This window comes from Euprymna scolopes, chromosome 21, assembly GCF_053919585.1.
Source record: "Euprymna scolopes isolate OS-2025 chromosome 21, ASM5391958v1, whole genome shotgun sequence".
Classification (NCBI taxonomy): domain Eukaryota; kingdom Metazoa; phylum Mollusca; class Cephalopoda; order Sepiida; family Sepiolidae; genus Euprymna; species Euprymna scolopes.
In genome coordinates this window covers 3,478,857-3,713,856 of record NC_136502.1, presented here as the reverse complement: position 1 = coordinate 3,713,856, position 235,000 = coordinate 3,478,857, and the positions used below count along the sequence as shown (strand labels likewise).

General features: G+C 31.8%; 3 protein-coding genes across 4 annotated transcripts in view; 2 read left to right on the top strand and 1 right to left on the bottom strand.

Moving 5' to 3' along the window:
• The window catches only part of LOC145241972 (protocadherin gamma-A11-like), a 331,543-nt gene extending 318,830 nt beyond the window's left edge, over positions 1-12,713 (top strand). For both annotated transcript variants that reach the window (XM_080104841.1, XM_080104842.1), the window contains 2 exons: positions 6,329-6,491; positions 11,435-12,713. In XM_080104841.1, coding sequence (XP_079960967.1) covers positions 6,329-6,491; positions 11,435-11,916 — 645 coding nt within the window. In that variant the 3' untranslated portion in view covers positions 11,917-12,713. The remainder of the gene's footprint in view (positions 1-6,328; positions 6,492-11,434) is intronic.
• Positions 12,714-67,606: 54,893 nt separating this feature from the next.
• LOC145241970 (nonsense-mediated mRNA decay factor SMG8-like) lies at positions 67,607-190,693 on the top strand. Its single transcript, XM_080104838.1, has 22 exons — positions 67,607-67,714; positions 74,699-74,819; positions 77,274-77,309; positions 82,732-82,854; positions 87,671-87,754; positions 94,820-94,887; positions 119,376-119,538; positions 130,180-130,268; positions 135,282-135,415; positions 138,484-138,704; positions 142,441-142,574; positions 147,611-147,698; positions 152,251-152,406; positions 155,236-155,376; positions 162,740-162,944; positions 163,889-163,993; positions 167,719-167,868; positions 168,792-168,974; positions 169,811-169,932; positions 176,032-176,090; positions 176,573-176,755; positions 190,321-190,693. The coding sequence occupies exons 1-22, from the start codon at positions 67,671-67,673 to the stop codon at positions 190,430-190,432; spliced, it is 2,721 nt and encodes a 906-aa protein (XP_079960964.1). The 5' UTR covers positions 67,607-67,670; the 3' UTR covers positions 190,433-190,693.
• Positions 190,694-200,482: 9,789 nt separating this feature from the next.
• Positions 200,483-235,000, bottom strand: part of LOC145241971 (uncharacterized) — a 161,247-nt gene continuing 126,729 nt past the window's right edge. Inside the window, exon 6 of the mRNA XM_080104839.1 lies at positions 200,483-200,585. Within this exon, the coding sequence (XP_079960965.1) occupies positions 200,534-200,585 (52 nt within the window). The 3' untranslated portion in view covers positions 200,483-200,533. The remainder of the gene's footprint in view (positions 200,586-235,000) is intronic.

Genomic DNA, 235,000 nt, shown 5'->3' with positions numbered 1-235,000 from the left:
ATTTTATATTTATTATATAGTTTTATATAATTTTTTTATAATTCTTATATTTCTTATATAGTTTTATAATTTTTTATAATTTTATATTTCTTATATGGTTTTACAATTTTTTTATAATTTTGATATTTCTAATATAGTTTTATATATTTTTATCATTTTTATATTTATCATATGTTTTTATAATTTTTTATAATGTTTATATTTATTATATGGTTTTATAAATTCTTTTATAATTATTATATAGTTTTATAATTTCTTTATAATTCTTAAATTTTTATATGGTTTTATACTTTTTTATAATTTTTATACTTCGTATATGGTTTTATAAAAAATTTTATAATTTTTATACTTCTTATATGATTTTATAAAAAATTTTATAATTTTTATATTTCTTATATAGTTTTATATTTTTTATGATTTTATATTTCTTATATAGTTTTATATTTTTTTATAATTTTATATTTCTTATATAGTTTTATTAATCTTTTAATAATTTTCATATATCTTAGATTGTTTTATAATTTTTTTTATAATTTTTATATTTCTTATATGGTTGTATAAACTTTCTCATAATTATTATATTTTTTATGGTTTCATATATTTTTATAATTTTTATATTTCTTACTGGTTTTATGTTTTTCATGTTTTTTATAATTTTTATATTTTTATATGGTTTTATAAATGTTTTAATAATTTTTATATTTATATTTTTATATATATTTTTTATAATTTTTATATATCTTATATGGTTTTATATGTTTAATAATTTTTATATTTCTTATATGGTATTATAAAATTTTTTATAATTTTTATATTTTTTAAAATATTTTACGATTATTTCTTTTTTCTTTTCTCTTTACTTAATATAATTGAAAATTTCATTTATTGTAGGAATTTAAGTATCCCCTGTTTGCTTTTTTTGCCCTCACACCTGATCTTTTTTTAATTTTCGACGCTTCTACACTATTAGGACGAAATTTCGGAAATCGTAAAACTGAATTGCACATGAAAGCAATCGTATATACGTATTCCTCGTATTTTTTAGATGATTCTATCCAAAAAAATACAAAAATCGATAAGGTAGAAAATTATTGATTAAAGAAAATACAAAATAGAATTGAAGAAAACGATCGTAAGACACGGGAGAGTTCAAAGGGGAGGTAATTTTCCGTATCGATTGAAAGAATATGGCCGCAATTTTTCACCTGCTAACACGATTAATTTTTTTTTAATAATTCAATAATATTCAGTAATAATTTCGACTGCATAATTTAGAAGCTAACATTGTAATTTATTAGAATTAACAAAAAAAAATCAGTTGAAACTATTGTTTTTTTATTTGTAAACTCTATTTATGGACTACATAATTTCGTCCTAATAGTGTAGAAGCGCCGAAGTTTCTCTTTCCTTTTTCCCTTCCTTCTTTTATTGTCTATTCCTCTATTCCTCAGTACTTGTATGCCGTTTTATGTTTTTCTACACTTTTTAATCGTTTTTATATTTCTTATATATTTTTTTATATAATTTTTATATTTCCTTAAATTGTTTTACCCCCCCTATCTACGTACGTTTAATTCTTTCCATCTACTCTAAGGTTTTTGATTATTGTTTTCCTTTCCAAATATATCTTAAATCATATATTTCATTTCTAATCTGAATGTCTATTATCTATATATTATATTTTGTATAATCCTGTTTTTTCCTCTTCTGACGAGAAGTATTTGGCTTCGAAATGCAATGGCCTAAAAAGTTTTTTCCTCCTTTATTTTTGTTTCATATTGATCTGAGGTTATAACTAAGTTTTATTTATCATCTTTCAGTTATACTAGCAGTTCAGTCCAGCTTTGCTAGGACCCTATGTACTGTTCATAACTTTATGTGCATATATATATATATATATATATATATATATATATATATATATATATATATATATATATATATGTATATATATATATATATGTATATATATATTAAAAAGTTTAACTCATGTCCAGGTAACCTAAATCTAAAATTTCAAGTGTTTCGACCCAAAATTGGCGGACGAGTTTGGTAGAGTTTGCAAAGGTCAGTTCTTTCAACTTTGACCTCTTGGCAGCCAAATTTTCGCTCAAAAACTGATTAAAAAGTTTCATTTAAAATTTCAAATATTTAGACAAAAAATTGGCTGAATAGTTTGCTAGAGACTGCAAAGGTGAAATCTTTTGATCTATGACCCATTGACAGCCAACTTTTCGGCCAAAAACCGATTAAAAAGCTTGCCCTATGTCTGAATACACTTTATATAAAATTTCAAATGTTTAGACAAAAAATTGGCAGAGGTGAATTTTTTTTTTTAAATTGACCCCAATTTTGACTCCTTAATATTTATTGTTTTGGGCTCAAATCAAATTAAAAAGTTAAATCCATGTCCAAGTAATCTACATCTAAAATTTCAAGTGTTTAGACCCAAAATTGGCGGAGGAGTTTGGTAGAGTTCTCGAAGGTCAAATCATTTAACTTTGACCCCTTGACAGCCAAATTTCTAGCCGAAAATCGATTAAAAAGATTTTCCTAAATCTCAATACTTCTTATGTCAAATCTCGAGTCCATAGACTGAAAATTGACAGCGTAGTTTGATAGAGAAATGTACACATAAACACACACACACACACACACACACAATTTCAATTTTATAGATATATAGGTTAGATCTTGCGAAACATATAATTGAGCACTATGTTTAGCGATTGAATATGATTAAATTTGTGTTTATTTTTTACATTAAATCATCTTTATTAATCCCTATTAATTCCTGGCTGTGCATCGAATGGATACCATAATACTTATTTCACTGAACCTTATCACAACAAAGAAAACGAGGAACAGGCAGACAGACAAATAGACAAACAGAACAAGAGAAATATACATAATAATATATATTTTTTGTATTTAAGCAGCATTCTTTTATTTAAACAAACTTGTTAAAGACAACAGGGAGCTTCTGTTTAGTAATACCTTTTTTTTTTAATTTTTCGTATTATCTTTTTTGTATATACATCGAACGTATGGATGTATGGTCAAAGCATTTTTTTCTCAAAGTGTTTGCGGTTTGTACTTTTCATAAAATTGTCTTCACATCATCAGGAATGTCTCAGTAAGGAATTATGGGAAGATTTATTTAAATAGTAGTTAAGGTGCGAGCGAAGTTCATTGTGACTGCTGACAGTAGTGGGGTCGTTGATGTGGTGGGGGAAAGTGAGGAGAGCATGTCTGTTCTAGGGTCAGTGGCAAGAATGGGTGGGTGTAAGGGGAGGAGGAGGAGGAGTTATGCAAAGCATTTGAGTGTATTGGTACTATTCTGAAATATGACCTGATTAAGGCTAGGTTTTGCGTTTTGATATAAATAGTTTCAAGGATTTCAAGTTTCTCTACATTCGTTTCGTGGTGTAGTATTTTGGTGTTGTTAACTAGAATTTCCCTGAAATTTAAGTTGGGGGGGGCAGTGGTATTTTTTATGTAAATGTTGGAAGATGGCACTAGATACAACATTATGGCAGGTGAGGCGGAGTGATAATATTGCGGTACCTACTACGTAACTATTAGTTGCATTGTTGTTATAGAAGTTACATTCTCCTAAGAGGCAGTTGAACTGATAGATGACGTTGGTCCATTCTATTGGTTTAAGAGGAGTGGAGGGATTGTTTTTAATAAGTTTTGTGGTTTTAAATTTTTTATAGCAAATGATGAATCTAATGTTGTTGTTGTCTACAGGGGCGATGTATCTATGTATCGCTATAAAAAAAAAACATTATCCATAGATACATAGATACTTTTTAACTTTTAGATGTGTCTTAAGGACATAGAGACTCAGCAGCATTCATTTTTTTGTTGTTTTGTGTCATTTCATTATTTTAAAAGGAAACAAAATTACTATTTTGTGGGTTGAAATCTATCCATGTAAAATTTTTTGTTTTTTGTTTTACCTTGTAGTTGATTTTGTAACTCTTTACATCAAGTAACTTCATGCCTTGTCTGAAGCGATTTCTAAAAATGAAAATTAGATAAAAAGACGTTTTTTAACAGAAGCAAATTTTCTTTTAAATATTCGGGCACATGTTTGTTAATCTAGACCAAACTTAAATTCTGTTGCAACATTCCGATCTTGTTAAAAATTGTGATGATGTTAATTTTTAACGGTTTGTATTTTTTTATCTTCTTACATATAAATTTATCTTGTGAAATGTAAAAAGTTGGACCTAAATAGCATTTAAGCTGACATATTAAAATTTAATTTTGACCAACTAGTTTTTTTATTTGTTATTGTTGCACCATGCTATTGTTACTGTATTTACGTAATTTGCTGCATTGTTTTTAATTATTCAGACAACCCTTATCCTCGAGGGGCTTCTGGGCCTTGATAAGAGGTGAATCCTTTGTCATAAAAAACTGGTAATATCGAAATATTTTTACAGTTATGATAGAAAAATTACGATCTTCAAGGGGTATAAGTCATATTTTAATCGAATTCAATGCAGTTATCTCCCTTACAATTAAAATGATATTTATTTTTCTGTATGAGTTTTTAAAATGACCGAACATAAAAATTAAATGTTTCTGAAATTTTGAGATGAAGATTAGTTGTTCATATTATTTGGATTCTTCAGACTACTGTTCTCATCTTCAGAAATAAGTTGTAAGTCACATTCTTCTGGTGGGCTTGAAAGTTCAATCCTTGGTGCGGGTTACAATCAAAATATCATTGCGAATTATTTTGGCTTTCTATCCAGTCATGGCTGACAGAATGAGAGCATTCTATCCACGTGGATTAAATAAATGGTTCTGTTGTAAATTCCGTGCGATTGGAAGAAAGTATGACAAGATACACCTAAAGAAGGTCGGAGGTTACATCGACCGAAACGTTATAAAAATAAAACTTAAATCTGAATAATCCAAATAACACGAATAAAAATTAAAAACCAAAATGACTTCACTGTATCTCGGGATTAATACGGATAGTTTTATAATAAAGTCTATAATGTATATAAATAAGGTTATTCTTTGATTTTTGTCACTTCAAAAATTTCAGATGGATTTGTATTCAAGTGGGTCATGAATGGACGTTATTCACTCGTAATGTCGACACTTGATCTGCTCATTGTGTCATCTATTTTTGTATGTGTTGTTTGTTGCTGTAGTTTGTTATCTACATAATATGAATCTACTTTGATATGATATCTACACTTAGATTTGTTATGCGATCTATACCTCACATTGCAATCATCAAAACACAAAAACAAAACACTTCTAATTGGTTTCAAAAGAATGTGTGCTTAGAAAGTCTGGAACCCTAACTCTAACCTCAACCCGAATCCAAACCCTAACTCCAACTCACCCCAATTCTACTCTTAACTCTGTCTAGCCTTCAACCCTAATTGCAATATTAACCCTAACGTCTAACCCTAACCTCCAGCCACAACTCATAACCCCAACTCCAACTCTCACCTAAATTCTAGTCCTAACCCTAGCCTTCAACCTTAATCAATCAACACTAACCCTAACTTCAATCCTAACCCTTAACAACAACCCATAACCCTAACCCAATCTCAATCTTAAATTTTTCCCCTTATCTTAATCACAACCCTAAACCAACTCTAACCCCAACCCCAATTCTAACCCTGTCCTAATACTAAACACTAACCCTAATCTTGATGTTTAAAAATGAAACTGTATAAACATTTCAGCCAATTATTCAAGTTGCTGAAGGTTCAGTAATTTATTCCTTGTAGATATCAAACAAAAGTAACATTTGTTTGTCTTCTGTTTTTGCGATAATATTTGATAAAGCTTTTTTTCTATTTGATAAAGTTATTTTTAATTTGATAAAGTTATCTTTAATTTGATAAAGTTATTTTCGATTTGATAAAGTTATTTTCGATTTGATAAAGTTATTTTCTATTTGATGAAGTTATTTTCAATTTGATAAAGTTATTTTCAATTTGATAAAGCTATTTTCTATTTGATAAAGTTATTTTCAATTTGATGAAGTTATTTTCAATTTGATAAAGTTATTTTCAATTTGATGAAGTTATTTTCAATTTGATAAAGTTATTTTCAATTTGATAAAGCTATTTTCTATTTGATAAAGCTATTTTCTATTTGATAAACCTATTTTCAATTTGATAAAGCTATTTTCTATTTGATAAACCTATTTTCAATTTGATAAAGTTATTTTCAATTTGATAAACCTATTTTCTATTTGATAAACCTATTTTCAATTTGATAAAGCTATTTTCAATTTGATAAACCTATTTTCAATTTGATGATGTCTTTCTCCCGTTGTTGACAGGAGATTGGAGTGAGAGCAAGCAATGATACAAAAGCAATTGACAATAGGGCATTGATGGTTCCGGTGTGTCAAAACTTCAACAAGGCGTTGTCGAATAACAACAAAATGGATTGTAGAAAAAAATGGAGAGACGAAGATTCCGGTTACAGCAGAAAGATACCCGGTAAGTGGCAATACGAGTCTGCTTCAAACAGTTATCTGGGAATGGGACGTTTCAGCATGGCTGATTCGGCGTCACCATTTTGGCGTCACCATTTCGGTGTCGCCAGTTTGGTTGCAATGGCTGATTTGGTGGAAGAACAATTCGGCGTCAAGCACATCAGTCACATTTTTATGAAGCTTATATCACTTTTTTTTTATTTTTTAGGAAAAACAATATGAAAATATATTATTTTAACAGTTTTTAATAAAAAAAATCATGTTTTTGAAAAACTCTTTTTGGTTAACGTCAAGGGTGTGAGTTCATATAGAAACGTTGATTTAATTTGAATAAAATAAAATACGCATCAAGTGCACTTGAAAGCCAAATCACAACGTAATATTACGAAAATAAACAAATATTTTACTTGTTTGAAATTTATAACATAAATATATTTCAGAGGTATACTCCATCTTCAGTATGTTGTTTTGTTTCTTTTCTTTTTTTTTCTTTTCTCCTTTCTTGCCATGTTGTAAAGTTGGGAAAAGAAAAGTCTGTTTGTAAAGATCCTCGCATTGTTTTCAGCGGTTGTATTTATTTATTTTCCTAATATTACATTGTGATTTGGCTTTCAAGCGCACTTGATGCGTATTTTGTTTTATTCAAATTAAAACAACGTTTCTATATGAACTCTCATTCTTTGACGTTATTCTCGCGTTGCCTACGCACAGTTCAAACATTTTAAAATACAACCGCCAGATACAACGCGCGGCTCCTTGCAGACAGACTTCTTTCTCAAACTTTACAACAAGAAAGAAGACAAGAAAAAAAAAGAAACAAAACAACATACTGAAGATGGAGTATATCTCTAAAATATATTTGTGATAAATTTCAAACAAGTAAAATATTTATTTATTTTCCTAATATTACGTTGTGATTTGGCTTTCAAGCGCACTTGATGCATATTTTATTTTATTCTTTTGGTTAATTATTTTTTTAATTAATTTTTAATTATTTTTTCATTAATTTTTAATTAATTTTTTTATTATTTTTAATTACTTTTTAATTATTTTTAAATTAGTTATTAATTAATTTTTAATTAATTTTTAAGGATTAAAAACTTTTAAAATATTTTTTAATTCTTTTTTTTTAAATTAAGAAAAACAATATGAAAATATAATCTGGTTGTTGACGCGCGAACGTTGTTTGTTTTTGTGTTGTGTTTTAAGTTCTTATTTTTAAATCAAATTAAATTTTTTCTTTTAATTTTTATTTCAATTTTATTCAAAGAAACAATATCTTCGTTTACTGAATTAATTATAAAATATAAAAAAAACTTTGACTATAACGATGAAGTGCAAAGTTGACGCCGAATCATCTACTTGCATCACTTGAACACACTGACTGCAAAGTAAAAATCACAACACAGTTGATCTACAAAAAAATATATTGTTTTTATTTCACACTGACAAATCAGCTTTTGATGATAAATTATTACTCTGTGTTTTGACGTTTCTGAAAGGCATCTGAGGTGGGGTGCATGGTTGTCAAATGTCAGGCGTTGAAGAAATGATGCCGCAGTCCTTGCTCTCTCTGACCACTTGACTGACTTTTTCTTTGTGACGATTTTATTTATAAAAACATTATTTTCTTATTGGAATGTGTAATACTTCATTGTCTATTGTTTCAACCTTTGACCCATATCCTCTCACAGTTTTCTGAGTCAAATTATGCATTCCATTAGACAATGGTAGAAAGTCACAAATTCTTCACGTCAAATCAATTTGCATATGTGCAACCCATTGAATGTTTTTTTTTTTCCTCAGGATTGCCTGCCAATATCTAACAATGGGAATTATGCATTCAGAAGAAGGAGAGAAAAAGTTATTTGCAGTTCTGGTAAAAATATGAGTTCTTACTGTGAATGTCTTTCAGTGAGGAACCAAAGATTGGAACTCAGTAGAGTACATTTCATGGAAATAATGGTAGAGTAGAGAAAGACTAGCAATGTCTCCTCTGTGAGAAATAGGCAGTAGAGAACAGAAGAAATTATCATCACTCCACTAGATTGCAAAGTGTAATAAAATTAGATTTTTTTTATTATTGTTTTTCATCCCAAACAAAGCATATTGCGACTTGGATGCAAAGGGCTACTATTTGGGATTATGTCTAATTGGGAACTGCGGGGATTTGAGCAGCAAAATATCTGTTCACATTACATTTAAACTTCTGCAGGATAGTACATTCATGGAAGCAGGAAACACTGATGGAATTCCAAAGTCTGGCAGTTCAAAAGTAGCAACTGTTACAGTAGAAGGCTTTCCAGCATCTAAAGGACCTTAACCGTGAAGGGGTTGGATTTTGCTGCTTGTCGGGTTTACCGAGGGGAAACAAATGCTATGAGTTTAGCAGAGCACATTCCATTAAAATACTTGTAACACAGACACAGGGATGCAAAATTTCGGTGATGGAACAGAGGTTAGAGATTGGCTGATAGCGCAGAATCTATTAGATTCGAGATTCCTTTATGAACCCTGTCCACGAGGGAGGGAAAAGCGGTAGATGCAGCAACTAACTTGAGATAACAATACTCCATACATGTCGCTTTGTACAGATATAGGATACATTTTTGTGTGAGTAGTTTTCTAGAACAGTACAGGGAGCCTACCTTCTTTGCAGCAGTCTTTGCAATGTCCTCAATCATTTTCAAAGTAAATCCCATAGAGCTAATTCACTTTTGCATTCGATGCTGCTATCTACCTAACCAGTCGACAATGTTCTTTATCTTGGGGTCCTTCGACTCCCTCCTGGTGAGGATCTTGATTTTCTGACACAGTGACCAAACATGTTCGATTGAGTAGATGGTTCAGCCTACGAAAGACAAAGAAATTGCAGAGTCCAAGGTCAAAATTTAAAATAATAAACAACACAACTATGTGACAAATTCATTAACAGATAAGTATTAGCTGAAGAGAGCTTGATATGGATATCTAAAACGGTCCTAATTATCGGGCTCGAAACCGACGGTACCAATGACTTATCTCATCTAACAACTTTCTGTACACAAAATACAAAATATAAATACGCTCTTATTTTTCGGTTTTTCGTTTTAATTGATCACTCTGCTGGATTTCTTTTTCCAAAAAAAAAAATCATATATATATATATATATATATATATATATATATATATATATATATATATATATATATATATAGAGAGAGAGAGAGAGAGAGAGAGAGAGAGAGAGAGAGAGGGAGAGAAAAAGTCAAGATATTGTAGAATTGGATTTACAATATTATATTCAAAACAAAGAATTCAAAGTAATGTTGAAAGGTTGCTTATTCCATGGAGTTTCAAAGATAGACTCTTCTCCTACGAGGAAAAAAAATGTTAGCGAAAAGTATGTATAGATAAAAATCTATTTTTGCTGGTTAGCTCATTTTTGAAAAAAGTCGAGAGAAAAAGTTTTTTGAAAGGAAATAAAAGTTTATAGGAGAAATGAAAATGAATACTGAACAATATCCAATTATTTTGGGTGCAGATATCCAGCGAATATATTTGCATAGCTTATTTCACTGTGTTTTAATTTGCTTCAATTTGTGTCTATCCGTTACACCTCTGCATTGTATTGCCTTCTATGAATAACCTTTATACAAAGTAATAATAATTAAGATTAAATATTACAAAATGAAAATAAAAATAATATTGAGTATCAACACATTTTATCTCGTTTTATTAAATTTGAATAATTTTTATATTTAAAACAAATAAATTTTGCAATAGCTTAGCATGCACTGCACATCTGAATGTTGAATACACATCTGATGTAGAGATATTTCTTGAAATCTATCAACACAGATATGCCACCTGACCATGTGATGCATGTAAGAACACAATATAAGCAAACTACATTAACTTTTATTTAAAAAAATTTCCAGCTATATCCATGATGTCAACGTTTAATGCAAGAATAAAATTAGATTTAATGTTGTATTGGTGTGAAAAGCAGATATGAATGGAATTGTTGGCGATGACGTCATCTCTACATTTCGATCAAAGAATCGAGATCATAAAACAAATATAAGAAATATTTAACTATAGATTAAAATTGCTAAGAATACAAAGCATAATGCAATAAAAGAATCTCAAAATAACTAAACACTAATTCTAACCAACGGAATCTTAAATATAAAAACAAGTCAAAACAAAGACAATCGGATAGAGAAGAGAGAGAAGCCAGCGACTCACGTTTGCCGTCGCCCAACTGACCAGCCACACACACACCACCAACACCCATACCGACTAAACTCTCTCTTGTCATACTTCACAGTAAAATAAATAAAACTTTGTTGATTTAACAAGTTGTTGTTTGATTGCAAAAACCACGGTCATCAGAGTGTATATATTTTAGCACGGATTTTGTAAAAGTGTGTTTATAAAATGTATATAACAAATTTTACTAATTTTAACTTGTATACAGCATAATCACATTGATACACTGGTCGTTGTAAGATCACCAAAGTTAAGCAACATTAAGCCTGGATAGTACCAGATGGGTGACCAGTTGGGAATTGTCCGCTTATCTCGGCATTGTGTCCAGTTGTCCTGAATCTACACTTGTCACTTATATTTAACAATGTCAACTCAGGAAATGTGTGATGAAGATTGCACAATTCTTGCTACAAAAATTTCACACACAGGCTCCCTTACAATGGTTATCCATAGTCTGTCAAGATTGAAGGCAGCGACTATATAACTAATTTTCCTTTTTGGTGTTCACAGCATGCAATAAAGAATTTATCGATTATATTATCAACGCTTTTTTCTTGTTGATCATCTCTAATAAAAATTTACCTTTTTGGAACTAATAAGTTTTTTCAAGTGAAAGTATATTTTGATACATCTTGAAATGAAGAATACTAATTCGCTTCTTTTTTTTTTTTTTTTGGGGTCGTGTTTTTCAGATCTTTTTGCCTCACAGATTTATAACAAACCCTGCACTTTGCTGACTGACCGACCACACAGCAACCAGATCAAGCACATCCTTCGCACTTTCAACAGTTTCAGTGACGCAAGACCTCCCAACAAACCCAAATCCTCTTCATCCTCCTCCCAACAGTGGATCTCCTTTAAACATTTGACTGCAGACCAGCAGGCTGAATTTCAGTCGCACGGACTTCTTCACAGTGCCTGCGACAGCGGCTGTGACAGCACAAGTAAAGATATCAGCAGCTTCCTGGCGGACAACCAGAGTTATATGTCAACGTCAGCACCCACATCAGCGACAGTGTCGTACCTCACCCATCAGGAACATTACCCGTCTGTTTCACATGAAAACCACGGTTATTTTGGACAACCTTTAGCGGCAGAGAAAAAAGCTTCCACCTCTAAATACTATGCGCAAGAACCAGAATCTCCAAAGTCTCCAAAATTAGCTTTCACATGAGAGAACATCGCATCTATTTTAAAGGATAAAACTATTAGCACAACTATAACTCTATGTTATGCCACCAGGGGGCGCTCAAGACAAATGTTGCCTTCCATGTTCAATTAAAAAGCGGCTATTTTGACGTTAAAATAATAATTTTGTGAAAGTTGTGTGATATTTTTTTTATTATTTAGATTCTTCAGGCTGTTCTGATCTTCATTGTCATTTTCACAACGTTTCAGTCTATGTAACCTCCGATCTTCCTCGAGTGTATCTGAGAGGACTTGGGAATCTTTCTGTTGAACTTGAGAATCTTTCTGCTAAACTTGCAGATCTGCATGGACTAGTGGCGTCGTGGCTAAAATACTTGGTAAAATTCTGTTGTAAAGTTACACTTTTCTGGACGTTGAGATTTCAATTCTCAACGCAGACAACTCTCAAAAATATAATTACAAAATACTTAGGACTTCTACCCAGTCATGGCTGATGGAATGAGTGCATGCTACCCCCTGTGGTTTAAATAAAGGGTTCCATTCTAAATTTCATGAAAATTTCGGAGTTTGACAAAAAGATTCCCGAGTTCGAAAGAAAGATTCTTGAGTTTAACAAGGTACACTTGAAAGGTTACTTCGACCGAAATGTTGTAAAAATAAAACCCAAGATGAGATCAATAGTCCGAAGAATCCAAATATTATAAAGAATCAATCCTCATCTCCAAAATTCCGAAATGTAATTGCATGACTTAAATGATTGAATCTAATATAAAGTGATTTCAAATCAATCATTTTTCAACTATTGTTGACACGAAATTTGAATTCTGGTTGTATGTGTGCCTCAATTCTTGGGGGTTTCCTGTTTGAAAGATATTTTATAACACTATCAAAATGATTATGTCTCCGTGGAGACCCTAGACTAGTGGTTCCTTAGCTTTTTTTAAAATACATTTTTCAGCAGAGGATTTATATCAACACAAGCATTTTGTGACCATTGTATAAATAACAATTTATTTGTGGTTAAATACTAAGGGAGATAACTCTTTAATATAGTAAATTTTCACGACACACTTACCATAAAAAAATGACTATTTAAATGAATATCTAACAATAATTATAAACAGTTATACTTATGGAAATTTCAAACATATCCAAAAATTTAACCAAACGATTTATTATACATTTTATTTTGTTACTTCTTGTTTGATATTCAAATCATCGATATCATGGAAGTAATAATTAGAGCTATGACAAGAGAATATTCCTTTCATTATTTTGACTCTCGAGTATATATATATATATATATATATATATATATATATAAAGATATATATATATATATATAAAGATATATATATATATATATAAAGATATATATATATATATATAAAGATATATATATATATATATATATATATATTACTTGTTTATTGTTATATAAACATGCTCACATCCCGCTGCTACAAATAGCCACTTGTTTCAATCAAACAACAGATATCATCAGGCAGCGACTTGACTATTCAAAAGTTCAATGAATAGCAGCGGGATGTGAGCATGTTTATATAACAATAAACAAGTATTATCAGCTCTTTTTATTGAGCACTATCTAACAACCTCGTTGAATTCATTAGTCCATTACTTTTGAATATAAAAAAAACCCCGAGTATATATATATATATATATATATATATATATATATATATATATATATATATATATATATATATATATATATATATATATAAGTGAATTTAGCTTACAAACAAATGGCTACACATAAGCATAGTTGTCCTTGGCCTAACGAACCGATTCCCTTACTGGGTTTTCGCTGAAACATGTATGCTTATGTGTAGCCATTTGTTTGTAAACTAAATTCACTTATTTTGGCTCTGTCTAAACATTGAGCACTCTTTTGGGTGACACACTTATATATTTTGTTTTAAACAAACAAATAATTACTACCAATACAATATATATATATATATATATATATATATATATATATATATATATATACATATATATGTATGTATATGTATATATATATGTGTGTGTGTGTGTGTGTGTGTGTGTGTGTGTGTGTGTTTTTTACAAAGGCATCACCACTTATCAAAGCCAAGAGGCCACTCGAGGATAAGGGTTAAAGAGTGTACAGTAGACATTTGGACAATAAAGTAATCGTTAGTAATGGACATTTGGTAAATTTGTTAACTTATATGGAACGGCTCATCAAAAAACTTGTTTACATTAGACTTGAAGACAACCATATTGTAGTCGGCTGGAAAGCAGGAAAACAGAAGACAATTCCATAGGCGTGTAGTTCTAAGAAAGAAGCTTTGTTCATGAAATCTACGTTTAGGTTTAAGCACAGATAAAGAGTGGGGGAAATTATCAGTTAATATCTGGTATGTTTTTAGATAGAGTGATGTGGTTCTCGATTGATTAACTGTGTCTAACTCGAGAGTCAAAAGAATGAAAAGAATATTCTCTCGTCATAATAATATGGGAGGTAGTATTTATTACTACAAACAATTCTGGTTAATAAAATAATATGAAAGCTGTTTTCCATCTATAACAATTTTTAATTTCTCTTTATAACCTATTTGCGCCATACTAGTAATCATTCCACGGCATACTAATGTGCCACGGCCCAATGGTTGGGAACCATTGCTCTAGACTATCTGAAATTTAGGGTTCTTATCTAAAATTAACATGGGGGGGGGCGAAAATTGTTCGGAGTTTTGCATGATTATTATTCATCAACTAATGTAAACAAGAAGAAGCATTTGCTATTAATCCTCAACTTACTACAACCATTATAATTGAACTCACTTAGAAAAAAATGTCCATAAATTCCTTCCTTAGAAAAAAACAAAAATAAAGACAAATCACTTTGATGTACATACCTGTGATGGAAAAAAAGTGTAAGCAAAAAATCACATAAATTGAGCAAATAGTTTTATTTAAAAAAAATTAAAAGAAAACCCAATTTTATGGCTAAACGACAATCAACAATCTCACAAAATTTATTACTGGTTGACTCCCATTTTAGATAGCCCTTCAGAAATAGATTTTAAAATTAACCTAGTACATCGTCGTACTGGCTACGAATTACCATTAAACACTTAAAAATAATTTTATTTATAAAAATGGAACTATTTAATCGCTTTACATAAGTACGGACATCATAAAGATTTTTCTTTCTTTTTTTTTTCTTAGAGATGGACCTTATGGACATGCACTATACAACTTGTTTACAAACAATGCTAATACTTCAAGTTAGCTACTGCTGGCAACAGATCAATGCATATAATAACATAAAGATAACATTTCTACAAAATTACATTTTTAGGTAGCGGATTTATGTGATTTATGTGATTCTATTTATAACCATGCTTTTTGTGACACTAAGAGAGGTAACTCTGTACATATTCAAGCGAACCATCAACATATAAATTACAAATTTCACATATTTTTTTGAAATAGACGATTTACACTACTCGCACACAAGAAAGTATATTTTTTGTAAATGTAATAACCTGAAAACATATATTATCTTAAATAAAGCAAACTTATCATGATAGTAAAAGCTCTACCCGGTTAAGAGGAGCAATTTAAAAGGTTCTTTCCTATTCTCTTCTCATTTTCGTCCTTTTTGATCTGAAGATACAATAAAGTTCGATGTAACTTTTATTCCTCATCTTTTAATTTAATTTATAATTTATATATATATATATATATATATATATAGACGTGACAGATCGATTCAAAACATGCTAGATGATGAATATATATATATATATATATTCATCATCTAGCATGTTTTGAATCGATCTGTCACGTCCACCATTTTAAAAGGGGAATTTTTTCCCAAAATATATTATGGATATTTTCACAGACATAACAAGTAAGACATCTGTATTTAATACAACTGAATAAATATATGTATATATAGACATATATGTATGTACTTATTGATTTATAAATCGCCACTTGTTTTCGTCTTCTCTCATCAACACCGACTATATCTCATTCCTCACATTGTGATAGCCTTCTAAATCTCTACTATATATATATATATATATATATATATATATATATATATATATATATATATATATATATATATATATATAAGCGAGATAAGACACTGATAGAATTCAGATGAAAAATCCTGATAGATATTACTTGAAGTAATACTTTCAAGGAGATCCTAGCCAAAAAGGAAAAGCTCAATATTTAAGATTAGAGCAATATATAAGTTTTGTGGTTAAATTTTAAATTCTGAAAAAACAACATATAGAGGCATATATTCGATTTAAGAATTTATTGTTTGACAAAAGGAATATATAGAAGGGGTTATTTTAATTTCCTTAATCCATGGATTTTCAACAATGGATCATATCATCAGAGGAAATGAAATGCAGTTAGCAAAATGTTCAGCTGCGAATGGACGCTATTTTTCTTTTCAGCACAATTATTGAAAATAGTTTTTTGAGTGGTTGTGGATAATCATATGGAGAAAATTATACGGAAAGAAGTTGATATAACCTGAGTAATCCATTATCGGAAGGAGTCCAATGTCGTTCGGGGTTATAAATCCAGGTGGGCAGAAAATAGGCCCATGGGAGAAAGTGATATTCCCATATAGCGAAAGCGTACTGCTTTTTATTGATTTTTCACAAAGTATACCGGGCAGCCTTATTCGTTGTTGCGTTGATTGTGTGTTGGTTGCTGTAGTCCAAATGCTTTCTTGGTGTTGACAACGTATATCCAAAATTAGGTGGATATACCATTCCATTGTAATTATCATTATACGTAATAGAAATTGAGCATTGAGTTAAGTGTGTAATGGACCTCGGAATATATATATTATTTATTTTCTTTACTATTTTTTTTAAAACAGTAATCTACATACACGCTTGTTTCAAGGTAACTACTTCTCATCAGCGTAGCTTGACTGTTTCTAGGAATCAAACTCCAGACCATGTTTACCACAGTCTGGCGCGTTAATCATTTCGCCATGAACTCCTAGATGATTATCGTTTATAAATTTAGATTTGTTGTTGTTGTTGTTGTTGTTTTTTAAGGATAAATACGGTTAAATAGTGGCCTCGCCTCAAAGCTCATTTTTATTTACTTAGAAAGTCGCCCATAATTTATTTGGACGTATATAACATTTTATTTATTTTTATTATTATTACATATTTTTTTATTATTCCTTATACAGTCATATTTATTTTTTATCATTCTTTATGTAAATACAGTCATATGTTGCTACGATGTGCAGACCGTTTCGATCATAATTCATCTCATCAGGCAAGAAAGATTCAAAAATTAAAAATGGTTCAGGACCATTTTTAATTTTAGAGGAGATAAACTTAGCCATGACTGGCGTAAGCACTATTAACGACCTTTGTTGAAATTCAATTACTCTTCGTTTTGGATATCTCCCTACCTGTAATAAATATATATATATATATATATATATATATATATATATATATATATATATATGTATATGTATATATTGATATGTATATGTATATGTATATATTGATATATATATGTATATGTATATATTGATATATATATATATATGTATATATTGTATATATTGATATATATATATGTATATATTGATATATATATATGTATATATTGATATATATATATATATATATTGATATATATATATATATTGATATATATATATATGTATATATTGATATATATATATATATTGATATATATATGTATATATTGATATATATATATATTGATATATTGATATATATATTGATATATATATATATATATTGATATATATATATATATTGATATATATATATATATATTGATATATATATATGTATATATTAATATATATATATATATTGATATATATATTGATATATATATATATATATATTGATATATATATTGATATATATATATATATATATATATATTGATATATATATATTGATATATATATATTGATATATATATATATATATTTATATATATATATATATTGATATATATATATTGATATATATATATATATATATTGATATATATATATATATTTATATATATATATTGATATATATATATTGATATATATATATATATATTGATATATATATTGATATATATATTGATAAATATATATTGATATATATATATACTGATATATATATATATTGATATATATATTGATATAGACAATTTTACATTAATGTCCGAAACAGCATGTCCAGTGTCGTGACCATGTAAATTTGTCTATATCAATAAAAATATATATTGCCCCTTTTTTTATTGAGCATTCTTTATAACCTTGTTAAATTCTCGAGTTTTCTCTCTTGAATACCTTTAACTTGGAATATATATATATAAAAAGTATATCTTGTCTTCATTTTCAGTAGCTACGTAACTCTCGCTTACCTTATTTTGTCCTTTAGTCCTCACATTCCATGAGCGATGTTTCTGACAAAGAGGAAAGAATTGCTGTTGTCTGGGTCAGAATCCATTCCATTCAACACTTTACAAGTTTTTGACCTTGAAGTCATATTTTTTCTTAGGTCCTAACATAAAGTGGCTACATGCTTTGTCTCGAGCTATTTGCATAAAAAGTAAAAATTGTAAAACAAATCGAAACTTCCAGTTCCTCTACAAGTTGCGGTTCCCAAATTACCAACAACTTTTTTAATAAAATTCACTTAACAAAAAAAATCGATTGTCGTCTTGTTTACAGCAATACTAATACTTCAGTCAGCTGCTGTTTTGCCCGAATATAATTTTTTTTTTTTGACAATGTAGGAAGCTACTTGATGTAAAGAACTTAGAAATATACTACTTCAAGGTCAAAAGCTATCCAACGATAAGCGTTAGATAGATAGCTTCTGACCCAGAAAACAGCAATTTTCCCCACCTGTCAGAAACTCATGAAATGTGAGGAGTAAATAATGCAGAACTTAATCATTTGTTAATGAGAAAAAATGGTTGAAACAACAAATTATTTATAATCATGTTTTTGTAGATGATTAAAAGCATCGTTTAATTAATTTTTTAATTGACTGAGTTTACACTGTTTACACGAAAGAAAAACTAAGCTAAATTCATTAATAACTAGCACGGTGCCCAGCGTTGCCCGGTCGTAAAATATGCTTAAATATGATATTTTAATTGATGCAGATTTCGTATTTATTATTATAGAACCAATTCTCTATTGATTATTATATTGTACCCAAAAATATATAGTAGTGATTTTTAATGTTTAAAGAGAGAAAAAAATGACTAAAGTGCCATCAGTTAGAATCGAAACCAAAACATTCAGCACTCCAGCCTTAATCGTTGCTGTTTGAGTTATCTTCAGATGAATAAGAAATAGTTGAACTGACTTTAAGATATAAATGTATATTTGAGCACTTTAAGTCGACTTATGCCTGTCAAGTTCAATTTTTTTTCTAATTCTGACCCCTTAGCAGCTATTTTTACAAGTTAAAAACCCATAAAAGAACTGAATTCCTCATCTTGGTTGTTAGAGTCACAATGTTTCGACCGTTTTGCCCTCCGGCCTTCATCAGGTGTTTTGTATCGAACTGGGGAACCGTTTATTAGGAGTCTCGAACCGACCAAAACGTTGTGACTCTAACAACCAAGATGAGGAAGTCAGTCCGACAATCTCAATCAATGAAAACACCTCATCTCAAAAATACAGACAATTACCATAAAAGAATGTATAAGAAAAATGCAATCATTAGACCAACCTTGCGCCACTTTGCGACCTTGCATCTCACGGGTGATGCACTTTTTTAAAAAAATGGACACAGACATAGTGATTTTTATAAATTAGATTAATAATCATTCCTTTCCAAGATTTTTCTCCAGCAAAAACATGAATTATTTTATCAAAGCATGTATGACATAACAGTTTCATTTAAAGATATTTATTTTTTAAATGAAGCCTCGCACTTTCGCAGCATTAAGTTATACATTGTTTTCATGCCACGGTCCCACACTCGTGCATCTATTGTTTCTTGCACTTGCTATTTGTAAATCAGATGATTGATTTAGAGGATATTTCCCATCGAAATGCGACATATGGAATCGTTAATAATATTCACAATCCATAAAATTAAGTCCATATTTGGCTTGTCCACCAAATTTCAATCATGAATGTCCAACAGTCTTTGTTTTATCACCAGTCAATAATAAGCACCTTGATATGATATACAAAATTGTCAATAAGTTTGACATATTTTTATCTTTTGGCACTGCTCTGATTTTGATTGCAATGGCCATCTTCAGTTCAGGAATAATCCGAAGATATTATTTTATATTTGATAGACATAATCTATGAAATAATTCCACATACAAAAGGTTGGGAAATTATGGACCGCTCAGTATGAAGCCCATTTAGGATCACATCTTCCACTGATGAAACAATCACCAAAGTGTCCCCATATATCACTGAACAGTGATAAAACAAAGACTGTTGAACATTCAGAACTGAAACTTGGTGGACAAGTCAGGCATAGATTGAAATTTATTCATACCAAATATTTGATCGCCATTCAATGATAATATCACACACGGATATTTATTCATACCAAATATTTGATCGGCATTCAATGATAATATCACACACGGATACAGCATGCAAAATTGTTAATAATTCTACCACACCCCTTCTTTTTCTGCAATCCAACCTTATTTAGTTATAAACTTCAGTTTATGCCTGGCTTGTCCACCAAGTTTCAATCATAAATGTCCAGCAGTCTTTGTTTTATCATTGGTCAATAATAAGCACATGATGTCAAAAAATTGTCAATAACTCTGACACATTCTTTTCTTAACGCTGTCCTCATCGTGATGGTTCGTCTCGGCTAAAGAATAATCTTTAAATTAGTTTAATAAACATCTTTTAGATAATTCGACTTATAAAAAACTTGTAGAGCAGGTGATAAAGTCGAATCCTGATCAGCATCACCAAAAATGTCACTCTACAACATTGGACGAGGGTCCTGGATATGACCTTAAACTATATCCGATGGTGAGGGCCCCAGCTTGCAGGCTTTGGGGAGTGTGGAGCCACCCTTTAATTACCATTGCTCCCAGGTCCACTCTGACCCGGAGTGGTAGTACCTGTTAGGGTCCCAACTATGGGTTAAATAGAAACTGACTTGAAAAAACATATTCTACTAAAATACTTTTCTTCAAAATAACTTGATTCAGCATTAAATAACCTGAAAAGGGTTGATATGCTGTAAAACCAAACAACCAATTGGATTGGATAGTCGTCATCATCATCATCATCATCATCATCATCGTCAGCATAGATAAATCCAAAGGTTCTATTGGTGGCATTGGTTTTCCCGATATTGTTGAAACGTCATGGCTGAGACTTGGTGAACAAGTCAGGCATAGTTTTATTTGCAATAAATATGATTGGAATGCAGATAGGATTGGTAATTTTGTTAATGATTTGGTGGATGGTATTTTGGAGCAGACAGTGTCAGGGGACACAACTCGTTATAATGAAATCACATAGCAAAATGCACCATAACAACAGAAATTTTTTTTATTAAAATGAGGCTTTATGGAATAAAACTTAAAACTAGATTAGAAACATGAATTCATTTTAATAGATTTTTTATTCATTAAAAAAAAATATTTTTAAATTTTTATGGAATAAAACTTAAAACTATATTAAAAACATGAGTTCATTTTAATAGATTTTTTATTCATTAAAAAAATATATTTTTTAATTTTTATGGAATAAAACTTAAAACTAGATTAGAAACATGAATTCATTTTAATAGATTTTTTATTCATTAAAAAAATATATTTTTAAATTTTTATGGAATAAAACTTAAAACTATATTAAAAACATGAGTTCATTTTAATAGATTTTTTATTTATTAAATAAATATATTTTTTAATTTTTATGGAATAAAACTTAAAACTAGATTAGAAACATGAATTCATTTTAATAGATTTTTTATTCATTAAAAAAATATATTTTTTAATTTTTATGGAATAAAACTTAAAACTATATTAAAAACATGAGTTCATTTTAATAGATTTTTTATTCATTAAAAAAATATATTTTTTAATTTTTATGGAATAAAACTTAAAACTAGATTAGAAACATGAATTCATTTTAATAGATTTTTTATTCATTAAAAAAATATATTTTTAAATTTTTATGGAATAAAACTTAAAACTATATTAAAAACATGAGTTCATTTTAATAGATTTTTTATTTATTAAATAAATATATTTTTTAATTTTTATGGAATAAAACTTAAAACTAGATTAGAAACATGAATTCATTTTAATAGATTTTTTATTCATTAAAAAAATATATTTTTAAATTTTTATGGAATAAAACTAAAAACTAGATTAGAAACATGAGTTCATTTTAATAGATTTTTTATTCATTAAAAAAATATATTTTTTAATTTTTATGGAATAAAACTTAAAACTATATTAAAAACATGAGTTCATTTTAATAGATTTTTTATTCATTAAAAAAATATATTTTTTAATTTTTATGGAATAAAACTTAAAACTAGATTAGAAACATGAATTCATTTTAATAGATTTTTTATTCATTAAAAAAATATATTTTTAAATTTTTATGGAATAAAACTAAAAACTAGATTAGAAACATGAATTCATTTTAATATATTTTTTATTTATTAAATAAATATATTTTTTAATTTTTATGGAATAAAACTTAAAACTAGATTAGAAACATGAATTCATTTTAATAGATTTTTTATTCATTAAAAAAATATATTTTTAAATTTTTATGGAATGAAACTAAAAACTAGATTAGAAACATGAATTCATTTTAATAGATTTTTTATTTATTAAATAAATATATTTTTTAATTTTTATGGAATAAAACTTAAAACTAGATTAGAAACATGAATTCATTTTAATAGATTTTTTTATTTATTAAAATAATATATTTTTTAAATTTTATGGAATAGAACTTAAAACTAGATTAGAAACATGAATTCATTTTAATAGATTTTTTATTCATTAAAAAAATATTTTTTTTAAATTTTATGGAATAAAACTTAAAACTAGATTAGAAACATAAATTCATTTTAATAGATTTTTTATTCATTAAAATAATATATTTTTAAAATTTTATAGAATAAAACTTAAAACTAGATTAAAAACATGAATTCATTTTAATAGATTTTTTATTTATTAAAAAGTATATTTTTTTAATTTTTATGGAATAAAACTTAAAACTAGATTAGAAACATGAATTCATTTTAATAGATTTTTTATTTATTAAAAAATATATTTTTAAAATTTTATGGAATAAAACTTAAAACTAGATTAGAAACATGAATTCATTAAAAAATATATTTTTAAAATTTTATGGAATAAAACTTAAAACTAGATTAAAAACATGAATTCATTTTAATAGATTTTTTATTTATTAAAAAATATATTTTTAAATTTTTATGGAATGAAACTTAAAACTAGATTAGAAACATGAATTCATTTTAATAGTTTTTTTTATTCATTAAAAAATATATTTTAAAATTTTTATGGAATAAAACTTAAAATTAGATTAAAAACATGACTTCATTTTAATAGTTTTTTTATTCATTAAAAAAATATATTTTTAAAATTTTATGGAATGAAACTTAAAACTAGATTAGAAACATGAATTCATTTTAATAGATTTTTATTTATTAAAAAAATATATTTTTAAAATTTTTATGGAATAAAACTTAAAACTAGATTAGAAACATGAATTCATTTTAATAGATCTTTTATTTATTAAAAAAATATATTTTTAAAATTTTATGGAATGAAACTTAAAACTAGATTAGAAACATGAATTCATTTTAATAGATTTTTATTTATTAAAAAAATATATTTTTAAAATTTTTATGGAATAAAACTTAAAACTAGATTAGAAACATGAATTCATTTTAATATATCTTTTATTTATTAAAAAATATATTTTTAAATTTTTATGGAATAAAACTTAAAACTAGATTAAAAACATGAATTCATTTTAATAGATTTTTTTAAATTTCCTTTAACTGTTACGCATCACAGGAATGTGGTTAAGAATTAAAAATTAAAACGAAAAAAAGTTGATTTTTAAAAAACTAATTTATATTATAATAATAATAATAATAATAATAATAATAATAATAATAATAATTATAATAATAATAATAATAATATGCAATATTATGTTTGTACGTACCTTTCACACATTTTTAATTTTTAAAGGAATCGGTCCATCACCAAAGATGCAATACAAAAATGTAATTTTGTAAATTTCATCCGAAATCGCTGATTTTTCAAATGTGAAATGCAAACTAAAATACACTTTCTTGGTCTTCTGCCTTTGATTAAAATGTAGTATCTGTTCTGTTCAATAAAAGTTACAATAAAATATCATGTGGTCTTCGTTCACACCAGACCTCCATAGAATGGAAATATGTTGCAAACTCATACAATGGTTTTAGAAATAGAACTACATATTCTGAAACTATATGCACATATATAACGATGTAATTAATACATGTTTTTTCGTCATCATTCTGTTAAGAACGGCAGCAATGCCCAACAGATGGAAAAATTAAACTAGTATTAGTCTTTAAGTCATTCTTGAAATTGATAAACGTAATTCCAAAAAAAAAAAAATGGCAGCAAAAATTCGATTAGAGAATCTTTTTTTATGTAAAGAATTGATCCAATCACGATCAGCAGAAGCGTGGTGCTTTTTTCATGTCAAGAAAAAGGCAATCACTTAATGATTAAAAAAGATTCAATATATTTTATACAGCGATTCTGGCATCTGATTGATTCGTTATTATCGCCATTGTTTATAAATAGAATCGTTCAAATCTTTGTGGTGATACTCATTCACTATATTTAGTGTGCGGGGATAGTTTCCTCAAAGCTTATCTATGTCAAGAATTAATCCAGTCACCATCAACAAAAGCGTAGTGATCTTCTCCTCTAAACACTTTCACACATATGAGCCTATTCTCTATCTCTAGTGTTTTTTTTTTGTTGTTTTTTTTGGGGGGGCGGGGGGGTCGTTTAGAGACGGAAATCTATCACTGAAGAATTCAAAAAGATTCAGTTTATTTAAAAAAGTTGCACTGGCCTGTGATTGGTTCGTTCTTAGCAAACATGGTTATAAACAGAATCGTGCAAATCATTGTTGTCATACCGTCTTATTATGGCAAAAATTCATGGCAACAATTTTTTTATATCATTAATGGATATTATAAGGACTTTGTAGCGGAAGTGGTACAAATAACAAATTGCTTATTGCCTCTGGTGATAACACTGCCAACGTCAGTTGAAGTGTCACAGATTGCGTGCCGTGTCTGCAGAAGCTATCCCAAACAAGTCATAAACAAACATCCGGTACACCAAAGTGAGCCATGTTCGTTTATGTAAATGATTAATTTTGCCAAACATTTCCACTCGATACAATAATCAGGTGGATTTCACTCAGTTCAAGCCAAGTTCCGTTGAAAGATTACTCCTCATTTAAATAAGCGATTTTTGTTGAAGACTTGGTCCGTTCGTCCATAAAAATTTAAGTCAGTAAAATGGTGATCAACCTTTGACGTTTTGAATGTCTTGTTCACGATTTTGTGGGGATCAAGTTACATGTATCTCGTTTGAACCAGTTCTATTTTCTGCAGATTTTACAGTTTGTTCAATTGCACTTCAAATCTATCGACACTTCTCCAATAACTGTTAATTGAAAAAATAATTTACTGAAAATGAATTCACGTCTATTAGCTAAATTTACATGTTAATTTTTTAAATTTACATTTCAATTTTTACAATACTCCTCAACTAAATTTACATTTTAATTTTTTAAATATTTATCAAATAAATTCACATTTTAATTTTTTAAATATTTATCAAATAAATTCACATTTTAATTTTTTTAATATTTATCAAATAAATTCACATTTTAATTTTTTAAATATTTATCAAATAAATTCACATTTTAATTTTTTAAATATTTATCAAATAAATTCACATTTTAATTTTTTAAATATTTATCAAATAAATTTACATTTTAATTTTTAAAATATTTATCAAATAAATTCACATTTTAATTTTTACAATGTTCATCAAACAAATTATATTTTATTTTTTTAAATATTTATCAGATGAATTTACACTTTAATTTTAACAATACTCATCAAAAAAAATTTTTTTTTAATTTTTACAATACTCATAAAAAATTACATTTTAATTTTTACAATGCTCATCAAATACATTTGCATTTTAATTTTAACAATACTCCTCAGATAAATTTACATTTTAATTTTAACAATACTCCTCAGATAAATTTACATTTTAATTTTAACAATACTCCTCAGATAAATTTACATTTTAATTTTTACAATACTCCTCAGATAAATTTACATTTTAATTTTTACAATACTCCTCAGATAAATTTACATTTTAATTTTTACAATACTCCTCAGATAAATTTACATTTTAATTTTAACAATACTCCTCAGATAAATTTACATTTTAATTTTAACAATACTCCTCAGATAAATTTACATTTTAATTTTTACAATACTCATCAAATAGATTTACATTTTAATTTTTACAATACTCATCAAATAGATTTACATTTTAATTTTTACAATACTCATCAAATAGATTTACATTTTAATTTTTACAATGCTCATCAAATAGATTTACATTTTAATTTTTACAATGCTCATCAAATAGATTTACATTTTAATTTTTACAATACTCATCAAATAGATTTACATTTTAATTTTTACAATGCTCCTCAGATAAATTTACATTTTAATTTTAACAATACTCCTCAGATAAATTTACATTTTAATTTTTACAATACTCATCAAATAGATTTACATTTTAATTTTTACAATACTCATCAAATAGATTTACATTTTAATTTTTACAATACTCATCAAATAGATTTACATTTTAATTTTTACAATGCTCATCAAATAGATTTACATTTTAATTTTTACAATACTCATCAAATAGATTTACATTTTAATTTTTACAATACTCATCAAATAGATTTACATTTTAATTTTTACAATACTCATCAAATAGATTTACATTTTAATTTTTACAATGCTCATCAAATAGATTTACATTTTAATTTTTACAATACTCATCAAATAGATTTACATTTTAATTTTTACAATGCTCATCAAATAGATTTACATTTTAATTTTTACAATACTCATCAAATAGATTTACATTTTAATTTTTACAATACTCATCAAATAGATTTACATTTTAATTTTTACAATACTCATCAAATAGATTTACATTTTAATTTTTACAATACTCATTAAATAGATTTACATTTTAATTTTTACAATACTCATCAAATAGATTTACATTTTAATTTTTACAATACTCATCAAATAGATTTACATTTTAATTTTTACAATACTCATCAAATAGATTTACATTTTAATTTTTACAATACTCATCAAATAGATTTACATTTTAATTTTTACAATACTCATCAAATAGATTTACATTTTAATTTTTACAATGCTCATCAAATAGATTTACATTTTAATTTTTACAATACTCATCAAATAGATTTACATTTTAATTTTTACAATACTCATCAAATAGATTTACATTTTAATTTTTACAATACTCATCAAATAGATTTACATTTTAATTTTTACAATACTCATCAAATAGATTTACATTTTAATTTTTACAATACTCATCAAATAGATTTACATTTTAATTTTTACAATACTCATCAAATAGATTTACATTTTAATTTTTACAATACTCATCAAATAGATTTACATTTTAATTTTTACAATGCTCCTCAGATAAATTTACATTTTAATTTTAACAATACTCCTCAGATAAATTTACATTTTAATTTTTACAATACTCATCAAATAGATTTACATTTTAATTTTTACAATACTCATCAAATAGATTTACATTTTAATTTTTACAATACTCATCAAATAGATTTACATTTTAATTTTTACAATACTCATCAAATAGATTTACATTTTAATTTTTACAATACTCATCAAATAGATTTACATTTTAATTTTTACAATACTCCTCAGATAAATTTACATTTTAATTTTTACAATACTCATCAAATAGATTTACATTTTAATTTTTACAATACTCATCAAATAGATTTACATTTTAATTTTTACAATGCTCATCAAATAGATTTACATTTTAATTTTTACAATGCTCATCAAATAGATTTACATTTTAATTTTTACAATACTCATCAAATAGATTTACATTTTAATTTTTACAATGCTCCTCAGATAAATTTACATTTTAATTTTAACAATACTCCTCAGATAAATTTACATTTTAATTTTTACAATACTCATCAAATAGATTTACATTTTAATTTTTACAATACTCATCAAATAGATTTACATTTTAATTTTTACAATACTCATCAAATAGATTTACATTTTAATTTTTACAATACTCATCAAATAGATTTACATTTTAATTTTTACAATACTCATCAAATAGATTTACATTTTAATTTTTACAATACTCATCAAATAGATTTACATTTTAATTTTTACAATGCTCATCAAATAGATTTACATTTTAATTTTTACAATACTCATCAAATAGATTTACATTTTAATTTTTACAATACTCATCAAATAGATTTACATTTTAATTTTTACAATACTCATCAAATAGATTTACATTTTAATTTTTACAATGCTCATCAAATAGATTTACATTTTAATTTTTACAATACTCATCAAATAGATTTACATTTTAATTTTTACAATGCTCATCAAATAGATTTACATTTTAATTTTTACAATGCTCATCAAATAGATTTACATTTTAATTTTTACAATACTCATCAAATAGATTTACATTTTAATTTTTACAATACTCATCAAATAAATTTACATTTTAATTTTTACAATACTCATCAAATAGATTTACATTTTAATTTTTACAATACTCATCAAATAGATTTACATTTTAATTTTTACAATACTCATCAAATAGATTTACATTTTAATTTTTACAATACTCATCAAATAAATTTACATTTTAATTTTTACAATACTCATCAAATAGATTTACATTTTAATTTTTACAATACTCATCAAATAGATTTACATTTTAATTTTTACAATGCTCATCAAATAGATTTACATTTTAATTTTTACAATGCTCATCAAATAGATTTACATTTTAATTTTTACAATACTCATCAAATAGATTTACATTTTAATTTTTACAATACTCATCAAATAAATTTACATTTTAATTTTTACAATACTCATCAAATAGATTTACATTTTAATTTTTACAATACTCATCAAATAGATTTACATTTTAATTTTTACAATACTCATCAAATAGATTTACATTTTAATTTTTACAATACTCATCAAATAAATTTACATTTTAATTTTTACAATACTCATCAAATAGATTTACATTTTAATTTTTACAATACTCATCAAATAGATTTACATTTTAATTTTTACAATACTCATCAAATAGATTTACATTTTAATTTTTACAATGCCCATCAAATAGATTTACATTTTAATTTTTACAATACTCATCAAATAGATTTACATTTTAATTTTTACAATACTCATCAAATAGATTTACATTTTAATTTTTACAATACTCATCAAATAGATTTACATTTTAATTTTTACAATACTCATCAAATAGATTTACATTTTAATTTTTACAATACTCATCAAATAGATTTACATTTTAATTTTTACAATACTCATCAAATAAATTTACATTTTAATTTTTACAATACTCATCAAATAGATTTACATTTTAATTTTTACAATACTCATCAAATAGATTTACATTTTAATTTTTACAATACTCATCAAATAGATTTACATTTTAATTTTTACAATACTCATCAAATAGATTTACATTTTAATTTTTACAATACTCATCAAATAGATTTACATTTTAATTTTTACAATACTCATCAAATAGATTTACATTTTAATTTTTACAATACTCATCAAATAGATTTACATTTTAATTTTTACAATACTCATCAAATAGATTTACATTTTAATTTTTACAATACTCATCAAATAGATTTACATTTTAATTTTTACAATGCTCATCAAATAGATTTACATTTTAATTTTTACAATGCTCATCAAATAGATTTACATTTTAATTTTTACAATACTCATCAAATAGGTTTACATTTTAATTTTTACAATGCTCCTCAGATAAATTTACATTTTAATTTTAACAATACTCCTCAGATAAATTTACATTTTAATTTTTACAATACTCATCAAATAGATTTACATTTTAATTTTTACAATACTCATCAAATAGATTTACATTTTAATTTTTACAATACTCATCAAATAGATTTACATTTTAATTTTTACAATACTCATCAAATAGATTTACATTTTAATTTTTACAATACTCATCAAATAGATTTACATTTTAATTTTTACAATACTCATCAAATAGATTTACATTTTAATTTTTACAATGCTCATCAAATAGATTTACATTTTAATTTTTACAATACTCATCAAATAGATTTACATTTTAATTTTTACAATACTCATCAAATAGATTTACATTTTAATTTTTACAATACTCATCAAATAGATTTACATTTTAATTTTTACAATGCTCATCAAATAGATTTACATTTTAATTTTTACAATACTCATCAAATAGATTTACATTTTAATTTTTACAATGCTCATCAAATAGATTTACATTTTAATTTTTACAATGCTCATCAAATAGATTTACATTTTAATTTTTACAATACTCATCAAATAGATTTACATTTTAATTTTTACAATACTCATCAAATAAATTTACATTTTAATTTTTACAATACTCATCAAATAGATTTACATTTTAATTTTTACAATACTCATCAAATAGATTTACATTTTAATTTTTACAATACTCATCAAATAGATTTACATTTTAATTTTTACAATACTCATCAAATAAATTTACATTTTAATTTTTACAATACTCATCAAATAGATTTACATTTTAATTTTTACAATACTCATCAAATAGATTTACATTTTAATTTTTACAATGCTCATCAAATAGATTTACATTTTAATTTTTACAATGCTCATCAAATAGATTTACATTTTAATTTTTACAATACTCATCAAATAGATTTACATTTTAATTTTTACAATACTCATCAAATAAATTTACATTTTAATTTTTACAATACTCATCAAATAGATTTACATTTTAATTTTTACAATACTCATCAAATAGATTTACATTTTAATTTTTACAATACTCATCAAATAGATTTACATTTTAATTTTTACAATACTCATCAAATAAATTTACATTTTAATTTTTACAATACTCATCAAATAGATTTACATTTTAATTTTTACAATACTCATCAAATAGATTTACATTTTAATTTTTACAATACTCATCAAATAGATTTACATTTTAATTTTTACAATGCCCATCAAATAGATTTACATTTTAATTTTTACAATACTCATCAAATAGATTTACATTTTAATTTTTACAATACTCATCAAATAGATTTACATTTTAATTTTTACAATACTCATCAAATAGATTTACATTTTAATTTTTACAATACTCATCAAATAGATTTACATTTTAATTTTTACAATACTCATCAAATAGATTTACATTTTAATTTTTACAATACTCATCAAATAAATTTACATTTTAATTTTTACAATACTCATCAAATAGATTTACATTTTAATTTTTACAATACTCATCAAATAGATTTACATTTTAATTTTTACAATACTCATCAAATAGATTTACATTTTAATTTTTACAATACTCATCAAATAGATTTACATTTTAATTTTTACAATACTCATCAAATAGATTTACATTTTAATTTTTACAATACTCATCAAATAAATTTACATTTTAATTTTTACAATACTCATCAAATAGATTTACATTTTAATTTTTACAATACTCATCAAATAGATTTACATTTTAATTTTTACAATACTCATCAAATAGATTTACATTTTAATTTTTACAATACTCATCAAATAAATTTACATTTTAATTTTTACAATACTCATCAAATAGATTTACATTTTAATTTTTACAATACTCATCAAATAGATTTACATTTTAATTTTTACAATACTCATCAAATAGATTTACATTTTAATTTTTACAATACTCATCAAATAGATTTACATTTTAATTTTTACAATACTCATCAAATAGATTTACATTTTAATTTTTACAATGCTCATCAAATAGATTTACATTTTAATTTTTACAATGCTCATCAAATAGATTTACATTTTAATTTTTACAATACTCATCAAATAGATTTACATTTTAATTTTTACAATACTCATCAAATAGATTTACATTTTAATTTTTACAATACTCATCAAATAGATTTACATTTTAATTTTTACAATACTCATCAAATAGATTTACATTTTAATTTTTACAATGCTCATCAAATAGATTTACATTTTAATTTTTACAATGCTCATCAAATAGATTTACATTTTAATTTTTACAATACTCATCAAATAGATTTACATTTTAATTTTTACAATGCTCCTCAGATAAATTTACATTTTAATTTTAACAATACTCCTCAGATAAATTTACATTTTAATTTTTACAATACTCATCAAATAGATTTACATTTTAATTTTTACAATACTCATCAAATAGATTTACATTTTAATTTTTACAATGCTCATCAAATAGATTTACATTTTAATTTTTACAATGCTCATCAAATAGATTTACATTTTAATTTTTACAATACTCATCAAATAGATTTACATTTTAATTTTTACAATGCTCCTCAGATAAATTTACATTTTAATTTTAACAATACTCCTCAGATAAATTTACATTTTAATTTTTACAATACTCATCAAATAGATTTACATTTTAATTTTTACAATACTCATCAAATAGATTTACATTTTAATTTTTACAATACTCATCAAATAGATTTACATTTTAATTTTTACAATACTCATCAAATAGATTTACATTTTAATTTTTACAATACTCATCAAATAGATTTACATTTTAATTTTAATAATACTCATCAAATAGATTTACATTTTAATTTTTACAATACTCATCAAATAGATTTACATTTTAATTTTTACAATGCTCATCAAATAGATTTACATTTTAATTTTTACAATGCTCATCAAATAGATTTACATTTTAATTTTTACAATACTCATCAAATAGATTTACATTTTAATTTTTACAATACTCATCAAATAGATTTACATTTTAATTTTTACAATACTCATCAAATAGATTTACATTTTAATTTTTACAATACTCATCAAATAGATTTACATTTTAATTTTTACAATACTCATCAAATAGATTTACATTTTAATTTTTACAATACTCATCAAATAGATTTACATTTTAATTTTTACAATACTCATCAAATAGATTTACATTTTAATTTTTACAATACTCATCAAATAAATTTACATTTTAATTTTTACAATACTCATCAAATAGATTTACATTTTAATTTTTACAATACTCATCAAATAGATTTACATTTTAATTTTTACAATACTCATCAAATAGATTTACATTTTAATTTTTACAATACTCATCAAATAGATTTACATTTTAATTTTTACAATACTCATCAAATAAATTTACATTTTAATTTTTACAATACTCATCAAATAGATTTACATTTTAATTTTTACAATACTCATCAAATAGATTTACATTTTAATTTTTACAATACTCATCAAATAGATTTACATTTTAATTTTTACAATACTCATCAAATAGATTTACATTTTAATTTTTACAATACTCATCAAATAGATTTACATTTTAATTTTTACAATGCTCATCAAATAAATTTACATTTTAATTTTTACAATACTCATCAAATAGATTTACATTTTAATTTTTACAATACTCATCAAATAGATTTACATTTTAATTTTTACAATACTCATCAAATAGATTTACATTTTAATTTTTACAATACTCATCAAATAGATTTACATTTTAATTTTTACAATACTCATCAAATAGATTTACATTTTAATTTTTACAATACTCATCAAATAAATTTACATTTTAATTTTTACAATACTCATCAAATAGATTTACATTTTAATTTTTACAATACTCATCAAATAGATTTACATTTTAATTTTTACAATACTCATCAAATAGATTTACATTTTAATTTTTACAATACTCATCAAATAAATTTACATTTTAATTTTTACAATACTCATCAAATAGATTTACATTTTAATTTTTACAATACTCATCAAATAGATTTACATTTTAATTTTTACAATACTCATCAAATAGATTTACATTTTAATTTTTACAATACTCATCAAATAGATTTACATTTTAATTTTTACAATGCTCATCAAATAGATTTACATTTTAATTTTTACAATGCTCATCAAATAGATTTACATTTTAATTTTTACAATACTCATCAAATAGATTTACATTTTAATTTTTACAATGCTCCTCAGATAAATTTACATTTTAATTTTAACAATACTCCTCAGATAAATTTACATTTTAATTTTTACAATACTCATCAAATAGATTTACATTTTAATTTTTACAATACTCATCAAATAGATTTACATTTTAATTTTTACAATGCTCATCAAATAGATTTACATTTTAATTTTTACAATGCTCATCAAATAGATTTACATTTTAATTTTTACAATACTCATCAAATAGATTTACATTTTAATTTTTACAATGCTCCTCAGATAAATTTACATTTTAATTTTAACAATACTCCTCAGATAAATTTACATTTTAATTTTTACAATACTCATCAAATAGATTTACATTTTAATTTTTACAATACTCATCAAATAGATTTACATTTTAATTTTTACAATACTCATCAAATAGATTTACATTTTAATTTTTACAATACTCATCAAATAGATTTACATTTTAATTTTTACAATACTCATCAAATAGATTTACATTTTAATTTTAATAATACTCATCAAATAGATTTACATTTTAATTTTTACAATACTCATCAAATAGATTTACATTTTAATTTTTACAATGCTCATCAAATAGATTTACATTTTAATTTTTACAATGCTCATCAAATAGATTTACATTTTAATTTTTACAATACTCATCAAATAGATTTACATTTTAATTTTTACAATGCTCCTCAGATAAATTTACATTTTAATTTTAACAATACTCCTCAGATAAATTTACATTTTAATTTTTACAATACTCATCAAATAGATTTACATTTTAATTTTTACAATACTCATCAAATAAATTTACATTTTAATTTTTACAATACTCATCAAATAAATTTACATTTTAATTTTTACAATACTCATCAAATAGATTTACATTTTAATTTTTACAATGCTCATCAAATAGATTTACATTTTAATTTTTACAATACTCATCAAATAGATTTACATTTTAATTTTTACAATGCTCATCAGATCAATTTACATCTTAATTTTAATAATACTCTTTAAATAAGTTTATATCCTTATTTTTTAAATACCCTTCGTGTAAGTTGACATCTTAATTTTTTAAATACTCCTGTAGTAAGTTTACATCTAATATCTTGAAATACTCCTCAATTAACTTTAACAACTTTAAGTAACAATTTTGACAAACGTTACATTATTCACAGCTTTACGTTTTCTTTACTTACACATAATGACGCCCTCAACAAACCAGACAAGCAGCTAAATCCCACCCCTTCACAGTAGAGATCCCTAGGTGTAAGAAGGCTTTCTATGCCAATAGTTTCTTCCCCATAACTGTTAGACTTTGGAACTCCCTTTCGGGATTCTGCTTTCCCAACTATACTAACATGCAGAAGTTCATGTGTAATGTGAACAGACATCTTGCTACTCATCTCCCTTCATAATACCCCTGCAACTTATGTCCCCGACAGTAGCCCCCTACTTCAAAGTGGCACTGTGCCTTGTTTGGGGTGAAAATTGAATAATAAAAAACACTTTTTAATCAATATAGTAATATCGAACGTTTCTGATTCCTCCTTTACTCTCTAGCCTTTTAGGGTGACTAAGAAGAGTATCTTACTACTGTTATGGCATCAGTTCGAAAATTTCTTTTCCCTACACCACAAAATGGTATTGCTTTATTTGCTATATACAAATAAGGGGTAGCAGGCAAAAGATATGGGTTTCCATTGTCTCTTTAGCTATATATTCTTGTACCATGGATAAACATTTTGTAAAAAATAAAAACGTAGCAAGAATTAAATATCTATTCCTATGCAATTATATGGAGTAAGAAAAATGTAAAAAAACTTTAATTTTGCTTGTGGTAGTCTTCCGAAAAATGTAATCAATAAATTTATTTTATTTAATTAGCTTTTCTCTCTAGTATGTTAGGCATAAAGTCAAGTGTGGAGTTGATGAAAGTGTTTCTTTGGAATGAACTGGATTCGAACAGCGCACACCCAGATTTTCAATCCGTGTCGTTAACCACTCAGCCACTATCACCTCAAGTCTAATCGCCAAACTAATATGGCATTTGAAAAAAAAAAACTTGTTTTTTCTTTTTCAGTTATTTTCAAATCTTCTCTCTTCTTCTCTTTCTATTTCTCTCTCCAATTTTTTCTACATTTTCTGTAAAACAGAAAAAAAGAAGAAAAATATGAAAAAGTGTAAAAAAATCTTTTTCTAAAAATAAAAAAGAATTAAAATTTAAAAAATTAACAACAACAATCACAACTGAATCATCAAATACAAAAAAAAGAAAGAAACAGTAAAATATGTTTGAACTGAGTTATTATCTTGCTTCTCCCTCCACATAGCTCGAAGTTGACTTTGGATGAATGGATGAACATTGTATATCCATAATATTGTTTCATTTTATTCTGCAAATTGTGCTTTTAGTTTTTTGAAGATTTGCACAGATTGGTAAATAACAAAGATTTTTTTCATTTTTTTTAATTTCTTTTAATTATTTTTTTTTCTTTTAATTATTGTATGAAAATAATACTTTTTTTTACACCAGATATTTACAATTTGCCAACAATTGTAAGTTATTACTGGGAAACCCTGGATATGTGGCTCCCCTACTCCCCGGGGAGTTGGTCCCCATTTCCCCTTCACTCTTCACATTAAAAATCGGCCTTGTGCCTAATTTGCTCGGTGGGGGAGCAAATAAACACAACCCTGGATATGTGGTAATGATGCTACTCCCTACCTCCCATCCCATCTGACACTGTACACATACACAACCGGGCTGTCATCTGACGAAGACTTTGCAGGAAGTATCGCTACAGTTTTTTGCAACATTACTTGCGTGGAATTTAATATGTCGATAAACTGATTCCCTCTATTTTTCCAATCATATTTTTCTTCTTTACAATTATTTTCTTTAATTATATTTTAAAAAAACGCACACACACACACAAGCCAACAGACATTAAAAACACAAGCCAACAGACATTTAAAAAAACACAAGCCAAGAGACATTTTTAAAAAATACAAGCCAAGAGACATATAAAAAAATACAAGCCAAGAGACATTTTTAAAAAATACAAGCCAAGAGACATTTTTAAAAAATACAAGCCAAGAGACATTTTTAAAAAATACAAGCCAAGAGACATTTTTAAAAAATACAAGCCAAGAGACATTTTAAAAAATAATACAAGCCAAGAGACATTTTAAAAAAAGCACAAGCCAACAAACATTTAAAATAAAACAAACAAACCAACAGACATTTATTAAAAAAAAACACAAGCCAACAAACATTTAAAATAAAACAAACAAACCAACAGACATTTATTAAAAAAAAGTACAAGCCAACAAACATTAAAAAAAAGCACAAGCCAACAAACATTAAAAAAAACACAAACCAACAAACATTTAAAATAAAACAAACACACCAACAGACATTTATTAAAAAAAAAGCACAAGCCAAGAAACATTAAAAAAAGCACAAGCCAACAAACATTAAAAAAAACACAAACCAATAAGCATTTAAAATAAAACAAACAAACCAACAGACATTTATTAAAAAAAAACACAAGCCAACAAACATTAAAAAAAAAACACAAACCAACAAATGTTTAAAATAAAACGAACAAACCAACAGACATTTATTAAAAAAAAAAGCACAAGCCAACAAACATTTAAAAAAAAATCACAAACCAACAAACATTAAAAAAAAAGCACAAGCCAAGAAACATTAAAAAAAGCACAAGCCAACAAACATTAAAAAAAAATCACAAACCAACAAACATTTAAAATAAAACAAACAAACCAACAAACATTTATTAAAAAAAAACACAAGCCAACAAACATTAAAAAAAAAACACAAACCAACAAACATTTAAAATAAAACAAACAAACCAACAGACATTTATTAAAAAAAAAGCACAAGCCAACAAACATTTTAAAAAAAGCACAAGCCAACAAACATTAAAAAAAAGCACAAGCCAACAAACATTAAAAAAAACACAAACCAACAAACATTTAAAATAAAACAAACACACCAACAGACATTTATTAAAAAAAAAGCACAAGCCAAGAAACATTAAAAAAAAGCACAAGCCAACAAACATTAAAAAAAACACAAACCAATAAACATTTAAAATAAAACAAACAAACCAACAGACATTTATTAAAAAAAAACACAAGCCAACAAACATTAAAAAAAAAACACAAACCAACAAATGTTTAAAATAAAACAAACAAACCAACAGACATTTATTAAAAAAAAAAGCACAAGCCAACAAACATTTTAAAAAAAATCACAAACCAACAAACATTAAAAAAAAAAGCACAAGCCAAGAAACATTAAAAAAAGCACAAGCCAACAAACATTAAAAAAAAATCACAAACCAACAAACATTTAAAATAAAACAAACAAACCAACAAACATTTATTAAAAAAAAACACAAGCCAACAAACATTAAAAAAAAACACAAACCAACAAACATTTAAAATAAAACAAACAAACCAACAGACATTTATTAAAAAAAAAAGCACAAGCCAACAAACATTTAAAAAAAAGCACAAGCCAACAAACATTAAAAAAAACACAAACCAACAAACATTTAAAAAAAAACAAACAAACCAACAGACATTTATTAAAAAAAAAAAACACAACAGGCATAAAAAAATTATAAATAATTTGATACAGTACAACCAGTGCCAGATTAGATTTGTTGTAAATTTTAGTGCGAGATTCTTCTCCCCAGTTAACGTTAACAGTATAAAGATGATATTTAAATAATTAATATATTTATTCTGAACGCGAATGATAATCACCGGCCAGTGTCTGTTCAACGCAGACTATAATCCACGACCCTGGATTCTCTGTATTTGCATGTTAGTATTAGATCTCAGCATACGTGGCAAGTGGGACCAGGTTTTATGTACAACAGTTTGTATTCTCAAATGGTTACCCATCAAATTACATGAAAGTAGCATTAAAGCAAGCGAGGATAAATCATCGAAAAACACAACTGACAGTATATATTGTGGTAGTATAAGACATGTTTATTATTTGGGTGAGCTGTGTGCTGTAGTTAGCACGATAACATAGAAGCAATGGAGGAGGAGCAGTCAAAAGCAAAAAAAGCAATCAAGAGTATACTTTTCTCTAGTTTGTTTGGTTATTTTTTGTTTTTTACTTGGCAGTAACTACTTATCAAAGTCCGATGGCCACTCGAGGATAAAGGTTAATGAATCTAAGGTGGTAGCATAGTAATCGTTAATTGTGTAAATTGGGCAGAATTTGATTATTTATGGAGACGGCTCGACAAGAATTTGTTTACATTAAATTTGAAGGCTACTATGTTGTATTTAACCCGGAAGCAAACCAGCAGAACAGTGTTCCATGGAAAAGAAGCTTTGTTCATGGAATCTATGTTTAGATTTAGGCACAGATAGATGGTGGGGAAAATCGTATACGGTGGTTGTAGCTAGTCGAGTGTTGTTTTGTGAAAGTTTTGCAAGGGAGGGGGCATAGATTGGAGTTCAGTTTCCAGTCGAGAAGGAAATCTTTATGAGAAGATTTTATTAGAATGCATGGGTAGCATGAAAGAAGCACCTAAAGATGCAAACTTTGTGATTGTAATATCCGACATTTAACTAATCTGGCACTAAATACAACCTTTATAATTCCAACAATGTTTGAGCCTGGTGAATGGTAGGTTTTATGAAAATTTTGGATGAGATTTTCATTATTATTATTATTATTATTATTATTATTATTATTATTGTTATTGTTCAAATTCATATGAGAAATTATTTTATATGACAAGAATAATTTTCTAAACTTTAAGTTAAGCAAAATATAACTCTGCATTCGTTAATATAGAGTTTCCTCCCTTTATTTGTTTAAGATTTTGTTGTTTTTTTTTTCTAAAAAAAGGTAAGTAACTCTGTATTAACGAATACAGAATTACTTCTCGTGATTTGCTCTAATCTTTACTTTTTTTTATTAAGAGAACATAAAATCTTTTATCTTTTCTATATTTCAGTCATGTTAATTCTTAATGAAAGTAAAACTAATCCTCGGTAACGCCATGTGTGGAAAGCTAGTGTGTGTGTGTGAGTATATATATATATATATATATATATATATATATATATATATATATATATATATATATATATATATATATATATATTTAGTAATGTGATTGATAATCTAAAATTCAAATTAAAATTAAAAATTAAAAAATCTGTTTCATAAGAAGGAACACAACAAAGTCAATAATTTGTAATATATATATATATATATATATATATATATATATATATATATATATATATATATATAAGTGGTGAGAGATAAGAGCTTGGAGTTGAATATAAAAGAAAACTTTATTAACTCATCAGATTAATAAGGAATGCGGAAAAGAAACAACCTCTTTAGGCTATGGCATTTCGAAGACAAATGCTTTTCATCAGAAGAGGAGAAAGTGCCAAACTTCACTACTGATCTGATGAGTTAATAAATTTTTTATGTAATTAACTTCAAATTTACTTATTTCTTATATTAATTGCTCCACTTAGCCGTGTAGAGCTTCTAATATCTTGATATATTTCTTTGCTAAAAGATTATTAGTATCTTTATTAGTTTTATTTATAACTTATATATATATATATATATATATATATATACCTTTTATTTGTTTTACATAAGCATTAATATGTTGCTACACATGTTTAGATCAGCCAGTTACAACTAACTAGAGACCTCTTCAGGCGATATTGCCCTACTTCGGTATTGAACACTCTTGTATTAACCTCATTAAAACTTCACTGGTTGCTTTACCTCTAGAAAATATTAAGCTTAAATTACACACACACACACACACACACACACACACACACACACACACAGTTATATAATTACTTTTAAATTATTTTTAAATGTTTTAATATATATATATATATATATATATATTACTATAATTATTTTTTATATATATATATATATATATATATATATATATATATATATATATATATATATATATATATATATATATGAGTGTAGCCATCAACAATTGTGTGTTTTTCAGCCTTTTATCATATTTTTATTTTAAAATATTTTATAACGTGTTTCAAGCTTTGGTTCGCTCTCTTCAGATATTTTCGTAAAAAGGTTTTTTTAAAATGAGAGTTTGAAATGTTATTTTTACATCTGCTAATACTAAATGTGTTTTTCAGAGTGATGTGGTCTCCGACATTCTGTCTCCCAACATCACTCTGAAAAATACATTTAGTATCAGCAGATGTAAAAATAACATTTCAAACTCTCATTTTAAAAAAACTTCTGAAGAGAGCGAAATAAAGCTTGAAACGCGTTATAAAAATATTTTAAAATAAAAATATGATAAAAGGCTGAAAAACACACAATTGTTGATGGCTACACTCTTTTAAATATACATTTTTTTCTTTCGTTGGAACTACACAACAATTACTTTATATATATATATATATATATATATATATATATATATATATATATATATATATATATATATATATATATTACGAGAACTGTATTGAAGCGGTTGTGCTGTATTAAATGTTAATAATGCAGGAAATATTACAAATATGTTTATGTCTTCAAGTAAAGGCGAAGAAAAAAGATTTTGTTGTATAAAATTGTACAATCATTGACCTTTTATTTCCTGTGTTTTTTTCTGTTTTTTTTTTTTAATGTGCTGTTGTGAAAAGTTTGTGAAAACAGCGCTTAGATAAAAGAAATATATTTAATATTTTGAATGGGACAAAACAAAGCTGAAACAAAATTCAGTTTGAAAAAAAATGCAAAAATAACAGAACAATCATTTTTTTTTAAGTAAAAGAAAAGTTTATTAAAAATGAAATTTAAATTTTAACAAAGAAAGTAAAAAACAAAAGACAATTATTTAAATTAAACCGTTTTCTGTTGAAATTGATTTGCTTTCAAGTTTAATAAAATACAATAAATTCTATTCTTGTCGCTTTTTATTTAATTTTTATAATTATGGGAAACAAATGACCTAAAGGTTGGAATGATAAAGTTGTCGCCCTAAAGAAAACATCACGACAGCTTTTTTTTTTTTAAACTTTTATTGAAAAAAATCAATTCAGGAAACTTGATTATGTAGTAGATTTTTTTTACATTTTTTTTTTTAACTCACCTTCACTCAAAACAAGGCATATCATCATTTGGATGTAAGGGTCTACTAATTGGAACCTTGCATAAGAAACATTAAGATTTTTTGAACTTCTGCATATCAGTACAGTTAGGGAAGCAGATAGCAGGAAGGGAATTCCAAAGTTTAGCTGTTCGAGGGAAGAAGCTATTGGAGTAGAATACTTTCTGACATTTAGGGACCTCAACAGTGAAGAGGTGTGATTTTGTTGCTAAGTGGGTTTGTCGGGGATATGTTATGTATGTCGAGGGGGCACAAGTGCAATGAGTTCATCAGAGCACATTCCATTAAAATATTTGTAAAACAGGCATAGTGATGCAGCATTATAGTGATGGGACAGAGGTGTGAGCCTAGTTGACAAAGTGGGACCTATTAGATTGCAGACCCTTTTTTGGACCCTATCCAAGAGGAAGAGGCTAGTGATAGATGCATCAGCCCAGATGTGGTAACAATACTCCATGCTTGAGCGAATGGTGGCATTGTAGAGGTACAGGATACTCTCAAGTATGAATAGTTTTCTAGCACAATAAAGGGAGCCCACTTTCCTTGCAGCAATCTTCACAATGTCCTCAATGTATTTGTTCCAGTTTATACTTTCTATGAATATTAATCTGAGGAGTTTGAAGGAAAAATTCTCAGGAAGTTATTTGTCATGGATGTTAGTGGTTGAAGAGGCTTCTTGTAATTGTTAAAGGAGAGCAGTGATGTCTTACTAGCTCCGGCTTGATGTAAACAAGGAATATGAGGACGAATCCATGGAGGTTTTTAACATGAGATGACAAATGCAAGTCGAAGCTGTAGGATCCGCTAGTTTCCCAAAATACGAAGATAAATGGAAAAAGGGGAACCGAGTAGAAAAGAGGGGCCCAGTATATAAAACCAGTATATAAAACTAGTATATAAAACCAGTATATAAAACCAGTATATAAAACTAGTATATAAAACTAGAGAAGGGGGAAGAGGTAGACAGGTCATAAGGTGTTTTTATTGTGGTGAAGAGGACCACATGTGGAGAAACTGTAAGCAACATATTCAGAGAAACGGAAGTGCCTTGTTCATATGTCATCCAATGAATGGAACAAGAGGATACCGACACATATAATCAGTAACGTGGGTGCAACAAATTCAGTTACAATTAAGTTACAAGAAAAAATTCTAGAGTTCTGATGGATAAGAGTATCAGTGATTAATAGCAGTGTTTTTAAAGCACTTATGGAAAAGTTAGTTTAAGAACGGCTAATGAGTCTGCATTGATTGTAGAAGTGCGCACCCGATTAAGAATATGGATAGGAAGTGAGTCCACATACCATGACTTCTCTGTTGTGAATAATTTCAACAGATAATCTAGACTGTGACTGGTTTAAGAAAGATTGGATGAGAACGATAAACATAGGTGACAAATAGCTTCGGAAGATGATGTTCATATTTCAACAGCAGTTAGACTCGCCGAGAAAAATAATGTTAAAGTGTAGCATCTACATACATGCATGGTTCGTGCGGGTTTTATTAATGGTCAGAGATTAAGATATGAGATAGAGCAAATAAACAGTGGATTTGTTCGCAATCTTAGTGGATTTCAGTAGCTAATGTGGTGGTAACAATTAACAAGTCTAATCAGTTTCTGTTGCTCATAATGAATAACACCAATCAAAAGGTCACTTTAAAAAATGGTTGTCAGGCATAATTCGGTTGGCAGTATTACTGAGATTACCATGTCGAAGAAACAAAAGGATAAGATCTCTGATGGAAACTTGAAGGGAATAAAAGTACCTGATGAATTCAAGTTAGAGATCAAAGAGTGCTGAACCGGAACAAGTATTTGTTCATTACAAAAGATAAAATTCGGGCAGTGGGCAGCACCAATACGGTAGAGATGTGTATTGATACTGGAATGGACGAGCCCATATGAAAATGTTCGTTTCGAATACCGCTAAAGCAAAGAAAAATGGTAGATTCAGACATAGACGAAATGATGTGGGCTGGAGTAATTGAAAGATCAAACAGCCCGTAGAGTTTCCCGATAGTCTTAATAAAAAAGAAAGGCAGGAGTCAAAGGTTTTGTGTAAATTTTAGAGTTTTAAATAAAGTAACGAAGAAGTATGCCAGATCGTTACCAGTTATTTATTGTATTTTAGCTTCACTTGGGTCAGCAAAATACTTCTTGAAGTTAAATCTAAAGTCAGGGTACTGGCAGGTTAAATTCTTATTCGAACGTTCATTTGACACAGGGGTTTGTTCTACTTTAATGTGATGCTGTTCAGACTCGCGAACGTCCCCGGGATCTTCCAGGAATTGATGTCCATAATTTTACAGCGACAGGAAGAATTTGCATTACCGAATTTGGATGATATTCTAATATTCTCCAATACAAATGAAGACCATTTAGAACACATAGATAAAGTATTAAGTAGTTTACATAAGAACAACCTTTGGTTAAAAACCACAAAGTGTAAGTTTTTTAGGGAGGAAATACTGTATCTGGGGTTCAAGGTTAGTGAGAGGGGTACACAGCCAGACTTTGACAAAGTCAAATCTATAAAATCGATTTCGACTCCAACCACTGTGATGTAAATGAGGCCTCACTTTTGGATCTATTTTTGCCAACTGTTCCTGATGATTCTGTAACAAATGCTCATTGCTCACTCGGGAATAACGATCATGCTGTGATAATGATAGACATTACTCTAAACTCTCGATTTCAAGTTGAACAGCCATTGCTCAAAACGACAAGGTACTACAATAAGGTTGGCTGGGATGCTATTAGAGATCACATTTTTTCTCTTCCAGCAGAACAGTGCGTAAATGAAACCACTGAATGGTTCAAAGCAGTAATTGAAGCACATGTTCCTACATAGAAGTTCTATAGCAAACCTCACTCTCCCCAATGGTTTACTTCTATATGCACAGCTGCCATTGCTCAGAGGCAACATGCATACCATATTTATCCGGTATAAGTCCTGTACAGATAAAAGTATACAAATAATTGCAAGAAAGGAGTAGCAACAGCTAAGAGTAAATATACTGAAACCACCAGGAAACGCATTGAAGCGCAAAAATTAGGAACTCCTGATTTCTGGAAAGTCTACAATAGAGTAGTAAATAATGGGCAATCGACAATACCCCCACTATTCAACAATCATGAGGTTGTTTGTACAGCAACTGAGAAAGCTAAAATGCTTGCCCATCAGTTTGCCTCAAACTCTACCTTGGACCCAGCAAGCCATTCCCTCCCTGATTTTCCTTTGTGGATAGAAACCACACTAGATGATCTGAGAATCACGCCTTCCCAAGTACATGATATTATAAAAAAACCTAGACACCTCAAAAGCATGTGGACCTAATCTCATCCCGGCTGTGCTATAAAAAAATGTTCCGCTGAGGTTAATCCTGTTCTCTCTAAACTCTTTAACAAATGCCTTAACGAATCTTGCTTTCCTAGCTGCTAGAAAACTGCTTCTGTGGTACCAATTTACAAAAACTCTAGTGAAAGACCTGACCCATTAAATTATCGTCCAATTAGCCTCCTCCCTCTTTTTGCCAAAATATTTGAGTCCTTAATTAATCAAGCTCTAGTCTAACATCTTACAGCTGCTTAACTTCTGACAGACCACCAATATAGATTTAGCCAAGCTCATTCTACTGCAGATATTCTAACTGTAATCTATATCCAGCACTGGATAAGCTAAGGAGGCAGTAGCCCTAGATATATATAAGGCTTTTGACAGGGTATGGCACGATGGTCTTATCATGAAAATAAAATCCTATGGTATTACTAGACGAATGCTCTGGGCCTTGATAAGTGGTGATTCCTTTGTAAAAAAAAGGGCATTTCTTGTAGAGTGATTTCAGCATACGGGGTCTTAGTAACATCCCTGTTGTAGAGCAAGTGATATGGTAAGAATTTTGTCGTTTCGGACACATGGAATCTTACAGCTGCTAACATTTGATTCATTCATATATCCTACGACTGTTCATTGTTCCCTATTTTCTTTGCAAGGACATCAGGCATAGTTCTACGGAATCTTTCGACTTTGCCATTACTTTGCGGGTGATAGAACGGCGTAGTCGCATGATGTATGTTGACGTCCTCTAATGCTTTTTTCATTTATTTATGTTTTTAGGCCGATTATTTGTTAAAAGTTGCAGTGGTGCCCCAAATCTGGGGAAAACCTTATCAATCAACAGATGCACCACTGTTTCTGCCTTCTTATTAGGAACTGCAAAAGCCTCCGCCCAACCACTGTACATATTTATAAAAGTAACTATGAACTGGTTACCTGATAGAGTCTTCAGGTATGGCCCAGAAATATCTAACACTAGTTTAGTGAAAGGAAATTAAGGCAAATCGCACTCCTGTATTTGAGGTTGCTGTTTCCCCAAATTTCTGTTTTGGCACAGAATACATTTACCTATGTTTAAATAATCAAGGCTGGAAATATTTTATTTAATAGCGTAAATACGCTGACAAACCTGACACCCAGCAAAGTCCCACCCCTACACAGTAGAGATCCCTAGATTTAAGAAAACCTTCTGCTGCAAAACTGCTAGATTTTAAAAAAACAAACAATTTTTTATTACATTTTCACCCGAAAGAAGGTACAGTGCTACTTTGATGTAGAGGGCTACTATCAGGGACCTAAGTTGCAGGGGTACTATGTAGGGAGTTTAGCAGCAATATGTCTGTTCACATTACACTTGAACTTCTGCATCTCAATACAGTTGGGGAAGCAGGAAACCAGAGCAGAATTCCAAAGTCTTGGAAGGAGCTATTAGAGTAAAAAGCTTTCTTACATCTAGGGATCTCAACTGTGTTAGGGTGGGACTTCGCTGCTTGTCGGGTTCGTCGGGGGTATTTTCATCGAGGGGGTACAAGGGCTTGTAGTTCGTCAGAGCATCCACCGTAAAAATATGTGTAAAACAGGCAGAGGGATGCAACATTTTGTCGGTGGGACAGGGGCTGAAGTTTAGATGATAGTTCGGGACCTATTAAGTTGGTGACTCTCTTTTGGACCCTGTCCAGGAGCGAGAGACTAGTAGCAGATGCACCAGCCAAAATATGACAGCAGTACTCCATACATAGGCGAATGGTGGCTTTATAGAGGTACAGGATACTTTCAGGCGTAACTTTCTAGCACTGTATAGAGAGAGCCCAACTTCATTGCAGCAGCCTTAGCAATAATCTTAATGTATCTATTCCAACTCATGTTTTCTGTGAACATTAAGCCAAGGAGCTTGAACGAAGTGCTCTCAGGTAAAGTATCTCTAGTCATAGCTATTGGTGGTTGGTAAGGTTTCATGTAATTATTAAAAAAATGAGCTTTGTCTTGGCAGTGTTGAACGTTACCATCCATTTATGATCCCATTCCACAACAGACTGAAGGTCTTCCTCTGGGGTTCCGGCCATTAACTTAGATATGTGCTCATTAGTTTTCTCCATGTGTCTGCTATAGAGCGTCGTGTCGGCAGCAAATATACCCATACAGAGACAATTTTATCAGGTAAGTCATTTATGAATATCAGAAATAATAAAGGTCCAAGGATCGATCCCTGAGGTACATCCGCATTTATATCAAATTCTTTGGGCGTATGCCCATCAAGAATAACTTGGATTCTTCTTTTATTTAAAAAGGATCTAATTATGCTACCATTCTCTCTAAAGATGAAGTGTAGCTTCAAAATATATTTATAAATTCCAATATAAATTTCAAACAAAATAAATATCTGTTTATTTTTTAATAATGCATTGTTTCGACTTGAAACATATCTACATATTTCATTTTATATATATATATATATATATATATATATATATATAGTAAGTTATAAAATATATATGACGCTTAAGCTACACTGAATATTCCGCGTTTCGTCCACTCTAGGACTCTTCAGGCTTATGCGCAAATTTTGTGGTTGTCTGTCGTTTTTATATACACCATATATATATATATATACATATATATATATATATAAATATATATCGCCATATATATTTTATAACTTACTAACTAGCTCTACCTACGTATTGAGCACTTTTGAAGTAAATACTTAAAGTTTACGCATAAATTTATACTTTCGTATATTAATTTTATGTGAGTAAATGAAGTAGATATATATATATAATATATATATATATATATATATATATATATATATGAACAAATGATTAATAAAATATGTTAAAAGACATCTTGAAAAAGAGTTAAAAACATATTTAATTTTAAAAAAGGAAGCACAAGATAAGTGGATAGTCCTTAATCCACGGAGTTTCGAAGAAATACTCTCCTTCTCATCAGAGGGCAGGAATTAGCAAAATGCAGGATCGGATTTTGCATATAAAAGTATTTAATGAAACTACAAGTAAATCAAAGATCTTACTTGGTTAAAAAAGGGTGAGGTAAGGGGAACAGGAGGCAAAAGAAAAATAATAAAAAGATTTCACATGAATGGATAGTCCGGTGAAGGGTAAAAATCCAAAAATGGTAAAATCCAAACACGGTCGAATTTAAAATTTCAATCCACTGGGTGAATTCCAAATGGTCCAAAATCATCCAAAAGGCAGAGTTCCTTGGAAAAAAGTGCAAATGGAATGAATTCCAAATTATTAAAAGAAAAGTACTAGAGATAATATTTGAAACACGTCTGTCAAGGCTGGATGAATCAAAGAAAATTAATAAAACATGTTAAAAACACTTTGAAAAAGAGTTAAAAACATATTTAATTTTAAAAAGGAAGCACAAAATATGTGGATAGTCCTTAATCCGCAGAGTTTCAAAGAAATAATATATATATATATATATATATATATATATATATATATATATATATATATATATATATATGTACGTATGTATCTATATCTATATATATATATATATATAAGGAACTGTGTGTGTGTGTGTGTGTGTGTGTGTGTGTGTGTGTGTGTGTGTGTGTGTGTGTTCATTCCCTATGGACTCGAAAATGACTGTAGAGAAGTACTAAAACCTTTCCAACGCAAAAATAAGACGAATGCAAATTTAGTTGACGTTGGGGTTCACGGTGGCGGTGACTTTTTTGTTTTTGTTTTTGAGTTCACTGTCAGTTGGGAAGAATAAGATGAAAAGTAAAGGACGATTGCTGCTTGGTTGAAGAAGCGAGCGAGGCATGGAAAAGCCTCGTATGTCGGCCAAGTACAATGCTGACAGTTAAGAAGGGTTTGATCCTTTTTTTTTTCTGTTTCAGATTGTCAATTCATTGAAACGACCATCGACAAATAAAATATCCGAGATCTCTCCCTGAACTTGATATCGAGAGTTAACGGTCTCGGCCAGAGAAGAATCAGCTGTTGAATTCCTGCGTATCTCCCTTTTAACGAATAATCATCCGTAATCGTCATTAACAATGAAACCACTAGATGCAAAAGATTCTGTTTACAAATTTTTCAGATCATGAAACTGTCGGGAAAACAGAGAAGGCTTATCGCAAAACTTGCTCGTGTCTGTCTGTCTGTCTGTCTGTCTGTCTGTCCTGCAGGCTGAGAAAAAAAAAAAAACGAAAAGATCCAAGATGGCGACCGTGGTCTTTTAATGTCTCACACGGTTCTCAAAAAATCACGTCTCACATGTGATTTTGAAGTGTACCCAGGCACCATAGAAGCAGGCTGCTGGTTGGGGGGGGGCAATCGCGTTCAGACCTGTGTAGAGTGAACATCGGTAGACTTTTCCGAACTTGTTTACACACACACACACACACACACACACACACACACACACACACGTTATTTCCATGGCAGATGCTCGTCTGAACTCCAATCTCTGGTCCCCCCTCGCCAATCTTTCACGAAAAACACCCGTCTAGCTGAATCCACTGTGAAAACTTTCCCCCACTTTATATCTGTGCCTAAATCAAAACGCGGATTCCATGAACAAAGCTTCTTTCTTAGAACTGCACGCCTGTGGAACTCTGTTCCGTCTGCCTGCTTCCCTCCGGACTACAACTTGGATGTCTTCAAGTCTAATGTTAACAAATTCCTAATGAACCGCCCCCTTAAGTAAACACTTCAGCAAATCTCCTCGCTAACGTAATGTACTTGCAATAACCCTTATCCCTGAGTGGCTTCCGGGCCTTGATAAGTGGTGATCACTGTGTAAAAAAAAAAAAAAGTTTGACTTGAAAGCAACGATATTGTAGTTAGTCAAGAAACAAGCCAGCAGAACAGTGTTCCATGGGCAGACAGTTCTAAGACAGAAGCGTTCAGACCTGTGTAGAGTGAACATCGTCATGCGACTCGTCAGACTTTTCCGATTTAGAAATGTAATATGAAAATTCTTTTGTCCTTGTGTATTTTAGGATATGAAAGATACGAGTGACAGAAAAACTATTTTTCAGGCACCTAATTCTTACATTTTTGTAAAGTCAGGATTTTATTTGATTTATCTAATCGTTGAATGAGTTGCAGAAAAAGAAGAATGATTTTCAGATCGCCAAGTTAACCGTGTCGAAGCAGACGTAAGAAAAATCTATCCTGTTCCTTTTCCAACGTTATTGCAATGCAACTTTTTTCAATTGACACCAGATTGCAAAGTACACCGTACCAATGCCGAACCAACAAAAAAGAAATCATTCCCAACGAATAATTCTTTTTTGCCACGCCAGCTCATCAAAAAGACGTGTTTTTTTCATATATATTTTTATGCTTATTCGCTAGGTAAATGTCTAAACATTCTTGTAAAAATAAACTTTATTCAATTTTATTCTTTAGAAAAAATAATTCAGTGGTACGCTACACAGAGAGTTCTCAAAAAAATTAGTTTTGTTTTACAATTAAAAACATTGACTTCAAATCCATTGTTGGATTTGAAAAATAATAAACGCGGTTCTTAATATATAATTTTATGTTTATTCACGAGATAAAAATGTAAAACTAAGTTTTTTTCTGTAGAAAGTTGTTTTTATGACAGAATGAAATTTAGTATGTGGCGTACTTTTTGGCGAGCTGGCGTGCTGGCATGCGAAAAAAGAATTATCGGTTCCCAACTGAAGAAATGCTGGCTTTTTATATTGTCAAACCCGACCGCGTTTCAATTTGAATAAAACATGTTTTTGTCTCGTGTCGGTCAGGTTTCGAGTTTAAGACATTTTCTCTTTTTTTCCTTAAGCAAATGACACCTGCATCTGCGCTACTACAATCTCCCTTGCAATTTAAAATTTTTTAATAATTTTCTTGAAAAATTGGTGCTGATTTTTATCTGAAAAATAAAATTTTCTTGGATTTGAATTTATTTTTTCTACCTTAATTTTAACCCCCAAAATTAAAATATTTTCAAAATTGAAAAATTTTCGTTTTGATTTTTATCGTACATCCACTGAAATTTTTGTAAGGATGGAGTAGTTCGTTATTGTTTTTATTAGAAATCGTAAGAAAGTAATCCATTTTTTGTATTTCATAAAGTTACATGTTAAGTGATGATGATTAGAAACTGCAAAAAAAAATTAAAATTAATTTAAAATGTTTTTTAAAAGTTGGACATTGCCTCACTTGAAAGGTAAGGTTCCATAGAGAGTGAGAGACAGAGAGAGAGAAGCGCGATCGTTACGTCATTAGCTCACCTTTCACCCTTTTCTTGATACGTTCGACAACCACTGCCAGCAAAATAATAATTAAATAAAAAAAAAACAGTTTTGCTATAAAACCGTCTCTGTGTTTGATTATCAAACAAGCTAGAATGTATACATTTATTAATAGCACACTAGGTGTGTCAGAAATTTCGTGAAAAATAGTGAATAATTTCACCCCGTCTTTCCAAGCTTATAACTCCTCGAAAATGTAATTCAAGCCCTAATTTTTTTTTCAATTAAAGGAGCAAGGACCAAGGTTTCATTTAAAAAAAAACAAAAGAAAAAACAAACAACGTGGTTTAAAAAAAAAAGGTTTTAAACTTCGAACTTTACAGGTAAATTTCTAAAAAACACTACTTTTTTTGTTTTAAATTTGAATATATTATTTATTGACCTTTTCTCTTCAATTTGTGATATATAAAAATTTGGTGAGTAAATTAATTATTTACTTTTTAATAGACACTTGAAAATGGGGGGGGTCGTGAATTTAAAAAAAACGTTTGTCTAAAATATTATATTCGGTTTATTGGAAAGAGCGTAAAATTTCACATTGACCCTGAAAATATCGTAAAAATAGAATCAATAGAAAAACTTTGATAGATTTTTAAAGTTTAAAAATTGAAAAATATTGAGTTCGTAAAATTCATTACTGTTTTTTAAAAAATAAAAAAAAATATTTCTATTACTTTTAAAACAACTTTAATAGGTTATTTTGGAAGTATAATCCATAAAGAAAATAAACAATCCACTTTTTAAAGAGAAATTACGAGTTTTTTATATTTTATTCGCAGTTTCGTGTTAGGGATGTCAAAAATTCCTACAAAAATTCTGATACACCTAATAGCACACATCCTTGTAGAATTGCAGCAAACATGATTATATGTAAGCGACATCAATAAACAGATGAATCGTTACAATCGTTACAGAGAGACAGACGACATAACAGTAGTAAGCAAATATTATGTAACGCATATATAATTACAATCTTTTTCTTTTGTGGGGTGATTTATACATTGTTCAGTAAACTTTTCTCAGAATTTATGAACAGTCAGAGTTTAAATGTCTACATGACCAGACATCAAAATTCCCTTATATGACCTGTAGCCATAACTTGGGTTAAAGACATAATGGATTTAACCTTATGTGCTGATAAGCTGAGCATAATTTTGTATATTTTTTTTTTTATAACTCAATCCAAAGTTTGATTATTTTAATCCAAAATATATGAATAATCAATCGTCATTTTAAAAATTCCGAAACATGTTTGATTAATTTATTTGTATCTTATTATAAATTTGACTTGAATTGTAAAGAAGTTTGTTTTTATAACCAAACGATGTGTTGTAAGTCAGGAGTCTTGTAAGTATAAGCATCTCTTAGTTAATTTAATTAATCTTAAATGCAATTCTCTATCTATATAAGAGCCAGGTACGTCCAAGGATGGAGTACTGTTGCCACATCTGGGCAGGAGCTGCTAGAAAAGACTTATCCTTCCTCGATAGAAAAAAAAGACTTTGTAGCCTCATAGGGGATGTCCTTTTCTCTTCCCTGCAACCTCTTTCTCACAGAAGAGATGTTGCGAGTTTGTCTCTGCTTTATCACTATTTTCATGGCAAATGCTCGACTGAGCTCCAATCAATGGTCCCCCCCCTCGCCAAACTTTCACAAGAAACACCTGTCTAACAGAAAACACTATCACTAATTTCCCCCACTCTTTATCTGTGCCTAAACCTAAACGTAGATTCCATGAACAAAGCTTCTTTCTTAGAACTGCACGCCTATGGAATTGTCTTCCATTTTCCTGCTTTCCAGCTGACTACAATATGGTTGTCTTCAAGTCTAACGTAAACAAGTTTTTGTGAGCCGTTCCATATAAGTTAACAAATTTACCAAATCTCCATTACTAACGGTTGTCCAATGTCTACTGCACACTCTTTAACCCTTATCTTCGAGCGGCCTCTTGGCCTTGATAAGTGGTGATGCCTATGTAAAAAAAAAAAATAGAAAATACTCAAGCATAAATTATGTACAATGACTAACTAAATTGCACCCAAGTACAAATATATACATTTATGTGTGGCGGAATTGAACAACATTAGGGAAATCAAACGGGTTCAACTCTCTCTTTTTTGTCAGGTGACGGAATGAGGGAAGAAAAGAGAAAGAAAAGACCTTCGTTCGTAGAAGGCTTAGTAATATACATATTGTTGTGAAGGAACATAACTGGCTATACACCGGTTACAAACTGTATATATATATTGGACTGTTTGGCAGACAGCGGCAGACAGCGGCAGACAAGCAGTCGCAGTAAGACGGATAGTCTTACGTGTTGATTATCAGACTTTCTTCCCCATACTTGTTACTATGTACTTCTATTTACCTTAGGCGAGCAGCCTTACGTTTCTGTATTATAAATAAACCCCATTACACATACCACTCGGTGTAACTCACGTTTGTCTTTATTTCCTAAGTATTTAGGAATATAACAATGGCGACGAAAGGATGTTCTTTCTCTTAACAGAGATAAATTACCGTACCAAGGACTGTGTACAATGCAAGGATTTTTTGTTTTACGAAAAAAACAAACTACACAAGGATTTTTGACCACGTGCGTCAATGAATTTAAAAATTTTTCCTACCTAAAGTAGCGAAAAGTACGGATTTTTCTTCGTAAAGAACTCACAAGAAATTATAGAAACATGTTCAAGGTAAAGTGGAATTTATATTTATTTTGACAAGTAAAAAAAAAAAAAAAAAAAAATGGTCGCAAGTTGAATTCGAAACTACACTAAAGGATTACGAGTTTCGAAAGAAAAAATATAAATACAACGACTATTGTACCATTTTATGCCACGTGGGAACGGCAGCCATATATTTTTTTTTTTGGAAAATTAATTGTTTGTTATTGCCTTTATATAAATAATTGGAACTATTTGTCGTGGGAAGTAAGAAATATTTTGTGTATGAACTTACGTTGTTGAAAAAAAAAAAAAAAAAAAGAATTATTTTACAAAGCCTGTTGAATTACTATGGATGAACTTTGTTGAAACGTGTTGTGTCTGCATATTGCTACTAATTTACGATATACGTAAATTTACGATTTTTCTTTGGAATTATTGTGTAGAATTCGAAAAGACATTTTTGTACTAGAAGCTAACATGGAACAATTAGCAGAGTTAACTAAGGCTCTAGCCCTTAGCATCCAGGAACAGACAAAAATGACTCAACAATTTTTAGCGCAACAACAACAACAACAACAAATTCAACAACAACAGCTACAGCAACAGCTGCAACAACAACAAGAAAGAACACAAAAAACTTTAGAGGCACAACAAGAACAAACAAACATACTACAACGACAAATGTCGACACAGCAAAAGAATTTAGAAAAGCTAATTCTAACGTCGACCGGGAAGAAGACTAATTTTTCTGCCGAGGGTATTTCAAATTCACTAACGGAATTTCGTTACTCCCTGGATACTGGTGTTACTTTCCCTGCATACTACAGAAGATACGAAACAATTTTTACGAAAAGATGTTTAGACTGGACCGATGAGGAAAAAGTTACCCTGCTACTACAAAAACTGGGTACTGATGAAAACACCAAGTATGCAAATCTAATTCTACCAAAAAAACCGGAGGAGGTTTCGTTCGAGGAAACAATTAGTACCTTGTCGAAAATATTTGATAAAAGGGATAGCCTATTTCACTCTAGATACAAATGTTTGAACATTCAGAAGGCAGAAGCTGAAGACTATCTAGAATATGCTTGCACTGTGAACTGTTTATGCGAATCATTTAAATTGAATGAAATTTCCGCAGACCAATTTAAATGTTTAATCTTTGTACAAGGTCTCACAGCACCAAGGGACAAAGATATACGTTCACGGATTCTAACAATTATGGAGGCGGATCCTAACATAACATTGCAAAAGTCACTGAAGAGTGTCAACGTCTGATTAACATAAAGAAAGACAACACTCGCATTGAAGAGAAAAATATTTTTAAGGTGCAGCAAGTAAAAAGGCAAGGGACCACAAGAAAGTCCAGGTTCCAAGAACACAGGATCCTTAAAGGATACAAAGACCCAAAGCTAAAGTGTAAATGTTGTGGTAGTTTAAGACACAACAATAAGACCTGCTGGTTTAGGAACAAAATATGTTATGAATGTGGTCTCAGAAGTCACAAGGGAACATACTGTGCCCAGAAGAAAAGACAAGGGACCGATAATGTAAATACGCTTCGCATGAATAAAGAAAAAAGCTGCGAAAGGCGGAAATATGTTGATGTTCGGATAAATGGACATCTGGTTACATTGCTTCTGGATAGCGGTGCAGATATTAGTATTATAAATGAAGATATATGGAAAAGGATAGGTCGACCTGAATTAACGAAAACCAGAAAGACGGCGAGAAGTGTGTGCGGCAAAAGATTAGAGTTCAAGGGAGAATTAAAATGCAAAGTGACATTCGCTAACCAGACTCATAAATCCAAAGTGTACGTCGTACCAGGAAAGAATACATGCCTGTTTGGGGTAGATTGGATTGTCCTGTTTAATTTATGGGAGAAACCCATAAATTCGTTTTGTAACGTTTTAACTGCAGAAAAAGCAAACCAAAGGGAAGACTTCCTGAAGGATTTGAAAACTGAATTTCCCAATGTTTTTGCCGAAGGACTAGGACTCTGTATTAAGACAGAGGCAAAATTTGAATTAAAGAAAAATGCCACTCCAGTATTCAAACCTAAAAGGAATGTGCCTTTTTCAGCGATGGACGCAATCGAAAAAGAGTTGGATAGACTTCAACAACTGGAAGTCATTGAAAAAGTTAACCACACAGATTGGGCAAGTCCAACCGTGTATGTAAAGAAAAAAAATAACAGAATAAGGGTCTGTGGAGATTTTTCAACGGGTTTAAATGACTGTCTATTGGACCATAATTATCCCCTTCCGTCCGCAGAAGATCTGTTCTCTAAGCTTAACGGAGGAAAAATTTTTTCTAAGATAGACCTCTCAGATGCTTACTTGCAAATTAAGATCAGCGATGAATGCTCCAAATACTTAGGCATAAATACTCATAAGGGCATTTTTAAGCTAAAGAGGCTTCCTTTTGGATTAAAGGTTGCTCCTGCTATTTTCCAGCAAATTATGGACACGATGCTGGCAGGGTTGGAATTTTCAATGGCCTACCTTGACGATATCCTAATTAAAAGTGAAAATTTGCAAGATCATAAGAAGCATGTAAAAGAAGTATTCAAAAGAATACAGGAATTTGGTTTTAAATTGAGCCCAGAAAAATGCGATTTTTTTTATGAAAAAAATTAAATATCTAGGTCAAATAATCGACAAAGAGGGTCGAAGACCGGATCCACAAAGGACTGAAGCAATTGAAAAGATGCCTGCTCCAGATTCAGTGACAAAATTAAAATCGTTTTTGGGATTAGTTCAATACTATGCAATTTACATCCCTAACATACATAATTTAAGAGCTCCTCTTAACGAGTTACTGAAAAAGGGTGTTAAATGGAACTGGAATAAGGAATGTGAATCTGCTTTCCAAAATATCAAAAGATGTCTACTGTCAGACTTAGCATTGGCACATTTCAATCCAGAAAAGGAACTAATACTAGCAACGGACGCCAGTGATTACGGTGTTGGCGCTGTATTACTTCACAAGTATGAGGATGGTAGGACAAAAGCTATCGCCCATGCTTCAAGAACGTTGGTTGCAGCGGAGAAAAATTACAGCCAAATTGAAAAAGAGGCGCTGTCGATAATATTTGGAATTACAAAGTACAATCGATTTCTCCATGGACGATCTTTTATTTTGCAAACCGACCATAAACCCCTACTTACCATATTTGGATCAAAGAAAGGCATTCCCACACATACTGCGAATCGATTACAGCGATGGGCTGTAACCCTCTTAAACTATCAGTTTAAGATGGAACATGTATCCTCAAAAAAGTTAGGACACGCAGATGCATTATCACGGTTGATCCCGAAAAGAAGCGAAAGTTTCGAAGAAACGGTAATTGCTGCGCTTAAAGACGAAAGTGAATGTACAAGTTCAATGTGTAATATGATACGTGAACTTCCGGTAACTTTCGAAAAAATAAAAAAAGAGGCAGTAAATGACATTTTCATTAAGAAAATGAAAAATCAATTGGGATGGATAAAAAAAAATAAAAAGGTAGATCAAACAACGCCTTTTTCCATCTGTGAAGATGTGCTCATGTATGGTGAGAGGATCGTAATTCCACTAACGTTACAGAGGAAAATTCTGAAGGAATTTCATACAGGTCATCCGGGCATTTCGAGAATGAAATCCCTTATGAGAGGATATGTGTACTGGCCTGGTATGGACAAGGAAGTTGAAAAATGTGTCAAGACATGCAGAGGATGTCAATTAGCAGCTCGAGATCCTCCAGTAAAAACGACGCCATGGCCAAAGACGGACCTACCCTGGTCACGTCTGCATATTGATTATGCGGGACCTATAAATGGTTATTTTTACTTGATTATTGTAGATTCTTTTTCAAAATGGCCAGAAATATTTAAGTTTAGACATCCAACAGCAAAAAACACTGTGAGTGCGCTTAATGAAATTTTTAGCCGTTTTGGAGTGCCAAAAACCTTAGTGAGCGATAATGGAACAGCATTTACTGCTCATGAATTCAAAGAATTCTGTGACTCACTAAATATTCTACATATGACAACACCTGTGTACCATCCACGATCGAATGGGTTGGCCGAAAAATTTGTAGATACGTTTAAAAGGGCACTTAAGAAAAATCTTACTACGGACACAGACGAACAATGTATTCAAACATTTTTAGCAATTTACAGGGTGACACCAAATCCTAATAATAATGTCAATTCTTCCCCGGCTGAGCTAATGTTTGCAAGAAAGATAAGATCTGTCTTCGATAGGCTGCTACCAGAGAAAAAGAAAGTTTTCAAAAAAGAAAACCTTAATACCAAGTGCTTCTCCCCAGGTGAAAATGTATATTTCAAAAATTTTCAAAATGGACGAAATCAGTGGGTTGAAGGTATTATCAAAAAAAGGATTGGGAGCATGGTCTATACCATCCAAGGATTAAGTTTTGTCTGCAAAAGACACAGAAATCAAATACGTCCCAGACTGTCTCCAAATGTGGAAGAGACACCAATGGAAACATTGTGCGATATTTTTGATATACCAAAACCAGCGTGTGTACCGCAAACAATGAATATTTCGCCTGAACCGACCATACGGGCTGGACAGAAACCTTTACCCCGGGTAACGCTGACCAGAAGGAAAAGCGCAAGAAAGAGAAAAGTTACCAGGAGATTAAGCCCTGACCCTAAAAGGAAGAGGTATTTAAGCTAAAATCAGGAAGATTTCAGCTTCAGGGGGAGGTGTTGTGAAGGAACATAACTGGCTATACACCGGTTACAAACTGTATATATATATTGGACTGTTTGGCAGACAGCGGCAGACAGCGGCAGACAAGCAGTCTTGATTATCAGACTTTCTTCCCCATACGTGTTGATTATCAGACTTTCTTCCCCATACTTGTTACTATGTACTTCTATTTACCTTAGGCGAGCAGCCTTACGTTTCTGTATTATAAATAAACCCCATTACACATACCACTCGGTGTAACTCACGTTTGTCTTTATTTCCTAAGTATTTAGGAATATAACACATATATACAGTTATGAAATGGAATATTTGAAAGCAAGGGGTGGTAGTTTTAGTTTTTCGACAACCTGAGGGAGAGAGAACAGACGATGGACATTACAGTTGAAGTTGGTCCTGGGAAAAGAGAAGTTCGAACAAATATTTTTCTTCATTTAATTTCCTTCTTTTTTTCTTTCTTTTTTCATTCAATTTATTATTTTGTTTAATTACTAATAAAACTGCGGCCAAGTACAAATACATACATTTATTAAATACAAATGTAAAGATATTCAACAAATAATGTAAATGTTCATTAACTACTGGGATTGAATCTCCATTTTAAATCGGATGGGAGTATCCCACAAATGATGAAGTGTGCTCAGCATGGGGAATATATGACTCCCTATTCAGCACCTTCAATTCACACTCTGCATCCCAGGGGAAATAACTCTCACTGGCGCCTTTAGAAATTGGTGTAGTTCAAAGTTATTCCCTTACACTACCTTCCCCCTCCCCCCAAAATATGGAGCAACTGAAAATGAACACAGAAAAGAAAAAAATATATTTATATCTGAAAGGAAAAAAAAATATATATATATATGTGAAAGGAATATATATATATATATATATATATATATATATATATATATATATATATATATATATATATATATATATATTTAGTTACGCGATTCCTTTGGAACTTACTTGTGGATTGGAAGTTTTTAATTCGACCGTGTTTGGATTTTACCATTCTTGGATTTTTTACGCTTCACCGGACTATCCATTCATGTGAAATCTTTTTATCATTTTTCTTTTACCTCCTATTCCCCTTACCTCACCCTTTTTTCAACCAAGTAAGATCTGTGACTTACTTGTGGTTTCATTAAATACTTTTACATGCAAAATCCGATCCCGCATTTTGCTAATTCCTGCCCTCTGATGAGAAGGAGAGTATTTCTTCGAAACTCCGTGGATTAAGGACTATCCACTTATCTTGTGCTTCCTTTTTTAAAATTAAATATGTTTTTAACTCTTTTTCAAGATGTTTTTTAACATATTTTATTAATCATTTGTTCATATATGTGTGTGTGTGTGTGTGTGTGTGTGTGTGTGTGTGTGTGTGTGTGTGTGTGTGTGTGTGTGTGTGTGAAAGGAAAATATAATATGTATATATATATGTGAAAGGAAAAAATATATATATATACGTGAAAGGAAAAAAAAAGTTGGCATCCTTCCGTCTAGATAAATGATGGAGAATCGTGCCTGAAGGTTGTCACGAGTGTTGGCAACTGTTGCTATGACTGAGCAAACCGATGCGGGAGTGGCAGATTCTGTTGCACTTCTAGCAGGGATACCCTCTGTCATGCTCTGCCGATGCTGCTGCTGATGCTGTCCTTTTGCGCCTGCCTCTCTTCTCCTCCTCCCACTGTTCATTTCTTCTCTTCTCACACATTTCTTGACTTTGACCCTGGGAGAGGAGGGAAAACATGCTTGGAAGATTTGCTTTGGCAAGAATGTCTTTGTTTAGAACGCGGTCCTGCCATGTAATTCCTAAGATCTTTCTTAAATTGCACAGATGGAAGGCATTTATTTTGTGTTCTTGATGCTTGTAGAGGGTCCATGTCTCACTGCAGAAGGAATGCCAAAAGTAACGCCCAGAAGACTGGCAGACACTGTGCCAACAAATATTGGCTGAACCTATGTAGCAGCATTCAACTTACTGCGGAAACGTTCATGGGATGCGGGACTGAAGGTGGCCTTCGGCCCAAGTATAGTTAAGACTGCACCACTGGAGTATGAATTAGGTAACATCATCACTAACTGCGGAAAGCAAATGGAGAGATGGGCTGAATACTTTGAGCAACTATACTCACATAAGAATATCGTCACTAACGCAGCAATTGAAGGCATTCCACCCCTGCTAGCCATGGATGAGCTGGATAATACCCCCTCCTCTGACGAACTCACTGAAGTCATTGACACCCTTGCTAGTGGTAAAGCTCCAGGTGGTGATGGCATTCCACCTGAAATCATCAAGGCTGGCTAAAATACAGTTAATCTTGATCATCTCTACGAGTTTGATCTGACAATAAGCCTCAAGAAAACAAATGTCATGGCTCAAGATGTCAGCAACGTCCCCTGCATATCCATTGGCGATCACATACTGGAGGGGGTGAACGACTTCACCTTTATAGGCTCCATTGTTCCCAACAACCTCTCACTGGACGTTGAGCTAAACACCCGCATCGGGAAACCAGCAACAGGTATCGCCCGCCTGACAAAGAGAGCGTGGAGTAACAACATGATGACCATAAACACAAAGATGAGGATATATCAAGCCTGTGTCCTCAGCATCTGACTCTAATGCAGTGAGGCATATATATATATATATATATGTGAAAGGAATATATGTGTGTGTGTGTGTGTGTGTGTGTGTGTGTGTGTGAAAGGAAAAATATATACATGTGATTAAATGCCTAAAAAATTTGGTACAAACTTGTTCTCTCAGCAGCCCACATTATCTCGTGCAAACAAGAAGAATAAAGGAAAGAAAAAAATGTCTGCTGACGATCTGCTTCTAGTTTAAATAAAAAAAAAACAAGTAAATTTTCAGAAACTGAGTGAATTTTGGAGTTGGATATTGGAGTAGCAAGTCTTGACAGCAGTTTAAGTTGAATTTAACCCCAGAAATTGTGCAGCATAGTTTACACTTGATCATTTAATTTCAATTGTGCAGCATAGTTTACACTTGATCATTTAATTTCAATTGTGCAGCATAGTTTACACTTGATCATTTAATTTCAATAAAAACATTTTTTTTTTTTACATTAAAACAAAGTTCTTCGAATTTGCAGATCATCTTACATGCCTGCTTCAAGGTTTTTTTTTCTTGAGGCTGGTTTTCAACTGCCGTGTCTACTGGCATCACGTATCAAGATGCTACTTCCAAGTATGCGTCATTCAATACTGCATATTTTAACCCATCTACTGTAAAGTTTTGTTCTTCATTCTTGATGAGAACGCTGAAAAATTTGTCATGTCTCTTCATTGTTTTAAAAGGACCGTGATATGGTGGTTGCGGAGAATATGACTTAGCCATATCACGGGTAAATAAATGAGTACATGTCTCTAAAGCTTTTGATATGCAGATTTTAATGCTCTTATTTTCCCTTGAAGGTGAATATGCCATCTTGGTCATGTTTGTTGTCAGCCTATGCACAAATGATATTAACTCATGCACTAAATATTGTGCTGGTAGCTGCAATGTAGTCTCATACAGGGGTTTTACAAACTTTGGACGTCTTTACAAAGAAATTAATTTTTTTTTTAATGGGTTATTATCGAATGGACATTAGTCTACCAGATTATCAAAAAAAAAAAAAAAATGAAAAAGTCAATATTAAATATTTGTAGGGGTGCTCAGTTTCTAATGCAATGTTCTAGTAAATCGATCACCCATTTTAGAACCACATTTTAGGCCAAGTTTTGCGAATTTAGCCTTTTTTTCAAAAGTAGTTTAGCCTTTTTTTGGAATTTCGCTTTTACAGGCTAAACCTGCTTTTAAAAGGCTAAATTCGCGAAATTTGGCCTAAAAACGTTGAGTTGTTCTAAAATGGATTCTTATCGAATGGACACTAGTCTACCAGGTTATCAAAACAAAAAAAAATGAAAAAGTCAATATTTAAATATTTGTAGGGAATATTCAGTTTTTAATGCAATGTTGTAGTAAATTAATCATCCATTTTAGAACAACTCACTGTTTTTAGGCCAAATTTCATGAATTTAGCCTTTTTTAGGCAGTTTAGTGGTGGACGTTGTCGAGAGCGACCCCCCTCCTCACCTCTAAATTCCACAATTTTCACTTTTTTTTTTACTTTTTTCTTGTTAATATCATCGATTACAGACTTAAGTTTCAGATTATAAAATAAATTTGAAAAAAATAATTTTTTCATATTTTTTCTCATGGGGGTTCAGTTTCCAATTATAACGTTGTACTAAATTGAACACGAACTTTGCGACCACGATGAAACAAAAATAGCAACTCTCTCTGATGTGACCGGAAGGTAGGAGTTAGAAGGGAAGGGTTTAAAAAAAAAAAAGGAAGATTTCTTTAGCCCTCTCCCCTACCATCTATGTATTGTGAGAAATTAATCTCACAAACTTAATACTTCCTGGCAGAGGCATAAAATAATTCCACAATTACAAAACCATACCTTTAACCTCAAATTTTATTCAGTTATAACATCAAAGAAAGGTTATTGGTCCGGGTACAGGCCTTACAAAACGGTGGATCAGTTTTACCTCCCTTTTATTGGAGTGGTAGTGTGATTTTCCTTCGAAAAGGTCCATGATAATTCATGGTTTTCTCAGCTAGAGTTCTGGTGCCTTTAATTAGGCATAAATCGAGTCCCTTGGTACCCTAATTGAATTGAGAAAAGTTCAAATATTTAGGTGATATAAACAAGATAAAAATGTTCAAATGATGCCATCCTCTAATTGGGATATCTTCGGCACAATATAAAGGTGTCTCTGCTTGTAGCAATTTCAAGTCCTTTTTCACCAAACATTTAGGTGATATAAATATGAAGAAATTGTTGCGGCTCCATTCTCGATAAGGTATGGTGATTACCATAGATTTTAACGACGTTTGAAAAAGGGTCACCATTTCAGTCGGTCCCCCTTTTGGGGCACCTCTGAAATTAGAGAGAGAACAAGAGTGCAAAAAAGAAAGCTTGTGGAAAAGAAAACATCGATTATAATTAAGTGCGACAAGACTTTAGGCTTGATGATGTTTTATGAAAGTTTCCAAGATATAGCGTACAAAGAGGATGGTACATTTCTTTGATAAAAGTCTTTACCCAGGGAAACTGGTCCATCGCATGTTGATGCTTCTATCGTTCCCGCATGTCTGAGACAGATTTCTTCTTTGTATCTCCCTCCAGGACAGTCCTCTATTCTGATTGACTGAAACCTCTGGTGACATTGAGAGAAGAAAGGAAGGGAAAAGTAGAAGAGTAGGGAGAAAGAGAGAAATAAGGGAAGCATACCATAGCAGCATCATAGTAGTAGTTCATTACAAAGGCATTCTTCTCGGAGCCGACTTTTGGTAAGTCATGCTCTTGCCGGAGATTTTCGTAGACTGAAAAACAAAATGGATGTTTACAAAAAAGGCGCCAAGTAATTATCTTGGCCCATACAAATTAACCAATCACATGCTGTCTACAAGAAATATGTGTAGGTTGCTTAAAACATGAAAATGACATTGTAACTGGAATTTCTCACAGTATCTACCCTCGTTCTCTCTCTCTCTCTCTCTCTCTCTCTCTCTCTCTCTCTCTCTCTCTCTCTCTCTCTCTCTCTCTCTCAATCTTTTTTTTTTTTTTTTTTTATTACATTTTCACCCCAAACAAGGCACATTGCCACTTTGGTGTAGGGGGCTACTATCAGGGGAAACATCTTCTGGGGTACTATGTAGGGATTTGGGCAGCGAGATGTTGGTTCACGTTGCACTTGAACTTATGCATGTCAGTACAGTTGGGGAAGCAGTGGCCTGGAATGGAATTCCAAAGTCTAGCAGTTCTGGGGAAGAAACTACTGGAGTAGAAAGATCTTTTACATCTAGGGATCTCTACAGTGTGGGGGTGGGATTTTGCAGCTTGTCGGGTCTGCCGAGGGTGTTTACGTCGTGGGGGCACAAGTGTCTGCAGTTCATCAGAGCATTCACCATTATAATACTTGTAGAACAGGCAGAGGGATGCAACGTTTCGACGATGGGACAGAGGCTGAAGTTTAGATGCCAGTTTAGGGCCTATCAGATTTGCGACTCTCTTTTGAACCCTGTCAAGGAGCGAGAGACTAGTAGCCGATGCACCAGCCCAAATATGACAGAAATACTCCATACATGGGCGAATAGTGGCCTTGTAGAGGTACAGGATACTTTCGGGTGTTAGGAGTTTTCTAGCACGGTAGAGAGAGCCCACCTTCCTCGCAGCGGCCCTGGCAATGCTCTCGATGTAATTGTTCCAGCTCATGTTTCCTGTGAACGTTAGGCCAAGGAGCTTGAGAGACGTACTCTCAGATAAAGAGTCGTAGGCCATTGCTATAGGTGGTAGAGAAGGTTTCTTGTAATTATTGAATGAAACCAGTTTTGTCTTGGCGGCATTGAATGTGACCATCCATTTTTGTCCCCATTCCACTACTGATTGGAGGTCATCCTCTAGTGTTTCTGCCATTACTTTAGATATATGTTCATTTGTTTTCCTGTCGTGCCTGCTATAGAGTGTGGTGTCATCAGCATATATACCCATCTCAGAGGCAATTTTGTCGGGGAGGTCATTTATGAATATCAGGAACAGCAGAAGTCCAAGGATAGATCCCTGGGGCACTCCCGCATTTATATCATATTGTTTAGATGTACGACCGTCGAGGACAACCTGGATTTTTCTCTTATCTAAGAAGGATTTAATTATGTTAAGTATTCTACCAGTGATACCATATGATCTAATCTTCCTGAGGAGACCCTCATGCCATACCCTGTCAAAAGCCTTAGATATATCTAGAGCTACCGCTCTGCCCTCTCCTGCTTTGTCCAGTGAATGGTATATGCGTTCAGAGATTACAGTTAGGATGTCTGCCGTGGAACAGGCTTGTTTAAATCCATATTGTTGGTCGGTCAGAAGTTTAGCATCTGTAAGGTGCTGGACTAGAGCATGGTTAATTAAGGTCTCAAATATTTTGGCAAAAAGTGGGAGGAGGCTAATAGGGCGATAATTTAATGGGTCAGTTCTTTCGCCAGAATTCTTGAATACTGGTACCACAGAAGCAGTTTTCCAACAGCCCGGAAAGCAAGATTCATTAAGGCATTTGTTGTAGAGTTTGGAGAGAACTGGAGCTACTTCGGCTGAGCACTTTTTTAATAGCACAGCTGGGATGAGGTCGGGTCCACATGCTTTTGAAGTGTCAAGGTTTTTTATGATAGCATGCACCTGAGCAGGGGTGATTATTAGATCGTCAAGCGTGGCGTCTGTCCGCATAGGAAATTGAGGTAGGGGGTGGTTTAGAGGGTTCCAGTGTGGAGTTGGAGGCAAACCGACTGGCAAGCATGTTAGCCTTCTCGGTTGCTGAGCAAAGAACCTCGTGATTGTTGGTTAGTGGGGGAATTGTTGATTGCCCATTATTTACTACACTGTTGTAGATTTTCCAGAAGTCACGAGTTCCTAGTTTTTGTGCTTCGATGCGTTTTTTAGTGATTTCCGTAAATCTATCTATCTATTTAAATCTATCTATCTATCTATTTAAATCTATCTATCTATCTATTTATCTATCCATCTCATCTATGTGTGCATTTTATCTATCTATTCATCGTAGTTACAAAGTTAGTGGTCAATCTTGTACAATGTTATAATTGAAAACTGAACCCTCACGTGAAAAGTTATAATCCGATGAAAAAAAAAAAAAATAAATAGTGGGGGGAAGCAAGATTCTTCAAGTCTGCCCTCCATTGCTTTTTTTTTTTTTTTTTTTTTTTTTTGCATTTCAATAAAAAAAAGTCGATTAACAGTAGATATGAAAATATAATGTGTAAGTTCCGTAGAGACGAAACACACACACACACGCGCGCGAGAAGTTGTGATACAATTAAAAAAAAAAAAAGAGCATTTGTCATTAGAGTTATCTCCCTTCAATGTCTCCGTTCACCAACAGAACAAAATGTCGTTAAAATTTACGGAACCGTTTCCACCTTTTGATTTATCGTAAGTTGTCTTTTGTTTCAAACCGTTTTCTACAAATTATGATATTTTATGACACAGAAATAATTCATCATTTCAATTCTAACTTAAACCATTTTTTGTTTTTAGTTTTCATCAAGATAGAAACGTTGTCTTAAGCGTTTTTAGTCGAATTCTACTGAAAATATGGCCAGTTCAGTTTTAGTTTCTTTTTTTTACTTTAGTGTAAATAAATAAATTACTTTTAATATTTTTTAAAAAGATTTGTTTATTTTAGTCATTTTAGATTGTTAAATTATCTTATTTTTTTTGTTGGTCTTAATTGATTTTACTAAATTCACGTGTGCATTTGTCTTGTCGCGTCGATGTAACTTTCAAATTATTATTTTTACAATTAATTCGAATTTTGGTATTTTTTAAAAAATTTTATTATAAAAAATTTAACATCGAAAATCAAATTTCATTTAAATTTAGAACAAATGAAAATATTAACTAAATCGTTTTTTTTTCTTTTAATAAACTCTAGTTTTAATTAATTTGCCCTGAATTATTAAAGTACATAATTTAAAACCTTTGTTTATTGGTACTTACGTAGAATACGGATCGTGCTGAAATAATAGCGTTATTATTTAAAACCAATTCTTAACATAGGCATGGTGGGGGAAATGTTATCTATTCTGTACTTTCACCTAACAAGTTAATAAAGAAAAGGGTACTTCTGCACTTATGTTACTGTGCTATTTTTTTTTTAATAAAATTTTAAGGTAAATTCAAGTTTTACGATATCGTTTATTACATTTTTAGGTGAAAGTACAGAATAACACCCTCCCCTCCCCATGTTAAGAATGGCTTCCTAAATGTTATTTCAGCACGTGCATAAAAACCATAACGTTATTTTTAGAAAGCCGTTCTTAACATGGGGAGGGGAAGTTTCGTAACTATTCTATACTTTCACGTAACAATTGAATAAAAAAAAGATATCGTAAAACTTCTTGCATTTAACTGGAAAATACTATTTTTAAAAAAATAGCACAGTAAAGTAAGCACCACCAATTTTATTAAATATTTGGTTTTTATTTCTAATAAAACAGAAATATACCCAATAAGTATCACGGTGGCACTTATTGTATGGATTTCTATCAGTATATCTTTCGAGTTTTGAGCTATTACTGAGACTCTGGAGACGGCATGGTTTTGTTGTTTAACTTACCAACTCCGTACTACTTGTTTTCGAACCGATTAAAATCTGTAAAATAAGTTAAAACACACAGCTCTTATCGAGGTGGGTAGAAGAGTAACTATGTTGTCTTCGAAAACATGTATATTTGAATTGTGAACATTTTTTTTTTTTTCGTTGGTTGGTTTCTCTGCTAAATCCCCGAAAAATAAAGTAATTTAGCTGATATATTTAAAGTTTAATTTGTTATGTTGTTAAGATTCGTTCTTTTCTTTATACACTTCTTAAAAGAAATATTTCTTTGGAAAACTTAATTTAAATACTATACATTTTGATATGAATTTAAAAAAATAAAACAAAAAAGAAAGTTGACTGTAATAAAACGAAGGGAAATATAAATTTCGAGTTATTTCCCTTGATTCGTGCACGTGTTCTAATTGGATTTCAAGCTTCGCTTTAGAAATTTAGAGCTCGACCCTTGGAACGATCCTCCCAAACATTACCCTCTCATAAAGAAGAGAAAGAGTTAGCGGTTGTAGTTTAAAGTGCGCCTACTGGAGAGATTCGTAGGGAGGGTAGCTGCATCCCTCCCCACCCCCAGCTACAACTAACTTTGGTTAGGAGTCAAGTGTAGTATCTATTCTAATGCTACATTTTTGTCTTTCTTTCTGATAGATTCATAAGAGTAGTAGTTGAGGGGCAAAAATCAGAAGCTCACAGTATTAATGTTGGAGTCCCTCAGGGGTCCATCCTGGGCCCGACTCTTTTCCTGATCTACATTAATGATCTTCCAAATCACATCCTTACATCATTTGTAGACATTTATGCTGACGACACTACCATTTATGTTAGCACATCTAAGACAGTAAACGACCAAGTTCTCTCCAATTCTCTCTCCTCTGATCTTGAGCACGTAGTACAATGGGGAAAGGAGTGGCTGGTTACTTTTAATGCATCTAAAACCAAGCTTCTCTCTTTACATCATCAACATTCTAATCCACATCTGGCATCAATTGAAATGAATGGCTCTCGTCTTCAGGAGGCCTCAAGTTTTGACAAGCTTTTGGGCTTGACCATTACTCCTGATCTTAAATGGAACATGTACATCAAATCTGTTGCCAAGGCCGCTGGAAAAATGGTGGGATCTTTCTATCGATCCGGTAAATATCTCACTGCTGATGCTATTCTCTATCTATATAAGAGCCAGGTACGTCCAAGGATGGAATACTGTTGCCACATCTGGGCAGGAGCTGCTAGAAAGGACTTGTCCTGCCTTGATAGAGTTCAAAATAGACTTCGTACCCTCGTAGGAGATGTCCTTTTTTCTTCCTTGCAACCTCTATCTCACAGAAGAGATGTTGCGAGTTTGTCTCTGATGTATCGTTATTTTCATGGAAAGTGTTCGACTGAGCTTCAATCTATGGTTCCCCCTCGCCAAACTTTCACAAGAAACACTCGTCCAGCTGTACACACTATCAATAATTCTCCCCACTCTTTATCTGTGCCTAAACCTAAACGTAGATTCCATGAACAAAGCTTCTTTCTTAGAACTGCACGCCTGTGGAATGGTCTTCTGTTTTCCTGCTTTCCGGCTGACTACAATATGGTTGTGTTCAAGTCTAACGTAAATAAGTTCTTGATGAGCCGTTCTATATAAGTTATCAAATTTACCAAATTTTCATTACTAATGATTACTATGTTGTCCAATTTCTACTGTACACTCCTTAACCCTTATCCTTGAGTGGCCTCTTGGCCTTGATAAGTGGTGATGCCTATGTGTAAAAAAAAAAAAAAAAAAAAAGGAGAAATCCTGGCGTTTTTGCAAATTGTTTTAATTTTAGGAGAATTTCGTTTGTGGCAAAGGAAGAGTAATAAATTGCTCCCCCCACTCTCCATGTTAAGAATGGCTTTCTAAATTTGCCCGTGGTCTTAATCTATTGAAGTGGCAAAGTAAAAAAAAAAAATAGAGTAAACTTGAAGCTTTATTTAACTAAGAATATCGCGGGGATTTTATGCGCACTGACAATAATTAAAAAGGAGGAAGAGTTCGGAATATTACTCAAGGGAAGTAATTCATTTTCAGAGTGCAAATAGATAAAGAGTTTTTTTGTTTTTTTTCTCAGCACATTCTCCGCTACACGGGAAAATCCGAGGCCATATGACTGTTGTGGAGAAAAAAAGAGTTAAACGGAATTTCAGGATTCTGTGTAAACTGAAAAAAAAAATGGAAAGCTGGTAATTTTTGCAGTTAAATATTTTGAATTCTTATAGCGTATCGAAGATCTACCACATCAGTATCCTCCGAAGAGTCTCTTTGACAATCGTCCGGGGGGGGGGTGAAGAAGTGTAAGTACTAAGTTATCATTGATGGAGTTCTCAAGAGCACTAGGTAGAGGATCAGAAGTGTTGAACTGCAAAGGTGTATTTTGTAGCTGTTGTTCTTTGGCTCAGGATCACTTTCTGCCTCCAAACTGCTCGATCTATCACCTAATGGAGATATATGGCATAGGGACACAGTCGTTTTTCATTAATTATTGAAACATACATGAGCATAGTTAGGATTGACATCAAGTACGGCAAGTCTCGACTAGGGGCTCATATTTGCTTCCGCATACATGTTGTTTTACCATGTCCTCGATTCGAGGAAGAGGATAAACATCAAGGATATTGAATCTGTTAATTATTTGGGAATAATCCACTAGTCTCTTCCTGTGATTCTCAAGAGATACTACAAGCGTTTGAGATTGAAATGGTTCTATAATACCTTCCTTTTGCATATCAAATTTTTCAGACTGAATAAATTTTGCATCTGGTGGGGTATGTCTCCTGGATGTACTAAACATATATTTGTATATACTTGAAAGCGGATGCTTTCATAAAGTACAAATGATAATTGTAAAAAGGTGTGCAGGTGTATTTGAAAGCATAAAATATTCATGAATTTTAGCTGCAGCTCGATACTCCTTGAATGCTCTGAAGACCGAGATGTGAGCTGGAAAATTGTGATGGAGATATGGACGCTGTGACTAGCAGGAGTTAGGTCTTCTGACTATCTGCACAGTGAAATTTGTCAAAGTTGAAACAACAAAAGGTGTCGCAAATTCTGGGGTAAAAAAACACAATTGCCAAGAAACTCCTGAACGCAATCAAATACTGAATCAAGGTAGGGTTACTCCGATTCTTCCCAAGACAAGTTGCACAAGTGGAACGTAATGTTATAAAATAATTCCCAATAACGAAAATGATGAGGAAGTTAGATAGGTTGGTGACAGTAGAGGAGCCAGCGAATCTATTGAACTCCCGAGACATGATAGTATGCTAACAGTTGTTAATTCCTGGGTGCACGGATAGTGATGAGCTGAAAAGATAAACAGATGGAGCCACAGTTGGAGACGAGCTCAGAATGACAGACGAAAAAACTGGACATCTGGGACTTCGGATCAAAAGTAAAAAAAAGAAGACAAGCAGATTTGACTGCGAAGGGTTAGTTCAGTCGGAGTAGTTCGAGAAGATAAAGCAGATCAGTTTGGGGAGTGAGACAAGTTTGAAGGGGTTGTATGACAGTTAATCTTAGTTGAGTTTCACTACTTATGCAGTATAAGAAAAATACTATTATTAAAATCGGCGTTTACAGAAAATGACAGAAGGTGTTGAAACGCTGAGTGTCTCAACCTTAAAACAAAAAAAATCATAAAACATTTGTTATCAATTTATTATAAACAAATCTAAATATTTCTTAATATCAAGCAAGAACAGTTGCATGGAGAGAACCTTGAGATAGTTAATATTTTTTGCTATCTTGCTGATGTGTCTGGTGAGAGAATTGGTAGTTGTGATGTTACAACTGCCAGAATTCATTCTGCATGGAAGAAATTTAGAGAGCTCCCACGAATGCTCACTTGCAGAGGCATCTCGTTACACAATAGAGGCTATGTTTACAATACCTGTGTTAGAAACGTTTTCCTGTATGCCAGTGAGATTTGACCTGTTACAGTTGAAGGCATTCCTAGACTAACTTGCAGCAATCAAACAATGATGTGATGGATATATGCTCCTCAAAGTTTGCTGATAGAACTCCTTTTAATGAGCTGAGATTCAGGCTAGATCTCAGTTCAGTAGATGAGATTTTATGCTGAAATAGACTGAGATGGTTTGGTCACATTCAACGCATAGTAGTCGACAAGTGGCCAAAAAGAATCGTTAACTTTGATGTTCCTGGAGTTTGTCCAAGAGATCGACCTTGTAAGAGGTGGATTGATAACATCAAGCAGGACTTGAAACATAATAGGTTAACAAAAACATTTGCAATGGATCGCATCATGTAGAGATGAATCATGAAGAATCGCATCATCAACGCTCTGATCTGCATCTGGCATCAATTGTGATGGATGGCTCTCGTCTAGGGGAGACTCCATGTTTTGATAAGCTTCTGGGATTGACCTTTACTACTGACCTGAAATGGAACACATCAAGTCAGTTGCCAAGGTCGCTGGAAAAATGGTAGGATCCTTCTACCGCTCCAGAAGATATCTCACTGCTGATGCAATTCTCTATCTATATAAAAGCCAAGTACATCCAAAGATGGAGTACTGCTGCCACATCTGGGCAGGAGCTGCTAAAAACAGCCTATCCTGCCTTGACAGAGTACAAAATAGACTTTGTGGCTTAGTGGGGGATGCCCTTTTCTCTTCCCTGCAACCTCTCTCCCACAGAAGAGATGTTGCGAGCCTATCTTTGTTTTATCACTATTACCATGGCAGGTGCTCGTCTGAGCTCCAATCTCTGGTCCCTCCTCGCCAATCTTTCACGATAAACACCCGTCTAGCTGAAGTCACTGTCAAAAATTTTCCCCACTCTTTATATGTGCCAAAACCAAAACGTAGATTCCATGAACAAAGCTTCTTTCTTAGAAGTGCATGCCTGTGGAACTCTCTTCCGTTTGCCTGTTTCCCACCTGACTACAGCTTGGATGTCTTCAAGTCCAACATAAACAAATTCCTGATGAACCGCCCCCTTAAGTAAGATACTTTATCAAATCTCCAATACTAACGATTACTACAATACTATCTCATTGATTACTGTACACGCAATAACCCTTATCTCCGAGTGGCTTGCGGACCTTGAATGATGACTACCACGTTAAAAAAAAAAAAAAAAAATATTGAGAAGCCATTTAACCAAGTTGATGACCCAATGTCCAGCCCTTGAACTCAGGGAGAAAGCAATGATAAATGTGTAGTAGTAATATTTGAACGAAATCATAAAAATATCACTAAAAAATCATAAAAATATCACTAAAAAATCATAAAAATATCACTAAAAAATCATTAAAAAAATCATTAAAAAATCACTAAAAAATCACTAAAAAATCACAAAAAAAATCATAAAAAAATCACAAAAAAAATCATAAAAAAATCATAAAAAAATCATAAAAAAATCATTAAAAAATCATTAAAAAATCATTAAAAAATCATTAAAAAAACACTAAAAAATCATTAAAAAAATCACTAAAAAATCACAAAAAAAATCATATAAGGGAAAAAAAATTTCTCCAAAAAATTAAATATTTATGCATCAAACTTACAATGATTTTTTTTTTTTCTTGATGTAAACTTTTTAAAAGTTGCATACAAATTGTACTATATAGTTATCCAAGGGTATATTTTTTATTTCTCGATTGATTTTTAATTGAATTCAGGTTCATACAGAATTCAAGTTCATTTAAACCAAAAATCATGTATATTTTTGAAAACTAGCGGAATATGTGTCTCTCTTTCATTTGTATAGAATATGTAATCTAAACTTTATCTTCCTCTTTCACATTCTTTTAGAAAACTTGCCAAAAAGACATCCAAAGTTTGCGTTGTTGCTATCATCGGCAAAGGGAGGTACAGCGCTTTCACATCCAAAGCCACGTTACTTAATCCAACCATCGGAAAAAATGTTTTTAAGGTAAGTCCATTTTTATATCTGATGTTTTGTCACCTGGTCTAGTTTAAAAAAATCTCTTCTAGAAGAAGTATAGGGCTGCAGTTTCTATTGCACAAAGTAATAATAGAGTGGGGTCTTGGGTATGACCTTAAAAACCATTCAGTGATGGAGCCTTCATTTGGGGGCTGTGGAGAATGTGGAGTTGCTCCTTAGTTACTATTGCTTTCAGGTCCACTTTGACCCAAAGTCGTAATACCTGTTATGGCATCTGGTACTACTATATCAGGCTGTCTGAAGATACTGGCTTGCTGACCAAAAACTGCGCCAAACATTGGCATTATTGTTTTTTTTATTCAAAAGCAAAAACAATTTCCTTTTACAAAATAAGCCAAACACCATGAATAAATATTTGAAGATATAAAGAACTTGAAGCAAAGAAACTTTTTTTTCAAAATTACTGGATTCTGCATTAAATTACCGAAAAAGGGTTGCTTTGAATGCCAAATTACCAAATTCAAGAATCACTATTATTTTGATGCTTGGTATTTTTTGCTAATTTTGCAGACAAAAAAATCGGAAGGTCTCTCATTTAAATATATAGCATTTTAATATACAGCATAGCCGGAAAACTTATTTTGAATCATCAGTTCAGCATTTTTTTTCAGAAATTTGGAGATAAAGATTCAGAATTTATATTATTCTGATTACTGTTCTCATCGTTTTACAGGGAGCTGTGGCGTAATGGATAAAAGTGCTAAATAATAATCAGTTCTAAGTGACAGTCTTATAGGCATTGAAGGTTCAATTCTCAGTACAGATACTATGAATATAATTAGGAATTATTTAAGACTTCTGCCTCGTCATGGCTGACAGAATGAGAGCAATCGATCCCAGTGAATTAAATAATAGGTAATGTGTTCAGTAGGAAGTTCTGAAGAAGGTTGGAGGTTACATCGGCTGAAACGTTTTGATGATAATATCCAAGATGAGGTGAGTAGTCTGAATAATTTAAATTAGTTTAAACGGTTTACGAAATGCCACGTGATTTTACAGGTGGCCATTTTGTATGCCTGTCATCATGGCCACTTGGAAAAGGAAACTGATATTAGAAGCTTCTAGGAAGATATGACGTATTATGGCTGGGCAACATCAGATGTCCCGAGTAGAGAGATGAGTAACTGATATTTGAACTGGTGACAATGTTATGGAAATAACGTGTTTTGAAATCGGACTGGAATTTCATGTAGAAATATTTAAGCCAGAAATAACAAAGTGTTTTGATAATGGAAGAATGTTTTGAAATCGGACTGGAATTTCATGTAGAAATATTTAAGCCAGAAATAACAAAGTGTTTTGATAATGGAAGAATGTTTTGAAATCGGACTGGAATTTCATGTAGAAATATTTAAGCCAGAAATAACAAAGTGTCTTGATAATGGAAGAATGTTTTGAAATCGGACTGGAATTTCATGTAGAAATATTTAAGCCAGAAATAACAAAGTGTCTTGATAATGGAAGAATGTTTTGAAATCGGACTGGAATTTCATGTAGAAATATTTAAGCCAGAAATAACAAAGTGTCTTGATAATGGAAGAATGTTTTGAAATCGGACTGGAATTTCATGTAGAAATATTTAAGCCAGAAATAACAAAGTGTCTTGATAATGGAAGAATGTTTTGAAATCGGACTGGAATTTCATGTAGAAATATTTAAGCCAGAAATAACAAAGTGTTTTGATAATGGAAGAATGTTTGGCAGCAACAAAGATATGTGATAAAAAACAGGGCAGATACATGACGTAACGTTAGAAAGTTAGTAGAGTCTGTAACAGACAGTCGAGAGAGACGATCGACAGTCAGGATGGCACCTAGCAGCGGCAAGATCAATAATTAAGATGTAGAGAGGACTGTCTCAGATTCAACCTTTCCAAAATGGGAACAACATTTTGGAATAAAGGTTGCCGAAAAGAAACCCGAGGTCTGTTGCTCGTAGTAAAATTTTCGTAACTTTCGGTCCAACAAGATCAAAGTTGGGCCAAGTGTGTTCCCTGATTGGCCAAATGTTATAACCCAATAGATTAGTATTCATCCTTTTTGTTGAAGGTATGTCTTCCTTTTGTCTGGCAAGAGACAAAGATGTTTATTCTGTTCCTTATTTTGTCAATAAGTTGTTTTGTGACATTTTGAAAACTAGGTGATCACACATAAATATATGGATGAAAGACTGATACACATTACATAAGACACGCCTTACATACATGTGTATATATGTACACAATATATACACACTCACACGGGATTACAACAGAAGCAATCAGGTCATAAATGTTTAATCGTTAATACATTACTATCCTAAGACATTACGTAGAAGCGTATATGATGTACATGTAAAAGTTCTATGGTTTTTTTTTTATCGCAGATTAATATTTATTTGATATTTAACATTTCGTCTATTTATTTATTTGTTTTTTTGCAGGGTTTGGAAGATTTTTGCACAGAAGATATTTCAGAGGTAAAAATCATAATTTTGTCTCTTCAAAGATACTTATCTCTTTATATATGATTACTAGCAAGCTGCCCGGTGTTGCCCGGCTGTAAAATAAGTGTTAATATATTTTAATTGATGCAAATTTCATATTCATTATTATTAGAACCAATCCTCTATTGATTATTATATTGTATCCAATATATAGTAGTGTCTCCCGCACTGGCGTAACCTGGTCATAAAATGTGTTTAAATATATTTTAATTTATACAGATTTCATATTGTTATAGGGCTAATCCACTATTGTTTATTATATTGCACTCAATATATAGTAATCCCCCCCCCCTCTTGTTTAGCGTGGTTATAAAATATGTTTAAATATATTATTTTAATTCATACAGATTTCATATTTTTATAGAACACATTCTCTATTGATTATTATGTTCTACTCAATAAATTTTAATGATTTCGAAAGTTAAAAAAAAGGACTTAGGTGCCATCAGCTAGAATCAAAACCAAAACATTTAATGATTCAGTTTTAGTCATTACCATTTGAGTTGTTGACAAATAGATAAGAAAACGTTAAAAATTAAGCAACTTTAACTTATAAATGTATATTTGCACATGCATAAACATAACAGATTTAGTCAACTTACTCCTGCAAGACCTTAAATCATATCCAGTGGTGAGGCCCCAGTTTGCGGGCTTTGGGGAGTGTTGAGCCACCCTTTAATTGGCATTGCTCCCAGGTCCACTCTGACCCAGAGTGGTAGTACCTGTTAGGGTCCCAACTATGGGTTAAATAGAAACCGACTTGAAAACAACAAATATATTCTATTAAAAAATTTTTCTTCAAAATCTTTGGATTCGGCATTAAATAACCTGAAAAGGGTTGATATGCCGTAAAACAAAAACAACCAACCAACCAACTACTCTTGCAAAATTCAATATTTCTTTCAATTTCGACCCCTTAGCAGCTATTTTACTGACCAAAAACCAAATCAAATTTGTTCCACATGTCCAAATCTACTATATAACAAGTCTCAAGTCTGTAAACCAAAAATTGACAGTAGTTTGGTAGGGACCATTTCGCACACACAGACAAAGTCTGTGATATATTTCTCAACTTTGTGGGAGTTTGTTCCATATGGACTTGAAAACGGCTGGGTCAATTTTATGAAATTTCACATGAAAGTACTCATGTATCTGGCAGTGTTCTTAGATAGGTTTTGTATCAGAATGTCTTCAATGAGCATCGATAATTGAAATAATTCGATGCAAGAAGGAACAGACGATTTTTTACCAAAGTTAACACCTTACACAGCCTAATGTCACAAGTTCATTTGAGAAGTCTAATTTTATTTCACTGATTTCGATGACAATAAAAATATGGGAGTATGAAACATTCAATTCCGGGCAATGTCAGGTACCCCTGCAAGTATCGATACTCTATAAATTTGGAGTTTTTTGTGTATTGCTATTCATATTAAAAAAAACAAAACTTTTTTCTATTTATTTAAAAAGAAAATACAACTTTGTTATACATGGGTCGATGAATTGCATTCATCTGCAAAAGATTTAGCTAATTTGCATATTTTTTTAAACGTTCATTTCAATTAATTCTCTATTAGGTTTTTTTTTCGGTTTTCTTATGGGATGATCGTCTTTAGTTAATTATTATGTGTAATTATATTTATGAAGATATTCTACATGATTTATACTTGCTTGTTTATAGTAAACACAAAACTCCATATATATTTATGTATATATTTTTGTTTAAAAGATTTTTCCTACCAAACTCCTACAGTTTTTGGTCTACAGACATGAAACTTCATATATTAAGGTATTTGAACCCATGTGGAACTTTATATTTGGGGGTTAACCTGGGAAAATCGGTGCAAAAGCGTGAAAACAAAAATAATAGAATTTGTCAGGTGAAGCTTGAAAGCCGACATTACGAATATGCATGCATAACATAATAGCTATTAGTTCATGCTTTAATTTTTAGCCTTTTTGTTTTAATTGGTTCATGTTTTAATTTTTAGCCTTGCAGCAAATATGTCTTCATAGCTCAGTCATTAATAGCAGAGGAAAAAATAAATCGTAAGCTAAATGTTTTGTTTTCGATTCTCGGTGGTGATGCACAAGTCATTTTTTTTTTTTTTTTTTTTTTTGGACTTTTTAAATCATTACTATCTATATATTGGATCCAATATAATAAATATGAAATCAGCACGAATCAAAATATCATATTTAAGTGTATTTTACGACTGGGTAATGCTGGGCGCCCTGCTAGTATATATATATATATGAAAATTATATATATAGTAATGTGATTGATAATTTAAAAATTAAAATTAGACTTAAAAATTAAAAATCTGTTTCATAAGAAGGAACAACAACAAAGTCAATAATTTGTACGATCGTTTCGGAAACAATGTTTTTATTGTGATAGACATTAAGTCACGGACAATAATTTTGACATATAGTTTTTTTTTAAACAAAGTCTCCTCATCAGCAAAAGTATTGGGTGTTTTTTTTTATAATATGTAAAAGACACCATAAATAAACCTAGCAATTTTTAAGTAAGGCAGATGTATCTTTTAATTGTTCGCCTTTTGAAAGCCGTAATTATCGTCAAAGCATTCATTTGGATGTTGATTGTAGCTTATATATATATATGTGTGAGTGCGTATGATGCTTAAATAGAAACCAATCATCTAATAATCTGAGAATGAATAATATTTTCAAATATTAATGAATAAAGTTCGTTTTTTGAAGGAATATGCAAATTAATTTGTGAAGTTGCTCGCATATGCATGATTGAATATATTAAGAAGTTTGTTTTGATAATTTTATTTCAATAGAAAAAGTAGGCTTTTAATATAAATGTCATTGCAACAAAAAACTTGACTTTATAGATAAATTAAACACAATAAATCATTCTTTTCTTTTTAATTATGTTTTAAGTTCCGTATAGATTCCCGGGTTTGACAAGATATATCCGAAGAAAATCGGATGTTACATCGATTAAAATGTTGTGTGAATAACAACCAAAATCAGAATAAAATCAGAACCAAATCAGAATAAAAAAAAAAATGTTTTTAAAAAAAAGCAAATTTCAATCATAAAACTTTTTTTTTGGCACTTCTATATAACAAAAAAAAAATTGAATTTCAAATGAAACAAATGTTACCTATGTAATTATCAGGTCTACAATCGTAATGTATCTAAAAATTACAAAAACCGATAACGTAGAAAAAAGAAATTTATAAAAGGAAGCGAAATCCCTAAAAAAAAGATAAGTTAACAGGGGAGATAATTAAGTTCTGTTGCTTACGTCCGACATAATGAATGTAATTCAAAATGTCGGACGCATTTTAATCCTCGTCTTAAGTTTATCGAAAATTGTTTTTCATTAATAATTATTTTCCTACCTTATCGTTTTCCATAATTTTTGAATATGTTACTATTTGCGACATGACAATTACATAGATACCATTTGTTTTACTTAAAATCCAATATTTTTTTGTTATTTTAATATAGAAGCACCTTTTTTTTTTCATTTTCATAAGTTTGTGAAAATAATAAAAATAATAATGCCACTAAATACAAGATGCAACAAATAATAAACAAAGCATAACTTTAATCTCTTGATGCTGACGATTGCAAGCAAAATAAGAATTGCCAGTCTTATTTTTCCCGGATCTTCACTTTGCGAGTCAACTAATCAGCCAACACCTCATTCCAGAATTACAAACACATTTACTCGATTTAAAATGTCCTTTGGAATTTTTATCTTTTGAGATTTTTTGAAAGCTCATGTGTACCAGAACAATTTACAGAAGCCATCAATCAACAGATCTGCGGCATAACAATGGAAGAGAAATTAGCATGTAACGCCTACAAGTGCCGATTCATATGTTTTGAATGTCTTTCAAAATCTTGATTTTGTAACAAATCAACTAATTCAACAATCATTTCAATTTTTGATCCCCTAATAAAGGAGGAATTGGACCGAGTAATTTTCTCCCGTTTGTTTGTTCGCACTTTTCCCTATTACCACACTTTGGATTTTTTTAATGAAGTTTTGCACAAACATTAGTCATGGTGAAAGTAAATTTTTCACTCATGGAGGGAGACCCTGCTTGGCTTGTTTTTTCAGCTTTTAAACTTGTGTAGCCAGTGGGTATATATAATTTTTATTTTTATATATATATATAAATAAAAATAAGTTTACCAAGACAGGTAAATGGCTAAGTTTATGAAATGGAGCATCTATTATATTAAGAAGAGTAAAAAAAGTGAATAAGTAAATAATTTTATATATATATATATATATATATATATAAACATTTAAGAGAGTGTTCATAAGGCATGTAGCATTGAAAGGGACAATACCTTCTTGTCCGATTGGTTCAATTCAGCCGGTTCGTAGTTTTCCTGTTTGTGCCATCGGACCTGGAATAAAGATCTTCAACTTCTCCAAAGGAAAAGACCAACACAGAAATCATCGATAAAATAATATTTACATTTCTTTATTCCCGGTAGTCCATTTTCTTCTCAAAGTTGCAAGCACCGTTCTTATTACCATATCCAGTCTGTTGGATCCGATCTGCCTCCTGGTCAAAGAATCCAATTTGTCTTATCACCTCCAAAAACTCAACTCCTCTAACTAACGCAAGATCCACATCATCTTAAATGACCTCTGCATTAGACTGCTAGAGGTCAAACGTATTATTAAATTATTATTAATTTAATCATCCTAAAACACATTTTGTTTATGCTATTTTTCTAAACATTATCTTTCTAGTTTCTATTTATATAAACATTTCAATTATAATTTAATTTATAAACGACCAATTTATTCTAGGCTAGCAAGGTTATCTGACATTGTCCGGCATTGCTTTTGCTACATTAGAAAATCTAAAGGTTTCTTTTTTTTGTATTTACTCGTCTACTCATGAAGACAGTTTGACACCATTGTTTTTTAAATGGATTACAAGTTTTTGTATTCAAATTTGATAATCTCTGGTCCCCCATCGCCAATCTTTCACGAAAAACACCCGTCTAGCTGAAACCACTGTCAATAATTTTCTCCACTCTTTATCTGTGCCTAAATCAAAACGTCGATTCCATGAACAAAGCTTCTTTCTTAGAAGTGCACGCCTGTGGAACTCTCTTCCGTTTGCCTGTTTCCCACCTGACTACAACTTGGATGTCTTCAAGTCCAACATAAACAAATTCCTGATAAACTGCCCCCTTAAGTAAGACACTTTATCAAATCTCCAATACTAACGATTACTACGATACTATCCCATTGATTACTGTACACGCAATAACCCTTATCCTCGAGTGGCTTCCGGGCCTTGATAAGTGGTGACCTCCATGTAAAAAAAAAAAATTCATTTTGTTTTTATGGCTTTTTTTTTTTTTTTTTTTTTTTCAGGATGAAATGGAATATTATTATGATCCCTTTCAACAGGTTGTTTACATTCACTATAGTTCTCTCCTCGACACACAACGTCTTGCGAATCTCTGCCTAAAAATGGACAGTGATGTTGCTCAACAGGTAAGCAGCAATGTGTGTGTGTGTGTGTGTGGATTAAATGTGTATGTGTGTGTGGATTAAATGTGTATGTGTGTGTGTGGATTAAATGTGTATGTGTGTGTGTGGATTAAATGTGGGAAAATGAATTTAATAAATTATTATAGGTTCTTTTACACATTCCAAAAAAAAAAACAAGGTAAAAAAGCAACCACGAATAGTGTACAATCATTTCAAATCTGAAAAGAAAATATCCTCATCAACACAATAACACCAAAATAACAATCAATATGCAGCACTGAAAGGAATTAGATTCAGCATCCATTGCAATTGTCCTAGGAATATAATTAGAATTTTGAGAAACGGACTTCATATATTTGCAGACAATGGTTGGCAGGCTTTTTAGAATGTTGAACTGATATATGTCTAAAAAAACTGATATATGTCTAAAAAAACTGATATATGTCTAAAAAAAACTTGGACTATTCATAACAAAGATACTAAAATACAAAAATTAAAAAAAAATACAGTTCAAATTCCTGAAAAACCCAATTAAATTGAACAAATCGCAGACTTAGCATAAGCAAACCTTCTAGAAAATTCACAATTGAGACAAAAATTTTAAATAGTAAACATTTCCTTCATACTTTGTAAACGTCACATAATAATGTAAACACAATTTTTATTGTGAAGTGATTTTTGAAATTAAAAAAAGAAAGCAAATTATTGAAAATTATAAAAATAACAAAGTTGGTCTTTTTTTGTATATAATTTATAATTAAAATGTTTATGATTTTTATTTTTTTAAATAAAATTCTTCATTTGAACTTGTATAATACAAACATGTTTATGAAATGAGTTTTAAAAAAAAATTTTTTTTTTTTAAATCCAGCATCATAAAAAACTTGTCTAATACAGAATATATTTCCAAAATACTAATAGTTTTGTAACGGAAAAGATTGTAAAAAGTGTTTGTAATAAGAGATTGTTTCTTTAGGATAAAATTTTCCCAGAATGCCATCGAAAATACAAATGGAAGAAAAAAAAAAACATTTTTTTTCCCGATGTTTTGGCAGGCACTCTGTTTTCTGATTATGAGATTCATTTGGAGTCCTGATGAGACATGGAAATGTTAAAATGTTAATCAGACTCCTTAGAATGTTAATATAATTTTATTTATATAAAAGCTCTGCACATGTATTGAGCACTTTCGAGAAAGTATTGTTGTTTTTAGTTCATGAAACAATATACTTGAACTTAATCTTTTTTTTTTTTTTTTTTTTCATGGAAATCACTCTAGACAAGGCATGAAGCCACTTGATGTAAGAAACTAATTAGAACGAAACAAGTATTGTAAAGACAGGGCATGCCTATTAACCTTAGTCTTCAAAAAGCCAAGGTTATCAATAGGAGGAAAGCAGTCAGCAAGAAGAGTTTCACATATCTGCAGTTCTTAAAAAGAAGTTACTGGAATATGAAACCATATTACGACGAGCTATTAAAACAGTGAATTGATGGAGATCACGAGACCAAGGAGTCAAACAAGCTTTAACAAAAGAAACAGAATAGATTGGACAATTCTGATGAAAACTTATCAGTAGTATTTATAGAAAAGACTGAGACTAGCAACAAAAAGTCAGTGAGAGAGAAAGGTAGCAGTAAAGCAGAGTGGCCAATCAAATTACAGATACAGTTTTGCATCTAATCAAGAACCTTCAAATATGCGAGATTCACTAGCCCAAATATGACAATGGTATTCCATACATGGTCTAATAGTCGATTTGTGAAAAAGTATTTATCGTCGAACATCTGCTCACTTATTTTAGCAACTAATTCTTACATGGATTTAATTTTGCCAGCAAATTTGCAATGTTTATATTAATTTATCATTAAAAGTTTTTCAATATAAAAATATGAATTTAAAAAAAAAAAAATTTGTATAAAGTGTTACAGATCGAAATAATTTCCATAGTTTTATTTATTTTGATGAGACTCCCACGAAGCAGCATCTTTATGGCAACCTACCTGCCATATTTACTACCATCAGGGAGCGATGTCTACGATTTATTTGCCCGTCACTGCCAGAGAAGCAATCAAGAATTTGTGAGAAATGTATTGCTGTGCACTCCACGGCACAGACGCACGAGTATAGGATTACCTAGATCCACGTACATCCAGCAAATTGCACATGATGCGAACTGTGATCCTGAAGATCTGAGGCAGCCGATGGAGGACAAGGCAGGGAGCCTAACCAGATAGATAAATGAGAATAATAATTTTACTATCAGTCATAAATATATTTGTAAACTAGTCTAGGAGAGGATCATTACAAATTGTATATAAAAAGCATTATTAGTTGAAAAATTTCACCTAATTTAACACAATTATTAATGGTTTTTGGTTCCAAAAGTACATTGTCAAATTGAAAATGTGCTGAGAAAGTCGTGTCCAATCCTGGTGACCATTGAAATTTATAGAAAATTGTCCAAAAGGTTGATTTATTTTGTCAAATTTTCCTACACACATCTACACGGAACCTTCAATAAGTTTCCAGACTTTTTTTGTATGGCCACTTTTAATGATAATAAACACATGAAACTCCAGTTCCCTTCAAAGTAATCTCCTCCAGCTGCAATGCACTTTTTGGACCATTCCAACAACTTCTGGAATGCCCCATGGAAGTCCTCTTTTGTGAGCGTGTCAATGATCTTCACTATCCCTTTCATCACCTCAGTTGTCTCATAACGACAGACTAAAGTTTCCCTTGCGCTTAGGGAATAACTAAAAGTCACAGGGAGCAAGGTCTGGACTATAGGGAGGGTGAGGAAACTGTCTTGATGCCCATCTTGGTCAAATAGTCTGTGACAAGGATGGAGCATCCTTGGGACAAACTTCCGTTTCTCGCAAATAATTGTACGTACAGTTCCCACACTGACATCAAGCTGCACTTATTGTCTCTATAGACACACGACAGTTCTTATCCATGAAATTCTTTATTTGGCCAATCAACTCTTGTGTTCTGACTTCCTTATTCCTCACAAACCTCTCATCATCCCACACAGACTCCCTGCCTTCCTTGAATCTTTGTCACTCAAAATCTGATGCTCAATTCATGCAAGATGGTCCAAAAGCAGTCTGAAGCATTCCATACGTTTCTCTCGCATTTTTTCAAGCTTAAAACAATTTCATTGCATATCGTTCTTCTAAAATGTCCTCATGTCCAGATCGCATTTTTGGAAATTCACCAACTATGACAATAAGGCTTTGGTAAGATGTATTCCAGTTTCTGCTGGAGCTGTTTGTTTTAACCTGAAATCACAAACATTGGTCAGTCATCTCATAAGATGTACATGAATTTTCAAGAGTCTATGACAATTTTAAATGCCGGTACAAAAAAAGTCTGGAAACTTATTTAAGGCAGCTTGTACCTCTGATTCTCTTGGATAAACATTTTATTTTAAGCAAATGCATGGTGCAATATTATGTCTGCGGCCTATAGTTATTCTTTGGACATCTCTTAAAAAGCAATTGCAATTTCTTTATTTGATTTTATAAAAATAGAAGTGGCAATGTGGTGTTCAAGGTATACAAAGTTTCTCGTTGGTTTTCAGGAAATGTTGAATGTGCCTTACAGAGGTTAAATTTATTTCAATTAATATCATTTTACTTGTAACCCATTTTCTTTCAAATCAATGCAGAATACATCCTTCGACCCAACTGTCCAAATTGAATTATATATTGTAGAAATGCTGAACTTAGTCATTTTTTTTATGCCTCGTTCACTGTGCACTCCTGGGGGTGGGGCCATGCATGCTTCACTTGTTTTATTTGAAATTCAACATTTTTTCGTTATTTAAATAAAGAAGCACCCCCCAAAAAAACAATGTATTTATATATAAGTATATATGTGGACTTCTATCATGTAAGTAAAACAAAAAACGTGCCAGATGAAACCATTTCACGTGTTTTGCAAAAGGGAGAAAACAAACCCGTGTTTGAAAATTACTGGTGCCTGAGAGTATCCTATATCACTACAAAGTCATCATTCGTCCGTGCATGGTGCATTGTTGACACATCTGGGCTGGAGCATTTACCACTTGTCTCTCGCTCATAGGTTCCAAAAAGAATTTCAAATCTAATAGTTCCCACCCACACTATTAACCAAGCTCCAACCTCGTCTCATTGTCACAATGTTGCATCTTTTACAAGTATTTTTAATAGAATGTGCTCTGATGAACTCCATGCACTTGTGTCCTCTCCTCATACATACTCTGACTAAACCAACAAACAGCTAAATTCCCCCCCTTCTTTAATGTAGAGATCCCTGGATGCCAGACATACTTCTACTCTAATAGTTTCTTTCTTCGGATTTCTAGATTTTAGAATTTCTTCCATGTTTCCTGCTTTCTTGACTGTACTAACCTGCAAAAGTTTAAATGTAATGTGAACAAACATGTTACTTTACTCTCTACATCATCTCTTGTAAATATAGTCTCAAATTGTAGCCCTTTAAATCTAATTGGCAATAAGCCTTGTTTGAGGTGAAAAAGTTTTTTTAAAAAATAGATAAAAAAATAGAACTTTCTACCATCTTTCACTCTATTTTCACAATGAGACTTTCTTTCTTTTTTTATTAAGCAATTGATGTTTTTTTTATTTTCATTTTCTTTTTCTTTTTTTTTTTTTAACTTTATCAATTGAGCAATGTTTTTCATGAATAATTAATGCAAACAAAGGCCAAACGTTCCTTCCCCTCCATTTTTGATGTACACTCATATATAAAATCTTGTCAATCAAATTTGCTTCATAATGGAGAGATCTTTCTATTTTTCTTTCTTAGGACTTTCACACTATTTGGGAATCGGAAGAATTTCATCACGCCAAGACGTGGCTCCTGCTTTTCTGCATTTCTCATATTATTGTCGTAAGTTTTTGTTTTTAACTTTTATCGTAATTTACTGACTTATATGAACACGTTCAGTCTGTCATTTCTAGCTACTGAAACAACCAGAAAATGCATTGGAGCACAGAAATTAGAAACTCATGATTTCTGGAAAATTTACAACAGTGTAGTAAATAATGGGCAGTCAACAATTCCCCCACTATCCAACAATCACGAGGTTGTTTGCACGGCAATCAAGAAAGCTAACATGCTTGCCTGTTAGTTTGCCTTAAACTCTACTTTGGACCCTGCAATCCACTCTCTCTCTGATTTTCCTTTGTGGACAGAAACCACACTTGATGATCTGAAGATCGCCCCTTTTCAAGTACATGACATAATAAAAAACGTTGACACCTCAAATGCATGTGGGCCTGATCTCATACCAGCTGTACTATTAGTAGTAATACACACGGACGAAAAAACGCTTTGGATACTCACAGATTTCAAGGTAGTTCTACTAAAATAGCTATATTTTTTAAACCAAAGCACTTCAAGTCTTCAAATTACTACTGTTTTGTTCGGAAATGAATATACTTTCAAATGAATTAATAAATATGAATGTACATTATATATTTTAAGAGTTTTAAGAAAATAAAGTGATAAAAATGTGAACGTCATAAAATGGCGTTTTCGGTAAGGTTTTGTAATGACCCCCCCCCCCTGTTTTCTAAAGGTCCGTACCGTGATTGTATGAAGAATTTCGTCATAAAATTTGGGAACCAATTTGAAGAGGTGTTAATCTTAATACTGTCAAGTGTCCGAAATATTTTTGACCATTTCTTTTTTTGTCATGTTAAAAATAAGACTTTAATATGACAAGTATTGAACATTTTGAAAAAAAAATTCTTCGGACACCCAGTAGTAAGTAAATCAATCTTTTTACTATCTTTATCAATTAAAAGTATTATTTTATGTTGAGTAGGACCGCAGTAATTGATAATTTAAAAGGACCTACCCGAAAAAAAAATTGTTTCTATTTCTCGAATTTGGTCAAATGAAGTTAGTATTAGCAGCAGCTCCAGCCTGTAGAATCAGCGATAGCACATTTGTAAACAAACATGCGTTCTTTAATTTTTATTCAAGAACGAATTAAGAAAAACATGAAAATATGAATATAAATGTTCTTATATGTTTAATGAGAGCTATTTTGTTATCAGAATAACATTAGTTTAAAACTATTCGGTTTTCAGAATGTATAATAACAACAATCCCAACCAATTCGGCATTATGAATCTGTTGCAATTTCTCACATTTTTTCGTCAAATTTAAAAACATGGTTAAAAAAACAAAATAAACTTTTGTAGATATATAGCTTGCATGCACTTTTATTCTTTAAATTAGTTTTGAACAACGAATTAAAACAATGTTTTACTGCGAACAGGCACAAATGTTTTTTTTTCAAAATCAAAATAAGTATCAAAATCTCGTTTATACATAGATTCGAAAAAGTTGTCAAAAAACAAATATATAACAAATAAATGTTATCAAAGGCAAGTTACTTTTCTACCAAACTGGATATATTTTTTGTGTTTTTATTCAATGTAACATGTTTATTCAGCTCGAAAAACAGTGTTTACCGATGTATTGGAAAATTAAAAATGGCGCCCGGCCCGACTCTCTTTGACACGGTAAGTTTGAGAAAAGGAGTTAAAAATAAAAAAAAACTATACAAAATACTGTTAAAAACTCACCGAATATATGTCAGCCTATGTCACGGTAACATATATTGAGCGAGTTTCTAGCAGTATTTTGTCTACTTTTTTTTTATTTTTAACTCTTTTCCCCAAACTTACCGTTTCAAGAGAGTCGGCGCCATTTTAAATTTTCCAAAACATTGGTAAACACTGTTTTCAAGCTGAATAAACATGTTATATTAAATAAAAACACTAAAAAATTATCCAGTTAGGTAGAAAAGTAACTTGCTTTTGATAACATTTATTTGTTATATATTTGTTTTTTTGACAACTTTTTCGAATCTATGTGTATAGTAATACAAACCCTCAAAATCTATATCAATATTCTTGAAATTTTAAAAGCAGTTAGAAAACACATCAAACTACAATTAGGAAGCTTTTTATTTCGTTATTTTTTTTTCTACTTATTAAGCGAAAGATATTTTTACAACCTGCTCCAGCATAGTATAAACGGCCTATGGAATTAACGCCTTCAACCTCGAAAATAGAAATCAACAAATTTTTGAACGCTCTCTTTGAAAAAAAGCTCTCTTAACTTCACCTCTAATACAAATTATGTGTGGCAAGTCTCCTCCTAAAACACTCTTTAACCCTAACAATAACACTAAGTTCGAGTGGCAAGCCCCCCCCCCCAACAAAATACCTCTGTAAGCCACATACAAGCATCTAAAACAAACAAACAAAAAATAGATCCTTCCTTAAAGAAAAATACACATAAAAATAAATTGGTTAACTGTCCTAAAATGCTAGAATGGCCAGGAAATGATGAATTATTTTACATTAAATTTTTGTGAAACTAACCGCTCCCCCCTCTAATATTGTTTTTGTTAGCTTTGTCTCTGTCAAGTTTTCAGTATGTTCACACATAATTTTCCTTAGCCCTACAATTAATTCAAAGTCCGAATGGCAACCCTCCACATATTCTCATTGCATAGAAACGCTCTTAAAACTACACATAATCATCTTAAAAAAAAAAAAAAGCATGCATATTTTCCCATAGAAAAAAAACAGTTAACTGCCCTAAAATGCTAGAATGATCTGTAATAGGAAATTATTTTACATTCAATTCTAAAATAATTTGTTTATCTTTCATTAAAGTTTTTCATGGCATTTTATACATAATTTCCTAAAAAGGTAGAATCACATTTTGGAGGGGTGGTCAGAAGGAGTTGAGTGGGGTTAAACAGAAGGTGTTAATCTACAATAATACCAAAGAAATATTGCAATATATTCATTTTTAAATGGTCTTATGTTTAGATTTAAGTTTTTTGTACATAAAGCACATTACAATTCAACTTTGAGTTCTCCAACTTCTTTTCTGTTTATGGATACATGGCATTTTTAAGGAATTGCTGCATATTTATGCACCTTTACTGCAGATTATTTGGAAACCATAAACTTTGGGAGATTTTCAGTTGCATATTCTGATTCCTTGTACAAAAATACACTTATATGGTAAATTTCATTTCTTAGTCTTGTGTTTTAACAAAGATATGACATTTTTACTGAAAAAGTAGTGTAAAAAATGTGACGAAACGCATATGGTCTTAAAGAGGGAAAAATATCCAAACGTGTGAGGCACAAAAATAGCCATAACTTCCTTAATTTTAATCAGATTTAAAAAATTTAAAAAGATTCTTTCTTAGCTCATCAAGCTCTTTCTATGCATACCAATATTGAAATATTTCAAGCTATTTCAATTTTTTCATGTGTATTGCTACTATTAGAAAAATGCTTTGCTGAAATAGCTCCAGTTTTCTCCAAACTTTTCAAAAAATGCCGTAATGAATCATGCTTTCCTGACTGCTAGAAAGCTGCTTCTGTGGTACCAGTTTACAAGAACTCTGGCAAAAGAACTGACCCATTAAATTATTTCCCCATTAGCTTCCTCCCTCTTTTCGACAAAATATTTGAGTCCATAATTATAAAGCTCTAGTCCACCACCTTACAGTTGCTAAACTTCAGTTTGACCATCAATATAAATTTAGGCAAGCCTATTCTATTGCAGATATTCTAACTGTAATCTCTGAACATATATACCATGCACTGGATAAAGCATAGATATATCTAAGGCTTTCAACATGGTATGGCACAATCGTCTTCTCATGAAAATTAGATCCTATGATATTACTTGACGATTACTTAACATAATTAAATCCTTCTTAATTAAGAGAAGAATCGAGGTTGCCCTTAATGGTTGTACATCTAAACAATATGATATAAATGTGGGTGTACCTCAGTGGTTGATCCTTGGATTTTTTTTATATTCCTGATATTCATAAACAAACTCCCTGATAAAGTAGTCTCTGAGATTGTTATATTTGCTGACAACACCACGCTCTATAACAGGCACAAGGGGAAAACAGATGAACACATATCCAAGGCAATAGCGGAAACCCTAGAGGAAGACCTCCAATCTGTAGTGGAATGGGATTAAAAATGGATGGTAACGTTCAGTGCTGCCAAAACTAAGCTTGTTTCCTTCATGATTGCAAGAAACCTTCTCAACCATCAAAAGCTATGGCTGAAGATATATCAGTTGAAAGTACTTTGTTCAAACTTCACAGGGAACAGGAGTTGGAACAGATACATTGAGAGCATTGCCAAGGCTGCTGCAAAGAAGGCGGGCTCTCTCTACCATGCTAGAAAGTTACTTATGCCTAAAGGTATCTTGTACCTTTACAAGACCACTATTCACCCATGTATGGAGTACTGTTGTCACATTTGGGTTGGTGCATCTGCTACTAGTCTCTCACTCCAGGACAGGGTTCTAAAGAGAGTCACCAACCTGATAGGTTTTGTAACTGTCATCTAAGTTTCAGCCTTTGTCCCATCGACAAAATGTTGCATCCCTCTGCCTGTTTTACAAGTATTTTAATGGTAGATGCTCTGACGAACTACAAGCCCTTGTACCTCCTTGACGTGAATACCCCTGACAAACAGCAAAGTCCGACCCCTACACAGTAGAGATTTCTAGATGTAAGAAAGCCTTCTACTCCAATAGTTTCTTCCCCAGAACTGCTAGACTTTGGAACTCCCTTCCGGGATTCTGCTTTCCCAACTGTACTGACATGCAGAAGTTCAAGTATAATGTGAAAACATCTTGCTGCTCAATTCCCTACATAGTATCCCTTCAACTTATGCCCCTGGTAGTAGCCCCTACATCAAAGTGGCACTGTGCCTTCTTTGGGATGAAAATGTAATAAAAAAAAATAAATAAATAAAAAATGAATGAAGAATTATAAATGCAGGGTTTTTAAAATTCCAAGAAAACCAGTCAACTGCAAAATAGCTATCCACAATAATTCCTGACATGTGAAAGAAAAAAAAATTAAAATGTAAAAAATTTGTGAAACACATGAAAAAGAATGAATTTGAAGTGTTTGATATATGAAAGTTATATTTTGATCAATTGTTAAATACTTAGCACATCTTCAGTGATGCACTGCCATCATTGCCGATTTTCGCATTATATCAACTCGGACAGCAACCCTGATCTGACTCCAGACATGCCAGTTCATCTCCTTGAATGCTATCAGCCATGAGTGTCAACATTGGAATGTATGTATGTGTGTGTATATATATATCTATAAAAGTGAAAATGTCTCTCTGTGTGTGTGTGCGTGTGTGTGTGTGTGTGTGCCTCCATTTCCCTACCAAATAATTCTGTCAATTTTCGGTCTAGAGACTTGAGATTTGGTAAAATCTTTTTAATCGGTTTTCAGCCAGAAATTTGGCTGTCAAGGGGTCAAAGTTCAACAATTTGGTCATTGAAAACTCTACCAAACTCCTCCGCCAATTTTGGGTCTAAACATTTGAAATTTTAAATGTAGGTTATTTGGACATGGACCAAACTTTTTAATTTGATTTGAGCCCCAAAAAATAAATGTTATGGGGTCAGAATTGGGGTCAAAGTTAAATAAAATTTGACCTCTATGGTCTCTACCAAATTACTCATCCAATTTCTGGTCTAAACATTTGAAATTTTACATAAAGGGTATTCAGAGATAGGGCAAGCTTTTTCATCGGTTTGGGTCAAAAATTTGAGCTGCCAAGGGGTCAAAGTTCAAAAGATTTGACCTTTACAATGTCTAGCAAACTACTCGGCTAATTTTGTGTCTAAACATTTGAAATTTATACATGACGGGTATTCAGACATGCGGCAAGCATTTTAATCAGTTTGGGGGCGAAAATTTGGCTCCAAAAGGTCAGTGTTGAAAGAGTTGACCTTTGCAGATTCTACCAAATTCTTCGCCAATTTTGGGTCTAAAGACTTGAGATTTTAGATGTAGGTAACTTGGACATGGGTAAAACTTTGTATTTTGATTTGAGACCAAAATAATAAATGTGAAGAGGTCAAGATTTGGATCAAAGTTTTTAAAAAATTGACCGCTGTTGTCTCTATAAAATTACTCAGACAAATTTTGGTCTAAACATTTGAAATCTTACATAAAGTGTATTCACACGTAGGGCAAGTTATGAACCGTACATAGCAGTGCATAACACAAATTGAAAACGAAAATGTAAAAAATAATTTAGAGTCTTGTCCAGGATTTCCCCATATTAAAAATTCAAAATAAAGAAAAAATCTTTATGATGTATTCATCTGTGGTAAAACAAGAATATCATATTCCAAAAATGATGTAAATTGATAACGTAGTCTTATTTTTATAAAGAAAATCATTTTTAAGCAATTAATGGAAATTTGTATTGTTGAATTATCTCCCTTTGTTTTTTAGGTTGTTTTCGAAGTGGTGGATAAGACAGTTTTGGTTATCCATAATTTTTTTTTTTTTTTTTTTTTTTTTTTAAATAAAACTACTTGACCAATTTATCTAACTTTTGGAATAATTAAAAAAAATCCATTTTTGAAAATCTAGTATACCTGTAGATTTGGGATTAGAAGATGTCGGCTTGCCATTTTGTAGCATGGTCGCTGCATCTGTATCCATCCTCTTGACGTTTTTTGATACAAAGAAAATAAAAAGACAATTTTTTTTTGTTTTCCGTTACAATGTCAACGTTTGAATATGAGTAAAGATTTCTTATAAGAAAAGGGAGGAATCCTTTTTTTTTTTTTGTGTTTTACAAAATGTTTTAATAAACAAACGACTTGTCTTTATTTGTTAAAACCAAAGATTCTATTTATTTATTCATTTTTTTTTTTTTTTTGTGTACTTTTTAAGCATCCTAAATTGTCGGTTTATTATCGATTTGTTTATAATGTGCACAGTTCAACTGGAAGAAATTGGTGTAAACCTGAAGTCATCTCTTTGATTTTTCTTATTTTCTGGCGTCCTTGAAACCTGATTGATCGAGATTTGATAAGAATGTGATTTTTTTATCTTTTCAGTTGGTTCATCCTGGTAGTTCTTTTGATCCAAGTTACATTCGCATTTTCAGGATTTTAGACAATGTCAGGTAAAAAGATTTTTTTTGTTTTTGTTTGGATTAAAATGATTATATTTTATTTGAAAACATTGCTTTTTCATATCTTTCTCAACTTTTATGTTTAAATATTTAAACTTTTATATATTTAAATATTTAAACTTTTATATATTTAAATATTTAAACTTTTATATATTTAAATATTTAAACTTTTATATATTTAAATATTTCAACTTTTATATATTTAAATATTTTAACTTTTATATATTTAAATATTTTAACTTTTCTCTATTTAAATATTTCAACTTTTCTCTATTTAAATATTTCAACTTTTCTCTGTTTAAATATTTCAACTTTTCTCTGTTTAAATATTTCAACTTTTCTCTGTTTAAATATTTCAACTTTTCTCTGTTTAAATATTTCAACTTTTCTCTGTTTAAATATTTCAACTTTTCTCTGTTTAAATATTTCAACTTTTCTCTGTTTAAATATTTCAACTTTTCTCTGTTTAAATATTTCAACTTTTCTCTGTTTAAATATTTCAACTTTTCTCTATTTAAATATTTCAACTTTTCTCTGTTTAAATATTTCAACTTTTCTCTGTTTAAATATTTCAACTTTTCTCTATTTAAATATTTCAACTTTTCTCTATTTAAATATTTCAACTTTTCTCTATGTAAATATTTCAACTTTTCTCTATGTAAATATTTCAACTTTTCTCTATGTAAATATTTCAACTTTTCTCTATGTAAATATTTCAACTTTTCTCTATGTAAATATTTCAACTTTTCTCTATGTAAATATTTCAACTTTTATATATGTAAATATTTCAACTTTTATATATTTAAAGTTTTTTTTTCCTGCTTTGTCTTATGCGAATCATAACATCTGATTGGTTGACAGAAACAGCACTAGGATTCTTTAAAACTTATGTCATTTTATCACTCATCCAAAAACTATTATATATACTTTTGGGCTTTCTTGAAGCAAAGTACCCCAACACTTGCTGCAGGCCTGTCAGACTAAAATCAAACATCAAATATTTTTTTTTTTTATGGTGTTTAATTTTAGTTTGACAGACTCGCAGCAAACGCCAGGGGACTTTGCTTGAAGATGCCTACTTTTGCTTATGTTATCTTTCTCAGCATTTATATATTTAAAAGGTTTTCTTGCTTCATCTGTGTGCAAATTGTAAGCTCTGACTGTTTGACAAAAACAGCAATAGGATTCTGCATTTTATTAAAATAATTATTTGTAGTAGAAGTGATGAGTGATTCTGGTCTTGGAAAGATGCCAGAAAGAGGAAAGTTCCTCATTTAGTTTTTGGAAAGGAAGGTACAATTCTATTTATATCGTGTACTTGTAAGAGTTGGAGACACAAAGTTCCCCTACTTCAGTTTTTTTTTTTTTTTTTTTTTTTTTGGTGGTGCCTGTAAGATATATAAAGTTCTGTTGAATTACGGGTAGATTGAGAAAGGATAACGAATTTATGCGTGCGGAGTATAAAACCATGCGGATGAGAACTCGTGTACCGACAAAATATGTTTGGATGGCAAAATTATTGAGTTTGTCGAGAATGTTTATTAGCTTGTTGATAAAACTAGAGCAGAGGTTGGAGTGTGATCATAAGAGTAAGAAGTGGATGGAATAAGTTCAGGAAATTCTTTATTAACGAGCAAATGTTACTAATATTGACAAACGGAAGAGACTATCCTGCATGGGTACACCGTGTGATCATGTATTGTAGTGAAACTTGGCCAGTGAGGGTTGAAGACAGGCGTGGCATGGAGAGAAATATGAGAATGATACAATGGGTGTGTAATGTGGATTTTAAAGATGGGTTTAGTTCTGATGACCCCAGAGGAAGATATCTGGACAAATGTGTGCAGATGCGTCGACTCGGGGCCAAGTGGTTAATGACACTGACTGAAAACCTGGGTGTACCAGGTTCGATCCCTATTTGCTCCACTGAAACGATTTTCTCAAACTCGCGATCTTGTGTCGAACCTCCATGATAAATACAACGTATACATTTGCATATTTGGGCATTTTTTCCTTAACACCCATTTAACTAAACAAAAGTGAAAATTTCTGTTTCTTTCCTCCTCCAACTTTTCAAATTGGTGGACCAACAATCTAATATTGTGCACCAAAAAAAAAAAAAGAAAAAAGTTGCCACATTTGCGAACATGTTAAATTCACATTAGTAATTGTCATGTGATGCAATTACAAAATTAAAATGGGTGTATCTCTTCTGAAAATTGATTAAAAACGCTCCCCCCCCCCTCCCCACCCCACCCTCCACCTTTTATATTGAGCTTAGTTAATGATTGGTTTAGATGCCGGAATGAATAAGATTCCAATGATGAGAGGTCAAAGGTTATATTTTGAAGCAAGTATAGCAGTGCTTTTTTTTTTTTTTTTTTTTTAAATATATTTTGGAAATATCACAAACAACTAGATGTTGGTAGAGAGAGCTGTGAGGAGAGGTTGCATATTAGATGACAAGAGATACTTGTCCTAGTCATGCCAATATATCTACTATTTGTAGAGATACATTCTTCCACAGGGTATTTGAATACATATATAGCATTATTAGTTTTTAATAAACTGTTATTAGTTTTAATATTTTAATAGTTTAGTATTATTAAAGTAAAAATAATAAAAATATTATATATAAACCTTATTCCCCTATAACTCTAAACACTGATTTACCATATATTATAAAAAATAATAAAAATATTATATATAAACCTTATTCCCCTATAACTCTAAACACTGATTTACCATATATTATAAAAAATAATAAAAATATTATATATAAACCTTATTCCCCTATAACTCTAAACACTGATTTACCATATATTATAAAAAATAATAAAAATATTATATATAAACCTTATTCCCCTATAACTCTAAACACTGATTTACCATATATTATAAAAATAATAAAAATATTATATATAAACCTTATTCCCCTATAATTCTAAACACTGATTTACCATATATTATAAAAATAATAAAAATATTATATATAAACCTTATTCCCCTATAACTCTAAACACTGATTTACCATATATTATAAAAATAATAAAAATATTATATATAAACCCTATACCCCTATAACTCTAAACACTGATTTACCATATATTATAAAAAATAATAAAAATATTATATATAAACCTTATTCCCCTATAACTCTAAACACTGATTTACCATATATTATAAAAAATAATAAAAATATTATATATAAACCTTATTTCCCTATAACTCTAAACACTGATTTACCATATATTATAAAAAATAATAAAAATATTATATATAAACCTTATTCCCCTATAACTCTAAATACTGATTTACCATATATTATAAAAATTAAAAATATTATATATAAGCATACATCCCCTATAATTCTAAATTTCGGTTACCTTTCATATATCTATTCTACACAGAATTTTAGAAAAACAAATGCTTTGTTTTGTTTTAGTTTTTTTTTACTCAAATATTCACTTTTTTTTGCATGCATAAAAACGTCTGATTCATAAAATATTTTTTCATGTTTACTTTATTACAGTAGTTCCCAACTTTTCAAATATGGTGACCCATTTTCAGACAAGCAATCAGGAAGTGACCCTAATCCTTAAATATCTTAACTAGTGTGAATTTTGACAGGGGTCACTTTTAGTGCATGTCAGGATAACCCAGATGTGTAAAACAAAATTGTTGCCAAGTTTGAATGAAAGATAAGTGATAAGGCAAGGACAACAGTTGTTAAAATGGTAAACAAAACAGTCGAAGGATGCGAAATCGCGTCATGTATTCAACGAAAGAAAACTAAGGTTTTGAAATTAGTTCTGCCTGGGAATTCATGTTGGTGAAATACAACCAAATGATGTAGAAACCTGATAATCGCAGCAAATGTTATCGAGGTCTTTGTTCGTCTGCGTCACATGTCTTAAGTTAATGAGTTTAGGAAGTAAATAATTATTTAAGTATTTCGTCTCCTTAGTAAATTATCTCACAATAAAAACTTTGGGGAAAAAAAAAACTCTGTAAACGTCTTGTAATTTTTTTCTGCATAAAAAGTTAAAAACGGGAATGAAGAGAAATGATAATCGGTAAGTAACAAGTAAGAGGAAGAGAGAGGGAGAAGGTTAATTTATCTGTAACGGATATTTAAGCTTTTTGCTGACTATTAAAAAAAAAAAAAATAGGTATAAAAAGATTGCATGAATTAAATCTGTGTAAAAGAAGAGATTGCAAAAATGTTTGTATAAATCAACATTTCATTAATAAAAACGGCACAGTATCTTTTTTGCTTCTGTTTTTTGTTACAGTCATATCAACCCTTTTCCAGATTACTTACTACCAAATCCGGTTAATTTGGTAAAACATGTTTTGCTTAAATTTCTGGATTCAATTTTATATATGGTCATTAGCAGATTAATTTTGAATAGAAGAGCACCCTGAAAGCCAGTGGAAGACATTTCAGTTGTTGTTGAATGACAGAATTGATAAATATAAACAGGGATAATGGAAATAAGCAGACGACCTATAAAATAAAAAAAAAATAAATAAGCAGACGACCTATAAAATAAAAAACAAATAAGCAGACGACCTATAAAATTAAAAAAAAAAAACAAATAAGCAGACGACCTATAAAATAAAAAAAACAAATAAGCAGACGACCTATAAAAAAAAAAAAACAAATAAGCAGACGACCTATAAAATAAAAAAACAAATAAGCAGACGACCTATAAAATAAAAAAAAAACAAATAAGCAAACAACCTATAAAATAAAAACAAATAAGCAGACGACCTATAAAATAAAAAATAAAAACAAATAAGCTTACGACCTATAAAATAAAAAATAAAAACAAATAAGCAGACGACCTATAAAATTTAAAAAAAAACAAATAAGCAGACGACCTATAAAATAAAAAAAAACAAATAAGCAGACGACCTATAAAATAAAAAAAAACAAATAAGCAGACGACCTATAAAATAAAAAATAAAAACAAATAAGCAGACGACCTATAAAATAAAAAAAAAATAAATAAGCAGACGACCTATAAAATAAAAAAAAAAACAAATAAGCAGACGACCTATAAAATAAAAAAAACAAATAAGCAGACGACCTATAAAAAAAAAAAAACAAATAAGCAGACGACCTATAAAATAAAAAAACAAATAAGCAGACGACCTATAAAATAAAAAAAAACAAATAAGCAGACAACCTATAAAATAAAAACAAATAAGCAGACGACCTATAAAATAAAAAATAAAAACAAATAAGCTTACGACCTATAAAATAAAAAATAAAAACAAATAAGCAGACGACCTATAAAATTTAAAAAAAAACAAATAAGCAGACGACCTATAAAATAAAAAAAAACAAATAAGCAGACGACCTATAAAATAAAAAAAAACAAATAAGCAGACGACCTATAAAATTTAAATAAAAACAAATAAGCAGACGACCTATAAAATAAAAAAAAACAAATAAGCAGACGACCTATAAAATAAAAAATAAAAACAAATAAGCAGACGACCTATAAAATAAAAAATAAAAACAAATAAGCAGACGACCTATAAAATAAAAAAAAAATAAATAAGCAGACGACCTATAAAATAAAAAACAAATAAGCAGACGACCTATAAAATTAAAAAAAAAAAACAAATAAGCAGACGACCTATAAAATAAAAAAAACAAATAAGCAGACGACCTATAAAATAAAAAAAACAAATAAGCAGACGACCTATAAAATAAAAAAAACAAATAAGCAGACGACCTATAAAATAAAAACAAATAAGCAGACAACCTATAAAATAAAAAAAATCAAATAAGCAGACGATCTATAAAATAAAAAAAAAAACAAATAAGCAGACAACCTATAAAATAAAAAATAAAAACAAATAAGCAGACGACCTATAAAATAAAAAAAACAAATAAGCAGACGACCTATAAAATAAAAACAAATAAGCAGACAACCTATAAAATAAAAAAAACAAATAAGCAGACGACCTATAAAATTAAAAAAAAAACAAATAAGCAGACGACCTATAAAATAAAAAAAAAAACAAATAAGCAGACGACCTATAAAATAAAAAAAACAAATAAGCAGACGACCTATAAAATAAAAAAAACAAATAAGCAGACGACCTATAAAATAAAAAATAAAAACAAATAAGCAGACGACCTATAAAATTTAAAAAAAAACAAATAAGATGACGACCTATAAAATAAAAAAAAACAAATAAGCAGACGACCTATAAAATAAAAAATAAAAACAAATAAGCAGACGACCTATAAAATAAAAAAAAACAAATAAGCAGACGACCTATAAAATAAAAAAAAGCAAATAAGCAGACAACCTATAAAATAAAAATTAAAAACAAATAAGCAGACGGCCTATAAAATAAAAACAAATAAGCAGACGACCTATAAAATAAAAAAGAAACAAATAAGCAGACGACCTATAAAATAAAAAAAAGCAAATAAGCAGACAACCTATAAAATAAAAAATAAAAACAAATAAGCAGACGACCTATAAAATAAAAAATAAAAACAAATAAGCAGACGACCTATAAAATTTAAAAAAAAACAAATAAGCAGACGACCTATAAAATTAAAAAAAAAACAAATAAGATGACAACCTATAAAATAAAAAAAACAAATAAGCAGACGACCTATAAAATAAAAAATAAAAACAAATAAGCAGACGACCTATAAAATAAAAAAAACAAATAAGCAGACGACCTATAAAAAAAAAAGAAACAAATAAGCAGACAACCTATAAAATAAAAAAAAAACAAATAAGCAGACGACCTATAAAAAAAAAAGAAACAAATAAGCAGACAACCTATAAAATAAAATAAAAACAAATAAGCAGACGACCTATAAAATAAAAAAGAAACAAATAAGCAGACAACCTATAAAATAAAAACAAATAAGCAGACGACCTATAAAATAAAAAAAAACAAATAAGCAGACAACCTATAAAATAAAAAAAATCAAATAAGCAGACAACCTATAAAATAAAAAAAATCAAATAAGCAGACAACCTATAAAATAAAAAAAAACAAATAAGCAGACGACCTATAAAATAAAAACAAATAAGCAGACGACCTATAAAATAAAAACAAATAAGCAGACGACCTATAAAATAAAAAAAATCAAATAAGCAGACAACCTATAAAATAAAAACAAATAAGCAGACGACCTATAAAATAAAAAGAAATAAGCAGACGACCTATAAAATAAAAAAAATCAAATAAGCAGACAACCTATAAAATAAAAAAAATCAAATAAGCAGACGACCTATAAAATAAAAAAAAACAAATAAGCAGACAACCTATAAAATAAAAAAAAACAAATAAGCAGACAACCTATAAAATAAAAAAAAACAAATAAGCAGACGACCTATAAAATAAAAAAAAACAAATAAGCAGACAACCTATAAAATAAAAAAAACAAATAAGCAGACGACCTATAAAATAAAAAAAATCAAATAAGCAGACAACCTATAAAATAAAAAAAAAACAAATAAGCAGACAACCTATAAAATAAAAAAAATCAAATAAACAGACAACCTATAAAATAAAAAAAATCAAATAAGCAGACGACCTATAAAATAAAAAAAAAAAACAAATAAGCAGACAACCTATAAAATAAAAAAAATCAAATAAGCAGACAACCTATAAAATAAAAAAAAACAAATAAGCAGACAACCTATAAAATAAAAAAAAACAAATAAGCAGACGACCTATAAAATAAAAAAAATCAAATAAGCAGACAACCTATAAAATAAAAAAAAACAAATAAGCAGACAACCTATAAAATAAAAAAAAACAAATAAGCAGACAACCTATAAAATAAAAAAAAACAAATAAGCAGACAACCTATAAAATAAAAAAAAAACAAATAAGCAGACAACCTATAAAATAAAAAAAATCAAATAAGCAGACAACCTATAAAATAAAAAATAACAAATAAGCAGACGACCTATAAAATAAAAAAGAAACAAATAAGCAGACAACCTATAAAATAAAAAAAAACAAATAAGCAGACAACCTATAAAATAAAAAAAAACAAATAAGCAGACAACCTATAAAATAAAAACAAATAAGCAGACGACCTATAAAATAAAAACAAATAAGCAGACGACCTATAAAATAAAAAAAACAAATAAGCAGACAACCTATAAAATAAAAAAAAAACAAATAAGCAGACAACCTATAAAATTAAAACAAATAAGCAGACAACCTATAAAATAAAAACAAATAAGCAGACGACCTATAAAATAAAAAAAATCAAATAAGCAGACGACCTATAAAATAAAAACAAATAAGCAGACGACCTATAAAATAAAAACAAATAAGCAGACGACCTATAAAATAAAAAAAATCAAATAAGCAGACAACCTATAAAATAAAAAAAATCAAATAAGCAGACGACCTATAAAATAAAAAAAAACAAATAAGCAGACAACCTATAAAATAAAAAAAAAAAAATAAGCAGACAACCTATAAAATAAAAAAAAACAAATAAGCAGACGACCTATAAAATAAAAAAAAACAAATAAGCAGACAACCTATAAAATAAAAAAAACAAATAAGCAGACGACCTATAAAATAAAAAAAATCAAATAAGCAGACAACCTATAAAATAAAAAAAAAACAAATAAGCAGACAACCTATAAAATAAAAAAAATCAAATAAACAGACAACCTATAAAATAAAAAAAATCAAATAAGCAGACGACCTATAAAATAAAAAAAAAAAACAAATAAGCAGACAACCTATAAAATAAAAAAAATCAAATAAGCAGACAACCTATAAAATAAAAAAAAACAAATAAGCAGACAACCTATAAAATAAAAAAAAACAAATAAGCAGACGACCTATAAAATAAAAAAAATCAAATAAGCAGACAACCTATAAAATAAAAAAATCAAATAAGCAGACAACCTATAAAATAAAAAAAAACAAATAAGCAGACAACCTATAAAATAAAAAAAAACAAATAAGCAGACAACCTATAAAATAAAAAAAAACAAATAAGCAGACGACCTATAAAATAAAAAAAAACAAATAAGCAGACAACCTATAAAATAAAAAAAATCAAATAAGCAGACAACCTATAAAATAAAAAATAACAAATAAGCAGACGACCTATAAAATAAAAAAGAAACAAATAAGCAGACAACCTATAAAATAAAAAAAAACAAATAAGCAGACAACCTATAAAATAAAAAAAATCAAATAAGCAGACAACCTATAAAATAAAAAAAAACAAATAAGCAGACAACCTATAAAATAAAAAAAAAACAAATAAGCAGACGACCTATAAAAAAAAAAGAAACAAATAAGCAGACAACCTATAAAATAAAATAAAAACAAATAAGCAGACGACCTATAAAATAAAAAAGAAACAAATAAGCAGACAACCTATAAAATAAAAACAAATAAGCAGACGACCTATAAAATAAAAAAAAACAAATAAGCAGACAACCTATAAAATAAAAAAAATCAAATAAGCAGACGACCTATAAAATAAAAAAAATCAAATAAGCAGACAACCTATAAAATAAAAAAAAACAAATAAGCAGACGACCTATAAAATAAAAACAAATAAGCAGACGACCTATAAAATAAAAACAAATAAGCAGACGACCTATAAAATAAAAAAAATCAAATAAGCAGACAACCTATAAAATAAAAACAAATAAGCAGACGACCTATAAAATAAAAACAAATAAGCAGACGACCTATAAAATAAAAAAAATCAAATAAGCAGACAACCTATAAAATAAAAACAAATAAGCAGACGACCTATAAAATAAAAACAAATAAGCAGACGACCTATAAAATAAAAAAAATCAAATAAGCAGACGACCTATAAAATAAAAACAAATAAGCAGACAACCTATAAAATAAAAAAAAACAAATAAGCAGACAACCTATAAAATAAAAAAAAACAAATAAGCAGACAACCTATAAAATAAAAAAAATCAAATAAGCAGACAACCTATAAAATAAAAAAAAACAAATAAGCAGACAACCTATAAAATAAAAAAAAAAAATAAGCAGACAACCTATAAAATAAAAAAAACAAATAAGCAGACGACCTATAAAATAAAAAAAATCAAATAAGCAGACAACCTATAAAATAAAAAAAATCAAATAAGCAGACAACCTATAAAATAAAAAAAAACAAATAAGCAGACAACCTATAAAATAAAAAAAATCAAATAAGCAGACAACCTATAAAATAAAAAAAATCAAATAAGCAGACGACCTATAAAATAAAAAAAAACAAATAAGCAGACAACCTATAAAATAAAAAAAATCAAATAAGCAGACAACCTATAAAATAAAAAAAAACAAATAAGCAGACAACCTATAAAATAAAAAAAAACAAATAAGCAGACGACCTATAAAATAAAAACAAATAAGCAGACAACCTATAAAATAAAAAAAAACAAATAAGCAGACAACCTATAAAATAAAAAAAAACAAATAAGCAGACAACCTATAAAAAAAAAAAACAAATAAGCAGACGACCTATAAAATAAAAACAAATAAGCAGACAACCTATAAAATAAAAAAAAACAAATAAGCAGACGACCTATAAAATAAAAACAAATAAGCAGACAACCTATAAAATAAAAAAAATCAAATAAGCAGACAACCTATAAAATAAAAAAAACAAATAAGCAGACAACCTATAAAAAAAAAAAAACAAATAAGCAGACAACCTATAAAATAAAAAAAAAAAAATAAGCAGACAACCTATAAAATAAAAAAAAAAAAATAAGCAGACAACCTATAAAATAAAAAAAAAACAAATAAGCAGACAACCTATAAAATAAAAAAAAACAAATAAGCAGACAACCTATAAAATAAAAAAAATCAAATAAGCAGACGACCTATAAAATAAAAAAAATCAAATAAGCAGACAACCTATAAAATAAAAACAAATAAGCAGACGACCTATAAAATAAAAACAAATAAGCAGACGACCTATAAAATAAAAAAAATCAAATAAGCAGACGACCTATAAAATAAAAACAAATAAGCAGACAACCTATAAAATAAAAAAAAACAAATAAGCAGACAACCTATAAAATAAAAAAAAACAAATAAGCAGACAACCTATAAAATAAAAAAAATCAAATAAGCAGACAACCTATAAAATAAAAAAAAACAAATAAGCAGACAACCTATAAAATAAAAAAAAAAATAAGCAGACAACCTATAAAATAAAAAAACAAATAAGCAGACGACCTATAAAATAAAAAAAATCAAATAAGCAGACAACCTATAAAATAAAAAAAAAAAATAAGCAGACAACCTATAAAATAAAAAAAACAAATAAGCAGACGACCTATAAAATAAAAAAAATCAAATAAGCAGACAACCTATAAAATAAAAAAAAACAAATAAGCAGACGACCTATAAAATAAAAACAAATAAGCAGACGACCTATAAAATAAAAACAAATAAGCAGACGACCTATAAAATAAAAAAAATCAAATAAGCAGACAACCTATAAAATAAAAACAAATAAGCAGACGACCTATAAAATAAAAACAAATAAGCAGACGACCTATAAAATAAAAAAAATCAAATAAGCAGACGACCTATAAAATAAAAACAAATAAGCAGACAACCTATAAAATAAAAAAAAACAAATAAGCAGACAACCTATAAAATAAAAAAAAACAAATAAGCAGACAACCTATAAAATAAAAAAAAACAAATAAGCAGACAACCTATAAAATAAAAAAAATCAAATAAGCAGACAACCTATAAAATAAAAAAAAACAAATAAGCAGACAACCTATAAAATAAAAAAAAAAAATAAGCAGACAACCTATAAAATAAAAAAAACAAATAAGCAGACGACCTATAAAATAAAAAAAATCAAATAAGCAGACAACCTATAAAATAAAAAAAAACAAATAAGCAGACAACCTATAAAATAAAAAAAATCAAATAAGCAGACAACCTATAAAATAAAAAAAATCAAATAAGCAGACGACCTATAAAATAAAAAAAAAACAAATAAGCAGACAACCTATAAAATAAAAAAAATCAAATAAGCAGACAACCTATAAAATAAAAAAAAACAAATAAGCAGACAACCTATAAAATAAAAAAAAACAAATAAGCAGACGACCTATAAAATAAAAACAAATAAGCAGACAACCTATAAAATAAATAAAAACAAATAAGCAGACAACCTATAAAATAAAAAAAAACAAATAAGCAGACAACCTATAAAATAAAAAAAAACAAATAAGCAGACAACCTATAAAAAAAAAAAACAAATAAGCAGACGACCTATAAAATAAAAACAAATAAGCAGACAACCTATAAAATAAAAAAAAACAAATAAGCAGACGACCTATAAAATAAAAACAAATAAGCAGACAACCTATAAAATAAAAAAAATCAAATAAGCAGACAACCTATAAAATAAAAAAAACAAATAAGCAGACAACCTATAAAAAAAAAAACAAATAAGCAGACAACCTATAAAATAAAAAAAAAAAAATAAGCAGACAACCTATAAAATAAAAAAAAAAAAATAAGCAGACAACCTATAAAATAAAAAAAAAACAAATAAGCAGACAACCTATAAAATAAAAAAAAACAAATAAGCAGACAACCTATAAAATAAAAAAAATCAAATAAGCAGACGACCTATAAAATAAAAAAAATCAAATAAGCAGACAACCTATAAAATAAAAACAAATAAGCAGACGACCTATAAAATAAAAACAAATAAGCAGACGACCTATAAAATAAAAAAAATCAAATAAGCAGACGACCTATAAAATAAAAACAAATAAGCAGACAACCTATAAAATAAAAAAAAACAAATAAGCAGACAACCTATAAAATAAAAAAAAACAAATAAGCAGACAACCTATAAAATAAAAAAAATCAAATAAGCAGACAACCTATAAAATAAAAAAAACAAATAAGCAGACAACCTATAAAATAAAAAAAAAAAATAAGCAGACAACCTATAAAATAAAAAAAACAAATAAGCAGACGACCTATAAAATAAAAAAAATCAAATAAGCAGACAACCTATAAAATAAAAAAAAAAAATAAGCAGACAACCTATAAAATAAAAAAAACAAATAAGCAGACGACCTATAAAATAAAAAAAAACAAATAAGCAGACAACCTATAAAATAAAAAAAAACAAATAAGCAGACGACCTATAAAATAAAAACAAATAAGCAGACGACCTATAAAATAAAAACAAATAAGCAGACGACCTATAAAATAAAAAAAATCAAATAAGCAGACAACCTATAAAATAAAAACAAATAAGCAGACGACCTATAAAATAAAAACAAATAAGCAGACGACCTATAAAATAAAAAAAATCAAATAAGCAGACAACCTATAAAATAAAAACAAATAAGCAGACGACCTATAAAATAAAAACAAATAAGCAGACGACCTATAAAATAAAAAAAATCAAATAAGCAGACGACCTATAAAATAAAAACAAATAAGCAGACAACCTATAAAATAAAAAAAAACAAATAAGCAGACAACCTATAAAATAAAAAAAAACAAATAAGCAGACAACCTATAAAATAAAAAAAATCAAATAAGCAGACAACCTATAAAATAAAAAAAAACAAATAAGCAGACAACCTATAAAATAAAAAAAAACAAATAAGCAGACAACCTATAAAATAAAAAAAACAAATAAGCAGACGACCTATAAAATAAAAAAAATCAAATAAGCAGACAACCTATAAAATAAAAAAAAAACAAATAAGCAGACAACCTATAAAATAAAAAAAAACAAATAAGCAGACGACCTATAAAATAAAAAATAAAATCAAATAAGCAGACAACCTATAAAATAAAAAAAAACAAATAAGCAGACAACCTATAAAATAAAAAAAATCAAATAAGCAGACAACCTATAAAATAAAAAAAAACAAATAAGCAGACAACCTATAAAATAAAAAAAAACAAATAAGCAGACAACCTATAAAATAAAAAAAAACAAATAAGCAGACAACCTATAAAATAAAAAAAATCAAATAAGCAGACGATCTATAAAATAAAAAAAAAAACAAATAAGCAGACAACCTATAAAATAAAAAATAAAAACAAATAAGCAGACGACCTATAAAATAAAAAAAACAAATAAGCAGACGACCTATAAAATAAAAACAAATAAGCAGACAACCTATAAAATAAAAAAAACAAATAAGCAGACGACCTATAAAATTAAAAAAAACAAATAAGCAGACGACCTATAAAATAAAAAAAAAAACAAATAAGCAGACGACCTATAAAATAAAAAAAAAAACAAATAAGCAGACGACCTATAAAATAAAAAAAACAAATAAGCAGACGACCTATAAAATAAAAAATAAAAACAAATAAGCAGACGACCTATAAAATTTAAAAAAAAACAAATAAGATGACGACCTATAAAATAAAAAAAAACAAATAAGCAGACGACCTATAAAATAAAAAATAAAAACAAATAAGCAGACGACCTATAAAATAAAAAAAAAACAAATAAGCAGACGACCTATAAAATAAAAAAAAGCAAATAAGCAGACAACCTATAAAATAAAAATTAAAAACAAATAAGCAGACGGCCTATAAAATAAAAACAAATAAGCAGACGACCTATAAAATAAAAAAGAAACAAATAAGCAGACGACCTATAAAATAAAAAAAGCAAATAAGCAGACAACCTATAAAATAAAAAATAAAAACAAATAAGCAGACGACCTATAAAATAAAAAATAAAAACAAATAAGCAGACGACCTATAAAATTTAAAAAAAAAACAAATAAGCAGACGACCTATAAAATTAAAAAAAAACAAATAAGATGACAACCTATAAAATAAAAAAAACAAATAAGCAGACGACCTATAAAATAAAAAATAAAAACAAATAAGCAGACGACCTATAAAAAAAAAAGAAACAAATAAGCAGACAACCTATAAAATAAAAAAAAAACAAATAAGCAGACGACCTATAAAAAAAAAAGAAACAAATAAGCAGACAACCTATAAAATAAAATAAAAACAAATAAGCAGACGACCTATAAAATAAAAAAGAAACAAATAAGCAGACAACCTATAAAATAAAAACAAATAAGCAGACGACCTATAAAATAAAAAAAAACAAATAAGCAGACAACCTATAAAATAAAAAAAATCAAATAAGCAGACAACCTATAAAATAAAAAAAATCAAATAAGCAGACAACCTATAAAATAAAAAAAAAACAAATAAGCAGACGACCTATAAAATAAAAACAAATAAGCAGACGACCTATAAAATAAAAACAAATAAGCAGACGACCTATAAAATAAAAAAAATCAAATAAGCAGACAACCTATAAAATTAAAACAAATAAGCAGACGACCTATAAAATAAAAACAAATAAGCAGACGACCTATAAAATAAAAAAAATCAAATAAGCAGACGACCTATAAAATAAAAACAAATAAGCAGACGACCTATAAAATAAAAACAAATAAGCAGACGACCTATAAAATAAAAAAAATCAAATAAGCAGACAACCTATAAAATAAAAAAAATCAAATAAGCAGACGACCTATAAAATAAAAAAAAACAAATAAGCAGACGACCTATAAAATAAAAACAAATAAGCTGATGACCTATAAAAAAAAAACAAATAAGCAGACGACCTATAAAATAAAAAAAAACAAATAAGCAGACAACCTATAAAATTAAAACAAATAAGCAGACGACCTATAAAATAAAAACAAATAAGCAGACGACCTATAAAATAAAAAAAATCAAATAAGCAGACGACCTATAAAATAAAAACAAATAAGCAGACGACCTATAAAATAAAAAAAATCAAATAAGCAGACAACCTATAAAATAAAAAAAATCAAATAAGCAGACGACCTATAAAATAAAAAAAAACAAATAAGCAGACAACCTATAAAATAAAAAAAAACAAATAAGCAGACAACCTATAAAATAAAAAAAAACAAATAAGCAGACGACCTATAAAATAAAAAAAAACAAATAAGCAGACAACCTATAAAATAAAAAAAACAAATAAGCAGACGACCTATAAAATAAAAAAAATCAAATAAGCAGACAACCTATAAAATAAAAAAAAAACAAATAAGCAGACAACCTATAAAATAAAAAAAATCAAATAAACAGACAACCTATAAAATAAAAAAAATCAAATAAGCAGACGACCTATAAAATAAAAAAAAAAAACAAATAAGCAGACGACCTATAAAATAAAAAAAAAAAACAAATAAGCAGACAACCTATAAAATAAAAAAAATCAAATAAGCAGACAACCTATAAAATAAAAAAAAACAAATAAGCAGACAACCTATAAAATAAAAAAAAACAAATAAGCAGACGACCTATAAAATAAAAAAAATCAAATAAGCAGACAACCTATAAAATAAAAAAATCAAATAAGCAGACAACCTATAAAATAAAAAAAAACAAATAAGCAGACAACCTATAAAATAAAAAAAAACAAATAAGCAGACAACCTATAAAATAAAAAAAAACAAATAAGCAGACAACCTATAAAATAAAAAAAAACAAATAAGCAGACGACCTATAAAATAAAAAAAATCAAATAAGCAGACAACCTATAAAATAAAAAATAACAAATAAGCAGACGACCTATAAAATAAAAAAGAAACAAATAAGCAGACAACCTATAAAATAAAAAAAAACAAATAAGCAGACAACCTATAAAATAAAAAAAATCAAATAAGCAGACAACCTATAAAATAAAAAAAAACAAATAAGCAGACAACCTATAAAATAAAAAAAAAACAAATAAGCAGACGACCTATAAAAAAAAAAGAAACAAATAAGCAGACAACCTATAAAATAAAATAAAAACAAATAAGCAGACGACCTATAAAATAAAAAAGAAACAAATAAGCAGACAACCTATAAAATAAAAACAAATAAGCAGACGACCTATAAAATAAAAAAAAACAAATAAGCAGACAACCTATAAAATAAAAAAAATCAAATAAGCAGACGACCTATAAAATAAAAAAAATCAAATAAGCAGACAACCTATAAAATAAAAAAAAACAAATAAGCAGACGACCTATAAAATAAAAACAAATAAGCAGACGACCTATAAAATAAAAACAAATAAGCAGACGACCTATAAAATAAAAAAAATCAAATAAGCAGACAACCTATAAAATAAAAACAAATAAGCAGACGACCTATAAAATAAAAACAAATAAGCAGACGACCTATAAAATAAAAAAAATCAAATAAGCAGACAACCTATAAAATAAAAACAAATAAGCAGACGACCTATAAAATAAAAACAAATAAGCAGACGACCTATAAAATAAAAAAAATCAAATAAGCAGACGACCTATAAAATAAAAACAAATAAGCAGACAACCTATAAAATAAAAAAAAACAAATAAGCAGACAACCTATAAAATAAAAAAAAACAAATAAGCAGACAACCTATAAAATAAAAAAAAACAAATAAGCAGACAACCTATAAAATAAAAAAAAACAAATAAGCAGACAACCTATAAAATAAAAAAAAAAAATAAGCAGACAACCTATAAAATAAAAAAAACAAATAAGCAGACGACCTATAAAATAAAAAAAATCAAATAAGCAGACAACCTATAAAATAAAAAAAAACAAATAAGCAGACAACCTATAAAATAAAAAAAATCAAATAAGCAGACAACCTATAAAATAAAAAAAATCAAATAAGCAGACGACCTATAAAATAAAAAAAAAACAAATAAGCAGACAACCTATAAAATAAAAAAAATCAAATAAGCAGACAACCTATAAAATAAAAAAAAACAAATAAGCAGACAACCTATAAAATAAAAAAAAACAAATAAGCAGACGACCTATAAAATAAAAACAAATAAGCAGACAACCTATAAAATAAAAAAAAACAAATAAGCAGACAACCTATAAAATAAAAAAAAACAAATAAGCAGACAACCTATAAAAAAAAAACAAATAAGCAGACGACCTATAAAATAAAAACAAATAAGCAGACAACCTATAAAATAAAAAAAAACAAATAAGCAGACGACCTATAAAATAAAAACAAATAAGCAGACAACCTATAAAATAAAAAAAATCAAATAAGCAGACAACCTATAAAATAAAAAAAACAAATAAGCAGACAACCTATAAAAAAAAAAAAACAAATAAGCAGACAACCTATAAAATAAAAAAAAAAAAATAAGCAGACAACCTATAAAATAAAAAAAAAAAATAAGCAGACAACCTATAAAATAAAAAAAAAACAAATAAGCAGACAACCTATAAAATAAAAAAAAACAAATAAGCAGACAACCTATAAAATAAAAAAAATCAAATAAGCAGACGACCTATAAAATAAAAAAAATCAAATAAGCAGACAACCTATAAAATAAAAAAAAACAAATAAGCAGACGACCTATAAAATAAAAACAAATAAGCAGACGACCTATAAAATAAAAACAAATAAGCAGACGACCTATAAAATAAAAAAAATCAAATAAGCAGACAACCTATAAAATAAAAACAAATAAGCAGACGACCTATAAAATAAAAACAAATAAGCAGACGACCTATAAAATAAAAAAAATCAAATAAGCAGACAACCTATAAAATAAAAACAAATAAGCAGACGACCTATAAAATAAAAACAAATAAGCAGACGACCTATAAAATAAAAAAAATCAAATAAGCAGACGACCTATAAAATAAAAACAAATAAGCAGACAACCTATAAAATAAAAAAAAACAAATAAGCAGACAACCTATAAAATAAAAAAAAACAAATAAGCAGACAACCTATAAAATAAAAAAAATCAAATAAGCAGACAACCTATAAAATAAAAAAAAACAAATAAGCAGACAACCTATAAAATAAAAAAAAAAAATAAGCAGACAACCTATAAAATAAAAAAAACAAATAAGCAGACGACCTATAAAATAAAAAAAATCAAATAAGCAGACAACCTATAAAATAAAAAAAAAACAAATAAGCAGACAACCTATAAAATAAAAAAAATCAAATAAGCAGACAACCTATAAAATAAAAAAAATCAAATAAGCAGACGACCTATAAAATAAAAAAAAAACAAATAAGCAGACAACCTATAAAATAAAAAAAATCAAATAAGCAGACAACCTATAAAATAAAAAAAACAAATAAGCAGACAACCTATAAAATAAAAAAAACAAATAAGCAGACGACCTATAAAATAAAAACAAATAAGCAGACAACCTATAAAATAAAAAAAAACAAATAAGCAGACAACCTATAAAATAAAAAAAAACAAATAAGCAGACAACCTATAAAAAAAAAAACAAATAAGCAGACGACCTATAAAATAAAAACAAATAAGCAGACAACCTATAAAATAAAAAAAAACAAATAAGCAGACGACCTATAAAATAAAAACAAATAAGCAGACAACCTATAAAATAAAAAAAATCAAATAAGCAGACAACCTATAAAATAAAAAAAACAAATAAGCAGACAACCTATAAAAAAAAAAAAAACAAATAAGCAGACAACCTATAAAATAAAAAAAAACAAATAAGCAGACAACCTATAAAATAAAAAAAAACAAATAAGCAGACAACCTATAAAATAAAAAAAAAACAAATAAGCAGACAACCTATAAAATAAAAAAAAACAAATAAGCAGACAACCTATAAAATAAAAAAAAACAAATAAGCAGACAACCTATAAAATAAAAAAAAACAAATAAGCAGACAACCTATAAAATAAAAAAAACAAATAAGCAGACAACCTATAAAATAAAAAAAAACAAATAAGCAGACAACCTATAAAATAAAAAAAAACAAATAAGCAGACAACCTATAAAATAAAAAAAATCAAATAAGCAGACAACCTATAAAATAAAAAAAATCAAATAAGCAGACGACCTATAAAATAAAAAAAAACAAATAAGCAGACAACCTATAAAATAAAAAAAAACAAATAAGCAGACGACCTATAAAATAAAAAAAAACAAATAAGCAGACAACCTATAAAATAAAAAAAAACAAATAAGCAGACAACCTATAAAATAAAAAAAATCAAATAAGCAGACAACCTATAAAATAAAAAAAAACAAATAAGCAGACGACCTATAAAATAAAAACAAATAAGCAGACGACCTATAAAATAAAAACAAATAAGCAGACGACCTATAAAATAAAAAAAATCAAATAAGCAGACAACCTATAAAATAAAAACAAATAAGCAGACGACCTATAAAATAAAAACAAATAAGCAGACGACCTATAAAATAAAAAAAATCAAATAAGCAGACAACCTATAAAATAAAAACAAATAAGCAGACGACCTATAAAATAAAAACAAATAAGCAGACGACCTATAAAATAAAAAAAATCAAATAAGCAGACGACCTATAAAATAAAAACAAATAAGCAGACAACCTATAAAATAAAAACAAATAAGCAGACAACCTATAAAATAAAAAAAAACAAATAAGCAGACAACCTATAAAATAAAAAAAAACAAATAAGCAGACAACCTATAAAATAAAAAAAATCAAATAAGCAGACAACCTATAAAATAAAAAAAAACAAATAAGCAGACAACCTATAAAATAAAAAAAAACAAATAAGCAGACAACCTATAAAATAAAAAAAACAAATAAGCAGACGACCTATAAAATAAAAAAAATCAAATAAGCAGACAACCTATAAAATAAAAAAAAACAAATAAGCAGACAACCTATAAAATAAAAAAAAACAAATAAGCAGACGACCTATAAAATAAAAAATAAAATCAAATAAGCAGACAACCTATAAAATAAAAAAAAACAAATAAGCAGACAACCTATAAAATAAAAAAAAAACAAATAAGCAGACAACCTATAAAATAAAAAAAATCAAATAAGCAGACGACCTATAAAATAAAAAAAAAACAAATAAGCAGACAACCTATAAAATAAAAAAAATCAAATAAGCAGACAACCTATAAAATAAAAAAAATCAAATAAGCAGACGACCTATAAAATAAAAAAAAAACAAATAAGCAGACAACCTATAAAATAAAAAAAATCAAATAAGCAGACAACCTATAAAATAAAAAAAAACAAATAAGCAGACAACCTATAAAATAAAAAAAAACAAATAAGCAGACGACCTATAAAATAAAAACAAATAAGCAGACAACCTATAAAATAAAAAAAAACAAATAAGCAGACAACCTATAAAATAAAAAAAAACAAATAAGCAGACAACCTATAAAAAAAAAAACAAATAAGCAGACGACCTATAAAATAAAAACAAATAAGCAGACAACCTATAAAATAAAAAAAAACAAATAAGCAGACGACCTATAAAATAAAAACAAATAAGCAGACAACCTATAAAATAAAAAAAATCAAATAAGCAGACAACCTATAAAATAAAAAAAACAAATAAGCAGACAACCTATAAAAAAAAAAAAAACAAATAAGCAGACAACCTATAAAATAAAAAAAAACAAATAAGCAGACAACCTATAAAATAAAAAAAAACAAATAAGCAGACAACCTATAAAATAAAAAAAAAACAAATAAGCAGACAACCTATAAAATAAAAAAAAACAAATAAGCAGACAACCTATAAAATAAAAAAAATCAAATAAGCAGACGACCTATAAAATAAAAAAAATCAAATAAGCAGACGACCTATAAAATAAAAAAAATCAAATAAGCAGACAACCTATAAAATAAAAAAAAACAAATAAGCAGACGACCTATAAAATAAAAACAACTAAGCAGACGACCTATAAAATAAAAACAAATAAGCAGACGACCTATAAAATAAAAAAAATCAAATAAGCAGACAACCTATAAAATAAAAACAAATAAGCAGACGACCTATAAAATAAAAACAAATAAGCAGACGACCTATAAAATAAAAAAAATCAAATAAGCAGACAACCTATAAAATAAAAACAAATAAGCAGACGACCTATAAAATAAAAACAAATAAGCAGACGACCTATAAAATAAAAAAAATCAAATAAGCAGACGACCTATAAAATAAAAACAAATAAGCAGACAACCTATAAAATAAAAAAAAACAAATAAGCAGACAACCTATAAAATAAAAAAAAACAAATAAGCAGACAACCTATAAAATAAAAAAAATCAAATAAGCAGACAACCTATAAAATAAAAAAAAACAAATAAGCAGACAACCTATAAAATAAAAAAAAAAAATAAGCAGACAACCTATAAAATAAAAAAAACAAATAAGCAGACGACCTATAAAATAAAAAAAATCAAATAAGCAGACAACCTATAAAATAAAAAAAAACAAATAAGCAGACAACCTATAAAATAAAAAAAATCAAATAAGCAGACAACCTATAAAATAAAAAAAATCAAATAAGCAGACGACCTATAAAATAAAAAAAAAACAAATAAGCAGACAACCTATAAAATAAAAAAAATCAAATAAGCAGACAACCTATAAAATAAAAAAAAACAAATAAGCAGACAACCTATAAAATAAAAAAAAACAAATAAGCAGACGACCTATAAAATAAAAACAAATAAGCAGACAACCTATAAAATAAAAAAAAACAAATAAGCAGACAACCTATAAAATAAAAAAAAACAAATAAGCAGACAACCTATAAAAAAAAAACAAATAAGCAGACGACCTATAAAATAAAAACAAATAAGCAGACAACCTATAAAATAAAAAAAAACAAATAAGCAGACGACCTATAAAATAAAAACAAATAAGCAGACAACCTATAAAATAAAAAAAATCAAATAAGCAGACAACCTATAAAATAAAAAAAACAAATAAGCAGACAACCTATAAAATAAAAAAAAACAAATAAGCAGACAACCTATAAAATAAAAAAAAACAAATAAGCAGACAACCTATAAAATAAAAAAAAACAAATAAGCAGACAACCTATAAAATAAAAAAAAAAACAAATAAGCAGACGACCTATAAAATAAAAAAAATCAAATAAGCAGACAACCTATAAAATAAAAAAAAATCAAATAAGCAGACGACCTATAAAATAAAAAAAAACAAATAAGCAGACAACCTATAAAATAAAAAAAATCAAATAAGCAGACAACCTATAAAATAAAAAAAAACAAATAAGCAGACAACCTATAAAATAAAAAAAAAACAAATAAGCAGACAACCTATAAAATAAAAACAAATAAGCAGACGACCTATAAAATAAAAAAAAACAAATAAGCAGACAACCTATAAAAAAAAACAAAACAAATAAGCAGACAACCTATAAAATAAAAAAAACAAATAAGCAGACAACCTATAAAATAAAAAAAAACAAATAAGCAGACAACCTATAAAATAAAAAAAAACAAATAAGCAGACAACCTATAAAATAAAAAAAAACAAATAAGCAGACAACCTATAAAATAAAAAAAAACAAATAAGCAGACAACCTATAAAATAAAAAAAAACAAATAAGCAGACAACCTATAAAATAAAAAAAAACAAATAAGCAGACAACCTATAAAATAAAAAAAATCAAATAAGCAGACAACCTATAAAATAAAAAAAATCAAATAAGCAGACGACCTATAAAATAAAAAAAAAACAAATAAGCAGACAACCTATAAAATAAAAAAAAACAAATAAGCAGACGACCTATAAAATAAAAAAAAACAAATAAGCAGACAACCTATAAAATAAAAAAAAACAAATAAGCAGACAACCTATAAAATAAAAAAAAACAAATAAGCAGACGACCTATAAAATAAAAACAAATAAGCAGACGACCTATAAAAAAAAAACAAATAAGCAGACGACCTATAAAATAAAAAAAAACAAATAAGCAGACAACCTATAAAATAAAAAAAAACAAATAAGCAGACAACCTATAAAATAAAAAAAAACAAATAAGCAGACGACCTATAAAATAAAAAAAAACAAATAAGCAGACAACCTATAAAATAAAAAAAATCAAATAAGCAGACAACCTATAAAATAAAAAAAAACAAATAAGCAGACAACCTATAAAATAAAAAAAATCAAATAAGCAGACAACCTATAAAATAAAAAAAATCAAATAAGCAGACAACCTATAAAATAAAAAAAATCAAATAAGCAGACAACCTATAAAATAAAAAAAAACAAATAAGCAGACAACCTATAAAATAAAAAAAATCAAATAAGCAGACAACCTATAAAATAAAAAAAAACAAATAAGCAGACGACCTATAAAATAAAAAATAAAAACAAATAAGCAGACGACCTATAAAATAAAAACAAATAAGCAGACGACCTATAAAATAAAAACAAATAAGCAGACTACCTATAAAATAAAAAAAGAAACAAATAAGCAGACAACCTATAAAATAATAAAATAAAAAAAAAACAATGTGAAATCAGGTTGATTTTGTTTGGATATTTTGTTTCATTTATGAAACTTTGTCAAGTATAGTATTTATTGAAGTTTTTGTTTTCTATTTTGTTAGGAATCAACTTCAAGGTTTGATGAGTGAGCAGCTGCAGAGTTTTCCCATCTCAAAAGATTGGTACGTCAATGGGCGACCATGTTCACCGCGAGTTCTATTTGTCTTTGAAACAACTCTGCTCGATGTCACATCAGATGAAAGTGAGACCAAAGTGCGTCCCCAGGTGAGAACTGTTACAATGATTTAACCAAAGTTTGTTTTGAAGAGAACGTGGAATTGCGATAACTTTCAGGATCGTTTTGCGGTTGAAAATACAAGAACAGATAAAAAAAAACATAATGGCAAAGTTGGTAGAAATGATCATACTTTCTCAACAACCAATAGATGTGGCTAAAGATACATTACCTGAAAGTACTTTGTTCAAATTCCTCGGCTTAACGTTCACAGGGAACATGAGTTGGAACAAATACATTAAGAGTATTGCCCCGGCTGCTGCGAGGAAGTTACTTAAGCCTGAAAGTATCCTGTAGGCCACTGTTCGCCCATGTATGGAGTATTGTTGTCATATTTGGCCTGGTGCATCTGCTACTAGTCTCTCACTTCTGGACAGGGTTTAAAAGAGAATCGCCAACCTAATTGGTCCTGAACTGTCAACTAGGCTTCACTCTCTGCCTGTTTTACAAATATTTTAATGGTGAATGCTCTGACAAACTCCAAGCTTTTATACCCTTTAACGTAAATACCCCCGACAAACCCGACAACTCCCACCCCTACACATTATAGATCCCCAGATGTCAGAAGGCCTTCTAATCTAATAGTTTCTCTACCAGAACTGCTAGACTTTGGAATTTGCTTCTGTGTTCCTGCTTCCCTGACTGTACTGACATGCAGAAGTTCAAGTGTAGTGTAAACAGATCTCTTGCTGCTCAACTCCCTACATAGTACTCCTGCAACTTATGTCCCAGATAATAACCCTTGATATCACTGTGCCTTACAAAAAAAAAAAAATCTTATTCACTCCAAACAAAGCACATTGTCACTTGGAAATAAGGGGCTACTATGTGAGCACTATGCTTACAGGGGCTCTATATGGGGAGTTGAGCAGAAAGATATCTGCTTGCAATATATTTAAATTTCCACATGTTACTACGGTCAGGAAAGGGGTAGGAAATTTCAAAGTCTAGCAGTTCGAAGGAAGAAACCGTTAAAGTAGAAAGCTTTCCGGCATCTGAGGACTTCTACAGTGAAGAGGTGAAAATTTGCTGCTTTTCTGATGAGTTGAGGATATTTATGTCAAGGGGGGGGGGATATAGGTGCTACGAGTTTGTCAGAGCATATTTCATTAAAATGCTTGTAAAAACGGGTACATGGATGCAACATTGCATTGATTGAACAGAGATTGGAGGTTAATAGTGCAGGACTCGTTAGATTTTAGACTTTTTTTTTTTTTTTTTTTTTTTTTTGGATGCTGTCTAATATTGATCGACTTGTGGCGGATCCAGATGTGGACACAATATTCCACGGATCGGGGAGTTGTGACTTTGTAGAAATGCAAAATACTGATAGGTGTGAGTATCAAACTATCCAAACAAGCCTTTATCTCCACAAGGTCAAAGGTTGTAACTATAATCTTAAAGATTACGATCCTTACATATCTTTACTAAACCAAGCATTAACTATTAGTGGCTGAATTCCGTTGTAGTTGTTGATCAGCAAAAGTCTGAAGTAAATATCAATACAGCAGTACCGTAAGGATCTATTATCGTTTCATTCCTAATTATTATTGATATTTTATAGATATATATACACACACATACATTCCAATGATTGTCCAAATCATTAGTCGATACATATGCCAATGATACAACTGTTTATGGCTGCACTTCAAAGAGCATTAGTGATTAAACCTGACATAGTGATATGGAACAAAGAGAAAGAAGCAACCTTAGTAGAAGTTAGTGTCCTCAATAATCCTGGCTTCAAAAGAGCTGAGAGGCAAAAGATAACAAAATACCAATGTCTTACATACGACATGAAAAGAAACTGGAATCTTAGAAAGATTTCTATCATTCCACAGTACGGCATAATTCACGTTGACACACCAGTTCCTGTTAGATCACTCAAGTTAAGCAATGTTGAGCCTGGTCAGTACTAAAATGGGTGACTATTTGAGAATTCCAGGGGCTGTATGTGCTCTCAGCATTGTTTCCAGATTTGATTTCTCCTTGCTACTGGACTTAAACAGTGCCAATTCAGGAGAGGTGTGGTTTGGGCTTGTGTAACCTTTGCTCCACAATTACACGTGCATCTACCCTTACAGGGGGTATCCATTGGCTCTTGGGACTGAACGGAGGCATCGCATTGTTCCAATAATTATGGGAGTAACCGGACTCATGAAAAAAGAATTTCAAAAACTGGCAGGTGACCCGATGAACCAAGTACAAGAGGGTATAAGCAATTGCAGTTAAAAGCACGATCATAATCTTGAATCTTTAAAAAAAAATCTCTCAGTTAAAATGTATAAAATAACAGGTGAATATCTGGCATCCAGTAGGATGCCCCATCTTCAGCTAGAACCAAATAATTAGATAATTCAAAAAAAAAAAAAGAAAGATCAAAACCTTGCCGCTTCTGTCTTTTGATTAACAACAGTACCCCAGTAGTTGTTGCCCCTGATAGTAGCCCCCTACACCAAAGTGGCAATTTGCCTTGTTTGGGGTGAAAATGTAATAAAAAAAAAATTTTTTTTAAATAAATAAAAAAACAGCATGTTACTCTCAGCACGCTACGTCTAAAACCCCGCTTCTCTCCTTTCATCACCAATGCTTGGATTCTTGTTTTGTTAAAATGAATCTTCGAAGAAATCTTTTGTTTTAATAAAGCTCCCAAGACTTTCACTCCAAATCTAAAATGGAACATTTATCTGTTGCTAAAGTTTTTTTCAAAACTCTACATTTGTCTAATAACAAACAGATTTCATTAACATATTTTCTTGTCACACGGTTGTTTCCCTGAGGGATACAATATTGTCATTTTAAATTCAATGAACTGTCCTCATAAATCACTAAATTTTATTCATTCTATAATCATTTTCAATCCTCTCATAATATTATCATTCAGATGTCAATCTATTCATTATATTAACCTTTATCCTCAAGTGACTTTTAACCTTGATATATGATAACGCATTAGTGAAAATAAATTTAATGGGGAGGGATGATGATATAAATAAATCTGACTTTGTATACTAACTGGTTCTTTGTTATTATAACGAAATTCAAAAATTGAAATATTGAATTCCAAGTGAAACCAATGGTATTTACTGAATTGTCATGTCACAGTAATGAAAATATCCAAAAATTATGAAAAACGATAAGGTAGAAAATTAATTATTAATGGAAATAGTATTCGAAAAAAATTAGTGAAAATTAAGTTTAGCAAAAAAGGAAACCGGAGAATTCTAATTGTAAGAAAAGGGAGGTAAATATTTTCAGAAAACTGAAAATCTTTGGTTAATTTAGCACAACTTTAAATTTCGATAAGTGACTTCAAAAACTGTTTGCATTAAAAATTAATTTTCTACTTAATCATTTTTTTGTAATTTTTGGATATTGTCATTACTGTGACATGATAATTCATTAGATACCATTGGTTTCACTTAAAATTCGATATTTCAATACAATAATGAAGAACCAACTAAGTTACAGCAGTTGTCTCCCTTTAGTTACACTTTGTACATTTCACAACCACTCATTCTAGTAGAGACACAAGTACGACTGAATTGAAGAAAAAAAATATATATATAATACTTATTATAATTGGTGATCATTGACGGGCAACCGACTCTGCTTGGATTGCTGTTCCCCACCAATGTCTGCCATGGTCTGTCGTTTTGCAACATTTTTTTTTTTCTACTTCAAGCAAGGCATATTGCTATTGGAGTATGAAGGGTTACTACAGCAGATGGAGGGGAGTTGAGTACCAAGATGTCTGTTCACATTACATTAAAACTTCTACATGTCAGTACAGTCAGTTAAGTAGGAAACAGAAGAAATTTAAAAGTCTAGCAGTTACAGGAAGAGTGAAGAGGGGGGGATTTCGCTGCTTGTTAGGATCAGAGTATGTACATCGACGGGGAACAAGTGTTATGAGTTTGTCGGAACACATTCTATTAAAGTACTTGTAAAACATGCACAGAAATGCAACATTGCATTAATGGGAAAGAGGATGGGGCTTGGCCGATAGTGTAAGCCTTATTAAATTTGAAACTTTTTTTTTTTTTTTTTCGTTTTTGTGGACCCTGAGTAAGAAACTAGTGGCAGATGCAGCAACTTGGATGTGTTAACAATACTCCATTGCGTGGGCGGATGGTGTTGTAGAGATACGGGATAATTTCAGGTGTGCGTTTTTTTTTTGTTTTTGTTTTTGCATTGTAGAAGGAGTCTACCTTCTTGCAGCAGCCTTGGCAATGTCCTCAATGTATTTGTTTCAATTCGCATTGCCTGTGGATGTTAAATGTTAAGCTGAAGAGTTTGAAGGAAGAATTCTCGGGTAGGGTGTTATATTTTATTTATTTTTTTTTGGCAATTAGTGTTTGAGAATTTTTTTGTAATTTTTAGAAGAAAGAATTGTCGGTGATTGTTAAAACGCATGACGTGTCACCTACAAATGGAAATGGCACTGTATCAGCGTTTTGTTTTGATGGTTGGATTGCAACTGGTTTAGCCATTGCTTGAAATCTTAATCCAGACCACAGTACATGTGTCGCCATCATTCGGCACGTGTTATATACGAGGGAAACTTAACTTGACCAGATTGAACATCACTGCAACAAGTACTTGCTTACTTTAATCAGCACATTCAAAAATGAAAATATTGAGAAAAAAATAAATATTTCACCTGCTATGGAATTAAGTTCTCATTAGAAAAAAATTCACTTAATTTGATCAAGTATTTTTTTTTTACGGAGATTAATCAAATTTTTATGAGACTGATCATATCTCGGCCATCTTGCTTATTTCGCAGATGAGAAAGGGGTGCCTTTTAAAAAAAAAAAAACAAAGGACAAAATGAAAAAAGGATTAACAAAATTTAACAGAGAAACTGTAAAATGAGCCCAAACAAGGCGCAGTGTCACTTTGAAGTAGGAGGCTACTATTGGGGACATAAGTTGCGGGGATATTATGAAGGGGGATGAGTAGAAAAATGTCTGTTCACATTACACTTGAACTTCTGCATGTCAGTACAGTTGGGAAAGCAGAATCCCGGAAGGGAGTTCCAAAGTTTAGCAGTTCTAGGGAAGAAACTATTGGAGTAGAAAGCTTTCTTACACCTAGGGATCTCTACTGTGAAAGGGTGGGATTTAGCTGCTTGTCGGAGGTATTAACATCGAGAGGGGTACAAGGGCTTGTAGTTCGTCGGAGCATTCACTATTAAAGTACTTGTAGAACAGGCAGAGGGATGCAACATTTCGTCAGTGGGACATTTTGTGGGTGTGAAGCTTAGATGACAGTTCAGGACCTATCAGGTTGGCGACTCTCTTTTGAACCCTATCCTGGAGTGAGAGACTAGTAGCAGATGCACCAGCCCAAATGTGACAACAATACTCCATACATGAGCGAATGGTGGCCTTATAGAGGTACAGGATACTTTCAGGCGTAAGTAGTTTTCTAGCATGGTAGAGAGAACCCACCTTCTTCACAGCGGCCTTAGCAATGCTTTCAATGTATCTGTTCCAGATTATGTTCCTTGTAAACGTTAGGCCGAGAAGTTTAAAGGAAGTACTTTCAGGTAATGTGTTTTTGGCCGTTGCTATTCGTGGTAGGGAAGGTTTCTTGTAATTATTAAATGAAAACAAGCTTAGTCTTGGCAGCATTGAATTTAACCATCCATTTTTGTCCCCATTCCATTACAGATTGGAGGTCATCCTCTAGTGTTTCTGCCATCTTCTTAGATATGTGTTCATTTATTTTCCTCTTGTGCCTATTATAGAGCATGGAGTCATCAACAAATATACCCATCTTAGAGACAATTTTATCAAGGGGGTCATTTATGGATATTAGGAATAATAGAGGTCTAAGGATAGACCCCTGAGGTACTCTCGCATTTATATCATATTGTTTAGATGTACGACCGTCAAGGACAACCTGGATTCTTCTCTCTCTTAAGAAGGATTTAATTATGTTAAGCATTCTTCCAGTGATACCATATGATCTGATTTTCCTGAGAAGACCATCGTGCCATACCCTGCCAAAAGCCTTAGATATATCTAGGGCTACCACTCTACCCTCCCCTGCTTTGTCAAGTGAATGATATATATGTTCAGAGATTACAGTTAGGATATCTGCTGTGGAACGGGCTTGCCTAAATCTATATTGTTGGTCAGTCAGAAGATTAGCATTTGTAAATGATGGACTAGAGCTTGATTAATCATGGACTCCAATATTTTGGCAAAAAGTGGGAGGAGGTTAATACGGTGATAATTTGATGTCAGTTCTTTCGCCAGAATTCTTGAAAACTGGTGCCACAGAAGCGATTTCCAGCAGTCAGGAAAGCAAGATTTATTAAAGCATTTGTTGCAAAGTTTGGAGAGAACGTCGGCGGAGCATTTTTTTTAATAGTACAGCCGGGATGAGATTGGGTCCACATGCTTTCGAGGTGTTTTCTGCTCGCGTTTCAAAATAATCTCGTCAAATATTGACAAACTTTAAGCAATGCTGGAGTAATCTCCCTTGACGACCCCCCCCCTCCTCGTTTGCGAAATATACAAGATGGCGGGATATGATCAATCTCATTAAAATTTGATTTTCCTCTGTAAAAAAAAATTTTAAAAATGATCAAATTAAGTGATTTTTTTTTTTATTAATGAGAACTTACTTTCATAACGGGTACGTACAATATGATTTTTTTTTTTTTTTAATATTTTCATTTTTTTAATTTCTTGATTAACCTGAACCAATAAGTATCCTCTCAGACATATTGGATGAAAGCTTTAGTGGATCAAAATGGCTCGGATTTGTACAAAAGTATTCAAATATAAAATTGTTTCAATTAAATCTTCTAATACCATGAGAAACAAAGCAATTGAAAAGACTATCCAATAAAAATGTTTCACCCTCACAAAGAACTACAATATAATCTTGAAAATAAAACTAAACAAAATACTCTTGGACCGTGTGCAAAGAAAATGGTTCAGCTCTTATCTGGAATTTTTTCAACATTAAAAAAACAACGATAAATGATGTATGTATTTGTAAAGCAAAATATCATGTAAAGTTTGTCAATATTTGACGAGATTATTTTGAAACGTTGGCAGAAAACACCTCGAAAGCATGTGGACCCAATCTCATACCGGCTGTACTATTAAAAAAAATGCTCCGCCGACGTTCTCTCCAAACTTTACAACAAATGCCTTAATGAAATGCCTTTGTAAACAAAAATATCATGTTCCAAAAATCACATAAATTGATCAAGTACGCAAAGGATCGCAAACCAAGTAGGGCATGAACTCGTCCAAGACAGAATCCACAACAATCAGTGGAAGAAACCTCAATTACAGACAACCTTACCCTATTCCTGGAGAGTATATCTCGGACTGATGATAAAACCCACATCCAAGAATATCTGGACATCTATGAAAGAATTTAAGGAGGTTAAGTCTCGCCAAATAAAGAAATTGGAAAATCTAAAAGCTAAGGACGTAAGACTCCAGGTCCACCATTCAACAATAAAAGCGATTGTCAACCAAAGTAAACGTCAGCTAACTCACTCTGAGGAATCAGTGTTAAACAAAGGTTTCAAGTTCACCACAACCATAAAGCGAATTCTATACTTAGATATGATAACTCCAATAGAGGAGGCAACCTTGAATAAACCCAAAGCACAAGGAGATGAACTATGGTGAAAAGTAAGACAAGTATTCAAAGCCTCCAAAACCGAACAAAGGAAGAAGTATTGGCTATTCAGTCCCTGCACAGTAACAATGATATCATAATATTACCAGCAGACAAAGGCAATGCTACAGTGTTAGTGGATAGAGCAGAATATTCCAAGAAATTGGCAGATTTAATAGAATCTGGTGACTACTGTAAAGTGAAAAAGAATCCAACCTTGAAAACGGAAAGGAAGCTGTCACAGATCCTCAGTAAGAGTGAGGACCCAATACCTCCTGTAAAAATTGACAGCTAGTACAACATCACAGCGAGCTACCACACCTGTACGTCCTCCTTAAGATTCACAAGGACGGTATTCCATTAAGACCCATTGTCAGTGCCCGAGGTTCAGCATGCCAATCATTGAGCCAATTCCTAGTAGATATAATCACCCCAATCATCGGCAAATCTTCATCATACGTCAAGAATTCAGCTCACTTTATGGAAATAATAAGTGGTGCTCCCATTCATTCCAACCAGATGAGTAGATGTAATAAGTCTGTTCATGAAAGTATCCACTGATGAGATTCTGACTGGTACGGGATAAGCTGACATCGGATGCCTCACTGAAAGAACACATTTGCATCCCAATTGACAATATAATGGAGATGTTGACCTTCTGTGTAGAAACTACATACTTTGTGATGGGATCTGATATATATTGGCAGCAAGAAGGTCTGTCGATGGGATCACCATTGTCCCCATTACTGCCCAATGCATACATGGAATACTTTGAGGAAATGACATTAGGATCAACACCACTAAAGCCAACAATGTGGTTGTGATATGTAGATGACACATTCATACTCTGGCCCCATCAGGAAGATGTTCAAACTTTACTAAATCATGTGAACTCAATCCGTCCAACTATTATAGTTCACACTGGAAAAAGAACATAAATTATCGTTCCTAGATGTGCTGATAACACGCACAGGTCAGGGGTTTATGTCATCTGTTTACCGAAAGCCAACTTTCACTGGACAATATCTAAACTTCAACTCCCACCATCCATATAATGTAAAGAAAGGAATCGTCCGTTGCTTACAACACAGAGCAAAAGCAATATTTAGTAACATCAGTGCATATCAAGAGATGGACAGTTTAAGAGAAACCCTCCACCGAAACAACTATCCAGAGAGCATGACATCAGCTCTAAGAAATATAGACCAGCCACAAAAGGACACCACTCAGAAACTCACCGCAGTTTGTATACCATATGAAAGGGTTGTCTGGAAAACTTCAACAAATATGTAATCCATATGACATCAGGACAGTATTCAAGAGTGATTCAACTATCCGGAAACAGCTTGTGAGCGTGAAGTAAACTATAAATAAACTTTAATTACAGTTTGTAATTAGTATATATAAAAATTTCTATGTAGCTCATAAATAAAATAATGATTTAATAAAATAAAAATTTCTCTAATATCAAAGGCAGATCCTAGCATTCGTAGCACGTGCCTTTCCTCATGTCTCTAACCTCCGTCTCTTCTCTGTTTTTTTTTCCAAACTAGTTTGTTTTTATTATGATTGCATAACTCTGAATTGATTGCTCCTTTGTTTAGCATTGACATTGTCATCTTGCGTCAGAGGTCAAAATCTGGGTTGCTTTCTTCCACTTGCTCTTTTTTTGGGTCAACCGGCATTGCTCGGGAGTTTTGTTACTTCAATTCTCATTCTTGTTTACTCCGGCATTGCTTGGTCCCATTATTTTACAAAAGAATCTGCTGTTCAATATTCAGCCCCTAGGCCAATATCAATTAACATGGAGAGGAAGAGAATGTAAACTCTATATAATGTTGAATCAACAGAAGATATACCGTAAGATTGAACATCACTTTCCGCTTTGTTAAGTGATGGGAGGGATGATTCCAATATGTTTACCGATTCCAATTCTTGATAAATCTCTAAATATTTAACTATAAAATTATTTTTTCCTTCGATTACAGTAAAAACACATGTTAAATGTGCATTTATTCGCTCAAACGTAAAAACACAATTGTGGGGGATGATCTAATAGATTTTACCAGCAGTGGAGGATTTTGTTTTAAAAAAAAATCCAATAAAAAAGAAAAAAAGGTAATTGAAGGAATCGTTTTTGGTATTGGAAAATAGGCACAAATTTTTCCGATAGTACAAAAAGTTCAGATTCCTGATTAATCATCCTAACGCTATATATATATATATATATATATATATATATATATATTGTTTTAACAAAATCAACACATCAAGGAATAGATTGATAGCAACAAATAGTGTATTTCATCGTTAGTTACAATCGTTTCAAGATTATTCGAACGAATTCAAACATTATGAAATACACTATTTGTTGCTATTAATCTATTCCCTGATTTCTTGATTTTGTTAAAACAATATATGAATGCTCAATTATGAAATATGATAATTTTGTAGCTTACAGTTGAAGTCATCTCATTTTGACTTAAAGCTTATTAGTATATGAACGATTACCGAATTTTCAATTATGTAAACCCAGTAAAATTCAGAATATTATAAATAAGGCTATATATATATATATATATATATATATATATGTGTGTGTGTGTGATATTGATCCCATCATAAAATCAGTAACTCATAATGAATTGCCAGATGAAATCATTTTAAGTGTTATAGAAATTGACAAAGCAAATCAGGAGAATCAACACCTCCACTCTATTCCCATAATGAGGCGTTTTCCTTTTTTTATCTTCTTTTTTCTCTGTCAAATGATACGTTTTTATTTTTTCTTGAACTCTTCAGTTTTAGACATTTTTTTTTTTTTTTTAACTTGAAGTTAAGATAAATTGTCTTCGTTTTTCTTTCATGAATTCCAGCTGCCTGTCCTAGAGAGAAGTATTTATATGCCAGTGCTGAGAAATTATATTTCTTCCTCGTAATGTGATAATCATTTTTTTTAATTACCATTTCAGCGTAACCCGCCTCTCAAGCGATTGCAACATGCCACCGAAGATCAGATTTATCGTCTGCTGAGGAAATCACGTGTTATCACAAATATAAGGTACACTCATAAACCACACAAAGGGATTCTGAACTGCTATCATTAGTTACTTTATTCGCTGCTGACAATTACCGATGTTGTATGTTAAGAAAAATATCGTTACTGAGAGTTGGTGACTGTCAAATAAGGGAGTTTAATCTCTACTCTTATATATAAAGTCACTTTGTGTGTGTGTCAGTTTTTTTGAATGTTTTACATGGAGGTCACCACTTATGAAGGCTCAGAAGCCACTCGGGGATAAGGGTTATTGCGTGTACAGTAATCAATGGGATGATATCATAGTAATTGTTAGTACTGGAGATTTGATAAATTGTCTTACTTAAGGGGGCGGTTCATCAGGAATTTGTTTATGTTGGACTTGAAGACATCCAAGTTGTAGTCAGGTGGGAAACAGGCAAACGGAAGAGAGTTCCACAGGCGTGCACTTCTAAGAAAGAAGCTTTATTCATGGAATCTACATTTTGATTTAGGCACAAATAAGGAGTGGGGAAAATTATTGACAGTGGTTTCAGCTAGATGGGTGTTTTTTATGAAAGAATGGCGAGGGGGGGGGACCAGAGATTGGAGCTCAGATGAGCACTTGCCATGGACATAGCGATAAAACAGACTTGCAACGTTAGTTCCTTCCTCATAAGTTCCGAAACGGCTGAGCATATCTTTTGCAAATTTTACACGGAGCTAATTTATATGTCTGGCAGTGTTCTTAGATAGGTTTTGTACAGAAATTAATCCGATAAGTATTGAAAATCGAAAAAATCTGATTTTAAAAATAGTTTTTCTTTTCTAGATAAAAAAGAATAATTTTTACAGGGGAAAATTTTACATTACACCGGCCAAGGGAGATAATAAAATTTCAGCAAATCATTTTTTATAAATAAAAAAAACAGATTTATTATAATCTGGAAATATAGCTTACTGGTAGAGCATTCGACTACAGATCGAATGATCTTGTGTTCAAGCCCAGTTGTACCTTACGATTTTATTTTAATTTTTTCTTATTAAAGAGTTCAATTTACAATAAAAGAAGAGGTACCATTTAAAATCACTGCAAATCACTTCTTTGTTTGCATATTTAAAACTAAATATTAATCAGAAGTGAATTTTCCAGGGCATTCATCGTCAAACCCAAATATCAGCTGACATTATAGTGTAAACAAACACAGACGGAATTTTTTTTTTTTTTGTTTACATTTTCACCCCAAACAAGGCACATTGCCACTTTGGTATAGGGGGCTACTATCAGGGGCAACAACTACTGGGGCGCTATGTACGGATTTGGGCAGCAAGATGTCTGTTCACGTTGCACTTGAACTTCTGCACATCAGTACAGTTGGGGAAGCAGGGACCTGGAATGGAATTCCAAAGTCTAGTGGTTCTGGGAAAGAAACTACTGGAGTAGAAAGATCTTTTACATCTAGGGATCTCTACAGTGTGGGGGTGGGATTTTGCAGCCTGTCTGGTCTGTCGAGGGTGCTCACGTCGTGGGGGCACAAGTGCTTGCAGTTCGTTAGAGCATTCACCATTAAAATATTTGTAGAACAGGCAGAGGGATGCAACATTTCATCGATGGGACAGAGACTGAAGCTTAGATGCCAGTTCAGGACCTATCAGATTTGCGACTCTCTTTTGAACCTTGTCTAGGAGAGAGAAACTAGTAGCCGATGCACCAGCCCAAATATGACAGCAATACTCCATACATGGGCGAATGGTGGCCTTATAGAGGTACAGGATACTTTCAGGTGTTAGTAGTTTTCTAGCACGGTAGAGAGAGCCCACCTTCCTCACAGCAGCCCTGGCAATGCCCTTGATGTAATTGTTCCAACTCATGTTTCCTGTGAACGTTAGGCCAAGGAGCTTGAAAGACGTATTCTCAGATAAAGAGTCGTTGGCCATTGCTATAGGTGGTAGAGAAGGTTTCTTGTAATTATTGAATGAAACTAGTTTAGTCTTGGCGGCATTGAACGTGACCATCCATTTTTGTCCCCATTCCACTACAGATTGGAGGTCATCCTCTGGTGTTTCTGCCATTTCTTTAGTTGTGTGTTCATTTGTTTTCCTGTCATGCCTGTTATAGAGTGTGGTGTCATCAGCATATATACCCATCTCAGAGGCAATTTGATGAATGATATTATCATTATTGATTTTTTTTAAATTTTCTGTTTTTTTTTTTTGTTTTTTTTTTCTTGGTGAATGCAAATTCACCAGGCAAATTATTCCTCGTAATATACAATAATCAATAGGGGATTGATTCTGCAATCTACATAAATGAAAATATGTTTAAGCGTATTGTATGACTGGGTAACGCTGGTCAGTTAGTAGATTAATAAATCTGATGTTAAAATAAACGTTACTAAACATCTATTTCATTCTATCTTTAAAAGAAACTTTGTATTTTTATAAAGCAGGAATATTCAATTTTTTTTTTTTTTTTTACGCATGCTTCACAGTTGCCATCTTGAAATAAAAAGATTTAGATTTTCTGTAATTTAATCTAAAACAAAGCTACCTTTTTTGTTAACATGGAAACTAACCACTAAAAAGCAAAATCAATCCTGTAGATGATGATGACCTTCTATCTTGTGAGAGAATGGCAGCTTTTTGCATCTAGTCTGGTGCATTGCCACGTCTGTTATGGCTATAAAGTCGAAGCTGGAGTTTCTTTGAATGCAAGCCTGGGCAGATGATAAGGAGATCAAGGATCCCTCTCTCAGTGTTGTTGATAGTCTGACGGAAAAGTAAACCAATACAGTCAGGGCCGACACAGCTGCATAGTTATGGTAGTATCAAAATAAAAGCAAAATCCTACAGTGATTCTACTTAAAAAAAACTCTGGCAAAAAAAACGTATTCTGTAATAGCGAAAATTTGAAAATATGGTACTTGTACATTTTAATCAAGACATTAAAAAAATGAAAATATCGAAAAAAAGGTTATATTGTACGTATCCGTTATGGAATGAAGTCCTCCAGAAAAAATTCCAATTAATTTCATCAAGTAGTTTCTTTTTTACAGCGAAAAAACTATTTGTTATAATACCGAGCAAAAGGTTCGATTTTTAGGAAGAAAAGCTAGTATTAAAGATGGGGAGGGAGTGTCGGTGCTTTAACTGGAGTTATCTTCCCATGGCGTGTTCACAAGATTCCAACATGGCTGACTTCAACGCGCTCTCATAAAAACATGTTTTTCCGTTGTAAAAAAAAAAATAAAAAAAAAAAAACTATTCGATTAAATTAAATTTTTTTTTCGGAGATCTTCAGTCCAAAACGGATCCGTACAATATAACATTTTTTCGATATTTTTATTTTTTAATGTCTTGATTAAACTGTACAAGTACCAAAAATATTTCCGATTTTGACAAAACATAATGGATGTATGAAAAAAAAACCTGTAGATTTTGGTTAGTTTTATTTTTATTAACAAAAACAAATATTTATGAAATTAGTAAAATGCAATTCATTTTTTATTTTTACTTCTATTATAGTAAAAACTGATGACCATTAGAATTTTTTTTTCTTTCCTTTTTACAAAAGAAGTCACTACTTATCAAGGCCTGAAGGCTACTTGAGGATAAAGGTTAATGTGTGGTTGCTGGTCACCGGGACAACAGTATGGAAATCGAGTATAATTTGATTACATAAGAAGATGGCTCAACAAGAACTTGTTTACTTTGGACTTGAACGCAGCCATATTATAGTCAGCTGAAAAGCAGGCGAGTGGAACGAATTCCATAGATGGGCAGTTATAAGAAAGAAGCTTTGTTCGTGGAATCAGCATTTATATTTAAGCACAGATAGAGTGTGAGGGAAATTGTTGATAGTACTTGTTAGCTAGGCAAGTGTTTTTTTTTTTTTAATTTGGCGTGAAGTAAGTTTTATTGTATCTTTTTAATCTGATCTATTTTGTTCCTGTTTTGATTTAATTCAATTTTTTTTTTTTTTTCACATATTTTTCTTGCATATAACTTTCTCCGTGCTTTCACAAAAAACTTGTTTTCAAAAACACTGAGAGTTTTGTCGTACAAACAATTTGAAGTTATAGAATTTTGAAGATTAATGGAACTTAGAAAACTTCCTCACCTTCCAACAGATGTATCAAGTTATAAACCCACCCCCCACCCCACCCTCCCCGCAAAAAAAATATTTGCTGCTCATTTATAACTATTTAAAAAAAATCTGGTCTTCTTTTGAGCATTTAAAAAGAAATCTTGTGCCTCTTTAAAAGTATTTTTTCAAAATCTTGTTTTCTTTTAAAAGTATTTTTTCAAAATCTTGTTTTCTTTTAAAGTATTATAGAGTAAATTATCTATTGATTATTATATTGTACCTAATATATAGTACTGATTGCAAATAAAAATGACTTTGTGTGCCATCAGCTAGAAACGAAACCAAAACATTTAGTGCTACAGCCATGTTCCCTACCATCTATAGTGAGATAGATAAGAAAGCTATAAAATTAAACCACTTCAAGCTATGAATGAATTTGCATATGCGTAAAAGTAATAGAAATATGTTGGCAAGTTGAAACAAACATTTTGCATTTCAACTTGCCGACATATTTCTGTATGCGTTATTCATCCAAACAAAGATTTTACAAGTTATAAACCATCCTTGGTGTATGATTACTATTCATGTTAATTATAGTTTGATGTGACCAGAGGTTTAAGAGTCTTTCAGTTGAATATTTACACACACACACACACACACACACACATACATACATACATCTATTTTATTTATATATAGATGAATGAAATGAGTTATTTTTACTCACACACACACACACACATATGTCTACTGTTTTATTTATTGAGATTTAGTTTTCCATTTAAAAATAAAAAAGTAAGAATATTATACATGAGTGATTTCTATCTTTGGTATTAATTAATTTTTTTTTACTTTTATTTAAAAAAATTTTTTTTTTTTTTTTAATTTTGAACTTTAATTTATTTGACAGCATCCACCTCAACAATTGTCTTTATCTTTTTAAATTCTGGTTATCTTTTCTTCCTTCGCAGCAACAATTCTTTGTTTGCTGTTCCGGCCAATCAAGAATTTGTCTATATCCACAACCAGAAGACGGATATAAATGATCCTGTCCTTTATTTTCTACTCCAGCTAAGAAATTCCCACACAGTTAACAAAGACGGAGGTAAACTGCCCTTTATGTCCTCTATTGATGGCTTTCAGATAATCTTAGAAATTATTCAGAGTATCACACATGTTGCACGTCATCTTGGCTTAAAAAAAAAAGAAACACCTTTATTTTAAAAAAATACAGCTTTATTTAAAAATAAAAACACCTTTATTTAAAAACATCTTTATTTATGAAAAAACACTTTTATAAATTTATTTTGTATTAAACAATCACATTTATTTATTAACAAAAACACCTTTATTTCTTATATTAAAAACCTTAATTTATAAAACAAACATCTTTATTTAAAAAGAAGCATTTTTAAGTTTTGTTTATTTATTTAAAAAAATCGTCTTTATTTAAAACATTTTTATTTATGTTAAAAAAAAAGAAGCTTTATTTCAAAACGAGGATGAACAACAACTTTTGGCACATCCTGTATGTGTGTGTGTGTGTATGAGGGGAGTTAAAATATGTGTGTGTGTGTGTGTGTGTGTATGAGGGGAGTTAAAATATGTACAGACCAGCAATGGATTTATGGATTTACCAATTTTCAACCAACATCATTGATTGGATCTTGTTCCTGTCTAAATACGTCTTTACACTTTCACATCATTTTTAATACACTTTTTTTTTCATATGTATATCTATATATAAAGCTGAATGTCTGTGTGTGTGTCTGGTCACGAATGGGCTCCTATATGGTTGACTATTTTAAAAAACTGATTACATATAATGATAGAAGATGTATTGAGACACAGGAATGGGTATGTTTGATCTGGCAGAACGGTGGTTCATTAATATTGTGGGGTCTACGTTTGCACCTGGTCCACAAAGTATGGAAATAAAAAATTTAAAAATTAAAAAAAAAACGTTTACAAGTGTTTTTGATATAGTTGTACATAAGAATACTTTGATAAGTATGTTTTAACTTAAGTAGGGATGGTATAATAAAATTGTGGGGTCTGCGTTCCTGCCTGGCCTCCATAGAATGGAAATAGGCACAAACTTTAATAAAGACTTTTCATATCTATCTGCGTAAGTATACTTTGATAATTATGTTTCAGTTTAAAGAAATATGGTATAATAAAATTATGGAGTGTTCGTTCGCACCTGACCTCCATAGAATGTAAATATGTCACAAAGTTTAACAAGGTTTTTTAATATAGATCCACAGAATATTGTGATAAGTGTTTCAGTGTGAACAGGTATGGTATAATAAATTATGGGGTTTATCTATTTTATTTTTACTTTCATCATATTTTGCTTTGGTTTTGATACCCCCAAATTCAACCCAAGTTTACAACCCTTCCTTTTCATAACCTATCATACTTTCATAAATCAGAGTCCATTTTCTGTAGGCTGTTTTTGAACCCAGTCAACGACCGGTACTTATGCTAGTATATATATATATTTCTGTCAAACATTATTTTCTTACAAATTTCAAAGTTTTCAATTTTTGCGCTAACCAATATTGTTATACAAAATTCTTTTGCTAACTTTTTTTCTCTGAAGAAAAAATCCAAATTTTTGAAACTCTATGGAATAAGAAACTAATTCATTTTATCTTGTATTCCCTATTTTATGGACAATAAATGTTTGCAAATTGATATTTACATGATTTTAACTCCTTTTTGCATCGATGCTCTATCTCTGATATTGAGCATTTTCATCAAGATAGGGTTAATCTGCATTTTAAAATCTTTTATTCTACAAAGTTTATGACTTTCAATGCAAAGGGGAGAGATCAAAGCTCTAAATGGAACAATACTAAAAGAAGTCACTGAGTTTGCATACCTGGGCAGCAACATAGGTTCCATGAAAAGAGATATCGAAATTTGCATCTCAAAAGCATAGTCTGCATTGGATAAGTTGTGGTCAGGATGGATTTCATGGCTGACAAACTGAAAAGGCAGTTCTTCAGAGCAGTGGTGGCGTCTGTCCTTATTTATGGTGCTGCGATGTGGACATTCACCAAAAGATTGGAAAGAAAGCTAGACGGCACATATGCTCGTACGCTACAGTGTTAAATATATCTTAGCAAGATCATCTCACGAAGCAACAACTTACTTGCCATAACTCCTATCATCAGAGAGTGACGTCTATGATTTGCTGATCACTGCCAAAGGAGCAAGCAAGAGCTGATGAGAAATGTATTACTGTGGACTCCATGGAACAGGCGCACGAGCATAGGACAACCTGAATGCATCCAGCAAATTGCACATGACACCCACTGTGTTCCTGAAGATCTGAGGCAGCTAATGGGAGGCAGGGAAATCCGGGCAAGGAGCTCGATTAGATGCAGTTGCCATTCGTAGCAAATAATAAAAGGACTTGCCTCAAACTTTCTGGACGAGTTGGTGCAGTGTGTAAGGTCGGGTTACTAGCAAAAAAGGAAAGCAAAAACGCAGACGCACCTGATTATATGCTGGGAGTTCTCACAAAGTAACGTGAAGTCTTGTTACTTATATGCAAATTAGATGATGCTGGCTTGGATAAAAGGCTTGTTTTCAGTAAAGGAGTGTGATGTTCAGAGGTATGAGTTTCGATTGCAATGTATGTACGAAGACGTGACTTTTTCATAATTTACTTTTTGTATGAGCATTTAATTGTAATAATATCTATCAAATAATAGAACTATATATATATATATAGTTCTGTTATTTGATATATATATATATATATTATTTTATTTAATTCACTTTTATTTACAAAAAATTGTAATTGTAAAATATGCATGATATATATACGCACACACACACACACAAAATACCATCTACTTTTATGAGGAGGCTTCATGGTGTATAAATGTTCACCAGTCAGGTTGTAAAAATTGAAATGCATCTAATATATAATTTTACATTTTTAATTTAGGAGAAATGGTCAGAGTGCTCAATCACGTATATTAGAGCATATTTTATTTCAAAGAACGTTTTACATTAGTTTGGTTATCCAGTTTTATGGAAATGGTGGAAACTCAGTCCACATGGCCAAATATATAAAGTCAACCATCTTTTTTTTTTGTTTTGCAGAACCTTCCAAATATATAAAGTCAAACATCAATTTTTTTATTTTTTTTGCAGAACCTTCAAAAGGTGGTAAAAGCTACCAGACAAATCGGCGGACAAACCAGGGGAGCCCAGGACGTAATGATGGCACGACACGCTCAAACATAACCAACAAAGCTCCATCGAATTCTTCCGAGTGTTCGTTTCATGATTTTCTCTGGCCACACATTCAGCTTGCCTTCACTAAAGGATTTGATGATAATGTGGGAAAAAGACAGATCCCAGCCCTTTTTGAAGTGAGACTTTTTTTTTTTTAATGGATGTATACAATGTTTCTCCTGAACTTTATTGATTTTTTTTTAATCATAAATACACTTTTTAATTATAAAACAGTAATCTATGAAGCATGTTCTGAGGTCCCACCTCTCGTCAGCATAGCTTGACTGTTTCTAGGAATCAAACTGACACCATATTTATTACGGTCTTGTGCGTTATCTTTCCGCCAAAAAGCCCTAGATTATTTTGCATGTTATTTTTTATCACTTCTAACCTATGTAGATTTTTTGTTGATTTTTTTTTTTTTTTTTTTTTTAAACGATAATACGGTTAATTAACGTTTTCAACCTTGAAGATCTTTTCCTTCATCCGTATTTTTTGGATGTAAACTTATGGTTTGCTGTTCAATTTCTAGAAGCAGTCTGGCCCTGGATATGACCTTAAGCTATATTCGATGGTGAGGCTTCAGCATGCAGACTTTGGGGAGCATGGGGATCACTCCTTAATTGCCATTGCTCCCAGGTCCACTCTGACCCAGGGTGGTAGTATCTGTTAGCGTCCCAATTATGAGTTAAATAGAAACGGACTTAAAAAAAAAATAATGTTCTATTCTTATTGATTGGTATAATAACTTGCATAAATTTTATTAATGCTGAGAAACCAAACGTGATGACCAACCAAACATATGCAAGCAAAAACTCAAATTTAGAAATATCTACCAAGATCTATAAAAACAGATTTAAGGAACTGATGAAATCATATAAAAAGGTCTATACTGCTATACAAACCTATGAGGCCCTGTCGGTGGGACATTAGAATACACTGACTACCTCCCTGCAGAGGGGTAAGACCCTCACAATAAGATTACCTGTTGACTGAAGGTGGCAGCACATAATGCTCAAGGATGGGATCTTGGTGGCTGAGCAGCCCATGATCTGGTAACTAAAGAGATCATGTGACTCAGTACTCTTACCCTAAACTCTCTCCATACCCGAGCAACGTTAGTCTATAAATATAAATGCGGAAATGTATGTATGCGTGTTCGCTTTTTCTGTATGTCTACAAAAGGCTTCTTTCAGAGAAGCGGTCGGTCGGTTCACAACTTTTTAAAACTTTTTATATCACATATAAATCGTAATATCTCACGGTGAACAACAAAGCTCACCTGTCTATTTAATTTGCTCGATTTCGGGAGGATAAATATTCAACATTTATCGCTCGCCGCATGTGGATTAGTCTTTTTCCTATAACATCTTGGGAAAATAAAAATCCCGCAGTCAAACTTGACCTCATTAACTCATCAAAACGGCCACCTGCCAAATCCAAGTAATTAAATCAATTCAAATGTGTTTCCATTAGCATCTCGCGATGTGGCAATGGTTAACATCGCACGTTTTTTTTTTTGTTTTTTTTTTTTTTCACACTTTAATTTACAACTTTGCCTCAACGGTTCGAGTTCGATCCTCATACTTACTTTTTTTTTTTAACCCACCCCCACCCCCATCCCCGGAGTTTCCACACACACCTCCAAACACCCGGGCAATGCCGGGTACCCCTCACTAGTCTATAATATAAAGAGAAGTCATCTATGTGTGTGTGTTTGTATGTCTACTAAAAACTTTTCTCATTTGCATCCAACCCTGTCGAAACTTGTACCATCTGAAAGAACAATGCCTCGGATGAATAATATGTGATAATTAGAAAAAAAGATTAATTCTGTGGTGGTCAACTGGACCATTTTTTGTTGAACGAACATTTGGAAGCATTAATTGAAGCCAATCCTCGCAAAACCACACAAGAAATTGCTGTTGAACTCGAGGTCAACCACTCAAGTCGTTTGCCGTTTAAAGAAAATAGGGAAGTCAAAAATGTTGGATAAATGAGTGCCGCATGAATTGAACGATAATCCAAAAAAAATCGTCGTTTTGAGGCGTCTTGTACACTCCTTCTGTGCAACAAAACTGACCCATTTCTTGAGCGGATTATGACATGTGATAAGAAGTGAATCCTTTACGACAACCGGCGATGTTCAGCACAGTGGTTGGAGGCCGGAAAAGCTCCATAACACTTCCTGAAGCCAAAATTGTACCAAAAAAAGGTTATGGTGGTCTGCGGCCAGTCTCATCCATCACAGCTTCTTGAATCCAGGAGAAATGATTACGGCGGAGAAGTACTGCCAATAAATTGACGAAATGCACCAGAAGCTCCAACACATGTGCACAAGATTGGTCAATATTAAATTGGGCTTTGAGACTCTGCCTCATCCGCCATATTCACCGGACTTTTTACCACCGATTATCACTTTTTCAAACATCTTGACAACTTCCTGTGCAAAATTACTTCAAAAGCTGAGATGATGCCGACTTAGCCTTCACTGACTTCATCACTTTTAGAACGGATTTCTATCCTAATGGGATAAATAAACTTGTTTCTTGTTGGCAAAAATGTTCCGATTCTAATGGTTCTTATTTCGATTAATAAAGTTTATTATGAAAAGAGTTATGATCTTTTAAAGTTGAACGTCAAAAAATGACATTTTTGCACCAACCTAATACTTGAAGAAACCTTTCAAGTTAAAATTTATTTAGGGTTACACATGTAATCTGAGCAAAAACACTTTTGAAATGTGTAAATATAGACGTCATTTTATTAAAAAAAATTGGCATTCGCTCGCTTAGGCGCCATTTTGTAAAAAAAATTCTGAATATAAGCATATTTATACATTTCAAAAGCGTATTTTGTTCAGATAACCTGCGTAATTTATAAATTCTATAAAAGTAAGATTGTGTGTGCATGAGGAGATTTCTTAACCTCAGACTCATGTAATTGATTTACAGACTTGAAATTTGGTATATAGAGTATTTAGACATGTGGAAAACTTCATCCACAAAAAAAGGGTTATTATTTGAAAAAGTGGTACTTGGGGGTCACCGGATTTTTATTTGCTTGTCAACTGTTTCATGACTGCACATGCGGGAAGCGTTCACATGATAGATTGCTTATGTTAAGAATAAGTAGGTTTGAAAACATTTTTTAAAAATCAGGTCAAGTCGAGCTGGTTCAATGGTTATTGTACTTGACTCACTGTATTTACGTTTGGGTTTCAATCTCAATTTGAGTTGTTTTTTGTTTTTTTTACTTACAAGAAGTGAACTATTTAGAAAAAACAATACTTGCATGTCTCAGTTTCTTTCAGTTTTTTGTTTTTTTTAGTTTTTTTTTTTAAGGAATTAAATGTTACATTTAATACGTACGGTATTTCTTTTCATGATAAATAAGAATTCTGCATCAATTAAAATATAATATATGTATTTTATGATGGGGCAATGCTGGATGACTTGTTCGTACTAAATAGATTTTAATTTGAAATGCTTCCGCATTAAAACAAATCAAAATAACAAAACTATTACACAATTTCTTAGTGCATTCTGTTTAAGCGCACAATCTCATCATTTACCGAAATTAGATGGTTCCCCTTTTTTCTCTTTGTATTCAGCCATATGTGGCTTTTTAAATATCTCATAGCAGAGAGAACAAGAACAATCTACCCCCATATATTAAATGAAGGGTTCAGTTCCAAATTCTTTATAGATTGCAAAGTGTGGAAAGATGTTCCTGAAAGTCAGGGATTGCATCGTCCGAAACATTATTAGAATAACATTCAAGATGAGAATGATTGTTCGAATAAATTGTGGTTATCTTCATCTCCAAAAAATACAATTCTTTTCTAACGTTTTTAAAAAATTTTCTCCGCAGATGACGACAGCATTCACATGGTTCTCTCTCGCTGCGAAACTATATCAGTTTTTTTTCCACGACTTAGACATGAAGTCGCCCGTGTTCAACAAAATGAGGTTTAAGTTGGATGTTGACATCCGATTCTCTGAGAAGTAAGTTTCTTCATCTTTTATAATGTTGAGAACATTTGGTACTGTTATGCCAAAGTGTTTACAAAAAATGTGCACAGAAATTCGGCAAAGGAGAGTAGAAAGTAAATAGTAGGTTTATTTTCAGCAGCCGTGTAACTCTCGCATCCCTTGTTTTATCCTTTAATTCTCACATTCCACAAGTGATGTTTCTGACAAAGGGGGAAAAATTACTGTTTTCTGGATAGAAAACTATCCAGAAAACAAACGAAAAGTATAAAGTGAACCTTGAATTTATTTCCAGCAGCCTCACAATTCCTGCTTCCCTTATTTTGTCCTTTAGTCCTCATATTCCATGAGTAGTGTACATTTCTATATCAATAAAGTAGCGGCAGGAATTCCCCTCTGGAAAAAAACTATCATAGGATAAATAATATATTACATCCTAGGAGCAACATCATCACAATCACAACATTGTTAGAGGAAGGGGTACATATTTTTCCCTCTAAATATTTAGACCTACGACCGCCACCAATCAATACCAGGAGGAAGCCTACACGTTCCACAGATTCAATGCTTACACTGCCTGTAACTGGCTTATACATACAGACATACCATTTATCTTTCCCGTAGTAGAATAAAAAAATAATATAGTCTCCCTCAGCAAAGTCCGCTGCCTCTGATTGGTTGCTTGCTAATTCTCTTATTCCGGAATTAGATCATTCTAAACGAACACTTCAGAACATTACAATATGGTGACTCTTTAGCTTTTCTACTAAGGCTAAAACATTCACAAACATACATTTACTACTAAATACAATATGTACCTTCTACATTCTTCTTTCTTTCATTTTTTCTCTTATTCTTTCTTTCTTTGTGGTCGTCGCCGTCAAATGTAAACAATATACTAGTAGTTGTTGACCGATATATCAGTCGGGGTTTAATGAATAACGCTTGTTTATTTTTTTTCCTTTTACACATTTAATTTTACGCATTAACTAATTTGTTATTCTGATTGCCTACAAGTAGAGGACGATGTTTGCAGAAAACATGTATGCCACGGTTTGGTAATTAATGTTCACTTTTTTTTATACTTATAGATTTTGTTCTTACCCATTTACTGAAGTGTACTAAAATAATCCTGTGATTATTTAGAAACCCGTTACTAATGTGAGGAAGGAATACTGTTTTGCAACTATTGCATACTTTCACCTAACAATTTAATAACAGATGCTGTAAAAATAGAAAATTAAATATTAATAACCTTAAAATTATCCTAATATTAGCGAAAATGTATGTATTTATGTGTGTTCGCTTTTTCTGTGTGTCTACAAAAGGCTTCTTTTAGAGAAGCGGTCGGTCAGTTCACAACTTTTTAAAACTTTTTATATCACATATAAATCGTAATATCTCACTGTTAACAACGAAGCTCACCTGTCTATTTAATTTGGTCGATTTCGGGAAGATAAATATTCAATATTTGTCACTTGCTGCATGTGGGTTAGTCTTTTTCCTATAACATCTTGGAGGCGAGGAAAAAAACATTCAGCAGTAAATGAAATCCCGCAGTCAAACTGACCTCATTAACTCATTAAAACGAGCACCTGCTAAATCCAAGTAATTAAATAAATTCAAACGTGTTTCCGTAAACATGTCGCGGTGGGGCAATGGTTAATGTCGCACATTTTTTTTTTTTTCACAACTTTGCCTCAACGGTTAAGGTTCGATCCTCATACTTACTTTTTTTTTTTAAACCCCCCCCCCCAACACCCGGGCAACGCCGGGTACCCCTTGCTAGTGTTTCATAAATACTGGCAACTTATTCTAAACATTTCAGCATGTTAACATACATAAGTAAAAAAAATTACATAACGTCTTTTAACACTTGATAATCACACAAACAAATCAAATTAAAATAACTTCTAAACGTGATTACTATTGCTACCAATTCACTGCTCTTGCAAAAAGAGAAGTAACAAGTGAAACAGAATGAAAGAATGAAAGGGAGACAATTGGGGAATTTTATTGAAAGCAGACGTGTTCCGTACATTGTTATTACATACGTGTATTTTATGTTGATGGGGGCAAAACAATAAGACGGAAATTTAAAAAAAAACAAATGAATTTACTGGAAGCCTGGAAAAATCATGGATTACGATAGGAAAATGCGAATTTTAAAAAAAAATTTAATTTATAACATTATATAATTAATTCTTAATGCTGCAATATTTTAAGTTATATTTGTTGACATCTATGCTGATGACACGACCATCTACGGCAACACATTAAAGACTGTAAATGACAAAGCTCTCTGATTCCCTCTCCTCTGATCTTGAGCGCATCGTTCAGTGGGGGAAGAGATGGCTGGTTACTTTTAATGCATCTAAAACCAAGCTCCTAACTTTACATCATCAACGTTCTGTTCCTCATCTAGCATCAATTGAAATGGGTGGCTCTCGTCTTGGGGAGGCTTCATGTTTTGACAAGTTCCAGGGTTGGACCTTTACTCCTGATCTGAAATGGAATACGTATATAAAGTCTGTTGCCCGGGCCGCTGAGAAAATGGCAGGATCCTTCTACCGGTCCAGGAGATCTGGAGCAATACTGATGCAATTCTCTATCTCTATAAAATATAAGTACGTCCAAAGATGGAGTACTGCTGCCACATCTGGGCTGGAGCTTCAAAAAACAGCCTATCCTGTCTTGACAAAGTACAAAATGGACTTCATGGCTTAGTGAGGGATGCTCTCTTCTCTTCACTGCAGCCTCTCTCCCACAGAAGAGACGTTGCGAGGCTGTCTTTGTTTTATCGTTACTTCCATGGCAAGTGCTCATCCGAGCTCCAATTTCTGGTACCCCCTCGCCAATCCTTCATGATAAACACCCGTCTAGCTAAAACCACTGTCAGTAATTTCCTCCACTCTTTATCTGTGCCTAAATCAAAACGTAGATTCCATGAACATGGCTTTTTTCTGAGAAGTGCACGCCTGTGAAATTCTCTTCCGTTTGCCTGTTTCCCACCTGACTACAACTTGGGTGTCTTCAAGTCCAACATAAACAAATTCCTGATTAATCGCCCCCTTAAGTAAGACGCTTTATCAAATCTCCAATACTAACTATTACTACAATATTATCCCATTGATTATTATACATAAAATAACCTTTATCCCTGAGTGGCTTGCAGGCCTTGATAAGTGGTGATCCCCATGTAAAATTTAAAAAAAAAATTCATATTTTTAACTAGAATTATCTTGTCCTTTTCTTTTCCAGTTTTCACAACTATTCCTTTACTTTTCCATGTTTAAACTTAACCATATTACTTTTCATGCTCGCATTTTTCTATTGTAATATATATATATATATATATATATATATATACTTCCAAAACGATACTTGTCTTGGATACAACATAGTTACATCTACCACTGAGTTCTCAATTTGCGCATGTGAAATCACCTGTTAGTAGCTATCGCTTTCAGGTTATATAGCATAAGTATGTTAACACACTTGTTCTTGTTAAATCACTAAAGTTAAGCAATACTGAGCCTGGTCAACATCAGATGGGTCAACATTTGAGACCATGTGGGAGTATGGCAAAACCTCTCTACAAAAAAACTCATTTCTCTGATTGGGATATACAAGGTGACTATTTTGTACAGGTATTTAAAATTGTTGTAGACTCTTAAACATTCAGTATGTTATTGCTATACATCTTATGAGATGATTCACCAATTTTTATGATTTCAAGTTCAAATGAACAGATACAGCAGGAACTGGAATACACCCTACTAAAGTCTGATTATCACAGCTGGTGAATTTCAAAAATACATTCTGGATACTTTAGAAGAACGATATGCGATAGAACTCTGTTTTAAACTTGGCAAAAAATGGAATGCTTCAGACTGCTTAGGGACTATTGCATGAATCAAGCATCAGTTTTTGAGTGGCATAAAAGATTCAAGGAAGGCAGGAAGTCTGAGTTGATGAAGTGTGGGAGAAATAAGAAAGTCATAACACCAGAGTTGATTAGCCAAATAAAGAATTTCATGGATAAGGACCGTCGTGTGTCTATAGAGACAATAAGTGCACAGTTTGATGTCAGTGTGGGAACTGTACACACAATTATTTGCCAGGAACTGAAGAAGAGGAAGATTTGCGTGAAGTTTATCCCAAAGGTGCTCAGAGAAGATCAATAAGACGTCATGACAGCAGAGAGATGGTCGAGCTGATCAGTTCAGATCCTGCAGTTCTTGATGTTCTGGTGATCTGCGATAAAAGCTGAATCTACTGCTACGAACAATAGACAGAGTTCCTAGTGGAAGTATGCTAGCTCTTCCAAACCCAAGAAGACCAGACAGAGTAAATCCACCCAGAAACATTTTTTTTGTGTGTGTGTGGACAGCATAGACATGATCTATACGCACTGGGTTTCCACTGAACAGTCAGTCAACAAGGAATGTTATGTTGAAGTTTTAAAATAATTCAGGAAGAAATTCTGTTCGAAGAGGCCAGCACTCTTCAAATCGGGTCAGCGGCATTTCTACTAGAACAATGCAAAAGTCCTCGGCATCGACTTTGACTAAGATGAGCATCAAAACAGTTCCTTACCTTCTCTATAGTCTAGCCCTTGCTCCTAAGCTCAAGGCTGTCATTATGAGACAATTGAAGAAATGAAAGACGCTGTGACGAGGGTCATTGACATGCTCACACAAGAGGACTTCCATGGAACCTTCCAGAAGTTGTTGGAACGTACGAGTGCATTGCAGCCGGAGGTGTGTGTACTATCAATACAAGTGCCTATAAGAAAAAAGTCTGGAAACTTATTGAAGGCACCTCCTACATGCAACTGGGATCAACTGTGAATTGAATATTCCTTAGAGACTTCTTCCTTCCAATGAACGCTGGCTCAACTTTCTTAGGATGAATGCCATACCAAGTACCGTTGCTTCCAGATTCATTCTAAGTAGTCGCAGTACCTGTCAAGATCTGATCTATGGGTTTGCAGACTCGTGTGTATATCGAGAAGGCATGAGTTTCTGATGATTTCTGTTTAATTTCAGTCGCTGCAGCAAGGTGTTGCCAGGTGCCGAGAATGCTTACCAAGATGGATTACCCACGCACTACACGTTTAGCTATCACATTTCTAAGGTAAGCGTCATCTCATTTATATCCGATTCCTACTCGTTTTTTTTAACGTCTGTGGCAGCCATAATCTTTCTTTTTGTGCTCCTTTCCTCTTACTCTCCTCCTCCTCATTATTTGTATCAACTACTACTACTACTCTCTATATTTACTGCTCATCTCCTTCACCTCCCTCTCACTATTTAACAAGTAGCAATTGTACTATGATACTTGACTTTTGCATTTTAAACCTTAATTCAAGCTGGTCTTGGATATGACCTTAAACTATTTCTCGATGGTGAGGCCGCAACTTGCGGGCTTTGGGGAGTGTGGAGTCACCCTTTAATTGCCATTGCTCCCAGGTCTACTCTGACCCGGAGTGGTAGTAACTGTTAGGATCCCAACTATGGGTTAAATAGAAACCGACTTGAAACCAACAAATATATTCTATTAAAAAATTTTTCTTCAAAATAATTGGATTCGACATTAAATAACCTGAAAAGGGTTGATATGGCGTAAAACAAAAACAACCAACAAGCTTAATTCAAGCTGTTATATATATATATATATATATATGTCAGGTCATGTCATATGCTACTGGTACCATGTAACCCAGTACTACCTGCCTCATGGTCGGGTCACCGGCGACTAAACTGGTTCCCCCACCAGACTTGTTTGGTGAGGAGGGCGGCTAGTCTCCCTGAAGGATTAAAAACAAGACCTTCCAAAGGGCGAATGAACTCTTTTTCTGGGTCAACGGCCAACTTGCACTGTGTATATTTGTTTGTGTGTATATGTGTATTGGGGTGGAGAGGGCTCCCGTAAGCCATGGTGAAGGCAACCTTTCTAGGAGAAGTAAATCTCTGATTTAAAAAACCATAAAGCGGAAGACCAGTACCCGCATTAAGCTGGTCTGCAGTTTAATTTGTTGCTGGCTATCTTGCTCTTGCTTGTTGCTGGATCTCAACATTTTGAACCGAGAGAGACTTAGCTGTCGTACAAAGCTAAGACTCTGTAACATCATATTTGTATAGATACTCCCTCAGACATTTGGGCTCATGGATTTTAAATGTCTGAGGGAGTGGCACTCGTCTGACAAGACATTGCAATCATCATCATATATATATATATATATATATATAATTTTATAAAATCAACAGTAAGTTCTCTACAGTGCAATGTTGACTACGATGTATTGTAGATTGTCACTTTGGGGAGGTATGTGAAACTTCCTTCTGCTGCACTGTGGTGGGTCCCTAACTAGAGCAGGCAATCGATTTGATTTCAAAATGGTTTATTTAATCAATTCCGATGACAATAAATGTGTTGGAAGTGTGGAACATTCAAGCAATGTTAGATCTTCCATGTGTATAAATGCAGTAAAGTTTTTAAATATCACATTTATTATTGTTATAAACCTTTATCTGAAAGAATACTCATAATTCTTTGTGTTCAAGACTTATGCTTCAGCTCTAGGATCTGACTTTTTTAGATCAGCATTGGGTGTAACCCTATAGGCCGGTCATTAGCATGTGCCCGACCCACGTGTTACGGTAAATGTCCTAAGAACGGGCCAGTCAATAGGGTTTGTGTATGAAGATCTGTCGGTTAGACGTCTCTTTGTCTAGCTGAAGAGGAAAAGCATACCTGGGATGTTGGGTGTGGTTGGCTCCTTCATTCTCTCAGGATGACGTCTTCATTCTGGTGGTATTCTGACTGGGATCGTCTTTAGGTTGGGATTCCTTTGACTTACGACAGATATACAATACAGGCACAAACAACGCACAACACAATTGTGATATATGAGAAATCTTATTTATTTTGCAAAAATATTACAAAACAATTTACAAATCTTACAATTAACTTAACACAATTAACTTAACACAAACTAACTAACCTTAACTAGTGCTGAGGGAGGGGGTGCTCCCCCTCCTCTCATTTACAGAGGGACAAAAAATACATGCTCACCCCAAAAGAGATTAAGGGAATCAAAATTGCATTGTGGTTCCCTTTTTGTGTATTACTCCGCAAGACCCAATCACCTCCCGGCAATGCTGGGGGTGGGAAGAGATTCCAAAAAGTCAACGTCATGACATCACATATTGAAGTCAAGCAAGAAAAAGAACACATATATTAGTGGTCTGGAAAGGCTACAAGGACAACCGAAGCAGCAAAACTGAAGCTGGCCTGCAAGACCCTATATATATACAAATGTAGGCAAATTTGGGCATAATTTATTGGTTTGAAAATATAGGTTCTTTACCAATTGTTATAAAATTTTAACCCTAGAATAGTATTATAATCTTTAAAAAGCCAGCAAATTTTTATGTAGTTTCATCCCATAAAACCAAAGATATGATCATTTCAATATTCAATTTGGTTACAAGTATATGTGTGTGTTGAGCAAAAAAAAAAAAAAAAATGATAGTAGGCTCGAACCTGTATCATGAAGGAGGAAAGAAATGTGAAAAAAAAAAAGTGATGTCTTTGCCGTTGCGCTCATCGCAAAACCGGAAGTGGCAAAGGTTTACATTAAGGCTAGTCGATCAAAAAGAGGGGATGACTTTCAAAAATATAAGTGAAAAAAGCAACCTCTCATTGTAGAAAAGTGTCCAGTTGAGGGTGAAGGAATTAATATTTTTGGCCAATTTTTCAATATCTGTTGTCCGAAATGTCAAGCTTCAAAACGATACTTTGTGAAAATCCGTTGCCTCTGTTGAAAGTTTTAGGTGGACATACAAACATACATACATACATTTAAACAGACAGGTGAGATTTATATCATAAATATATTGGGTGTCCCAAAAAGAAGCTGAATCAATCAAATATCAGATAGAACAATAGAAGCATCAAACTAGCGAAAAAAGATTTCCGAGCATCTAGATTAACTCTACTAAACTCATCATGAGTTATTACCATTAAGGCGTCGATATTTATCATAGACAGGTACTTTCAGTTGAATTTAAATTTCGAATCCGTCAGCTTCTTTTGGGACACCCTGTATAAAAAATAACTTTATAAAAATCAACAATAGGTTCTCTACAGTGCAATGTAAACTACAATATATTGTGAACTAAGTCACTGTAAGAGGCATGTGCAACTTTCTCCAGGTGCACGATGATGGGTTCCTAAATAGAGCAGGCAATACATTGATTTGATTGGAAAATGATCGATTTCACTTATTTCTATGATAAAAATATGGGAGTGTGAAACATTCATTGATCATCATTCAATCCTATTATATATTGGGTGTCCCAAAAAGAAGCTGAATCAATCAAATATCAGATAAAACAATAGAAACATCAAACTAGCGAAAAAAGATTTCGGAGCATCTAGATTAACCCCATTAAAGTCATCATGAGTCGTTACACCATCAAGGAGTCGATATTTATTGTAGAGTGGTACTTTCAGTTGAATTTAAATTTCGAATCCGTCAGCTTCTTTTGGGACACCCTGTATATATACCACTTTTTAGGGGAATTTCATAAGTTCGAAATCTCGGGTACTATTGATCAGAATTTAACAAATGATGGTTCGTTAGAAAGCTAATAACCTGAATTGTGTAGTGGGCTATGTGACATTTGCCCTTAAGGTCTATATTATTGTTTAAACAAGTGGGGGATCACTTTTCTGTATTAATTTAATGTAAAATGAACCTACTTTATGGCCACTTTGGCTATAAGGTAGGTGTTTATTTTCCATTAAATTAATATAGAAAAGTGATCCCTCACTTTTTAAAACTATAATTTATTCATATTGAAATTACTCGTTTCCTGGGATTTTAACTATTGTTGGTTTCATCACCCTCAAAAACCTACAATAATGGTAATTTTAAACGATTTTTGGAGGGTGAAAAGATACTGCACCTTTACTAGTGTTTCAATCAGTCATTTGTTTTCCTAGTTTTGCATACGAATTATAAAATATCTGATATTTCCTCAAAACCTCTGACCTTGGAGAGGGGTACTAAAACTTGTTGCTATGGTTTCAAATGATCTGAAATAACAGCAAGGGGAGACTTGATTCCAAATATTTCTCATATGTTATATCTCCCCTCTTTGGTCTTCATACATAAAGTAAATTTCACAGTGTATAAGGATCATTTGATATTGGAGATATTCATAATTGTGCCCTGTTTCCAAAAGAGGGGAGATATAACATATAAGAAATATTTGGAATCAAGTCTCTCCTTGCTGTTATTTCAGATCATTTGAAACCATAGCAAGTTTTAGTCTCCCCTCCATCAAGGCCAGAGAAATATATATATATATATATATATATATATATATATATATATATATATATATATATATGGCTAAGGAATGAGGGTGGGGAGTTGTGTTTTGGTTTCGATTCTAGCTGATGGCACCCAAGTCATATATATTTTTTTTTTAGTTTTGATCTCACTACTAGATATTATGTTTAATATAATAATCGATAGAGAATTGTCTCTATAATAATGAATATGTAATCTACATGAATTAAAATATCATATGTAAGCATATCTGACACATGCAACGTTATTGCGTTATCCAAAGTTTTTATCCTAATTCCTTTCTCCGATTTCTCTTTTTATCAGTTCAATCAGGCGAAACGAGTTTTTGCCCAATATGCCAGGGGACCAGCCTACGACAAATATTTGCGGCAATTGGAGGAATCCTGTGAAAAATGGTGGAAAAGTGGGCGCCAACTCTGTGAGGAGGTCAGTCTTACAGGACAGCACTGTGTGAACCCGGTAAGGAAACAGAATTTGTCTTTTGCTTTGAAATTAAGGAACAGTAAACTTTGTTAGTCATCTTTCATGATAGATCATTTATTTTTGACCTTTCAGCTTGTTGCTGTTGCTGCAAAATTTGAAAATCATTCGTAACGAATCGGAACAATGACATTAAAGTGACATTGTCAAAATAGTACTGCTAGGAGACTGCTCACACCTGAGAGTATCCTGTACCTTTACGAAGCCACAATTTACCCATGTATGGAGTATTGTTGTCACATCTGGGCAGGTGCATCTAACCTTAGTCTTGCACTTTTACACAGGTTCAAAAAAGAGTCTCTAACTTAATATGCCCTGTACTATCTACTATGCTCCAACCTCTGCCCCATCACCACAATGTTGCCTTTCTGTGCCTGTTTCACAAGTATTTTATAGAATGTGCTAAACTTGTAATTTTTGTGCTCTCTTGGCGTAAATCCCTTTGACTAACCAGACGAGCAGCAAAATCCCACCCTTTCACTGTAGATGTTGGAAAGCCTTCTATTCTAATTGTTTCTTCCTTCAGACTGTTACACTTTGAAGTTCCTTCCCCATTTCCTGCTTTCCTGACTGTACTAACCTGCAAAAATTTAAATATAAACAGACATATCACTGCTCAACTTCCCTCAGTCCTCTGTTAGGCATTATCCCAAATAGCAGCTCCATAGTTTCAAGCGGCAATATATCTTGCTTGTAAAAAAAAGAGTATTATAGATTTTAGACTTTTTTTTTTTTACTAACACAAAATGGAAAGAAGAAAAAGAAGCAAATGACTCCAGAACACGCAAAAACAATCTCCTAGAATTCCCGTACATTGTCTGTCTGCATTCTCCCCGCGACCTACTTTTATGCAGTTGAGCAGTGAAATTTTGCGTCACTTTTTGTGACCGCTAGTTATAAAAGTAGTGGGCGCCGCCATCTTGATTCTTTCCCTCACCCCTACCCTGCCCGGAGCTTGATTCTACAGGATGTACACACGTGTGAATGCTTTAATGATAAGTTGTTTTCTTGGTCTGCACAATTTTCCCTACATAAACATTGTCTAAAAGTGAGAAATTTGTGGTAGATGCACTAACTCACATGTGGCAACAATACTCCATGTATGGGCAAATTGTAGCTATAGGATACTCTCTGGTGTGAGTAATTTTCTAGAAGGGTATAGGGAGCCCACATTCTCGGCAGCAGTCTTCAATGTGTTTGTTCCAGTTGTACTATTAATATTTTGTCTTCTTTGGTAGAATGCACTTTGCATCTCAAATTAGTCTCGTGCTAAATTTGATGAAATTCTGTGGCATATTTATCTTTGTGATCGACAAACCAAAAAGTAGTGGTAATGAAATTGTAGACATTTTTGTTTTTATGAATCAATTTGAAACTATTTTGGTGTCACACTTGTTCGACAGTTTTTTTTCTTTAAGGACATTATCGTTAAATTTACAAATTTTGTTTTGTTATGCTGTAAATGAAAGCAGCTTTTTTAGCATTGAATGCACAAAATGTCTCTGCAATTTTTAAATGCAAATAAAACAATTTGTATTGGAGATAATCTTGTAAAATGATTTCAATCGTTTTCAATCCCCTCTTTTTTTTTCACTCCCCTCTTTTTTTTTTCACTCCCCTCTTTTTTTTTCACTCCCCTCTTTTTTTTTTCACTCCCCTCTTTTTTTTTTCACTCCCCTCTTTTTTTTTCATTCCCCTCTTTTTTTTTCACTCCCCTCTTTTTTTTTTCACTCCCCTCTTTTTTTTTTCATTCCCCTCTTTTTTTTCACTCCCCTCTTTTTTTTTCACTCCCCTCTTTTTTTTTCACTCCCCTCTTTTTTTTTCACTCCCCTCTTTTTTTTTCACTCCCCTCTTTTTTTTTCACTCCCCTCTTTTTTTTTCACTCCCCTCTTTTTTTTTCACTCCCCTCTTTTTTTTTCACTCCCCTCTTTTTTTTTTCACTCTCCTCTTTTTTTTTTCATTCCCCTCTTTTTTTTTTCACTCCCCTCTTTTTTTTTTCACTCCCCTCTTTTTTTTTTCACTCCCCTCTTTTTTTTTCACTCCCCTCTTTTTTTTTCACTCCCCTCTTTTTTTTTTCACTCCCCTCTTTTTTTTTCACTCCCCTCTTTTTTTTTCACTCCCCTCTTTTTTTTTTCACTCCCCTCTTTTTTTTTCACTCCCCTCTTTTTTTTTCACTCCCCTCTTTTTTTTTCACTCCCCTCTTTTTTTTTTCACTCCCCTCTTTTTTTTTTCATTCCCCTCTTTTTTTTTTTCATTCCCCTCTTTTTTTTTTCATTCCCCTCTTTTTTTTTTCATTCCCCTCTTTTTTTTCACTCCCCTCTTTTTTTTCACTCCCCTCTTTTTTTTCACTCCCCTCTTTTTTTTTCACTCCCCTCTTTTTTTTTCACTCCCCTCTTTTTTTTTCACTCCCCTCTTTTTTTTTCAATCCCCTCTTTTTTCACTCTTTTTGCCTTACCTTTCTCTCTTTTCGCTTTCTTTTTATCATCTATCTTTTTCACCACTTTTTTTAATTCTCTCTCTTTCTCTTCCTTCCCTCAATGTCCTTCCTTTTCCTCTTTTTCTCACTGGTCGCTCTCTCTCTCTCCTTTCTATCTTTTCCCTCCACTCTCTCGCCCTCTCTTTATCTCCTCTCTATTTTTCTCTCCACTGCAACTCATAAGTAGATTGAAAAAAAAAAACATATTTACAACTGTAATATCGGTACACTCCCCAAACATATTGAAAAACTTGATGCCATACTAACAAACCCAATAATCCATTAAATTAATCGAATGTTTTTTTTTTTTTTTTGTTTTTTTGCAATTGCAGTTACACCGTCTTCCTGACAGTGCGGAAACTGAGGAGAATCGTCATTTGCCTGTAATGCCACATTCGAGTCACGTAAAAACTAAAGCTGCTTGTAACTGTGGACGGAAACAAACAGAAAAAGACGATCCATTTAGCCATGAGGTTCGGCAGTTTCAATTGTCTTTTACAATTTTTTTTTTTTTTTTCACAACTATCATCAGAATTAAGAATCAAATCAAAACGTAGATTCCATGAACAAAGCTTCTTTCTTAGAACTGCACGCCTGTGGAACTCCCTTCGGTTTGCCTGTTTCCCACCTGACTACAAGTTGGATGTCTTCAAGCCCAACATAAACAAATTCCTGATAAACCGCCCCTTTAAGTAAGACACTTTATCAAGTCTCCAATACTAGTGATTGCTACGATATTGTCCCATTGATTACTGTACACGCAATAACTCTTATCCCCAAGTGGCCTCTGGGCCTTGATAAGTGGTGACTTCCATATAAAAACAAAAAACGATTCATATTTAAATTTTGCCGATGTTTCAGCCAATATATTCTTCAACTTTTATGTGTTTTGTTTATATATGTGATGTCGTAATCAGGATGTCAGTCGGAACGTACAACATTTGACTCTTGCTTCCATCCCTTGGATTAAAAAATATGTTGGCTCCTAGAACTACAAAATATCAAATTCCTTTTCCTAGAATAAATAACTAAAATAAAAAATATCCAACTTTTAGAATTAAAATAATATATACCTTTTTTTTTTTTTAACATGCTAGTCACCGCTTATCAAGGCCTGTAAGCCACTCGGGGATAAGGGTTATTGCGTGTACAGTAATCAATGGGATAATATCGTAGTAATCGTTAGTATTGGAGATTTGATAAAGTGTCTTACTTAAGGGGGCGACTCATCAGGAATTTGTTTTATGTTGGACTTGAAGACATCCAAGTTGTAGTCGAGTGGGAAACAGACAAACGGAAGTCATGCACTTCTCAGAAAGAAGCTTCGTTCATGGAATCTACGTTTTCATTTAGGCACAGATAAAGAGTGAGAAAAATTACTGGCAGTGGTTTTAGCTAGACGGGTGTTTTTCATGAAAGATTTGCGAGGGGGAGAGACCAGAGATTGGAGCTCAGACGAGTACTTGCCATCTGTTAAATATTCGCTGCGACTAGTCTTTCAATGTGCTTTTCGGTCTATATAATTTCTAAATCAACTTTTTGTCACTATATGCGATATATATACACCTGAATAAAACACTACACAGCTGGATTATAAAAATATTTTGTTTATTCCCAATGACAATTTATTCGATTTAATATGACGGGTGTTGACATCAGTGAAGACATGGGGGGGGGGTGCAGGTTTTTTTTGACAGTGAATAAAAATGTATCAGCTTGTCCCCGCTCTGTGACCAACTCTTTGTGTCTGACCTTCGCTTTCTGTTGTGTCAATTTATGTAAATCTTCTTTCACTCTGGAATGTTTACTATTTCCATTGTCTATTGTTCGGATACTTTGACTGATATTTCTTATGCATTATAATATACAATGGTGGAAAGACTCACATTCCTCAACTGGGATTAATTTGCGTGTATGCAACCCATCGAATGTCTCTCTTCCTGGGATTACCTGCCAAATATCCAATATATATATATATATATATCTGAGGAGTTTATAGTTTGCTTGAAGTGTTGTATGTAGGTTGAAAGATGTGTTTGAAGGCTTAACAATGCAGAAAGTAGGACAATTCTTGAATACAGGATAGGTAAATTCATAATTGATAATATTGACAAATTCAATAATTTTCAAGAAAAATATTTATTTAGTGGTGTGAATGGCTGTATCCTGTTGTTGCTGATGGTATGAAGTTCCAGAATTTTCACAGACCAGCACCCATGTTTGCCCAGCTGGGCAAACTTGAGTCCTTGTACCGGAAAAATATCCAGTAAATACAACATTGTGTAGTAAATCATTATTTTTTTGCATTTCCATACGCCATACATGCATATAAATATCAATAGAACATCCGCTGGGTCATAAGCTTCATTTCGGTACCTAACTTGCCTGAGTGGATTGCCTGTAGGCTGAGACAAACCGCGTCTCTCACACACACACACACACACACACACACACATGGACAGTACGAAAATTTATAATAGGATATTTTCAGATAAAGAAAATAGATCCAACTCTCAGGACTGTTTTTCTTTCTTTTCTGTTGACAAGGGAGTATATCTCCAAAAATTCTTCATATCATGGATACAGCCATTCACACCGGTAAATAAATATTTTTCTAGAAAATTATTGAATTTGTCAATATTGTCAATTATGAATTTACATATCCTATATTCAACAATTGTCCTGCTTTCTGCCTTGTTAAGCCTTCAAACACGTCTTTTAATAAAGATCCAATCTTACATTTAAAAAATAAAATTAAACAAAATATGAAAAAACAAAAATATTTGACTCCTAGAATTAAAAAAACATGGATCAGTTAGGTTTTACTGACCTCACAAAATAAGCAAAACTGAACGGATGCCTCTGGATCGACACCAACCGACTTTCGACGCATAGTGCATCTATAAACTTTTGATGCATAGTGCATCTATAAACTTTTGACGCATAGTGCATCTATAAACTTTTGATGCATAGTGCATCTATAAACTTTTGATGCATAGTGCATCTATAAACTTTTGACGCATAGTGCATCTATAAACTTTTGACGCATAGTGCATCTATAAACTTTTGATGCATAGTGCATCTATAAACTTTTGATGCATAGTGCATCTATAAACTTTTGACGCATAGTGCATCTATAAACTTTTGATGCATAGTGCATCTATAAACTTTTGACGCATAGTGCATCTATAAACTTTTGACGCATAGTGCATCTATAAACTTTTGACGAATAGTGCATCTATAATCTTTTGACGCATATTGCATCTATAAACTTTCGACGCATAGTGCATCTATAAACTTTTGACGCATAGTGCATCTATAAACTTTTGATGCATAGTGCATCTATAAACTTTTGACGCATAGTGCATCTATAAACTTTTGACGCATAGTGCATCTATAAACTTTTGACGAATAGTGCATCTATAAACTTTCGACGCATAGTGCATCTATAAACTTTTGACGCATAGTGCATCTATAAACTTTCGACGCATAGTGCATCTATAAACTTTTGACGCATAGTGCATCTATAAACTTTTGATGCATAGTGCATCTATAAACTTTTGACGCATAGTGCATCTATAAACTTTTGATGCATAGTGCATCTATAAACTTTTGACGCATAGTGCATCTATAAACTTTTGACGCATAGTGCATCTATAAACTTTTGACGCATAGTGCATCTATAAACTTTTGACGCATAGTGCATCTATAAACTTTTGACGCATAGTGCATCTATAAACTTTTGACGAATAGTGCATCTATAAACTTTCGACGCATAGTGCATCTATAAACTTTTGACGCATAGTGCATCTATAAACTTTTGACGCATAGTGCATCTATAAACTTTTGACGCATAGTGCATCTATAAACTTTTGATGCATAGTGCATCTATAAACTTTTGACGCATAGTGCATCTATAAACTTTTGACGCATAGTGCATCTATAAACTTTTGATGCATAGTGCATCTATAAACTTTTGACGCATAGTGCATCTATAAACTTTTGACGCATAGTGCATCTATAAACTTTTGACGAATAGTGCATCTATAATCTTTTGACGCATATTGCATCTATAAACTTTCGACGCATAGTGCATCTATAAACTTTTGACGCATAGTGCATCTATAAACTTTTGATGCATAGTGCATCTATAAACTTTTGACGCATAGTGCATCTATAAACTTTTGACGCATAGTGCATCTATAAACTTTTGACGAATAGTGCATCTATAAACTTTCGACGCATAGTGCATCTATAAACTTTTGACGCATAGTGCATCTATAAACTTTTGACGCATAGTGCATCTATAAACTTTTGACGCATAGTGCATCTATAAACTTTGGACGCATAGTGCATCTATAAACTTTGGACGCATAGTGCATCTATAAACTTTTGACGCATAGTGCATCTATAAACTTTTGACGCATAGTGCATCTATAAACTTTTGACGCATAGTGCATCTATAAACTTTTGACGCATAGTGCATCTATAAACTTTTGACGAATAGTGCATCTATAAACTTTTGACGAATAGTGCATCTATAAACTTTCGACGCATAGTGCATCTATAAACTTTCGACGCATAGTGCATCTATAAACTTTTGACGCATAGTGCATCTATAAACTTTTGACGCATAGTGCATCTATAAACTTTTGATGCATAGTGCATCTATAAACTTTTGACGCATAGTGCATCTATAAACTTTTGACGCATAGTGCATCTATAAACTTTTGACGCATAGTGCATCTATAAACTTTTGACGCATAGTGCATCTATAAACTTTTGACGCATAGTGCATCTATAAACTTTTGACGAATAGTGCATCTATAAACTTTTGACGAATAGTGCATCTATAAACTTTTGACGCATATTGCATCTATAAACTTTCGACGCATAGTGCATCTATAAACTTTTGACGCATAGTGCATCTATAAACTTTTGACGCATAGTGCATCTATAAACTTTTGATGCATAGTGCATCTATAAACTTTTGACGCATAATGCATCTATAAACTTTCGACGCATAGTGCATCTATAAACTTTTGACGCATAGTGCATCTATAAACTTTTGACGCATAGTGCATCTATAAACTTTTGACGCATAGTGCATCTATAAACTTTTGACGAATAGTGCATCTATAAACTTTCGACGCATAGTGCATCTATAAACTTTTGACGCATAGTGCATCTATAAACTTTTGACGCATAGTGCATCTATAAACTTTTGACGCATAGTGCATCTATAAACTTTTGACGAATAGTGCATCTATAAACTTTTGACGCATAGTGCATCTATAAACTTTCGACGCATAGTGCATCTATAAACTTTCGACGCATAGTGCATCTATAAACTTTTGACGCATAGTGCATCTATAAACTTTTGACGCATAGTGCATCTATAAACTTTTGACGCATAGTGCATCTATAAACTTTTGACGCATAGTGCATCTATAAACTTTTGACGCATAGTGCATCTATAAACTTTGGACGCATAGTGCATCTATAAACTTTGGACGCATAGTGCATCTATAAACTTTTGACGCATAGTGCATCTATAAACTTTTGACGCATAGTGCATCTATAAACTTTTGACGCATAGTGCATCTATAAACTTTCGACGCATAGTGCATCTATAAACTTTCGACGCATAGTGCATCTATAAACTTTTGACGCATAGTGCATCTATAAACTTTCGACGCATAGTGCATCTATAAACTTTTGACGCATAGTGCATCTATAAACTTTTGACGCATAGTGCATCTATAAACTTTTGACGCATAGTGCATCTATAAACTTTTGACGCATAGTGCATCTATAAACGTTAAAAATCGATGTTATGATGAAAACTGTGTTTGGGTTTTCATCATAACATCGATTTTTAACGTGGCAAAAAATTTAAAGAAAGATTATATTAAATTTTTATTCTTTTCATGTAGGATATGTTGTTTTTTTTATATTTACAATTTTAAACAAACGCGAAGATAATATCCGTATCATTTTAAATTGTATTTTTAAAATGATTTCATTCTTTAGAATTATTTGATTCATATAAAATAGAATATGTATCAAATACATTTGAAAGCCAAATCACAACGCAATATTATGAAATAAAATAAATATTTTACTTGTAAAAAAACAAGTAAAATATTTATTTTATTTCATAATATTGTGTTGTGATTTGGCTTTCAAATGTATTTGATACGTATTCTATTTTATATAAATTAAATCAACACTCCTAATACGGAACTGAAACCACTTACATATTTTGATTTACATTTAAATTATAATTCTATTAAATATAAACATTTTATTTTAAATAGAAATAACTATTTTGCATTTTAATATTTATATAATTTTTTTGTTGGAATTTTTATTTGTAAATAAAAAAAAAAATCTGAGTGGTTTCATCACAATGTCCATTTTTTTTTTTAATAGGGAAAAATTTATTTTAAGAAACGAGGGGAGTTAGATTAAAAACATCAGTTTAAGTTCTTTAAAAAATGTTATATTTATTAGAATTATAATCTTTTATCATATAAAGGGTAGTTGTCTGTGTATGTCCAGCCTAAAGTCAAATACTACTAACTAAAGACCCACAAAGTTTATATATTCTTGATTAATGTTGCTCCAAATATATAATATCTAACATATAGAAACATATATTTACATTTAAAAGGGATAGCCGAAGTAAATTATTTACATTATTATTTTTTCAAAGAGAGGAATGGGTTGGCAGAAGCGAAAGACAGGGCTAGAGAGAAGGGAAAAATACGGAATCTGAAAAGTGAGAAGGATAAAAAGATGGCTAAAGAGAGAGGCAGACAAAAATGTTTGGATCTAAAGATCTCACACGCATTATTTAACACCTATTTATGTTTTTAAAACCCTGGACTATTTGAAAAATATTGCAAGAAATGAAGGGAGATAATTGAACAATTCATACGTGACTTAATTTCCATTAATTACTTAAAAATTAGATACTTGTACAGTTTAATCAAGACATTAAAAAATGAAAATATCAAAAAAGTTTAAACTGTACAGATCTGTTATGGAATGAAGTTCTCCGAAAAAAAATTTCACTTAATTTCATTAAGTAGCTTTTGTTTTACAGTGAAAAAACAATTTATGATACCGAGCAAAAGGTTTGATTTTTTTTTTTTTTTTTTTTTTTAGGAAGAAAAGGTAGTTATTAAAAATGGGGAGGGAGTGCCGACGCTTTAAACTAAGTTATCTCCCCGTGCCATTTCTAAAATCCAAACAAAATTTTTTTTTTTAATCCAAGATGTCTGCCTTCAACGCGCTCGTATAAAAATGTGTTTTTCCACTGTAAAAAAAAAAACTACTCTATCAAATTAATTGAAATTTTTTTTCGGAGATCTTCAGTTCAAAACGGATACGTACAATATAACCTTTTTTTCAATATTTTCATTTTTTAATGTCTTGATTAAACTGTACAAGTACCAAGAATTTTTTTTTTTAAATAAAACAACTTTATCAATTTTTATGATTTTTGGAATATGATATTTTTGTTTTGTCACAAATATATACATCATACAGATTTTTCTTTATGAAGAGGGAATTTGGGACAAGAACCAATAATACACTAATAGATTAAATCAGTTCCTTTTTTTTTTCATTTGCGTAAAAATGTGATTAAACCATTTTTTCTGATTCCTTAACCTTTAGGTTAAGATAAAAGTGTAGTCCCTGTTCTTAGAATCAGATTAATGTTAGATGTTAATGAAATTATTGCATATAATAAACAGACAATCTGAACATTTTTGTTTTTGCCGATTTATGTTTGTATGTTAAGACAAAGTTGAAATTGTTTTGCAGGCAGCAAATTTTGAATTTTACGATTCCCTTGAGAAAATCTGTTGCTCATCGCTGCAGCATATTGAAATTCCTGTGTTCAAGCCAGATACGGATTGTTTTGTAGCTTCCCCACTTGTCACGTCAAATGGCTGCTTCCACCTGAGGGATGCATCCAAAGCCGATCTCGCCCAGGGTATTGCAAATCTAAGCCTCGCTTTAAGCTTAGGTAAGAAATGGTTTTGGGGGTTTGTTTTTGCTTCCAACCATCCTGACTATCACACCACCACCACCAATACCACCACCACCATTACATTCGTTAATTCACCTTTTTTATTTAAGTTTTGTTGCTTTTCTTTTTTAAATCATTTTCTCTTTCTTCTGCTCTTTGCCTGTTTCTCTGAGAAGAAAACAGAGACTTTCTTTCTCCTTCCTTTTTTGTCTTTCCTTTTTTCTTTCTTTTTACCTTCTTTCCTTTTTACAGTCTCTCTCCTTTCTTTTTCCTTTTCTTTTTACTTTCCCTTTCTTTTTACTTTCCCTTTCTTTTTACCTTCTCTTTCTTTTTACCTTCTCTTTCTTTTTACCTTCTCTTTCTTTTTACCTTCTCTTTCTTTTTACCTTCTCTTTCTTTTTACCTTCTCTTTCTTTTTACCTTCTCTTTCTTTTTACCTTCTCTTTCTTTTTACCTTCTCTTTCTTTTTACCTTCTTTTTACCTTCTCTTTCTTTTTACCTTCTCTTTCTTTTTACCTTCTCTTTCTTTTTACCTTCTCTTTCTTTTTACCTTCTCTTTCTTTTTACCTTCTCTTTCTTTTTACCTTCTCTTTCTTTTTACCTTCTCTTTCTTTTTACGTTTCCTTTCTTTTTACGTTTCCTTTCTTTTTACCTTCTTTCCTTTCTTTTTACCTTCTTTCCTTTTTACCTTCTTTCCTTTTTACCTTCTTTCCTTTTTACCTTCTTTCCTTTTTACCTTCTTTCCTTTTTACCTTCTTTCCTTTCTTTTTACCTTCTTTCCTTTCTTTTTACCTTTTTTCCTTTCTTTTTACCTTCTCTTTCTTTTTACCTTCTCTTTACTTTTTCTGACTTTATGAATTCTTTGCAGTTCATCCCTCCTACCAATCGTCCTTCATTCACTCCTACTCTCCTCAGAAATGTTTCTTTTTCTCTTCAAATAGGTCAGTCAGGAGGAAGTGATTTATTTAACTCAACAACCCTAAACCATGACAGCTTGGCAGAACCTGGAAATAGCCACCAGCAAGAAATTAGACTTACCCAACCAGGTAATGTAATGGAACAAATCTCTTTAAATCTAGGATGACAAAATACCTGGTTTTAGGAAAAATATGGACGCAGTTTGGGAGACTGTTTTGTCATAAATTTTAGGTCACTATAGATTCTTTTGATGAATTTTGGGTTGCTATATATTTAAAAAAAAAATTTGTTTTGTAAATTCTGGTTCATTATAGATTTTTTTATAAATCATTGGTGGCACTAACTTCTACTAAGGTTGCTTCTTTCTTTTTGTCAGGTTTAATAGCTCCATTTTCTAGTTCTGTTGTTATATATTTTGTTGGTGAATTCTGAAATCATCACCAAAATTGATCAGAATCTCGATTGTGGTTTAACTTAGAACTGATTTATATTTTTTGATTTCAAGGCAACGATCACGGCAAAAGTCAAAGGTCATACTTTTGGTGATAAATTTAGTTCTGTTGATCGTAGCGACTCATTGATCTATATTTTCTATGGCTTTGATTTTGAAAAGTTTGACAATTTAATGGAATGTCAGTTGGAAATATGTCGTCTAATAACTAGGGCTATGACAACAGCATATTCTTTCCTTATTTTGATTCTCAGGTATATATATCCATTTAACTTATATATATCCATTGATATATATTTTTATCTAGAGTGATGTGATCCTCAGTTGATTGTGTCGGATATATACTTGCGTCAAAGCAATGAAAAGAATATGCTGTTGTCATAGCCCTATTCATAACTGACATGTTCTTTTTCAAAATTGATCTTAGCATTTTTTCATAGATAATACTAGTAGGCCACTCAGCATTACCCGATCGTAAAATATGATTAAATATGATATTAAAATATGATATTAAAATATGATATTTAAATATCATATTTAAATATGATATTTAAATATGATATTTAAATATGATATTTAAAATATGATATTTAAAATATGATATTTAAAATATGATATTTAAAATATGATATTTAAAATATGATATTAAAATATGATATTAAAATATGATATTTAAATATGATATTTAAAATATGATATTAAAATATGATATTTAAATATGAGATTTAAATTCATACAGATTTTTATAGAAACGATTCTCTATTATCTTGTGCAGGGTTCACACAAACTTGAAAATTCCTTGAATTTTAACTTTTGCTTTGAAAGGGCTTTATTTCTATTATTACTTTCGGAAATCCTTGAAAATATATATTTTTTTTATTTTATTACATTTTCACCCCAAACAAGGCACATTGCCACTTTGATGTAGGGGGGGGACTACTATCAGGGACATAATCTACAGGGGTACTATGTGGGGAGTTGAGCAGCAAGATGTCGGTTCACGTTACACTTGAACTTCTGCATGTCAGTACAGTTGGGGAAGCAGGAACCCATAAGGAAGTTCCAAAGTCTAATGGTTCTGGGGAAGAAACTACTGGAGTAGAAGGCTCTCTTACATCTAGGGATCTCTACTGTGAAGGGGTGGGATTTTGCTGCTTGTCGGGTTTGTCGGGGGTATTTACGTCGGGGGGGGGGTACAAGTGCTTGCATTTCGTCGGAGCATTCACCGTTAAAGTGCTTGTAGAACAGGCAGAGGGATGCTATATTTCGTCGATGGGACAGAGGCTGAAACTTAGATGACAGTTCAGGACCTATCAGGTTGGCGACTTTCTTTTGAACTTTGTCTATGAGTGAGAGACTAGTAGTAGATGCACGAGCCCAAATATGATAACAATACTCCATACATGGGCGAATGGTGGCCTTATAGAGGTACAGGATATTTTTGGGCGTCAGTAGCTTTCTAGCACAGCAGAGAGAACCTATCTTTTTCGCAGCGTTCCTGGCAATGCTCTCAATGTAATTGTTCCAACTCATGTTTCCTGTGAACATTAGGCCGAGGAGTTTAAAAAATGTATTTTCAGATAGTCTTTGGGCATTGCTATTAGTGGTAGAGAAGGTTTCTTGTAATTATTGAAGGAAATAAGTTTAGTCTTGGCAGCATTGAATGTGACCATCCATTTTTGTCCCCATTGCACTACAGATTGGAGGTCATCCTCTAATGTTTCTGCCATTTTAGATATATGTTCATTTGTTTTCCTGTCATCTCTGTTATTGAGAAAATATGGAAAAATGTCTTGAAAATGTCCTGAAAGGGCCTTGAAAATCATATTCTTTATGCCCAGTAAAAATCTTTCAAAATATTAAAAATCAATACTATTAAATTATTTTTTAAATATTAATAAAAATATCATTAAACTATATTTTAAATATTGAAAATAAAATCGAAACGCATTTTTCTGAAATTGCATTGTTGTCGATACAAGTGTTACGTCCCTTTTATAATGAAACTACTTGGTTTTTTTCCATCTAACATCAAGTTGTTTCGTGAAAAAGGGACATAATACTTGTATCCACAATCCTGGAAATTGAAAATTTAAAAGTGAAACAGTGTAGGCTAATCTACAATGGAGAAAATAACATTTAATCGCATTTGGTTGGACAAATATAAGTGAGTCAAAGAATGTGAATATTATTGCCGAGAAGCATATTTTTGTGTATGCAGAATGCATTTGTTTTGAGCAAAATGGATGAGAGTGGCTTGAAATTGTACATGGCTGGCACTAAACACAAAATGAATGAAAGTTGTAAATAGTTGTCCAGTTGTGTTGCACGTAAAAGAACTTCATGAAAATAACTGTATGACTTTTAAAACTACTTGATGAAAAAAATGAAAATGACTTTTCTGTTGTCAATTAAGTTTTTTAGTTTATTACATCATTGTTTACATATCAAATTTTGTTTTGAAAACTTGAATTTTGTCTGGAGAATGCCTTGAAAAATTTTTTAATGTCTTTGAAAAAGGATATTAAAAATCTGTGTCAACCATCTTGTACGCAATATATATATATATATATATATATATATATATATATATATATATAGATGATTTCAAAAGTTTTTAAAAAAATGCATGACTTGAGTGCCATCAAAACGAAAACATTTAGCACTCCAGTCTAAATTATTACCATTTGATCTATTGACAGACGGATAAGAAAACTTAAAAATTAAGCGACTTCAAGCTATAAATGTATATTTGCACATGTGCAGAAGTAACAGGTTTAGTCGACTTACTCTTGCTAAGGTCAACTGTTTTTACTGAAATACTTTCATGAACCCAATCTCAAAGAACTCTTTGCTAAAATAGAACTAACTAAAATAAGACTTTCTGAAAGAAATAAAACTATTTAACAAAATATAAAACTCCCAATCTTGAGGTCCTGGATATGACCTTAAACTATATCAAGTGGTGAGGCCCCAGCTTGCAGGCTTTGGGGAGTGTGGAGCCACCCTTTAATTACCATTGCTCCCAGCTACCCAGAGTCATAGTACATATTAGGGTCCCAACTATGGGTTAAATAGAAACTGACTTGAAAACAATAAATATATTCCGTTAAAAAATTTTTCTTCAAAATCTTTGGATTTGGCATTAAATAACCTGAAAAGGGTTGATATGCCGTAAAACAACAACCAACCAATCTTGATACACACAAAAATAAAACAACGAACAACCAACCAATCTTGATACACACAAAAATAAAACAACCAACAACCAACCAATCTTGATACACACAAAAATACATCAAAATATCCACGAAAATCTGCATGACCTTAAATGACCACAAAAAGGTCGAAAGGTCATTAAACACAAACAAACTTATGTTTTTTTGTTTTCTATTTCCACAGAAGTAGAACGTGTGTTCGATCGGCAGCATTCAACAACAGAGTACCTGCCTGGAATGATCAACTCTGATTCCCCATCTGGGTTATTACCTAAATTTTCATCCTGGAGTCTTTGTATGATTGGAAAAACATCTTCATACAATCACACGCAAGGTAAGTGCTACCTCTTAACAACATCTTAAAATACGTTCTATATTCCTTTCTTAAATGGTTTTGTGTTCAACCATCTTAGATTTCATCTTTGTAGTTTTAATCAGCATTTTTTTGTCACCACTCGTGCAAGGCATATTGGCACTTGGACATAAGGGGTGACTATTTGGAATCGTCTCTAACATAGTGCTGTGAGGAGTTAAGTAGCAAGATGTTTGTTCACAGTATATTTAAACTTGTGCATGTCAGTACAGTCAAAGTCTTACAGTGTGAGGGGCAAAATTATTAGAGCAAAAGGCTTTCCGCAACAGTGAAGGGTTGGGATTTTGCTGCTTGTCAGGTTAGTCGGGAATATGTATGCCAAGGAAGCACAAGTGCTATGAATTCATCAGAGCACATTCCATTAAAGTTCTTATAAAACACGCACAGGGATGTGACATTGCAGCAATGAGACAGAAAGTGTGGGTCCTAATCCAGTTCTTGTGTGATCTTCTTGGATTTCAGGACAGTCATTTATCTGGTTTGGTGGAGTATCCAGCTTTGTGCTATTACTATAGGCAATCATAGTGACATGCTGATTCTTGTTAGATCACTGAAGTTAAGCAATGTTAAGCTAGGTCAGTACCAAATGGGTGACAATTTGGAAATATCAGGCGCTGTATGTAGGAGGATGTTGACATGTTCCTGCAACAAATATCAAGATCTAATGACATCATCTTGATGGTGACATACAAATGACTAGGGATCTCTTATGAATTTGATATTCTTATGAAACTTCCTCCTTTAGAGGAAACTAGTTGAACTTGCCTAGAGTGAATATTGTTACGGTATTACAGGCAACATCACGTGGAGAAGGTGCACCGTTCCTTGCAACTTGTGCGTAATTTGTTTCTTCGTTTGTTTATGTTTTCATGTTTTGTGTTTAGGTTTGGAGCTGCCTGGTTTTTTTCATGGGAGCAATTTTTTATTGCCGTGGGATATCACCATTCAAATGGAGAGAGACAAATGGCCGGGACTTGGGGAAGCTAACAAAAAGAGCAAACAGAAACGGCTGACCAAAAATCAATTATTTCATTCTGTTTCCCTTTCAACTCATCAAGATGTCAGAGGTACAAAAACCTTTTTTTTTCTCTTTTCTTTCTACGAGGGTTAAATCATTAAATTAAAAAATATCTTGTGTTCTGGGGATATTGTTTCTCAGGGGTGAAGTAGCAACATATTACTGCTTGTGTAAAAACAAATAAAAAGTATATCTTGTTACTGTATGTAAAAGTGAAAATAAAAAAAATTTTGTATGCAAAAAAAAATCACTAAATAAAGTGACAGGAAAAGAGTTTTCTTGAATTTTGAAAACCATTAAATTTTGAAAACCATTAAATTTTGAAAACCATTAAAATCAAATATTACAATTTAAAAAGTAAAACAAAACAGCCAAAAAGTCACAGATAAAAAAAAAAAAGTGGTGTTTTAAAATCAACTAAAAAAATTCTTATGTTTTTTTTTCTAAATTGTTTTCAAAATAGTGAATAAGATAGCCGCTCTTCAGTTTCTCATAAAATTAATTTAAATTTAATTTTCTTATTTAAAAATAAAATTACTTGATCAAGTATATATTTTTATTTTGTTATAACTACATAAGTTGTACAGATTATTCGTTTAGTTTTTTTAATACAGGGGGGAATTCTGAATAAGAACCAAAGTTTGTAGCTAAGTCAGACATAAACTGAAGTTTATTTGTGTCAAATATGGTTGGATTGTTAAAAGGATAATAGAATTTTCTTAACTTGCTAATATGGGGTTTATAAACTTCCAACTATTTCAAACATGACCCTTCCTCTCTTAAAATGTTCTGTTTGACTAATCATAGCCTTTTCTATCACTCAACTTCAATATCTATCCTGCATTATTTTTTTTCATTTTTTTTTTTTCTACCTTTTTTTTCTAGAACAAGGCGAGGTGGTGGTACGCGTCTACATTGGTATTGAATACGAATGCCCACGAGCTCATCGTTTTTTCTGCAGTGGACCCGATAAAATAATTAAGGTTTCAAGTAGCAGCAGTGTAAAAGTATGTCGTTGCTCTTTTTTTTTTTTTTTACTTTTCTGGTATGCACATCTTTTTCGTTTTTCGTTGTTTTATGAAATTAATAATCCGTGCAAACAGATAACAAATTAGCTTTTGTCAAACTTTAAAAAAAAACAAAAAAAAACACTCATCTAACTACAACCACTGCCAACAATTTCACCCATTCTCTATCTATGCTTAAATCTAAACACAAATTCCATGAACAAAGATTCTTTCCTTGAACTGTCTGCCTGTGAAACTCTGTTCTGCTTGCCTCCTTTTCAACTGGCTACAATATGATTGTCTTCAAGTCTAATGTAAACAAGTTCTTATTGAGCCCCCTCCCTCGCCTAAGTAATTTTTTACACTATTTCCATAACTAATTATTAATACACTGTTGTCTCAGTGACTACCGTACACTCATTAACTCTTATCCTCGAGTGGCCTTTGGGTCTTAATAAGTGGTGATTCTCATGTAAAAAAAATTGAAACTAATGTCAGAACAATTTATGTACATCATCATCATATATAATTGTGAAATGATGCACGAAAGTCTGGATCAGAATTGTGTAGAGAAACTTTATTTTATTAATAAGAACTTTTTTTTATTACATTTTCACTCCAAACAAGGCACATTGCCACTATTAGGGACATAAGTTACAGGGGTACTATGTGGGGAGTTGGGCAGCAAGATGTTGGTTCACGATACACTTGAACTTCTGCATATAAATACAGTTGGGGAAGAAGGAACCCAGAAGGGAATTCCAAAGTCTAGCAGTTCTGAGGAAGAAACTACTGGAGTAGAAGGCTCTCTTCCATTTAGGGATCTCAACTGTGAAGGGGTGGGATTTAACTGCTTGCAGTTCGTAAGAGCATTCACCGTTAAAGTACTTATAGAACAGGCAGAGGGATGCTACATTTCGTCAATGGGACAGAGGCTGAAGCTTAGTTGACAGTTCAGGACCTATCAGGTTGGCGACTCTTTTGTACCTTGTCTAGGAGCGAGAGACTAGTAGCAGATGCACCAGCCCAAATATGACAACAATACTCCATACATGGGCGAATGGTAGCCTTATAGAGGTACAGGATACTTTCAGGTGTTAGTAGCTTTCTAGCACATTAGAGAGAACCTACTTTCTGCGTAGCGGTCCTGGCAATACTCTCAATGTAATTGTTCCAACTTGTGTTTCCTGTGAACATTAGACCGATGAGTTTAAAAGATATACTTTCAAATAAAGAGTCATTGGCCATTGCTATAGGTGGTAGAGAAGGTTTCTTGTAATTATTGAAGGAAACGAGTTTAGTCTTAGCAGCATTGAATGTGACCATCCATTTTTGTCCCTATTCCACTACAGATCGGAGGTCATCCTCTAGTGTTTCTGCCTTTTCTTTAGATATGTGTTCATTTGTTTTCCTGTCATGTCTGTTATAGAGTGTGGTGTCATCAGCATATATACCCATCTCGCAGACAATTTTGTCCAGGAGGTCATTTATGAATATTAGGAATAATAGAGGTCCAAGGATAGACCCTTGAGGCATCCCGCATTTATATTATATTGTTTAGATGTACAACCGTCGAGGGCAACCTGGATTTTTCTCTTATCTAAGAAGGATTTAATTATGTTAAGTATTCTTCCAGTGATACCGTATGATCTGATTTTCCTGAAAAGACCTTCATGCCATACCCTGTCAAAAGCCTTAGATATATCTAGAGCTACCGCTCTACCCTCCCCTGCTTTATCCAGTGAATGGTATATACGTTCAGAGATTGCAGTTAGGATGTCTGCTGGGGAATGGGCTTGCCTAAATCCGTATTGTTGGTCGGTCAGAAGTTTAGCATCTGTAAGGTGATGGACTAGGGCTTTGTTAATTATGGACTCAAATATTTTGGCGAAAAGTAGGAGGAGGCTAATGGGGGCGATAATTTACTGGGTTAGTTCTTTCACCAGAATTCTTGAAAATTGGTACCACAGAAGCAGTTTTTCAGCAGGCAGGAAAGCAAAATTCATTAAGGCATTTATTGTAAAGTTTGGAAAGAACTGGAGCTACTTCGGCTGAGCACTTTTTTAATAGCACAGCCGGGATGAGATCAGGTCCACATGCTTTTGCAGTGTCAAGATTTTTTATGATAGCATGCACCTGAGAAGGGGTGATTTTCAGATCGTCTAGTGTGGCATCTGTCCAAAGAAAATCAGGGAGGGGGTGGTTTGCAGAGTCCAATGTGGAGTTGGAGGCAAACTGACTGGCAAGCATGTTAGCCTTCTTGGTTGCTGAGCAAATAACCTCATTATATTCCGGATTAACAGTTTCCACATGCTAAACGAATGCTAATATACCATTCAAATATGGTGTCGCAATGATACCTAATTTTCCCCTTTGAGTAATTTGTTCTAAAAGTTCTCTTTCTTTGATTTACTGCACAAATATCGTTTCTATCATAACAAACAACCTACCGTAATACTGTTTATATTTCTTTTTTTTCATTGTGAATTTCTGTTTTGTTTTTGTTTTTGGGTTTTTTTATAAAAGTTCTCTTTCTTGGATTTGCTGGACAAATATCATTTCTCTGGAAACAAACAGCCTACTATAAAACTGTTTTTTTTTTGTTGTTGTTTTTTCTTTTCATTGCCAACTGTTATTTTCTGATTTTTTTTTTTTTTTTTTTTTCACAAAAATTCCCTTTCTTTGATTTACTGTACAAAAACATTTTTCCGTTTTGTTTTGGATGGAGAATTAGTTGGCAGTAACCCGGCATCGTTGAAACCGTTATAAAATTTTTTGATAAGCCACTTTATTTTTTTGCCCAATACATTTACACGGGTTTTAACATGCAGAAATATCCATTAAATAATTTTGGGGCTAAAACTTTCTTTCCTCATTCTGATGTTTGCACAATATATATATGCCGCGGTTTGATGAATAATGTTCGCTTATTTTTATATTCATACTTTCTAGCTTGGTAACATTCTTTTTGAACTTATTCATTTAATGAATTGAAATAATCGTGTGTCATTTAGCGACCCATTACAAACATGAGGAGGGCGTGCTATTTAGCTACTGTTGCATACTTTCACCTAACAAATTAATAACAGATACTCTAATGAAAAAAAAACAAACTTTGCTACAGGACACAATAGTGCTACAAAAACAACCATAATAATTGCTCAAAAACCGAAATGTAACTACTGGTAACCTTAACATTATCCTAATGTTCTTATTTGCTTGCATCCCCACGAGGGCAGAGTTATACTCTTTTTCTTTTTTTTTTTTTTACAAGGTGGTCGCCACTTATCAAGGCCCGGAAGCCACTCATGGATAAGGGTTATTGTAAATACAGTATGTTAGTGTGGATATTTTAGAGTGTCTACTTAATGGGGCGGTTCATCAGGAATTTGTTTACGTTGGACTTGAAGACATTCAAGTTGTAGTCAGGAGGGAAGCACGCAGACGGAACAGAGTTCCACAGGTATGCAGTTCTAAGAAAGAAGCTTTGTTCATGGAATTTACGTTTTGATTTAGGCAGAGATAAAGAGTGGGGAAAGTTTTTGACAGTGGATTCAGCTAGACAGGTGTTTTTTGTAAAAGATTGGCGAGGGGGGACCAGAGATTGGAGCTCAGACGAGCACCTGCCATGGAAATAATGATAAAACAAAGATAGGCTTGTAGCGTCTCTTCTGTGGGAGAGAGGTTGCAGGGAATAGAAAAGGGCATCCCCCACTAAGCCACGAAGTCTATTTTGTACTTTGTCAAGGCAGGATAGGTTGATTTTTAATATAAGGAAAATCCGCTTCCCCGAAAAAGGGCCACTCTGGATAGGAACAAAGACAAAAATTGTCTTAGTCACGGACGATTTCTCTTCCACTGACCAAGGACAGAAAAGGTGAAGTGTAGCATCGGAACAGATACTACACTTTAGTATAAAAAATATAACCTCTTCTAACACTTGATAATCACACACACACATAAGAAGAAATCAACTTCTACACACAATGCAATTCTGCTAAAAAACATTTACAGCCTCTTCGAAGTATTGATGATCGCTCACTATTATTAAAATTACATAGTGGAACCCTTAAAATTTTGCTACGGTGAGATCTAACAAAAGCTTTCAGAATTACTGACATTATACACGCATCGCTAACTTTTTCCTCCCGCACACGTAAATGACATGCAATGGAATCAAATCCGTGTTGCTTTTTCCTTGCGTGGGCAGAACATTCTAAACATGTAAACACAACATTGGTTTATCAATGTGCACTGGTTGTCCAACCTCCAAAGGGTGTTTATTCCAAAAACCGTTCTTAACATGGGGAGGTTAGGAGTGTTGATTCCAAAAGGCTTTTTCTGTTAAGAGCAGCTTTCGGATTAAACACCCTTTGCAGGTTGGACAACCAATGCACTTTGACCCATTGGTTTGATACAAGTTACAACACAATAATGTTATGCACGTTTCAATGTACATTATATCAGCTATTAAAACAGTTATTTGTTTTCTTAACAATTTAAATTTCTGTGGAGTGTTTTATTATTTAAAAAGTTAATTTTAGAAAATAATGCTTGCCTGCAATGTCTCTTCCCTGTAATCTCTCTCCCACAGAAGAGATGTTGCGAGCCTGTCTTTGTTTTATCGTTGTTTCCATGGCAAGTGCTCGTGTGAACTCCAATCTCTGGTCCCTTCTCGCCAATCTTTCACAAAAAACACCCGTCTGGTTGAAACCACTGTCAATAATTTTTCCTACTTTTTATCTGTGCCTAAATCAGAACGTAGATTCCATAAACAAAGCTTTTTTCTTAGAAGTGCACGCCTGTAGAACTCTCTTCCGTTTGCCTGTTTCCCACCTGACTACAACTTGGATGTCTTCAAGTCAAACGTAAACAAATTCCTGATGAACTGCCCCCCCCTCCTTAAGTAAGACACTTTTTCAAATCTCCAATACTAACGATTACTACGATACTATCTCATTGATTACTATACACCCAATAACCCTTATCCCCGAGTGGCTTTCGGGCCTTGATAAGTGGTAACTACCATGTAAAAAAAAAAAAAAAAAGAAGTACACTGAGAAGAAAAACACTGGGCAACTTGAAATATACTTCGGCAGAAGGCAGTTATCTACATCCGTTTTCGCTAAATCTAAATAGTTAATAAATGATTTCTATATAATCATTCAGTACCTGCAAATTATTGCCCCAAACTAACACTAATTGCCAGTAACCAACAGTGCTGACAATCACTACCACTGGCTTTCACTAGCTGCCACTGGAAACGAATGCCCAACAGTTAATGCCAGATTATTTCATTTGAGCCACGGCCACCAATAACGATTCTGTTCTTGATCTGTCATGCTTCCACTGAGTAACGCCGGTTAATGAGTCCTGCTAGTATAAAAATGAAACTACTTGATCAATGTACATGAATTTTAGAATACGATGGGAATGTGGAGTTCTTTACTTACCATAGCTCCCAGGTCCACTTTGGCTTGGACTCATAATACCTGTTATGGCATCTGGTGCTAGGAGATTAGGCTGTCTAAAGATACTGGCTTCCTGACTAAAAAAACACACCAAACGTTGATGTTATTGTTTGTTTTTTTGGTGTTTTTTTTTTCCATTTCACATTGCAAAACTCCATCTTATTCTGAAAAGTCAAAAACAATCTTTTTCTACAAAACAAGCAAACCAAACGCGATGAATAAATATTTGAAGATATATAAAGAACTTGAAGTGTAAACACTTTTCTCAAAATTAAATAATCCGAAAAGGGTTGATATGCCGTAAAATAAAACAATCAACCATTTCTCAGAAGTTGAAAAGCTTTTTAATGGTCAAACATTTCATTTTATTTATGGAAATCGCTCCAGACAAGGCATGAAGCCACTTTATGTTAGGAGCTAAAAAATACTACTTCATGGTCAAAAACTTGCCAACAATAAGTGTTAGATGGAATAGATTCTGATCCAGAAAACAGCAATTCTTCCTTCTTTGTCAGAAAGATCATTCAAGGAATGTGAGGTCTAAAGGATGTAATAAGAGAAGCAAGAGTTGCAAGGCTACTAAAAGTGATGTTGATGTATTGAATTGATATTTTTTCTTTCATTTCAGGACACTGCTCACAAGCTACTTACCTGTGACATGCCCCTCTATTCAGCCTGTCCCTGTCGGTAGGTCCTTTAAAATAATTTATCATACTTTTCTTGTTCACTTGCATCTACTTTTATTAGTATTGCATGTTTTTTGTTTGTTTTTTTTTTGTTTTTTTTTTTTGCTGCATACGTTTCTTTTTGTTTTTGTTTTTTTTTTTGCGTACGTTTTTTTCATTGCGTACGTTTTTTTTTTTTGTTTTTTTGCATACATTTTGTTGCAATGTTAATTTCCAACATCAATGTATATAGCTTTTTTATAATAGGACTGTCTATTAATTCATTATCAGTGGTCAAGTAGAATATTCAGAAGTAATCTCCCCTGAACTACACTAGCTAATGAAGAATGCACTCTCTATTTCTGGAAACAAAAAATATTTAACATTTATTTTAAGATAAAAGAATCACTGAATATATGACAAGTTCAACTCCTCTAAAAAAATATTAAAAAAAATATATATAAAACTAAATCCAATTTTTTCCTTCTTTTAAAATTTTAACAGGAACCCAAAAGGTCATGTCGCTCAGTTGATGCGTGTCTATGTGGCATCCCCTGAAGGTCCAATATGCATCACTTTAAAACCAATGGTTCAGCCTGGGCCACAACCACACTGTCCCCTCTTCCATCCCACCATGGACGATTACATTCGACTGCCCCCTGGAGGCATCTGGGTTCTGCGTCTACCGTATCCTTTAATAATTATCATTTATCTTTTATATCTTGTTTTCAGGTTTGTGCTTCACAATGGCCATAAGCAAAAAAAAAAATAATGTCTGCCTGGTTCTTGATATGTTCTGCAAAACGATATATTTGTTTGAAATAACCGAGTGGTCTTTGCTACCGTAATCAAGTAATACAATCTAGTAAATCACATTAATGATTGTTCATGATTGTAGCTGTTAGGCTTTAGCTTTAGGTTTTCAGCATATCTTTGAATGTCTCTCTCAGGCTGCTATACCAGTCTGTATTTATGGCTTACACCAACCAATCATATTCTTGTGAGTGTGAAACTGCATGCAATCATATTCATTATATCTGTTTGTGTAATATTATTGTTTAGTCTTTTTCTGAATTTTTAGATTTCGTTAATATTGCAACAGTTACTTCCCTTGTCTGTGAATCCATCATTGTCTATTTTATCATATCAGGAATCTGACATTTTCTGACAGCCTGCAATCTTGACTCTTTTTTTTTTTACAAGGTGGTCACCACTTATCAAGGCCTGGAACCCACTCAGGGATAAGGGTTATTGCATGTACAGTATGTTAGTGTGGAGATTTAATAAAAGTGTCTACTTAATGGGGCGGTTCATCAGGAATTTGTTTACGTTGGACTTGAAGCCATCCAAGTTGTAGTCAGGTGGGAAGCAGGCAGACAGAACAGAGTTCATCAGGCGTGCAGTTCTAAGAAAGAAGCTTTGTTCATGGAATCTACGTTTTGATTTAGGCACAGATAAAGAGTGGGGAAAATGTTTGACAGTGGATTCAGCTAGACGGGTGTTTTTCGTAAAAGATTGGCGAGGGGGGACCAGAGATTGGAGCTCAGACGAGCACCTGCCATGGAAATAACAATAAAACAAAGATAGGCTCGCAACGTCTCTTCTGTGGGAGAGAGGTTGCAGGGAAGAGAAAAGGGCATCCCCCACTAAGCCACGAAGTCTATTTTGTACTCTGTCAAGGCAGGATAGGCTATTTTTAGCAGCTCCTGCCCAGATGTGGCAGCAATATTCCATCCTTGGATGTACTTGGCTTTTATATAGATAGAGAATTGCATCAGTAGTGAGATATCTTCTGGAGCGGTAGAAGGATCCCACCATCTTTCCAGCGACCTTGGCAACAGACTTGATGTACGTGTTCCATTTCAGATCAGGAGTAAAGATCAAGCTCAGAAGACGAGAGCCATCCATTTCAATTGATGCCAGATGGGGATCAGAGCATAGGAGTTTGGTTTTAGATGCATTAAATGTAACCAGCCACATCTTCCCCCATTGTACCACGCGCTCGAGATCAGAGGAGAGAGAATCAGAGAGAACTTTGTCATTTACAGCCTTTGATGTGTTACCGTAGATGGTCGTGTCATCAGCATATATGTCAACGAATGATTTAAGTATGTGTTTAGGGAGATCATTGATGCAGATCAGGAAGAGAGTTAGGCCCAGGATGGACCCTTGAGGGACTCCAGCATTAATACTGCAAGCCTCTGATTTTTGTCCATCGACCACTACTGTTATGAGCCTATCAGAGAGAAATGATTTAATGATTGAGAAAACATTTTCAGTTATACCGTAGCTGGAAATCTTGTGAAGTAGGCCTTTATGCCATGCCTTGTCAAAGGCCTTTGATATGTCAAGAGCAATTGCCCTGGAAAGGAAGCCTTTGTCAAGAGATTCACTAATCCTATGAGATATAATCGTTAGCACATCTACGGTAGATCTTGCAGAACGGAAACCATATTGCGTGTCACTAAGAAGGTTATTTCTGCTGAGGTGGTTGACTACTTCTCTATTTAATATGGATTCCAGCAACTTATGACACACAGAAGACTTATTGGTCTGTACTGAGAGGGAGATGACTTATCACCTGAATTCTTAAATACAGGGCATACTGATGAGGTTTTCCAGAGTGTTGGAAAGCACTTCTCCTTAAGGCAGTGCTTAAACAGTTTCGTAAGTATGGGAGCAAGTTCTGGTTGAAGCTTTTTTAACACTATAATTGGGATGCCGTCAGGGCCAGTTGCTTTACTGGAATCAAGGTTCTTGATTAGCTTAGCGACCTCATGCACAGATATTTTTTTATCGTTATTTCCATGGCAGGTGCTCGTATGAACTCCAATCTCTGATCCCCCCTCGCCAATCTTTCACGAAAAACACCCGTCTAGCTGAATCCACTGTGAAAAATTTCCCCCACTCTTTATCTGTGCCTAAATCAAAACGTAGATTTCATGAACAAAGCTTCTTTCTTAGAACTACACGCCTGTGGAACTCTGTTCCGTCTGCCTGCTTCCCACCAGACTACAACTTGGATGCCTTCAAGTCCAACGTTAACAAATTCCTAATGAACCGCTCCCTTAAGGAAACACTTCATCAAATCTCCACACTAACGTAATGTACTTGCAATAACCTTTATCCCTGAGTGGCTTCCGGGCCTTGATAAGTGGTGACCACTGTGTATAAAAAAAAAAAAATTGTATGTTACCTAGTGTGTTCTGTGTTATAGGAGGAAATATGGGGAGTTGATGGCCTTCGTCGCATAGGGTAGAATTAGCTGAAAAATTCTTGGCAAATAGTTTGGCCTTGTCTGATGCTGACGAGATGACCTCTGGTCCATTGATAATGGTTGGGATAGAATGCACACATCTGTTCAGGACTCTAAGCTTGGTAATCTTGAGAAATGCTTCTGTTTCAAATTCAACGGTCAAAGATACATGTTGATGGATTGCATCCAAGTTTTCTTGGGTCGTGCAACTTTCCTGCGTATGAAGAAGCACTTGTGTGCATTCAGTAGCCATGATTGCCTCACACATTGTTCCAGGCTAAAGCTGACATCAATCTGGTCAGCACTACAATGAAGAGTCGTCGTATCAAGCAAAATTAGAAATCCAGTTTATAAACAAATATTTATTTAGTTTACAAATGGTACCTAAGTTTGATAATAGGGTATCAAATTATCTATGAATAAATGTTGATGTATATAAGCCAACAGACAGGGTGTATATAATTGTTACAACGAACGTTTTACTTGAACTGGACTGAAACAATAACGTAGACATCTCGACGTGTTAGTTTGAAGGCATAACAAATGCTTGTGCATGAGGGGAGTTCAAACGACGATAATGTTCCATTGATGGAGAGTTAGACAAATGTTCTTTGGTGACGAAGAAGAGGGGTGCATATAATAACTACAGTCTATATAATAGACAAAGTTTGTAAACGTTTAAGAGTTCAACAAACATTTAACACGACAATAACAACCAGGCCGAATTCGCATATCTGCTTCTTCGAAAGATGGCGTCACACAAAGTTACATTTCATTTAATATTTATTCACACACCGTATCGACATTTCGGAGATTACAACGTTTTGACTTCACATTTTGATTGTGACTTCACTGGCTTCGATGATGCCGTCTTCCCAACTTTCAATCTGACTTCTTCGACTAACATCTATATATATATATATATATATATATAAAATTATTTCTTTGTTATTTGCATGTTCACAAAAATTCTATCAGCTGACATCTGTATCACATATCTAGGTATTATTGTTAACGCACATTTCTTTTTCTATTTTTATTTATCTAAAATTTCTTCTTGTTATTGTTGTAGAATCTAGTCAAATTCCTAAAACTAATTGTATTTGTTCTTGAATTGCATTTTTCTCTTTAAAACAAATCTAATTCAATCTACACGATAATAATGATTTTCTTTCTCAGGTAATTCAGCAATGCTCCGGGAATGCTAATCCGGGAATGCTAATCTGGGAATGCTAATCTTGTTTAGGTGAACGACTGACTTGCAGTACTGAATTTTTGCTTGACTTGCCTCTGACGCACAAACCCCATTTAACAAAGTCTCTTGGCAGAGAGCCCCAAATGGATGCAACTCGTTTGAAGAAGCAGATGACCATAATGCATCACTTTCTGTTCAACTGTTTCGAGACAGGGAAGACTGATTATGACTGCCTCTCCTCCTATTCTCTTGGGATGTCTTCATTCTTGATTGGTTCTGACCTATTGTTAGCGGTCACTGTTCATTTGTCCCCTTCCCCTTGGGTTAGCTGCTCCAGACATCTGTTGAAGAAAACATCTAAGTCTGCCATCATTCCTGTGGCTTACTTGCAAATAAACCTGAATCTTGTTTTTCTCACAATGGCGATCTCAGCAACACAGATCCCCCACCCCATTCACTGAAGTACTTAAAAACAAAGAGAATATCTCTTGGTCTTTTTGGTCAGAGATATTTTTAGCTGTCTGCATCCACTTTGTTTGACACAACATCTACTATTGCACCGTCTGCTATTCACGCACACGAACCAAACGTGCTGCGTAGTACACGTTTACGACTGATATATTTGGTCTGTACCGATGTTACATATCGATCTGATAACCGCCCCATCATTACGTTGACGATAGATGAGTGAGGAGTTAATGGAGGACATGTGTTCGACTAATTGTATATAATAGGTTTCGCTGTTGTGTAGTGCTAATAAGCTAGTGAATAGCATGTCTGCTAACCAGAGTGGTTATGAAAATCCGAGCGGCAGTTGCTTGCAACTTGTTGAACATCTGTCGTTTGTCTATTCGACATTGCTACTGCTTGTTGTTTTTGCTCGATTAGTTTGTTGATATATTTATCTGTGCCTAAATCAAAACGTAATCCATGAACAAAGCTTCTTAGAAATGCACGCCTGTAGAACTCTCTTCCGTTTGCCTGTTTCCCACCTGACTACAACTTGGATTTCTTCAAGTCCAACATAAACAAATTCCTGATGAACCGCCCCCCCCCACCTTTAAGTAAGACACTTTATCAAATCTCCAATACTAACGATTACTACGATACTATCCCATTGATTACTGTCCATGCAATAAACCTTATCCCTGAGTGGCTTCCAGGCCTTGATAAGTGGTGACCACCATGTAACATAAATAAATAATCTGGTTAGTCGTATACACGCCACACGATACGATCATCTTTTTAAAAAAACGTTTACTCCTGCCTTATTGAAGCTTTTTATTTATAAGATGTCAAAACTTAATATTTAACAAGGCCAAAAGTTATTTGAGGATAAGGATTAACGCGGTTGTCTATAGAATGATGAAAAATACTACAAGAGGATTTGAAAACGATGAATGGAACAGACAAAATTTTGTTATTCAAGAGGATGGTGTGACAACGGTCCAAGAATTTTGCAAATGACGTGGCTGCTTGAGCCAATTTTTAATAGGCTACAGTGCGTCGTCTTTACACATGCTGATTCTCGACATTTTTTGATCTTGTGTCACATCTTCCTGCGATGGTGAGGAAATAAAGGCTGATGAGTTTACTAGCTTTATATCAAGAATGTGCGCATAAATGCCGATTTGTAAAAAAAAAAAAAAAAAAAAAAAAAATTTTATTGAAATCTCTCCTGACAAGCTTTGAAGCCACTTGATGTAAGGAGTTAAAAAATACTTCATCAAAAACTTGCCAACGATAAGTGTCAGATGAAATTGATTCTGACCCAGAAAACTGCAATTCTTCCTCCTTTGTCAGAAATCTTGTTCATGGAATGTGTGGACTAAAGGACAAAATAAGGAAAAGTTTGTGAGTTTTACGTACATTTTTGTTTTTTGAAAATGGGTATTGTCATCTTTTCATCCTAATGAGTCACTACTTATGAAGGCCAAAAGCAACTTGAAGATACAGGTTAATGAATTGGTTAGCTGGATCATGAATGAGAGAGTTGAAAACGATGGAGCTTGAGAAGTATTTGTTGAGCTTAGACTTGAAAACGGCCATTTTATATTTTACATGGAAATAGTCCTGCAACAAAACTATGCTAACAATTCATACATGCAGCTAATTCAGACGTTGGGTTGTGGATTGGCATAAGAAATGGTCTGTTTTGTTTGATTCTGTTAAGACTCAACTCTTGTCTTTCAATCGTAGGTGTGTCCCTTTTCTTTCTGAAATTCTTATGGGTGGTTTTTTTCTTGATGAAATCGACTCTGAAACTTCTTGGGGTTTTTTTTTTCTTTCTAATCAAATCTTGGACTTCATATATTAAATCGATTGCTTTTTTTGCTTCTCGTAAAATCGGTTCTCTCTGTTGCTTTAAGAAATTTCTCGCACCCGACGCCATTCTCTATCTCGACAAATCTATCAATGTATGAAGTTTTGTTGTCGTATTTGGATTTTCATTTGAAGATTCATGATTGATGGATCTTTGTCTCATTTGAACATTCATGATAAATTGCAAAAACTTATCTGTAATTTCGTAGCCCTCACCATTTCTCCTTCACTGCAACGTCTCTCTCACAGATGTGATGTTGCTGGTAGTGTTTGGACGATTAATCGGTATTAGAATCGGAAAAATTGATGTTTATTTTCCGATGCCAAAACGATTCTTTTGTCTTTTTTTTATTTGATTTTATTTAAAGAAAAATCTTCATTGCTGGTAAAAATAATAAACATTTATTGATTTTAAAATACCAGTAAAGCTAAAATCGATAGATCATCCGCCACAGGTGTATTTTGACGTTTAGGAAAATATTTGCATATTTAACGTGTGTTTTTATTATGGAAATTGGAGACAATAACAATCTTATAGTTAAATAATTAGAGATTTTTAGAGAATTGGAATCGGTAAAAATATTGGAATCGTCCCATCACTAGTTGCTAGTCTTAGTGTTTTCTATAAATATTATCATCGCACGTGTTTTTCAGAATTGCTGCTTCTTTTGTTCCAGCTCGTTACTCTAGTGGTCTTCTTCAATTCAATGTTTTGATAATTCATTCTAATACAATTACTTATTCCAGGGTTTTTTTTTCCAAGAACTGTAAGGTTGTGAAACTCTCTTCCTGCTCCCTGTTTTCTCCCTATCTTTAACGTTGGTCTTTTCAAAACTAAGGTCAATAGGAATCGCCTTTGCAATAATCATCTTTCATTTTTGGTTAGCTCCTTAGATCAAATGGTTTTGCATTTTGTCTAGAACAATTTCCATTAAAAAAATGTGAACAAAATTGAAATATTTTTAAAGTGTTCTTTTTTGTTCTTATGGACAATAATTCTACAACAAAAATGGTCGTTAATATTTTTCAAAAGAAAGAATTTTTTTAATAGCAACAACAAACACATTGGGCTTATAAATATTTTATTGTGATTTTTTTTTAACATGTTAACTGTTCAAAGTAACGCGATTTTGTGGTAACAATTCTGCAGAAGTGTTAGGTTGTAAAACAAAAAATTTGGACCATTTTTAAGAATTAATTTACAATTTTGTGTTCAGATTTTATGAAGTTCTACCATTCTGCGACCAAGAACCTCAAATTGTTCTTTCATTTTCTGGTTTATAGTTTATGGCAATCAAGGATTAAAAAAATGGTTCTGAAAAAGATTCTTGCGTGCTCGCATTGTGGCAGCAAAAAAAAGAAAAAAAATGCTTGTGAAAAATTGTTTTTAATTGAAATTATTGAAATGACAATTTATTTAAAAAAAAATTTTTTGTTTTATTTTTTTCAGACTAAGTGTCCTCATCAACATTGGTATTCATAATTAATTTTAAACGATATGCTACACAGCCTTCTTCCGCTGTATTATTCATTTACTGTTATGGTGCAAGTCCAGAATTCAACTTAATATAAAAAAAAAAAAAAAAAATATGATGTACGTATCCATCACAGAACGAAAATATCATATTCCAAAAATAACTTAAATTGATCAAGTAGTTTTTATCTTTTTTTTTTAACTAAGAAAATCAAATTTTATGAGGAAGCAAGAGTGTTGTCTTCTACCGCTATATTAAATAAAGGTAGACAACTCAATTCGAAATACCAGGATCGAAATTAGCCTTGTAATAACTGATGATTTACTATTAAAATCATTATTTTATATATATATATATATATATATATATATAAAAATTGATCAATTTGTGATTTTTGGAATATATTTTTATTTCACGACGGATATGTCCATCAAAAATATTTTTTTGTTTTCATAATTAAGTTGCACCTGTTTTTTTGTTGTTGTTTTTTTTTTTTTTTCATTTAAATCTGATTAAACTATCCATGTCCCATTGGTTGCATATTCATTATATATATTATAGAATATTATATATATTATAGAATATTATATATATTATAGAATATTATATTATATATATTATAGAATGTTATATTATATATATTATAGAATGTTATATTATATATATTATAGAATGTTATATTATATATATTATAGAATATTATATTATATATATTATAGAATATTATATTATATATATTATAGAATATTATATTATATATATTATAGAATATTATATTATATATATTATAGAATATTATATTATATATATTATAGAATATTATATTATATATATTATAGAATATTATATTATATATATTATAGAATATTATATTATATATATTATAGAATATTATATATATTATAGAATATTATATATATTATAGAATATTATATATATTATAGAATATTATATATATTATAGAATATTATATATATTATAGAATATTATATTATATATATTATAGAATATTATATATATTATAGAATATTATATATATTATAGAATATTATAGAATATTATATATCTTATAGAATATTATATTATATATCTTATAGAATATAATATTATATATATTATAGAATATTATATATCTTATAGAATATTATATTATATATCTTATAGAATATATCTTATAGAATATTATATATCTTATAGAATATTGCTGAAAATCTTCTCAATTTTCTTAATATTTTTCTCTCTTCCTTTTTTCTAATTAGGGGAAATTCCTGCAAAGAATCGCATGAACCTTAAACGTTTGTTTTAAAAAAAATTGAATGTTCAAACTATGAAAGTTGAAATTTTGAAAATTCAAGAACAATTATTTCTAAAAACAAGAGATCATTGCACAGAAATGAACAATGCACCCAAAGATTGAAATCTGTTAAGAATATAAACGGCGTTGATGAGAACGCTAGTCCATAACATCATGTGAATAATGATATCTCAAAAAAAGAAAAAACAAAAACGAATCTCGTCACGTACTAGCAGCAAAACCTAAACCCAATCAACTTTTGCTTTTCTGTAGAAGTGATTGTTACCCCTAAATATATGTTGCTTGTTTCTTGTCGGCCTGGATTGATGATTTCGTGTGAGTTATTTTCTTGGACGGTTAGCTGGAACACTCGTCATGGAAGGAGGTGGACAACAAAAGGACGTTAGAATATAACTATTGATCGATTTTGTTAAAGAGTTAATTATCATGACAAGGTTTAAATGGTTTTATCTATCTGGACTTTACATGACAACTTAAAGATTATCCATAGTATAGTCTAACACTAATCAGACAATTGGTATGATTGACCCTCCTCTTATTTAAGTAACCTGACATTATTCAGCAAATAATATTTGCACACTAAGTTGACGTTTGACGCTAATTTTAAAACTGTTAGAAAATTTCAGAGAAATTAAAACATTTTGTGATCATCCTTGTTTAAATGTGTACAACTGAATTATAAATAAACTTCGAAATATTGATTGAAGTTTGATGTTTGCATCGCATGACGTCACCTCTTTTTTGGGGGCATTTTGACAAAATGAAAAAAATGATTAACAAACAAATATATAACAAATAAGTGTTACCATAGGCAAGATAAATTGCTCTTATACCTACCTGGACACACATATGAATTGATTAAAAATAAACTAAGATGAATATACAAAATTTATAACGATTTTTTCAATTTTGACCCTTTAAAACCTATTTTAATCAGCTGAAAATCAATAAAAGAACAGTCAGTAAAAAATCCAATCATTGGAGACCCCTAGCGCCACTCTACGACTTTTAATTTCAGAAGAAATAGAGTTTGAAAGTATGGAGACGAACAGACATAGTGAGTTTTATAAATTAGATCAGTGATCGGACAATGCCAATATTTTTTCTGATTCTTTTTAAATTTCTAAATATACAATTTTTTTGTCATCGGGGGAGTTACCATAAAAATGTAATGTGTTCAATATATTTTGGCAAACTTACAAATGCACCTGTGCAGTGATTTATAGAGTTTAGTTTAATTTGTAGTCTAAAACCAATTACTATTTATTATTAATATGAAAAATTAGGTTTATAAACAAAAAAGTAATGAAAAGAATCGGTTTTGGCATCAGAAAATAAACACGGATTTTTTGATTCCCGATTCCAATTAATCGTCCCAACACTAATATATATTGTGTGTGTGTGAGAGGGAAGCAACTTGTGATCTTTTAGCACAATATACCATCTGTACACATTTAATGCCCATAAGTCAGATTGTGAAGGTTGGTATTTTCACAGTTTATTTTTTGGTCGTTAATCGATTTGCAAAACTTGTAAAGAATATTTTGTAAATAGTTATGCAAAATCTTTTCAACTTGACTAAATCGATATAAGACTTTATTTTTTCAGTTGTCGTCAAACTTTTTCACCGTTTCTTCATTACTCATTCTTTGCATACATTCAAGCAAGATTCTCCGTGTTGTATATTTATGTCTGCCTTAGTGACTTGTAAAATGTCAATAATTTTCATTGAATATTTTCTGCTAAACTTGCATTGTAATATATATGTTCATACATACCATAAACACATATGTGAATTAAATAGCAAAATGTCACTTTACTTTGATGTAAAAATAATAAAATTTCAGTAGCTGTCCAGAATTCCCCTTATTAAAAAAAAAAAAGAGAAAAATTTTTCATACCTGTGATGGAACAAAAAATATTACAAAAATCACATAAATTGTTCTAATAGTTTCATTTTTACAAAGAAAATCATTCTTAAATTATTAAAGGGAAGTTGTAGGCATTACAAGGCTGATCTCACAAGTCTAAATTATGGAGTTATCTGCCCTTGTTTCTTCAAGAGGGTGACGTAAGACAATCTTTGTGCTTGCTCATAAAATGTGATTTTCTTTATAAAAATAAAACTTCTACATCAATTTACATGACTTTTGGAATATGACATTTTTGTACCGTTACTGGCATGTACAGTATATAGATGTTTTTGCTTTTCAATATAAGAGAAATTCTGGATAAGAACCAAGATTGATAAAACTAATCATATAGATGTCAAGAATTTTTTTATTTATGTGAGAAAAATGTTTTAAAAGCTATGTCGCAGTTTGTAAGACCTCATAAGCTATGTCGCAGTTTGTAAGACCTCATAAGCTATGTCGCAGTTTGTAAGACCTCATAAGCTATGTCGCAGTTTGTAAGACCTCATAAGCTATGTCGCAGTTTGTAAGACCTCATAAGCTATGTCGCAGTTTGTAAGACCTCATAAGCTATGTCGCAGTTTGTAAGACCTCATAAGCTATGTCGCAGTTTGTAAGACCTCATAAGCTATGTCGCAGTTTGTAAGACCTCATAAGCTATGTCGCAGTTTGTAAGACCTCATAAGCTATGTCGCAGTTTGTAAGACCTCATAAGCTATGTCGCAGTTTGTAAGACCTCATAAGCTATGTCGCAGTGTTTAAGACCTCATAAGCTATGTCGCAGTGTTTAAGACCTCATAAGCTATGTCACAGTTCATGAAATCTAATATAAAATTGACTGCACTAAATCTTAATCTCAATCATAAGAATGAGAAATATGCAGTCATAGTTCAGCAACAGATGCCAATAACCATTGCAATTGCACAATTAAAAATTTGCTTCCTTTCTCTTAAAATAAACATTACTGCAATTCACTGAAACTTAATTGGTTTCAACTATATCTCCAGGGAACAGGATTTGATCCGATTAACAAAGTATGGATTAACTATCACGATGGTTATGTGTTAGAAGTCCGATTGTCCAACCTCTAGTCATCTCGTAGGAAGTGACAACAAAAGAAAATTGTAAGTTCCATCTATCGTGAAATCAGATACAACTTTTGCTCCGTTAATGCTAACTCTGACTTCTTATAACTCTGTTTAATTCAATAAATGTGTCAGGAAATAAAGCAAACACGTTTCACATGTCATGTAAAAAGATGATAGAAATTTATACAGGAGAGGATATTATAGTAGCTGAACACACGTCCAAATAAATTTTTTATATCTTCTAGAATTTCATTCTAAGTTGCCGTTCACTCTTAAAAATACTAGCTAATAATACAGAATTCTTCATTGCAAAAAATTTTTTTTTTGGTCCGTCGACAAAAGGAGGGTGGACCTGTAAATTCACCCTTATCCATTTGTCTGTCCGCACTTTTCTCCAAAAATATGCCTTGGAATTTTTTTTAATTTTGCACAAACATTAAACATGATATGAGTAAAAAAAGTAACAGAACAGATTTTCTGAGAAAACTCCGGTTGCACTCCTAGGGATGCCTTTCATGCTAAAATGGACACTTTTGTGTTTATTAAAAAAATTGATGCCTTGGATTTTTATAAAACTTTCTGAAAAGTTGTACCTGATTTCTTTATAATTTTGTTTGTCTATACTTCGCGATAACTCTTGGGTGTGCTAATAAAAACACTCCATTTTTGGGACTATTTTACCATATTTGTCCAAAATTTCCTGTGTATGTCTATTTAGCAGTTTTGCATGGTGCTGGACTCAAATTTAAATTGAGGACTTTGGGGGCTAAATGGGAGGGGGGCAAATGCTGAACTGAGTCATTTCTTTTTTTGCCTCGTTCACTGTGCACTCATGGGGGACTATGCATGCTTCACTTTTTTTTTTTTTTTTTTTTTTTTTTTTTTTTTTTTTTTTTTTTTTTTTTGAATGTGTCTCCTATTTATTTTTTTCTAAACCCACACGTCAACATACCTCAATCCCGGCAACATCATGTACATATAATTAATTTAGATTTAATGCCATCAGTTTGTCTTGAAAGTCTTATGCATTTGTTTCTACGTTACGAACCAACGTTCATTTTATTTTGATAAATCAGCATAATTATTGGAATGTGCAAAATGTCTGAGAAATTTCGTATCACGACCTTCTTTTCTATCTGCAAAAAAAAAAGTTCCTTGTTCAGAATTCCCTCAATGAAGTCGTTTTTAACCAATTAATGGCGATTTGTAGGCATTAATACAAATTTTGCAAGTTTAAATTAAGTTATCTTCTGTTGGTTTTTACGCACAAAATTTGATTTTCTTGTTTAAAACTAAAACTACTTGATCAATTTACATGACTTTTGGAATATGATATTTTTGTTTTGTTATGGGTATGTACAAGTATACAGAGTTTTCCTTTAATTTTGTTTTTTTTTTATATATATATATATATGCTGTCAAAATTGGGGGGGGGGGGTTCTGATTCGCATAAAATTTGATGACAATATCAACAGATATGCACATCATACTAGATTTTTCCTTTATTTTTTTTTTCATACAAGGAATTCTGGACAAACCTCCCCCCCCCCAATTGCCACACTTTTTCAATGCAGACATATCAACGTATTTACGGTCCAAACCTGTTTTCTCCTTCATTTAAGATGAGTTGTGTGTGCATGTGCCATATTTAATGCAAAAATTGTTTTTGTTGTACCTTAACGATTGAGTCACATCTATATTGGTAATGGCCAGGTGTATTCGAAGCCGACAGACATGTCGCAGCCGACCATGTGCAGATTGATGAAAGGGATATTTGGCTACCAGCACGTGGACACTTGAGGGCATCGCTGACAAAGTTTTGATGCGAGTGTGAGCGCTTCCTTGAATCTGCAGTGCCATCATCGATCCATGTCCGCCTTTGATGGAATTGATGCGGCCACAAACACAGATCAGACACCCTGCAGTCGACCAGTAATGGCGCCGATGATGATTGGTCTTGCACCCAGCTTGGCTGGAGACGTGCGCATGTTCCAACGGGATTTGTGTGAAGTCTAGTGGAAAAAAAAAAAAATGAGACAAATAAATATTTGAAGAATCTTACATGCCTTCTTTCTTTCTTTTTTTACAGAGGAAACACTCATATATCTATCTAATAAATATATATATATATATATATATATATATATATATATGAATAAAATAAAAATACCAGCGATGGTGGACGTTATGTGTTTTTGAAAAAAGAAAAACCGAACGAAGTTATGAAATGATCAACGTTTCGTCCCTATTGCAGAGGACATCTTCAGGATATTAAAAGGAAAAATGCAAAAAAAGAAAACGATCATAGATCATACGAAAATGAAAAGGAAACAGTGTTAGAGTCCTACCCATATCAGGAAGGAAAACGTGTGTGTATGGGAAGGTTGGGTTGTTCAATGTCTATATATACACTTTAAAAAATGCGTTAAATAAATATGTATACTTTTTTTTTCTCTAAACTTATTGATTTTTTTTAATTATTTAAGAATTAAGGAAAAACGGTTAACCAGGATCTGTTTTTATGTTTTGTTCTTTGATTATTATTTTCCCTATACTAGGAGCTAAATCGTAGAAGCCCTTTCTTTGCGTAATAGTATTAGTGTTTAATATTAGTGCTGATTCTAAAAGTCTTCTTTTAGCTCTATCACATATTTTATAATTTTCGCATGATCTAAATTAAATGAATGATTGTGTTCTGCATACACACATATATATATGTGTGTGTGTGTATATATGTATATAAATATGTACATGTATGTGTGTGTATATGTATATTGGGGTGGAGAGGGCTCCCGTAAGCCGTGGTGAAGGCAACCTTTCTAGGAAAAGCAAATCTCTGATTTAAAAAACCATAAAGCGGAAGACCATTACCCGCATTAAGCTGGTCTGCAGTTTAATTTGTTGCTGGCTATCTTGCTCTTGCTTGTTGCTGGATCTCAACATTTTGAACCAAGAGAGAGACTTAGCTGTCATACAAAGCTAAGACTCTGTAACATCATCTGTGTATAGATACTCCCTCAGGCATTTGGGCTCATGGATTTTAAATGTCTGAGGGAGTGGCACTCGTCTGACAAGACGTTGCAATCATCATCATCATATATATATGTGTGTGTGTGCGTTATTTATTTGTTTTTGCAATACATTTTGAATGAAGTCAATTATTTATACGAAAATGCATTTTTACCTAAATGCGAGTTGGGAATAATTTTCCCTTTTACTAATTTGGTACCCCCAAATGGGAAGGGCATATATATTGTTTTTTTATTATTTTTTTTTTTGTTTTTTTTAAATATAATTATCCACTGACATGTGTTTCGTCATCTGTGGATAAGTATATTCAAACAAAAAAAAAACATATGCTGCTCCCCATTTGAGGTTACCAAATTGGTAAAAGGGAAAATTATTATTTAAAAATGTACTTTCGTCAAAAATTATTTAAAAGCGTACTTTCGTCAAAAATTATTTAAAAGCGTACTTTCGTCAAAAATTATTTAAAAGCGTACTTTCGTCAAAAATTATTTAAAAGCGTACTTTCGTCAAAAATTATTTAAAAGCGTACTTTCGTCAAAAATTTAAAAATGTACTTTCGTCAAAAATTATTTAAAAATGTACTTTCGTCAAAAATTATTTAAAAATGTACTTTCGTCAAAAATTATTTAAAAATGTACTTTCGTCAAAAATTATTTAAAAGCGTACTTTCGTCAAAAATTATTTAAAAATGTACTTTCGTCAAAAATTATTTAAAAATGTACTTTCGTCAAAAATTATTTAAAAATGTACTTTCGTCAAAAATTATTTAAAAATGTACTTTCGTCAAAAATAATTGAATTCATTCAAAACGTATCACAAAACAAAAACAAATAACATCTACGTAAATCGCAATATATTCAAAGCAGTCATGCGAGATGATCCAGTGGTAGGAGTTTAGGCTTCTTACCATGGGGTCCCAATTTCGAATCTCGCTAGATTCAGCCACTCTGATGACTCATAGACGACAAAACATGTGTCAGTGGATGATTATAAAAAAAAAAAAAAAACAATAAGTGGAGTATTTTTTTTTGCTCTGACATTAATATTAAAAGCCTATTTTTTCTATTTAAAAAATTATTAAAACAAACTAAATATACTCAGTCATGAATATGCGAGCTGCTACATGAAAGTTAACTAATTTGCATATTCTTTTGAAAGCCAACATTATTTTTATATTTTCTTATTAGATGATAGGTTTCATTTAATTATTACACTTGATTCTATTTAGACATAGTTTCTACATTCTGCATATTTATGTAGAATTTAAGATGAAAATCTAGCACACAGAAATATATATATATATATATAAAAATAAATAAATCTATATTCCAAATTTCAAGATGTTGACCATCTTACAATTTATTCCTTTAAGTATGTTGACATGCACAATTTTTGACAGTGCCTGTTTTGTATCGCAAAATCATTCATTTAATTCTTATATCAATCAATAAATTTATTCTGCCCTTAACTCCTAGGAAGAAATAGCAACTATCAATTCATTAAAAGATTTAAAATTGTAATAATATAATAGAATCTAAAATAGATGGCGTAATGATATGAAAAAAAAGGTAATTGCAACTTCTCTGCCAAGTTTCGGATTTCGTTATCATGCCCATTTTATTTTATTTTTTAAATAATGAGTGTAGGACGAAATAAATTCGTTGATTGATATAATAATTAAGTGTTGGGACGATTCCTAAATTTTTTCCACTTCCAGGAAAATGTTGATTAACGATTCCGATACCAAGTACGATTCCGATTCCTGTAGAATTCTTGTTTTGAAATATACCATTATATAATCGAAAGTTTTTGTGTAGTGAAAAAATTTGGTACAGCAAAAAGGGGAAATACAGTTAAGGGAATTTAAAAAACGATTTGATTTTTTTTTTTTTCACAAAATTTCTTTCATTGAAGATAAAAGTCAAGACAAATATTTTAACCATGAAATTAACAATCAATTTCAGGAGTTATTTTATATATTAAAAAAATATAAAGAAAAAGTAAGTCATGATTAATTCAACAAAAATACAATAACATAAAATTTCAAGGGGAATAACATGTTTTGTTTATCTTTTTGATATTCATTTTTTTGTTTTATTTTCTCTTTATATTCGATAATTCTTAAAATATTTAACATTTTTTTGCAACTTCAATTGCTAACTGATTTTTATTCCACTTTCTAGAATATTCTTATTTCTAAACGAAATTTAAAAATAACTAAATCTTTGAAATTTTAGCCTTTTTTATATTCAATCGTCTCAAATTAGTCCTATTTATTTGACTTTAAAAATATTTTTAACAATAATTTTTTTAATCTAAATAAATTGGTTTATTTCTATATTTACTTTTATTATATAACTAGCATTTCAGTCCGGCTTTGCCCGGGTGTTTAGAGGTGCATGTTGAGCCAAAAAAAAAAAAAAAAAAAAAAATTTTTTTAAACTTTGACCCCTATTATGACCCCTTAACATTTATTGTTTTGGGCTCAAATCAAGTTATTAAGTTAGATTCATGCCCAAAAAAACTATATCTAAAATTTCAAGTGTTTAGACCCAAAATTGTTGGAGGAGTTTGGTAGAGTTCTCAAAGGTCAAATCGTTGAACTTTGACCTCTTTAAACCCAAATTTCTGACCGAAAACAGATCACAAAGATTTTCCCAAATTTCAGTACCCTGTATATCAAATTTCGAGTCTGTAGACTTAAAATTGACAGAGTTATTGCATAGGGAAATGTACACGCACAGAGACACGTTCACTTTTATAGATATAGATACACTAGCATTTCAGCCCGGCGTTGCCCGGGTGTTTTAGAGGTGCATGTTGAGCAAAAAAAAAAAAAAGTGGTAGTAGGAAGGCATGCTCGAACCTGTACCGCCAAGGAGAAAAAGAACAGGGGAAAAACCTGACGTCTTTACTGTTACGATCACTGCCAAACCGGAGGTGACTTATGTTTAAATTAAGGCTAGACAATCAAAAGGAGAGGATGACTTTCGAAAATATTGGCGAAAAAAGTGACCCCTCCTCCTATAGAAAAGTGCCCAGTTTAAGCTGAAGATATTAATGCTTTTAGCCAATTTTTCGATATTTGTCATCTGAAAGGTCGATCTTTAAAATGGTACTGATTTTGTAAAAATCCGTCGCCTCTGTCAAAAGTTTTAGGCAGGCATGCAAACATACATACATACATATATTTATATACTGGTAACTAAAAATTTTCGACCCAAACCGATGAAAAAGCTTGTCCTATCTCTGAATACCCTTTATGTAAAATTTTGAATATTTAGACCAGAAATTGTCTGAGTAATCTGGTAGAGACCGCAGAGGTCAAATCTTTTTAACTTTGACCCCTATTATGACCCCTTAACATTTATTGTTTTGGTCTCAAATCATATTATTAAGTTAGATTCATGTCCAAGGAACCTATATCTAAAATTTCAAGTGTTTAGACCCAAAATTGTCGGGGGAGTTTGGTAGAATTCTCAAAAGTCAAATCGTTGAACTTTGATCCCTTAACAGCCAAATGTCTGGCTGAAAACCAATCACAAAGATTTTCCCAAATCTCAGTACCCTGTATATCAAATTTCGAGCCTGTAGACTTAAAATTGACAGAGTTATTGCGTTGGAAATGTACACACACACACACGTTCACTTTTATAGATATATAGATTCTATACTTATCGTCCTTTAATGTTTATTCTTATTTAATGTCTTAATTAACCTTTTTATAAAAAATATATATATAAAATCTATATATAAAAAAGTAAATTTTTGGTAATTGTTTATTTCTATGTAAAAAAGTAAATTTTTGGTAATTGTTTATTTCTATGTAAAAAAGTAAATTTTTGGTAATTGTTTATTTCTATTGTTAAATAAAAGTCATTTATTGAACTTTCGAAATTGCCTCCGCCTTAATGTTGTTTCTGACAACCTTTTTATTTTTTGTTAGGTGTTGGCAAACCTATGCTCACATCACGATTTTGAATATTTTATAATAAACTAAAAATGTTTCAGGAGATCTGTAGATGGTCGATATAAATGTTCATCAACACTTTAATAAAAATAATTAGTGAAAAAATGTTTTTTTCTCCAAAAAACACAAAAATTGAAAGGGTGCCAATAATTTCGGCTTTAACTGAAGTTAGGCTGTTTTATGCATAAACTTTGCTCACAAATGAAAACAATGTTACCTCGCAGCCCTTAAAGTTTCGCAACAGTGCAAACATAACTAATCATGGGCCTCAGTTTCGAAACAGACAGACAGCACCTATGTATGTGACGGAATAAGAAAACCCATTAAGTAAATAAAGATTACCTTTAAAGTAGTTAATAAAATTCTTGTATATCATATTAAATATGTTATGAAAAGTTCTATGACGTTTTTATCATAACTTTTTGAGAGCACTAATCTTACTTCAAACAAACAGTAAAACTTAAAAATATAAGAGAATCGTAAATCTAAGGCATTTTTTAACAATGCGATTCCGATTCTGATCCCCCCCCCCCAAAAATACACGATTCTTACGATTAACAATTCCGATTAATCGTCCCACCACTAATAATAATTAAATGAATGATTCTGCGCTACAAAACAGGTGCAGTCAAGAATTGTGCATGTCAACATACTTAAAGGAATAAATTATAAGATGGTCAACACCTTGAAATTTGAAATATAGACTTTTGTCATTTATTTGTAATATCCTCTGTAATTACATTGAGCTTCATAAATTAAGGTATAAATAAAAGGCGAAATATAATTGAGAAAAACATTTCCACATAAATATACATATGTACAGTAGAACCCCAGAATATGGCATTAAAAATTAGTAATAAAATACAGTACAGTATATAATAAACATGGATGTAATTAAATAACATTAGAAATGACACCATAACCTGACGGACCGGAAAAACATATTCCACATCGTATCCCAAAGTTCTACTGATATACCTATAAAGTTTTTTTTTCTCACGCTGATATTGATATTTAAAATCTACTTTTTCTACTTAAAAATGATTAAAACAAATTTCTTAATATACTCAGTCATAGACATGGGAGTGACTACATGAAGGTTAACTAATTTGTAAATTTCTTTCACAATCGCGCTAAATTCTATTTATGCATAGTTTCTAAATTTTTCATAATTGTGTAGAATTTAAGATGAAATCATTCATCGGACATATTTTTATATAAAAGCGACCTCGTCAGTGAGTGTGCAAAAAGTCTCTACCAAACTCCTCTCTGATTATTAGGTCTGTAGAGTTGAAATTTAATATATAGTGTACTGGCAGTTCAGCCCGACTTTGCTTGGGCCCTATCTACTGTTCATAACTTTATGTGCAAATGTATATACACATTAAAAAGTTTGGCTCCTGTCCAGGTAACCTACATCTAAAATTTCAAGTGTTTAGGCCCAAAATTGGCGGAGGAGTTTGGTAGAGTCTGTAACGGTCAACTCTTTCAACACAAACCTCTTGCCAGCCAAAGTGCACCTAAAAACTGATTAAAAAGCTTGCCGTATGTCTGAATACCCTTCATGTAAAATTTCAAATGTTTGGACCTAAAATTGGCTGAATAGTTTGCTAGAGACCGCAAAGGTCAAATCTTTTGAACTTTGACCCCTTGGCAGCCAAATTTTCGGCCAAAAACCGATTAAAAAGCTTGCCCTACGTCTGAATACACTTTATGTAAAATTTCAAATGTTTAGACCAAAAATTGGCTGATTATTTTGGTAGAGACAACAGAAATCAACTTTTTAAAACTTTGACTACAATTTTGACTCCTTAACATTTATTGTTTTGGGCTCAAATCAAATCAAAAAGTTTGATCCATGTCCAAGTAACCTACATCTAAAATTTCGAGTGTGTAGGCCCAAAATTGGTGGAGGAGTTTGATAGAGTTTTCAAAGGTCATATCGTTGAACTTTTACTCTTTGACAGCCAAATTTCAGACCGAAAACCAATTAAAAAGATTTTCCCAAATCTCAATACCCATTATGTCAAATTCTGTAGACTGAAAATTGACAGAGTAGTTTGGTGGGCAAATGTACACACACCTAGACAGACAATTTCACTTTTATAGATTTGGGCCTATAGCACACTTTCGATTTAGTTTTCAGCCAACAAAAATTACTACTAAGGGATCAAAGCAGCTGACCTTGGCAGGGTAAGTCAACTAAACCTGTTTCCATGAACAGATCTACATTTATAGGTTAAACGATGTTATTTTTTTTTTTTTTTTAACTTTATATGCATATAGACATAGCTCAGAGGCTAAGGAATAAGGCTACAGAGTTGTATGTTTTTGTTTCAATTCTAGCTGATGGCACTCGAGTTATTTTTCTTTTTAACTTTTGATCCCATTACTACATATTAGGTACAATATAATAATCAATAGAGAATTGCTTTTATAATAATAAATACATAATCTGCATAAATTAAAATATCATATTTGAACGTATCTTACAACCGGGCGGCCTGCTAGTGTATGTATAAATAAATAAATGTGATTTTGTCGGTGTGTGCAAAAAGTCTCTACCAAACTCCTCTCTGAATATTTGGTCTACAAAATTGTGATATATAAGGTATCTGGACTTGCAGCACACATCTGATTTGGATTTTAACTGGTAAAAATTGCTGCTAAGCAGTCAAAATGGAAAACAAAACAGTTCATGTTGGCAGGGTAAGTCAATCTACTCCTGCTGTTATTTTTGTGCATATGCAAAAGTAAACATTCATAGCTCAAAGTTGCTTCGTTTTTCACCTTTTGTATTCGTGTGGCAGAAGCTAACAACTCTGGAGAAATGAATAACGACTAAAACTGAAGTAAACAATTTGCTGTTTTTTACTTTTAAGTTTTGTTTTAAAAGCAACTGTAATCTTTTCAGTGCATCGAAACGGGTGAATAAAACTCGAGATGAGAAAAAGTAGTTTGAATGACACGAAAAACAATCTTTTCAGTATTCACTCAGAAGAGCCATCATCAAGATAAACCTGAAGAAGATCAGAGGTTATATCGTTCGAAACATTGTTGATATACCATTCAAGATGAGAATAGTAGTTCGAACTATACAAAGTCCTGAACTGTCATCTAAGCTTCAGCCTCTGTCCCATCAACGAAATGTGGCATCCCTCTGCCTGTTCTACAAATATTTTAATGGTGAATGTTCTGACAAGCTACAAGCACTTGTACCCCCTTGACGTAAATACCTCCATCAAACCAAACAAGCAGCAAAGTCTCACCCCTTCACAGAGATCCCTAGATGTAAGAAAGGCTTTCTACTCTAATAGTTTCTTCCCCAGATTTTGGATTCCTTTCCGGGTTCTGTTTTCCCCAGCTGTACTGACATGCAGAAGCTCAAGTGTAAGGTGAACAGACATCTTGCTTCTCAACTCCCTACATAGTACCCCTGCAACTCATAGCCCTGATAGTAACCCTCTACATCAAAGTGGCACTGTGCATTGTTTGGGGTGAAAATGGAATAAAAAAAAATAAAAAAATTAGTCATCTCCATCTCACAGAAGTCGAAACATTTTAACAAATCAGTATGAAAGACTTGATGCTCTTTTTTTTTTTAAAAGACCATCAAACAATTTGAATTTTAATGACTATGGTTGGTTAAAAAAAAGAAAACAGTAATATTCCTTTTTTTTTTTTTTGTTTGATATGACTGAAGAAGGTCTGAGGTTATATTGATCGAAATGTTGTGAGAAAAACCAGTATTCCAAACAATTACAAAAAGAAAAAGTTATTTACTCGGAAAAAAAATTCAAAGATTTTTTTTTTCATATATCTAAGTGCAAACTCCAGAAAGCTTCACCATATGCTTGAAAACAAAAACTTGCTCACAGATAAATTTTGTTGTTTTGTCCCAGGATGAAAGTAGATTATTTTAAAGTGCTTATGAAAAGCATCTCCAAGGTTAAATATGTTGATATGATTTGTTGAACGTTAATTTAATTTCAGTCATTATTTTTGTTCTTTAAATTATTCTGCAATGAATGATCTACTTTTTCATTCAGGTTCTTTTTTCTTTTTCTTTACTTGGTGCGGGGGGGGAAGGGGAGGTCACTGCTTATCAAGTCCTAAAAGCAACTCTAGGATAAGAGTTATTAAGACGGTGAGATAACACTGACATGATCAGTAATGGTGGAACAAAAGGGTGGTTCAATAAGGACACTTTTACATTAGGCTTGAAAACGACCATGTTATAGTCAGCTGAGAAGCAGTCCCACGTTATCGTGTTCCATAGACAGACAGATTCTTATTCCATAATGAAAATGGTTTAGGTACCTCAAACAGAACAATTGCTATAACCTTTTTGTTGGTAGTCAATCGACTTTTGATGCTGTTTCTTTTCCTCTCTTAGCTAGTGAGATTTGAAACAGAAGGACAGTGCTCGTGGGTGGTTGATATAGCAAGACAGGCTATCGAGATTTCTGTCTATCTGTCTCTCATGCACATAATAATTGTCTCCCTAGTGTTTTCTGTTTTTAAACAAAAACTTTTTTAGTAGTAAGCCAGTCTGAGTGATTTTTTCTAAAAACAACTTTAGTTCACAGCGACAATGTTGTGTGTGTGTGCATGTGTGCGCGCGTATGTGTGTGTATGTGTGTTCGCGTGTGTGTGCGTGTGCGCGTGTGTATGTGTGTGTGCGTGCGCGCGTGTGTATGTGTGTGTGCGTGCGCGCGTGTGTATGTGTGTGCTTGTGCGTGTGTATGTGTATATCGCGTAAAAACTGCCTAACAACATACTCACCTCGGTGATTATCTAGCGACGAGCAACAATAATAACTTTTTTCTTTTTCTGTCATCATCGTGTTATTTCTTTGTTTCTTCTTCTCCGCAGCCAAAGATTTGTAAATCGTGAAGAAGTCAAGCCGAAAAGACGAGCAACGCAGATGACGTCGAATAGTGTTCACCCGCTCTGAAAGATTAAAAATAAAAAACAGTTTATGGATGGAAGTTCCATTATTTAGCTCTCCTCAAGAAATTACAACAATAATCAATAAAATTACAACAATAATCAATAAAATTACAACAATAATCAATAAAATTACAACAATAATCAATAAAATTACAACAATAATCAATAAAATTACATCCCTGATAAAGAGATGTGAGGAGCTAATTATTAAAAAAATGGTGAAATCGATATAAATTTCTGAATCTGGGGTTATACGACTCCCTGCAAGTTTGAAGGTCAAGAAAAAAATCTTAAACAACACTAATGAAGTCGAAAGAAAGACATAAAGTAAATATCAGTCAAGATTTTTTTTTTTTAAATTACATTTTCACCCCAAACGAGGCACAGTGCCATTTTGATGATAAAACTTATGTCCCTTCAACTTGATGTCCCTGGTAGTAGCTGTCAAGGACATAAGTTGAAGGGATACTATGTAGGAAGTTGAGCAGCAAGATGTCTGTTCACATTACACTTGAACTTCTGCATGTCAGTACTATCAGTGAAGCAGAAACTTGAAAGGGAATTTCAAACTCTAGCAGTTCTAGAAGAGAAACGATTAGAGTCGAAGGCTTTCTTACATCTAGGGATCTCCAGTGTGTAGGGGTGGGATTTTGCTGCTTGTTGGGGGGTATTTATGTCGAGGGGGTACAAGAACTTGTAGTTTGTCAAAGCATCCTTCATTAAAATACTTGTAAAACAGGCAGAGGGATGCAACATTTCGTCGGGACAGAAATGTTGCATTTTGTTTATCCCTCTTTCTCCCGTGATTCCATTAGGCTTATCCTGTGAACTGACCCTGTCACCTCAACTGGTCTACATCTCATTCTTTCAATGTGACCATACCATCGAAGTCTACTCTTCTACACACATCTTTTATACCATCCATATTTAATCTTACTCCGAGGTCATCAGGACTAAGTCTGTCTTTAAGACCCGCATCATACATCTATCATATCATTCTTCCCATGCAACGCATGTCCTCAAACTGCACCAACCAGATTTCACCTCTGTATATCATGACACTTCTCTTGGTCGACAATAGTAATGCTCTGTTAGTTAGTTATAGCAGATGTTCTCGGAACATACTCCATCCGTGTCATAATATCTATCAAGTCCAACATAAACAAATTCCTGATGAACCACCCCCCTAAGTAATGACACCTGACAATTTCTCCAATACTATTGCTACACTATCCCTTTGATTACTGTACACACAATAACCCTTATCCCTGAGTGGCCATTGGGCCTTGATAAGTGGTGAACTCCATGTAAAAAAAAACAAAAAACAAAATCATAATAAGGTCATACATATCCGTCATATATGATATCATAGCAGATTATGTCAAATATGACATCATAACGAATTGCGTCATATATGACGTCACAGCAGATGATTCAATTTCCTTGAAAGGTAGACTTAAATTTCAGTTGATTACGTTGTATGCTAGAATCAAATCTCCTTGTATTCTCTTTCGATCTTTGTAGTTATGGTGTGGAGAATCCTTTTACAAATCAAAAGAAACGTTCCAGGTGTTCGATGCTTTTTTTTTTTTTGCTGATCAGGAATTGTTGCTTGGATGATATACACAAGAATAAACATGCCAGTGTGATTTTTTTTTCTTTTTTTTTTTTACATAGGCATCATCACTTATCAAAGCCGAAAGACCACTCGAGGATAAGGTTTAAGAGTGTACAGTCAGTAATTGTTAGTAATGGAAATTTGGTAAATTTGTTAACTTATGTGGAACGGCTCATCAAGAACTTGTTTACGTTGTCGTGATGTAGAAAGGAAAGAAATTTAAGCCAACAAACAACCAAAAAAGGGTGAAGCAATCAAATCTACAATAAATGTTACCATAGTCAATACTTGGCTCATTTTTTTTTTTTGTGTGCGTGTGTTTTTTATTTCATCGTATATATTTGCTTTTTACGAGTTGTTAGCCAACAAGATGGCTGCCACCACTCTTCTTCATGGGAAACAAGCCTCATTTGGAAATTTGCGGTTTTCATGTTCCTTTAAGATAATTTCAAAAATAGCAAATTGCAACAAGCGATGTGAAGAAGAAGGTCACGACTTCCTCTCGCAGGTTATTCCACAGCAGAAAGATCAAAAGCAAATGCCGCACTTCTTCTATTCAGCATCGTATGAATCCGCAACCGAAAACGAAGGAGAAGATGATTTGTTATTCGGCTGAAAAACTCAACGAAAAAAAGGTTTCAGTTCCTATTGATGAGGTTATGCCAGAATCAAGTCTCTAGTTCAAATATGATAATTCGGCCTTTAAAAAAATTCTGTCTAGTCAAACAAGTTGTTTCAACAGCACACGATATGACCAGAAGATTTTTTTTGTTGTTTTTTTTTTTACATGGAGGTCACCACTTATCAAGGCCCAGAAGCCACTCGGAGATAAGGGTTATTACGTCTACAGTAATCAATGGGATAGTATTGTAGTAATCGTTAGTATTGGAGATTTGATAAAGTGTCTTCATCAGGAATTTGTTTAGGTTGGACTTGAAGACATTCAAGTTGTAGTCAGGTGGGAAACAGGCAAATGGAAAAGAGTTCTACAGGCGTGCACTTTTAAGAAAGAAGCTTTGTTCATGGAATCTACATTTTGGTTTTGGCACAGATAAAGAGTGGGGAAAATTATTGACAGTTATCTGTCCTTTATTCTTTTTTGATGTAGGTAATGTCATAATTTGTGTTGCATTTCAAACCAATGTTAATATTTTTATTGCAATTTGTTTAGGCATTTAGCAAAAAAAAAATAAATAAATAAATAAATAGCAAAAAAAAAAAAAATAGCAAAGTGCAACAAGCAATATAAAGAAACAAGTCAAAGTTATTTACGTCCGCATACGGTCTGAATTTTAACCCCGGATATCATAGTCATCGTCACGACTTCTACTATCAGGTTTGTTCCACGGATCAGAAAAACGGAAAGAGAATGCTGCACTTCTTCTATTAAAGCGAAAACAACGCTTATGCATTGTTTCCAGGTGCCCACGGAAGTCAGGATTTGGCGTTGGAGTAAAAGACTCAACAGAACAGAGAACACTGCCTTTGTTCAATTAGCTGAAAACAATAGCGATACATCTTTTGCAGGTAACTAAAATTCGCATCTACCAAGCTGCCGTCCACACCATTTGATTGTACAGCTGTGAAACGTGGCTGATGAAAGTAAGTGACCTATGAAGGTGTTCGATCACTACTATTTGAATCGCATCTTATTTGTTGGCAGCAATTCATCTCAAATGCTATCGTTCATTCTCTCTGCATCAAACAATCGTCTCATGATCTTTTTGTTAATTCGGTCACATTCTTCTTCATCGCACAGATGATTTCATCGACAAAGTCATTGTTGGCGAAAATGATTCAGAGGTCAGATGAAAACCTGGCTTGGAACAGTGAAACATGATAGCTGATCTTTGGCTGTCGCTTCTATGGGGTTTGCTGTTGGAACTATGATTGGCTAATATTTGTTTCTGCTATTTCAGTGGACCATCATGCTCGGTCAGCATTTGTTTGAGATGCAGCAAATTCCTTAAAATGGCATTCCGGAAAAAATGACAACTGTCCAGAGCAATGTAATCTGACAGCAAAATCCAGGTGAGATTCCTAGGTTGGGAGATCCTCAAACTAATTTCATAAAATATCCGTTATGTTGGGACATATGCATGTTGGAATGTTTGGTGCTTAGAGACGATGCAAAAATATCTGACAAAGGACATTAAGTGGAAAGCTGAAAATACAGCAGACAAGATTCGTTTAGATATTTTTTTTCAAGGGAAAACTGGATTTTTCAAAATTATATTCAAACTCACAACCAATTGGAAAATGGAGTTTATATTAAAATATAAATATCCAACAGTGGGTAGAGAATCACTCAGGAAAAACAGTCTTCAATAAACAAAAGTAAAATTTAAAAATTATCTAAGCAAAGAATTACAAAATAAATAAAAACAAAAATCTATATATATATATATAAAAGTGAAAGTGTCTGTGTGTGTGTGTGTGTCTGAATACATTTCCCTACACAATAACTCTGTCAATTTTAAGTCTACAGATTCGAAATTTGATATGCAGGGTACTGAGATTTGGGAAAATCGATGTGATTGGTTTTCGGACAGAAATTTGGTGATTAAGGGGTCAAAGTTCAACAATTTGACCTTTGAGAACTCTACCAAACACTTCTGACAATTTTGGGTCTAAACACGTGAAATTTTAGATATGGATTCCTTGGACATGGATCTAATTAATAACTTTATTTGAGCCCAAAACAATAAATGTTAGGGGGTCATAATAGGGGTCAAAGTTAAAAAATTGACCTTTTTTTTTGTTTGTTTTGCTCAGCATACACCTCAAAACATCCGGGCAACGCCGGGCACCCATGCTAGTAAAAAATAAAGATAGAAAAAGACAAAAAGGAAAGAGAAAGGAAAAAGGGGGAGAGAAAAAGAACGGAAAATGGAAAAAAAGTTAAAGCTAAGAAAAAAACGTAGAAATTAAAGAGAAAGTCTCGGGATGCTCATTTTTTCTTAGAACTGCACGTCTGTGGAATTCTTTTCTGTTTACCTGCTTTCCAGCTGACTACAATATGGCCGTCTTCAAGTCCAATGTAAACAAGTTCTTGATGAGTCGTTCCCCTTAAGTAATCCAATTTACCAAATTTACACTTTTAATGATTACTATGATATTGTTCTTTTGACCAGTGTGCACTCTTTAACTCTAATCCTCGAGTGGCCTCTGGGCCTTGATAAGTGGTGATTCCTTTGTAAAAAAAACAAAAAAAACTCAAAAACTTAATTATACAATCTTTTGAATAAAATCTATGGAACAGATGAATCGTAGAGCATTTTGTTTCTTCCTTTTCCATTTTGAATTCATATATATATATATATATATATATACTATCCGGTTTACGAGTTCCGGTTTGAAAAATTCTGTGCATTTGAAAACAGATAAAAAAAAAATAATAAAAAAATTTTTTTTAAAAAACATGATATTCAAACCTACAATCTTCTTTTGAATAAAATCCACAGAGCAGATGAATCGTCGAGCATTTTGTTTCATCTTTTCCATTTTAAATTCACATATATTTATACATATATATATGTGTGTGTGTGTGTGTGTGTGTGTGTGTGTGTGTGTGTGTATATATATATATATATATAGAGAGAGAGAGAGAGGGAGCGATGATTTTCTCTTGTGCTTAATTTTTAAAAGAATTTTATTTAAAGTTAGAGTTGAGATTGAAACTAAACATTTATCACATTTTTATTATGTTAAGCTTATGTCTATATTTCAAATAAAATTTGGAGCTAATTGAAAAACCAAACTTCATTTTTGGATGAAAGTTCAAACTGTGTAGTTGATTTTTGAAGCTTGGTAGTTCGACATGCAAATTTAGGCAAACATGTAACTCATTTTTAGGGTTTATGTATGCGCTTTGAATTTTTTCTAAAAAAAACATCTTGCTTGCATCGATTTTTAGTGTTCTAGAATTAATTTTATTCACAAAAATATAATTTTCAAACGGTCGCCATTTTGCAGACTTTTGAAAATCATTTCAAGTTACAAGCTGAAAATTTCAGAATTGTCTAATTTTCATGATACCAACAACTGGAGAAAGTTTGAAGAAATCTGTATGCGTGACATTTAAAAAAAAAATGTTCTGGATGATTGTATATGGAATTACCAAATGTTATTATCCACATGTTTTAGCTGTTGCAGAATCTTCAGCGTGGAGATAATTGTTCGATTTATCATATGCTTGCAGTCAGCAGAACATGAGTGACATTTAAACCCAAACACTAACTTATGAGGCCAATTCTAACTGTTATGCAACAATGGTGGGCAAGCACAATAAGCCATCTTAACAGTGTTCAACAAATTTGTGTGTGTGTGTGTGTATATATATATATAGAGAGAGAGAGAGAGATGAGGATAAAATACAGGATATATCATAAATTAAAAATTATGGACACAGAATGTGTGAAAAACAGGAAGGGCAAACAATCTCCAATTTGATTTTTCATTTTTTCCTATGTTAGTTTTTCCTTTCATATATCTATATATCTATAAAACTGAAAATATATGTGTGTGTGTGTGTGTGTGTGTGTGCCTGCCTGTGTACATTTCCCTATCAAATAACAAATAACTCTATCAATTTTCAGTCTAAAGACTCGAGATTTGACATAAGGAGTATTGAGATTTGGGAAAATTTTTTAAATAGGTTTTCGGTCAGAAATTTGGCTGTCAAGAGGTCAAAGTTCAACGATTTGACCTTTGAAAACTCTACCAAACTCCTCCACCAATTTTGGGTCTAAACACTTGAAATTTTAGATGTAGGTTACTTGAACATGGATCAAACTTTTAATTTGATCTGAGCCCCCCCCCTCCAAAAATATATTAAGGGATCAAAATTGGGGTCAAACTAAAAAAAATATTTGACGTCTGCGGTCTCTACCAAATTACTCAGCCAATTTTTGGTCTAAACATTTGAAATTTTACATAAAGAGTATTTAGGGATAGGAAGAGCTTTTTAATTGATTTTAGTCGAAAATTTGAGCTGCCAAGGGGTCAAAGTTAAAATTTTTTTACCTTTTTGAAAAAAAAACATGAAAATTAGACATCTGATGATTGTTTGATCTGACGAAAGTAATTTTCAGATAAGTTAACAGCTTCTATTTCCTAAATTTTGAAAGGAAATTTTTATGTGAATAACAGCTTCTATTTCCTAAATTTTGAAAGGAAATTTTTATGTGAATAACAACTTCTATTTCCTAAATTTTGAAAGGAAATTTTTATGTGAATACACATTCATAATAGCTATTCAAAAATTGTAGCAAATTCTCATTTTTTTCATTAGTTTTTGGCAGCCCTAGAGCAGTTTATGTCTGCCACAGGGAAGGAGATGCATTTCATCCTAATTGTGTGGTTCCAACTGTCAAATTTGGAGGAGGATGCATAATGGTTTCTTCAGGCACTGGACTGTTGTACACATGTGAGGGCAGAATGAACTCCACAATTTATACGAACATGTTGGACCTGGTTTGTCAAAACTCTTTGTCTAAAACATTGAATAATAACATTTCAAGTGATGTAATCACCCAACAAGACAATGCCCCATGCCATATGTCAAAAGTTTGGTTTGAGAAAAACAGGATTAAAGTGATGAAGTTGCCCTCTTAATCCTCAGATGTAAATCCCATTGAAGCTTTGTGGTCCTATCTAGAAAACAGAGTGAGAGTGCACAAACGTTCATCAAAAAAAGACTTAGAGGCCAAACTTCATGAATAGTGGAAGCAAATAGATAATATCACCTGCAACAATTTAGTCAATAATATGTAAAAATGAATAAAAGCTGTTATAAAGGCAAAAGTAGGACATTCCAAATATTGATTGTTGTTAAAATATATTTATTAATATTAACTCCAATATTATTAACCTTGAAATATATAAGTTTGAATCATAATATCAATGTTTCATCGGTGTTCCATAATTTTGACCATGGATATATATATATATATATATATATATATATATATTGAGTAAAATTCATAATTAAAATTAAAAATCGGTTTCACAAGGAAAAACAAACAAGTATTTTCCTTAATTCAGCCTTGCCTCGACAGTCGAGCTGTATATTTCTTCCACTCCTTTTTTTTTTTACACACATTTTATCTTTCTTTAATAATATATTGGAATTCTTTCCCTTTTCCTTGTACCTATTTGTGAATTATTTCACAGTTTTCTGCCTTTTGGATTACTTTGGATTATCTTCCAATTACGATTCTAGGAAAAAGAGCGAGAATTCAAAAATGTTCACCCCCCCCCCAAATAAAAAGGAGTAGAGGCCAAACTTAATGAAAGAGTGAAAGCAAATAGATAATATCACCTGCAACAATTTAGTCAATAATATGCAAAAATGAATAAAAGCTGTTATAAAGGCAAAAGTAGGACATTCCAAATATTGATTGTTGTCAAAGGCAGCATGCATTCCGCAGATTCAACCGACATAAGTCCAGCTCAAATAAACAGAAGTTTATAGAAGCTAGAAATAATTGTAAGAGAGTGATAGAGACAGCTAAGACAGATTACTCTGAAACCACCAGAAAACGCATCGAAGCACAGAAATTAGGAACCCGGGATTTTTGGAAAATCTACAACAGCGTAGTAAATAATGGACAGTCAACTATTCCCCCACTATCAAACGACCATGAGGTTGCTTGCACGGCAACTGACAAGGCTAATCTGCTTGCCAGTCGGTTTGCCTCAAACTCCACACTGAACTCGGTACACCACTCACTCCCTGATTTTCCTCTGCGAACAGACGCTTCACTAGAAGATTTGAAAATCACCCCTTCTCAGGTACATGCTATTATAAAAAACCTAGACACCTCAAAAGCGTGTGGACCAGATCTCATCCCGGCTGTGCTATTAAAAAAATGCTCTGCCGAGGTTGCTCCAGTTCTGTCCAAACTTTACAATAAATGCCTTAACGAATCTTGTTTTCCCGACTGCTGGAAAACCGCCTCTGTGGTACCAGTCTTCAAGAATTCTGGTGAAAGAACTGACCCACTAAATTATCGCCCCATTAGCCTCCTCCCGCTTTTCGCCAAAATATTTGAGTCCTTAGTTAATAAAGCCCTAGTCCAGCACCTAACAGCTGCTAAACTCCTGACCGACAAACAATATGGATTCAGGCAAGCCCGTTCAACAGCAGATTTTTTTTTTTTTTTTTTTTTTTTTTTATTCAATTTTCACCCCAAACAAGGCACAGTGCCACTTTGAAGCAGGGGGCTACTATTAGGGAATTAATTAGCGGGGTCATTATGAAGGGAGAAAAGTAGAAAGATGTTTGTTAACATTACACTTGAACTTCTGCATATCATTGCAGTTGGGAAAGCAGAATCCCGGAAGGGAGTTCCAAAGACCCGCAGTTCTGGGGAAGAAACTATTGGAGTAAAAGGCTTTCTTGCACCTAGGGATCTCCACTGTAAAGGGATGAGACTTAGTAGCTTGTCGGGTTTGTCGGGGGTAGTTACGTCGGGGAGGTACAAGTGTTTGCAGTTCGTCAGAGCATTCACCATTAAAGTATTTGTAGAACAGGCAGAGGGATGCAACATCTCGTCGATGGGACAGAGGCTGAAGCTTAGATGACAGTTCAGGACCTATCAGGTTTGCGACTCTTTTTTGAACCCTGTCCAGGAGCGAGAGACAAGCAGCAGATGCACCAGCCCAGATGTGACAACAGTACTCCATACATGGGCGAATGGTTGCCTTATAGAGGTATAGGATACTGGCAGGCGTAAGTAGTTTTCTAGCACGGTAGAGGGAGCCAACTTTCCTTGCAGCAGCCTTGGCAATGCTCTCAATGTATCTATTCCAGTTCATATTCCCTGTAAACGTTAAGCCGAGGAGTTTAAAAGAAGTACTTTCAGGCAATGTGTTCTTGGCCATTGCTATTGGTGGTAGAGAAGGTTTCTTGTAGTTATTGAAGGAAACAAGCTTAGTCTTAGCAGCATTGAATGAGACCAACCATTTTTGTCCCCATTCCACTACGGATTGGAGGTCATCCTCTAGTGTTTCTGCCATTTTCTTGGATATGTGTTCATTTGTTTTCCCCTCATATCTGTTATAGAGAGTGGTGTCATCGGCAAATATACCCATCTCCGAAACAATATTATCAGGGAGGTCGTTTATGAATATCAGGAACAATAGAGGTCCAAGGGTAGACCCCTGAGGCACTCCCGCATTTATGTCATATTGTTTGGATGTACGTCCGTCGAGGACAACTTTGATTTTTCTATTACTTAAGAAGGATTTAATTACGTTATGAATTCTTCCAGTGATTCCATATGATCTAATTTTCCTTAGAAGACCATCGTGCCATACCCTGTCAAAAGCCTTAGATATATCAAGGGCCACCGCTCTACCCTCCCCTGTTTTATCCAATGAACGGTATATACGTTCAGAAACTACAGTTAAGATATCTGCTGTTGAACGGGCTTGCCTGAATCCATATTGTTTATCAGTCAAGAGTTTAGCAGCTGTTAGGTGCTGGACTAGGGCTTTATTAACTAAGGACTCAAATATTTTGGCGAAAAGCGGGAGGAGGCTAATGGGGCGATAATTTAGTGGGTCAGTTCTTTCACCAGAATTCTTGAAGACTGGTACCACAGAGGCGGTTTTCCAGCAGTCGGGAAAACAAGATTCGTTAAGGCATTTATTGTAAAGTTTGGACAGAACTGGAGCAACCTCGGCAGAGCATTTTTTTAATAGCACAGCCGGGATGAGATCTGGTCCACATGCTTTAGAGGTGTCTAGGTTTTTTATAATAGCATGTACCTGAGAAGGGGTGATTTTCAAGTCGTCAAGTGTGGCGTCTGTTCGCAGAGGAAAATCAGGGAGTGAGTGGTGTACCGAGTTCAGTGTGGAGTTTGAGGCAAACCGACTGGCAAGCAGATTAGCCTTGTCAGTTGCCGTGCAAGCAACCTCATGATTGTTTGTTAGTGGGGGAATAATTGACTGTCCATTATTAACTACGCTGTTGTAGATTTTCCAAAAATCCCGGGTTCCTAATTTCTGTGCTTCGATGCGCTTTCTGGTGGTTTCAGAGTAATCTGACTTAGCTGTGTCTATCACTCTCTTACAATTATTTCTAGCTTCTATAAACTTCTGTTTATTTGAGCTGGACTTATGTCGGTTGAATCTGCGGAACGCATGCTGCCTTTGACAAATGGCAGCTGCACAAGCAGAAGTAAACCATTGGGGGGAGTGGGGCTTGCTATAGTATTTCCGTGCGGGAACATGTGCTTCAATAGCAGTTTTGAACCATTCAGTTGTCTCATTTGCACACTGTTCCGCTGGAACAGTAAAGATATTTTGCCATGGGGCATCTCTGATGAGCTCCCTGATGGCTTCCCAATCAGCCTTTTTGTAATACCTCGTTGTTTTGAGTAGTGGGTCTTCAGTTTTAGGGCGAGAATGTAGGCTGATTTCTACCATTATCACAGCGTGATCAGCATTCCCGAGTGGGCTATGGGCATTTGTTGTACAGTCATTGGGAACTGTTGTCAGAAAGAGATCTAGAAGTGAGGCATGTTGATCGTGCTGGTCTGGGAAACGTGTCGGAAATGTAACCATCTGAGATAGGGAATGGGATATAGAGAAGCTATATGTGGCGCTACCAGCTACGTCTGTGTGATTTGAGAATCCTAGCCAGTTACTGTGGTGGACATTGAAGTCACCAAATACATGTATTTGTGCGCTAGTATCGAGGGAGAGTGCTATATCTATGCTGTCTGAGACTTTGTTTATTAGGGTACAGTCTTGGTTTGAGGGAGAGCAGTAGAGAAAATATAAGTACCTAATATTGTGTTGCATATTTAGTCTGAAGCACATAAAGGCCTGGCCCTCTGATTCTAGTTTTATTTCTCTAGTTAGGGGGAGGGTGTTTCGAATATAGACTCCAAGTCCATGCATATGTCTGTCCGAGTCCTTACGGTAGAGTGGGAGATAACCAGGCATGTTAAAGTGGTTAGAGGGTATGGAGGAGTGAAGGTTAGTTTCACTTAATGCTAAGATATCCGGGGTGTTTACAAGGAGAAATGACTCAACATCATCTAAGTTAGTTCTAAGCCCGCGGATATTAGTAAATGCAAGCCTCAAGGGAGGAGGCAGGTTGGTTTTCTTTGAGTTTGGTCCTGGTTTAAACGTAACTTTTGCTTGAGCTGTCATTTCATTTTATTTTATTTAAAAGTTTCAGTTAAGGTGAGTGAGTGAGGGGGTGCTGGACAAGTAGTTGTGCAGAATACCAGACATGCAATACAAGTAGACCATCAGCTGTCCTCACCCACAGGATTGTGGCCTCAGGAAAGCCCACCGGGGATGAGTGCAGGGTCCCTTTCCATGCGCGACATGGCACTACAAACATCCCGATATTTTACAACTGTTGATGGAGCAGCCGCTCTAAGCGCTACCAAAGAGTTAGGGCTCCTGTACTATCAGTCGGAAACAGCAGCCAGGAACTGTCAATCCGGTACCCTCAATCCATTAGGCAAAGCCAGCCCAGTCCAACTGCACTGACATATATGGCACTGAAGCACCCCACTGTGTCCAGTTTAGGGGGATGGATGTGGCAGGAGTGGGGAAAAGCGGCGTTCATTACCCTAGTCAGGAAACAAGGTCAACCACTGGGTGATTCAAGCGAGTCCCTGTGATAGTACCTCTACGCCTGGCCAATAGGCAAAGAAGGAGTATGAAAGCCGAGCGATAGACAGAGTCTATCTCCTCCTTAAGCAGTTTAGGTTTGCCAACCGGTGATTTGTTTGAGTCACCAGCTCTAGGAAGGTTGTCGTCCAGGACTGAAGAGACCTCCCTCCCCTAGGTTTAGTTTCAGAGTTTTCCTTCTCCTAGACGGATGGCCTGGGAAGAGCTACGGGTCCATCAGCTCCGAGGGGGTTCGCCCCGCGCCTGGGTCCTAATCCAGGTATTTCTGCGACCCCGCATGGGTAGTTAATATTTATTGGTTATTTAGGTTAATATCTCCTGGAAAAATCGGGCATTTAGGTTAGCTTCTACAGAAGATTTTCACTCCTCAAGTGTGGTTTAAAAAGGGCATTATTATGCTGTCCATTTTCATTTATACTGAGAGAGGGTATACGTAAAAATTCATGCAGTGGAAGCAGTTAAATTTGCTACAGTATTGGATCGAGAGAATCGAGTTAATGTATGGTTAGATATAGTTTTGTAAGTTTAGCAATGTATGGTTAGATATGGTTTAGTAGGTTTAGGAATGTATGGTTAGATATGGTTTAGTAGGTTTAGGATTAGGATAAAGTGTTAGAGTATGATCTACTTTCTATTAGAAATTCTGATTTGGTGCCCAAACCGGACATTTAGTAAGACTGAAAGATTAGATATGCTCAGTATAGAGACAAGAGAACATTTGATATGGAGTACAGTTATACCTGATAGATATAGGTTATTGCATATTCTGTAAGTATAGTTAAAGTATAGATGGATGGATAAGTAGTATTGTATACGAATGCATGGAATTTTAGACAATTTGAGTAAGTTGCCTTTAGACTACAACTAAGGAGAATGACTTCGCCTTTCTCTTAATATCCGGAAGTTTTTATTTCAATGAGTACCGGTTTAGTTTGTGTAATAATTATTGCAATACTATCTCTTAATAAAGAGATATTAATGGTTACTGTTCATTATAGATTACTTTAAGTCAATGTATTGGACTAAGGCTAGTAAGTATTTACTTAGAAGCTTGGTTATGGGTTGGGAGTTATAATCGGGAGCATGCCTAGGAAATTTTAGGTGTTAATGGGTATCGATTTACGAGTTTGTTAAGGTCAAGGGCGGAGAGCAAGGACCCATCTAAGTTACGTGAGACGGATTTGTTTAGTGTCAACTTAGGAAGTAGAGCAGATTTGATTTGTTAGTGATCAGGAGAAAGAGAATTTAAGTAAAAAATAATAAGGTTTGTCATGCAAAACAGACAAGGCAGTCATCTTGGAGGTAAAGTATCTATAGGAGGTACTTGCTTAGTATACAAGCAGCAGTATTTTGTAGTTTGGAGAGGAATTTTAGGTACAATAGTTTTATGACTTATTGCACAAGTCCGTAGTCAAGGTGAGGGACGATGTACTTCTAATATTGAAACTGGGTTTATCTAGTTTTAAAAGTAGTTGACTAGAGTGTTATTAGGTGTTCTACTTAGCTTAGGGATAGAATAAAGATTTAAGGTAATATTCAGGGTGATATAAGCAATTTCATGAGGATTGGATATATGATCACTGGATGTTGAACTGCTCAGGAGGATTCTTGTATCAATTAAGAAGGATGTCTTGGTGATATAAGATTTGAGAAATTAAGAGTCTGGGGATACAGAGAGCTTTGAGCCGATGAGGATTCAGTATAGGCGATTGTATATAGGTAACAAAGGTGGTTTAGTTTAGTACGCACGTATTGTACATATTAAGTATACTGCTTCAGTTCAATCCTCTAACGCAAAGGAAAATCCGTTTGCATTCCGGTTTGCAATTTTGTCAAGAGGGGAAATTTAAAAACAGCTTATCTAATTGTTGATGATATCAGTTTATAGACAATAGTACAGACTGATAAATTGTTGTGTAAGGCATAAGAGCCCCTCATCTTCAGATGAGATGATGGATCACGAGCATAAGTTCGGAGCAGGGATCCGGAAAGGAAATGGCAGTGTACAAGCAAGGGGGGGGGGTCACTGATGTTTATTAACTTTTTTTTTTTTTCTTTAAAAAAAAAAAAAAAAAAAATTTTTTTTCGATGGCTGATTATATTAAGTATCGTACTTAAATAAAGTTTTCATGTCCTCTAAATAACTTAGCATAATTTCTTTTTTTTACCGAGTTTGTCTTTACTATAGCATTGACTTATTAATTAAGTGACATGGCATTGTAAGCGGCGAAATAGTCTATTTAAGTGGAGAAAAGTTATCGGTTACAATATGCCTGAAAATGGAAAGAATATTAGCTTTAAATTATATGCGAACAGTTAGGAATTTTACTTAGCTTTGGTTTTTTTTCTTGGATACTCGAGGCTAAAAAGCATGGTGGTCGTTTCACTTGGCCTCATATGGTCAAATGGCACTTGTGGTACCAAGATGCTATCTAATTAGGGAGACGGTGTGGGCTGATTTAGAGGGAGGGGGGGGTCACTTAGTGAAAAGTGTTCCATTTGGCGGCGCGACATATTTCTTTACATGTGTATCGTTTTTAGAGGTATTAATGTTAACAATTGAATACGCGTTTCAAACAAATATGATGGAAATAAAATATTAATAGATATAACGTAAAAATAATAGCAGATATCTTAACTGTAGTTTCTGAACGTATATACCGTTCATTGGATAAAACAGGGGAGGGTAGAGCGGTGGCCCTCGATATATCTAAGGCTTTTGACAGGGTATGGCACGATGGTCTTCTAAGGAAAATTAGATCATATGGAATCACTGGAAGAATTCATAATGTAATTAAATCCTTCTTAAGTAATAGAAAAATCAAAGTTGTCCTCGACGGTCGTACATCTAAACAATATGACATAAATGCGGGAGTACCTCAGGGGTCTATCCTTGGACCTCTATTATTCCTGATATTCATAAACGACCTCCCTGATAATATTGTTTCGGAGATGGGTATATTTGCCGATGACACCACTCTCTATAACAGATATGAGGGGAAAACAAATGAACACATATCCAAGGAAATGGCAGAAACACTAGAGGATGACCTCAAATCCGTAGTGGAATGGGGACAAAAATGGTTGGTCACATTCAATGCTGCTAAGACTAAGCTTGTTTCCTTCAATAACTACAAGAAACCTTCTCTACCACCAATAGCAATGGCCAAGAATACATTACCTGAAAGTACTTCTTTTAAACTCCTCGGCCTAACGTTTACAGGGAATATGAACTGGAATAGATACATTGAGAGCATTGCCAAGGCTGCTGCAAGGAAGGTTGGCTCCCTCTACCGTGCTAGAAAACTACTTACGCCTGACAGTATCCTATACCTCTATAAGGCAACCATTCGCCCATGTATGGAGTACTGTTGTCACATCTGGGCTGGTGCATCTGCTTCTTGTCTCTCGCTCCTGGACAGGGTTCAAAAGAGAGTCGCCAACCTGATAGGTCCTGAACTGTCATCTAGGCTTCAGCCTCTGTCCCATCGACGAGATGTTGCATCCCTCTGCCTGTTCTATAAATACTTTAATGGTGAATGCTCTGACGAACTGCAAACACTTGTACCTCCCCGACGTAACTACCCCCGACAAACCCGACAAGCTACTAAGTCTCATCCCTTTACAGTAGAGATCCCTAGGTGCAAGAAAGCCTTTTACTCCAATAGTTTCTTCCCCAGAACTGCGGGTCTTTGGAACTCCCTTCCGGGATTCTGCTTTCCCAACTGCAACAATATTCAGAAGTTCAAGTGTAATGTCAACAAACATCTTTCTACTCATCTCCCTTCATAATGACCCCGCTAATTAAGTCCCTGATAGTAGCCCCCTGCTTCAAAGTGGCACTGTGCCTTGTTTGGGGTGAAAATTGAATAAAAAAAAATTTTTTAAATAAAAAATAGATTTATTAATATTAACTCCTCTATTCTTAACCTTTTAATATATAAGTTTGAATCATAATTTCGATTTTTCATTGGTGCTCTATAATTTGGACCATGGCTATATATATATATATATATAACTACTCCATTTAATCACATAAATTAATATATGAAGATATAATTTTATGCGTCAAATTTCAGTATTTACTTCAACGGTGCTCAATACATAAGTAGAGCAAGGTAGTAAGTTATGCAAATATGTATGGCAAGGTTGAAAATATTCAAAAGATTAGAATTATTGAATTTCAACAAGAGTTGTTGATCGTGCTCAATCAAAGAGAGCAAATTTATAATTTTTATTTTCTCGAAGTAAATACAGTCATATCTTGCTATGATGTGCAGACGATTTCGATCATTATTGATTAATGATCAAAACGGTCTGCACATCATAGCAAGATATGACTATATTTACATAAAGAAAATAAATAAATTATATATATATATATATATATATATAACATTTTGCAGTATTCCAAGCTTCAAATGTAGTTTTGGTACATATTACAGATTTGTTTCATTGCAAAGTTTTTTGGGAGGGAAAAATGATTGGTAAAATTAATAAAATCTTGGACTTTGGAAAAGTGTTATTCATTTATACATGCTCTGTTATATATATATATATATATACACACACATTATATATATATACACACACACATCTCTCTGGTTAAATACAACTGACAAGAAATCTGCTTGTATACATCAAGTTGATTTCAAAATGATAAAACAACAGGAAGCTTAATAACTACAAAATATTTCTTGTATATATATATTTCTTGTATATATATATTTCTTATATATATATATATATATATATATATATATATATATATATATATAGAGAGAGAGAGAGAGAGAGAGAGAGAGGAAGACATTTTTGATTGTTTCATTACAGTTTATCAAAACTATGATTATTTTGTACACATGTTAAAAAATATACTTCAATATCAATAACTGCTTCAATCCTGAGCCGAAATTGTTGTCATGTGTAGTTTAAATAATCCTTGTTTATTTCGAAAATCATCTTGATTATGGCCACCCAAAAATCTTTGCTATTGCAAGAATGTATTCCTGCCAATGCTGCCCACATAGTAGTTCAATGCATCAAAATCGTGTTTTGCAGATGTTGGATGTCAGCTGATCATGAAGATTGTTATCCATGTGTTCTTGGACGTTCATTGGTTATTCTTTCAAGCCAGGCTGTAAGAATATTTCAATTCTCTAAAGAGAAATGCAACAACGCACGTTCTTTATCAAGATTTTAGATCTTAAGCCACAAGGTTTTTCTCAATCTGCATACAAGATATCAAAAATATCGTGGACTGATGCAAAGTGTTTTTTTTTTATGCAATGAAGGAAGTTTCTGGCTTTGTCCCTGCTGCTCCTCATTTCATATGTGTTGCAACTAATAATTTGAACTTGTGATGACATTCAGCCTGGATTATTTGAGCCAATTCCATGGTTCAAGTTGACTACATCTTTAACTCAAATCCAAGCATTCAAACAGATGAGGTCAATTCAAACCATTATGCAACAAGTAGAAAGATAAATCCTATTTTTATCAAATCAAGCAGACAACATAATTAACCGCCTGAACAGTGTACAACAAATCATATATATATATATATATATATATATATATACTCTGTGTCAATTGCTTTATTGCAGATTAGTAAAATATTAATATTTCACTAAATATACGTCATAAAAAAATTAAAATTGTATCATCAAAGGACTGCTTTAAGATTAGTTATTTCCAAAAATTTTTTTTAAATTCATGCGATATTCACAAACTTATGACATTTTATTCTTTATCAAGGAATTTCCAGGTCTCTCAAAATGTTGTTTTAGGGCAAAAATGTCTAATCATTAAAACTTTATTTCTTATTATATTTTTCTGTCAAAGAATAATAAACAAAAGCACATCTTACGTGCTAAGCCTCAGATAAATTAATTATTATTCGACATATCCACCATTTTTTAAAATAATTTTAAACAACCTTTTGTTCATCGAAGAAGTTAATTGTTTGATCTGAAGAGGAGTTATGGCTCTGACGACATCAACTATTTTCCTCCACAGGGACATCTTTTGAAGTAAATTGTTCTCCACCCTCATAAACTCCTCTTTTCAATATTGACCAGAGATGTTCAATGGGGTTAAAGTCTGGAGAACATGGTGGCCAGGCTATGATGGTTTCTCCACAAAGCTCATAAATTCAAGGAAGGATGCAGTCGCCTAAGCAGAATGAGTTGGTGCATTGTCAAGCATTAAAATCATCTGAAAGCGACGTGACGATGGTAAGTCATCAAGTCATGGTGACAAATGATTATCTAAAAAGGGCGTGTACGCATTGCTGGTAAGTTTTACACCCTCTGGAATTCGGAATGGTCCAACCAAGTTATCTCCAATGATTACCGCCCAAAAATGATGCCTCTGTAAGGGGTCGGAGTTCCATTTGGGTTCCAAACTTCGGCTTATCCATCTGGACCATCAAGAGTAGCACAGGCGTCATCTACAGACGCATTAGAAATCCATTTTCATGTAATTCTGTGCGCAAGTCATTCAGTTTTCTCTATGTTGTTTGCTAAATGGAGGCCTTGGAAGAGGTTTGATGTTCCTTGCCATCTCATTCAACACATTGTATCGGGCCTGCCTGGAACTTGAGTGATTCCAGCTCTTGCAAAAATGGAAGTGTTGGTGCTGTTTGGGTTTTGGTTGACTTCCTTACAAATTTTCCGGGTCCTAGATATGACCTTAAACTATATCCGATGGTGAGGCCCCAGCTTGCAGGCCTTAGGGAGTGTGGAGCCACCCTTTAATTGCCATTGCTCCCAGGTCCACTCTGACCCGGAGTGGTAGTACCTGTTAGGGTCCCAGCTATGGGTTAAATAGAATATGACTTAAAAACAAACACACTATATTAAAAAATCGTTCTTCAAAATCACCAGATTCGGCATTAAATAACCTGAAAAGGGTTGATATGCCATAAAACAAAACAACCAAACCAAACTTATTGCTCTTATCCTTTGCTGGATTTGGTGTTCAGGTTGTTCACAAATAAAGCCAAGTTTCTTGGGTCCCTTTCCAATTCCGTTACTAAATCTTTGATGGACAATCCTTCTGCAAGTCTAGCAACAATCTTTTGCTTTTCAATAACCTTCAATCGCCCATTTTTTTTGCATTGTAAGAGATCTGCAATAAAGCGATGGATAGTAAAAATCCCTAATAATAAATAAAATGCCATAACGTCATGAATATCACATGAATTTGAATAAAATTTGGGGAAATAACTAATCTTAAAGCAATCCTTTGATGATACAATCTGAATTATTTTTGTGATGTATATTTAATGAAATATTGATATTTTACTTATCTGCAATAAAACAATTGACACAGTTTATACATATATATATATATATATATATATATATATATATATATAAACTATTATTTTTATAATATGATTATCCACTAACACTTGTTTCATCGTCTACAACTCATTAGAGTGGCTGAATCTAGTGAGATTCAAAATCGGGACCTCATATATATATATATATATATATATAGTATTCATTCATAGACAGACTGTTTTGCTATATCACAGCTCTTCAGTGTGGCCAGACTAGTATCCATCCTGAACCAGAGCTCAAACCTACAACCATCAAGTTGAAAGTCGGCAGTTCTACCCTGTGACTCATGGGATCGGTACCCACATACGACTTCCTCAAATGTCCACTTATAAAAACATTTGAGCATCGTTTGAGGATAAAATGCATGATATATGATAAAATTAAAAAGTTGTGGCGACACAATGTATAAAAAACAAGAAGAAAACCAATTTTTCTTCTTGTTTTTTAATTGTTTTCCGTTTCTTTACTTTTACGGTCATAAGATTTTTCCTACTCTTGTAGGATGGCAAGAATCTGTTGGACTGGGGCAAGGTGCAGAACACGACTTAGCCATGATGTAAGACAGGAAGTTGTGGCTTTGTCCTTATCATTCCTCATTTGTTCTGCGATTAACATTTTGATCTTGTGAAGCCATTTAGTTTGGTTGAGATGGCTCCAATCAAGGTACCATGTCCTGAATGAAAGCCGACCAAGCACGGAAGTCTACTTCCAACATTGAGACGATTGACAACTTATATTTTTTTTTTATTCCACTGGTGAACACTATAAATATGTGAATTTATAATCAATCCAGCATTCTGCTTCATCATTTTTAAGCTTCTTCCAGCCTAAAGTGGAACTCAAACAATGGCTTCTCGGACAAATTTGCCTGCTTAAGCCAAAAGAATACAACAAAACGAGTAAAATTGCTTCACAAGAAAATGCTGATTACAACATTTGAGAAAATCCACTGCTGACAGAAGCAACTTCTAGTTTGCAACTTTTATTGGCTGGGACTCACACCCATAGAGACGGATACAAATACGTGCTTGATAAACTTGCATTTGCATAGCTAGCGTCATTTTTCGTCTGGATAACAATCAAGACTGAAAGCAACTAGAGCATTTCCAGCAAACCATCAATTGTTCTTAGTGCTCTGCTATCAAAGATGCTGAGAGTACTTGGCAAAATGGACGTTGGGTTTACTTGCAGCAGCCTTGTTAATGAAATGACCGCATCACAAACTAGCACAGAATACACTAAAAGCTTCAGATCTGATGCTATTTTTTTTTCTGAAAACATGGTCATTTTTCCATAGATAGGATTAGTGTCCATTAAGTTCTTGTTGAGTCATTATTCTATAATTAAGCTCCAGCCAAATTCCGCCATTACTGATCATCATGGTTTTGTCTAAGCTTCTGACATTTATTAATCCTTATTCTAGAGTGGCCACCAGATCTTAAGACGTGTTGATCAAGTAAGTAAAAAAAAAAAAAACTTTTTTAAATGGTTAAATTTTAGAATTGATGAACACGAGGTAAGTGAAGAATAAAAACCTGGATGAAAACTCAGATGTGGAGAAAATATATCTGGATGGCGAACGTATTGAGGTTGTCAAGATATAGTGTTTCCTTGGTGATGCGATTGGAGCATAGGGTGCAACAGATGCGAGTGCGATTGTAAGAATTAGGATGGGGTTAAGTTCAGGGAAATTCTGCCATTCTGCGACTAACCAGTACAACATTACCACTGTACATTAATTTAAAAAATCTATCAAGCACATTAAATCTGATTAGTGAAGATTGAGGACATGCGTTGCATGGAGAGAAATGATCTGATGCATGTGTAGTGCAAATCTTAAAGGCAGGTTTACTTCTGATGAGCTTAGAGGAAAATTAAATTTGAACAGTATAAGAAGATGTGTGCACAGCACGAGACTTTGATGATATGGTTCCGAAAGAGAGTCCTTGGGTCAGAAGATGTAGAACAGTTGAGGTAGCAGGTTCAGTTCACAAGGAACTCATGGGAAGAAGTGATGAGGCTTGACTTGAGAGAAAGACGGATGCATAAAGATATCAAAAGCGAATATGATGAACGATGACAGGTTGCCATCGATTGTGCTGCATGATCGGCCATTTTTAGTTATCTTCTCAATTCAAACTAAAAACAGACTATCATTCTAAGGACGTTGTTGTTTGTGTGTCACCTTGCATACAAAAATTTTAGATGGTTAGAGGAAGTGCGATTAACTTAGAGGTTTCACGATAAAAGTGGTGAGAGAAATGGAATGATGCATATAATTGAAAGAGACAAATGAGAAAAATATGAGAGGAAAAGAAAAGAGAACGTCTGTTGTAATATCATATGATAAACCAATGTTAAAGATAAGAATATATATATATATATATATATGAGAAAAATTGGTAGTATTCCAAATTATACTGGGTTAATATAATTCAGTAATTGTTCATGTACCAATAAATTTAAGCCAAAAAGGAGAGATGACTTAAAAAGTAAGTTATAAAATTATATTTCATAATTGAGCATTCATACATTGTTTTAACAAAAACCAAGACTTCAAGAAATGGGTTGATAGCAACAAATAGTGTATTTCGTCGTTCGTTAGTTACAATTGTTTCAAGACCATTTCGACAAATTCAAACAATATGTTGTTTGAAAATTTTCACAAGAATTGATCTTTAAAAAATACCTTTCCTTTATGAGGAAAAGAAAACACTTTACCCTTGTTGCATCCTTTGTTACAAAGGATGCAACAAGGGTACAGTGTTTTCTTTTCCTCATAAAGGAAAGGTATTTTTTCCATAATGTTTTATTGTTAAAGTGTTTTTTATTCAATAAGTCTGACGAAAGGCTGTTCTTGTGAAAAATTTTCAAACGACATAATGTTTGGATTTGTTCTTTGAAGTCTTGGTTTTTGTTAAAACAGTATATATATATATATATATATATATATATATATATATATATATATATATATATATATATATGCTAGAAACCCGCCTGACACTGCCCGGTTGTTAAATACGCTTAAATATGATATTTTAATAATGCAGTTTTCATATTTATTATTATATTATATTGGACTCAATACATATTAATGATTTAAGTTAAAAATGACTCGTGCGCCACCACCGAAAATCATAACCGAAACGTATAGCTTACAATTTACTTTTTCCTTTGACATTAATGCCTGAGCTATAAAGACGTTTGTTAATCTGTGTGAGTGATCTCCCCTGAAAAACTCTCCCTGCGAATGAGGCAGTTTCCAGTCGCAAGTGGGGAAGCGGCCATTGTTGTATATACTCAGTAATTAGTGAGGAGTCGAATAAAACATTCTCTCCGTATCCGTTGTCGAAGTCCGTCATTTATATGTTTATATATTTCTTTATACATATTAACAGTCGTGTGTTCAACTACTAACAATGTTTGTTACAAGGCTAAAAATTAAAATTTGAGCCAATAGCTATTACGTTATGCATGCATATTCGCAATGTTGTCATTCGACCTTCACCTGGCAAATTTCATTTTTTTTAATTTTCACACTTTTGCACCGATTTTCCCTAGCTACAACCCAAATATAAAGTTTTGCATGGGTTCGAATACCCAATATATTAAGTTTCATGTCGGTAGACCAAAAACTGACAGAGGAGTTTGGTAGGTAAAATTTTTTAAATAAATATATATACGCATACATAAATATATATAGAAAAAGATGTGTGCTTACTATAACCTTTTTACGCAAATATTATGCAAGTATAAATCATGTAGAATATCTGCATGAATATAATTACACGTAATAGTTAACTAAAGATGATCATTCCATGAGAAAACCGAAAAAACTAATGGAGAGTTAATTAAAATGAATGTTTAAAAGAATATGCAAATTAGCTAGATGTTTTGCAGATGGATGCAATTCCACGACCCATATATAACAAAGTTGTATTCTCTTTTTAAATAAATATGAAAACAAATTATAGGAGTATAGATTTTATGTAAAATTTACCGGGGAAGACAATGGAAGTGTTCCTCGAATCTCCAAGAACACGCTATGAGGGCATAATCGCTTTTAAACTTCAAATATATACTATTTTATGTAATTTATATAATAAAATAATTTTTATATATATAATAGCAGTTCAGCCCGGCTTTGCTCGGACCCTATGTACTGTTCTTAACTTTATGTGCATATATATATATGCGTTATATTTTTTTTATTACTGTATTTTTCTGTTAAGTTACATTTTTATTTCGGTTACACGACCGTTTTTTGTCCGTCATGTAGTTTCCTCAGACTTTTACAGAAATGTTCGTTTATGGTGGAATGAAAGGGTGAAATGTCAGGGGAGGAAATGTTTCTGAGGAAGCTACATGACGGCCAAAAAACGGTTGTGTAGCCGAAACAAAAATGTAACTTAACAGAAAAATACTGTAATAAAAAATAAAACGCATATTTGCTCTACAACAGTATTGAGCACTTTCTTCAGGTTTTTATTAATTACCATTTCTACTATATATATATATATATATATATATATATATACATATATATATATATATATATATATTAAAAAGTTTGACTCGTATTCAGGTAATGTACATTTAAAATTTCAACAGTTTAGATCCAAAATTGGCGGAGGAGTTTGGTAGAGTCTGTAAAGGTCAACTCTTTCAACTTTGACCTTTTGCTAGCCAAATTTTTGCCCAAAAACTGATTAAAAAGCTTGTTGCATGTCTGAATTCTCTTTATATAAAATTTCAAATGTTTGGACCCAAAATTGGCTGAATAGTTTGCTAGAGACAGCAAAGGTCAAATCTTTTGAACTTTGGCAGCCAAATTTTCGGCCAAAACTGATTAAAAAGCTTGCCCTACAGGGCTCTACATTGCGAGTGAAACAGTCACATTTGCGAATGATGTTTCAAAATGGCGACTAGAAATAATGAAACATCTTCTGGCGACTGTATTTATTTCACTGAAAATCTTGCAAAGCTCACTACTGAATGAAAAATATCTTTTCAACTTTTAAAAAAATAAAATGAGGAATGTCAAATTATTTGAACAGTAAAAGGTTTAACAAAACAATTTACTTTTTTTAACAAAGGCTGTTTAAAAAACATCTGAGGAAATTCGAATAATTAGAATTACACTTATTAAAAAAAAAAAAACTTTGATGTACATACTCGTCACAGAACTAAGATGTCATATTCTAAAAATCATGTGGGTTTGGCTAGTAACGTTTCTATTTGGCTAGTAAACGAAAATATTTAGTTGTCAAAGGTCAACAAAAGATAAATTTGTCCGTAGAGCCCTTCCCTATGTCTGAATACACTTTATGTAAAATTTCAAATGTTTAGACCAAAAATTGGCTGAGTAATTTGGTAGAGACTGACGAGGTCAATTTCTTTTTAATTTTGACCCCAATTTTGACTCCTTAACATTTATTTTTTGGGCTCAAATCAAATTTAAAAATTTGATCCATGTCCAAGTAACCTACATCTAAAATTTTAAGTGTTTAGACCCAAAATTGGCAGAGGAGTTTGGTAGAGTTTTCAAAGGGCAAATCGTGTAACTTTGACAGCCAAATTTCTGGCCGAAAACGGATTAAAAAGATTTTCTTAAACCTTAATACTCGTTATGTCAAATCTCGAGTCTGTTGACTGAAAATTGACAGAGTTGTTTGGTAAGGAAATGTACACACACCCACACAGACAGACAGTTTTACTTTTATAGACATACTAGACTACCTGTGACCCGTTGGGTCAGTATGTTATATTAGCTATGGAATTAATGTATGAGCGTGACACTTGTGACGTAAAGAAAATAGTTTTGTGACGTAACAGAAACATTTCTATGAAAGTATATTAAAATGAAAAAAGAATATAGATACATTTCTATGGGTCGTTCTGTTTATAATTGTTTATTTTTGAAAGAAAAAAACTTAGTCATTGAATTATAAGTGGTTTGCCATACTTATAGGTAAATGTGCACTGAACAGATACCATAATACTTAAAGTTAAATTCAAATTTTGATATATCTTAATTAAAAAAAAAAACAATTGGGATGCTGAAAATGTACACAGTAAAACAATAGATTTTATTGTCGCGTTAAAAAAAATATTTTCGGGGTTATTTATTTATGTTGGTAGTGTAGAAGAAAATGTATAAATGTTTTTAAAAAAGGTGTATTAAAAAATGGAGAATAAATTTAAAAAAAAAAAAGTAAGGCTGTGGGTAAATCGCTGTTGTAAAATGCTCTTATGGTTGTCAACGGCTTAAAGTAGATCTATTTGTAAGAAAATTGCGTTAAAATAACTTAAACGTAATACAGAAATGAACAATGTAAAAAAATATGCAGAAAGTATTAACAATTATTTATTTAGATAAATTAAACGTGAAAAAAAAAACAATTGGGACGCTGAAAACGTACACAGTAAAACAATACGTTTTATTGTCGCGTTGATTATTTGTTTGTAAATATGTTTTTTTCATTTGCTTTACAAATAAATAATCAACGCGACAATAAAATGTATTGTTTTACTGTATATATATTTTTTTTTGCGTTTAAATTATCCAAATTTTTTTTTTTACATGGGGGATCACCACTTATCAAGGCCCGAAAGCCACTCGGGGATAAGGGTTATTTTGTGTACAATAACCAATGGGATAATATCATAGTAATAGTTGGTATTGGAGATTTGATAAAGTGTTTTACTTAAGGGGGCCATTAATCAGGAATTTGTTTATGTTGGACTTGAAGACATCCAAGTTGTAGTCAGGTGGGAAACAGGCAAATGGAAGAGAATTCCACGGGCGTGCACTTCTCAGAAAAAAGCTATGTTCATGGAATCTACGTTTTGATTTAGGCACAGATAAAGAGTGGGGGAAATTACTGACAGCGGTTTTAGCTAGACGGGTGTTTTTCGTGAAAGATTGGCGAGGGGGGACCAGAGATTGGAGCTCAGATGAGCACTTGTCATGGAAATAATGATAAAACAAAGACAGGCTCGCAATGTCTCTTCTGTGGGAGAGAGGTTGCAGGGAAGAGAAGAGAGCATCCCTCACTAAGCCACGAAGTCCATTTTGTACTTTGTCAAGCAGGATAGGCTGTTTTTTTTGAAGCTCCAGCCCAGATGTGGCAGCAGTACTCCATCTTTGGACATACTTGGCTTTTATAGAGATAGAGAATTGCATCAGTAGTGAGATATCTCCTGGAGCGGTAGAAGGATCCCACCATTTTCCCAGCGGCCCGGGCAACAGACTTGATATACGTGTTCCATTTCAAATCAGGAGTAAAGGTCAAACCCAGGAGCTTGTCAAAACATGAAGCCTCCCCAAGACGAGAGCCATCCATTTCAATTGATGCTAGATGATGAACAGAGCATTGATGATGTAAAGTTAGGAGCTTGGTTTTAGATGCATTAAAAGTAACCAGCCATCTCTTCCCCCACTGAACGATGCGCTCAAGATCAGAGGAGAGGAAATCAGAGAGAGCTTTGTCATTTACGGCCTTTGATGTGTTGCCGTAGATGGTCGTGTCATTAGCATAGATGTCAACGAATGATTTAAGTATGTGTTTAGGGAGATCATTGATGTAGATTAGGAAGAGAGTTGGGCCCAGGATGGACTCCAGCATTAATACTGTGGGCCTCTGATTGCTGCCCATCAACCATTACTTTTATGAACCTATCAGAGAGAAATAATTTAATTATTGAGAAAACATTTCCAGTTATACAGTAGCTGGAAATCTTGTGAAGTAGGCCCTTATGCCAAACCTTATCGAAGGCCTTTTATATGTCAAGAGCCATTGCCCTAGAAAGGAAGCCTTTGTCGAGTGATTCACTAATCCTATGGGATATAACCGTTAGCACACCAGCTGTAGATCTAGCAGAACGGAAACCATATTGCATGTCACTAAGGAGGTTATTTCTGCTGAGGGGGTTGACTACTTCTTTATTTAATATGGATTCCAGTAACTTACTCATGACACACAAGAGACTTATTGGTCTGTACTGAGAGGGAGATGACTTATCACCTGAGTTCTTAAATAAACAATTGTTAATACTTTCTAGGCACACCAATAGCATTGTATTTTTTTCAGCAAGTGCAGCACACCGTTGGTGGTAATCCTAGAAGATTCATAAGTCTGATTGTAAATGGAGTATAATTGTCAGAAGGTCAAATATGTAATAAACTGACAAAGTTTAAAAACGGCTTCGAAATCTAGTAAGTGACATCTTTTTCCACTCCCTACAACCTTCCCCCCCCACACAAAAAAGACGTTATGAGCCTGTCTTTGCTCTATGATTATTTTCATGGGAAGTGCTCATCTGAGCTTCAAACTATCGTCCCTCGGCCAACCTTTCACAGAAAGTACTCAACTAACTACAACCACTACCAACAATTTCACCCATTCTCCATCTGTGCATAGATCTAAACACAAATTCCATGAACAGAGTTTCTTTCCTAGAACTGCCCGCCTGTAGAACTGTTCTGCTGGCCTACTTCCCAACCGACTACAAGATGCTTGTCTTCAAGTCCAATGCAAACAAGTTCTTTTCTTAATCGTCCCCTTAAATAATCAAATTATACCAAATTTCCATGACTACCGTACATTAATTCTTATCCTCAAGTGACCTTTGGGTCTTGATAAGTGGTTACTACCTCGTAAGAAAGGAAACGTTTAAAAATCTTATAAAAAAAATAATAACTTGGGAAATATTAACCAATATTTCTAAAAACTTTTTATACGAGGATAATTAATTTGATAATTCGTGTTATTTGGACTTTTCAGGTTACTGTTCCTATCTTGCATGTTATTTTCACAAAACTCCATGGCAAAGTCGATAAAGTACTTTGCAAAATTCAGTTGTAAGTTAAATTCTTCTGGAGGTTGAAGATTCAATCCTCAGTGCAGGCGACACGCAAAAATATGATTGCGAATTACTATGGACTTTTACTCAGTCATGGCTGACTGAACGAGAACATGCTAGCTCCGTGGATTAAATAATTCCATACAGATTCCCAGGTTCATCATAATCAGCCCCACCGTTTAGCAGCGTTGACAATCACAGCTCTCCAATGCGGGCAGCTATCCATAGCCCGAAACAGCTCAACTTTTGACAATAATCACGTCCAATCAGTCAAATTGTCCATCAAAGTGCATCTTGGTTGACCTTGCTTTTTTGATCCTGGCATTCTACCAGTTAATACCAGATATTTACAGTCAAAGAAGCATAGGATATGTCCTAAGTTTGACAGAAACATTCCTGAGTTTTACAAAATACACCTGAAGAAGGTCGAAGGTTACATCGACTAAAACGTGAAAATAACACTCAAGATGAGAACTAGTTCGATGAATCCAAATAATATGAATTGACCAGCATGCACTTTCACTTTATTCGGGTTATATATGAGATTATCGGTTTAGCTATCATGTTTGTGTTGCTTTTAAACCAATTACGACATTGAACGGTTGAAAATTTGCAAAACTATTTCCACGCAATAGTTTTATCAACGCAAATTATAATCTCTATTTCATCTATTAGATGAAAGTCACTTTGTGTGTGTATTCCTCATAGATTCCAAAATGGCTGAGCCTATCTTTTGCAAATTTCACACAAAGCTAATTTATGTTTCTGGCAGTGTTCTTAGATATGCTTTATATAGAAATTCATCCGATGAGTATCGAAAATCAAAAAAATCTGATCTATAAAATACTCTTTATTTTCTTATAGATAAAAAATTATTTTTCCATTGGAATATTTTACGTTACACTGGTGTAACCTTGGCTGGTGTAACGTAAAATATTCTTCTGTAAAAAAATCTTCTTTTTTAAGATCGTCAAACCCAAATATCAGCTGACATGATGAGCTGGAATTTGATGAACAACATTATCATTATTTTTTTATTTTTGCAAATTAGTCCACCGGGCAAATTATTCCTCGTAATATCTAATAATCGATAGAGGATTGATTCTATAATAATACATACACAATCTGCATAAATTAAAATATCATGTTTAAGCGTATTGTATGACCGGGCAATGCTATTTAGTTGTTTTATTATACGAATTTAGTCAAGCGATAATAATTGACCAAGCAATAAATATAACTTTCAAATTCTATGAAAACAGAAAATAAAATACATGGCAGAAAAAATAAAGAAAAAAGAAATAAAAATGGCAAAATTCAAAAAGTAAAAAAGAAATAAAAACAAGCATAATAAAAAAAAAAAAAAAATCCCAAGTAACAGCGGGTTGATACAGTAATTTTTTTTCATGTACATCTTAAAAAAAAAAAAAATGTATACAATTTGTTTTTTTTGTTTGTTTTTTTTTTTACTCTTTTCATCTTAAACAAGATATATCGCCACTTATACGTAACGGATTGTGTCTAACTGTGGGAAGTGGAGCAGCGAAATGTGTATCCACATTTAAACTTCTGCAGGTCAGGACAGTCAGGGAAACAGAAAACAAGGAGAGAATTCCAAATTCTAGCAGTCTGAGGGAAGAAATTATTTAAGAAGAAAAGCTTTACAGCATCTAAGGATCTTTACAGTGAAGGGGTGGGATTTTGCTGTCAATGTTAATTGGGGACATGCACGTCAATAGAGCACAAGTGCAATGAGTTCAAGGCACATCCCATTAAAATTCTTGTAAACCACGCACAAGGAGGCAACACTGCTGTGATGGGACAGAGGTTAGAGCTAGGTTGATAGTGCAGCATCTATTAGACATGAGAGTCTTTTTTGGACCCTATTTTTTTTTTTTTTTTTCTAAATAGTTGCATGTTTTATTTATTTTTGTTTTTATTTCAAACAGATTCTTATGCCCCAGCGTCTATTTAAGTGTCAAAACTGACTGAGCAATGTAATTGTGTTTTTTTTTTGTACACTCCATTCTAACATTCATTATGTACGGCATAATCACGGTGACACACCAACTCCTGTTGGATCACCAAAGTTAAGCAATGTAGAACCTGGTCAGTACTAAATGGGTGACCATTTGGGACTTCCAGGTGCTGTATTTGCTCTCCGCTTATCTCAGCATTGTTTCCAGTCGTCCTGGACTTCTCCTTGCCACTGGACTCAAACAGTGCCGATTCAGGAGAGGTGTGGTTGGGATTACACAACACTTGCCTAACAATTACACACACAGCTGCCCCTCCAGGGGGTATCCTTTGTCTTTCGGGACTAAACAAAGCTATCGATTCTAACAAACTGAAATTTTATAGCTTTTTTATTTTTTACGTCAATTTCCACTTAAAACTTTCATTTTAACAAATTAAAATAAAAGATTTTACAGAAAATAACTTTTACAACAAAAAAATTTGTATAAAATCTAAAAAGTAAAAAAAAATTTTTAACAATGGATCAAAGCAACAAAATGGTAAAAACTGTGCTTGCTGCAAAAAAGGAAAAAAAAAAAAATAATAAAGCAAAAAAAAAAAAAAAAAAAAAAAAACAGGAAAAATAAACAAAAATCTGTTTTTTTTTGTCCGAATTTTTTTCAGTTGTCGAATCATCATTCACACAGTTTTTCTTTCAACTTTTGTCCTCATTAACGTGGAGATTTATATGATGTTTCGGGTGATGCATCATTACAGCCATCTTCAGGTCTATACTTCATTTACAAAAACTGTGATCCCCTTCGTCATTCCAACCTTGTATACAACATATTCGTTAAATATTCGTTAATGGTGAATGCTCTGACGAACTGCAGACACTTGTGCCCCCACAACGTAGACACCCTCGACAAACCCGACAGGCAGCTAAATCCCACCCCCACACAGTAGAGATCCCTAGATGTAAAAGATCTTTCTACTCCAATAGTTTCTTCCCCAGAACCGCTAGACTCTGGAATTCCATTCCAGGTTCCTGCTTCCCTAACTGTACTGACATGCAGAAGTTCAAGTGTAACGTGAACCAACATCTTGCTGCCCAAATCCCAACATAGTGTCCCAGTAGTTGCTGCTGCTGCTGCCCCTGATAGTAGCCCCCTACACCAAAATGGCAATGTGCCTTGTTTGGGGTGAAAATATAATAAAAAAATTTTAAAAAATTCACTTTTTGTGTCGGGTGAAAAATTTCACTTATATCAAAATGTTTGGCAAATCTAATCGTCGGCAATATAAAATATTTTAATGAAATATTGTTGCAAAATTAGTGACAACAATTTCAGTTTACATACTCATACGCGAGATATTTGCGTCGAAAACAAAAAACAAGTTAAATTATGATTAGGACATTTATATCTAATCAATCATTTGTCCGACATGATTTTTCTTCTGGAGGTATACCTCCCTCTGTTTTTTTAAACTTTCATTCACTTCAAACAAGGCATATTGCTACTTAGACGTAAGAGGCCACTATTTGGGATCATGTTTAACAGGGACTTGTGGGGAGTTCAGTCGCAAAATGTCTGTTCACATTACATTTAAATTTTTCCATGTCTATACAGTCAAGGAAGCAGGAAACGGAGATAGAATTCCAAAATTTAGCAGTCTGAGGGAAGAAACTATTAAAACCGAAGGTTTTCCAGCATCTAGGAGCCTCTACAGTTAAGGGGAGAGATTTTGCTGCTTGTCAGGTTAGTCTGAAGTATGTATGTCGAGGGAACACAAGTGCTAGGAGTTCATCAGAGCACATTTCATTAATTTATTTTTTTATGGAACTTGTTTCAAACAAGCATGAAGCCATTTGACGCAAGAAGCAAAAAAATAAAAAAAAAAAAATAAAAAAAAAATGCTTCTTCAAGGTAAAAAACTAACCAACAATGTGTCAGATGAATAAATTCCAACTCAGAAAACAGCAATTCTTCCCCCTTTGTCAGAAATGTTGCTGATGGAAAAGATAATGAATAAGGCTATGACAACAGCATATTCTTTTCATTGTTTTGACTCTCGAGTATATATCCGATACAGTTAGTTACTCAAGAATCACATCATTCTATCTAAAAACATAAGATATTAACTGATATATACTCGCGAGTCAAAATAATGAAAAGAATATGCTGTTGTCATAGTCCTAGTGAGGATTAAAATAAGGGAAGAGTTACAAGACTGACTTTCTACCATCAATCGTAACGGTAAGTTCACATGCTTATATTTCATTATTAAATCTGAATTTGCTTTTTAATTGTATTTTTACTATTGCCCGCACTGAGGATTGAACCATAAAACTCCAGGAGATTGTCACTTAGAACTTTTATCCGTTGCACCACAAGTCTTTGCAATTTCACTTGAGGTTGCACCAATTGAAACGTTGTGAAAATTACATTCGAGATGAGAATAGTCGTTTGAAAAATCAAAATATAAACGAACAATCCTTATCCTAAAACATAAATATAAGATTGACATCTAAACGTCTTCGATTCAATTCCTGCTTGCGACATTTTCTTAAAAGGTTCTTGTAATTATTTATCGAATAAGCATTAATTATTGAAAAAAATTATTTATAAAATGTTTACAAGTGATGATTTGTTTATGTTTTGTATTAGGTTTCATTTTATTTCAAAATTTCACAAAAACAATCAAGGCTAACATTTGATCTGAGATACATAGATATTCGAATATTCCATAATAGTTTTTTTTTTTTTATCTCTCAAATGTTGAGTTATTAAAGAAGTTAGGAATATTTTTTTCCCCCAACTGATCAGTTAACTACGTTATATATCTTTCTTTTGGTCTCTTAGTCTTACTGGATTCCGCGAGAAGAATTTATCTAGTCTGGTGGAGTATCCAGCTTCGTGTTTGTACTATAAGCAGCATCACTTAAAGTTGCATCGATCATCATACAAGCCGGTGTAGGTTAGCCATACTGATGAGGAATTTATTTGCGATTCAAATGCAGAATCTTTAGTGAGCGTTTCGTTGTAGAGGAAAGTATCCTCATACCAGGTTGTCCTGACGAACCCCATTAATAGGAAGACCTTAGACACCCGAGGACAGTATCTAGTAGGTATTTAAGTTCTCTTTTTTTTTCTTCAATCAAAGTTCTCAGAAATCAAGACCCCCACACCCCCTACCTGGGTTTAACAATTGAACTCCTCATGAAATACAAATATATTTGAATATTCTATTAAAATTATTTTTTTCAAATACTGAGTAAATTAGTTGAGAACATAATTTCCCTCTCCCCAATTAACCATTTAAATATGTTATATATATTTCTTGTGGTCTCTTGATCTTCCTGGATTCCATAACAAGAGTTTATCTAGTCTGGTGGAGTATCCAGCTTCATGCTATTACTTGAGGTAACATCACTTGGAAAAGGTGCACTATTCCTCATAAAAACCAGTATCTAAGAAGATCCTATTTGGTCCGTGAATACTATGTGATTTTTAATATTTAGTCAGGATTTCATTGTAGGGAAAAATATTCTTATGTCAGGTTGTCCTGACAAACGCCATTTACAGAAAGACCTTAGACACTCAAGGACCATGTCTAGTAGGCATTCAAGTTCCCTTTTTTTATCAGAAGTGTTTGCAAAATTGCGTATTCATTTTAGGATTACATTTTTGTATAATGTTTGTGTTGTTGACGAGAATTTCTCTATTTTTGTTTGTGTTATGTGTTACAGTTTCAGCTTTTAAGTGATTTGCTATTCGTTTTGATAGAGTAGTTGTGGTGTTTTAAATTTATCTAGTCTGGTGGAGTATCCAGTTTTATGCTATCACTCGAGGTAACATCACTTGGAAAAGGTGCACTATTCCTCATAAAAGTCAGTGTGGGTTAGCCATACTGGGGCGATCTTATCTGGGCCGCGAATATTATGTCTCATGGCAGAGTAAACT

Excerpts from the sequence above, each read along its gene's own strand:
- LOC145241970 (XM_080104838.1), top strand. The coding sequence starts at position 67,671 with ATGTCGTTAAAATTTACGGAACCGTTTCCACCTTTTGATTTATC. Across the intron at positions 82,855-87,670 it reads ACAGTGATGTTGCTCAACAG|GACTTTCACACTATTTGGGA; the intron begins GTAAGCAGCAAT and ends TTTCTTTCTTAG. Across the intron at positions 135,416-138,483 it reads CACAGTTAACAAAGACGGAG|AACCTTCAAAAGGTGGTAAA; the intron begins GTAAACTGCCCT and ends TTTTTTTTGCAG.